This window comes from Neolamprologus brichardi, chromosome 4 (genome assembly GCF_056152115.1).
Source record: "Neolamprologus brichardi isolate AB-2024 chromosome 4, ASM5615211v1, whole genome shotgun sequence".
NCBI classification, from domain to species: Eukaryota; Metazoa; Chordata; class Actinopteri; order Cichliformes; family Cichlidae; genus Neolamprologus; species Neolamprologus brichardi.
In genome coordinates, this window is record NC_142107.1 from 10,372,814 (window position 1) to 10,633,498 (window position 260,685).

General features: G+C 42.3%; 7 protein-coding genes, 2 long non-coding RNA genes and 1 pseudogene across 11 annotated transcripts; 2 read left to right on the top strand and 8 right to left on the bottom strand.

Moving 5' to 3' along the window:
• Positions 1 to 6,788: 6,788 nt before the first annotated feature.
• On the bottom strand, positions 6,789 to 14,336 carry cbx4 (chromobox homolog 4 (Pc class homolog, Drosophila)). Its single transcript, XM_006791495.3, has 5 exons — positions 14,051 to 14,336; positions 13,900 to 13,943; positions 13,153 to 13,218; positions 11,196 to 11,262; positions 6,789 to 9,864 (listed from the first exon to the last, which is right to left on the bottom strand). Exons 1-5 carry the CDS (start codon positions 14,321 to 14,323, stop codon positions 8,464 to 8,466), a joined length of 1,851 nt encoding a protein of 616 aa, XP_006791558.2. The 5' UTR covers positions 14,324 to 14,336; the 3' UTR covers positions 6,789 to 8,463.
• A 33,094-nt stretch (positions 14,337 to 47,430) lies between these two features.
• tbc1d16 (TBC1 domain family, member 16) lies at positions 47,431 to 72,644 on the bottom strand. Its single transcript, XM_087839783.1, has 13 exons — positions 72,526 to 72,644; positions 67,155 to 67,367; positions 64,361 to 64,523; positions 63,894 to 64,202; positions 58,930 to 59,124; positions 58,618 to 58,765; positions 58,319 to 58,483; positions 57,520 to 57,668; positions 54,139 to 54,273; positions 53,136 to 53,322; positions 52,367 to 52,546; positions 50,463 to 50,609; positions 47,431 to 49,813 (listed from the first exon to the last, which is right to left on the bottom strand). The coding sequence occupies exons 2-13, from the start codon at positions 67,333 to 67,335 to the stop codon at positions 49,520 to 49,522; spliced, it is 2,253 nt and encodes a 750-aa protein (XP_087695909.1). The 5' UTR covers positions 67,336 to 67,367; positions 72,526 to 72,644; the 3' UTR covers positions 47,431 to 49,519.
• A 693-nt stretch (positions 72,645 to 73,337) lies between these two features.
• Positions 73,338 to 80,307, bottom strand: gaa (alpha glucosidase). The gene is made up of 19 exons (XM_087839782.1): positions 79,487 to 80,307; positions 79,009 to 79,160; positions 78,625 to 78,790; positions 78,359 to 78,455; positions 78,134 to 78,253; positions 77,892 to 78,010; positions 77,404 to 77,535; positions 77,100 to 77,210; positions 76,888 to 77,001; positions 76,683 to 76,767; positions 76,473 to 76,590; positions 76,062 to 76,195; positions 75,745 to 75,896; positions 75,369 to 75,517; positions 75,091 to 75,232; positions 74,833 to 74,931; positions 74,217 to 74,381; positions 73,931 to 74,083; positions 73,338 to 73,833 (listed from the first exon to the last, which is right to left on the bottom strand). The coding sequence occupies exons 1-19, from the start codon at positions 80,018 to 80,020 to the stop codon at positions 73,768 to 73,770; spliced, it is 2,808 nt and encodes a 935-aa protein (XP_087695908.1). The 5' UTR covers positions 80,021 to 80,307; the 3' UTR covers positions 73,338 to 73,767.
• A 4,025-nt stretch (positions 80,308 to 84,332) lies between these two features.
• LOC102793943 (sterile alpha motif domain-containing protein 9-like) lies at positions 84,333 to 99,750 on the bottom strand. The gene is made up of 4 exons (XM_006791491.3): positions 99,666 to 99,750; positions 98,696 to 98,758; positions 92,695 to 92,758; positions 84,333 to 89,522 (listed from the first exon to the last, which is right to left on the bottom strand). The coding sequence occupies exons 3-4, from the start codon at positions 92,723 to 92,725 to the stop codon at positions 84,892 to 84,894; spliced, it is 4,662 nt and encodes a 1,553-aa protein (XP_006791554.2). The 5' UTR covers positions 92,726 to 92,758; positions 98,696 to 98,758; positions 99,666 to 99,750; the 3' UTR covers positions 84,333 to 84,891.
• Positions 99,751 to 113,938: 14,188 nt separating this feature from the next.
• Positions 113,939 to 122,122, bottom strand: LOC102793355 (sterile alpha motif domain-containing protein 9-like; annotated as a pseudogene). Its single transcript, XR_015718985.1, has 3 exons — positions 122,014 to 122,122; positions 120,159 to 120,220; positions 113,939 to 119,468 (listed from the first exon to the last, which is right to left on the bottom strand). The product of XR_015718985.1 is annotated as a sterile alpha motif domain-containing protein 9-like (transcript).
• A 2,341-nt stretch (positions 122,123 to 124,463) lies between these two features.
• Positions 124,464 to 145,799, bottom strand: ern1 (endoplasmic reticulum to nucleus signaling 1). The gene is made up of 22 exons (XM_006791490.2): positions 145,540 to 145,799; positions 138,725 to 138,845; positions 136,209 to 136,242; positions 135,999 to 136,071; positions 135,729 to 135,801; positions 134,619 to 134,741; positions 133,282 to 133,383; positions 132,927 to 133,188; positions 131,383 to 131,461; positions 130,886 to 131,045; positions 130,394 to 130,509; positions 130,085 to 130,279; positions 129,244 to 129,508; positions 129,059 to 129,149; positions 128,774 to 128,963; positions 128,422 to 128,521; positions 128,110 to 128,309; positions 127,598 to 127,745; positions 126,970 to 127,097; positions 126,483 to 126,606; positions 125,872 to 125,939; positions 124,464 to 125,781 (listed from the first exon to the last, which is right to left on the bottom strand). The coding sequence occupies exons 1-22, from the start codon at positions 145,615 to 145,617 to the stop codon at positions 125,275 to 125,277; spliced, it is 3,237 nt and encodes a 1,078-aa protein (XP_006791553.1). The 5' UTR covers positions 145,618 to 145,799; the 3' UTR covers positions 124,464 to 125,274.
• A 129-nt stretch (positions 145,800 to 145,928) lies between these two features.
• LOC102793165 (uncharacterized) lies at positions 145,929 to 147,050 on the top strand. The gene is made up of 4 exons (XR_436904.3): positions 145,929 to 146,168; positions 146,272 to 146,361; positions 146,563 to 146,601; positions 146,745 to 147,050. It is a non-coding gene; the product is annotated as an uncharacterized LOC102793165 (long non-coding RNA).
• Positions 147,051 to 148,350: 1,300 nt separating this feature from the next.
• On the bottom strand, positions 148,351 to 179,991 carry tex2 (testis expressed 2). 2 transcript variants are annotated; one of them, XM_006791487.3, is made up of 13 exons: positions 179,421 to 179,991; positions 178,607 to 178,695; positions 161,362 to 163,102; positions 160,301 to 160,501; positions 159,017 to 159,380; positions 158,095 to 158,390; positions 157,669 to 157,812; positions 157,448 to 157,547; positions 154,380 to 154,500; positions 153,647 to 153,769; positions 153,139 to 153,348; positions 152,512 to 152,632; positions 148,351 to 150,235 (listed from the first exon to the last, which is right to left on the bottom strand). In XM_006791487.3, the coding sequence occupies exons 3-13, from the start codon at positions 163,078 to 163,080 to the stop codon at positions 150,089 to 150,091; spliced, it is 3,546 nt and encodes a 1,181-aa protein (XP_006791550.1). In that variant the 5' UTR covers positions 163,081 to 163,102; positions 178,607 to 178,695; positions 179,421 to 179,991; the 3' UTR covers positions 148,351 to 150,088. The 2 variants fall into 2 exon arrangements, with proteins under 2 accessions (XP_006791550.1, XP_006791551.1); XM_006791488.3 differs by lacking the exons at positions 178,607 to 178,695; positions 179,421 to 179,991 and adding an exon at positions 166,716 to 166,776.
• LOC118454203 (uncharacterized) lies at positions 156,759 to 159,414 on the top strand. Its single transcript, XR_004843651.2, has 3 exons — positions 156,759 to 158,381; positions 158,676 to 159,156; positions 159,260 to 159,414. It is a non-coding gene; the product is annotated as an uncharacterized LOC118454203 (long non-coding RNA).
• A 51,279-nt stretch (positions 179,992 to 231,270) lies between the features above and the next one.
• On the bottom strand, positions 231,271 to 246,746 carry axin2 (axin 2 (conductin, axil)). Its single transcript, XM_006791486.3, has 11 exons — positions 246,182 to 246,746; positions 243,946 to 244,878; positions 242,091 to 242,222; positions 239,841 to 239,943; positions 237,864 to 238,004; positions 237,244 to 237,776; positions 236,976 to 237,152; positions 236,669 to 236,884; positions 236,427 to 236,555; positions 235,598 to 235,756; positions 231,271 to 232,951 (listed from the first exon to the last, which is right to left on the bottom strand). The coding sequence occupies exons 2-11, from the start codon at positions 244,752 to 244,754 to the stop codon at positions 232,825 to 232,827; spliced, it is 2,526 nt and encodes an 841-aa protein (XP_006791549.1). The 5' UTR covers positions 244,755 to 244,878; positions 246,182 to 246,746; the 3' UTR covers positions 231,271 to 232,824.
• Between the last annotated feature and the right edge of the window lie 13,939 nt (positions 246,747 to 260,685).

The following is a 260,685-nucleotide window of genomic DNA, read 5'->3' on the forward strand; positions in this document are numbered from 1 at the left end:
TATAAAAAGCAGAAGCATGAAGTATTCAGCGCTAAAATAACAGGCTAATAATTATTATGATAATAATGACATGCAGATGCAAATGTATTAAATGAAACCGTATCAAGCTTGAACTGAGTAACCCCGGGTTACTGTTTTCACTGATCTACATATCTAAATTATTTTTTAAATGACCTGTTTATTATAAAAACACAATTTAATGTTAAATGTAAGCAGTGTCGTGTTCACACGCCGAGTCTCTAAAGAAGGTTGTTCCCACTTGTTCCCATTGCTCCGTCCTTGAAACACTTTCACTGTCTGTGTCCATAATTCAGCCAGCATGGCTCAGATTACATAATTAGGATAATAGAAATATTATTTCAAAATACGAATTTTAAAATTGTCTGCTTTTAGCGGCAATTCCGGGACCTACCCGCGTAAATCTTTATGGCAGAAGAGAAATCTCTGGCACATAAAATGCAAAACAACGTCGGTTTGTTTTAATTTGCTATTTCAATGGCAACAGTTATGGAAACGATTGTTACAAGAAGATCTAAAGAGTATGAAGAGCAAATTTACGCTTGAATTTTAAGTTCTGCAAATCAACGCACAAGCAGCACAGCATCCTGTCAGAGTTTATCCTGGGAAGATATGAGAGGAAACGACATGTCAGGAACTTTGAAAGTTTGAGGAGAAAAAACTATCCAAGTGAAATTTCCAAACAAAATTGTTAAATTTAAACGATAATCAGATTTTATCTGCTAACAACATTTTCCATGCCCATACAGGTCAGTGCTTACAAAGACTTTATGTCAGCTTTCACATGTTTAAATAAGCGTTTTAAGATCAGGACTTGACGCAAAATATAAAGTTACGAAAAACAATTTTCTGAAGACACTTCTAAATATGAATCTGTGCATTTCCTCTTTGTCAGGAATGATAAAACATTACACATTTTATTTACAGTATTTTTGGATAATAATACACTCCCACCAATTAGTATAGAATAGAATAGAATCGAATAATCCTTTAATTGTCCCACAAGGGGAAATTTGGTTGTAACAGCAGCCAGAAAGACACATATACAAACAAACAGGACACAGAACAGAAACATACACAATGTTTTTCTTACATATTTACATTAAGGACAATGGTTACTATAAACAGACTGTATGGGCAAACTAATTAAAAAAACAATTACATTAACCTCTGATCTTAATTAAAATCGCGGTGTTTTGTTGAACGCAGGATGGTGCAAAGCTAAAGCTAGAAATTGGGCTGAATCACGCACAAAACTTCTTCACAATTCAACCAAAACCACCTGTCAGCCAGCGGGAAATCGTATTTGGCATCGCTGTCAAAGAATGCTTCTCGCTGTGGGATTTGGGTATTATCGTGGTTTCCTCCTGAAACCTCTTGGTCAGCTGCATGAGGCAGTGATCTGCCGTCGTCTCTATCATAATGCTAAATCATAATAATCTGTTTTTGGGGAACTGCTGGGACTCTTGGACCGTCAGAGCAGCTGCTGGAGTTGTTCTGGGCCTTCTCTCTGACTCTGGTGGGCGAATGTGGACACTTTCTCCTCTGTTGACCGCGCTGGGCTGGCCCTCGGTGTTATGATAGGCTCGAGGATGGGGTAGGAAACCTGGATCCCTCTGGGAGCCTCTCTTCTAAATTCATACGTCTTTTCTTTGACTTTGGCCTGAGGAAGCAAAAAAAGGAGAAGAAAAAAAATTTGTGATGAAAAGTTTCCCAGAAATGAAAATCTTAAGTCTCTTGAGCAAATGTAAAGTTTTAGAGGCCTTGACCTAAAGTTTCTGTGATTTAAAGAGAATGAAAGGCTGTAAGAATGAAAATACTGTTAATATTCACATGTAAAGTCATGTAAAGTTCTTTGTCCAACATTACATGGCCAGAAACCCTTGAGAAAAGAGATCTTTGGATATCTTTTTTTAAACTTACAATTGTTTTCAAATGAAATAAAACCACAGCACAGTAGCATCAAAGTTTATAGGAGTGCACACATCACTGAAATGGTTCAGCCTGTGTACACATGAAGCCACGCCTCAGAAAGACAAGCGAATAAAACGGAATACACAGAAATAAATACAAACACTCACCTTTAAAAGAAATGTCTCAGGCTTGGGTCCCCTCTTTTCCGGCCCGAACATCTCCCTTTCTCGCTCCCTGAAGAATTTTTATAAATCGTTAAAAGAGTCCGCACGACACAATAACCAATTATTTTTCATTAAGTCAATGATTAAATTGGAACATCTCATTTTACTGGACTATGGGCTGAAATTTAACCAGCTTCCATCAGCTTTCACTTGTAAGCTAAATACAAATCGAATAAAGCAAAAATATACATGCATCTGTTTGGGATTTATTTACTTATTTTAAATGGGCGACATCACAAACAGCACAGCATCCTATCACAGTTTATCCTGGGAAGATATGAGAGAAAACAACATGTCAGGAACTTTGAAACTTTGAGTTGCTATAGAGTTATTTAAAATAATGCACACAAACTCTTACATACTCTGTCTATAAAACCAATAACAATAATATTAATAATAAAATATTTTTTTAAATGGCTTCCTTTCTTCTTGGACAGATCAGCCATTTATTTATTCATTTATTTAATTTTAAATAATTACTTAATGAGAACATAAAATCATTTTCAGTTATTAAAGAAATTACCAGAAAAAAATGCAGAAAATGTTGGCTTCATCATCATCATCATCATCATCATTATTATTATTATTATTATTATTATTATTATTATTATTATTATTATTATTATTATTATTATTATTATTATTATTATTATTAATATTATTATTATTGCATTTTATGGAATATCTTTGATATTTTTTAATGTAACATTTATTCTGAGTATTGATTACTGGGGCAGGACTGTGCCTTCCAGTTGTATTTTCTGTGGGGATCAGGTATGTTCGTTAAAATAATGCATGAAAATAAAATTAGATAAAATAATAATATTAATAATAATGCATTTGGGCTTCTCTTGAATGAGTGGGTTTTTATTCTTAAACAGTCCTTATCACAGTGAATTGTTAGGCCATCCACGCGTGTCTTTCTGCTGTCAGTCAGAAAGGTTTCCAGATTTGAAATGTATTCCGTGCAGTTTATTTCACGTTGCTCTGAACAGCAAAACCACAAGCACGGTGCTTGAAATGCGCAATTTTCGTTCCAAGATTCTGCGGCTTTTTCCTCCTAAAGTTTATCGATTAACATGACAAACAGGCAAAGCTGCACAACCTGCCCTGAGTGTATCAGCTGAATAAATAAAGCAAGTCTCTGCACGGGTTATTTGACATTAAACCTTCATGCTGATGTTGCGTTTGGCTGTGTGCGCGCTGCTGATTTGTTTTGATTGATAGTTTTTGGTCCATTGGCAATTTGTTTTGTCTTAAAGACGATCTGCTTCTTCCACAGATGGATTGATCATGTCATTTTAAGATGATTAAAAATATTACCTGTTTAGGCAAAATCTCTCTATATATATCTGTATATGTATGTGTATTTGTGTATATATTTCGCCCCTGATCTCTGATCTTGAATTTTCACATGAGCACCTCAAACAACACCTCTCGTGGAAACAGGAGGACAGAGGCGGACAGATGCTGAATTGAATTGAATTTATGTGAACCACTTAAACGTTTAATCTCATGTTTGGGACCTACTGAATGAAATTACCCCCCCTCCCCTCTAAAAAAAAAAAGAAATCAGGAAGGAGGCTCTCAGTCTGCTCTGAGGAGAGGTGCAGCACCAATTTGTCCGTCTTTACTCTCGATCGTCTGAGAGATCGTGGATGATTGGCTGATAAACTTGTGCTGCTGTCTGTTTTTTCTCTTCTTCTTTTTTTAAATTTCCCAGCAGTGGAGCAGACAAAGGCGGGAGCGCAGCGGACAAAAGATGCGTTGTGGCTGCCGTCGAAATATGAACCACCATTTTGATAGTCATAGCCTGTAGACCGACATTTCCTGTCGGTACTAGAATGGCTGTACAGCCTTACACGGCTTCTGCAGAGGCAGAGAGCGGACTGGTGCGTGCTGACAGGAGGCAGCCGCACATACAGACACGTTGCTGCTTCTGCGGCTCTCCATATTTGGCTGCGAGTCGGTGAAAAGTGGGTCTGCAGGAGCCGCAATGGCGACAGCCGTACATGAATAAACAGAGCCGGCTCTGTGAGAACATTATTGGCTCTCTGGTTTCTGGGCAACTGCTGCGCACAGCTCGCTGCTCGCTGTCCTACTTACCGGGCGACATTTTCTGCTCAAGGTGGCTGCTCAGATGTTTTAAAAAAACAACAACAAAAAAAGCCCACAAGCGAGAAGATGTGAAGCCGTGTGGCTTTGACCTGCAGTCTGAATCAGACTTGAGCGCATGATTTGAATTAGAAAGCATTATCTACAACAGCCCGACAAACGCAACCGCAGCTCCATGTCTAATTTCTCACCAGAACCTCTTTCAGGTTTTTTTAAGGTGGTGGTGGTGGGGGGGGTATTTGTGTTTTAATTGCTCTTTTGAAAGGAATGAGCCCCATTTAAAAAAAAAAAAAAAAAGATGCTTAAGGAAAATTTTAAAAAGGGAGAAAATGAAGAGCCTTCGCTTCTATTTTGAATCCCTTCACATTTCTGTCGTTTCTGGGGTGTCGCAGGCCTCCAGCGGTCCACGCGCAGGGATTTAAATTAGAGAAGTGATCCCTGCTGCTCGCGCACGCCTGCGAGGCTGCACTGCTGAGATGAAACCGACACTGTGTGCAGGCTGCTGCTGGGTACGATGATAAAGGGGGTATGTGAAACATCACACTTGGTCTATAAATATGTTCCCCTGTTAAAACATGTTTCAGTTTCCTATAGCTGCTGATGCATGACTGGCTCACAGGTTCAAAGCCACGGAAGGCCTGTAGAGAGAGCCTCACGCATAGAAAGAGAGAGCGAGAGAGATTTCAAAAGCCAGGGTGGGAAAAAGCTGCATGAAATATATAAGATATAGGAAAATATCGACTAAGCTTCACCACTCTGAAAACAGAGTATGCGTCTATTTGCCAGTTTCAGTCGACCGCACACCTTCCTGTGGGCCTGTTAGGATTCATCGAGCATTTGAGACTTCAGCAGGTCACCCCAGCTCCCCAAAATGGCCACAAATACATTTCCAGTTCATCCACAAATAAATGATCCCTGGATAAATAAATAGTAACTCGTAATCTATTGCCCGCTTTAGCTGAAAGTCTGGTTAATTAAGTCTATATTACAAGATTATTAAGGGGCCATTTCCAAAACGAAATCTCAGAGGAAGGGAAATGGCCTGAAATGTTCGATAAAGGTTTATGGGAGAGCGCCATTTAGACCGGAGGTGAGCTCATTCATGTAAAAATGCCAGCAGATTACCTACTCATTATATGCGTCACTGTAGTCTTCCACCTACGTAGGTGGAAAAAATGCATTTGTTTATCAAAGAGGTTGATTTTTTTCCGCTCTGAAAATCAAGAAACTGATATAGTTGGTCTCCTAAAAACTAACTCTAAGTTGGCATTAATGTCAAGATTACAGGGCAGCTAGTTCGTCCCCCCCCCCCCCCCCCCCAAAAAAAAACAAACAAAAAAACCCCCATAAAAATAAAATAATAATAACAAAAAATAGAAGAAAGCGACGTTAAATGATTCACTTTGCTCCGTGTACACTTTTAATTAAACCTGGCAATAATATATTAATTATTAAAGTAATTAAAGGACTTCACATTCTGTAACGATAGAGCACCATTGTGGCCCTCTTTTGTAGGTCTTCATTTCCTTATATGGTTGTTTGATTTTGATCAGTCAGTTGTCACTGACAGACAATGACTTGACTAAAGAAACAACCAAAATACACCTCACACATTTCTCCGGGCCTTTCTGTTTGTCACACTGTGCAAATGTTATGCCTCTAATCAGTTTGTAATCCTCTTATAACAGAGTAGATTGTTTCTCCGTACAGTTTCAGACCTGGCTCCAGGCTCCCCGGGCCTTCATAAAGTCTGGAAGAGGCCCACAGAGTTTGAAGGTGTCAAGAAAGGTCAGTGTTTAGAGATGATTCACAAAAAGTCGTGCACTCGAGTATCACTCCCGCTTTGCATGCACAGCCCTTTCTGTATGATGACAGTGCAGAAAAACTTGCTGTGTCATTGTGCGGCAGGCCACGCAGACCTGTTTCACAGCAAGCTGGAAACATAATAAAGCCTCCTAGCAGACAGTTTTTTTCCCCAAACCTCTTATTGTTGACGTCCTTTCCCTTCTACATTGTGCTGGACGGCACAATGCAAAACAGTATCAGGCCAAACACCCTCCATGAAGACTTTCTTCTTGATAAAATCTAAGAATTACATAACCTCCTTCCTTCAGCAGTGTTGTATGTTTAGATTCCTGCTCTGGATCAAGCTGCTATAGAAAAATAATTCTTGGGTAAGGTTTTAATAATACAAGTGACCGGTGCAGTTGTGCAATACAGAGCACTCTTTGTGCGGGGTCATTAGTGATTATGCAACATGATCTGTTTTCCTATTTTTTTTTTTTTTTTTGCTTAACAGCCAAGTTAATGTTTCTAAAGTTTAACGCTTCATTCTGTCCAAGCGTGAGCCAGGAGGCTTCAGACAAACTGCAGGGTGAGAGCGTTGATACGCACGGCGGTTTTTACTGGAACTCTAAAGGGCGGCCGTGAAACGTTAGCCCATAAAACGAAGCCCCTTCAAAGTATAAACTGACAGCCCTCCCAGTTTGCCCCCAGCAGATATCAGTGCCACACATCAGAGGTCAAATCTCTTTCTTTATTGTGAAACATACCAGTCGGTAAGCTGCGCCAACAGCTGTAAGTCAGCCAACTCCGGGTATAACATACTTTATAACAATCATTTTGACTTTTGAAATGAGTGCAAGAAGGAATGAACAGAGTAAGGTGAAAGGAGGGGACGGGAAGAAGTAGCAAACAGACTCAAAATCATCCGAGAGGGTGAAACTCTTCAGTGGATTCACGCAACTTCTGATGCAGCAGACATCTGGGAAATGCTTCTCGAACGACATGTTCAGTGTCAATAAATATGCACTCTTCATTTTTAACATTATAGCATTTTTAGCATTCTCACTGGCTTTAAATGTGCATAAGACAGCCGTTTAGACTCAAATGTAGGGTACATCCAACAGCTTTGACATTTGAATTCTCAGCAGCATAGTCGAAACAGCTCGCACTCATCGGATTGCATGTAACAGTATACAAAGTCAGTCTCGTAACTCACATTTAATCTCTGTAGCATACTCATTTATGACCCTGGCAGCTTCCTTTTTTCCTCGTACAACAAATAGTCCTCACTTGTACTCCTCAGATCATAGGATGAGCTTTGAAAGCAAAATGAGATGAATGTTGTAAATCAGTGTGACGTTAAGCCTTCTAACAAGACTAGCAGTGTTTTAAACTCCAGCAATATATCAGCAGTATGGTAATAAACCCCAATCTAATCAAGGGGGGGGGGGGGGGGGGGGGGTGATCTTGACGGGAAGACGCGTTTGATAAATGACACCATCTTCTTCATGTGCAACGGGCCTTTAAAAGTCTACATGTTATTTATTTATTTTCCTAAAATGATTCTTAAGTGGGAGAATGTGCAATATATTAGCAGATTGTGCAGGTTGCACCGGCTGCTGACTGCTTTTGCAGCGTCCCAGTGAAAAGAAAAGGCCGGGAACGTCACTTAAAAGCCGTCGTTGCAGCTGAGTGTGTCCCACTGTTGCCACTGTGTTTACACAGTTTTCAGACGCACCTGCTTTCCAAATTTGCATTTCATGGGCAATCATAATCCTTAAACCAAGCTGCAAACAAAACAGGCCATTTCAGTGTCAGGGTATTTGTCTGGGATTTAAAAAACCCCACAAAAAACAAAGAAAAATCAAAGAGACTAGCGGTTTCTCTGGTAGTAATGACACAAGTAAACGTGTGGAAAATGTAATTAAGTGCTTTCGAATTGATCTTTGATCAGCATATACTCAACAACGTCCTCTCTAGCTTCTATCAGGACCAAAATAAGAGATACCGTTAATACAAAAGACGTATAAACCTTCATACATCTCGGGTTATAAGTTTGGTACAGGTATGAAACAACAGCAAAAGTTTCCCATCAAGCTCCGTATGACAAATTAACAGATTTTAAACCAGAAATTATTTTCTTTTCTCGGTGGAATATTTCCACCTGAATGTATTCGCTCAAATCCTCGAGGGCACTTTCTTGGCTATGACGTCACAGAGAGGAGTTACAGTATAAAACATTATAAGAAACATATTGAATTTTCATGATAAATTATAAATTTCCATATATACAAAATTCTGGTGTTTTTCTTCTTTTCTTTCTTCTTCTTTTTTTTTTTTAAACATATGCACATATGAACAGGATCGTCCAGTTGGTAAACACTAGTCCCATTTTATCAATAGTTTCTTAGAAAGAAACGTATTCCTTGAAGGTTACAGTGAGACTGTTTGTTGTGATGTCAGTGATGATGATATTTCCCATAAAAGGGGAGGTTTTTTTAACAGGCGCTTCTTTAGATGCCTCTGTGGATATCTGCGTGTCCTCTGTCACAGGAGGTGCATCTTTGACAGCAGGCTCTGGCTCCGGCGGCGTTTCTGCTTGAGCTTGCTTCTTAGTCTTTGGGCAGCTGAGGTCCATCGGCTCCTCTTGACTACCCAAATCCTCATACGTACATACACCGCTCTGGCGTGGGCCGTTGCAGTGGAGGTCCATAGGTTTATCCTGAGGCGGCGTGACCACAGTGCTGGGCACGCTGAAGCTCCTCGAACTCAGGTAGATTTTGGATACGCTCCTATCCTCCACAGGATCGGAGAGCTTTCTCTTGCGGTCAGGGGGAAAAGAAGGGATCCGGATCTGATCGACAGCTGTTGGCGTTGAAATGTTGGTGTCAACAGCCCAAGAAGTCATAGGAGAGCTAGCGGTCAGCTGTAAGGGTAAATCGTCCGGTAAATCAGCTTGACCACGAGCCACTTCGGTGTTGTATTCCTCTGCTGTGCTTGGTGAAGGTTTGGAGAAATGCCTGTCCTTTGGGGAACACTTTATAGGATGCTCCGCTACAGAGAGGGAACTTCCATTACAAATCTCTTTGGGGATACCGTTCTCCAGGTGCTCCTCCAATTTGGTTGCATGTGCTGGGTTGTTTTCTGACGTCTTCATGTTTTGGGGTTTGTCTTCCCTTGATGATTCCCCGTGTTTACCCTTTGCACCGTGAACCTTGTTACTGTCCATATATTTGCTCATGACAATAACAATACGTCCATTCTTGTTTTTATTCTTGATTATCTTCATTTTGCTGCTAATAGCACTCGGCAGGGTTGCATCCTTAGGATTGGGCTTAAGGGCGTGCTCACTCTCCGCCTCTTTAACAGCCGGTTTCCTCACTTCCACGGCCAGCTCCTTGACTTTGCTCAGGCAGCCTGTGTCTTTGTCACGGATCCACTTCTGCTGCAGGGCCAGAGGTAAGTTCCAGCCTGGATTTGCAGGTTTACTCGCTGCCTCCTGAACTTTAACTACCTCTTTGAGCCTAGAGGCCTGCGTGTCGTACATATTTGGGTCAGGCTCATAGTGGTGGTGCTTCTTGCTGTTTAGCTGATAGATGAACTTCTTCTTGTTGTTGGCCAGCTGGTCACCGGGGACCTCCTGGCTGCTGGGCTGGTACTGATGGTGCTTCTTGCTGTTCAGCTGGTATTGCTGAGGCTGTGAGCGCTGCTGTGCCTGAATGGGATCAGACTTCAGGTTGCCTTCTGCATCCTGAGATGTTTCTTCAAAACCAGCAGGAATGCTTGATCTTCGGGCAAACGAGGGCACCTTTAAGAAAAGATGAGACTCAATTCAGCAATTTACCCACATTTAGACAAAGCTTGCACTGTACTCCACAATACGGGAACAAAATAAAGAAAATGTGAGAAAACTGACTGAAATTCTGGGATTGTTTAAAGTAAAATTAAAGCTCTTAACCAGTGAACGGTTAGGGTTAAGTAACATACCAACCTTATTATGGAATCTCTGCTTATTTGGCAACACTAAAGGGAAGTGCTTATAACAGCCAAAATGCTTGTGCAAGATTTGTTTTCAGAAGTAGTAGTTTTTCTAAACTGCTCCACCGAATTTGTCATGCATATTTTTTAAAACTGAAAACTGAACTGAGTACACTAAGATAGCATCATTAAGACATTAGTCATAACAGAATTGTGTGGTCAGGCTTGACAAAGGGGTGACTGTACCTCAGGAGGGGGAGCAGGTCATCTAATAATAGGAAGGTTGGTGGTTTGAAGTATACTGAAACCCAAGTTACTCACCGATGCTTTCACTGGAGTATGAATGTGTGTGTGGAAGTACAGCAGCAAAGCGCTACATAAGAACCAGTCCATTTACAAAGCTGTTTGTTCTTTTACGGGTTGGGCATAAAAAATAATAAACTAACATTTGTTGCTGGAAGACCTAATATTAAAAATTATAAAAACCTATCAGGGATCGAATAAAACTATCCAACGAGCTCACGGCTCGCCTCCACCCTCCCATCATGTTGCCCCCTCCTGCTTTGCCAGTACAGGCCGACCACGCTGACGTCAGAGACGCGGTAGCTGAACGGTTTGACTACGACCTCAGGTCAGTGAAGTGCCACCTGACGTGTCACGCTCCATCTCAGATTGTCGGCCATGTGTGACTCTGGCAGGATGGTATGCCTCTTAAGGAGTGACAGTCCATAACAATCCGCTCCGAGTCGCTCAAAATATATAATCACACTTGGCTCAGGTCATGTAAGCTCAGGCCTTTAAATGCCTGAGCTGAGGAAATTAAAGCGGAATGCTGCTTTGAACCATATATTTTCGTCTTGGGATAACAAATGGCAACATGAAAGAAAACATTTCCACTGGTACTGATTCACTTGGTTCAAAAAAACAATGAAAAAAAAACCCCTCAGGCATAAGACCCAGTTTCAGAATGAGTGAGGAGTGAAATTCAGCTGCACCCTGCCCCCCCCTCCTCCCTCTTAAAAAAAAACCAAAGAAAGAAAGCAACACCGATAACAAGACAGCAGCTCTAGCACACCTGACAGTATCCCTCCTGTTTAAGCCTTTGACAGATTCAGTGGAAATGTTTCTACGGAAACCGTGTTGTGATGACTCATACAATACCTGGAGAAAAAGATGTTTTGGTTTCGGCCCACGTTTTCGATATCCCATCAGCTGCTCTTGCCTCTCTCTGTGAAAACAAAGAATAATGGCATTAAATCTCATGCAACATGCCCGCCTCCCATAAACATATAAAATACTTCATTTCCCAGACATCTTTAGAAACCTACAGGTCTGACGCTTGAATTATTCAAGGTCAAAAGTGGAATTTTGATTTAGAGGACTAATGAATGCCCGCATGTGACCCACTGCAAAGCATTATGGTCCTTATTTGCATAGCTCTCCATGGTAATCGGTCCATTCCTTATTCTCATTATACTGAAGAAATTCAATTAAGGCTACAGCAGGGAGAATCTCAAACATCTTCCCTCCTACAGCACACCCTTCCCTCTTCTTACATTCAATCTCTAATTAGGGTCATGAGGTACAAATGAAAAGGGATAAATACTACATTGTGGAGTACATCTGGGATACACCCTAATGCCAGGCCTTGTGCAAGACAACGCCTACACTTTGAAAGTGCAGGGTGAAGAGTATCAGATTAATAACAAACATCTACTGGAGCTGTTTTTATTGAGGGAGGAGATGCAGACGTGTGTTTTTGTAGTTGCACTGGCTAGACCAGGCCCGGTCTATGAAATATTGCTCCCTGATATAAACCTCTACTCATCACTTGGCTCATAAATAACAGCAGTGGGCGAAGGCCGGCTGTACACAGGCGTCACCAGGCGCGAGTAAAGCCAGCCTATTGTTGCTACAGATGTTCAAACTCTCGGCGCTGCCAGAAGATTGCCACAATAAACAGTCGACGCTGTTATAATGTGTATGATTTCAAAAAGGCGACTAACGGGGTGACCCCTATTCACAGAAGATTTGGCAATTACAGACTCCCTCGTCGAATCCCATCCCCCATCCACTGGGAGCAGAGAGGAATCCACACACACACACACAGCGCAGAGGCAGCACTCCATGACCATCAGCACACAGCCACACACACACACACAGAACCAGGCAGGCGGGCAAGCAGGCTGTGGGGGAATATGAGAGCAGTACACTGGAAACGTTGAAGAGCGCTTGCGTGTCAATTAGCCTTTTCAGAAAAGCAAATTCCTTTCCCCAGCCATCATGTCTTTACCCAGTCCCATGAGCTGCCTCCTGGTCTACAGAGAGAGAAAAGATCTCAGGGGCTGCATGGGTCCGAGATGTAGTTGTTTGTGCGCTGTAGAGTTTGAATGAACTAACATCTCCACCTCTTAGGTAGACATTGACCCGTTCTTGATTGTTTTACGGGCCTCTGGGTAAACCCAGATTGATAGCAGGCTGTCAACACAAGCATCCAAGGTCCAAAATGAAGATAATTTCATAGGATGTGTCAAAACTGAATGCTGAGCAGAAGCAAGCCTAGCCTTTTGGCAAACTAATAGTGAGGAGAATCCCATCAGGCAGCAACGTGGCCCTCCTCACATCGAAACCCACAACAAACCTGCTGTGCTCATGTCCTGAACACTAGTCACACTCTCCACAGTGCAGCTTATCCTCTGGCTCCTGACTGCACAGCAAATTAACGTAAAACATTATCACGCACAGATTACACTGCCTTTTAGCTGTCCTTCATGCATTTTGTGGCAAATGCAGCTTCTCCTGTTTTCTCTGTTAGATTGGCCAATGGCCATCCTTGTAGCTCTCCAAGCCAAAAATAACAACAACAAAAAAAAAAAATCACATTTATTATGTTAGATTTTTATAAAGAGAAAATAGAGGTCCTCTTGCAGATCCCTTCAGTCCATTACCACGATTGAGGAATTCTCACTATTATTTTCCTAGAGTTTTTACCCCAGGGAGAAAAGGGGGTGGGGGGTTAGCGCTAGAGTTACTAGCGCGCCCCTCCTCCCATGCCCTTATATGGCCATGGCTGCACTGGAGGCTGAGCGGCCTCATCCGAAGTCCACGTCTCTCTCACCTGTGTTGAAACGCAACGAGGAGGCGCGGGTCAAGGATGTTTTCCTCTGGCTCCCATGTGTTGTATCTGCAGAGAGGAGCAAACAACTGTCAGAAAGCTGGCACGTGCAGCCTGGCTTTTCCACCCCCAACTGACAGGCGCACAGGGCTTTGCCTATGACACACATCTTCACAACTAATGTGCAGCTAGAAAGGAAAGCTGTATCCAGATCTCCAGTGTAATGTAAAAACAAATGATTCCTGCTTTGTTTTTTTCTTTTACTGTTATTAAATCAAGATGATCGAATCTGCAAGGAACCCCGCTAAGTCGCAGTGCCCGCTGCAGGTTACCAGTCATGGGGACATCCACTGGCAGAGGGGGGGAAATGTCAAACAGAAAGCGTCTGTGTGAGCTCTCCAAACGCTTCTCCAGCACCAACATGCAGTCGGCCATTTTAGCACTCCTGTCTCGTAAAATTCGCTGGCAGAGCAGAAATAATTAAAACGGGATTACATGGCTGTGCCTAGCCCCCCCTTCCCTCGCATAAATTAGTGAAGGCATCCGCGGATACACTGAAACGCATACCGACCGCGCTCTTCCAGCTTCTACACACACTCACGCGCGCGCGTACAAGTCACTGTGCACGCTCGCCCTTCACGGTTTGCGTTTTTTAAGTAACAACACTTGATCTTGTGACATAATATTGAAATGCATCGTTTCGATGCAGAATCGCTGGAAATGCATTAGAAAGCGTGCAGTAAGACTTACTTGGGAGACCAGCCTCGCCACTTGACCAGGTACTCTATCTTGCCCTGTGATGGTGGAGAAGGAGAACATTTTTTAAACCCGACATTTTCATCGTCCGCGCTTTTTTTTAACCCCCATTTCTTTCCCACAAAGACGCTTCGTGTCTCTTTACCTTTCGTATGCGCTTCTTTTCGATGCCCTCCACCGCAAAGACGTGCTCTCCAGCGGCAGGGAGCTCCATTCTCGGCTCAATCTGATCGAAAGCGGACGGGGAGTAGATGTACTGCTGGCTACGCACCGTCGATGTGCCGTCCGCTCGGTGCGTGCTGTGCGCGCTTGGTAGTTTTCCAGTTGTATCCGAATTCAACTGTATCCCCCCCACCCCACCGCTCTCCCTCTCTCTCCTTTGCACACTCCACGGTCTTGGTACTGAGCGTACAGACATTCACAGTAGTGCGGCTGCGAGCAGCTCTGTTCGTGCAATAGCTTCAGCTCGCCGTGTGACGTCAGGAGGGGAGGGGGGCAGTGTGGATTGGGGGACCTTGCAGAAAGGTTGGCTTTTTTTTTTTTATCCCGAGAGTACCGGACGGCGGGACGAATGTTTGGGAATTCAAATCAATCCCAACTTTATCGTCACGAGCACGAAACCCGCCCCTGCAATGGTGCTAATGTAATGCTTTGCTGTCAAACGTAAACGTGGAGAAGCTCGTGAACACCCCAGAAGCCACTGAAATCACTCTGAATGACTTTTATTTAAGTACACTTCACGCACAGGTGTAGGTAAAAGGCAGAGTCGTTTGCATCAGTCATGCAAATTAAAATGAGCGCGATACTCCAGCAGAAGTTAAGGTGATCTGTTTCCAGCAGCATCGGAGCAGTCGTGTAATACTGCGGGTGATGGGGCTGAAATTCCGTTTAGTCACCTGTTTTTCTGCTGTGGAGCAAACACTGGTTTATCAAGAGACCAGTCTATAAGCGCGGGAACAAAGGTGGGCCCTGACCTTTTACGCGAGAGCCCAGTGTCACCAAAGCTCGGACCATCACCCAACATCAGACTAGCTGACTAAGTTATTTAAAAGTAGAAGTTCTCTTTTTGTTTGCTATCCCTCTCCGTGAATCAGCACAGTTGTATATGTGCACAGTGGAGCTTTCTAACGGCGCTGTGCAAATATAGGTCACACACACTCAGATAGTCAAACCAGTGCCATGTTCCCTGGGCTCAGTGCTGTTAATTTAACAAACGAGAAAGCGTTGCTGTGCAGCTTTTACTCTACCTGTGACAACTTTAAAGCAGTCGAATCAGCTCCCACAGCCCCTGATTCGACCCCTCCCCCAGAAAACACCAAGATAACCTTTTATATCTTGAAATATTGGCCGTATCTGCATAAAGACAATTTAAATCAAGCGGCATAAACCACATGAGCAGTGAGCATGTTTTCTGGGTTGTAAATGTCATCCACGTTTAGTCAGCTGATTTATATGGACTTTATTAGTGCACAAAAGTACAGTTTTTGTGCGTAAATTGTGATCGCCACAAACCGTAATCAGCAAAAACGGCAAATTTCGTTTGTGTGCGATGAGCCGATGCTGCCATAAAGAAACTAACAAGCCGAAAAAGCCCGAGCTTTTCTCGCTTCAAAAAAAATTCAGCACCACAAGGGTTAAAATGAAGCCTCTAAGCAGAGCGGCAGCGGACAGCCTATTAAATACAGGCACGATATATCTCTGCCCTGCCATATAAGGTAATGGCGCAAAAGCGCCGAAATATCGCATTTTACACTCTTTAATTCCCAAGTTTGAGCCCTGAAATGTGTGCTGGAGGGGGTTAAGAGCCAACCCGTCACAAACAAGCTCGATTAAAGCCGACTATTTATGCGCTATTCCCGTTTTTTCTCCATGCCCTTCATCCGCGGCCAGGGAGCGTATACGCCCTGCTTCCCTAGCAACAGCACGAAAGGGGAGAGAGAGGCAGAGACACAGAGGGGGGGAGAGAGAGTGAGAATTTAAGTTTGTGACAAACAAACAAAGGTCGTGACAAAATGACACCAAAGAATACGTTGTTAATCTTTTCTGTCGAATCGAAAAGCGCCTTCAAAATCGTCGAGCTCCAAACTGCACAGACCAAAGGGGGAAAAAACACAAATCTGGGAGCTGTACAGTCTTCACAGTCAGCTCTGTTTACTCAACAGAAACCCAAAATACAAATTATCTATCATTTTATGTTTGTACCGGCGGGAGGGACGCCTGATGTCTGCGTCAAGACAAAGACATTCATTTAGAAAATCCTCTGACTCTGCTTGTCGGGGAGATCTGATCACAGCGCAACATCATGTAACCTGAATATATTTCACAATGAGTCTGCAATCAGCTTCATCTCAGTGGGATTTAATAATCGCGCATTATTCTGAATTAAAACACTGTTGCCAACACCAGGAATGACACTTTTATTATTTTTACAGCTGTGTGAGGATTCTTTTCTTTCTTTTAGATTTTTTTCCCCCTCCCACACGAGCTTGAGCTCACTTTATGTGGACCGGTGTGAATGTTTTATCACAGCTGCGATTTCCATTTGTCCCGAAGCACTGTGGTAATTTTTCTGATCACTTTGGAAAGTCATCACATGTAGATCGAATCGTTTACAGCGCCACAGCTGCGTGTTCTTGTTTGGAAATGAGAAGGTTTCTGGTGTTCCACTCGCTCCCCGTGCCCTCTCAGGAATGCGCTCAGGTGAGCTCATGCCCTGTTGCACTTGTTCACCTGTGACTTTTCAGAACGAGATAAACGTCGCTCCGTGGAAATCGACCAGGTTTCGAGGGCAGATTCGATTGCCGACAGTGAGAAAAAAGAGAGAGACACAGAGAGAGGGAGAACTGAAGAGGCATGACTGCCAAATTAAAAAAAACCCCACACACATACACACACAAAATACACAAAAAAGTGAGCGAGTATTTTACCAAAGGAAGGGCAATCAAAATCTACCGATGCCGATTCAGAGAAAAAAAATTACAGGTGGGATAAGTTTGTGTTGTGAGACTTTGAATTTTATCCAGGAAAATGCGTCATAATAAACACCAAACGCGCCCAAGCAGACTGCACAGTCAACGATGTTCTTATACATTTTTTTATTAATTAAATAATTTCATTTTCAATAGTTCAAAAGTTTATGGTTTTTTCCTTTTTCTTTCCTTTTTTCTCTTTTCTTCTTTTTTCCCTAAGCACCAGAGTGTTTGCAGAAACCCCTCTCCACGTTTATTTTGTCCTTCCTGTGGCCCGTCAAGGTCAATCGAGCCGTTATCTAAAACACGAGGATAAACTCAGGGTCAACCAGTCTGTTTTTTATCTCCTGTTTGAAGGGACTCTTTTCAAACAACCTATGGCGTCATCCGCAACAAGGCTCTTCATGCCACTGGTTCAGATGATTACTCAGCAGTGAGAGAAAAGACACATTTTAGGAAACGTGTTTATGGGGGGCTACTTTTATATCAAAACTACAAACTTTTTTCTTTCTTTTTTTTAAATTAGAGGAGGTGTTGTGATAATCCTGAGTGGGAATTCTACAGAGGGGGGAAAACAGGCAAGATGCAGAAACTACATGGCTGTGAAGATGTAAGAATGTGTGTGTGTGTGTGTGTGTGTGTGTGTGTGTGTGTGTGTGTGTGTGTGTGTGTGTGTGTGTGTGTGTGTGTGTGTGTGTGTGTGTGTGTGTGTGTGTGTGTGGGAGGGCCAGGGTCAGGTAAAGTCGTGATCTATGATCTTTAGTCCAGCCTCAGCAGGAAGCATAGAAAGCTGAGTCTTCTGACCTTTTTTCTATTGCAACACCAATTCTTTCATCATTTTCCCTTTCCCCCCCTCTTTCACACACACACACACACACTCTGCATACACACAGCTGGCTCACTCGAGGAGCAATCCACAAAATGGTGGCTCTGGGTAAGCCAGGAGGCCTTCCCTCCTTGGCACCTGCCACCCGCTGCATCAGGGCTGCCAGCTGAGGGAATCGAGAGAAACGAGAGGAGGGAAGGAGGTAGCTGGGAACTTGTGACTGTTGCAGTGTTCAGGAAAAAGGAAAAAAAACGTTGGAGGAAAAAGATGGAGGATGGAGACAGCAGAGAGGGACGAAGAACCGTCGCCAAGCATCTGATTCATTCCTCCACAGAGGAAAAGAGAAAAGGGTTGATTGGTTTAAGGGACAGAATACAAGGACAGAGTGGAGAGGAGGAGAAGGAGGATGAGGGGTGGGGGGTATTGCAAAAATGTTTAGAGGGCCTTCAGCCATTCTCAGAGTGCTCAGCAGGCAGTCATTAAGCTCCGCTATCAAACAGGCTGATGTGGCAAGGACGTGCAGATGAAACAAGAACGGCGAAGACAGAAGAATCAGGGTCGCGCGCTGTTGCCGAAAACAGATTATGAAACCTCCGAATGACTGAAACAAAGGCTCTTTAATTGGCTACTGTAAATATGTGCTGTGATTCCCAAACGCGAGTCTGTTCGGGGATAATTACGCTGTTACAAAAGCTTTCTCCTTTCCAGTACCTGCATCCCCTTCTGCTTCAAGTGCTAACACAGAAATCTCCCCTTTCCTTTGTCTGCCCCTGACATATGTTTAATTATGATAATTGTAACAAATGAAAGCTATTAGGAAGTCATTCATCTTGCAGATTTTAATGCGCTATGAGGAACGGGTGGGGAGATTTGTGTGTGTCTGTGGTAGCTGGTGAAGGGTGGGGGGGGGGCAACGGAAATTCCTCCTCCAGTGTCATTGTCACGGCCATTGTTGCGCCGAGGGGTGCTCCTCTGCCAGGGTGGCCCCACCACCACCAACACCCAGCGACCACCCTCCTTTCCTCCCTCCATCTCCATCACTTCTTTTCCTCTCTGCCCCCCCCCACTGGCCTCCTTGCCTGCGAGGCTGCCGTCGTGTGGGGTTCACACCCTCCCCTCAACTCCACCGCCATACACTTTCCCCACTGATCCCCCGCCTCCTCCCTACCCAGGAGCCTGAGCAATAGGTGGGGGAAAGGGAGCCTGGGAGAGATAGGAAGGGGGGCATAGAGAGGAGTAGGCTTCCAGGGGGTTGGTAGGGGTGAGGGCCAAGGCCAGTGGAGGAGTAAGAAAACGAGGAGGAAGGGGGTGGTGCAGTGGAATTCTAGCAGACTGTAGCTGAATACAGGACTTGTCGATACTGTATTGAGCTGCAGCGCCATAGGCGAGGAGAGGAGCGAGGACATCAGGCCGCTAACAGGGACGCACCTTTGTGTTCTAGCACATTGCCACAAATGTGCATTCAGAATGCTGCAGCATGCTGGAACCTCTCGTTCACTACCATCGGCGACAGATACTCTGCAGCTCCGTGCAGCAAGACACAATAGTAAGCTTGTTCACGCAGCACAATAGTAAAGCACACAATAGCATGCTTTCAGACAACAATAGCTGAATAATCCACTGAGTAATTGTGTGGATTTTTTTTTTGTTTGATCTAAGGCAGAAATGAATCTCGCTGGATGGGATGGTGCAGTTATTATCACTGGTGCGAAGACCTCACAGTGGCAGGAACAGCTCTCTCCAAATGTGCCTTTGACCCAGTGTTCAGATTTAGCTCCCTTCACTCTAATGCCATGCTAATTATGAGTGACACAGGCCCTTATCCTGAGAGCTCCTTTTCCTCGCTTTTCCTCCTCTCCCCTCCCTTTCTTCCTCCCCCCAAACCCATCTCCCGGGAACAGCTTATTTGCCTGTTTTTAATTGCGTTTTAATTTACATGTAAGCCTGCAAGCACCGTGATGAGAAGCTGTTTTTTTTTCTTTCTTTTCCCCCCTTCTTCTTCTGCTTCCCCATTTCTTTCCATCTCTCTCACCGCTGAGGAATCATTAACCGCAGCTTTAAAGAAGAGGAAGGGCCGGCACGATGGAGCAATAAGACTCTACACTGCACAAACGGGCACAACAAACCATGGCAGGGGAAAGGGAAAAAAAAAAAAACAGGCGCAGGTTCCTCTTTATGGGGTCAACACCGGTTCAGGAACAATCAAGTGTCCAGGGCAGAGAGAAACATGGCAGAGAGCGAGAGATGGGAGGGGTGAATGGGAGGGGAAGGGTGGGGGGTGTTGCGAGCTGATGATGTAGATGAAGCGAGCATCTCTCCATCAAAATGCAATAAGAGGCAGAGTGGACAGAGAGCTCGCAGGTAGACAAGTTTAATGTGCTCGACTATCTATATGGAAATTCACTCTGCTGCTCCATTTTTCATAATTCACTTTGGCTTTTTTCTTTCCTTTTCTTTTTTTCCCTTTTTTTATTGGCTGTTCGGGGGGAGAGGAGCAGAGAGATAACGCAAGCTTTCTTTACTTGACAAAGAGCATGACAGGGATTTAAGATTTGTATAATATTTAGAGAGATAATCAAGCCGCCACGGAGCGTCTGCCATTTCTCACAATAAGGTAACTCACAAACTGCCGTCCACAGCAGTTCTAAAGTCACACTATAAACAAAGACTTTGCTGCACAATGTTATCTATTGTTTTCATTCTTTGTATTTCACTCTCTGTTTTTTTTTTTTTTTTACATTCTTGAGCTACACTTTCAGAACCTCAATTTAAAATCTCTCCAACTTGGAGCTGCATATGCATCCTCTCTGTATTCACATTAGCATAAATCTGTTTTACATTATAGAAAACTTTTCCGACAATAAGCCGGAATACCCACACGGCTGTATAATCAACCCTCACACCCACTCTGATGGCCTAAGGCAAGCCTGTCAGGACTCATAAAAGCAGGGCTGGCAGTATGTGCGCCTGTCAGTCATCGCCCTGTCGCTCGAACTGCTGCACCAGACATCATACACTCAACACAGGAACCCGTTGTGTGTCACAGGTACTGCAGCTTACCACATCAGAACAGAAAGGCCTCTTCCTGAACACAACAGCACAGACAGCCTTTTGTCTGTTGCATGTCCTGTATTATCCCCCTCTGCTGTTCGTGAGGTCCTGTTGTCACTGCGACTTGTTGCAAATACGTCAATTCAGTGTAGCACGGGTTTGCATACATAGCACACCCATATGTACATAGCACGTGTGTCAGCTGAATCCCTTTAAAAACATTTTTTGTCTTGTTTCATGTTCTTCCGTGAGAAGAAAATGATCACTATTTGGGGGACTTTACTAATAATAATACAGTTATAGACAACGGGAAAACTGACCTGCACGACTGCCTGACGAAAGCTGAGGTCAATACACTTGGTTAATAAGAAAATTAGAAAAAGACGCCTATTTAAACTTGCTCATGCTGTTCGATTTGAGTTTATGACGATGTATTGACTTTTAATTCTTTTGTGTCTCTTTACTGTTATTTTATCTATGCTGTGGATTTGTTGCTTAATTGCTTCCAAGGTGTCATTGAGTGTTTGAAAGGTGACTATAAATAAAATGTATTCTTCTAATTATTATTATTATTAACATTTCATTTCAGTGTGTTGGATCTTTGTTAGGTATGCAGAAACAATATTTCATAGATATAATACTAACCTTTCATGCGCATAGACAACTCCTTTCAATCAAAGACAGAAAATCAAGGCATAATTAAATGATCTGTGGTATAAAACACATGGGTCTAGGATTAAACTAGGATTACTGCACTGAAACTGCATCACTTCCAATGCAAGCGATGGAGGGAAAGAAAACCTGTAAAAAAAAAAAAGTTTTACAGCTCAGCCAGAGTTAAGGTGATGCCTCCAAACCAGACCTGTTTTTAGTGCAGAAAGGTGCACCGGCGACCAAAAACTCCTCCACCGAATATGTCGCATAAAATAGAGTTAAATAATTATACAGACTCTAATGTTGCTGAAACAGTACTTGTATTGGACAAAGTATGTCACCGTGAACCAAATGTGAGCCACTCTGTTCTCCAGAAACAGAAAGCCTATATTCTTTTTGGCGTTTCTAAAGTCAGGAAGGAACCTTTGAGCGTGCCAACACTGTGATTCCTCTGTCATTTAAATACGTTCAGATTTATTGGTGGAACTCAATGTCGAGAGAAATCCCTCGCAACAATAAGCGCCATCAGGCTCTCTAGTAACGCCTGAATCAGCAAAGCTTAAGATAATACACCAGCTTCTTCTTTGTTGGCCGTAAGATGCCGAGAAAATATTGCCTTGCTTACACTGGGCGTCCTGTGTGTTCCAATTCGATATGTTTTCTCCGTGATATATCTCTCTTGTCTTCTTGTGATGGTTATTTAAAGGGAGGCCCATGGATTTTCTCCCCCGCATAACATAATGGCAAATCAATAGCACAAGCCATACGGGGAAGAGTGGGCTTTTCATAGAGCAACCTAAAGGATGGGAGGCTAAATTGAACTGGAGTTTTGGCAAAAAAAAAAAGGGGGAGGAGAGGTAGATGGATTTTAAAACTGCATTAAAAATAAATGTGTAATCATTCTTGTCATTTGTGGGTCTGAATGAGAAATTTCTCCTCCTCCTCCTCCTCCTCCTCATCATCATCGCTGTTAAGCTGCGTGATTGTTTCTGAAAGTCCAAATGTGCAACAATTTTAAATTTGGGGATTTTGTTAATGTGCAGGTCAGCTAGCGTGTCTGAACATGTGACAGGCGTGTGGAGGAGTGTGTTGTGCCTGAAAGGCCTCAGGTGTGTGTGTGTTTTTGTTGTGTTTGTGTGTGTGTGTATGTGTGCACACCTACTTATGCATGTTTTTCCCATGGTGAGGCCTGTCAGCCAGGAGATGTCTGACATCATCCACTGAGCGAGTAGGTTTTCCACTGCCTGAGTTATAATATATGTGTGTGTGTGTGTGGTGGGGAGGGTGTAGGAGGAGGAAGATGGTTGTTATCATGACTTATGGATTGGAAAGCAGTTCCTACTGAGCAGAGAGAACACAGGAGTGGTTACACAGAGGAATGCTGGGTTTTTTCTTTCCTTTTTTTTCGTGGTCAGAGTGGAAGCGGGCAGGATGGAAGGATGAGGAGAAGACTGAAATCAAAGAAAAACAAGGAAATGAATCTCCGTGAACCGCCAGCAGTGACGACAAACACCAGGGGAGAGAAGAGACAGCTGTCAAAATGCCTGGAGGTCTTCTTGTGTTTACACTTTCCATTTTGTCAGTCAGTGCCTCCTCCATAGTCTTTATCTCTGACACAGCTCGCAAGCCCTCCATGACTCACTGCGCTCTGAAGTGCTGCGAACCTGTCTTTGCGGGAGGAGGAGGGAAGGGATGAGGATCACCAGCAAATCCTGCTTAATCATTCCCGCCACCGCTGCTGCTGATAGCCTTTGGGTACGATTTAAGGATGGGGATAGTGGGGGTGGGAAATAAGGGAGTTGCACCACACATCCAGATATCATGACAGCTGAGGCAACAGTTTGTGACTGTTCAGCTTCACTCCCACGCTGACCGAACTGAAGGTTGTCTTCTTTAATTGTGTGGCGAGTTGGAGCGCCCTCATTGTGGTGAAGCTTGCCAAAATTCTTGGTTCCTTAGTTGGAAATTTGTTGTAAAGAGCATTTATTGTCTTTTTCTTTTGGCTGAGAAGCGCTGATGACAAACAGGCTGTCAGGTTGATCCCACTTCTCTCCACGTGGGCGCAATCAGATCAAACACACTAAACTTCTAATTCATGCTTTCATTGGCAATGAAAGCATGAATCAGAAGTTTAGAAGTTTAGTGGCCAACACAAAGCATTTTAGGCAGTGTGCTGAAAATAAAAATTTTTCTACCTAATGCACACAACACAGTAGACGATGAAGAGCTCTGGTGTAAAAAAATTTTTATAGATGATATTGTGTCACTTTATCATATCGCAGATCTTGGGGTGTGCCTCGCACCTTTGCAAAAACTCCACAAATAAACAGTGTGTGCCCTGTGCACGCTCAGAGGTTAGACTGATATTACTAAAAGTGGATTATGGGCAACATCACAGTTTCACAGGTTTTTCTTAAACACAAGGCTGGTGAGGTTTATTTACACGCACACAGGCACATTTTCTGCACATACTGGATTGCCTGGTTTGAGTCTAGTCAGAGTAATAGAAGACAGAGAGCCAGGAGGAGAGCTGGGATGTGCAACATTAAACTAATGCTGAACTCTCACTTTTCCAACTTCCTGCTGAATCGGACTTATCGTGTGCATTATCTCGCTCACAGAGTCATGCATACGTGTAGAAATGTGCACACAGGGCTAGTTTGTCACCTTTTTCTCACTTCGGATGGCTTTGTTCTCAAACACTTGAAGCTAAAGAAGGCTGAATTGAATCTTCTAATTTCAGCAATAACAGATCATTTAGACAAAAATATACACCCTCAAAATTCTGCAGATTGCTCTGTCGAATGCAACTTACTGATTGGATGAAGTGCTATCTTGTGAAAGTACCCAACTCTCAAAGACAAAGCCTTGTGGTCTAGGCAGAATCACACCACAATGTTCACACATCCTGCTAGAGGATGGATGCAGCTACAGAAACACAACCTAACAAGCTATACAAAAAAACAACAACAAAAAAGGCTTTATGCTTGGTTGGACTCCTTCTCACACACACCGCAGACACTAACAAAATCTTTCTAGTTATCAATCGTACATGTGAAGACACGCACAGCAGCCACTTGATCATCTGCTCTGTCCTATTTCTGCAAAACTGCCAAATCATGTTGTTTCCAGCAACCTGGCTCAGCGTGTATACCACAATGAGCACATGTTGCAAGGTGAAGAAAAGATCAAGTGCCACATTCACAAGTCCACTCATTTTCTCTACTGCAAAGGTTCTAAAATCAGGAAAACCAAAGGGACCTTCCACACTTAATTGCGTCTTGAGGACATGTAGTCTCCTTAAAGTTTAGCACTGTGACTGGATAGCATAATTTGAGCCACAGCTCTGGGAGTTTGCCGTACAGGCTGTGAGCTCATACCTCCAAACACATATATTACGAACAGAATTTGGGGAGTGATGAGTTAAGATTATCTCCCCAGTCTATGGGTGGATGCTGGGGTGGTGAAAGGGTTGAAACAGCAGCCAGATGACATGTTGGATGGATGTGAAATTCTGCAGCTTAAATAGACTGCCGAATTGGGAGGGAAATATAAAATGACTGAGAGTTGACTTCTCGAGCTACCTTAAAGGCTTCACTCCCTCAGTAGTGGTTGGAAATGAGGAGTGCAAAAATGTGTTCACTGGACTTGAAAACAAGACTAAAATGAACTGAGCAAATTTTACTCTTTTAGTATTTTTATTTTTAATTAAACATTATCTATGAGGGGTGAAAAGATGCAAGAGTGTCCTGTAACACACAAAATAAGCTCTAATAAAATACATCCTGAAGTTCCAGTCGATAAAAGGACCAGCCAGTGTCCCGAACAGGGGCAGAAATGTTCAGGCACAACATCTGCAGCCTGAAGTTACTGCCTGCACATCATTTACAAATCACCTCCAGTTTATTTAGTGCAACAAACTCATTTTGCACCTGATTCCAGGCAAAAGGAGCTGCAAATTTAAACTTAGTGCCAGCTTTAGGGGCAGATAGAAGGACTTGAAACCAAAGATCATAACTTCCTGTATTTTTCTGATGGATGCAGGTCAGTAAGTTAGGTGGGAGCAGAACAAGAAGGGGCTTGTTAAGGAGAATATACCAGCTGTTGAGTCGCCACAATGAAAAAGCAACCACAACCTTTGTTATAAAACTCATTATTGCATTATTATTCATCTTTGGCTCGCTCTGCAGTGTGTGTTTTGTCCTGTCTCCCTCCTGCTTCCTCAGCCTGGTTCTGCCGGAGGTTTCCTGTTAAAAGGGAGTTTTTCCTCCCCTCGTGACCAGGCGCTTGCTCAAAGGGGATCATCTGACTGTTGGGGTTTCTCTGCGTTATTGTGGAGTCTTTACCTTACAATATTAAGCGCCTTGAGGCAGCTGCTGTTGTAATTTGGTGCTATATAAATAAAATTGAATTGAATTGAATTAAATTGAATATAAACATTGCAAAGATACATGTGTATAACATCAAAATACAAAAAACAGAGTGTAAGCAAAGTCTCTTTCTTGGCTCAGAGGAAAAGCAGAACTTAGCTTTAAAGTAAAAGGCAAGTTTGAACTTCATTTGTTTTCACCAGTTGCTGAATGTGAGGTGCAAAATGTTAACAGCTATAAAAACGTCCCCTGATATCTGCTAATCACCCATCAGCAAACATTTTTTTTTGTGAAATAAATAAACTGCTTCCTGTTCATGTTATTGCAATAAAACACAAATTTTCTGCAATATTTAATTTTGACTCATGTTTCTAAAGCTGCGTATATTTGTGAATCCTCCATAAGAAAGTGAAGTCATTCCACAGGGACTAATGAGGGGCCCATTTAAATAACATACTGTCAGTCACGGGCAGGCAAACTCTGGACAGATGAATTAACTAGTGCTGCCTCTGCCCTATGACCCACAATTTGACTGCAGTTCTCATGAAAGTATTGATAAAAATGGCCACATGAATGATTGCATCAGTTGCGTTATTGATGGGCACGCAGAGAAAGCGTGTAATTAAATAGTCCCCGGTGTGCGCTCAGGTCATCCTGATCGCTATCAGCAATAAACAGGAGGTGGACAGCGAGGGGCTGGAGATCAATGCGAGTGTATCGGATTTCAAACCCGGAAACACAGATTTACCCGCCCCCTCCCCCAATGCAATTTTGTGGCATTTAACAACAAAATTTACAAGTGCAACCAGAAATCTGAACATCACCATCAAATATGCGTAATTCTTCCTCATGCGATCTAATTTTGTGTCATGTTTCCTTGTCACACGTATATCTAAACCCTTCTCCCTCTGGGCTTGTGCGCGGTGACCTCTTCCATCATCTGCAGCGGAGAATGACTTTGATTCCTGTTTCGGCGCCTCGTCTCATCCATCTCTCGCTTCTCTCCATTGTCTGAAGCCGCATTTAAATGACAGTGATACATATGGCGCATTACAAAGACAAAAGGTGGACAAGGCCCAGTTTTTGCTCGCATAAAAACCGTGACAAGACCACGGCGCGACTCGACCTCACAGCGCCGCATAAAACATTCACGCGAGCTGGGAATTTAACGGCAGTGTCTTTAAAGGCAGCATCCAGGGACTTAGCCGGGCTGAGGTGTGCGCTAGGATCCCATTAAAATGCACTACAGAAAATGAGATTTGGGAGAGCCCTGTGAAAAACCATGCGTGTAATCATCTCTCTTTCTCTCTCAGTTTATCTGCGAAGGATTTGGAGGAGGCTTTGGTTCCCCACCCGCCCTGTCCCCCCCAACCTCCTCCATACCACACATTAATATTCATAGAGAAGATTTCTCTTTGCTGTCTGTTGTTGTAGCCCACAGACTTGGCTTATTAGGAATCTAAAATATGGTTTGCAGACTCTCTGATGGGAAAGGCTATTGTGATTTGTGTGTGTGTGTGTGTGTGTGTGTGTGAGGGTGATACTTGGCATCAGTCATGTTATGAATACTGCAAACTATTTATATTGATGCAGTAACTCTTATTATGTGCATATGCTTATTTATTTTTTTCAGTAAAACCATTTTGGACTTGTTTTTTTGGGGTTTTTTTTGTTTGTTTTGTTTTGTTTTTTTTGTCGCTCAGTCTTTTGTGAATTTGTTGCCTTGTACTGAGAAACATATTCACAGGTCTGTGCTGCTCAGTCAGGGCTGACTGACTGGTTGATCTTGTGGCTTGTTTTGGTCAAAGCCACTGTGGTGGAGTGAGTCAGAGTGAAAAAGATCGCTCTACTTTGCCTTTTCTGCATTGGTTCACGATGTGCAGAGAGAGAGAGAGAGAGAAAGAGGAAGGTGACTCATGTCTCCCATGAACAGCCTCATTAATTACATGCTTACACTCATTAAATCACCTTGCAGATCTCAGAACAACAAGCTCCACAATGGCAAAAACATTGCAGCTCTTCTTCTTCCCTCAGTCTGACAATAACGTTTGCTTCTCCAAACCTTAAAACTGGAATAAATTTCCAGATCTTGTCTCTTTCACTTAAATCTGCATTTCTCTTCCTATTACTTCTTGTTTTTTAGAGGATCAGGTGTGGCAGATGCCAGATGTTGGCCTACATGCAATATGCAAAACTTCCAGCTGTCTCTCTCTCCCTCTCTCTCTCTCTCTCTCACACACACACCCTAAAGCAAGTAGCCAAGTTTATATATTGAGTCTAATGCAACTAAATCTCATAATATTACGGTAGAATCAGCATCATGCTGGCAGTAGACTGTGCTACAGTGTTTAATAAAGTGGCTACTGGGTGGATATTAAGGTCAGGAAGCTGCATAACACAGGGGATTTATGTCATTAGAGAGATTACATTACAGATTTATGTCATCATTATAATCCAGTGTGTACAAATAATTTGAAATACATCTAACCATTTTTTTAAGCATTTGTGCCCTCATTCGATGGTAAAGATCAACAGGAAACACGAGGAGAAGGCAGCATAGTTCCCATGGTGCGTGTGTCAAACCACAGGCCACAGAGCGCTCAGTCATCAACGTTTTTAAGTGGTTAGATGCTTGAACATCTTTATCTGCATTAAAGCTAATAAAGAAAAAAACAGCAAGCACATTAACATGATACGTAAAAAAAAAAATGCAAAAATCCCCCAAACGCATACTGAACATGCATGGGTAAAGCATGGCCTCGTGTCCCATCTGAACCTCTTCTCCAGATTACACTCATGTGAGAAGAGTGCAGTTAGTTCCTGCTCTCTCTCCCTCTCTCACCATTCTCCTCTTTCACATGTAAATGAGTCTTTAATCTCTGCTGCTCTAATAGACAACCATGGCAACGGAAGGCAGGCCTAATGAGGCAGGTTAAAATATGCCTGCATACAAGCACCACTCACACAATCAACAGTTTAAACAAACACCTACACACACACACACAACCACGCATTCGCTTGCATCCATGTAGTGTAAGCGTCGTCGCCTATTGCTCCGCTGCTGCTGAAGTTGCTACTGTTGGAGAGAAATCTCTGAGAGCTTCTTCAGTTTCTAATTTTGGAGGCGGTTAATTGAGAGACGGCATTGCAATTCAAATTCAAAGCCTTTAAAAGATATTGTGCATGTGTGTGTGTGTGTGTGTGTGTGTGTGTGTGTGATCAGTTGCCTGACTAATTAGGGAATCGGTTTAAACGAAGCATTAAATTAATGATCCATCCAGTCTGCTCCAGTGCATGAAAACCAGCATGAAATTTATGATCGTAAGTGGAAGTGATCTTTACAAAAAGAATAACCAAACACATAACTGACCTCAAACAGAGTCAGCTCAACCAGCTGAAAGATGCATGGAACTCAAGATGCAGCGCTCACACACACACACACACTTGCAGACACATGCACACACACACAGCTGATAAAGCTCTGAATACACCATTAAAAGGCACTCAAGTAGTTCTCATTTCCATGTGAGTGGTACTGATGCTACAGCACTCAGTTGACTGTGATTTACAGCCATATTAAATACATTAGACCAACATGTGTTTTCAGCAAAGGGTTACCCGCAGAAAAGCTTTTCAGCATGCTGCAGCACCAAACCTCAAACACACACACACACACACACACACACACACACACACACACACACAGTGAGTAAAGGACAACGGGGGGGGATGCATGTTTGTTGCATGAGAGCTACAGTATAAGAGCGGCGCACTGTAATTATTGCATTAAGAGGATCTTTGACAGCACCAACCTTTCAGTCCTGTTAAACTGGTTACTTACAGAACATTTTGTTCTTAATCTTTAGCTGGCTCACATTCAAATTTGTATGGCTGTCTTTGTGATGATAATTCATTGTCTGGTTGACCTAAAACTAAACTGAACCCTCAAACAGCTCATTGATTCATCAAGTCTTCACTTCCAAGGTCTCAAACTGGTGCTAGCCCTCACAAAGACAGCCATCCGATTACCCACGCATGTAGGCTTACATCACATCAAACTTATCTCTTGAACAAGAAACTGCCACAGCAGCATTGGTAGATTTAACCAGAGATGTCATCATGAGATAATCATACTAATACTGGTGCTCTTTGGTCTTTTCATTGGTTTCCATTGTGCAATCACCAACTGTAACGGCACAATGGAAATAAAAAATGACAGCCTAAATAGATCTAAATAGAAAATTGCAAATTACAGTAATGCTGCCCAAATAATTATTAGAAAAGCTCATTTATTCTATTCTACTTCTCCACGTCAGCTGTTCTGCAGCAAATGACCCGCAAAATGTTCCAAATCCCCCGAAAAACACAGCGCAGATGAAAAGAACCCGTCAGTCTGTGAGAGCTTCTCTCATCAATCTTTTTTTTTCTGTTTCATACATCCTCGCAGGGAGCAGAAGCTGACACGTTCCCGCAACACCTTTCATTGTAATTATTCTGTGTACACCGACACAGTGCTATCACCTCACACTGGGGTCTGTTGCTACCCCAGCCTAATTAGCAATTAACAGTCCTATAGTGATGAAAACACCGTCCACCGGGATTCACTGCGGGATAACGGCTGTAAATAAGAAAAGAAAGAGCATTTGAAACAAGACTCGTACTTGTATCCTTTCATGACGTGTAATGAATCTAATGAGTGATTGTTTCGGGATATTAATAAATAAGCTACTGCTTGCTTTATGATTCCAGCATGAACATGTTGTTTAGTCTTGAGGATAAAGGCGTAGGCTGATGAGAGAAAAAACACACTTTGTCTTTCTATCTTTGGTGCAATGTTATTTTTGCCCTGAGGCCCAACACAATTAACACCCACTGCCAACTGGTAGGCTGTGTGTGTGTGTGTGTGTGTGTGTGTGTGTGCAAGCTGCAAACATCTCAGTGCACACATAAACAGCTTTAATTTATTTTTTCTATTAATTTAGGAAAAATACAGTTTTTCCTGACAGAATGAGCGCCCTGTCTCGATTATTAATGCGTTTACATATCTAAACACGCATCATGAGGGAAATTTCTGTTTGACTGATTTATGTTTTCATCATTTCCGACTCCTAATTAATTGCTCTTCAGAAGTTAATTTCTCAGTAAATCTGATATAAGTGTGCAGTAAAGCTGTGTTTGATTTGGCTCGCAAACAAGGCAAATTGGGGCAACACACACAAACTTGGAGTTAAAAAGAACACGCACACACACACACACTCCTCAGAGTGATCACTTAAAAGCAAATCAATGGCATTTGGACGTTTAGGAACGTATCAGTAAATCAGTTTAACTGGTTACAATACGAAACAATAAACCTTCCTTCAGAGGTAATGAAAGAGTAAAGCCCCTTCCATTAATTTATTGCCTCTGTGTGGGTGTGGGTGTGTATAAATGAAACACGAGTGGATAATCGCAGGCCAGGAATTTTTCTGGCAGTGTGACTGGGCAGGTTGGTATGCTGTCCGGAGGAATGCGGAACCTGGAAAGTCAAAACAATGTTTGACAAAGGAATGTGGGGGAAAAGTGACGAAGGACCCAAGAAGGGCCGCGGATGACAGGACCAGGGTAAGGGATGCAAAATAGAACCAGCCAAAAAGTAGAGAAGGAGGAAGAAAAGATCAAATGAAATGCCAAGGGTTTTTTTTTTAAGTCATGCTGGAATAAAAATAGTGCCATCCAGATATATCAAAGTAATGGGAAAACTATTAAGTATAGTTGGAATTTATAGCCTTTTCTCAGCCACCCCCGAAAAAACCACTGTGTGGAGCATGCTTTTAAGGAAGAAAAAAAACAAGCATACGCACACTGCTTAGGTGCTCGGTTTATTATGAGGCTCTGAAATCCCTCCATAAAGGTGGTTTTGCCACAACAACCGTCTTCATTCTCCACCTTCTCCCTGCCTCGAGCCTCATCCATGTTCCAGCCTCCAGTGTCCCAATCCAGAATCGCTCTAAATCTGTGTAAATAAGGAAACGCTCCCATTTCGATGCAAACCGCAAAAGAAAAGATGCATGAAAAGATGTGTGAGCCCTGTAACACAATACAATTCAGAGGTGTGGAAATCTCCCCTCCTTAATCCAGAAATCAGTGCTGTGGAAAGAGGGATTTGGGGGCTGTCACTGCTAAGCTCCTTGTCCCTAGTGTATTATTGAAGCTGTGGCATAGAAGAGAAACACTAGGAGGATGATACCACCTCTCGTTCATCATAAACAGGTTCTAGGAAAATAAGCAACTTCCCATACCCAAATTTTCAGGCGCGACATAGAGGAAGAGTGATATGGATGCTTATCTCTGTCCTGCATCTGGGTATACACAGCCAGCCTTAAATGCTGAGCCACAATCTTTACATGATTATATGGCGTAAGCTGGTGTCTGGAGGAGGAATAGCTGGGTGAATATCAAGAATGCAAAGGTGTGTAATTGTTTATTAGCAGTTTCACACGTAGTTTTCTTCGTTTTTTAAGCTCCACAGCTTCTTAAAGATTACATGCAGACACCTGAGACACCTGCATTCAGACAGACAGAATGAATTCACTGAGAGATCTGTTCACGCATATTTGAACACTGTAAAATAATTCCCATAAACTGCAATGAATTACTGAATATATTATAAGATGTGCAATTCTCTCACACCTTCAGGTAATTGGAGGGGGAAAAAAGCAGTACTGGAGCTGCAGTAATGCTAGAAATGGAGCTTAAGTGATTCTGGCACGCTGGAGCCATACATAAGGCACAAGCAATGGTGGGGAGGTGAGTGGGTCGCAACTCCAACCCTGTTCTATTCATAGACCCTGCCGATAACAGGTTGACTACTCTGGGAGAGCAGCGGGGACAGAGAGGGAGAGGGGGAGGGGGAGAGGAAGGTGATGGCGCGGAGACAAAGGGAAAGGTGCAGCAAAAATTCACCTGTGGAAAGGAAACAGAACGGAGCCGGAGGAAGGAAGCATGTTTTAGGGTTAAAGTGGGAGGATAAAACAGGGGATAACGAGGCATCTGGCGCAGAGAAAACACCACCCACACACCTGCAAGGCAGGAACCTCACACTTTCAAATAAGACTGCTGATGACAGTTGTGAAGAAAAGAGGGATTTCCATTGAAATAAGGTGGAGTGGAAGACAAAACAACGCAAGGGGGAACCTGGAGGATTTCCAACGTTGCAAACATGAAGAATCATGTCCCCCGACTCCATCTCCCCCTGTTACATAAAAATAAGTCTAACCCTACTTTATGAAGTGAGGCGACGGTGAGGCAGACTAAAGACAGACACAAGAAGCAGCTGCTGGGATGGGCCTATCAAACCAGACTCTTTCGGCATGCCCAAGTACAGTTCAGTTACTCACATTTTTAAAATAGCTTATTACAGCAACAGAATACGGTGGTTACGGAGTCTAGGAGCTCACCACACCCCACAAATACGTTCCATTCAATTCAATTTATAAAGCGCTAAATCACAGCATGTCATCATGAGGCAGTTTATATTACAAGGTAAAAACTTTATAATAAAAACCTCAACAATCAGCAAGCACTTGTTGACATTGGGACCCTTTAACAGGTAAAAACTTCAGGCAGAACTAGTAATAATTCATGATTAAATAGAGAGTGATGTATGAACACATAGTGGGTGTAATAGGGTGAGTGAAGACGATTCAATACATCATGACAAGCCTCGGCCAGCTGAGGTCTGTTTCAGCACAACTAAGAAAAGGTTCATGGTCACCTGATCCAGCCCTGCTGGTGTGGTGGAGGGGTCAGCGCTGCACTGGAGAAAGGAGTGAGACATTTGCAGCTTAAATAGATAAAGTTAATTTAGGAATGTGTGTTTGGTAAATGACTCTGAGAAAAGTGACTCATTGTATGTGTGAATGATGCAATGCAGCTTAAGTTAACTATGTGAACTATCTCATAAGTTTGGCTCTGTTCAGGTCAGATATATGTTAGCGCAGGAGACCACGTCCTGTCTGTCGGCAGCAGAGGAAGCTGATGCGCTTGAAGAGATTAGAGCAGTGTTTTAAATACAATACCGGCAAATCACATCCTACAGCCATCAGCTTTTACTGTATACTGTCTTATGTAGTCATTAAAAAGTCTTATTTGCTTTTAGCAATTGTTGAATTGGATTCAGAATGGATGCAATAAAAATAAAAGGTCCAACATTTCTTCTGACAGCAGGGGCTGTGGCTCAGGTGGTAGAGCGGGTTATCTACTAATCTGCAGGTCAGTGGATTAATCCCTGAATGCATGCTGGAATAACCTTGAGCTTGACACTAATGCCCAAGTTGCCCACGATGCATTCATGAGAGTGCGTGTGTGTGAATGTTAGAAAGCGCTTAGGCATAAATATAATGTATGTAGTAGTAGACCCAGCTGAGTTGAAAGGTGCTGTGTTTAAGTCCAGCTTATTTTACCACAAGCTCCTCCAGACTGCAGGTGGATCAGTAAACAAGAAACAACATTTTTTCAGAGACAGAAAGAAGAATAAAAAAACAAGATCTTATACTAAATACTAGTATTTCGTTCATGAGGTCAAGATTGTTATTGAAGACAGATTTTGTTGGCCCAAATAAGTTTGGCAACTCATGTCAGTACAGAGAGACCACACAGGAAAAGAGTTTGGATTGAGATTTCCTCCAGTGACAGACTAGTCACCAAAGCCATCTGGCGGAGGCACAGGCAGACTCTTTCAAGCAGGCCTTGAGACCAAAAACAGAGCTGATTAAACACAAAGGGCAGCATTGGTTGGGGTGGCTTGCTTTAGGCACCGCTGACATTCATGAAGCCCGGTTTCAGTAATAGATCTGTTCATTTCAGGGCTTATCAGACACACACACACACACACACACACAAACACAGCATGGCAGTTTGTACTCTGAAAAGCTCTCGCAGCATGAGCAATTTTATGCTTTCCTGTGATAAAAACAAGGTGAACTTCAGAAATATTCTGTCAGGCTTTGAGCGTATTTCACCTGCGCTGCAGCTACTGTTAAGCTCTGATCTTTTTCGCACAAGGCTTCTGTTGGTCTGTAGATAATTTCATTAATTATGGATCAGTGAAACCAATAACAAGCATGTTCCAAAATACATAAATAAATATATAATCTGTTGATTTTATAGAAACGTTTCTGCCCACTTGACTTGATTCATTCAGTTTCCTCTGATTGAGATTGGAGCTGCTTTTACTCCATGTCGCATGGCCGCTCCATCGAGGAGCTCTGCCAACCTAGCCAAGCCCCCTATGCCAACGGAAATAGCCTCCTCTAATTTAGCTGGACCGGCTACATTCCTCGCCTAAAACAAAGCCATTTCTGTTCACCATATTAAGGCGATCTTGCAACAGATACCAGCTCAATGTTAAAACGGACTCTAATCCCCCCTTTCATGCTGGCCTCTTGGTCCTCATCCAGTTGTACTAGTATTGACAATTGAACTCCCCCGGGCATGTGCACTCTCATTTTTTCTGGCTTTAGTAATAACAGTGATAATGCATTTTATAAATAACACATGTTTCATTACATGCAAATCTCGCAGGGGAAATGGGGAGAGTGGTGAGGGGTTAAGCTACGTGATAATTAAAAGCAGGTAAAAACAGCATGGAAAAGAAAAAATGTGCAAGGGTTTAGAATTAGAGATCAGCTAGTGATAACTTTGTAATATTGTGATTATTAGTGTATCAGTGTTCTTAGGATTGCCTAAATGTGCTTGGAGGCGGACAGGGTGTGCATTCTAGATGGAGAAGACACCTCCTCCAAAATTCTAAGCCCCCTGTGCTTTATGTTACACCTTAGGCCCACAGGATGAAAAGGGATCCTAGACCTGATGATGCTTCAGATGTCATTTACACTTGGGTCAATCGAACTCTCCTTCCTCTTATCCACCCTGCTCATTTTCCTTCTCTTCTCCTCGCTCTCCCTTCACATGCTCCCTTCTTTCTGTTGCTCCCTTATTCTCCGTCGGAGCCCTGACCCAGACGTCTGTTCCCTGTCTGAGTTCCTGCCAGATTCCTGCAAGGGGAGGAATGCACAGGAGGGCCTCACCGAGTCGCAATTAACATTTCGTCATTGCCGTGCCTGCACCTATGCAGGGTGCTTAATGATGGCATATTCATGAAACGCAAATATTTGCACTGAAAAGCAGTCTCCCAGCGACCGGCGAGAGTAGAAGGGAAGATAATTGAAAGGAGCTTGCGGCACTTCTAAAAAAAAAAAGAAGAAGAAGAAGAGCTGAGATAAATGGAGGGCTGTGCTTTAAAGAGACTGGTGGTAGCAAGAGGATACCCTGTGAGGAGTGTGTAGTGACAGGAGAAAACCCTCTCCGTGGGGGACAGATGCGCATGCTGAGAGGACACCAGCATGAAAAAAGAAAAAAAATCCTGGCACATCAATGTGAAGAGAGATGTAGAGAAAGCAGGAGAAGACAAGAAAGGGTGTCAGGTAGATTTTTTTTCTTTATTTTATAGAACAGTGCCAATTTAGATGGAGCATTTTAGAGGTATGCTTATTATACACAAAGAAGAAGAAATCAGAGGGAGAGAAAGACATGATGCACTGATTTTCCGAGAGGAGCAGACTGCATGCTGTCCTCCATTTCCCCAAAGAACATCCCTCCCTACTGCTGCCCCCAGCTGGGAGCGCACACACACATAGACACATACACACATGTGCGTACACACACACACACAAGCAAGCCTGGCTGTCTGGTTGGGGGAAGGGTTTGCTGAGATTCAGAGAGATGGAGAGGGATAGTGATGGAGAGGGGAAACGGGATTGGTGAGGAGACAGTGAAGGAGAAGGATGCAACAAAAGGGAGGGGTTGATAAGATTGGGAGAAAAAGAAAGAAAGACGGAATTGAGGGGATGTCGAGAAAAAAAGGAGCGCGAGCGAGGAGGCGAGGAGGTGGTGCGGCGGTAACAAAAGAAAAGGAAAAATCACGTTACATATGGCATCACTGCATTTGCGTCTCCATCTGCTCGCCAACAGTCAGACTATAAATCACCCACCTGACTCAGCATACCACTCCGTCCACACACACGCTCACAAACACGCCTCTCTTTTCATCATTCCTGTTCTGTCCGCCACCACACACAAACACAAAATTCCAGCAAAAATTCCCCCCCCCTTCCAGAGAAGTCATTCAGGAGTCAATATCACAGCACGCACACACCCACTCACACACACAACGCCCCTCTTCAAATGTGCACGCTTATACATGCACCCCAACCACCACCACCCCCGACCCCAAAGCACACGCATGCATATACAGTATATGTGCACACTTGCATACACATGCAGTCCTAAATGAGACAGCTGGAGCTATCAGACCAAAGCCTGAGAGAGCCAGCTTTCTTCAGATGGATTTGAGATGTGGGCTTTACCGTATCATCTGCCAGCACTGCTGGGAATGAGACGTCACAATCATAAGAGCCTACTGCCTTATAAGGCAATTATCTCTCTCTCTCTCCCCAACCGTGCCCTCGCTCTCTCTCTCTTTCTTCTCCTCTTCAGTGGGGGGAGGGATGAGTGGTTTCAATTATGTGCGACAAAGACCAAATTAGGCACCTGGCAATTTCAATATGGCCTCTTTATCTGCATTAAGTTGATAGGATGTGGTTTTGATGAGGAGGTAATGTGGTTGCATGCATCTCAGCCTGGATGAACATGCCTATTTGTTTGCACACAGGTAAACAACTTGTGTTTGTATTTTTTCTGTATTGCAAGAACAAGATACCTGCAAATGTTCTGGATAATCTGAATAAGATGTTCTTTTATTTTATTTCCCCTTTCCTGACGAGGGAAAAAAAAACACTGCACACTGTCGTGCACATTCCATTATGCCGGTCACACAAAAGCTCAGCAGCAGCAGGCCGTGATCGATCCGTCGGCAGCTTTGAGGGCGCATTGAGACTTTAGTCTCATTGACTACTTCACAATCAATAGTAGCTGATTACTGGCTGGTGAAACTAGCTAGAGTATCTGTTCTGCTGCTGTGGTTATGCACTGGGTTTTCACACATACAGACCACTGTGAGCACAGGATATAGACTTAAAAAGCAGTAACTGCTCTTCAGCATTGCTCTCACACAAAGCACGCTGTAAAATGTGCAAATTGACAGACACTGAAGTATAGATAATGTGTCTGAAGGAGGATGGGAGGTTGCAGTTGTATGGAAGCTGTCATCGGTCTGTCTGGATGCTGCACACACATCCGTGAGATACGACAACAATAGGATGAATGCAGCTTTTATTTAAATGACCTTTTCGGCTATTTAGTTCAGCACAGTCCACCTAAACCTATTATCTCCTGACACCATATTTGAGACTGGAAAAATCAACTCTTCGTGTTGTATGAGTGTGCACTCAACCATCCCCTTTTTTCCATCTCCATGTATGGTGCTCCTGAGTAAGCTGTGAGGGGACCGGCGAGGCTCGCTGCTCCTCTCGTTCTCTGCACCTCTCTGGCAGCTCGGCGTCTGCGCGGTTCTAATCCACTGAGCTGCTCAGGAAAGAGTGCTGACGGTGCCCTTTTCCATCTACTATCCTCTAATCCAGCAGGGTACGGGGCCTGAGAGAATAATCCTGGATTAGGAAGTCTCCCAGTGGGGCGACCGTGGGGTCCCTTGTGGGGGCCCCGTCACAGTCAGCTGTGCCTGAGGCGCCGTGCCTTTCACGGCGTGAGAGAACATAGCAGCCAATCCAAAGAAAGAAAAAAACCCCACAAAAAAACAGGCAAACAGTGTCTGATTAGTAGTGAATTGGTTCAAACCTCGCCTTGTCACCCTGAGGGGAGCTGCAGTGCTTATTGGAGATGAATAATGGTAAAGAGGGATAATGGTGGATAGGCCTTGTGATGTTACAAGCGCTTTGAATGCAAAGATTTAGATTCAAGACTGGGAAGAACGGAGCCCCCAGCACTTTATTACAACAGGATACACACTAATTGATGCATTGTTGGAATGGCAACAATTTTCTTAATGACATCCCTGAAACGTGTGTGTGCATATGTGTGTGTTCCCATCTTGACAAACGCAGACATATTTCAGCTGAGGGCTTCACAGTCTGCTGGGAAACCACACAGATGCTCAAAACAATCACAAATAGTGACACAAGATTTTACTCAACATGTGTCACGTTTCTCATGACGACTAAGGTGAAAGCTAAACCATGTTGGGGATGAAGAAAAGTCATCCGCATAGATCGTACTGCCACCCCCACCGCACGCACTGAGCAAAGATGTAGCTGCACATTAAATGAAAGGACACTTTCAATCTCTTCAAATTAGCTTTCTCCTTAAACTGAAGGGAAAGGCAATTTTCATCATCTTCTCTATCTAAATCGATGACTCTCTGCCAAGCCTGCATATAGATGCAATTAAATGCAAATTAATGACACTGCGCTCTGGAGAGTTTTTCCTGCAGGTCAATACAAGATTTGTATTTCGGTCACCCTATTAAAGATTGATCCAAAGCTCATCCCGAGGCTGAGAGTCAGGGCACAGAGTATTACCGTGGCTAACTAATCAGTAATCAACAGGCTTTTCCATCTGGGCATGTGACGTCCTCCCTCAGCACACAATCACCAGTTTATTTACCTGCATGGCTGCCCAAGAGAGACGAGAGTTTGCGTCAGTGCACACATCCCACGGCCCCAGTGAAGCACAACGGGGGACGGCAGGGACAGCAGGGAGGCTTAATACACTGAGCGTGTGTGTGGACACATCGTGGCTACACCTCAAGATGACTCCAAACTTTCAATTTCATCATCATGATTGGGTAAATAAAGTGCAAAGTGGCTACTTCTACCCATTTTTGTTGTTATAATGGACAAATAAGTTTGTTTAGTTATCTAAAGGCTGATGTTCTTCTGGATGTTTGCCATTCTGCAAAATTTTAGTCCATTTCTTGGTTGTTTTAAGATTTTCAGTCCTGTCTGTGCCACTCAGTACATCCATTTGTGCCCAGTGAAGACAATAAGCTTTTAAATCCTCATAAATATTTAGATATGTATTTTTAAAAAAGGTTTAAAGATGTACAATTGTTGGAGGGGACTATTTCTAGTTGTGGATTAATGCGTGTTTGGTTTGGTTTTTAGAGGGCCGGGATGATGTACGACACCTCGTCTACATTTGTCATAATAAAGAAACATGTCCCACAGTGCAACTCACTGATGTGTTTTTGTGTGTACTTTCAGGCAGCTGTAACCTACATACATATCTGTAAACACAATGAAGCACCATTAGCAGATAGAGGGAAAAAAGCACATGTTCAATCTTGTGCAATTTACTGAACTTTCATAATATGAAAGTAAAGGAAATGCTGTGTTTCCTTCCTTGTTCTGCCTCTACCAAAATATGCAAACACACACACACACCATCACCACCAGGAAACCCGGCAGGGAGAGGGAGGGGATCTGAGATATGCATGCAATAATAGAGATATGTGTTCGCATTCACCTGCACTTTCTCTGCGTGTCACATTCACACAACCAATTGCAAAGTTAATGTGGCACACAGCACGCTCCGCAATCCATCTCAACACCTGTGACACATCTCAGAAGCATTCAGAGACTTAAAACAACCCACAAGCTCTAAAATACACACAAAGTCATAACATATATCTTCACCCCTGTCACCCTCAATCCCCCGTCTTACTACTCCCCCACCCCTCCGCCGTCCCCGTCTGCCTGTAGCTATTTTGAGAAACGCCTCATTTTCGTTTCAATCTTGTGTATGATACAGTGCATGGCTGCCATAAGCTGACTCCTTCACCTAAATGACAGCAACAGTTGAACAGAGCACTGAAAAGACAGGCATTTGAAAGAGCTCCTATTGTGATGATAAGAGGGCAAGTCAATCTATTTGCATTTATGGATGAAAAGAAATCCTTTTTTTTTGCATTTTTTATGCATGAATAGAAGAAAAAAAGAGACAAGGACACAGATGTATATGGGAGTACGAAACCACCGATCAGCTTGTGTCTTCTGTCACGCTTGATCGGTTTCCTTGCTGAATGATATCGGCAGCAATAAGCAAATGACACGCTACGCGGAGAGTGGAATTTGTATGGGAGATAGTGGCTCTTTTTCTGAATGTATCGCACTGTGAGTATTGCTGAGGTCTGAAGATCAAACGTAAGCCGAGCTGGATGAGCACTTTACCAGAGCAATGAGGCAGTAATTCAAGAAGCAGATTCTTCTTTAATGCCGCTGCAGACCTTGACTGTACAGAGACACGGTTCTCATACTTGCTGGGTAAATTCAATAGGTGAACCTGCTTTGCCCTTCCTCAAATTTCAGTGTAACTGATCAATATATAAATGTAGCGTTATACTCGTGTGAGCGCAGTTTGTTTCGTATATCCTTTAAAAACACAGCTAAAAATGAGATGGCCCTAATTTAACTTGTCACTACTGTAAGAGATGCAGTGATGAGTTAGTGTAGTCTTTTATTTTTTTTACCACTTGTAATGTGCATTCCATAGCGATTATGTTATGTTGTTAATGTAATTTAATTTAAGGTAATCAAAACATAACTGAACTGAGTAATGTTATATTCTTTGCAGCACCATACATACTGCTACCATGCTGAATTTGTAAGCTTGCTGACTTACAAACAAATGAACAGTCGCTAATTTTTATGGGAGTGTCATTTTAACAGTAAGAGAAAAAAAATCCAGAAAAACGACATTAGATAAAAGTTATAAATTAAATTTGAGGGAAATAAGTATTTGACCCCCAAGCAAAGCATGACTTAGTAGAAGCAGAGCAGTAAGACGTTTCTTGTAGTTGGTCACCAGGTTTTCACACGTCTCAGGGGGGTTTAGTCTGCTCCTCTTTACAGAAACCTTCTAAATCCTTTAGGTTTATTAGCTGCTGTATGGATACTCGAAGACTGGTGAGGCCACTCCATGACCTTAATTTGCTTCTTTAGCCACTCCTTCGTTATCTTCGTGGTATGATTTGAGTCATTGTCCTGCTGGAAGACCCATCCATGACCCATTTTCAATGTTTTATAATGTTTCCACATCTCTGCCTGACTGTGGCAATGGTGCTTTTTGACTTGTAGTCAGTATTTCTCGTCCTCCAAACACGGCGGGTCGAACTGATGCCCTCAATTTCGGTTTCATCTGACCAAAGCACGTTTTCCCGCCCCTTCTCTGAACCATTTAGATGTTCACTGTCAACCTTAAGATGTGTCCCTGGTGTCCTTTGATAGCTCATTGCTCTTGCCCATGGTGGTGGACAGTGTGTGCGTCATACACATAATAACTTGAGATCAGGATTCTGTCTGGATTATAATGACAAATCAATTTATAACTTTAATTGAATGAGTATTTTCTCTCGATTTCTTTGTTGATATTCTCTCTCTGTTAAAAACAAAGAAAAACAAAAAACAACACTACTATAAAAATTCGACACTGTTTATGCCTTTGTGATCTGAGCAAACTTATATGTTCAGCATGTTCTTATTTTCTCCCACTGCTGATATTTAACAGTACATTTGTTCTAGATTGCAACAGATTGACAGCATAAAACTACAGTCTACGTATATTACTGCATGGTGACAGCTCAAGCAATGTGCCCAGTATGTAATGGCAATCTTTCCACTGAAACAAAGCTGCACATTAAAAGTAACGTCGCCATTATTCTTCCCTTGCAACTGCCTCTGAATGCTCACTGAGAAAAATCATGTCAAGACTTGCAAGTGACACATGTGGAAAAGTGCATGTGCAGCTCTGGCTAATAAAGTCGATCTATCACTGCAGTAACACCAAAATCCCCACTGCAGTTCAGCATGAATCTGTCCTCTCATGCTGTTATCAGACACCCCGGTGGATCAGCCTGCTGACTGCAGCCCTGGAAGGCCCATTAACACCTCCAGAGGGTAGAGCCCAGCCCCCTCTATAAACAGACCAGTCGGAGGTCCTTCCTAATGGGCTAAGCTCATTCCCAGCCTGGCCTGCTCCAGGTGTGGAAGCCGAGCCCTGTAATTGATAATTAGGGGGTAATAACCCGGCATTCGGTGCAGGCCTTAAGACAGGATAGTAGCCAGGCCCCACACTGTCACTCAGTCAGAGGCAGTGGAAACTAGAGAATTGAGGAGGAGGTGGGGGTTAAGGGCTATAATTCAACAAGGGGTGCATTTGTCTAGAGGTGAGGAAAAAAAACTTGGAAGCAATAACACATGTATACTCAGGCTGGATTTAGTATAGAGTATATGCAAGGACTGATAGAGAACACAAAGAGCCTCCACAGAACTCAAGTGCTTTGCGTAGGTCACTGATAGCGTGTGTGGGGCTTATGATACCACAGGTAACAAAGTGAAGCTGCAGCACTGTTGGGGGTGTGCTACAATAGGTCGCCCATGTATTTCCACACACACCCATTTCCATGTTACTGTTAAACCACAGATTTTATCAAAGTGATGCACTAAAAATTATCTAAGTAGAAATAAGCAAAAAGCCTCCAACGGAAACTGCAGCTCTCAGGTAGACTTAACGAACAAGGTGATGTTTTGTGGCTTTTGTGCCTCCGTTGTGGTGTTTGATACATTTATACACCGGTACATTTGTTCTGTGAATAAAAATGGCAATTGTGCTTCTTTTTTTTTTTTCTTAAAAAGGGGGCAGAGGCCAAAGATTTGAGTAATGAAAAGTGGCAGTTTATTCATTTATGTATTTATTGTCATTTTCCTTTTATCTAGTTTCCTGTTATAGAAATGCATTAGCCCTGAAAGAAGCTATCAATCAGGGAGCTAATGGGTTGTAATTGCAGGCAGGGAGGCACCCACATCACAAGCGACGGGGTCCCTGTACAGTAGAGAAAGACCTACAGTGGATTGGGTCCCTGGGTGATCCCAGGTTAGAGGAAATTCTCAAGTCATTTTCAGTGCAATAATCACCCCGGCTAGTATATTTATGGTTTTAAACAAAAGTACATGGACGAAGTACGAGGGAGTTACAGAAATTTCTGGGGGGGGGGGGGGACCCTGACTGTGTTATTCATAAGATTTGAGGATTTTTCCAGAGAAATATGTCTGAAATTTGGTCTTCCTGGAACTGCTGAGTGGCTAAACCAGAATACCTGCTCTGAGTCATTCCACACACACACACACACAAAAAACACTCCGTCTGCTCCAGCGTTTCTTTTGAATTCCAAGGAATGACAGCATCTGATACTCTCTACAGCTGTCCGTGATAGTCACTCGATTCCTGTCAAATGCCTGAGCCATCACTCACTCTCATTCACACACACACACACACTCACTGTCAAACAGCCACGGCAAACAGCAGAGGCTGATAAGACTTTGCTAGACAGTTTAGGGTTGAACTCTGGGAAACACGCCGTCTGCCTCTCATGGCTTCTTTTTCTCATGGGAGGCCTTAAAATGTTTGTCAGAAAACCGGAAAGGAAATCCCTCGTGAGACAGAATTCACACCTTGTCTTTTTCCATCTTCGCAGGCAAAATGAAATGGGAACAAACAACACTGTATGCTTAGGGGATTCACAGGAATGCCAGTATTTTGTGGAAATGCCAAATCTGGTCAGGTGTTATGGATTTCTAAAACCCACAAGTAAATAATGTTTTAAATGTGGCTTATATTCAAGGCATTATTGTTAACCATGTTTTACATTGGCAACAGTTCACCCCCAAAAAACTGCTAGCATCATTTGTCAGTTTAGTTTTTGAGATTAAAACTGTGGAATCAGCTGGATATGTTGGAGCTAGTAGCTTCATGTGAAATAATCATTTATTTTATTTCTTTCTATATGATATCGATCTCAAAACCATCCCTTCCCCGAAGTGTAAATACAAAACATCTTCCTGCACATCACCACAGAGATTAACCCTTTAAGACCTACCATAGAACCAAGTCCGCCAGAGCTTATATTATATTTTTACATGCTGTAGTGCCATTTTTGGGAGCATTTCAAGTTGCTATACATCAATACAACCATTACAGCCTAGATTTTAATAATATGTAGGAATTAAGTGCATAGTAACTACATAAATTGCAAAAAAGTGCAATAAACTACAAAAAAATTGAAAATCGTTTTTGTTTTTTTAACATATATTTCTAGTTAGAGAAATTTAAGAGGCTTATCCCTCAAAACTGTAAATACAAAAAAGTTGCACAAAATAGTTTCCCACCACAGGAAATTTATTTTGAGTGCCTTCATAGTTTTATTTTTGAAATACACCAATTTTTATACACTGCAGGAAAAACGAAAATAAATATTATAGTGCAAATTTGCAAAAAAGCAGCATATGCATCAAAATAAACTATTTCCAGCAGTGCAATATGAGTCCTAAGCATCCCAGAAACGATACAGAAAGTCATAAAGTCAAAGATAACTTTTAAAAACACCAGTATAGGCTCATTGAGGCCCGGACCGTAAAAAACTACATTTCCGCGAAAATGACGTCACTTCCGGTTTCGGGCAGGTCATGGCGGACATGCGATCGTTCGCGCTGCCGTCTAATCCAATGTAGGAGGTGTTACAAACAGCTGATCGGATCGGCAAAGCGTGTTTCTGGAATATTATGTTTTTGTTGCTGCAAGCGCTTTTTATGCAGTTTTTGCAAAGCTATATGTGGAAGGAAACTGTGACTTAGGACAAGCTGATGGCATAAGATGTAAGTACAACTCCTCAGGTTTCATATGCAAAAAAAAATATTGCGCTAGCTCACGTGGTTGCAGAGCTACCGGGATTTAAAAATAGTTACGCAAAACAGAGCGTGCCCCTCCTACCGGTTTTAAAGGGTTAAATCAAGACCGTGCAACTTTAAAAAGAAAAATGGAGCTTCTTCCTCCTCTTAAAAGTAAAAAAGCAATTTAAATAAAGGAACCCATTTAGAAGAGCTCATCTGTTCTGCTATGACCAGAAGCCTGTGGACATTAAACTGACAAACTCTAGCTATCAGTTGTTGAGGCGTCCCAACTTTTACATTTCCTGTAAATATGTCAAATTTAACCTGACTCACAGTTTGTCACTTGTGCTCTGACAGAAATCATATCAATCAGCATTTCTGTTTCCCACCTGAAATTATCTGATTAAGATTTCACGCTCCGATTATCATTTAAGGCAGATAGTCATGGTGTCATGACTTTCGGTTTCTGAAGTCCATGCTGGAAGAATGAGTTTAAGTAAAAATAGCAGAGGGATCCGCAAAGCGTCATTGCTATTCAAGTTATTGGTTTACTGTTGGTTTTAAAAGGTTTTGGTACCATTATTGCTATTATTAAGAAGAAGAAGCTGACTAACCAAACATAACACAGGTGTAGTACTGTGATAAAGTCTTAAGTCTTCCCTCGTGTCTTTATATGCTACTTCCAAGATTCTGGAGAACCAGAGATTTCTGGAGATCTTTAAAAGTTTCACGTTTTCTGCTTTTTTCACTCATTTTCAGTCCAGTCCTTATACTGATCATTTTCAGATTTTTCTTTCCTTATTTTTTATTCATTAAAACTACTTAACACACATTATGAATAATTCAAGCATAAAAAGGCACCTAACTTAAGGAATGAACCAGTGTTGTATCGACACATAACAGACAACTTGGCAAAGATTCAATTTTAATGGATCTTTAGGCACTTTGTTACTAACTGCCTGTTGCATAAACATTGATTGGTTCACATTTCTTTAGTGAATCCACAGAGAAATGCCAAAGATAACACAGTTTGACTGGCATGAAATAATATTTTATGCACCAACAAGGCGACTCCCAAGAGCTACTAACCTAAAGCTTGATATAGCTCAGCATGGTGAGCAGTGTGTGCTTAAAAGAGTGAAGAGGACAAATGAAGAAGGGGCAGGACAGAAACAAGTCTAGAGTAGGTGAACAGTATCTGAAAGTAGTGTTCTTTAGAAAATAAATCCTCAGAGATGCATCTGCTCTTCACTGAAAATTCATCGGAAATGGTCTCATTGGAAGGTTGGCTGACAAGAAGTCATTCTTAAGGAAGTGGAAGGAGGGAGAAAAAAAGGCTGAGGTATGCCAAATTACACAAGAACTGGACTAAAAAAAAAATCAGTGGCAACCGGTCTGATGCAGTGTTGAATCCAAATTTGGATTCATGGCAATGATCTCCAGTAAAAACATGCCTGATAGAAAAACTCAAAACAGAAAATATACCTTTCACCAATTAAATCACTGAACATTTCCAGTACAGCTGTTCAGTTCAGTTTTTATTCAGTCCAGACTTCAAAATTACTGAGGGAGTGAGGGATCATCTGGACAGAGGATGGAACAAAAGGCAGCCAACATCCAAAGAAGAGCTCTGAACGTCCATGAAGAAGCCTGGAGAACTTTTCCTAAAGACTACTTAAAGACAATATTGTAGCCTGGATATGTCGTATTAGTGATAATACACTATAATATCTACATGGCTGAGACATTAGGTATTTTTTCTTTTGCTTCATGTGGGCATACTCTTGATACTTGCATTTATTTATTAGATTAAAAAAAATACTAAATTTTAGTATTTTTTTAATCTTTATACAGAAAAATGCTGGCTCTAGTGCAGTAAACCCCATTTCTGCTTTATTTTCTACCAGATCAAAGCAATTTATCCTCAAAATGAAATAAACCGAAATATTATTTCAATCAAAGAAACAACAACAATCTTTCAGAAGTGCTTCATGAAAGCATTAGTGTAATTTTATTTCAGTCATTTTCAATGATACCAATGATAAGAATAGGCTCTTTTTTCCCTGTGACGTGTACAATAATGCATCAACATATCATAGAGCTTAACAGCTGTACATTCATGACCACAACTCACAACAACCACCCCTGGAAATCGGAGTGTTCATTAATCAAGCTTGTGACTTGCAGTGTCCGTGTAAACAAATGTGATTTCAATGCTAATACAATTCATGAGCTCCCTTTCACACACATTCGCGCCGACCGTTGCTTTTCCATTTTTCTGACTTTGCTCACTTCGCCGCAGCCTCCCCATCTTTAAAACTCTGCGGGCATCTCCAGCAAACAGCTGCACATGATAACTAATATGTCATTTACTGAGGCTGCTTGCTGAGAGATGCAGAGAACCGAAAGAAGGGGGAAGTGCGGCGGCGTGGGGGGCGGTGGAGAAAGCCCGATTAAAGATCTTAATGTTGCGTTTTAGCAACAATTTAAAGATGTTTTCACTTAGAAGCCTGTCGCTCAAAATGTCTCAGGGACGTTTTCCAAGTGGAGAGTCTGATTTAAGATCACCACACATCCCTCCTCAAAGCCTAACTGCTAAAGCGGCTGGCTTGTCTTTCTAATTTATCTACCAGGTTTTTTTCTGCAGGGTGGCTGCTGCTAATCTGGTCATAGGGCATTCTGTGACTCACCAGATGTTAGCGGCCAATCGAGTTTCCACACACACACACACACACACGCACGCACATACATATATCAAAGATTTTAACACTTCTGTCGTCAAGTGAGACGAAGCAAAAACACCAAAACAAAAAAACACAAATACATTCATGTGGACTGATTCTTGAGTGTTGTCATTCATTTTAAGGTGAAGTGGAAAGACTTCTGGAAGGAAAGGAAAACAGACTAAAAACTGTGCTGATAATTTTTCACAAGGCTGTCTAAACATGGCTCAACACAGATGAAGATGAAGTTTCAAGTAGGAGAGAAAGTCATCAGTTTTTCCTGTCTGGATAAAAACCGCCGTCCGCGCTCTCTCTGGCGCCACACCCATTCGACACCTCCAGCAGAAAATACATTTCATTTGCTTTTTTATGCTAATGTGAAAATGGGAAGGAAAGAAAAAAATAACCTATTACTCAACAGGTAACGTGACAGCCTGACTTTCTCAGAAGGAAGAATGTTGTTGTTTTTCTCCGGCTCCTCAGGAGAAACTACGAGAAGGTTCTTTCCCATCATCTGATGAGGAAATACAAGAAAGCCCTCAGGATGTGTTTGTCCTGTAAACACATTCTTACCTCTGTGTTTTCTAAAAACAATTACTGTACGCTGTGCCCTCTATATGTAAAGAACTGCTCATGCAAGGATATAATATTGCTAAATATTTGTAACTGTTGATATAAACGCAAAACATTCACTTTGTTTAAAAATAAAACAAAACTTAAACAGACCGCTAATCCATTCGAATTCATCGTATGTAGGTTAACGCCTCTCTGTCAACACCAAAGGATCGGGTTTCACGTTAAAAATGTCTTGCTCAGACTTGAGATATGCATGTATAAACTTGATACTCAGACAAATATTCCACTGTCAGGACATGGGAACAGTGTTCAAAATGTAAAGTTCAAGCTCCTGTAAATGAATCTCCAGTTTGTTTTGACCCTGGGTCAGCATCCGCAAGAATTCAGCCCAGTTGCCTCGGACCCTGATGTGACCCCCTACCCACGAAGCCCCTGGAAGAAAGCCAAGCCAGCGGCAGACTAGAACCTGAAAGTAACTCCAGCCAACATAGAGGCTGGTGATTGTCCATTTTTCTCCTGGAGGAAAGTAGCTTCTTGACCTCTGATCTATCCAACAGCGAATCCTCATCACAGAGTCTTGTGAAATGAATGTTAATAACAACATTCTGGTAAGGCAGTGTTCTACATTGCTCCATGTGTGGCAAAATATCCTTTTTAAGAGTGTAAAACTAGAAGCATGGACGATGGAGAGACACAGAGAAAGAGAGAGATGGGGAGAGGACAGGTGCTGCACGGTGACAAGCAAAAGCACCTCATAACCTCCACCTCAGGTCTGTTTCCGAAAGGTGAAAATGTCTCGAGTTTTAGAGCCTCTCTTGCCCTCCGGTGGAGGTGTCGGGGTGAGGTTTGGTGAGGGTGTGGATGACGGGGAGGGTGAGGAGGGCTGGGGGGTGGAGGTGCCTCCATAGGGGCAGCTCTGCGAGTCTGGATGTTCACCCGAACACTCCACGGCGGGGATGTAGCGGCTGTCCCACATCCCCGGGCCGCACAGTTTACAGAGGTCGTGAAGGCTGCACGGGATCCTGGGAAGCAGGCGGAACTGGTAGAGTAGACTGCGAGCCTGGAAAGCAGGACGAGAGGAAAGGAGTTCTAGTTTGCCACGATGCGGAGCCAATAAATGCAACACAGATCGATGCTGATATCAAACAGCGCATTAAAACACCAAAATAAATCAATGGGCTCGACTCCGGGCTAAAAGATAACAAAAGACTCTCAAGGTCAGAAAGCGTGATGTTGCCTAAAGCTACAAAGTCTGCATCGCATGCAGCAAAGCTGTGGAGTTACACCACCTGCATGCTAACAGGAACTCGCTGCCTGTGGTTGCAGTAGTAACACACAGCATCCATAAACATGAGGAAGCAGGCATGGACACAACAGCCGGGATGGAGATCATAAATCCTCCACTTTGGCATGGCAGCCTCCCATTTAGTACCTCAAGGCCTCTGTGGGCAACTTAATGTGCATCAGTTGCTTTGCTGCAGCATTGGGGCAGGGCTGCCTTAATGCAAGCAGCACTGGATTTGGTTTAAATGTGTAGCAATGCAGCATTCTGTCGAAGAATTCTTATGATGATCGTAAACAACCGATTATTCTCATATTTGGAGATCGCTGCGTGATAACCTTTATTTTTGGTTCGAAGGAAGCGGAGTAGTGAGATGAAATGGTAACATAAAGGCATGAAAACCAAAAAAAAGGTTTTACTGTGATACCTTGCGCAGAACCAGCTCTCCGTTCATGTGCATGGAGAGATTGCTGAAGTGCAGCAACATCTGGTCAGTAGCGAGCTGCTGCTCTGTCACATCCTCCCCGTAGAGAACAATGATGGCCACACACAGGAACAGGTGGAAGTAGTCCGTCTAAAGAGGAGGAGATCAGCAAAGGGGTGAAAGGTAGAAGGAAAATATGCATATTATCAGCTTCTGTGGTGTACAGTCAGTTATGTTATTAATGCAAATTTGAATTTCAAAAGTGCTTTGCATTTATACATGCCTTTGTTATAAGGAAAAACGTTAAGGACACGTCTAGGATAAGGATACATCTACCCTCACTAATATTTGCTTAAATGTCCCTTAACAAGTTGCACCTCTATCAGATGCTTTTGGTAGCCATCAACAAGTTTCTGGCATAATTTTCTGGCATAATTATGGCTGGATATTTGACCCCCTTCCCGGCAGAATTGGCAGAGTTCATTTAAATTGTTTGGTTTACTGGCATAGACCAGAGTTTTAAGTATAGTAAATACATTTTTAATAGCGTTGAGGTCGAGGCTTTGTGAAGGCCATTTCAGAAGCTTAATGTTAGCCTGGTTTATCCATTTAAAAACCAGTTTTCTTGTGTGTTTGGGATAATTATCCTGTTGAAACACACAGTTGTATCCAAGTTACAACCATCTAGCTGCTGATTTGAGTGGATTATTCCAGCCACTTTGTGGAATATATGCCACCAAAGGGGTGTAAGATCAGAATAACTCGTCCTTACGTATAACTGTCTGTAACTTGTGTAAATCTAGATGATCACTGAGTTCTTCGAACCTTCTCATTGTTCTGACGTTGGTTAATCCAATGGGAGGTGTCTACCAGAAACTACCAGCTGTAGCTAATCATGATCACTAATGAAAAGTTGATATGATTTGGCAAGTTCAAAGACACTGTAGAACCTTCGGGACTATTTATTAAAAGATTTTAGTGAGTGTATATTTACTTTTGACCCTGTGTGGATGCAGGTTCAAATAAATCATTAAAAGCCCAAAAATTACTATGATTTTCAATACGAAATTAAATAAGGCCTTTATTAAATCTACTGTATACAATGAGCTATTGATGTGCAATAGTATTTGTTCAGTTGTCCATGACACTTTAAAATATCTTCCCCCATGCCACCTCCTGGTGGAATAGCCAGACTTTTACATTTTACCTGTCCTTTTATCATTAAAAAAGCAATAACTTCTTTAAGAAAAGTAAAACATTTTTCATGAAAAATCTATTCTTGGACTAACCCCAAAAATTTCGTTTAGCAAGAACTGTCGAGATAAATATCGTGTGACCCAATATTACACGATTCTTCCCTTTCACAGAAAAATCAGATATCAATCAGAAATTCTTGCTTTTAGCCCATCTGGTATGTGACACTCAACTGTCTAAACCAAGGTTTCACTCTCATATCTCTTCTATCACCACCTGTAGCTTCAGATCAGAACATCTAGAAGAGAGTTTGAGCAGATGGCACGAAGCAGTGAGGCTGATATTTGAGGAGAGGTGTTAACCTCTTTCTCACTACACACTACACAGTCATGACACATGAAAATGTGCACTGGGTAGATCGATTCAAGATAAGCCAAATTACTTTTTTTTTTTTTTTAAACACATTATTTTTACTTTTTACAATTTGTTTTTTTAAGCTAATATGCTTTTAGGGGTCACTGTAATCTCTGGGAATCAAAACCCAAAAATAAACAAAACCATTAAACCCCTTGAAGAGCAATTACAGGTTTTAAAGACAGGATTACAGAAGCCTGCAGTGGGAAGCGTTAAAGGAGTAACACGCAGCGTAGTATATGCAAAGTTTTTCTTTCAAACTTGTGTATGCAAAGGAGCCGTACGGACTTTGACCTGACCTGGTAGTGTGCCCAGCACGCCTCCCACATGCGCAGGGCCTCGGTGTCGGGGAACTCTCTCTTAAAGCAGAGCAGGATCCAGCGATGGCAGAAGAGGAGTTGGAGGCCGTCCTCCCCGAGCCTGGTCAGGTGCTGGTGAAAACGTGGCAGCATGAGGCGCAGCAGCTCCCGCAGGTACATCTGGAAGCAGGGTCATAGAACTGTTTAAGCTTATTTCTCCTTCTATTTAAGCCAACTTTATGATTGGCTGCCCTTCATAAACTCAAAGTTTGAACAGCAGGCCGTGGGGCTGTGTGGCTGGGATGACCATATTAGGGACATCTACCCTCACTGACATCACAGAGTCAGAGTTTTATACTGCATAGTGGCTCTATAGCGTAATGATTTATACAGTTACCTAACAAGCAAAAAGATCCCAGGAGGAGAGACAAATCCCTTGAGGATTTCATCAGGAAGGGCATTCGGCATCAAATATGCAGCACCAACAACTGTGGTGATGACTTATGAATGAGGGTGTAGATCAAAGTAGCCTTCTACAATATGATTCATCAGACAACTGAAAGAGTTGTTTAAAGAATGAACAAAAAAAGCTTAATCTAGCCACTTGCATCTGGTCAAGAAAATAGATATAAATGTCTGATAAGTTACAGAAATTGTTAGAGACAACTTCCACAGCTGAAGTGTCAGAAAGCTGTGGTGTAAAGCGTCTCTGCAGAATCAATTTAGACATTTGTACAACTCACAAAAGACGCACAGAGAAACTGCCTACCAGCTGCCTCTCCATGTCTTCGTCCCGCGGGGAGCTGATGAAGATGGTGTTCTCCATGAGGCCGACAAAGCACCAGAAGGTGTCGCTTTCATCCTGGATCTCAGTAAGCAGCGGGGCCACCAGGTCAGACATGCCCTGGCAGTAGCCCATGTCAGGATTAAACACTGCATAGTTGAGCAGAATCCGCCTGAGGCGACAACAACCACGAACATCTTAGTGGTGTCATAACATCTCAGCATCTCAAAAAAAGCGCTGTAAGTGGCCACAGTAGAACCATAAACATTTCCCCTTTCACAGTCTCCAATACAGCCTCTACACAGTCCTGCCAAACCAAATGTATAGTCCCACCCAAACACTCTCTGGGTTTTTTCCCCTCTTTTTCTTGCATGGTTACTAATTTTGAGAAAACTTCCTTTGCCGTTTTCAGACCTTAGTAAGTACTGCATAAACAAAGGAAACAGGCTAAAGATATTTGCTGTTGTTTGAGCACTAAATTAAAAACAAAGACTGAATTTGCGGAGACGGAGACTGCAATATGAGGATGCCGGTCTCTCTGCTTAGACTAAATGATCCAGACAAATGTCTATTTGACATATCAGTAATAGCTGTGAGCTAACTTATGAGATGAGTGCTCTCTATCTGGACATGTGCAGTGCTGCTATCACCCCAGCTCAGATACAATATGAGACATAATGCCAGGACAAATACCAGGAGCCTTGATGAGAGTCACTAAACTAATATGCTATTTAAATCCTCTTGCTCCTCGTTTGGAAAGCTATTAGCTCTGAGTATGCATCAAAAGTGCTCAGACGGCTTAGTCAGAGTCAATAAAGCATGAAACTCATTTGCCGTTCCCTCAGGGTTCAGAATATGAAATGAATAGGTACGCCTGTGCGTTGGGCTGAGGAACGATAAGGCTGGATTGGGAGAAGATGACAGAAATCAAATGTCAGATAGAAATTTAAAGTGGATGGGAAAAAAGAGAAAAAGATGGTGGTCTGACCTCATGATCTCCACATTCGGGTTGTTCTCGCCTCTAAAAAAGTGGTTGCTGCGGTCCGTTCTCACCACGTCTTTATCCACCGTGAACTGGACCTTTCTCCAGAACTCACTGTGCTCCTCCGGGCTCATGGACAACCTGAGAAAAATTCATATAAACACCAGAAAGCAACAGAAATATTAAGCGAAAGAAAAGGCTAACTTAAAGTTGCAGCAGTTAATAAAGCTGTTAAAGCGGTGGCGTTAAAAAAAAGTTTTTCACTGCACAGTCTCTTAGGAAATGCTTGGTAATTAGAATCACAAAATGAAGGGTTATCAAGTGATCGTTGATGCAAATGTGACTCAGGTGTAACACTAACACTTAGCTAGAAATGAACAAAAAATCCAGGGGTGTGTAAACAGTGGGCCTGGCAGGGTATTTTACAATCAAGTGTTCCACTGAGAATAATACCACAACCATAAAACTCCCCCTATCCTTCCCTGTAGATGTTAGCAACTATATTAGCAATGTACTCTGAGTGTGGCACTAATGTACTCAAGTCCTAACAAGCAGAGGGGATTTAATTAACACTGTTTGTTTTCCATGAAGCCCCACCAGGAATAATGAGCGCACACCTGATGCAATGCCACGCAACTGTTTAGTTTTTGTTGTGTTCGTGTCCTTGGACCCTTCTACTTCTCTTTGACTTGAAATTGAAATTTGAATTGTTTTCATCACTTTTTAGTTCATAAGCCTAGACAATAAGAACATAGATAGTTATAATTGAATGAGGCAAAAATCTATATTTTTATGTCACTTTTCTGAGGTGAGGTGAGACTTTTTTTGAGGGAAAAAAAGTCTTAATCTAACCCTCATTTCTATATATTTTGCAAAGATGGGACATAGTTGCAGCAATTTATTGAAAGATGTGCAAACATACATGGAAATACAGGATATAAGGCAAAAACAATTCTGGTTTGCATGAGTCTAACAAGTTGAAAGTCAGTATTTGGTGTGACCACCTTTATTGAGCACAGCCTGAACTCTCTTAGGCACGTTTTTGTGTATTGTGTTTAAGTAGTCTTCAGGAATACTTCTCCAGGTTTCTTGGAGGACAGTCAAAGCTCTTCTTTGGATGTTCGTTGCCTTTTGTTCTGTTCTCTATTAAGATAATCCCACACTGCTTCAATAATGTTGACCTCCAGGCTCTGGGGAGGCCAATCCATGACCAACTCCATCGCACTGTGTGTGGGATGCAGTCGTGGAGACTTTGAGACTCTTTCCAGATGGCAATTCATGGTGGATCAAACTCTCTCTTCAGATTTTTCAAATTTTAACTAAAGAAATAAATTGTGTGTTTTTTGTGGCAGGCTGCAAGAAACAAAGTGCCTAAAGATAAAATTTAACGTTGCTTCTCTTCCAAGTTGTCTTTTATGTGTAGACTGGTTCATCCCTTGAATTAGGTCTCTTTTATATGCTTCAATGATCCACAGGTCTTTGTTAAGTGGCTTAATCAACAAACAACATTACTCTGAAAGTGGTCATTTACTATACAAAGACTGGACGAATGAGTCCAGTCTTTGTATAATCCAAAGACTATTGCTCAAGACCCCTTTAAAAACTACAAGAAAACCTGGCTCTTAACAACTTTCTTAAACCAATAATAAACTATTATTAATTTTAATCTTGATGGCATAGATATATTTTTTTAAACGTTCTTCAAGCAGGAACTGAAAACAATGAAACCTTTATCTGCTTTAAAAAGAAACCTAATCGGACGATATCATCTGCTGGACATTATTCAGGTTAGACCAGAAATGCGATTGACATGATTCCTGTCATGCCACAAGTGAGAAACAGCAAGTTAAATTTGACATATGTATGGTAAGTATAAAAGCTCAGAAGCCTTATCAACTGGATTATTTGGTATCCAATAACTAGACTCTGATTAAAGGCCAAAGGCTTCTCATTGTAGCAGTACAGCTAAGATCTTTTAAATGTGTTTTTATTGTTATTTGTAACTTGAGGACAGATCTGCTCCATTTTCTTTTAAAGGTTGAGCAGTCTTAATTTAAAAATAGTTAACCTACAGATACAATTTAAAATTGGTTCTTTGCTAAGTTGTCTGTGTGTATAGACCCTAAACTGGTTCATCCCTTGAGTTAGTCACCCATTTAAAATCCTTGAATGGTCAGAGTTCAGTGGCTTAACAAAAAATCTCCTACAAAAATCATCAGGTAGAACGACTAGAGTGAAAATGACTGAAAAAGCAGCCGAAGAGTCCAAAAAATGTCCAAAGAAAACCTTTGAAAAGTCTTCAGAAAAGCCTGGAGAGCTATTGCTCAAGACCACTTTTATTTATAGTATAGTACACTTATAAGCTCTAAAAAATGAAATAAAATAATTTATCTTCAAGTTAGCCAGAGGACATTTTCTTATTCAATATATAACATGTAATAAAAGCTGCAAACAAAAAAAATGATGACAACAGCTCAAAATGTTTTTTTAAATGATAGGGATAAGAAATAGGACAACTACTGGTATGCTTAATGTATGTTCACATTCCTCTGTTGGTTTCGCATATTTTCTTGTTGTGTGCTCACATATCACAGTAATCTAGTGTCAGTCTGATTAGTTTTGCTTTACTTGTTACTGCTGCCCCATTTCCATTGACGGCCGGGTAGTTATCACATCTGAGGGTGACACAGAATGAAAAGACATGTCTCTTTGCTCCTAATGATCAACTAGTGGCCCCGGAGGCTTTCTCTACTCAAAGGCTCTTTACAGGAATCCACATCACAGTCAGAACAAGGACTCTAATTACCTGACTTCGATAAGACCTTCTCAAGTACTCAAAATGTTAATAGGCCATACACATGAAACCTGTCCAATTATCATATTCATTACAGACAGAGGGGCACAATGTGTGAAAATATGTGTATACTTAACCTTTTTGATGGCAGGCTGGAGGCAAATGAAGACTGGGGAACGTGCTCGTGTGTGTGTGACGTGTGCGTGTGGTTGGCCGTGCATACCGAAGCTGTGTTCTGTTTTTTTGTTTTTGTTTTATTTTTTCCATCTGACAAGACAGTATGATCTGATAAGCGCTGACATGTTTTTTTCTCAAGAGACCTTTTATTTCACACCCAGCACCTCCCCTTAACACTTTCCTGATTGCGCCTATTGATTGCTGAGCGCCTGCGATGAAAAGCCACAATAGGCTCACATATGGTTTAATGTTTGACTGACTGAGCATTTGGCAGCAGACACTGCAGCCACATGATAGTTTATCTGTGTTTCAGAGAGTGAAGCATGCAGATGTCTCTCAATACACGCCTTTTCTTTTTTTTTTTAATACTTTTAAAAAGACTTCATGATGTTAACACTGTACTTCCACAAACATACCTCCTCTGCTGGATGTCATGGTACTGGCTACGCTTTTGCAGTCTCCAATCTTCCCTTTCTTGGGAAGAGGAGTCATAGCTGTAGTAGTGCAGCAAGAAGGGCCACACCTCACCACGAATGGATGGGTCGATACCACCGAAAAAGATGGCCTGGTAAAAAGAGTGTAGAGGTGAGCACAGAGGGAGTGTGTTCTCTGCGTTCAAAGGGCAAGCAGGGGCCAAAACTGATAACTATGAGAGCAAACCATATTTTATGCAAACAAGGCCTGCAGACAGTGCCGCACAGCCTGCAATGCAACTATCACCTCAGTAGGATTGTTTATCAAGTGCTGCAAAATGTTGCAAAACTGAAACTTCCGTAATGTTAACGGGGGGGACAAAAAAACAAACACTGCTTTGTCAGCAGGTCCAGCAAGAACAGTCCTCTTTTGCAATTCCTGCACTTGTGCATTTACTGGGGAAATGTTTTGGTCTGAGTCTAACGGCCTCTGAGTCATTTTCAACAATATGGTAAAGTTTAAACTGAGTCAATCAAAGAAGACTGAAATGAGTCACAGGGGGACAGTGGCCAAGACCCATCCTCTCATCATTTACAACCTGTGAGTGCTGATTCAAACTGAAACTTCAGACAGTGTAGGGCTGAGTTTCAAAATGACTTTCCGAAACATGTGCTACCAGAAAATGTGATGCTTACAGTACGGATAGGTATGATTGAGCTTAACATATTTGCTGATTGATTACCTTCTGACTGATTCCTCAGAATTATAATAGCCTGCTTGTGTTCACACCTGCATACATACCTTGCGCAGCTTATACTCCTCCTCCACCTGTCCGTTCTGGTTGAGGTGACGTAGCCAAGTGGTGACATCCAGCCTTCGATAAAGCCTCTCTTCTGGGTGAGTCTCGGCCGATGGCAGGGTGGGCCTCTGGATGGAAAACTGCATGCAAGACTTCTCATCTGACACCTGATTTTAAACGACACCAAAGGGGAGAAACACATTGGCAAGAACACTACAACTGAATAAAAACTGTTTAAAAAAAATCCTTCCTTTTCCAATAAAACTAGAAGTCAAACTGGGAATTTGGGCTGTAACCCGACCTGGTCTTTGAGCTGAGTTTCTCTGCAGCACTTCCACTGCTGGAACACCTCAGCCAGCTTGTCCAGGCCAGCATGATGAAAGTGGAGGATCTTATATTGGCTCTCTCTGCTAGCTATCACCAGCTGGCCACTAGTGCAGGCCTCGTCACTGCAACAACACAATGGTGAACGATAAAGTCATTAACTACTGTAGTAATAAAGAACCTCACGCAGCGAACAAAGAGCCTGTGAGAGAGAGTGAAACATTGCACAGTAGCGCAGCAAAGTGACCCCTCGCGACCTTTCTGTGACCTTTTGCACTCTCCGACTGACCTGAAGAAGAGTCTCAACGACCTCATGTGACCCAGGTCGACCCTGAAAACTCCACACAATTGCTCCAGAGCTAGGAGCTTCTGCTGCTCCTCCCACCGCATGCCCTGCGACTGGCTGCTGCTCTCAGAGGGGGCATGGCTGTCCAAACTTGAAGCAGAGCTGGCCGAGTGGTTCATGGATTCCTCGCACAGCTCCCTGGAAAACAAATAAATTTAGAAAAAAATTGGAATCAGAATTTGGGGGTTTGTTTAATTTAAGTATTTTCCCCTTTACATCACAATAGGGAGTCTTTAAATATAGTTTCTCTCTCTTTGCTTCTTTAATCTCACATTCAGATAGAAAGTTGTGTTTTTCAATGTGAAGCACTGACAGTGAATATCACAAAGTCAGAGGCCGCTGGTGGAGACACTCCTCGGCTCAGCTCTCCCCTGTTGTTTTATGTCTCAATATGTTTTTCACCAAGAGGCTGAGAATAGGAGGAATGCATGGAGGCGTCAGAGGACAGAAACACACACATGCACAAACACACAAGGGAATCTGTACACACACAAATCACACTGTCCGCTGTCCAATTTCCCCTGTCATTCCCCCATGGCAAGCATGTTGTTCCCGGCACTGAAACCTGAGCTGAAGGCTCCTCTGCTGCACGAGGAGACACACAAGAACACACACGTTATAATCACACGTGTGTGCGGAGAAACATGCATGCGACAACGCCAAAATATGTACGTGGCCAACACAAACACGCACTGCGCACCGCAGCAAACCACACGCCAGCCAAACTGCTCGCTGGCTGGCGTGTTCTCTCTAACGTACACACATGTAGACACACACACACACACAGACACTCAAGAATGGACCATAGCTAATGACCAAAATGCACTCGCAAACACGTCTCCAGACCTGCTAACGCTGAGAAACAGAAATGCATTAAACCCGGCGACATTTGAGAAGCACACGTGTAAATTAAGTTGCTTGATTATGACTTGCTATAAATCCTACACACACACACACACATATATATATGCATCAGAAATATATTTTTTAACAACACAGCCAAGAAGAGGTCATTCACGATCAAAATTTAGTAAGAGAAGAAAATCAATTTGTAAAAGTGTATATATTTTTTCCACTCTGCTCGCATCAGCTGACACGTTGGCTTCTTTGATCACGAGGGAGGCCGGCTGAGCCTTTTACGCCCCGAATCAATCATGTCTTGCTAATAATTTGCCTGTTAGCAGATGGGAAAATAACAAGGCTGATCAATCCAAGCTGCACCGTTTCCTTATGCTATCTGTTGATTTACTGCTCTCTGTCTCATGTATCATGCCACAAACCAGACTGTGGAAGACGACGAGACGGGGAGAGAGGCGCAATGAGTTCTGGTAAGAGAGTTAGGCAATGTGAACTATGAAGGAGATCTTTTAACGGACAACTGTGTTTCCCCTTTTTTTCCCCTTTTTTTTTGGTTAAGTGACTGTGAAGGCCCATAAGCCCATTTACAGCTGACATTTCCTTCTCTCTTTCCTGCATGCTTAAGGCTCATGCATTAAAATCTTTTTGTATATTTTGCCACACAGACAAAAAAAAAAAGTAGGAAAGCAACAAACGTCAGAGTGAAAAAGCACTTGATTTCTGAAATCTGAGCATGGGTCATTCACTGTGCTGCGTTCAAGCGTAAACTCAAGAAGTGATTAACAACATCTGTCAGTGTTTAGAGCTCGATTCTATTCATTTATATTAGGGAGCAAAAGTAGGCAGCAGTCACGCCATACATTCTGCACAGTGTACATTATATAAACAAGCTGTTTTGCTCGAGTGAGACTGCTGTAGCCATCATGTCCCACCAGGCCAGGGTGAGATCAAACTGCCCTGAGGCCCTGTGTAATGCTTCCCTCCACACACATAAGGCTTTACTCCGGGGGAAAGTGCTGCCAGGTCACCCTGAGAACCACCACGCAGTGAACAGGCCTACAGAGACTCCCAGGTCCTCTAGCTAATCCCTGGAGAGAACAGGGAGTTTAAGGGAGGGCTCAGACGAAGGGGGCGGTGTGGGCGCACACTGAAAAGTGGTCAGGACAATTTGCAGTTTTAGAAAAGGAGAAAAAACATCCAGCATCATCTTATCCTTTTCGGAAAGAATCCCTCAAAGGCACTTTCTGCACACTGGACACTCTTTTGTCCATATTAAATGTCCTTTAATCTGATTATAAACCAACAGATAAAGAAGAAAGAGATATTTCTGCTGAAAAAAAAATCCTGTTTACTGATTTTTCCCCCCTTACATAACAATTAGGTAGTTGAAAAAATATTTAAACATGGAAAAACTGGGAAAAACAAGGAAAAACTAAGATCGCAACTGCCAGACCAAATATACGTAACAAATGGTTGCAAACGTTTTCAGGCGTCACAGTAAGAAACCACTGTTCTTAGACATAATCATACACTAAACGTTCCACAAAGTGCAGCCCCAAGAAGGCAGTACGCATTGACAGCATCATAAACTAATGTTAAACTTTAAAGAAACTTGTTAAGAAGCTCGACAGAGATTGCTGCAGATTTCTCTCCCTCTTTTTTGCCATCTCCCACCGCTCTCCTCTTTCTGCCCCCCCCCCCCCTTTTCATCCGCTCTCACTCTCATTCGCAGAGCTTTCTCTTTGAATGATTCCAAGTGACATGTTTCCAGTTCCTGGCCCCTTAACAGTGTCAATTAAAGCAAGAGAGAGAGAAAGAGAGATTGAGTGGGTTCCAGGGTTTTGGCTGCTGCTCTGCTCTCTTCAGTCCTCTAATCCAGAGAGCTGACATTCAGCCCAGCACAACAACCCTGGGAGCACTGAGAATCAAAGGGCTTCACACAGACTTTAGGAAGGGGAAGGGGAAAGGGGGTGGTGGTGGTGGTGGGGCGAAGTATTTGAGAGGTGGACAACACCAAACGATACAACAACTCGAGAATATGCAAAAGGAAGAGATGTGAAATAATAATAATGAGAAAAGTGGGAGGAGTTGACAGATATGGAGAACAGAGAAGAATCCAAAAGAAGAAGAAAAAGAAGGAGGAGGGAAAAAAATAACAGGCAGAGGAAAAGATGGATACAGTGCCAGAGAGCTGTGGAGAGACACCAACAGCAAGTGAGGCAAAGAGTTTTGGATGAAGAGAGGGACGGAGTAAAGGTTAGAAGCTGTGAAGCAAAGAGCAATGCCAAGTCACACACTGACTGCACTTACAGCAAATGTGAAAAAGTGGCTAAAAACCCTTAAAGTCACACTGTCTCACTCTCTCGCTTTTTTTTTTTTTTTGGTGGGGGGGTGGGGGGGACACTGACACAGGCTTACACATTTCTGGGCAACATATCAGGCCACATAGCTGCGTGAGGAAACATCCGCGAAGGGAATCATAAAATCACACGACCGCGAGGTCTGAACAGCAACGCAATTACTGTACAGATGGCTCCCCCGACTACAGAACAGTGTGTGGAGGGATTGCGGTTTGGCTTGCTTTATTTTTGTTTGTTTTTTTTAGGATTTGGAGACTTATTTTAAGACCTCTGTGACATTACACAGCATTTAGATTGAAGGCCAATGTAAATAAAAATGGAAATTGTGAAGCCTGATAACATTTCATGGTTCCTGCTGAAGTCATCTACCTGCTTTCAGGTCGCTCGGGACATTTAGCTGTAGTGCAGTGAGCCACCTTGTGGCTTCAAACTGTAAACCAGCTCACATGCAATCAATTCTTTTCTTTTTGGCTCCACCTTCTGGTAGCTTAGGGCAACTAAAAAAAACAATTTGTGAATAAAAATAACACAAAAAATTACAGTAAGGGAAAATTTAACATTATGTTATTGGAAGCCACAACAAAAAAGGAAAAGAAATCAATAATTTTGACTTTATGGAGCAACTTAGCTGATATTAAATAGAATGAAATATTTACTATAAATTTACTTTGGAGTACCACTGAATACCTCGAGGTATGTAGGAACAGCCCACTAATCTAGCCTCATCTCATAATATTTGTAACACAATCTACTCACACTACACTTCCATGATCTTTAAACGTATGCAAAAATAACCCAAAATAACCCTTCCCATAAGTTAGTTCCTAAACACGTGGCAGGCTCAGTCTGAAAAAAGCTGTCCAAAGTTTTGGTTATATTTTCTTAAAATTGCGCATAACAGGCTTTGAATGTGTTAGTTCTTGTTTGGTGACTGGTTAGAAGTGTTATCCAGTCAACAGAGATGTGTGTACGAACCCTGCTGTATGAAACAGAAGTGTAAACGGTTTAGCTTCGCCTTTCTTTGTTTGTTAAATAAACTTGAGAAGCTGCACAACAACGGGTCAGTTACTGTAGTTTTTACACAGTGTCATTATTTTTATGATAACAAATACAAACACGAAACAATATGTAAAATGCTAAGTCACACCATCCCTCAAAAAAATAAAAAAAACCCAAATAATTACATTTAAATAATTTTAAAACTGACATTTTCTGGAGTTTGCACGCACTGAAGGATTTAGTGTTGCATTGTGCTTAAAATTTATATATATATATATATATATATATATATATATATATATATATAAATAAATATAAGAGGGAAAAAAGTGACCTGACCAATTAGTGTGTTTTCGTAATAATAATAATAATAATAATATTTTTTAATAATTATTATTTTTCCTCAACCTTGAAGGGAAAAAACATACAAAATTAAACAGTTTAAACTCTCCTATGTATAACTAATAATAAAGATTATTGTCTTTATTCAGGACAAAGTTATAAGTTGCCTCTAGCTACTAAAAAGCTGTATAAAAGATCATTTGTGCCAAATGCAACATTTGCTCATAATTGTCAGTCTTTTTATTATTAATTGATTTGTGACTTGGTGAGCCGAATTTTCCACTAATGTGGGCAATAAATTTATTTTATTCTATTATTAATAAAGCGACTTTCAATCCTCTCACTAACCTGCTCTCGTTGTCCAGGAAAACGGAGCCACTGCTTTCACAGAGGGCCTCGCTAACGGGGGACAAGCAGAAGGGAGAGGAGAAGGTGTCCGAGTCCGAACCCATAGTGCTGTCCCGGCTCACTTCATCCGACAGCTCACAGGAGCCCTCGTCGCCTTCCTCCCCAGCTGAGGGCAGCTGCTGCTGGTGTGAGGACGGATCGGCTCCAGCCTCGACCACCAGGCTGTGGCTCTCTGTGGAGGTGCTGCTCGTAATGTTCCTCTCCTCATCCTCGTCTTCCTCCTGGGCTGCTGGGGGACGGGAGTGAGGTCTGGAAAGGATGTTTATAAATTGAGTTCCTTGTGAGTATTTCAGTTAATGCTTTACTGAAAACTGCTTCCCACTACTGTGTGGTGCTGATCGAGATATCAGCACCGCATAAACACATAAACAACCCAGAGACACATTTTAAGTAACACGTTCTTGTACCGTCTGCCTCTGCGGCGGGCGTTCCTGCGTACAGGCGAGCTCTCCGGTGTGATGTATCGCAGCGCCTCTTCATCCTGCCTCTGGATGCGGGAGTTGGGGACCCAGGTCAGGATAAGAGTGGTGCCCAAGCTCTCATCCTTCTCCACATGGACACAGAGGTAGCCTGCAGAGGGCAACAAAACCTTGATCGTGTTATGACTAATTATGGTGGAGGTAATTTGGGAACGTAAGAAGAGCTTGTGAAGCATTTTATATATAGCAGCCAATTTAAAACAAACACGTAACTCGAGAACAGGGAGATGATGATGACGGAGGAAGTGTTGCTCATATATGCCAGGAAAAAAAGGCAACACGTATTCAAAACCACTCCACTAGACGTGTACGGTCTTTACATGTATGAATAAGGCAAGTAGACAAAGGTAAAGCAATTCAACCAACGACCAAAGGCTTCATAAAACAGAGGAACAGCTCTTGTTTGAATTTATGAGGCAGTACAATAAAAACCTGAATGAAGTTTACAGCAGCTTATCGGACACAGCTATAAATGTCACATGGTTTAGAGCCCCTTTAATCTTACCTTTTAGATAGAGGTTAGAAGTATAACTCTAGCTATTTTAACCTTGATTTCAAAGCAAAAGTGTGCTCTTTTGGATTAGCAGCAGTATCAGTGAGGTTAATATAGGTTTATATTAAATCAAGTGCCTTTTTACTAAATTAAATTTACTGCTCTTTTTATTTTTTTTATTTTATTTATTATTTTTTATTATTATTATTTTTATTTTTTGTTTTATGGTTTTCATGTTTGTCTTTTTATATTCCCTTGTGTTTCTTCTATATCTAAATGCATGGTAGCTAAAAGAGTGTGACATCGCCTGCTTCACAGTTGAACACTTTCACCAAAAAGGCAAATTTATATTCCATCTATTCAAATCCAAAGGTTATCACTAGATCATTTCTACATATTTGACACTGGTGTGAAATTCTATCATCACTGGCATGTGGATTGTTGAGTTGTGGTCACAAACACGTTTTATTAGGTCGAAGTGACCTTGACCTTTGACTGTTGAGTTCATACTTCAATCCAATTTGTGCTTTTTGCCTTCACATACAGTGCTTTGCACCCCTCATGTCTTTATATTTTGCTTCTAAGGAGCCAGACTTTCTTTTTTTTTTTACATGGTCTTGAGCAGTAACTTTCCAGGCTTTCTGAATATATTTTCAATTATACCAGGGGAACACTTTTGTTGGTTAAGCCACTTAACACTGACCTGAGAGTTACTCAAACATACAAAACGGCACCTAACCAAAAGGTAGCCAAAGATAAGACAGTTGGACGAGTGTGAAATGTTTGCACCAACAAAGTGATTTCTACAGAGTCATGAGGTGAAAACATTTGAGGAAGAGACAAGAGAAGAAGTGTCAGGCGTTAACAAAAATTATTAATTATTATAATTCAGCAAAAGGACTAGATGTTACAATCCCTGATAAAACATCTAGTCCTTTTAGTGAATTATTATCATTATTATTAATTATTATAATTCCAGCTATAATTTAGAGCTGGAGAGTGTCTGAAAGTCACATCCTCTTCAGCTGATCAATGAACTGTTCACAGAAGCTTTGTCGGGGGGGCTGTTAAGAAGAAAAAGAAGGCTGAGAACTTGTCAATATCTAAGGAGGAGGTCAGGAGAGAGGGATAACAGTGTCTAGACCCATCTGTAAAATATGATGGAAACTGTCATGGTTTGGTGCTGCATTTCAGCCCGTGTTGGGGATTTTGTCAAAACTGAGGTACAGAAAAATACCTTCAGATTTTCATCCACCATAAGTATCTGAAAGATGTCTGACGTGGCACCTGCTTTATTTTTCAATATGACAGCGTTCCCAAAATACACAGCCAATACGTTAAAAGCTTACAGGGATAGAAAAAACGCAGAGTGGAACACTAGCCACGGACTGGCCAACCCAGACCCCGGACCTCAGTGTGGGATCATCTTGACAGATAGAGGAACAAAAGGCATCCAACATTCAGAGAAGAGCTTTGAATGTCCTTCAAGAAGCCCGGAGAGCTATTCCTGAAGACTGCTTAAAGAAATTACAAGAGAGATTGCTAAGAGTTCATGCTGTGCTGTGACACTAAATATTGACTTTCAAATGCTGTGTTTGCCTTATATATACTGTAAATTGCTGCACCCATTTCCCATTTTTTAGCAAAATAAAAAGAAATGAAGGGTAAATCAAGACTTTTGCACAGTAGTGTAATTTCCTGGAGTTTCACTAATAACATGTTCTGAAGAACGAGGCATGTCACATTGACCGTCTTTGCACTTTGACCAGTTGTGCCAAACCGCCAAAGAGATATCACATTCACAAGTTGGAATGAACACACATCCCCCAAAGTATAACACCTCCGGTTGTGGCGGCTGCCAGCGCCAAGGTGTAAAAAGCACTTCCATGCCAGCTACAAATAGATAAAACACAATGTAATGTAATACAGTGTAATCGGTTTAACAATGCATGCGCTGCAAATACAACACAATCAAACAGACAAATGCACTGCAAAGTCAGTAATACCCTGCAAAAAAGTCTAAGTGACAGCTGGCGACAAATAGCTGACTTGAGCAAATTAAAAGGGTACAAAACACTTAACAAGTGTCTCAGCTATTTTCACTTTTTCATGACCTCTATAAACAACTGTATTACTGTCTTGGCTACTTGCAGCACATTTATGTATTTTCTTCTGTTGTATTTGTCAAGTTGAAAAGTTTGGAAGAAGAAACACTTGGTTCAGTCTAACCTGGGTGGTGCTCAGCCAGGCCAGGCAGGGGCTCCGCGGGGTGCACGCAAACATTATTTTTGGAGAAGATAATCTCGCCATCCAGTCCCGAGCGTAACGATGAGCCCCCCGCCCCAGGGTTAAAGGTCAGGAGGTCGGAGGCCTTGGAGGAGGCACGCCGTAGGAGCCGACCCAAAGACATCTCCTCAGGCACCAGGACACTGCGCCCATCCTCTGAATATGAGCGATTAGGGAGTAGAAAAAGTCATCAGGTGAAGGGGAGGATATAAAGGAAAAATTAAAAGTATAATTTCAGTAAGGTAAATATTTGACAGAAGGTGCAGCACAAATTGGTTGAAGAGCTGCACTGATCCTCCATCACACGTGTGCTAGTATTTACTGCAGTGTCCTTACTGCAACGCCCAGCCCTACAAGGATCCCCTCTCCCCGCCGTACTCGTTCAGCACTTCCCCATCCCACATTTTCTCTGCCGTGCACCTGTGCTCCCAAACACATTACCACCTTCTGCATACTGTACTACTGTGTAGCTGAGGGTGTCCCACCTTTTGCAAACAGCACACACATATGCCGTTGTGTGTACACACACAGAGAGAAAGACGTGCGCAAACACACTTTACTCCATCTGTGTGAAATTCAGGGCAGTTATCAGTAGCCAGCAGATGACATCAATGCCAGCAATGAATTGGGATCAGCTTGTCACACCAGCAGTGTTTAACTTGTCTGCTTTAGAAAGAAAGCTTTGTGCGATGTCAAGTTAGATGTAACAGGGCTCTTTTGAAGCTTCTGCTTCGGCGTGTTGTTGAAGGCTTTCGTCTCTGATAAGGTTTAAAGGGGATCTTAGTTTTCAGACTCAAAGAAAACCAATTAAAGCCTTACTTTTGCATTTAACTTCTCTTCATTCACATCAAAGAACTGCAGAATGCAATGATAACTTTTATTTATCTTAGCTGTGCCTGTATCTTTGAATCCAATGCAAGTGTGTAACCTTGTTCTCTTGCAGGCTGAACACCCCGGCATGTACTCCTCACTCTATCTGAGGAATGTTCCCTGCTTTTTCCTCAGAGGGCATGTTTACCTCTGCTTGATTAAGAAGCCACCCCACTTCCTGATGCCAGGCCCCAGACAGGAAAGCTACTGGCACGAAATCCGGTGCAGGACCACATTTTTTTGGGGTGGGGGGAAGGGGGGTTAGAAAGTGTCTGTGGTTTCTTGCAGATGTCAGTAATCTTAGGCTTAGTCCCATTTTACTAGTTTTGCTCATCACTGTTTTTAATTTAGTAGATTAATTAGTAGATTTACACATTAACATTTTGTTGAATTTGGCAAAATATTAGACTGCTACTGAACCCGTCATAAGACAATCTATTGTACACTCACCTGCCATTTCATTAAGTACAACGGTTCAGCTGCTTAATATAAATGTCTGATCAGCCAATCACATTACAGCATTCAGGCACAAAGACGTGGTCAAGATAGCCTGCTAAAGTTCAAATTTGGGTTGGGCCTAATTATACCCTTCACGCCCGGTATAATGTTAGGCAAGATAAGAAAATAAAATATCGCGATAGAAAATGGGTTAAACGCGCATGCGCAGTGCCTTTGTTTACATACGCACGTGTTCCAAAAAAAAAAGCGTGGCGGCAACGGAAAATGAGAAGGGGGAAAGCAGATCGTTGAGTGCAATGGATGAACCAGAATTGGTTTGTAAAACTGGTGCAACTTCAATGATGTGGAACTGGTTTGGTGTTTGTCCGTCAGATACCCACAAAAGGACATTTTTTTGTAGAACATGCAAGCGTGCCGTCGTTATTACTGTATTTGTCTGACTAAGGTGCTCGTAAATCTGGGAGTAATCTGGGGCCAAAACTCCGTCCTCTTCAGGTCCCAAAGTCAAACGAACACTGTGGCACATTGAGAGTTAAAAACTGTCTAAATTATTTCACCTTTAATAAAATGATCAACATTGCTGCTTTACCAGGTGTAACAATTAAGTTTAACATCCAAGCATCCATGAAAACAGAATTTATTACATTTAACGGAGTTGGAAGTTAGTTTGCTAGTTTCGCTAGCTACCTAAGCATGATATAGCATGTTCTGACTGAGAGATTTCTGAAAAAGTTAAAACGTACAGCTCTGCTATCACTTCCAACATAAATGAAGACAGGAAACTAAACAGCAGTGACGTTTGTAGGGTTACTGAAGTTGGGCTAGCTGGTATATAATGATGTGCTACGTGATTGCTAGCGACACAGCTATGTTAGCATAGTAAAAACAGTGAAGCTGCAGGATGAACGCTAACACTTTTCCACTCGATAAACGTGAGGGTTCCTGATGGTTAGAGACAAATGCAATCGCATGGCAGGATGCTGTAAACGGACCAAACTTCAGTCTGAGATAATCCAGCCACAATACGAGGTTAGTCATTAATATACTGCAACAACATGGGAATAAAGCAGCTGTGATAGAATACAGCATTAAGGAATCAATGGTACAGAAGTGGAGGAAGCAAGAAGTATGAGTTGAATAAAGTTTGATTTATCTGACTGCTTTGTTTTGCTTAATGTGCCTTATAATCCCGTGCACCGTATGGTCCGAAAAATACGGATTTGACTTTTTTATTTGGCACACTGCAGTTTAATGTTGCAAAGCACCTCTTTTTAACTTCAGTGGATATTATACATTGTTATGCTCAGGATATATCTGCCCATTTCTACTGGAAATTTCAGCAAGAAATTTGCATTTGCACTGTTAAATTTTTATATAGTTTTAATGCACATAAAAAACAGTTGCTTGTTTAAGTGAAAATAAATGGATGGGTTTTTTTGCGCTAGTAAAGTTGTGGAGTTGTATTTTGTCTCCCATCAATTATATCGTCAGTTATATTGTTATCGCAAATCTTCAAATATATATCGTGATAAATATTTTTGGCTATATCGCCCTGCTCTAGTTCAAATTGAGCATCAGAATAGAGAAAAATGCTCATTTACGTGACCTTTAATGTGCCATGGTTGTTGGTGCCAGACGGGCCGCTCTGAGCATTTTAGAAACTGCTGATCTGCTGGGATATTCCCACACAACCATCTCTAGTGTTTACAGAGAAGGGTTGAGAAAAAAAATAACCAGTGAACGGCATTTGTCTGCGTAAAAATGTCTCTTTGATGTCAGAGAGCAGAGAGAATGACCAGACTGCTCCAAGCTCTAAGAAAGCAATAGTAAATCAAACAACCACTTGTTAAAACAAAGGTTTGCAGAACAGCATCCATGAATCCACAACACCTCAAACACTGAAACAGATGGGCTGCAGAAGCCGACACCTGGTGCAACTCCTATCAGCTAATAACAGGAAACTGAGGCTACAGTCCACACAGGATCACCAACAGTGGACAACAGAATATTGGAAAACATTGCCTGGTCTGATGAGTCTCAATTTCGGCTGCCACATTTGAAGGGTAAACAACATAAAATCATGGATCCATTTGCAGGTCACGTGATGGTGGTGTTGTGGTGTAGGGGATATTTTCTTGGCAACCCTCCACAGTCACCAGATTCAATCCAACAGAGCACCTTTGGGATGTGGTGGAACGGGAGATTTACATCATTGATGTGAGCCAAAAAAGATTTTTGTGATGCTGTCATGTCAATATAGACCAAAACCTATGAGTAATGTTTCCAGCACCCTTTTTGAATCTGTGCCACAAAGAATGAAGGCAATTCTTAAGGGGGAAGGGGGTTCTAACCACTACTCGGAAAGTACAGCTAATACAGTAGCCTATGAGTGAATATACATAAATACTTCAGACTAGCAGTAAATGAAGAAAAAGAATAGTTGTATTTCTGCATACTCTGATCCATGCACATAAAACATGCAAACTGACCATTATTCAAATAATAAGAGGGCTAGACCGTAAAAATGATTCTTTTGTGAAATCCCTGCTACTGTACAACTGTGCAGTAGTTATTTTGGTCTGTGTGCGATTACAGGGTGAACCGGGTCACCTTCTCAATCAGGCTGGACAGCGTCCTCTCACTCTTTCCTTCCCCCTTCATCTTTATGCTGTCAACGCCTTGGTGTGCGCGCACATTCCCTCTCTTCTCTGACCTTTCAGTTTTATCAAACCGCTCACATGCTCAAGACTGACACACCATCTTCGCCTCAGTCTAGTCCTGCTGTGACAGACAGAATGCTTCACATTTTTTCACAAACTTTTAACGGATCACCTGCCAGAAAGAGAGAAACTCTTAATGTGAACATGAAACTTTGCAAGACTGAAGCTGAGCTGAAAATGTAGAAAGCAACAAGCTTCCACGATCTCAAATTCTCACCTCTGGGCTACATTAATTAAGTTGTCACATTGTGACATATGAATGAAGGAGCCAATACTTAACACTCGTATTTCATCACCACTGTATATTAATGCCTAAGGCAGGTGGAAAAAAGGAAGGCTGAAAAACAAGATTCTTCTGAAGTCAGCGAGTTATGATAAAACGTTACAGGTGACTCAGTGGGAAACGGTTATAAACACAGCATAGTTCTCTCATTTTTTCTTTTTGGTGTTTGGCCAAACTTGTTTTACATGTTAAAATGACGTAAGTGTAAACCAATATTAAGTTTTTTCAGATATGGTGTTGATAACTTGCAGTACAGACAGGACAAAGATAAGTAGCTTTTTTATGGATAGAATTGAAAAGATGATTCACCTTTTTTAATGTTATTTTATTAAATATGAAGTGATAACATGTATCCATCTCATTTTGCAACAGAAACAGACCACACACTACAACTTGTCTCTAACAGGTCCCACACATAGGGAGCACTTTGAGAAACTTAACTTAATTACGATGCGCTCAGGTTATACAGATTAGACGTGCACCCGTGACGTGGATCAACGCGTTTCTGAGGACATAAAAGGGTGCCTGGGGGTGGTTTGATCCCTGCCCTGACTGCGGTGGGGCAGCCTGTGCAGCAGAGGCGTGCCGTGATGTCCATCAGCTATCAATACAGTCCTGACAGGCAGCATCCGCCTGACAGCGGAGGCGAGGATGGACGAGCCTATTTACACGCAGGCCCTTACGAGTATTTACTGTGGCCTGAGCCTCACTCTGTAGCACCTTGAACATAAATATTTTACTTTAGCTCAGCTGAGCCATGGCCGAAACCCGACTGCTTGGCTGGTGTTTTAAAGCCGTCCGCGTTTGCATGCAACTTAAAAGTTGCCGGGAGACAAAAACACTTCGGGCTCGTACCGGAGAAAAGCGTCCTCCTCGGCGCTTTGGCACACACCTGTTCCAGCGGCAGAAATGAATGAATAACAAGCAAATTGTAGAGAAACGGAGCGAGAGGGGAAGGGGGCTAAAGCAGCTGAGCTCTCACCGTCAGTCCCGCCGCAGGAGTCTACAGCCCACACCGGACAGCCATCACACCGGGCAGGCAGGGGGCGAGCGGGACGTACCGGCGCTGTCTCGCCTCCTTTCTCCCAGATCCGGCTCTGTTGTTATTAACTGCAAGTCCTGTTTGTATCCTTGTTTTCCGACAGGGCACGCTACATGTCTGACTGCTGCGGTTTCTACAGCGGAAAAAATACACTTCCGGTTCGAATTTTCAAAGTAAAAGCTCGCGCTAGACTAACAATGCGTGCGGTTTAATTTGTAGCCCGCACATGTCGTGCTTCCTACAACTACCCGATCGTTTGCGTCCTACTTGACTTCACAGCTCCCAGACCAATCCACAAATTTATTGCTGCTTCCAGAAATTTAAAGGGGTTTTTCTATCCAAAAAAGGCTGGGCGTAGATTTTATATTCATATTCAAAACAGTGAAAGAAAAGTTGGAGCATGGCAGCATTTGAAAATACAAATGCATTTCACACCATCCGCAGTCGTCATCGGCCCCAGCCTATCATAAAAAAGCAGAGCTTTTTCATCATAAGTGACGTTTTAAAGGTCACTGGCAAAGGCTTGAATACAGTTGGTCAGAGGCGCTTCACACACCAGCACTGCTGCCTTTACCTGCCAGTACAAACCTGATTATTTTTTGGGGTTATTTCCCACTTGAATAATATGCTTAATGTAAATCATACAACCATACATACATACATACCACTCAGAATACAAAGTGTGCAGTAGTTTGTTTGCTCAGAGGGAGCATGATCACCCTCATTCAAGGATTCATCCAGCTATGAGTCAGTTACATCATGGTTGGCTTTTATCAAACTGTTCAGAGGACACAGTAAACGTGACATCTCATCATAGTAAATGCTACACAAGTGCTGCAGACAAACAATTTTCGAATTATTTTCAAGTTATTTTTTAACTTTTTTACAAAAAAATAAATGCAAAAATCATTTTCAAAAATACAAACAATTAAAATAGTTATAAAAAAAAAAAAATTTTCAAGGCATTAAACAGTTTTGAGTGTAGCAGTTAGGACATGCAAACCAGATATACCACGGTGGCTCCTGTGCTTTGATATTATCATGTCCTGTTTTGTTTTTTTTGTTTTGTTTTTTTTTCAACAAACCTGCTGATCCAAATTCCAGGCAATTTTGAAGAAGAGATGCAGCAAGTCTACGGTGCACAAAATGGGTGTTTTTTTCTTTTAAATGAAACTCGGTGTACTAGAGAACCCACTGGACCGTAAACACTTCTGACATGGGTAAGGCCAGACTAGTCACTGCTAAAACCTACGAGACGAGACAGGGAGGAGAAAGACAAAAGTTTATTTGAGGCAAAGAAATGATGGAAGTAGTGGTGCTTATATGTTGCTGGTTAAAAGCTCACCTTGGTGTCAGTGCGATATGTAAAGTCCCTGACTTTCTCCCCATTTGCTAAAATGTAACGAGGTGGTGAAGGCACCCCAAAAACCTGCAGCCCTCCCAGCACCAGACTGTCCAGCGCCCCATTCAGCTTAAGAGGGTTACTCACAACCTGAGACTGAAGTAAAGGCAGAGATGTGTGTGAAACACTGTCCCTCATTCACACTTTTTGCATCAAGCAGTCGTGCATCACAATGCATAGCAAAGTCTCTGCTGCTTTACATATGGAAATATAAATAATCTCTACTTACCTGTTCAGCAGTGAAGACAACGTAGCAATAATTTTGCATTTCAAAAGTGTCGACGCTCTCGCCATCATCCCAAAACAAGTCGCCCCGGGCCCAGCCGCCCGCTGACAGCGCCACAGTCAGGAAGAAAGGGTTGTTGCGTGAGGCTGTGGTTGTCAAAGCAGGCTCCTGCACAAGAAAAGGGAAGATCAAAGAAAATATGATGTTAAGTTACAAAACATCCTCTTTTCTTCCAAGTGTCTCAGCTAGTTTTGAACTTTAACACCTCATCTAGGAAGTCGTGACAGTAATGGGTCAACATTTGATCATAGAGACTGTGGATGAAAAGAGATTTCTCCCATGTAGCGAAATAATTCCTTCAAAGAGCTGTATTGCTTATAAAGAAAAGCATCACAGGGTGAAGTGATGTACTGATAATGACTACGGTAAACTGCAATGTCTGAATGAATAACTATCCAGTAAACGATGTGCTTTGCTTTGTTCTTTTATACTGAACTCAAGCATAACTTAACAAGCCCTTTTTAAAATCAGTTTTTCCATCAAACCTGTAAATTTTGTCTCCAAACAGAATCAAGATCTTCAAACATTTGCTTTTTTTCCCCCCAAAACAAACACCCACCTGCTGGGGAATGATGTGTCCTTCCCTCACATGAACATTGATGGTGTCCAGAGGAGCTGGCAGGAGCAGGAACTGCCCTTTACTGTAGAAAGGCTGACCCTTGAGAGGCCAAAACACAACATAAGGTTGTAAATCCAGTAAACACTAATGTCACGTCCCTCCATGGTTCATACATGATTCATACATGATTTATTATTGTGTGGCTCATACATTCTAGTGGTGTTGTCAGAGACGGCTGAATATGACTGAGTGACTCACATTGTGCAGGCTGTACCAAGTGGCGGGGGGCAGGTATGCAGCCAGTTCTACAGCCCCTTGCTCTAAAACTGGACTAATAAGAAGTGAACTCCCCCACAGGAACTGTTTGTCTATGGTCCGACTGTTAGGGTCATTGGGAAACCTAAGAGCGATGGACATACAGGGAAGAGGAAAAGAAAGATGAAAAGTGAACTGTGATGGCCTAAATGGCTTTGCTTATGCGTTACACTAGAGTACCAAAAAAGTAAGGGAAGAATAGCTATGAAGAGGACACACACTCCATGAATAGAGGTCTGGCCACAGTTTCAGCAGAGGCGTGTGCATGGTGGAAGAGTGTGTAAAGGAATGGCAGTAGGGAGTAACGGAGATATAGCGCACTCCGCATGGCTGCCTGGGCCCGCTGCCCAAACACATAGGGCTCTTGAGCCTGAGGGACAAAACAAACACACACACAGTGAAGAGATTGAGTTACTCCTTTTCAATAATAGATGAAACAGATGGACGTCTCTACATGACCCGAGAAAAGAAAAACATGCTGGATAAACCTCTTCTTCATCATATAACTCCCCTGACAGTTACTGTCACTAAACAATTTGCACGTGCATCTGAATTAACAGACCATAAACATAACCAGTATCAGCATCCGTGTCTCACAGCATTGGGCTTGTCATTGTGGTTCCTCATAAATGGGTAGAAGGCCCCAAGCTGCATCCACCGAACGCACAACTCCTCAGTGGTGTTGCCTCCAAAGCCGCATATGTCCGCTCCCACCAGAGGGACCCCGAACAGGCTGAACTGCAGCACCGCTGGAGGGGACAGGTGCAAAAGCTCCATCTAAGTCAATTCACTATCAAGCTGTGGTAACTTCAAAAATACATTCCAATTCTGATGTTTTGGGTCAATATTCTTACGAGATGAGAGGATCTCAAAAAGCCAGTTCATGTGACCTTTCAAAACTGATATTTCCTCACCAGGAATTGAGAATCTGAGCTGCTCCCAGTCACTCCTGACATCTCCTGTCCACACTCCAGAAAAGCGCCCGATGCCGGGGAAAGAGGAGCGTGACAGCACAAAGGGTCTCTTCCTCCGTATCTTCAGCAGAGCACTGAGGATGGCAACAAACCCCAGGATAAAAAAAAAAACCCCACAAAGAACAGCTACATGTACATAATCTGTAACACTGGGCACCATTATCCCAAATTCAAATTCTGAATCCTACAAGACATCCCAGGAAGTGAGAAGTTATATGACCAGATGGTAAAAGCATTCGATTTCTGTTATTATCATTTTTACAAAGTGTTACTATATATTTATTACTCATTCTTTCATCCACAACAAAACAACTAACTGTGCAACTGTGTCTAATCACATCCTGGCCCAACCTGTGTGTTGCATAAGCTTCTGTGAGTCCGTAAAGATTGTGCAGGTTGTAGTGAAATGACATCTTCTGCCGAGCCGACATACAGAGGGTTCCTGAGTTTAACCGTCCTCCAACGACACCTGTGTGTCGGAGAGTTTTGTAGAATAACATTTTGTCTTAAAAAAAACAACAACATAACATCTAAATGTTTATGTGCTTTTAAATGTGTTACTTGGTGTGTATGGTGGGTTCTCAAGGTCACTGTCAGGACAGCCCTCCACCGAGCCCTGCACAAAACTGGCTGGCTCGTTCATATCCTGTGTGGAAAGAAAAACATGGAAAGCATTTTTTATTTTATAGTGCATAATAAATGTCCACATTTCAAAAAAGTCATGCACATTATTTGTGAATTACAACCCTGTCCTGTGTACACATACAATCCAGAGACCATCCACAGGAACTTTAGAATGAAAATCTCTGATGCAGTCTTCCCACCATTGTCTGGTGTCTGGGTTCGTGAAGTCAGGAAAGGCTGTTGGGCCTGGCCAAACCTGTGTATACAGAATATGACAACCCCACATTTTCAGATTTAAAAAAAAAATGCTACATACATATTGCCCCCTATCCACCCACCCCGACCCTATCTCACCTTCCCTATCAGGATTTGCCCTGTAGCGTTTTTGATAAAGACATCTCTTTTAAGTCCATCATCAAAGGGAGGGTACGTTCCTGGGGTGCTGCTGCTGCTTATCCCTGGGTCCTGTAGCATAAATGAGGAGCCTCAGTCAAAAGTTAGGACATTTTTGCTGCCCTCCACTGGAAAAATATGGTTAATACCTAATTTTAGCTCCAGTGAAAGCAAGAAAGAATGCTTTGTTTGCATCAACTTCAAATGCAAAAGTATATATGTATATAGTAGTTTGTCAGGTCTTTTAAACACAAAGATGTCACACCAGAATAAGGATGTACTTCATGCCTCTCTTGTGAAACTCCTCCACCATTTCTGGCAGATCCCCGAATCTCCAGGGGTCAAAGGTGAATACCCTTCGCTTGTTTGCATAATCCAGGTCATTCCATTGTACATCCTGTTGGTGAAAACGCTTAAATATTCTCAGGAAAAAAGTAGTTTAATGAAGACTCCAGCTGCCACATAAAATCAGTGAGTGCCTAAGACTTCTAAAGATATTTTCATTCAGTTAGACAGTTTGGCGCATCAGCCACCTTATAAACAAGTAATTAAAAAAGTAAATATGAAAAACTGAGGACAAACTGCCTTCAATTCATTTTTTAACTATCATTAGAGTTACTGTTGTTACACATGGATCGTTAATGTAATCAATCGAAAATGAAATTTTAGAATGAAAAATAAAAATTTGAATACTTTCTTAAACAAATGTATAAAGCAAATGCACAGATGGAGAATCTTCTATGAATTTCATACCATCGGAAAGTTTTCATCATGCATGCTTTGTGCAACCTTTCGGGTCATATTAGTGGTCGTGTAACCCCAGCGGCACAGATGAAAGCCCAGCGACCAATAAGAAGGCATCATAGGATAGCCTGGGGACAGATAAATGATAACTCTGAAACACATAAATGCATCCCTTCTTTTTCTGATGCCTCAGGACTCGTTCAAATGCACAAACGCTCACATGCTTTCAGCCAGACACTCATGCTGCATACCAATGATCTGAAGGTACTGTCGTATAACACTTTGAGGGTCAGGACCCAAGAAAATGTAGAGATCCAGGATTCCACCGGTGGACACCCAGGTGAGAGCAGGGGTCGGCTGTAGAATCACCTCTACAGAAACATTTGGGAAGTCAGTGAAATGGCATCAGATCCTAGAATCTGTTCTATGGAAAGTGAATTCAAAAATGTGGGATGTTGGATCAGAGAGCTCAGTACCAATTGCATTGCTATTTAGAAGGAAAACTCCATGTGCTAAGCCATCCTCTTCCTGTACTATGTAAAATGGGTGGGAGCCATAGAGGTTGGCATCAGCCTGTGTGGAAAGACAGTGTCAACAGCATAAAGAAAGCTTACAAAAGACTGTTTAATATGAATGCCTGCTGCCAGACGTTCAGTCTAAATCGTTTGAGTATCTGTCCAGAAGGGGGCGCTCCTAACCTTTGAGTTTGACGACTGTTATTGAACCACTGCAATAGACTCACATGAGGTGCCATGTCTCTATTCCAGAGAGTCAGGGAAGTCCAGTTTAGATCCAAGAGGAGTAAGGTGTAATGTTCCCCAAGGCCAGACACAAAAGAAGAGGCCAGTGTGGTAGACAGCTGCAGGTACTGGTCAGCAAACAGCAGAGGAGCAACTGTGGTGTTCATACTAAACAGGCAGAGGATGTGTACAAACAAAAAATAAAGTGATTTAAACGTATAAGTGAAATGAAAAAACTACCAGCACAAAATGATAAATATGAACAGATATAACAGGGCAAATATGAACAAGCTGACTAAATAAGAGTAAGTTATTGATAGACACTATGATGAAACTCACTATATAGTCCATCCTCAAATACATTAAAAATGAAGTGAACTACTCACATTACCCTTCCATTGGATTTCCGTCGCACTATAAAGCCAAATGGGTCAGACTGGTATTCAGTGGTATAGAGGACACTCTGTGTATTGGCTTTGCTCTGAGGAACACCGCCTGGCAGATGAACTTCATACCGCTGAGATGATGGGTCCTTTAACTTCAGAGAAAAAAAAGTTTGATAACTATTTTTCTTTGAAATGACAAAATATGTAAAATAATAGAGGGTCTAATACTCAGGTTTTTCTCAAACTGTGGTGCCTGTCCAACTGGTAGGACTCTTTATTTGTGTGTTTTATTTGAAAATTACTGGAAAAGTCAGCATAAATATTCATTCCTGGGTTAATTCAAGGACATTCAAGACAAACATGCTTTTATAAAATAGATTTGTTGGACTACTTCAAACATAAAAATAAAGCAAAATAAAATTAAAATATTATCCTTGACTGTGTTGTCTTGATCACATGTTTGGGGATGAACGCTTACTGTGAGGTGGAAACAGTCTGCTGTCTCTTGTATGTCATCTAGTCTTAGAGTGGAGATATCTTTGGGGAGGTAGGAGGGGCTGGCACGAGTCAGTGAGGCACCCTGACCCCGAGGAGTAGGTATGAGGGGTCCCATTTTATAGCCAGGATACACACGGGGGTAAAAACACCAGGGTGGTCCTGCGGAGTCAGGCAGAGGGGCGTAGCAGCATCCTCTGTCCTCACACTCGCTCTGGCTGAGCAGTTTGTCCCTGCCACAGTCAAACCGACTCTCTGGGGCCATGGCGCATTCACTGCCTCTGGAAATATTACATTTCTGGGATCTTTCAGGGTGTATATCCCGACTTGAATTGTTCTGTGGCTTTGCGGGATTATAAACAAGCCGTCCATGTGCCGTGATGTCATGTTGCTCATCCCAAATTGACCCAATCTGTCGTCGGGCTTCACTGGTGAAAAAGCGGTTCATGAACAAACAAGCTAATAAAGAAAATGCGAAGAGGAGCACGGCTACAGTGAAGTGAGACAACAGACCCATTGTGCATTGCTCAGTCTAAATGCGCTTTGCGCTCTCTTCGTGAAAATATTCAGTGGTAGAGTGCGTAGTAGGTCATGTAGCTACATGTAGCAGTCCCAGCCCGGTGTCGAGCGGTTATCTGTTCCCTCTAATCAAGTTATCCGCAGTGTCGGAAAATAGACATTGTTGTGAAGTTGCGACACATTAAATTAAGACGTCTACAGTGAATTAGGTTAACCATTAATAGCAAAAACATGCTTTCCGAAAACTTAGCAAAAATATCAACATGAAGCAACATGAAGGCTAACGCTAAAACTAGGGCAAGCATACTGGGACAAAAGTGATCAAAATAGCAATAGTTTAGATGAAAAACAGAAACCAGATGGTTATCTTTTATTATTAAAAACATTAATTATATTTCATAAAATAATTATAACTTACCCCCAAATCTGATTTCTGTATTGTGCGAATGAGCAGTGGCAGTTACAACTCCAGTTCCAAAAAAATAGGGACATTATTTAAAATGTGTATAAAAAAAAGTTTAATGATTTGCAAATCTCATAAACTCATATTTTATTCACAATAAAACATAGAAAACAAACTAAATATTTAAATTAGAATAATATAATGGGCACAACACAAGTCTTGAAAAGTAAGTGGCACTGAAAAGAGCTGGAGAAACATTTTGCAGCTAACTAGGTTCACTGGCAGCAGTAACATGACTAATATAAAAAGAGCATCTCAGAGTTTCTCAGAAGTATAGAAACCAGAGATTTACCAGTCTTAAAAACATATCAAAAATGACAGAATAATGTTCCTCAATGTAGAAAATGGTACTTTGAGTATCTCCTCATCTACTATACATAATATCAAAAGATTTGGAGAAGATCTGGAGAGATCCCTATGTGGTCTCTTTATATTTTACTGTCCCAACTTTTTTGGCATTGGGTTTTCTCGTCAAAGGAGCATAGCTGGTTTTTATTTCACTTTTCATTTTCATATTGATATGCACAGACTATGTGACCAATTTAAGACTATTCTGTACACGAATTATGAATTATCAAGCCTGTGATGTAATGGCATTGTCCCATTAAGTCTGCATTATTAGGTGATATTTGTTCCACTGTGAAATAATTATTTTAGTTTGAGCAGAACTGTTGAAGCTGAAACTGAAAAAAGAAGTTGATGTATTTAGTTCATTATTATTATTTTTTATATATTATAAGGACATAAAAATGCAGAACTGGTGTTTGATGTTTTCTTTTTCCTCACTGATGAAGTCTTTGCTTGTTTCATCACAATGATTGACCGTTAGAATCTCCAGCGAGTACATCTGTTCCTCTACATGTGTTTCGAGAAGACATGTCCCTCCCACAAAGACCGGACAAGTGTTTGGTGAAACACACTTTCATAGGTTGTATATGTTGCAGAGTTGCATTAATGTGACTCATTTTCATTCCAACAACACTGGAATTGTCTACAGCTTCTGTCCCACATGAACCCTCTGCAAAGCTTTGTCATTTCTGGAAGTTTTTCTCAGATTCACAGATGCAGGTGATGTATTCATGACCTTCCATGTCTGTGAAAAACTCATAGAAGTGTGCAAGAGTGGTTTCTCAACTGGTGATGATAATAGAAATATGACGTGGAATGTACCTTTTGGCAAAATCTGTTTACAGATCAAAGACACAGACTCTCGGAGTAAAGTCATTTTTGTCTTGATCCAAGTCAAAACAAAAACAAAACAAAAAAAGCAAGAATGATAAGGCTTTGATAGAGATTATGAAAAAAAATGCAATACATTTTGTTTTTTGGTACATTAACAGCTTCTAACTTCCATTTTCCCATTCTGATTTCCTTCAGGACCCACATGACCATCAGTTCAGAGTGAAATCCAGTTCAGACGACACACACAAACACAGCATTGACTGTGTTCAACCTTGCACAGTGCTGGAGGCCTTAAAGCCTTTAAATAAAAATAAGAAGATGGTTAAGGCAAGACATTACTATTCTGTCTTTTACATTGGTACAAAGGGAAGGCTAAATGCCATTAAAAAAAAAGATAGAAAGTTTTTTGTTTTTTTTAAATGATGCTTTAAAACAGTTCAAGTTGGTCACTCCACCGATGACCTGGGCTACTTTCAGCTGGTTAAAATCAATGACAAATGTAAGACTGAGTGCACAGACGTAATTGATCATCTGGGCAATAACAAATTCCAGATATGTTTTCCACGGGGAGCAAATATGGAAATAAAAGATGTAAAACAATCCCTGGGGAACAAAAACAGCAGAATCCCCCACATGCAACAACTATTGCAGAGTGCAGCAGTGGAATGACATCAGTCTAAACATGAACGACTGTTACAGCAACAGACATGGACTACTGGTGTCCCACACAACAACTCAATGTCCACTATGTGAAGGAGCCAAACACATGCCTTATCCTCTCATTAACTGAGATAAACTGCTGGCATATTTGTTTTACATCTATACTGTCCAGTCTCTCCTGGTGGACATGGCAACACGTTATTCATGGTTACATACAATTTTAGACTGATGTGGGCCAAAGTCTAAAACGATGTGCCGAGAGTTTGCTGTTTTCCCCGGTTCAGATATTTGAAGTTTGCACAGCTACATTCTCGCCTGAAAATTTTTTAAAAGTTTATTTTGCAACCCAGAAAGAGTAATAAGAGGGGCACTGAAATTCGGGATTGTCCGTGAAAAACGGGAGGGTTGGCATGTATTGCCTTGCATAGCCTGTAACGTTATTATGATGGACAGATTTTATGAGTGAACTTGACTTTAAGTAACTTACAGGTTTCTTTGAAAAACACTTTCTTATATCCAGGTTCTTCCTTTTTGCTGCCGTCCTCCTCTCCTCCTCGCAGCGCAGGCTTGCCGCTGCTAAAACTAAACAGGGCTCCCTGAAAGGCAAAGCCAATCACATTGGCCATATTTGTCACATGACGTAGGACTCCAGTAGAGAACGTAATTTAACTCTTTCTGCACCGCTGGGTGAATGAGACGCTGACAGATCGTTTTTGGTTTTTTTTTTACTATCGGGATTGTTGTTCTTTACTCGAAGAGATCAAATTATTGGTGGGGACAATTCAATAATCGCTGGATATTGGTGGGGACATGTCCCTTCCGTCCATGCCAAATCTACGCCTTTGTGTTGTCGGACACCCATAAGGAGGAGTGAAAAAAATGAATCCTAAATGTGTCATCGAGAAAGACGACGTGGAACAGTGACCTACCAGCCTGGGACAGGAGGTCCCTCCGGACCGGGAACTCCCAGGGCATGCCATCCATGTGAGGCCAGAGAGGGGCCACCAGGAGAAAGATGAGCTCTAGTGCCAGAGAGCCATGTTGGTGGTTGCAGCTAGTGAGCTGTGTGTGTTTGGTGATTGTTTGCTCCCGCTCGGTGGAGAGGAGTGTGTTTGGTGACTAATACTTTTTTACTTACTTTTCAGTTCACTGACTGATGCCTGAATTTTGGTTTGTTTCTTTAAATAGTGATAGCAGCTTGTCCGTCTCTTTTAGTTTAGTTACTAATAGAAGCATTAATAAAACTTTTTAATTTAACCATTTTGCCTCCTTGTCTCCCTTTTTCGACGCGGACACTTTGTTATTTTCCCTCATCCCCTGGACCTTTTTTGGGGAACGTAACACTGTCTTACCAAGTTAAAAACAAGTCCAAGAAAGCTGCTTCTAACAGTTGAATTTGGCATTCAGATCACAGTCTAAAACCAAGTAGGTCTTCCATTCCACAATATCATCATTGTCCAAATTAAATAGTAATACTCCTATAAGGCTGTATTCTTCACAGTGTCAGGATAAAGCAACATTAAATAATGGAACCTACATCGGAAATAATCGCAGTTTGGATAAATTCACACTGAAGACCAAAATACACATGATAAAACATTAAAACCCTAATTAAAACACTTCTACTTGGAAGGTAGGGGGCCGTTCAAACATCTGGAGTTTTGCATGTACACAAGCAAAACCCCTACTATACTACTCCCTTTTTGTTTTTTCTAAGATAGTTAACTCAAAGGTGCACAGTTCTTCATGTTACTTTTGCATTTATGCATCATGCAATAGACAAAACTTTTCGCATACTTCATGAATTATCAGTCCCACACCGTCTGATGTAATGGAAGTTCATCTTCCAGTTAAGTCTGCATTAAAAGCTGACAGTTGTTCCAATGTTACATCATAATTTTATTTTAAGCTGGAGTGGAGATATCAAATTGAGAAGAAATGTCAAAGAATCAACCACAGAAAATCATAAATGGAAAAAGAGTTTAATGTATTAATTTTTTCTCTTTTTCTTTACATATTTTAAGAACACTTATAATGTAAAATGGAATACAAGTTGACAACCATTGATATTGCTATGCATTCTGAATGGTTGCACGTTAGGGTTGCTTACATAAACATGTATAAGACAGCTTGTAAAATCAGTGTACAAATGGTCAGCCAAGTATGAACTTCAGTCCTTCTAAACTAGAAGTACAAACAGGAAAACAGAGTAATTCAAAAACAACCAGAACCCTAAAAAATTACATTTAACAAGGTAAGGAATACATTTGTATTAATTTGTAAATTCAGAGTAAATTTTTTTTTCCTTTATATAGTACACTTAAAAAGAACAATTGTAAGCTGAAGTGACCCCAAAGTGCTTTCTAGGTGAGGCCAATATTATAACAAAGCAAGTTCAGTTGTATTTTTATGAACCTTAAATACATTCACGAATATAATCATGTTTTAAGTTTTGTTTTTTGACCAACTGACTAACAGTCTAAAGCTTGTGGGTTTTTCAGTCATCATCCACAATCTTTTCTTTCCTGGATTCTAGGCCCACGCTTCAGCAAGTTGACAACCAACTACTTTTTCACAAGGATGTTGCAGGCAACAGGACCTCTGAAGGTGAACCCCAGGTAGAAGGTGATGTTTTCATTACTATGAGGCACTGAAGGTACATACAGAGGCAGGATATTGAACTTCTTTTTCTTAGGACCTTCAAGATAAACCACACGATCTTCAGTCCACCCAGAAACCCGCTTCAGCATTGTGGCAATCTCTGGCATCTTCCATGCCTCACCACTAAACCACTTCATGCGTTTCTCAGTGACTGAGAACCACTTGGTGATTCTTTCAAACTTTTTCTTGTGAACAAACTTGTCCAATCCATTCCCATTGCCCAGAAAAAAATGGCTATAAATCCTTCTCTTCCGCTGAGGAATGTCTTTCATCTTGCTCCAGTAACCCTTTTCAAGGTGTTCAACTGCTGATTGTACAATTTCATATTTGGTTTCTTTCTCGTGCTCTGTGTCGTCATCCTCTGGCCAGAACAGCAATGTAAGCAAGAACAGGGCACTTGGCAAACATTTCCTTTTATCAGATGGAAACTGACAACAAAGTGCTTGTAGATCTTTCAAATGAGCTACCTTGTGAGTTTGCGGTGACAGGCAGTTCAGAGAAATATGGGCCACAATGTAATTGACAATGTCCCTTTGACCGAATTTGGCTTTTAATGGATTACTGGGGTAGAAAGAAATTATATGCTCTAGAAGTTTTACTGCATCCCTCTGATCAGTTAGCTTGGAAAGGATGGATGTTATATTGCCACCACCAAGATGATAGATGATCATGCGTTTTTGGAAAGGAGTGAGGTTGGCTGGGATTGATTTACCATGCTGTAGGACTGCAGTGGAATACGCTTCACTGAAGTACTTTCCATACTCAGAGGATTTTTTTGCCAGCCATGTCAGTGGATGGCTTATTTTCTCCTCGGGACTTTCAGGTGTTTCTTCTTCATCTGCACCAATGTCTGTCTGGAAGTAACTCAGGTCCTCTGAAATCCACTCCAATGCATCCTGCATTGTCTTGTGAAGTTTTTTCAAACGGTTATGGAATGGTTCCCAAACATCTTCAACTTCCTCTGGGATGTAATCAGTTAACAGGTACTTCATACATTCTGCATGGCCATTGGATCTGTTTGCAAACACTTGTAATGAAGAAATCAGTTTGAGCAGGCTGCACCCAACCTCAACTTCGGAAAAAAATCCTGAACTGTTGACATTTTCCATATCAGCATTAGCTGCTCTCTCACATTCTTGAAAACACTCAAGTGCTTTCAGTGCAGTTTCCACAGCATCTGCTGTGTTTTGCACCGTCTTTGGTACATTTTCAATTGCTTTACATTTTGCTTGGAACCATTTCTTATATACCTGTCCCTTTGTGTCAAGTATATAAGAGTTGTTGGGCAGCTGTTTAGCTGCTGTCTCTGCCCAGTGTTTAGCCTCTTCAAACTTTTCATAAGTATAATGAAGACGAGCAAGTTGTTGTGCAAAGAATGGATCATTATGGAAACGCTCGAATGCTTCCTTGAGCAACTCAATTGCTTTGTCCGGGCTTTTCTCATTTTCACACACATGCTCAATGAAAGGAGAGAAAAAGCTATCATATTTATCTCCTTTGCTTATCCTGGATCTCCGAATGAAAAGTTGTCTCAAAAATGTGAGATACTCATCCCTTCCAAATCTGTGCTCAAAGAGCACATCCTCGTGGAGCAAATCCATCGCCAAACTGCTTTGAGTTTGTTGGGGTCCCAGAAGTTGTTGAAGAATTTCTTTTGCAACAAGTGGGTGGATGATTCTGATTGATTCAATGTGCGTCTTGTCATCTCGAAGGTGCAAGAAGACTAGTTTAGCCTGATCACTTAGAGATCTCTCAAACTCGTACTGGCGAAACCTCTCCAAGTGGATCGTTAAGGCAAGCAAAGCTTCACAGTGCGATTGAGAGATGAAAGAGTTTTGAACATATGTGTTCAGCAATGCTACATAGTGAATGAGTCGAGTGACAACAGAGTGACGGTCAATGTCTTGGAGCAGATGTTTCACAAACTGATGAACGTAAACTTCACTGAATCCTTCACTCATCAAAACAAATGTCAGAATGAATTGAGGTTCATATCTTTCCTCGAGTGCCTGCCGTTTTCCAGAAAACTTTCTCTTCTCTTGATCAGACAGTTTATGAGTGACAGACACATTCTGTAAAGGAGACTCCTTGCATCTTCTCTCTGGATCATGGGAGCGTCTGCAGCTCAACAAAATGAAACACAGGGTGCCATACTGGATTTGTTTAACATTAACTGCAACTTCTAATTCATTCCTGAGATCATCTAGATATTCTTTGTCTGAGTCTTCAGTGAGGAGCAGCACAGGAAGACATCTCTGTGGATCCTTTTCTTCATATTCTCTTAGATCAACTGCATGTTGTGCAACAACAGAAACTGGATATGACGGCTTCACAACTGCACACCTTAGACTTTTTCTGTTGTTCCACAGCACTTGTCTTGCCACAGTGCTTCCACCACTTCCTGGGTGATGGTAGATGTTTATGATATTCACTGGAGTCTGGTCTGCATTATATTTCAAGGTATCGTTGAGAAGTTTGGAAGTATCGTGATAAGCATCTCTTTCAATGACCTCTCCAGCATATTTGTTCTCAGCAAGCCAGAAATTCAGCCAAGTCACTCTCCCACCATGGTAGAACTGGCGCTCAATGTTTTCTTTTTCCTCATTGATGAAGTCTTTGCATGTTTCATCACAATGATTGACCGTCAGAATCTCCAGCGAGTACATCTGTTCCTCTACTTGTGTTTCAAGACGACATGTTCCTTTCACAAAGACCGGCAAGTGTTTGGTGACACACACTTTCATAGGTTGTATATTTTGCAGAGTTGCATTAATGTGACTCATTTTCATCCCAACAACACTGGAATTGTTTACAGCTTCTTTCCCACATGAACCCTCTGCAAAGCTTTGCCACTTATGGAAGTTTTCCTCTGATTCACAGATGCAGATGATGTCTTCATGGCCTTCCATGTCTGTGAAAAACTCATAGAAGGTGTGCAAGAGTGGTTTCTCAACTGGTGATGTTAATAGGAATATGACCTGAAATGTGCCTTTTGGCAAAATCTGTTTACAGATCAAAGACACAGACTCTCGCAGGAAAGTCATTTTTGTCTTGATCCAAGTCATTTCGTCACATGAAGTTTCATTTCCTTTGAAGTCAGTACGGCCATTGCAAAAGATCCAACTAGTTTGATCAAATAAATGCAGATGGTTTGTGAATTCTTTGATGCTTGTGCCAGTGGATATTCTGTAGCTTTGCAAAAAATGCATGTTTGCAGCACGGTACTCAAGGTATCTACTGCAAAGACCTGATATCTTTGAGTCTGGGTCAAAGTCGAACACACAGAAAATATTCATGTTAATCAGCCAGTCAATGTTACAAAGGTCATCAGGTTTGAATTTGTTTGTTACGAGTATAAACCATTTTTCCTTTTCAATGAATTTCTTACCACTGGTCATCAGCATGGTGAGTTTCCTTCCAAGGTCTTGACACATTTCTGGAGCAATAAGGAAATGATTTTTTTCTGCTTCTTCTCTTTGAGCATCACGATCTTTGATTCTTTGGTAAAAGTCACTTAGGTCCTTGTCACTCACTGGCTCCGTTTTTGAACCCACTCTTCGCAAAATCATCTCTTTCTCAAACTCTACTTTGTTTGTTGATTCTTTGAAGTTTGGCAGACGGACTGCATACACTTTGTTCTTGACAACACTTATTAATGGCACAATGTCAACCTCTACCACATATCGCTTTTCTGTACTTTGTCGATCCATAACCTCAATGAACCTTGGCGGTCGCACACACTGGCGTATGTGCTCTTTGTCAGAGGAGAAACTCCTTTCAATGTAGTCCAAAGCATCGACATAAATATCCTTGTCTGTTACAGGGATACCAATTATCTCACCATGCACATATCCTCCATCCTCCTTGCTGTCCATCACACCAAAGTGTATTGTGCCATTTGATCTGATATTCATACAACCAGCTGCAAATTTAAGAACCTCTTTGGCAAACTTAGCTTGGAGTCTTGTGCGATCCAATGTAGCAGCTACAGCAAAAGACTTGAATTCGTGGCATGGCGATATCAGATTAAAAGCACCTGATTCAGGCTGCAGGATTCTGTGTTTCACATATAAAAAATCAATCCCTTCTTGATCAAATGGCCGTGGTTTACAGTCTTCCTTTGAGATTAACACACATTGTTCCTGAGAAGCGTGGTTCTCCTCAAAGACATCTTGTTCTGTCTCTGTAGTTTGTGCTGGAGGACCATCACTTACTGTTGAAAGAGACTGAACCAATTTCTGACTCCTCTTTTCCTCAAACTCAGTTCTTTTGGAACCAGTAGTTTTTTTCTTTTCTTGACATTTTTGCTGGGAGTTGATAAGCTCATCTCTTTTCTGAATAATCAAATGAGCAGGCCCTGACTTCATGTAGATTTTTGTTTTTAGAAAGTCCTCATTTAGTGCAAGTAGGATTTTTCCATTTACTTCTTCTTCATGGAGCTTTTCTATGTACTGTTCCTTCACTCCAATTGATCTTAGCCAGGTGCTTACTTCAGATTCAGTCCAATTCTTGGGTGACTGCTGAGGTGTGTCAGCTGTGAAAGGACAAAAAAGCAAAACAAAACATGAATTACCCTATGCATAAAAACATCAGTTAAATAAATAATATGTGTGACAATAAGTTTTTTTTTTTATTTATGACAAAAACTGACAATATATTATACTGCTTCTTTATTTAGAAAATCCTTGTATATTAAAACATTTTTTCGCCGTTCCGCCTAATCGCATTATATATGTGGCGAGAGGCAAGCTGCATACATAGAGAGAGCAGACACCAGAGCAGAACTCATATGCTTTTACATACTATGGAGGCATTTTTTAATTTCTCTGCAGCTTCAGACTCAAGATATCAATGATCTATGTTTTATCATCTGAGAAGGAGTCCCCTTCACCAAAGAAGCAAAAACATAAAGGAAAGGGAATGTCATCTGGATAAAATGTCGCCTCAAGCCTCATATCCTGAGCTTAAATCTGGGCTCTAACGCATGGAAATGCTTGATGACATCCGCAACCCCTTTTCTCTAAAAAACAAGTGAGATATCTCACTGTGGGAAGTGCTCTCTGGCGTGACCAATCATGGAAGCTCTACTACCACAATGTCTCTCGAAGACGAACCAACAATTTCGAGGACACAGGGTCCACAGACATCTTTTTATAATAGCCCCTGTGCCATAGATGTGACATAGGCTTCATTCTATGAGAGGTAGCCCAGGACACAAAGAATTGGTGGCTTTTCCTAAACCCCTGAGTCCTGTTTAGCTAAATGCATAATGCGCAGACAGGACAAAGTGAATTAAGCCGCCTCTGGCTCTCATCAGCAAATGGCCGGTGGATGAAAAGCTGATAGCTTCAATGGTAGACTCCCTAACCTTAGACACAAAGGTAGGCTTAGGGCACAGAGCCACCTTTCTATAATTTGGGAAAAACTGCAGACAGGAACTGTGCATAGAGGTTTGCCTGGCCAAACCTCTATGCACAGCTGGTGCACTATTTCTGTATTGAGTGTCCATTCTCCATAAAGAAGATCTGGAGAGCAGATCTGCAGCAGTTTTCAGTGCCTACCAGCCCAGTTAAATACAAGCTCTTAATGAGACCAGCTTTCTGTTGCGAAACAGAGCAACCATTTGACCTGCTTCAACACACCTGGTGAAAACCCTTGGGGCAAGGGCCGATCCCAAAGGGAGGGTTTGATATTTGTAGGCTATGCCCTGGAAGACAAACCTTAGGAATTTCCTGTGTGCTGGACTAAAGCTTATGTGGAAATAATCATTCTGTAGATGTGAACCAGTCACTCCATCAAATAGATCAAAACAGCACATTTTGTGTTAACATTTTGAATTTGTAGTTTCTGAGATGAGAATTGAGGGAGCGTAAATCCAGAATGGGACAGAATGAGGAAATATCTGGAATAAAAGTCTAGATTAATTTCCTCTTATTGCCCCTCGGCTAAAGAGAGAGGAGATTTTGCTCTCTAAAGCCTTTGTGGCTTCCCCTGTAGCAACTGAACCCACGCCACTGAAAGTGGGTAGTTTTGTTGCAAACTGTAGTCTGTAATCCCTGGCAACAGTTGTTAACACTCATGGATTGACTGCACATGCATCTCTGGCAGCTAATGGACCTGGGGGATGTCTCAGGTGACAGACTGACCTCCACTTTCAGATTTTTTTTGTAAACACCCTTGACTCTATGCCTGGATGTGGCTGTGGTAGTGGCGTTTTTATTTATTTATTTTATCGCCCATAGAGGTCCAGAGAATAAGATCAGTGACGATACATATCTCCACCCAAACTGTAGGAGTACCTTTATCCAGCAGGTGGCCCAAGTCCTGAAACAGCTCAGCCTGGTAGGCTGAGAGCAGGGGGAAGCAGTTTGAAGATGACTTTGAAGATGATGGAGAGGGGACAGCAGCACTAATACAGCACTGTCAGATTAGGAATGTCTGAATTTAGCAGATTTAATGAGCTCTTTTGCCAACACTATATCTTCATTTTGCATTCATATTCTGCTTGTAAATAATGATATCTAACTATGTCACACATGGCTCAAGCCTTTTTAGATTTTTTTTTGTTACTAATATTTGAATACACTTTGTGGGAAAAAAAGATGTAAGCCTGTGATTCTGAGCTTACAAACAACTGATCTTTTTTTCTCACAAGACAGCCACTGCAAATATATGCTTTACAGAAGATTATGCTGTACCTTAAAGAGGATATAAGTAAATAGTATAAGTATATAAAATTAGCTCAGTCTTAAAAATATGCAGCAATGATATTAATCAATTTAACACTGATGGGGAACATTTTTCTACAGATTTATTATTTTTACTTTTGAAACTTTATGTACAATTTTCTAATAATACCTTTATGTGTATTGAGTTGTTTTCATAGTATTTTATTGTTTCTTTTCCTAAAATAATGGTTTGAAAATTCCCCCACAACTTGTCATTTTCAGCTAATAATAAATCCTACTATATTAGCAATACTTTATTAATAATAATAATAATAATAATAATAATGAATACCTACTATATTTTTGGTAATATAGTAGGTATTTATTCAACTAAAGAAGCTGTAACATTTAAAAGTTCTTAAGCCAGGAAGAAGGACAATATGGTGAAGATGTCCATGTAAAGTGCATACATCTAAATATGTTTTAATCTGACACAATTTTGTCATGTTAAGTTGGTGTAGTAGAGCAGTGGTACCGGTCGTTTGGTACCGGGCCCCGAGAGTTGAGGCTCAGGTGTGAAATTTACGGTTTTCAGGGTTTTTCAGAGTTTTTATTGTTAACTTGGTTTCCCTGGGTCTTTTCCCATGTTGTAGTGGTGTGTCTTATTTTGAAAGAAATGTTTATGCGTTACCATAGCAACCAGAGAGCATGTTGTATTTATTCGCGACACCTTAAAGGCCGGTCAGTGAAAATATTGTCTGACATTAAACCGGTCCATGGCGCAAAAAGGATTGGGGACCGCTGTAGTAGAGGATGAAGTTTGTACTAAAGCAGTTACCATAGCTCAGATTTAGCAAATAGTTAGTCATTTTCAGCTGTCTGGTTATTACATACTGATGATAAAGCCAGTTAAACATGGAATGTTTAAAACAACAAAATACAATTAGTCTACAGAAACCTAAAAGTATCATGTATGTAAAAAAAAAAAAAAAAAAGAAGAAAAAAAAAAGGGATCTCATAAAAACAAACTTCACTCACCCATGATTTCCTTTCTTGTTTTGTCACACATCAGTATTGGTTTTTACTTATCATCACATTCCATCTGTCAAAAAGAAAAATCATCACATTAAGTCCTGTATTATTTTTGCTGGGTCATTTATGTTGTCAAGTTTTATCATTAACTTTTGAAACTGGAACTGACAATAAATTTAGTAAATTTTATCTTTCCTGATAGAGTTATTGTACCAAATATCTCCTGAATCCAATGCAAAATACTGTCAGATTTTACATTAGAATTTACACATAAAAATATTCAAGAATAGAGCTTACTGATATAGGATCTTTAAGGCAGAATACTAGAGAAAAAAAACTCACGCAGTGTTGTGTAATTTATTATTAGACACTAATGTATAGTATAAGGTGCATGTTAACCTTCATCTGATGAACATATTTTGCATTCATGGACTACCAAAGGTAATTAATGTTGTCTAGGAAAACATAGATTATTATTATTTTTGCTACTTTTTGTTTCTTTACATATTTTGTCAACCAAAAATCTGTACTAGTTTTCAGGAGTTTACATTTGCATTTTAATGATGAACTAATCTGGGTCATTTAGACTCCAATATAAAATAACTGAAATAAAAACACAACCAGGCAGCCCAGAGTCAAAATCTATCCACTGTCCTGGGTCTACCCTGAGGCCTTCTCACAGTGGAACATTCCTGACAGACAATCTGATCGGACGTCCGAACCCCTTCAACTGGCTCTTTCCAATAAAGAGGAGCAGCAGCTATACTCTGAGCCTTTCCCGAATGACCAAGCTCCTCGTCCTATCTCTAAGCTAACTGCTGTCGCTTTTGTCTGCAGTCTCATTCTTTCAATCACTATCCACAACTCATGATCATTGGTAAGGGTAGGAATGTAGATGGACCTGTAAATTGACTGTTTCCCGCTCGCACTTCACCACCGCAAACCAGTACAGTGTTGCTACTGATGCTGCACTAGTCTGTCTGCCAGTTACCCAGCTCTCCCGTTAGCCTCCCCTCACTGGTAAACAAGACCTTAAGAAACTCCGCTTGGGGCAGCAACTCATTCACAACGCACACTTCGCCCTTTTCCCAACTAAGAGCAATGGCTGCAGATTTGGGGCTGTCGATTCTGTTCACAAACACTTCACACTCAGGTGACACTGTGACCACTAATCTCTCCAACCTCTACTTCCTGTCTGCGCCTAGAAATTTTCAGTTCATTTTAATTCTATTCTATTGAAATAGCACCAAAAGCACACCAACAATGGTTAACTAAGAGGCACAGAGAGTGGAGTGTTGAAGGTAAATTGCTACGCACCATCTGATATCCTCTGATATCCTCGTGTCAGTGTTGTTCCCACATCATCATAATAAATGTTGTGTCAAGTTTCAACATTGCAAGTGACCAATCACATTGTTGTGACGTCATACTTTTGCGACTTTGGAAAAAAACGCCTTTAAATAAAATAATCTACTTAACGTGCGTAGTGATGGGATTTCCAGCTCTTTTTAGAGAACCAGCTCTACTCTGAGCCCCTCCTGGATGGCCGAACTTCTCACCCTATCTCTAAGGGAGAGGCCAGCCACCCTTCGGAGGAAGCTCATTTCTGCCGCTTGTATCCGCGATCTTGTTCTTTCGGTCACTACCCACAGCTCGTGGCCATAGGTGAGGGTAGGGACGTAGATCAACCGGTAAATTGAGAGCTTCACTTTTACACTCAGCTCCCTCTTCACCACGACGGACCAGTCCAGTGTCCGCATTACTGCAGCTGCAGCCCCAATCCGTCTGTCGATCTCCGGCTCCCTTCTCCCATCACTCGCAAACAAGACCCCGAGATACTTGAACTCCTCCACTTGGGGCAGGAACTCATCCCCGACCCGGAGTGGGCACTCCACCCTTTTCCGGCTGAGAACCATGGCCTCAGATTTGGAGGTGCTGATCCTCATTCCCGCTGCTTCACACTCGGCTGCGAACCGTTCCAGTGCAAGCTGGAGGCCCCCACCCGATGAAGCCAACAGAACCACATCATCCGCAAAAAGCTGAGATGAGATTCTGAGGCCACCAAAGTGAAAGCCCTCCGCCACTTGGCTGCGCCTAGAAATCCTGTCCATAAAAATTATGAACAGAACCTGTGACAAAGGGCAGCCCTGGCGGAGCCCATCACCCACCGGGAACGAGTCCGACTTATTGCCGGCAATGCGAACCAAGCTCTTGCAACGGTTGCATAGGGATGAAATGGCCCGTAGCAATGGGCCAGACACCCCATACTCCCGCAACACCTCCCACAGGACACCCCGAGGGACACGGTTGAATGCCTTCTCCAAGTCCACAAAACACATGTAGACTGGTTGGGAAAACTCCCATGCACCCTCAAGTATCCTTGAGAGGATAAAGAGCTGGTCCAGTGTTCCGCGACCAGGACGAAAACCGCATTGTTCCTCCTGTATCCGAGGTTCGACTAGCGGACGAACTCTCCTTTCCAGCACCCTGGCATAGACTTTCCCAGGGAGGCTGAGAAGTGTGATCCCCCTGTAGTTGGAACACACCCTCCGGTCTCCCTTCTTAAAGATGGGGACCACCACACCGGTCTGACAGTCCAGGGGTAGTGCCCCTGAACTCCACGCAACATTGTAGAGGCGTGTCAACCAGGACAGCCCTACAACGTCCAGAGCCTTCAGGAACTCGGGGCAGACCTCATCAACACCAGGGGCTCTGCCACCAAGGAGTTGTTTAACTGCCTCAGTGACCTCGCCCCCGGAAATTGGCAGGTCATTCCCCTCATCCCCAGACTCTGCTTCCTCCTCGGAAGACGTGTCAGTGGGATTAAGGAGGTCCTTGAAGTATTCCTTCCACCGCCTGACAATTTTCTCAGTCGACGTCAGCAGCGCTCCGCCAGCACTATACACAGCGCAGGTAGAGCACCGCTTTCCCCTCCTGAGACGCCTGACGGTTTGCCAGAATCTCTTCGAGGCAGTCTGAAAGTCTTTTTCCATGGCCTTTCTGAACTCCTCCCACACCCGAGTTTTTGCTTCAGCCACTGCCCGAGCCGCATTCCGTTTGGCCTGTCGATACCTGTCGGCTGCCTCCGGAGTCCCACAGGCTAACCAAGCCCAATAGGACTCCTTCAGCCTGGTGGCTCCCTTCACCTCTGGTGTCCACCATTTGGTTCGGGGATTACCACCATGGCAGGCACCAACCACCTTGCGGCCGCAGCTCAATGCAGCAGCTTCGGCAATGGAGACGCTGAACATGGTCCAATTCGGACTCAATGTCCCCAGTCTCCCTCGGAATGCTGTTGAAGCGCTAGGTGCGCCAGGTCTGTCCAGCGTCCTCCCCCGCCACCTGATCCAACTCACCGCCAGGTGGTGATCAGTTGACAGCTCAGCCCCTCTCTTTACTCGAGTGTCCAGAACATATGGTCGCAGGTCTGGTGATACAATTACAAAATCGATCATCGACCTACGGCCTAGAGCATCCTAGTGCCACGTGCACTTATGGACACTCTTATGTTCGAACAAGGTGTTCGTTATGGCCAAACTGTGATTTGCACAGAAGTCCAATAACAAAACACCGCTCGGGTTCAGATCAGGGAGGCGTTCCTCCCAATCACGCCCCTCCAGGTCTCGCTGTCGTTACCCACGTGAGTATTGAAGTCTCCCAGCAGGACAACAGAGTCTCCAGGTGGAGCACCTTCCAGCACCCCAGGCTGAGTACTCTGAACTGCCACTCGGCGCATAAGCGCAGATGACAGTCAGGACCCGTTCCCCGACCCTAAGGCGCAGGGAACAAACCCTCTCATCCACCGGGAAAAACCCCAACATACCGGCAGCAAGCCGAGGGGATATTAGAATACCCACCCCAGCCCACCGCCTCTCACCAGGGGCAACTCCAGACTGAGACAGAGTCCAGCCCCTCTCCAGGAGACTGGTTCCAGAGCCCAAGCCATGCGTAGAGGTGAGCCCTACTATATCTAGCCGGTACCTCTCAACCTCACGCACTAACTCAGGCTCCTTCCCCACCAGAGAGGTGATATTCCATGTCCCTATTGCCAGTCTTGGCACCCGGGGATCAATCCGCCAGGGCCTCCGCTCCTGGCCGCCACCCGGCACACAATGCACCCGACCCCTATGACGCCTCCTGCGGGTGGTAGGCCTGCGGGAGGATGGGCCCATGTCTCCTCTTCGGGCTGTGCCCGGCCGGGCCCCATGGACTAAGGCCCGGCCACCAGACGCTCGCCCTCGGGCACCCTCCCCGGGCCTGACTCCAGGGCGGGGCCCCGGTAACCCTATCCCGGGCAGGGTAAACTGTTCCCTCGATGTTCTCTTCATAAGGGTCTTCTGAATCGCTCTTTGTCTGGTCCCTCACCCAGGACCAATTTGCCATGGGAGACCCTACCAGGGGGCAAAAGCCCCCAGACAACATAGCCCCTGGGATCCCTGGGACACACAAACCCCTCCACCACGATAAGGTAGCGATTCACGGATTATTAACAACAATATAAAATTGTGCACAAAATGAATTCCTAATGTAAAAAAAAAAAAACCCTGTGGTTTTATTTATATGTGTTTATATATAAATATATATTGGAGTTTGTACGTGTTTTGTCTCTAGGGGCCACCGTAAATATACTTTTATTTATTCACTCCACATAAAATGTAATAAATAAATCATATAATACAAAACCCAACTATTTACATTTTAAACTTAACTATTTAAATTTTCAGCTTTTTCCTTTTAAACAAATTTAAAGTGAAACAACACAAAACACTGCAAACAACACAATTAAATATAAATTAAAATATGAAAACAAAAAGAAGATGCACATTCTCTGTCATAGGGCCTGCATGAATAAACTTTCTGAATCCTTTATCATCTGCAACTGAAAATAGTTGTGGGTGATTACTATACCTTTCTAATGTGACGTTGTTGTCCCTGGCTCTCTTTCTCTCTCTTTTCCTCCTGCTCTGTTCCTGTGCTACTGCAAGTGCAACTACCGCCCCTCCCCCCTCTTCCCAGCGCAAAGCACAAGGCTCGTGTGTGGAGTGAAGCGGAAAAAAGGGCGAGAGAGAGAGAGGGTGAGAGAAAGAAAAAAAAACAAAAAACAAAACCAAGGCTCCCAATAAGGAGCCGGCTCTTGTCGTTCACTTCAAAGAGGTTGGCTCTAAGAGCCGTTTCGTTTGCGACCGACACATCAATAAACGTGCGAGAAACCGCCTCTGTCCGCCAATCCAGCAATTCGTTGCATTTCCGGATACTGTTCTTTAATAAACGGTAAGCACTATACATAATGTCCTTGCAACATTGGAATTTCATAAATGAATGAATCACTTGGCTTGCAAAAGTATGATGTCACAACAATGTGATTGGTCACTTGCAATGTTAAACTTGGAACAACATTTATTATGATGATGTGGGAACAACACCAACACGAGGATATCAGATCATCCATCAAATTGCTACAGGCTTACACACCAGTTTCAGATAGGAGAGACTGCCTTGGCCTTGTGTGTGGGGGGATATAACCGGGTGTTCTAGTCAACAAGAAATGGAGACTTTATTGTGTGGGTTAAAGCTGACATTGGCATGGAAATAAAACATCCCTGGTAACAACTGTAAAGTAGGGAGGAGTGTTCTCACGCAGGACAAGATCCCTGACTGGAGGTCAAAGACCGTTGCCATGTGGAAGGACCATGAGAGGAACAAATCAGGGAGCACTGAATCTGAACCATGGCATTTCCCCATCAGTAGCCAATCACAAATATTTCCTGTTTTCATATGTCTAATATATGCTTTGAATTGTGAATTGTACTTCACTTCTCCGTGTGCAGACTGCCTGACATAGAAAAGTCCACAGCTGTGCAGCCTGAATCTTTAACTGCCCAGTAATAAATGATAATGCAATTTCATGAATACAATATTTCATATCATTTCACTTTTTATCTGAAAAATGTTACAGCCTTTGAAATTAACATGTTCTAGTACCCCTCACACTCCCCTTTCGACTTACCATCGTTTGCTGCAGGTATCGCTTCCATGTTAAATAGGATGGCCGCTGTCAGCCTTCAGCAATCTGTATAATTAAACCAGTCAGGTGTTAGACTAAGTAAACAGTTAATCTGCAGATTTTAATACAGTTTAGTGCAGGGGAATAGTGCAGTTTGTTTTTGCTGTGTAAAACAAACGGCGGTCGATGGAGCAGTTAAAAAGTTCTCTTTTCTTCATTATGGAGTTTGTTGATCAGGTGCTTTGATGAAGGATATCCTCAGAGTAAATTCCTGCTACCTTTTCCCCAGTAAAGGTGTTAACGGTGATTACAGGAACAGCGCTGCTGTTTTGGACGCTAGAAGCACATTTTCTTTCACTCTGAGCTCACTGTTTCGGTAACGGCTCCGTCTCTTTGCTCCTTGTGTTGTGTAAATAGACTCTGCCTCCACGTTAGTGTGCTAGCGTCATCATCACTGCTGCTGTTGTGGCATCTTTTTTTTCTGTTTAAAAACTGGGGCTGTGTGGGCTTAACGTGATCACACGTTTTTATTCATAACCTGCTCCCAAATAATGCATTTGTATTGCAGGTCTGTTTTTAGTCGTAATGTGTGAAATGCTGGCGTTTACATTGGCGAAAATGACTCTAAGGGCCAATGTGTTAAACGAAGCATCGAAACAAAAAAAAAGTTGTGCCGAGAATGTTTTATAATCGAATTACTCGAGATGAATCGTTGCAGCCCTACATCTGATTACTAAACTCTGACTCACTAAACACCATGCGCCCACAAGCCATTTCAATATTCCACATTTCCATGCCCATTGCATCTCTGCACAATACCATGTTACACCAGGCAAGTTCAATATATTAGAATCATATTGTAGTGCATTAACCGGGTCACTTAAAACTACGCATGGAGATTGTAATATGGAACAAGACGTGGTTTCATACTACATACACAAACACACAAAACATGGCAAGGCAATTATCTTACCTTGGCGAAGTACTGACAGTCTTTTCTCTGCTCCAGAATACAGGCTTATAGAAGAACAAAGAAAGCAGTGCCGCCTCTGTGCGATATGTTGTTCGCACGGTGTGCTGCAAACAGTGTATGCTCAGTAGTGATGTGCGGATCGATCCTGAAATATCGATTCCTCTGATACCAATCATTTATGTTCTAGAATCGATTCTCACATTAAAATATCGATATTTTAGAAAATTAGGGTAAATTTGTAGTTTATCATTAACAGGAACACAGTGGAAAGAAACTATAACATTCGGATTGTCTACATTCAAAGGAACTATTTCCTCTTCCGCCTTTCATAGTCATTTGCGAAAAAGGCTGTCTTGCAGCCCCTTGGCGTGCACACTCACAACAATGGCTGAGCGTAATTGGAGTCATGTGCGAACCTATTTTACCTCCACAAAAACTGAGATGTGGTTTGCGATACATGTGGCAAAAACGTGAGGTGTTGTGGCCACACTAGGGAGACATTCAAAAAGGCTGTTGGGGGGATAAATACATTTTATAGTGTTTATTTATCGGATGAAATACGTTAAATGTCCGGAAACAGCGGGGGTGTCCAAATTCAGAGGCTGCTTCCACCTGAGGACCCAGCCTTCGTGGTCGAGAAAGCCGGGTATACGTCACGAGCTCCCTCGGTGGAGTGAAACTCTGCCGTCTGCTCCTTGCTATCTAAAATATAACCGGGCGCTGGCGTAAACTCTCGACCGTCTCACACTTCTGTTTAATCAGTTTTCTGTTTGACGTTTATTCAGCTGTGTGAAAACCCCGGAGGAACCCTCCCGAGGGATTAATAAAGTTAAATTTAATTTAATCTAATCTAATAACTTTAATCTCAGCCAAACTGATTTACTCACGAACAAATAAAACACTGAAAAAGCCAAACAATAACATTTTTAAGTTATCTAAGTGACTTATATATCATGTTTAACCCGAGTAGCGAAAGACCTCGGGGATTTGAAGACGATGTGTCGGTCGGCTCAGATATTTGAAGTTTACACAGCTACATTCTCACCTGAAAATATGTTAAAAGTTTTTTTGCGACCCAGAAAGAGAAATAAGAGTAATATTAAAACTAAGCAGCTGCCGTCATTGTTGGAAACAAGTACTCTGATGTCCTGTAATCATTATGATGCTATAATGTGAGATAAAATAAATAAAATAAGTTTTTGTACAAAGTATCGGTATCGGATCAGTATCGTCGATACCACCCTGAATATTACTTGGTATTGGATCGGAAAGGAAATCAGTGGTATCGCACATCACTAATGCTCAGAGTTTCGTTTTTGGAGAAACCCTGCCAAAAAGGGATTTCCGGTATGTGTTTGAAAAAAAAAAAATGATGGCCGTATTTAAACTGTTATAAATGACATGTTGGTTTATAATCTGTCAAACACATCTGTCATAAATTATATCAAGTCATTTTGAGCCAGAAAGAACATTCCTGTCACAAGGCGATCCCGCAGTCATTTTTTGGCAAAGTCGCTTTTTGTTCATCCGGGTACGTCGGTGTCAGGTCGGTGACATTAAAAATGTGTTTTTCAAAAGCAGCATAAAATGCTACAAATTCAATATCACAGTTCTAAAAAGATATATCAAGTAGCCAAAAAGTAGTGGATTGATTATAATGTAGGTAATGTAGGTATAATAATGCAGACACACAAAAATACTTCCAAAGTCCAGAGAGCATTAACTGAATATTTAGGGGGGGGAATACACAAAATATGAGGGTTCCTGTTCTGTCTAATTGTTAAAAATGCTTGTTAAAAGCTCAGGGATCAAAAGAAACACCAAAATGAATGAACATGTTTTTAATGGAGTAGGCCTAATTTTAGCACAGTACTGAAGTAGTTTACATCTGTGGCCCTTCTGTTGTTGTATGGCTATTATGCTGTAGAAGCCCAGGTGAGTTAGTGAGCATCTGAGCAGATACCAGAAAAAGACAGAAAACACGTTGAGTGTAGTAAATACAGATCACATTAATTATATGTTTATGGATGTGTGACAAGTTCCTTGTTGTGTCAATATGCTTGTAAGTTGTGGCCAAACAACTTGCAACAAAAAAAGTAGAATGAACTCAGTTCCAAAGAAAGCTAGACCAAGTGCCATTGAAATGAGAAAATAAGGTACTGATTGGACTGATTTGACCTGAGCAGTACAAAGTATGCTCACCACATTAAGTAACCTATTTGAACCACACCTTAGTTTCAACCAGGGAATGACTATTTACATAATACAGTGCCACCAGCCTGAAAAGGGTAACCAAAGCACGTCATGTAAGTTAAATATTGAAAACTGCACACTAGCAGACTACTGTAAACACTTTAAAAAGATATTGAACTAAGTAGTTGTATTTTCATATCACATCCTTTATGTTTGTATGATAAATATAAGCGCATTTTATGTTGTGCGTAGAGACCAAGTTGAGTTTCAACAACTAGGGAGGGTAAATGTAAATGTGTATGCGTTAGTCCCCGTAGGGAAATTACTCCTCTGCATTTAACCCATTCACCCAGTGAAGCAGTGGGCAGCCACCAATGCAGCGCCCGGGGAGCAGTGTGTAGGGACGGTACCTTGCTCAGGGGTACCTCAGGGTAGCTGTTCAGTGGAGTCGAACCCCCGACCTTCCAACCATGGGGCAACCACTCTACCTACTGAGCTATCCCTGCCCGGGTGAATATCCCTTCATATGTGGAAGAGTGCGTTTACAAGGTAGTTCCTATAAATAATAAAAGCAACTGACTACTCACTGAGTAACTTCTCTGTCTCTGTTGTCAGCAGTGCCCTAAAGGATAATAAAAAGTAGCACAGGTCGCACATACCTGCAGGTTTCCAATGATACTGCTGATGGTCAGTTAGGTATTAGGCAAAAAATTAGGTGGATTTCATGTAATCAACTAATCTAAATTACAGTAAACCTAATAATCCTTTCCTCTTATGTGCTTTAAAGGCAGGAGGGATGTATAAACCCCTCATACCTCAAACACCACATGAAGCAGCTTACAAGGTAGCACCCAGTACTTGAACAATTTCTTTTGGGTCCTCTTTATAGTCTTTGAGATACACTACATGGACAAAAGTACTGGGCCACCTATAGGAGCTGCTTAGCTAAGAATATCTTGAGCTTCGTGGTATAGGTTAATAGTTTTTGTACTGATGTTAATGCCAGAGGACATTTGGAGCTCTGCAATTAAGGAGTCAGCAAAGCAGTGGAAAGATTTATGCAGTGGTCTGCCACTTTGCAATAAGACGTATAGCGGACTGAACTTTCTTCCTTACTAGATATCCCACTTGTTGTTGGATATCTTGTTGTTACTTGTTGAAAGAGTGGCATCCTATTACAGCCCCACACTGAATCCAGAGAGCTCTTTAGAATAACTCAGTCTTTCAGTAATATTTGAAAGGTAGACTGTATGGCTAAGTTCTTGTTTTTATACATCTATATTAAAAGATTAATAGGTGTGACTCAAAATGTTTCTATGTATGTAGTTAACATCTCAAAGTATAAAATGTGCACAAAATCGGACACTGATGTTCTCATCTAAGAGTAAACAGGCATCATTTCCATGAAGTGTTCTGTCTGCAATTCTTCTGGGATAAACTATATTTGAATTTTATTTACCGACTTTATTTCCTAATATGTAAAGTCCGGCTTTAAATATAGGAACATCATCTGACACACAATAGCTCTGTGCAGCTTTGTTACTGTATTATTTATTCCTGTTATGCCTCCTCGAGAGCAGGAGGGGGTACCTCAACAACTCGGTACAAGTGTAATAAAGAAAAAAAAGTTTAATGGCAATTTTCTCACAAGAACAATAACCCAAATTCATACAGTTTGGTTGTGCCAAATAAAACCCAAGAAAAAGACAAAACCAAAACTTAGCTGAGCTCTTACACTAGAAAAACAAAAACAGGGGGAAAAGACCCTAATCCTCAACTCAAAACAAGCTCAAAATTACATGGGTGGCACCAACCTACTTACCTAGTGTTTCTAACAGAAAGCACTCTACGTGAGTAAGTGTGTGGGGTCCCCAGACTTACCTAGTCCTCTTTACTCCCACCACAAACTTCAAACAAAAGAAATACACCAAAGGAGCTTTACACATGTGCCAAACAATTCTAAGCAAGCAAGGAAGAGAGCCACACCCAGCCACAGGTGAGTCTCCTTATCAAGGTGTGCACTCCTGGTTTGTCCAATCAAAGCGTCCTTCCTCCAATTAGCTGGAGATCCCCAAATTGACACCAGCCTGCAGTCTGTATACCTTAGGAAATGGCAAACAAAAGGAGGGATAGAAAACATGCAGACACGTAACAATTCCTTTTGGGGTAAAACAGATTAATTTTTGGCCAAACTGCTACATTGCAATGTTTCGCACCTTTTAATATGAGAAAGGGAGAGGCTGTACTCTAGACTATTTTGATCAGTATTTATTGTATCTGTGGCTAACCCAGACAAGACCAGCTGCTTCAAGCGCTTGCAGGTAAAGTATCTGACTTTCCCAATGCCTGCCGTGACATGCAGCACGCTCCAAACACACAAAATATATCAGTATAAAAACAATAGAATTATTTCAATAAATTTATGTTTAAAAGACAGTTTTAGTTTTGATTCTCTTAACTACAGACTCAGTGGTGTTCTATAGTCTGAGACTAAAGATTAATTATAAAAAGAATATAAACATAGGCTCAGTTTATTCTTAGGCTTAATCTCACACACACACGGTATGCAGTGCCTTTTTCGCCAAACCTGCCCAGTGGTGGTTTACATAGACTACCCTTTTCAGAGGTCCTAGAGCCCTGGGAGAACGACTATGCTGTTCTAAAACAAATCTGAAGAAAAAATTAAATAAATTGGCTCTCTTTAAACCTCATACATATCAACCTGACTCCAATATGGTCAATGGATACATTGACAATTTTGACAAATGTGTGGTTTATAAGGTCAAAATAAACAGTTGCTCTATCACAGAAAATCTCAGCAAAACACATTTAAGTTTGTGGTTTTAAGGTGACAAAATGTGTAAAGATATATATAGATTTATGCACTAGTGTGCATAAATCTTGAGCCACCCTTCTATTCTTTTGGCTTCCAAGGAGTATTATTTTTAAAAAGTTAAAAGAAAATAATAAATTTTTAAAAAAGTGGTTTTGAGCAATAGTTTCTTGGGAATTCTGAATATCTTTCAGAGATTGTCTTTAAATATTGACTGCTTTTTCAGTCATTTTGTCAAGTATTTTTTTTTATATTTGTTTAAGCTACTTGACACTGACCCATTAATCATTCAAAAACAATACCCTACCCAACTTAAAAGATTAAACCTGTATTGTCTCTACATTGAAGACAACTTGGCAAAGAAACTATTTTCATTAATACACACTGTTCCTTTTATATGCATTAAAATTCTCTTGAGCTACTCCATAGAGTATGTATGGTAGATCAGGTGAGAGGTACAACAATGAGTGTCTACAACCATCAGTAACACACTCGTGGGCTGATGTGCAGGCAGGAGTGGTGGTAAGAAGGACCCAATGTGCAGACTCACGGAGGTGGAAGGTAAACTCAAACTTAGATTCATTGCAAAACACGACGCAAAACTAAACTGAAGGCTCTCCCTCCCATTCTACTTTTAAATACTCTAGGAACAACAAGTAGGCCTGCAGTGTGAGAACGAAGTGCTCTAATAGGGTGATATGGTACTACAAGGTCATTAAGATAAGATGGGGCCTGATTATTTAAAACCTTGTATGTGAGAAGCAGGATTTCAGTTCTGATAATAATTGTATTGTATCTTTATTTATTTCAGACATATACAGAAAAAAAAAACAATATATACACAAGTACACATACTTGCATTTACAAATATGAATAAATATGTAAATACACACACGTATGTGCTCAGATAAAACAAAAAAGAAAATAAATAAAATAAAACAGAGTCTAAATGACATGAAATGACAATTATTAGGTCTGAAATGGAGTAGGAAGAAGTATAACATACTTATTAATCCCTACCCCATGCTCAACATAATGAATTACAGTAGCGCAGCCTAGAAGTAATAAATGCATGAACTAGTTTTTCAGCGTCACTCTGAGACAGGATATTTCTCATTTTAGAGATATTGCGCAAATGGAAGAAAGCAGTCCTATATATTTGTTTAATATGTGCATTGCATGACATACTCTGGTCAAAAATGACTCCAAGGTTCCTCACAGTGTTAGTGGTGCCAAGGTAATGCCATCCAGAGTAAGAATCTGGTTAGATACCATATTTCTAAGACTTTCAGGACCGAGTACCATAACCTCAGTTTTTATGGTAAATGGCCTGTATTTGTACTTAGTCACTAAGGACCCCAAAGCGCTTTACACTACATTCAGTCATTCACCCATTCGCACACTGGTGATGGCAAGCTATATTGTAGTCAGAGGCAAAGCTGCCGGACACTGGTGCCATCGGGCCCCCTGACCACCACCAGTAGGCAACGGGTGAATTGTCTTGCCCAAGGACACAACGACCGAGACTGTCCAAGCCGGGGTTTGAACTGGCAACCTTCTGATTACAAGACAAACTGCCAACTATTGAGCCACGATTGCCCCATCTGAATTAAGGAGCAGAAAGTTACCGGCCATCCAGGTCTTTATGTCTTTAAGACATTCCTGCAGTTTAACTAATTGGTCTTTATCTGGCTTCATGGACAGAGAGTTGGTGTCATCTGCATAGCAGTGAAAATGTATGCTATTCCTTCTGATGATACTGCCTAAGGGAAGCATGTATACTGTAAACAGAATTGGTCCTAGCAATGAACCCTGTGGAACACCATAGTTGACCTTAGTGTGAAGAGGACTCTCCATTTACATGGACAAATTGGAGTCTATTAGATAGATATGATACAAACCATTGCAGCGCAGTACCAGTAACACCCACAGCATGCTCTAATCGCTCTAATAGAATATTATGGTCAACAGTACCGAACGCTGCACTGAGGTCTAGCAGGACAAGCACAGAGATGAGTCCACTGTCAGAGGCCATAAGAAGATCATTTGTAACCTTCACTAAAGCTGTTTCTGTGCTGTGATGAGCTCTGAAACCTGACTGAAACTCTTCAAATAAGCCATTCCTCTGCAGATGATCTGTTAGCTGTTTGACAACTACTCTTTCAAGGATTTTTGATATGAAAGGAAGGTTGGAGATTGGCCTATAATTAGCTAAGACAGCTGGGTCTAGAGATGGCTTTTTAAGTAAAGGTTTAACTACAGCCAGCTTGAAGGCCTGTGGTATATAGCCGATTATTAGAGATAGGTTAATCATATTTAAGATCGAAGAATTAATTAATGGCAGGACTTCTTTGAGCAGTTTTGTAGGATTGGGTTCTAAAAAACATGTTGATGGTTTGGAGGAAGTAATTATTGAAGTTAACTCAGAAAGATCAATTGGAGAAAAAGAGTCTAAATGAATGTCAATGCTACTAAAAGTAGCTGTACATAATATTACATCTGTGAGATGATTATGGGTAAATTCTTCTCAGAGGGCTTTCTTATAAAGCAACAAACTATTTCTCCAGGCTAAATGATGATCTTCTAAATTTGTGACACTCCATTTCCTCTCCAGCTTACGAGTTATCTGCTTTAGGCTACATGTTTGAGAATTATACCACAGAGTCAGGTACTTCTGATTTGAGGCCTTAGTTTTCACCAGAGCTACAGTATCCAGAGTGGTACGTAGTGAAGCGGTAAAATTATTAAGAAGATAATCGACCTCTGTTGGAGTAGCGTTCAGGTAGCTGCTCTGCTCTGTTGGTACAGGGCATTGAAGATTATAACAGTGGGTGGATTATATTCTTAAACTTAGTTACAGCGCTTTCAGAAAGACATCTACTGTGATGAAGTCTACTCCCCACTGCTGTGTAATTCATTATTGTAAATGTAAATGTTATCAGGAAATGATCAGACAGGAGAGGGTTTTCAGGAAATACTGTTAAATGTTCAGTTTCTATGCCATATGTTAAAACAAGATCTACAGGGTGGGCCATTTATATGGATACACCGTAATAAAATGGGAATGGTTGGTGATATTAAAGTCCTGTTTGTGGCACATTAGTATATGTGAGGGGGCAAACTCCTCAAGATGGGTGGTGACCATGGTGGCCATTTAGAAGTCGGCCATCTTGGATACAACTTTTGTTTTTTTCAATAGGAAGAGGGCCATGTCACACATCAAACTTATTGGTAATGTCACAAGAAAAACAATGGTGTGCTTGGTTTCAACGTAACTTTATTCTTTCATGAGTTATTTACAAGTTTCTGACCACTTATAAAATGTGTTCAATGTGCTGCCCATTGTGTTGGATTGTCAATGCAACCCTGTTCTCCCACTCTTCACACACTGATAGCAACACCGCAGGAGAAATGCCAGCACAGGCTCCAGTATCCGTAGTCTGATTTTTATGTTTAAGCTTTCTTTTAGTTTGTTTTTTGTCTATTTGAGATTTGTCCATATTTCTAGAAATGAAATGAAACCATTGCCCTGACTGACCAGGAGGTGGGGGGCTAGGTGGTGGAATGTATTTTGTTAGCTGGCTGCAGGGGAGGGGTGGAGCAGTGGGTTCAGGGTGTGGTGTCAGGGAAGACTGACCACCCCAGGCGATGTTGATCATCTAATCATGCCTCTCCTGAATGTGCGCTGATCAGGAGAATGCAGTAGGAAAGCTGCGCAAACAAAAAGCTACAAGAAAACGCTTAAACATTCACCAGCTTGCAATGATATGTGTCGGGTCCTTTTGTGTAACGCATATCATAACTAGACGTGACAGCAGACTTATTCTCTGAAACTCATGAGAATGACCAGATATATACCATTGTGCCCGTAAACCATACTTACGTTACTGCACACACAAATTCAGCTGTTAACCCAGTGGTTCTCATTCCCCACATAGCAGGAAGAAATATTTTCACTTCCCATCTAAACAAAACAATGACAGAAATGCCTAGCTGCAACTTTATTTAGATAAACTCATTCACAATAAATCCTTCAGTAATTTGTTTTAAAAACAAACAACTCTCATGCCAAACAACTATTTGTAACCTTTGTCACTAGGCTGCTTCATTAGTCTTCACCACCTTTTCAAAAAAGCAACAACTTAAACAGAATGTGAACATTGAACTTTATTTTTCCCATGTTTGGCAGTCTTAGTCTTAAAAAGAAAGGAAAAAGAAAAGAAAATCCAGAAACTTGTGAACAGAGATGAAAAATATACAATTTAGTGAGAGTTTAATACTATTACTCTTAGTGGCTGCAGTGAGCCTGTTTTTGACTGCAGAGCTAGCTTAAAACAGAATGAACTAGATCCTGTCGTTGATGTGTGAAGGCTGTAGCCGAAAAGCTGCAGCCATGTATGCAAGTCAACAGCTGCAGTAAAGAAGTGTACTGAAAAGTGCAAACATGTGGTCGGGTCTCTCATGCCCCAATCCTGGGTTTTGGAACCACTAAACAATGCACGACAGACCCGACCACATGTTCGCACTTTTCAGTACACTTCTTTATTGCGGCTGCAGCTTTTCAGTGGCTGCAGTCAAGTGCTCTTGTGCTCTTGGCTGCAGACCCTTCTCGATGCAGCGGATGCGTATATTATTAACATAACTGCTAATTTCTTTGTTCTGCCGTAAAAGTGATTCGGATGTTGAACAATAGTCTCGGAAGACTTTTTTTGCCAGGTAACTTACGCAGAACTTGTCAGAACTCTCACACACTTTGAAAACCACTGTGTTAAATTGACTTGTATTTTGAAGCTCATTATAACAATGTCCCGATGTATACAATTGTCCTGGTAAACCATATACCTAGGTGATTGCACACATACAGTGGAGCAAAAAAGTATTTAGTCAGCCACCAATTGTGCAAGTTTTCCCACTTAAAAAGATGAGAGGCCTGTAATTTTCATCATAGGTATACCTTAGCTATGAGAGACAATATGAGATGGAAAAAAAATCCAGAAAAAATATTATTTTTAAAGAATCAATTTGCAAATTATGATTGAAAATAGTATTTGGCCAATAACAAAAGTTCATCTCAGTACTTTGTTATATACCCTTTGTTGGCAATGACAGAGGTCAAACATTTTCTGTAAGTCTTCACAAGGTTTTCACACACCGTTTCTGATATTTTGGCCCATTCCTCCATGCAGGTCTCCTCTAGAGCAGTGATGTTTAGTGGCTGTTGCTGGGCAACACAGACTTTCAGCTCCCTCCAAAGATTTTCTATGGGGTTGAGATCTGGAGACTGGCTAGGCCACTCCAGAACCTTGGAATGCTTTTTATGAAGTCACTCCTTCTTTACCCGGGCGGTGTGTTTGGGATCATTGTCATGCTGAAAGATCCAGCCATGTTTCATCTTCAATGCCCTTGCTGATGGAAGGAGGTTTTGACTCAAAATCTGACAATACATGGCCCCATTCATTCTTTCCTTTACACGGATCAGTCATCCTGGTCCCTTTGCAGAAAAAACAGCCTCAAAGCATTAGGTTTCCCCCCCTTCTCCAAACACGACAAGTAGAGTTTTTAACCAAAGAATTCTTTTTTGGTTTCATATGACCATATGACATTCTAGGTCCCCCCATGTGATTTGGGGATTTTTGCTCACTGTTCTTGTGGTCATTTTGACCCCACGGGGTGAGATCTTGCGTGGAGCCCCAGATTGAGGGAAATTATCAATGGTCTTGTATGTCTTTCATTTTCTAATAAATAATTGCTCCAACAGTTGATTTCTTCACACCAAGCTGTTTACCTATTGCAGATTCAGTCTTCCCAGCCTGGTGCAGGTCTACAATTATGTTTCTGGTATCCTTTGACAGCTATTTGGGCTTGGCCATAGTGGAGTTTGGAGTGTGACTGTTTGAGGTTGTGGGCAGGTGTCTTTTATACTGGTAACAAGTTCAAACAGGTGCCATTAATACAGGTAACGAGTGGACAGAGGAGCCTCTTACAGAAGTTGTTACAGGTCTGAGATAGCTAGAAATCTTGCTTATTTGTAGGTCACCCAATACTTATTTTCCACCATAATTTGCAAATAAATTCTTTAAAAGTCAGACAAAGTGATTCTGTTTTTGTTTTTTTTTTCTAATTTTGTCTCTCATAGTATGCCTATGACAGGCCTCTCTCATTTTTTTTAAATGGGAGAACTTTCACAATTGTTGGCTGACTAAATACTTTTTTGTCCCACTGTGCACACAAATTCAGCTGATAAACTGACTTATATTTTGAAGATCATTATAACAATGTCCTGATATATACCATTGTCGCTGTACAAGTCTAGCATGCTCGTAGACTATACAATTATTGTTTTTCAGCTATTAGTACAGTAAGCATCATATTGGAACTTTTAAAAATATTGTCTTTTTTTCTCATGTTCTTTTCTCGTGTTCAGGTCAATGTTGGGCTTCTCAATCTGGGTGTCAGTTTTCAACTATAGCCAATAAAGCACAAAAGAAAGTAAACTGACAGTTGCTGACAATACCATACCACCTTTATTTATAAAGCACTTTTTAAAAAGTACATATACAAATAGCATAAACAGAGTAAAATAGAGAAAATTGTGCAAAATGTTTAAGCACGTCTTTTAACTGGAACAAAAAAGTCTGAGCACATTACCCCCATTTTAATTTCACTCCATTGGCTACCTGTACATTTTAAGGTCATTTTTAAAATTCTCTTATTGTTGTTTTTAAAATCTGGCTGCTCCAAAGTTGTGGAATGATCTGCCCTTGCATGTTAGACAGGCCTCTTCTCTTCTTAAAAGTTTAAAAATCTTCTTAAAGTATACTTATTCGCTGAAGCCTTTGGCACTGTTTAAGGGGGTTGACTCAATTTGTTTTAACATGTTTTAGTTTATTTTAGTTATTTATTTTATTTTATTTTATTTTATCTTATCTTTATTTTATTTTTACTTTGCTTATGCTATTTGCATGTACAGCACTTTGTGAACTCTGGTTTTATGTTAAAGTGCTTTAAAAATAAAGATGGTATGGTAGAATTAGAAGAAATAGAGTCAACTTCTTAAAAGGTCATTTTCTCTTTCAAGGAATCATTCAATAACACAGACTATTAGAGTAACAGGTGTGTAGCATCGCTAGCTAGCAACAAGCCCCCAACACATTGCGTATGCTAGCGGCTAATCTAGCAAATGAATTAACAACAGAGTGATTTTAGATGTTGTAGAACTATAAGATGATAAGCTGTGTGTCTTTTTCATAACAGTGACGTGGTTGTATTTACCTTAATTTAACGAGTTGTCAGTCATGGTAAATCCATCAACAAAAAAATGGAGCAGCCGGGTTAAGTAAAAAGTGTAGGGGGGCGTGTTTGCGGTCATGTCCAGCGGGTGTGTGGGCGGGAGTGTGACGCAGTCGCTCCACCTCAAGTCACTACTGCGCAGACTCTTGCTGTGTCCCAATTCGGGGTATGCACGCTTGAAGTACGCATTTTAAGTGCGGTTACGTCACCGCCACGCGACGACGGCTGTCCCAATTCGAAGTGTACTTGAAATGCATACTCCAAATGCGCCGTCGATTTCCCCAAATATCAAGCGTGGTCCGGTGCACGCTTCGTGGTCCCATATATCCCACAATTCATAGCGCGGCGGTGGGTGTGGATAATTTTGCCGCAAAATACGGCAGAAGGGAGCGGCCGAAAAGTGAACTGTCAAAAGTAAGTACTGAATATGACGTCACTTATTTATGTGCGAATGTTTAATAACGAAGAACATTAAAACATTGCTGTTGGCCACATGTCGGCAAAGTTGTGTGACACCAGTGATGTTTGTACTTTCAGCATTAACTTGGTTTTAAAGCCTCTACTTGTAAATATACATATAGTCGACCTTAATCTTACAGAGAATCTGATGATTTTATGGATAATTAAAGTCAGTCATATATCCACAAACACAACAAGCTGAAAGTCAGTGATTATATATATATATATATATATATATATATATATATATATATATATATATATATATATATATATATATATATATAATCTGACAATACTATAATATTGGCCATATTATATTTACATTACCATAGTGAGATGACTTTAGTCTCATGAACAACATTAACTAATTATTGTTTACTAGCTAATCTTAAATGACTGTTCAGTACAGAAATGAAGCCCTTGAATCATGTTTTACAGTCCTGTGGTCTCAGCCTCAGATACTCAACTAATCAAAGTGATGTCATGACAAAAATGATTGACCAACAAAACATTTTTCTCCTTCATTTCTGTCAAACAAAGCTGTATGTAACGTGTCTCGCGGTTAGTATCATGGTTGCTAGGCAACCTGAACAGCGCGACGAAGCATATACTGTCCCGTTTCACAAGCCTCTCACTTCCGCACTTCCCGTACTTATAGTACGCACCGTCCGTAGTACGCGTAGTGCGCGTACTTCAAGCGTGCATACCCCGAATTGGGACACAGCATCTGGCTCCAAAAATGCAAGATGGCAGCCTCCACAAGCGGGATATTTTGGCTTCATTTTTGCACAATGGGAGGAGGTGCTGTCGCACCGTCCATGTTTTCTACAGTCATTGATCCAAACAAAAATGGCATCTAGCTGTGCTATCAAATGCTAAGACTAGCTAAAAGTCTGTGTTGCATAATTTGAAATTTTAATTAACGTTTATTTTAGGCTTATGTTCATGTTTTACTGTACTTGCTGATAAGTCAGCAAGTACATTGTAGCTGTCCTGTTTTAGGATCATTAATAATTAGGCAACCATAAAATTACGGTAAAATTGTTTGCGGTCAACAGGGAGAAAAAAAATCAAGGAATAAAGTTGCACTGATGTTACAGATGATCATCAAGAAAAGAAAGAATTTACACAGTCCTAGTTCCTGCACACAGCAATCCAATTAAGGGATTTTCAAAGAATGGTGACACTATTTTCTGGAAAACACATTGGCCGATAAGCAGTGAGTTTTCTTGTTGATCTCTAATCAGTTCACATCATAAGTTACCATGGCAATATACCCTAGTAAGAAGTGAACTACTTTTGCAGTACAGAAAACCCTGAGTTAAACCTAAAGTTACTTGGATATGACCAAATCCTGCTTTGCAGTACAAGCCTCAGACCTTTCCCCAGCTGAAAACATTTGCCTATAAAAAGCCTATAATGTCACCATTCTTTTAGTTTGAGCAGAACTGGAGATTTCAATTTGACAAAGAAACAACACCAGAAATGTCATTAACCTTATTTAGTCATTTATTTTATACATATTTTAAGGACACTTATGTTTACTTAGTCATGTATATGAATAAAATGCAAAATCTTTAAAGAACAAAAAAAAGAAATTACTGTTTTGCACTTTTACCTAAAGAATCGTGTTGTAAGTAAAGTTAACATCTATGCAACATGCAACAGTGTCATTCTTCTGACTGCAAAAAACTTTTTTACATCAGTTCCCAATCTATTTAAAAAAAAAATAGGCAAGAAAATTAAATAGTTCACATTTAATTATACTGCTTCCTGAATTATCCTGGAAAATACGCAATAATATACTAGAAAAGTACACATAAAGGGCTCATACTTTGAAACAACTTTCCTGTCATGGAACATCAATGGAAAGCTACATTAAAACTGAAAGAAGGCTCACACTGTAGTCAAGCAATACATGCTTCACTTTTAGCATAGCTGGTAGATTTTGTTTTTCTGTGTAGTGCATCAACATTGAATATGAACCAGCTTCTAATAGCACATATCATAAGAAAAAGTTGGCCCCAAAGTGTAGTTGAGATTAATAGACTAATAATGCAAATATACACTAATAGAAGTACAACCAAAAATGAGACTAATGAAGCATAACAAAATGTGACACCCACATAATCACGATACAAAGTAGTTGGATAAATAACTTGGCCAGATTAAATACATTTACAACTAAACAAAACGGTGGTTAATTATTTTTATGACACTTAAGCAATGTTTTTTGAGTGACACTAAAATTGCATACATAACTGTTTAGCTTTATCCTTTTTTTGACAAACTGAGGCTCGTGTGTTTTTAAAAACCATCCATATTTTTTAACATCCATAATACTAAAAAGTAAAAGTAACTTGGATTGACACTGACAGGCAGTGGTTGTTGACTATTTTGTCACAACTATGTTGTAAGCAACAGGGCCTCTGAAATTGAACCCCAGGTAGAAGGTGATGTTTTCATTACTTTGAGGCACTGAAGGTGCATTAACAGGCCTGATATTGAACTTTTTTTCCTTAGGACCTTCAAGATACACCAATCCATCTTTAGTCCACCCAGATACATGTTTTAGCATTGCGGCAATCTCTGGAGTCTCGAATGCCTCACCACTAAACCACTTCATGCGTTTTTCAGACAACTTTGTGATTGAGGACAACTCTCTGATTTTTTCAAACTTATTCTTGTGGACGAACTTGTCCAGCCCACTCCCATTGCCTAGAAAAAAATGAGTGTAAATCCTTCTCTTCCGCTGAGGAATGTCTTTCATCTTGGTCCTGTGGCCTTTTTCCAGGTGCTCAACAGCTGTTTGCACAATTTGATATTTTTTTTCTCTCTCATGCTCCGTGTCGTCATCCTCTGGCCAGAATAGCAAGGTAAGCAAGAACTGGGCATTTGGCAAGCATTTCCTTTTATCATATGGAAACTGGTGACAAAGTGCTTGTAGAACTTTCAGAGGAGCTACTTTTTGATTTTGTGGTGACAGACAGTTCAGAGAAATATGGGCCGCTATGTAATTAACAATATCCATTTTATCAAATTTAGCTTTTAATGGATTATTGGGGTAGAGAGAAAGGATGAGCTCTAGAAGTTTTACTGCGTCCTTCTGATCAGTTATCTTATAGAGAATGGATGTTATGTTGCCACCACCAAGATGATAGATCATCATTCGTTTTTGAAAAGGAGTGAGGTTGGCTGGGATTGATTTCCGATGCAGTAGGACTGCAGTAGAAAAAGCTTCACTGAAGTACTTGCCATACTCAGAGGATTTTATTGCCAACCACTTCAATGGATGACGTATCTTCCCCTCAGGGCCTTCAGGCGTCTCTTCTTCATCTGCATCAATGTCTGTCTGGAACTCAGGTCCTCTGAGATCCTTTCCAAAGTGTCTTCCATTGTCTGGCACAGTTTTTTCAAATGGTTATGAAATGGTTCCCAAGCATCTTTAACTTCCACGGGGATATAACCTGATGTTAGGTACTTCATACACTCTGAATGACCATTGGATCTGTTTGCAAATACTTGCAATGAAAAGATCAGTTTGAGAAGGCCCAGCCCAACCTCAACTTCAGCATAAAACCCTGAAGTGTTGACATGTTGCATCTCAGCATCAGCTGCTCTCTGACATTCTCGAAAACAGTCAAGTGCTTTCAGTGCAGTTTCCATAGCATCTGCTGTGTTTTGCGCCGTCTTTGGTACATTTTCGAATGTTTTACATTTTGCTTGGAACCACTTCTTATACACTTGCCCCTTTGTGTCGAGTATATAGGAGTTGTCAGGCAGCTTTTTCACTGCTGTCTCTGCCCAGTTTTTGGCCTCTTCAAATTTTTCATAAGTATAATGAAGACGAGCAAGTTGCTGTGCAAAGTATGCATCATTATAGAAACGGTCGAATGCTTCCTTGAGCAACTCGATCGCTTTATTTGGGCTTTCTTCAGTTCCACGCACATGCTCAATGAAAGGAGAGAACAAACTCAAAAAGTATTTGTCTTCTTCAGTTATTCGGGATCTTCGAATAAAAAGCAGTCTCAAAAATGTGAGATAGTCATCTGTTTCTAAACTATGCTCAAAGAGCACATCCTCGTGGAGCAAATCCATCGCCAAACTGCTTTGAGTTTGTTGGGGTCCCAGAAGTTGCTGAAGAATTTCTTTTGCAACAAGTGGGTGGATGATTCTGATTGATTCAATGTGCGTCTTGTCATCTCGAAGGTGCAAGAAGACTAGCTTAGCCTGATCGCTGAGGGATCTCTCAAACTCATGTCGACGAAACCTCTCTGAGTCAAACTTTAAGGCAAGCAAAGCTTCACAGTGAGACTGAGAGATGAAAGAGTTTTGAACATATGTGTTCAGCAATGCTATATAACGAATGAGACGACATTCAACAGAGTGACGGTTAATGCCTTGGAGCAGATGTTTCACAAACTTTTTAACATAATTTTCACTGAATCCTTTGCTCATTAGAACAAATGTCAGAATGAAGTTAAATTCATATTTTTTGTTAAGTGCCTTTTGTTTTTCAGAAAACTTTCTCTTCTCCTGATCAGATAGTTTATGAGTGACAGACACATTCTGTAAAGGAGACTCCTTGCATTTTTTCTCTGGATCATGGGAGCGTCTGCAGCTCAACAAAATGAAACATAGAGTACCATACTGGATTTGTTTTTCGTTTATGGCACCCTCTAGTTCATTCCTGAGCTCATCTAGATATTCTTTATCCGAGTCTTCAATGAGGAGCAGCACAGAAAGACATCTCTGTGAATCCTTTTCTTCATATTCTCTTAGTTCAACTGCATGTTGTGCAACAACAGAAACTGGATATGAGGGCTTCACAACTGCACACCTTAGACTTTTTCTGTTGTTCCACAGCACTTGTCTTGCCACAGTGCTTCCACCACTTCCTGGGTGATGGTAGATGTTTATGATATTCACTGGAGTCTGGTCTGCATTATATTTCAAGGCATCGTTGAGAAGTTTGGAAGTATCGTGATAAGCATCTCTTTCAATGACCTCTCCAGCATATTTGTTCTCAGCAAGCCAGAAATGCAACCAAGTCACTCTCCCACCATGGTAGAACTGGCCTTCCGTGTTTTCTTTTTCCTCATTGATGAAGTCTTTGCATGTTTCATCACAATGATTGACCGTCAGAATCTCCAGCGAGTACATCTGTTCTTCTACTTGTGTTTTAAGAACACATGTTCCTCCCACAAAGACTGGCAAGTGTTTACTGGCATGCGTTTTCACATGTTGTATATGTTGCAGAGTTGCATTAATGTGGCTCATTTTCATCCCAACAACACTGGAATTGTTTACAGCTTCTTTCCCACATGAATCCTCTGCAAAGCTTTGCCACTTATGGAAGTTTTCCTCTGATTCACAGATGCAGATGAGGTCTTCATGACCTTCCATGTCTGTGAAAAACTCATAGAAGGTGTGCAAGAGTGGTTTCTCAACTGGTGATGATAATAGAAATATGACCTGGAATGTACCTTTTGACAAAATTCGATTACAGATCAAAGACACAGATTTTTTAAGTTGAATCATTTTTGTCTTGATCCAAGTCATTTCATCACATGGAGCTTCATTTCCTTTGAAGTCAGTACGGCCATAGCAAAAGATCCAACTAACTTGATCGAACAAAACCAGCTTACTTGTTAATTCTTTGATGTTTGTGCCAGCGGACACCTTGTAGCTCTGGAGAGAATGCATATTTGCAACACGGTCGTTAAGGTATCTACTGCAAAGACCTGATATCTTTGAGTCTGGGTCAAAGTCGAACACGCAGAAAATATTCATGTTAATCAGCCAGTCAATGTTACAAAGGTCATCAGGTTTGAATTTGTTTGTTACGAGTATGAACCATTTTTCCTTTTCAATGAATTTCTTACCACTGGTCATCAGCATGGTGAGTTTCCTTCCAAGGTCTTGACACATTTCTGGAGCAATAAGGAAATGATTTTTTTCTGCTTCTTCTCTTTGAGCATCACGATCTTTGACTCTTTGGTAAAAGTCACTTAGGTCCTTGTCACTCACTGGCTCCGTTTTTGAACCCACTCTTCGCAAAATCACCTCTTTCTCAAACTCTACTTTGTTTGTTGATTCTTTGAAGTTTGGCAGACGGACTGCATACACTTTGTTCTTGACAATACTTATTAATGGCACAATGTCAACCTCTACCACATATCGCTTTTCTGTACTTTGTCGATCCATAACCTCAATGAACCTTGGCGGTCGCACACACAGGCGTATGTGCTCTGTGTCAGAGGAGAAACTCCTTTCAATGTAGTCCAAAGCATCGACATAAATATCCTTGTCTGTTACAGGGATACCAGTTATCTCGCCATGCACATATCCTCCATCCTCCTTGCTGTCCATCACACCAAAGTGTATTGTACCATTTGACCTGATGTTCATACAACCAGTTGCAAATTTAAGAACCTCTTTGGCAAACTTAGCTTGGAGTCTTGTGCGATCCAATGTAGCAGCTACAGCAAAGGACTTGAATTCGTGGCATGGTGATATCAGATTAAAAGCACCTGATTCAGGCTGCAGGATGCTGTGTTTTACATATAAGAAATTAGTCCCTTCTTGATCAAATGGCCGTGGTTGGCAGTCTTCCTTTGAAATCAACACACATTGTTCCTGAGCAGTTTCTTTCTCCTGATCGCTCTGTATAGTTTGTGCTGGAGAACCATCACTTACTGTTCGAAGACACTGAACTGATTTCTTACTTTTCTTTTCCTCAAACTCAGTTCTTTTGGAACCAGTAGTTTTTTTCTTTTCTTGACATTTTTGCTGGGAGTTGATAAGCTCATCTCTTTTCTGAATAATCAAATGAGCAGGCCCTGACTTCATGCAGATTTTTGTTTTTAGAAAGTCCTCATCCAGTGCAAGTAGGATTTGTCCATCTACTTCTTCTTCATAGAGTTTTTCTATGTAATGTTCCTTTATTCCAATCGATCTTAGCCAGGTGCTTACTTCAGATTCAGTCCACCCAGAAGCACTTGGTAACTGTTGAGGTATTTTAGCTGTGAGAGCACAAAAAAGCATGTATTTGATTATGCATTAATAAAATTAGTTAAAAAAAATATGAGATGTGTGACAATTGACATAAATTCCATCTTTAAGCGAAATACTGACAATATAATAGTTTGCTTCTTAATTTTAAACTTCCTTATTTATTGAAGCATTTTTTTTTGTTCAAAACAATAGAATAGAATAGCTTTTATTGTCACTGTTACAAGAACAATGAAAGGCAGTTTGTCTTTTCTCCATGTGTGTGAAGCACACAATAGCGTAAGTATTTATACAATCACAGACAAATTTACATTTACACAAAAAAGACATGTAGAAGTTATACATACACCTGCAAACAGCAGCCTGCAGCAAGGAGATAACAGGGAAAAGAATAGCAAGGATAAACCAAAACAGTAGCATTATGGTCTGTATAATCAAAAAATATACTAAAGGATGCTACTGATGGTTCACCTACGAAACCTGTGAAAGTGAAAGCTTAACTACTAAAAATGACTTATTGGGGGTTTTTATCTGTGTGTACATATCTTTATTGTTCTCTGTTGATAAAGTCTATTAAGATGGAATGCTTAACACTTTGGAATCATAGAAGAAAACATTAAATTTCAAGTAGGCTACAGATACTTGAAAGTTCCATATATGCAAAAAAAAAAAGGCATCTCATAGAAACAAAATTTACTTACCCATGATTTTCTTCCTCCTTTTGTCACATTATTAGCACTGCGTTTTACTTATCACCTTTTATCTGCAAATACATCACACAATGACATGAAGTCCTTAATAATTTCAAGTGAAGTAGGTTAAAAGATCTCAAAAAGCAACATATCCAGCCACAATCTAAGGAAACAGCTGACAACTCAACAATTCAACAATAAGAAAGAATTTGTAAAAATGGCAATGGGAGAGCTCCAAGGAGAAAACCACATTGGTTTAAAAATATCTTGATGATCCCAGAGACTTTTGGAAAAATATTTTGTGGACTGATAAGACACAACCTTTCGGGATTTTGGGGGGTCCTGTCATGTCTGTAATAAAACTAGCAGCTTCTTACGTTTGAGCGTAAGAAGCTGCGGTATGCCAACTTGGCAGCTGAGGCAGAGGACAGAGGCTGGAAGATCAAGGTGCACCCGGTGGAAGTGAGGTGCAGGGACTTTGTTGCCAGTACAACAGCAAAACTGCTTAGAGAGATTGGGATCAGAGGAAAGACGCAACGGCAGGCTATAAGAGAACTAGTCAAAGGAGCTTGCAAAGAAAAGCGTCTGGACTTCTTTAAGTTGCTTGAAGACGTTTCACCTCTCATCCGAGAAGCTTCTTCAGTTCTAAGGTCAAATGGTGGGAAGTCCCAGATTTAAACCTAGACTCTATATAAATACCTAGGCTTCCGTTTGTGCTTCAGACCTGGGGTTGTGTTTTGTGTTCAGGTCTCCATATCCCGGATATGAAAAAATAAAGATCATTTTTTGACTAAAAGACCACTTTGAGCCTTGTGTCTTTTTTGGCCGTAAAGAATCCAAAAGAACTGGATTTAATACTAAGTCTTTGGGCACATTTTGATTTTGCCATTTGGTAAATGTAGCATTATTAAAGCAAATATTTTTGATGCAAGAGCGTTTAAAACAAAACTAAAACGTATATTGTCCCCTTTTAAACAGCGTAATTAGGCACAGAATCACTGTTTTAACCAAACCTCTTCTGGTTACAAAAGAAAGTTTATATGAAATCACAACAGTCCAGTGGGCTCGTCCTATCACAAAGCTCAAATAATCCCAAAAATCGACAGCATGTCCTTCATCCTGTTGCTTCTTTTTTTTTATATTTTACTGACAGTAGTGTAACAAATGCTAGAAATCACTTTAAAGTCCAATCTTCGCTATTGTAATTGGACCCCCTTCTATAGCCCGGCCCCTTTGAAATCACATGTCAGGCATGTCGAGGCAATGTATTTGCAGACGCACACTTAAATCTAAATCACTCAAGGACAAGGTTGATTATAGAAGTATTACACCCAGCATATAAAGAAAAAAGTAGTGGGGGGCGGGGGTATAAACCTGAGTTTGGGGGAAACTCAGAAGCGGTTTCAGATTTGACTGCTAACTGTACAAATGCACTTTTTATGGTGAAAGGTAAAATTAAAGGTAATTTTGTTATAACTGTCCAAATAAGGGCCAGCAAGCGTTTCAATATAGCTGCCACATTTCTTACACTTTGAATGAATGGTGTAGCGTTATTCATTTATTTCGTTTGATTAATGACGAGAAAAAGCGCTCGTGTTTATAATAAGGCATTTTTTACATGGCATGTGAAAAAAAACATTCTGTCACAGTTTTTCTCGACAGCTGCTGTTAACTGTAAAGTGTCTGAGACAACACCTAATAAAGCACATATTTTTCATGTGCTTCTAATCTGTGACTCAAACACGTAGGCTAACTCTTACAATAAGAATCACTAAAAACTTTTATAAGAAGCCGTGATTTCAACCTACAAGTGAGACAAAAAAACCTATTAGATCTATAAGATATGGCAAGGCAATTATCTTACCTTGGAGAAATACCGACGGAAAACAGTCCCTGCAGGCATACAAAGAAAAGTGCCGCCTGTGTTTCAAGCCCGATATGTTATGTGTCGTTTCCTGCTATGCTGCACACGGTATCCTCGATCAGTTTCAAGTTTCGTTTTTGGAGAAACAAGCCCGCAGAGCTGCACCCCTGGACCCCTGCACCGGAAATCCATCAGCATAATGAGCGTCACGTGATTGTTAAAAAGAAAAAAGCTGTTTGCGTTTTAATTTTTGAAATAAAGGTATCTTGAAAAGGCTTTTTAAAGGTTCAGACAAAATAAGTACCAAAATGTGTTAACATTGTTTAATAGGATAGATCTAATTAGTGTTGAAGCCTACCATACTGGAAACAGTATGGTATGTTTTACATTTGTGTCCCGTCTTTGTATTATGCTGTAAAAACCGGGATGAGTGAGCATCTGAGCACAAAACAGGGCTTTTGAAACTTTTAAGAAAAGGAAAATTCAAACTTACCAATATTTGTTATGAACTCTCATCACCTTAATCATATGTAAGGTTATGGATGTGTGATAAATTAACATTTCCTCTTTCAATGACAAATATGCTTTTTGTTTTATTGCTTTAGCCCAACTGTAAGTTGTGGCCAAACCACTGTCAACATTAAAACTTAGAACACAAAAAGCTAAAAGAAGTGACATTGGATTGACTTGACCTGAGCAGTACAAATAATGTCACCATAATAAGTAAACTATTTGAGCCACACCTTAGCTTCAACCAAGGAGAGGCTGTCCTTCTAGTACAGCACCAGCAGCCTGAGAAAAGTAACCAAAACAGCTCATGTCAGTTAAACATTAAAAACTATACACTAGCAAATTACCTTAAATGTGTTAAAAAACTATAAAACTAATTAGTTGTATTTTCATATGAGAGTAATGTATATTTACCTTGTAAAAGCCTAGTAATAATATCCACATCATTACGTCTGTATGATAAACAGAATTTGTGTATGTTATGCTTTGCAAAGAGACCAAGTTGTTTTCCTAAGCAACCAGGGTGAATATCCACTGCATATGTGGGAGAATGTGTTTACAGGGCAGCTGCTATAAATAACACTACCCTGCATCATATTTACAGCATGAAATCCAACACCTTGTCTTTACTAATTTGTTGTTGGTGGCTTCAAAAAATATTTTATTTTTTTTAAGTTTTGCTCCATTATATCACATTTTTTTCAGAAGTGGCAATTGCAAACATGATCCAGATATAATTTCCTTCGACTGTGGATACTTCACTACACATCCAAATCCAGTAGCTCATCTGCTCCCCAGTTATTCACTCAGCCAGAATTTAATGACTTGATCCAAAATTAGATTTGGACCTGCCAAAGGAAGCAGTTGAACTACTTGAGTCTCGGCTTAGTGTGAAAAACCTCCAGGAAACAAATTTTATTTTTATTAGACATTGTGAGAGGGATTGTATTCCATTACTGGAAATTGATCATTTTGAATTATGTTGATGTTGAAGGTCTTTATGAGTACAATGCTGACACTGAAAGCTCAGAAAGCTAAAAGGTGTCCTAATTATATAATGTCATTTACTCTGCATCCGTGCCAGCTGGTCATTTTGTCCAGTTAATAGAAAACTATGATAATATGCAAACTTTACTGGAAAAGCTAAAATACCATAAGCACAAATAGACCATTTGTGGAAAAAAATTACTTGCATTTGTGTCAAAACTGTACATGATTTGATGTTTTACTGTTTTTTTTTTTGTTGTTGTTTTTTTTAAACTCAGGGTTCACTAAATTAGGTAAAATAAACTATTTGCTATTAATGAAAATTACTGACAGCTCACTATTTGAGTTAATTCTTTGTACCTTTGTTGATGGTAGATTCTATGTCTATGATTACACATTAAAGGATCATAAATGTAGTGCAGGCCCCATATCTTTGTCATACCTGCAGGTTTGTCTTGTGTTATTTCTGATGGTTAATTCAGAAATTAGGCAAAATTAGGTGAACCTTTCCAGTGGTAGTAGTATAAGCACAGCAACCCAAAATAATATTTACATCTTCTGTACTTTAAGGCCATCAAATCATTCATACCCTGAACACTACATGAAGCATCTTCGAAAGATAACATCAGGTACTTCTGGCTTTTGTTTCCAACCTTTGAGATACACTACATGGACAAAGGTCGTGGGGCACCTACATGTTATTGCTAGTCATGGAAACTCATGCCATTAAGTTCCTGGCGCACAGTTTTTGTGCTGATAATAATGCCAAAGGAGGTTCAGAGTTAATAGTTTCTGTTGCTAAGTCAGACAACACCAGCTGCCTGAAGCAACAGCAGGTGAAACTGTTAAACTTACAGTTTGTAGACAAATATGACACACCTTACAAAACTGTGGCATGCAGCACACTCAAAACACACAAAATATCAGTATAAAAACAATAAAATTTAATGTGCAAGTCATTAACTTCACTTTGACACCCCTGAAAAAGTTATTACACAAGCATTTTGCAGCCTGACTTCCAAACTCCTAATTTGACTCTATAAAGAGGATTACAAAAACCCCACTGTATCCAGACGTCACCCTGAACACCCTTTGGAGGAGCCCACTCTTAATGAGTCAGCTCAATAGTTTTGATTGACAAAAGAGAAGCAGTCTAGCAGCAGCATTAACTGGAATCAAGCACATTTAGCATAGTCAATTTTAAAACATCTGTACACATACAGCACAGTGATATTAAAAAGGGGAAAAAGAAAAAAAAGGCACAACGGCCACATCAAGTAATTTATCATCAATGATCCAAATTCTGAACTGGTCTGTACAAAAATATACATACAGTATCTGTGCAGAGAACAGGCTCACCAAGACGTACACAACATTGCACAATAAAACTACCCAAGTGTTCAACAACATCTGGACCTGTTTCCCCACACTGGAGACCAGATACACCTTTTTGGACATGCCGTAATAAAATTAAAAGCTTTCTTCACTCAGTTCGGCTACAATAAAACATCCAACACCCTGCTGGATTTCTCAGGGTGGCTCGTGGACACTCTTGTGTTGGGGATCATTTTAATGCAGGTTAGCAGAAGGCACTTAATGCAGGACGCAGCGGCCGCGTCTGGTGGTGAATCCCAGGCGCTGCAGGCCTGGTCCTCACCGACTCACAGCACAGCCACAACCAGGAGTCCAACCTTTCCTTTTGTCTCCCTCACACTTTAAGGCAATGCTCCCATCTGAGCTGGATCCACCTGGCTCTAGTCTAGTTCACACTGGTTTGTTGTCCAGTATAGGAGGATTTGTCAGTGGGGTCACCTCAGGCTGATTGGATTCTCTTTGCCTGAGAGTTGATTCTGAGGTTTGACTGTGTGAGTCAGTCTGTGTGGACGGTTCTGGCTCTGCCGGCTGCACTGTCTGAACCGGGATATGTGACGATACGGGCTCCGGTGCTGATGAGGGCACTGATTCAGTAGCTGCTGTGTGACACACCTGCTCCGGCAGTGACGAATGCGATGTGTGTGTTGGCAGGTGTTGAGTGCATGGCTCATTATGTCTTTGCGGCCCATGGTGAGCTAACTGGGCCTGTGTCTTAGCAAGCTGTTCTGCAGAGCAGTAGTAAGGCAGGAATGGTCTCTCAGGCGCGCAGGTCCGCATGGCCAGGTAGGTGTGCATCAGCAGGTGGGGAAAGCGGGAGGTGAAATAGGAGACAAAGTCATCGGGGATGGAGCCCAGAGTCTCCTGGACCTCAGCGGGTAACTCTCGATAATGGTGTTTCTGTTGAAGTAAGGTCAGCCATGAATGTGACGGTGGCAAAACAGGCTCACTTTAGCACAAAGCTGTTTGTTATAAAGGATAAATTCTTACCTTGTTTCTCATTGCACGCAGGAGGTCTCTGACTGACCCGCCCTTATAGGAGCGAAACTTCCTCAGATCTGCCACACAAGGAAAACTCAGAGCTCAGGCATTGATCATAAAAATTAATTCTAAACACAGAATCAGTACAAAGGAAGTCCTGAAACTAGTGAAGCTGTAGCTTGAACTGAGCATGGTTCCAAGTGTCTCTTGTATTTAAAAACATATAAAAAGGTATGTGTACCATTTCATCTTTATTAAATGTGATGCCTTTATGTTATCAACATTATCTCTGCATTAATCATTAATATCTGTTCCAAATGTTTTATGTCAATAAAAATGAGCGCAGAGTTCATGGAGAATCTGTTGCTGTGATACTGGGTCAAATGGTGCTGTTGACAGGAAGTAGCATGCTTAATTAACCACATGCTCAAATGTTTTCCTGCAGCAGGATGCTGCATGCAACTGAACATACAGGGAGGCACTTAAACAAGCTGTAAAGTGAACTAGTATAAGTGTCACTGTGTAACGTGTGATACTGTCAAGTCTAATTTCACACAACAAACAAGAAGAACGTTTTACAAAAAGAGGCTTCAGGAGTTTGTGCACAGTCAGTCTCATACCGGTCTGCAGTGGCACTGTGATGTGCTCCCTCCAGTCACCCTTGACAACAGCCCTCCCCCCTCTCTCCAGCTGTCTCACAATTGGTCCGTCCAGCGGTTCCTTTTCTATTCTGTCACTCACATCCTGAAAACAACCAAAAACAAAAAACAACCGGTGAATATAATATGGCAGGCAGTCTGGAGTGTTGTTCTCAATGACAATATTATTGTATTATTTAAATAAAAAATGTATTGTAGAAGTTAATATCACAGTAATCAAAAACACTTGTTTTTAAATTTATACAGAAGCTTATTATTAAAAAGGGAAGCTGAACATACTCTACTACACCATTTAGAACATTTAAAGGAAGTTCAGGGTCTATACACAGACTAGTCTGCAGTACCACTGTATACTGGCAAGGTTTACACCACATCGGGAACAGTGTCAGAGGAGTCGTTTTTACAGCATGCAGTGAAATTTACCAGGTAGGGTAAAAACAAGAGTAACCTGAAAGAACTGCAGCTCCTTCTCCAGGCTCCAGAAGAAAGGGTGCTTAAGAACGCTTTCAGCCGAAGGCCTCCGGTGGGGATCCATGCTCAGCATCTGCTCTATTAGATCTCTGGCTACAATGTCACCTGGCAAGACATAAACATAGTAGTTCTGACAATGTGCCACACCTCTTAACACATATTATTACAAAGTCTCACACACACACACACACAAAAAAAACAACAACAACAACAACTCTTTTCAAAGACACTTATGTGGTTTAAATATTGCATCTTTTGCTCCTCTTTCTAACTTTTTGTTTTGTCCAAAATTTGAATATGAATCTCCTTAAACGTGTATTTCTTTTTACTTTCAGTGATATGTTTCGGCTATGTTGTCAAGTTTGTATCTGTTTGTTTTTTTCTCGTCCGAATGAACCAGTTCTTGTCTGTGGGTCTGAAGTCTATCAGGATGTGCTGTTTAAAGAAACCTTTCCATGACTCAGAGGACTATGTGGACACACTGGGAAAATCTTCAGAGGTTTAAATTATTTTGCCTTAAAATGAGGAACCCCAAAGTCCTCAAACAACACAATCATCTGACTTAACCTGCATTACTTTTACCAAAACAGAAGCTGAATCCTCACCATGTTTGTCATTCTGCAGATGGTCCAGGCTGTACGAGCCCAGTAGGATGTTTGCTTGCCTCTGCAGTGATTTGCCAAAAGGGTGGCTTCCCTGGGACACAACGTAGTAGAAGACACAACCAGCAGAGAAGATATCAACTGCACAGGTCTACAAGGGACAGAGAGGAAGAAAAGAGGAGGTCACAGCTGTGTATATAATGAAACAGAACCATAACCACCAACATCATCATCATCAACAAGGTTTCTTCTGTTTACACAAATTATCCAGCATGTAGGCTAACACCAATTTAAAAGCATTGTTGCAACATATATATTAGTATTATTGTTATTAATCCTGGAATGGGTTCTACAATCCTTTGAAATTTTTTTCATCTTACTCTCAAAAGCATCCACTTCAAATATCAAGTATTAGCTAAACTTGCATCGGTTGGAAGTTTTATTTCCTCAATAGAAACAGTAAGAGTTGACCTTGCAGTAATAATTACAGAGCTGCAGAATTACCACCAACTCACCGGGTTGTCTTTGCAGTCCTCGCTGAGGACCTCTGGAGCGATCCAGCCTTCAGTGCCGGGCACCCCAGACCTCCTACTGAAACTGTGGCGGCCCACTGCGAGCTTCTTACACAGGCCGAAGTCTGAAATCATGGCGCGGACCCGACCGTGTGCATTGGGCATGGACACTAGAATATTGTGAGGTTTCAGGTCTCTGTGGACTGAAGAAAAAAATACGAGGACAAAAAGAAAAAGACAGAAAGTTGTTTAGGCACACAAAAAACTTAATGATAATGAAAATATGAACACTATTTTGTATTCAGTGATGGATACCAATGTTGAGGGAGTGCAGATGGGTCAGTCCAGACATGGTCTGCTGGAGAAGCATAACAGGCTCAAGTCCATGACGATTGAAATCCTTTCGTTCCACATACTAGAGAGATGAAGGACAGCCATTAGCACAATCAGAGACTTATAAGAGTTTTGTGAAAAGTTGACACTTTTTGCGACATTATTTTTAACATAGGAAGTACTTTATTGTACTTGTTGTGAGAAAGTGACAATGAAAACCATCATGTGCTAGACTTAAATTCAGACAACTACATGCAAATGACACAGGAGTAAGGCACTTTTAAGGAAACCTAAAATCAGCTTCTCCATACTCCCAAAGAAAGTCAGTGATTACCTCCTGAAGGGAGGCAGCGCACAGCTCAATGGCGATGTACTGGAACTGACGGTCCCGCTCCGTGCAGAAGTAGCGGATGACGTTTGGATGCTCATCAGACTCCCTCAGCAGCTGAACTTCTCGGTCTGCAAAGCTGAAGCACTCTGGGAGAATCCTCTTCACTGCAACTGGACGGTTGTCAAACTGACCCCTAGTGGAGAAATGGTAAAAATACAACATTGGTCATCAGCATTTTACAGTTTAAAAAAACCACCACTGTGAATAACCACTAGCTGGTTAACTTACTTGTACACAATAGTCCCCTCAGCACCATGTCCCAGGACCTCTTTGGGATGGAAAGTTATGTTCCCCACTCTGACAACACTGGAGTCTGCCTCTGATAATACAAATGTTGGTCAGTGAAAGCTAGATTAAACCATTAAAGTGCTGAACAAGCCTAAAGAGTGTGGCTGCAATTTTCCAGTCGTTACCTCCATCTTCGTGCTCATTGGCTGAGCTCCCCAGCTCAGACACAGACAAGTTGGAGTGGTTGGAGGCACGAGGGGTGACATTGGGGCTGCTGTGGTCTGAGCATTCGGAGCGAGTGCGTGCCACCTCCAGGTAGTCGCTCTCTAGAGTCAAACTCATGCCTACTTCTGCAGGTGGAAAAGGCTGCTGCCTCTGCAGCATCTCCAACCTCTCCTCCATCTGTCTCTGGAACTCCTGGTGCTGCAGCTGCTGCTGCTTGTGCATACTCTGTTAGAAGACAAATAATGTGTTAACGCTCTATGTCAACTGATTAGTAGCTGTGAGGGATGTGAACACAGCAGTTAATTGTAAATGTGTGTTGTCACCCAGCAACTATTTTAGGTGACAATAACTGTTCATTCTGGTTTTGAACCCAGGGTGAAAAGCAATTTAGTAGCAATCTAGAGATTAACAAATTCTCTAAAATCATCTATAATATTTCTCAGAAATTAATGTTTGAAAAGCCAGTGCACAATTTTAGAAGTTCTGAGAGATGCAAAAGCTAAAATTTAATTTTAAAAAGTGTGATCATACCCAAAAAACAAACTGATCAGGCTCCATTTCCTCTATTCTATAACCTCATTTTATATAAAACACTTAACAGTAGCTCCACTTCAACTAGTTAGAAATGGGAAATATTAATTATGTATTACCATAATTTATTAAAAACTAATACAATGCTTTATTGCTAATCAACTTGAAATACTTTAGGTTTTCCTTCCTACTTCTTTCATGACAGTTTTTTAAACCTCACAGTTAATCTTAAATGATCAACAGTTCAATGGAATGCTGTAACTGACTTACTTTGGGGTATGTAATCACAAAGGCAACCCAGCCAGCCAGGAGGAATGTGGAGAAGATGATGGTAGCCATGTCTTTAAGCATCGAATCCACCGGGGCCTCTGGGCGCACACCGCGGCCACCAGTCCCAGGTTCTTGGATAGACGTCTCAGGGACAGCTGAAGGGGGCCCATCATCCATACCACTGTCATTAACCTTCTACATGAAGGCAAAGAGACACAAAAATTAGGAAAAAGGCAGAAAAGCAAGAGTACATTTATTAAAGTTCTGCATAAAACCTTAAAATAACTAATGGGTGACACACTGACAAACCTCCTCTACTTTCTTGTCAGTCGTTGGTGGGATGACGTTAGCTTGATGGCGTGGGAAGCTGTCGGGGAATTTTTCAAGAATCTTAGTGTGAGCTTCTGGAGGCGTCTCATGATGACCTGATAAACAAAGAACATTTTTAAAATATCACTACTGTCATCATTATCATTAGGAAACTTATGAACATTCACCTAGAAACCAATTTCAACTGTTATAATTTTCTGCCTGTGTTTCAATGCAAAGAAAAGCCTATAGTGGGTCCACAATGTATCCAGCAGAGGGCAGTGTCGGCTCAAAATCTTCACTGAAAGAACACGGGATCATTTAAGGTCCTGAACTGTGTGAAACCTGTGTGCAAAACCCACCAGCTTACACGCCTTAGCACATAAACAAAAGGTGTGATACCCGCTTCCTGATTGCATCAAGAAAATAAAATAAAACAAGCTAGTAGGTTAGACCTAATATTACTGTCTGGTTTCTATATTGGCGTAGTACCTATAAGAAGCAGGTAGTTCCTCATAAAGTTGACCTGGTTCCGCTCACGGAGCGCAGCGTTGAACTTCACGCTGGTGCTGGGTGTGATGACACACTCCTTGTCTTCTTCCGACTCCTGGCTATCCGGGCCCTCCAGCATGGGGAATGTGCTGCCACGAGGCTAAACATACACAAATACAAACATTTAAGTGAGTCAGAGTAATCAAGCAGATTCCTCGTGTGCTTCTTGTGTAAGCCCAAGAGTACAGTAATGTTACGGAGTCAAGGCCTGTGAGTCAAAATGACCTGAGCTGAGGCAAGCTAAGACAAAACATGGGCATGATGTACCCACACAAGCTTTTTAACATTCCTTCCAAAAATCACTCACTACAATGAAGACAGATTAAAAAACCCTGACACAGAGAGATCACCTATTAGGATTGTTGACTGATGTTTTGCTCTGTCATGCACAACTTATGTTTTACTGAAATGAACACAGAAACGCAGCCATCACTCACCACCACAGTAACTCCATCGTGCACCAAGGACGGAGAAGCATACAGACTGGTCGAGTATTTGCCCACATACAAAGTAGCCCTGCAAAACAAATAGCAGAGTCAAAATAAAGCAACCTAACAACAGAATCTACACACCATGAAAAATTTAAAACCACTTCCAAAAAATAAAAAAACAAGTTCCCTGAAATCACCTCTCTATACAGGCGAAACTTTCACAGAGGATCTAGGTACTGAAACCCGTTGAATGTTTTTCATCAGCAGGTGTTGATACAAGACGTAAAAATATACAAGAGTGCGAAACAAGAGGTGAAACTAGAGGCTTGTAATACAGAATTGGCCTTTAGGTTAGCGAGGAGGCTTCTGGTATAAACCTGGGTTTTCAGGGATTTGGAGGCGGGTCACTTGTTTCTTTGGTACGTTAGTTACTCTGCAGATCTAACCGGCTCTGGAGCAAGTTGTGTTTAAGCTAAAAGAACAGTGCATGTAAAATCACTGCCAAACAATTAATTATCTTTTTTTTTTTTTTTAAAAAAAGTAGAAAATAGAACATCATGGTCTAAACCAGGGATGTCAAACTCATTTTACATCAAAGGCCACATACAGAACACTTTGATCTTAAGTGAGCTGGGTCAGTGAAACTCTCCTTTATGTCAGTGTAAAGACGTTACACAACCTGTTAATGCACCAAAGTACTTGAGACAGTATTTGAATTATATTTTTGTATTTCTACTTTACTTGCCCCTAAATGTTTAACATGAGTTTAACAACAGCAGGGTTGCAGCAGAAAGAATGAGGGTGAAACTATTTCATAGGCCATAAAGACACAGTTGTAATTAAAGTCAGATCTACTTTTGTCTTAATGATGTCACAGTGATACGGCAGTTACTTGTAAACTGCTCATTTTTCAGATGATTTGTTTTTCTCGTGAATAATGTTCAGCTCAGCCGTTGCAACAGGTTATCTGGCCCCGACACTGATGCTATGTGGACGTGCTCACAGCTAGATTTGGAAAACCTGGGTTGACCTCCAGAGTTGATAACCACCGTTGTGTGATTGCCATTTTGCTTTTGGCAAATGATGATGTAAATGGTCTGCATTTATGTAACACTTTTAGTCTAACAAAGCCCCATAAAAGTCTTAACTACAAAGCACATTTACATGCTGGTAACAAATCAGGGCAAGCTGGAGATCCAACACCCAGTTCTTTGATTAGTGGACAGTTGCACTTCTGGGTATGTTTAAATTGCTTCATAGTACAGGCCTCGGGCCTTCTGGCAGCCACTTAGATATTGCATGTCTTGACTCAAACAGTACGCAATCAAAGGCTGGATAAATAAAAGTATATTTTGATTCCACCCTCTTAGTGTGATTCACACAAAATGCTGAAACATGCCTGAGAGAACTCTTAGCCAATGCTTGTTTCCAGAAACTGAATGAATCAGTTTGGCTGGCTCTAACAATATTCAGAAAGAAACTATTCTGACCTCCAGGAACCAGCATGCAATATCCACTTTAGCAGTGAAGCATACAAAAGCATAATTTACATGAATTTGTTCTTGGGCTTCTTCTCCTTAGGAAATGGGTATTTCCACTGCGTGATGCGGCCGACCTCTCCAGACATGAAAGTGAGGTAACGTAGGGTCTCCACGGCCACGTTAGTATGGGCCACTTTGCGGAGGCCCTCGCGCTGCCAGATATACATGGCCACCACCGGAGAGTTATAGTTCTGGACCCACTGGACATCTCCAGATTCGCTGTCCACAGTCACCACAAGGCCGTCACCATTGGACACAAAATGAGCCATCTCTGATGAAGACAAAAAAGAAAAAAGGAGACATGTTATAGTCAGTCTGTCGGAAACTAAAGCTATAAAACACACAGACTTTCCAAGGATCTTACTGTATTTGGTGTCATCGTCAGGGAGGGTGGAGGCGTAGTCGGAGTAGGTGGCATTCCAGCGCAGCTCTCTGCTCTTGGTGTCATACATGGTGATGGTATACTCTAACAGAGAAATGAACAGCAGGGATATGTTCACAAAAGAAAGACATTTTTGTGCTTATACAAACTCGCCAAGTGCTCTGTGGTGTAGTGGTTTGCACTTTTGCTTAACAAGGAAAAGATGCCTGGTTTGATCCGGAAGAAAATATTCAAAAATCAAATATGCTAAGCTACCTGCTGTGATGACCACCTTTGACAGGGATGCAGTTTAAAGTATTTTACAGATTTCTTAAGTAACCTACTAAAAGCCTTTTTTAAAACCAATTTCAGGTAGTAAGAAAGGTGTAAAGCAGTGTTCAACTTCTTCTGCAACAAACAAAGAAAGAAAATTCAGCTTATATGCTCTGTTTACAAATTAAGTTTTGACCTCACACCATGTTCAGGATTAATGGCGGTTATCAAAATCACACACACTGAGATGCCTAGATGTTCTCCAGGTTTAGCTAGAGGTGGTGACGGGGGGGAGGGAGGTGTGGGCTTCTCTGCTTAGGTTGCTACCCCCACAACCAAGTCCTAGATAAGTAGGAGATGATGGATGGGTGGATGAGATTTGCAGGACTCTAGTTCCTTGTCTGCAGTTATAGTTACAGGTAAAGCTTTCATGCTCCAGCAAATGTGCCCGTCTGTGTATAAAATTAAGATGGAGGGGAGAGAGGAGGTTTTCACACACCCCCAGACGTACTAATTTGCACTCCTCCAGCTTGGATTGGGGTGGAATAGAGCAGGGAGAAACAGCAGAGCTCACCAGGAATGGGAGAACTGCATGAAAAGCATAGACAGTGACACTTTTTCATTGTTATTAACACTGTTTCACATCAGCTTTTTTTTATGTTGTAACTTTACTCTTCTCACCCTGCTGGCTCACAGACCAACAACAGTACAAGCAAAGAGTGGCCCACAGACAGGTTGTACTACATATTTTGCGCACTGCACCCATCTCACAACAGAGCTCACTGTCGGCAGACGAGCACTAAACTGCCTACCTCTGCTGGACCATAACATCCTGTTTAACCCAGACATTAAAGTCTGCAAGGGCAGATCAGGGGATAGCACTCTTTCAGGCGAGGTTGGAGATTGGATGAGTAAGAGGCAAACAATGGTTTGCAAACCGTCTGGGCTTACCAGAGTATGCAAGACAAATAAACTTAGTTGATTAAAATCAACAACTGAACAGGATGAACCGCAGAGACTATCGTTGTGTCAGTTAACCGTGTTGCTGGGTTGGTTTTGCTTTTTACCTGTGCGTCCCAGATAGAGAAGAGATGAAGAGGGGCAGAACATCTCAGCAAAGGATGAGGTCAGGGTTTGCTGTTTCTCACCAGTCAACAGATCCACCACATACCACAAGTCCTGCTTTTTACCTGTGTGTGAGCACATAACGCAATTACTTAGCAAGATTTCAACATTCAAACTGCTCCTTGCAAAAGCGATTTCATAATCATGTCCTACAAACCTGTTGTTGCATTTCATATTTACATATTCATAGGCGGGGTTTTATGTATCCAATCGTGACATTTTAATTCTCCCTATTGCTTTATTTTACTACCACTGTGTGTGTCCATCCTCAAAGAGGGCACCTTCTCATGAGGCTTTTCCAATTTTACTTCCTACTCTTCGTTTTGTCACACGGAAACAAAGGTGTAGCAGGAGAGAGTGCAAAACATCTAACATATATTTGCCTCATGTAAAGAAAACTGGCCAAGGAAAACAATATGGATTTAAAGATTGACAGAAATGGGTGTTACCCATTCTGTAATTCAATAAGCAGCTTATGGACTCCTTGCCTCGCCTACTTTGTCAATGCAGGGTGTAGAAGCAATGCCAGCCGTTGCTAGTTATAGATCAATACAAAAGCCATAAAACAAAAAATGGCTTGATTGATTGACAGAAAGCAGACAAAGAGGGACGGTTGTTTGGCCCTGATAACTGCAAAATCTACTTTGCAAAAAATTCATACATGAACAAATTTAAGTAGTGAGAATTTGTAACACTCATCAGCTCCAATATGCTTAAACTGGCTGCAGTGTCAGTTAAATGAAAGCAAATACTTCACTGATAATGACCACGGGGAGGCAAATGGCAGCCGCTTCTCTTTTAACAATGACACATAGTAACCACAGCAGATTACCTTTTCTGTGCTAACTGTTGCAAATTCAAAAGAGCAGAGGCAACGACAGCAGGCTGAGTGGAAAAGAAAACCACTGTGATATATTCTGTTGAGGCCAGAACGTCACCAGCTCAGCTAGACAAGGTGATACACAGGACATGGACTGCACACAGCCACGGAAAATAAAACACTGAGCTTAATCAAAAGTGTCCTAATCGTTTTATTTATGAATGCACCTTACCCATGTAAAGGATTCCATCAGAACTGCGACAGGGAGAAGCTTGGACCAACTCCGGGATGGTGAAGGGTAATTTCTGTTTAAGGAAAATGAATGAACATTAGAAAACAATATTAATCTGCAATCCTAAAATAATATATGGAATCTATGCATCCCCACAACTGCAAGTTAAAATGAGAGAGTATTACTTTTAGATACTTTTTCCCCCGAACAGAGAAGTGAGAAGTAAAGAGGGGGGAGATTATAGTGTGTGATAAGTTTGTTTCCTCTTACTGTGAGGCCTTCGTTGTTCTTCCCGCCTAGAGAGTACAGGCTGCCATCATTTGGGTCAGGCAGAAAGGCCGGCCTGGTGCAAAGAAGAAAAACAGCATCAGGATCATGGCTCAAGATGAGCTCAACAGATTGCCACGATTATTTGCATTCATCAACTTTTGACAGTTAAACATAATACACAAGGATGCATGTGAACACAAAGATACTTACTCTGCTACATGCGTGGGGACCTGAAGAACTGGATCTGTGAATTGAGACCAGAAGATGCTAGTCAGGAGTGACAAGAATATCAACCAACAATGAAAAGCACTGCCAGGAGTGGTTGAGTAAGAGGATGACATGAGCACTGATGACATTAAAATTGCAGAGGACACACAGTCCAAATGAACATGGATTCCCCCGTGGCAAACATCAAAGGCAAACAGGCATGTCAACAAACAGCTTTCAGTGAATAAATCAGACATGTAAAGACCAACTGTTAAGGCACAAAATGTGATTGTTTTGTTGGAAATAATGTGATAATTTCCTCAGCTCATCTTGCAAACAGAATCTTTTTTTTTTTACTCCTGCCCTGCTAAGGAAACAGAGGCATTAAGAAGCTTTCAGGGCATTTCCCACCTGAAATTCTGCCAGTTTAGTAAATATTTCAAACCCTTTGTATTACTACTAATGCAATCATTTGGCCTATCTGGTGGAAAGCTGTTTAGTAGAGGTGAAAATTAGTTTCATATGAACATGAAACAGAAGCATTCATATCATTTAATCTGACAAAAACAGAAATTGATGGTTCATTTTCAAAGAAACATTACTGCTGTCATCATTTCTGTTACTTTCTCATCACATCTTATTTTCTTACCATGTCACACAAACAAACAAGCAGTTCCCTAAAAGAAGGGAAAATCCCTTTTAAAAAAAGAGAAAACACTAATACGGCCAGCCACTACAACAACTTCTAAAATACCAGTGTGCTTCCTTGACACGCAACAGTCAAAATGTGAAGCCTCCATTTAAACAGGTTAAACACACACCTCCCTTACACTGTGAACATACAGGGTGTGGACCAGGTGGAGGCACCCAAAGGGGTCAACAATAGCAGGGTGTAAGCACAGATTATATGGAGGTGCTAAAGAACAGTACGAACATTCATTCAATGTGGTTACAGAGGGTGTGGAGAAAACAATTTATTTTTCTGTGCTACATACAAGGATGTTACCCCCTGACCGCCTTTAATACAAGTATATGTTTACAAAGCCAACACGGAGTAATAAGCAAACAGTAAGGGGACATGTGCACGTGCAAGCATGTGGCTTGACTTGTACTGCCTTGGTCTAGATAAAAGACTCCTGCCTCCTTTTCGTTATGCAGGATTACAGTTGCCTGACAGACGCACAACAACAGGTGTGTGCAAAGCCTGGAACAAAACTGGTTACATTTATATTCAGTAGTTGTTCCAGAAAAACAGATGATGCGGAGGAGGCAGCTTCTGCCTCTCATTATTAATGGGGTAGCAGACGGACTTACAGGCCCACATCTCTACTTTTACCAACCTTAAAAATGTCAGAAAAGTATCAGAAATTTATGTAGAAAACAGGGAAACTTTCTCACGTATTATGTCTCTTGAATGTTTTCCAATTATCCCTTCGTGTATCTTATCTACTACAACTCCCAAAGATACAGTTCCTACATTAACATGGTAATCACTGCACACGGTGCATGTGCAGTACGGCAACGTTGCTTACCCCGGCCCACTCCGACCTTGATTACAGGCTATATTTTCCCCTCTCTCAGTTAATAATTAACCAGTTTTCATGCATAATGGAGCCTTTCAAACGACTCTCTTCAAGTAGGGACTGAAAATAGGATTCAAGCCTAGAAAACACCACCTGTCAATAACTATTCTGACAATATAATTCATAGGTATAGATGTCTTTTAACTGCTTTTAGTTTGTTCATATGGTTACAGTCATTACCAGTATAAATAAGCCCTAGACAGCATTACACCATTTTAATAAATTGGGTTTAAATATTGCCTAATATTACAATTAGGTTACAATTAAATCCTAGTGTTAATATGTTGACAAAGTGCACAACCCTGCATTCATAAAAGAAGGAAAGAAAACACATAAGGAGTACTGCAAATCAACAGGCCAGTTTAACAAGAAAGCCAAGTATTATCTATGAAGTGTGCAATTTATGGATATTGTGTTTTTTGTCCCATCTTCCTCCCGCCACCCTCAAGCAGTCCTGGCAGATTGCCGCCTATCCCTGTGGTTTCTTCCTGCTAAAAGGGTTTTTTCCTTCCCACTGTTGTCAAGTGTTGGCATAAAAGGTGGTCATTTGATTGTTGGGGCTCTACAATATTACAGAGTCTTTTATCCTACAATATTTAAGCGCCTTGAGGCGACTGCTGTTGTGATTCGCTATATAAATAAATTTAAGTTAAACTGAAACAAAATGACAAGAATAGTTGTCTGTAGCTCATTCTTTTTAAATTCTTTAAAGTTTACGTCTTATTGTTGTATTCTAAAACAGCTTACATGACATAAATAAAATGAACCTTAGGCACCTCTCTGACACTTTCTTTATTCTTTTTCAAAAGCAGCAGGATACATTGTTTTTCCTGTGGCTGCTTGGAAAAAAACCCAAAAAACCCAGGGCTTTAATGGGGCTGAACAGAGAAAAACACAAACAAAGACCTAAACCTGACTCCAGTCCTCTCCTCTTACCTTCTTTTAGAGTCCATTTAATAGAGCCTGATTTCTTGCTAACAGCATGCAGGTTTCCATCCAGGGTGGACACAAAGAGCAGGCTTTCAGGAAGCGACACTGTGCTGCCACTGCAAAGCCCCTACAAAGAGCACAAACACAAACAGCTCTTAATACAACAAGTTATGTATGGTTGATGCAAATAAAAATCATCACATTTGCAAAGTTAAAAAAATAAATAAATAAAATAATCATAATCAGCCACTGGGAAAGAACTGCAATCTCATTTGCAGTCAGACACTGGTTATCTGCACAGACAGCTGAAGCAAACGTTAGGAAAATGTTGAAATTGTTTACACTGCAAGACGAAGGCATCAGACGGAAGAAAATGTTACACCTTCAAAAAGATGCTTTCATCATCACCCTGCAATAACTAGCCTTTGCTAGAACTTGCATGGCAGTCATTTGCCCCAGGAAGTTTGCCACCCTTATAAAAATCAATGAACTTCAAATCAATACAGCAGAAGACGCAATAAGAAAGACGCTGACAGGGTGGATGACAGGGGGAAGGTTACTGGATAAGCCCTTATGGCTTTTTCATGCATTTACATTGGTCCACGTGGAGCCTAGGAAACTTTGCAGGCCAGTTTCACAAGCATGTGGTCTGTGGGCTACAACTGTTTGTGCTGTTGGTCCTTCAGCCAGTCGCAAAGATAAAACATACAAACAGCTAAAGAGAAAACAGGTGTTACAAATAGTAGAAAGTTTGCTCTGCACCCAATGCCTGTGTTTTTAATGCAGTTTTTGATTATTTTTTTTATGGTTGTGGTGCATTCCAAGAAAAAGTCTGAAGTCTGAATTTCCGAGTTCCCAGTCAAAGTTTGAATCTAGAAAGCCCCCTGAACTGATTTTCCGCTTGGAAAGTCGAAGAAGGCCCCAGAAACCCTGAGCTAACAATCCAACATGGCAACCCTGAACTTAAAACTGTAAAACTTTAAATCAGTACTGTTCTGTATTTGTGACTCATTAAATAAGTCATATACAGAGCACTGGCCAGGCTATAGTGGTGTTTCAGCGCAACAGAACAAGGATTATACTGTATTGTGATCAATACCTGAATACCTTTGCCTTGATAAAAAAAAAAAAAGCCTACAAGAAATCGTGTTTTTGTTTTTCCCACACTTTCTGGAATACACTAACCCATGAGTGCAGTCATTCCCAACTTCTGAGATAACCGGAACGTAGCATTATTCACAACAAACCCCAAGGCCGCTGGCTTTTCTGTTCCGGCCAACTTTTTAACCAATCAGCATTGGGCCTACCACAGGATGCGCCATGAGTTTTTGAATGCAAACACAGTACCGCAATCTTACTCTTAATGCCCAATCAAGTCTTTAAGAGTGGCAGCAACACTTTTCTAGAACCAATTCATAGATTTCATAATTCATCAAGGACAGAATGATAGAATATCTTAACAAAAAAAAGAATAAATAAAAACATTTTTCTTGCCATTCAATCTTTACCACCACAGCCAAAGTTACTTAGTGAAAAGGTTATCAAACTGGGCCTTTGGCTGAGTTAATCTACTGTCATGCTGCCACAAAGTATGCAACTCGACTTTAGACTACATTTTGTCTGCTTTGCATGAGAAATGAAAACGGACCATTTGTCTAGAAATGATGAGGTTTGAAGCTTGTCTACTTGTCTACTGATTGTGGAAGCTGAAGTGCTCGTCAGCCAGACAAAAACTGCCAGAACCTATCAGTCAGAGCTGTGTGTGGGTTGGTGAGTCAGTTAGGGTGGAATCTTACTTTATAATACTATTTAAAAACACAAAATGTCTGATGTCAAACATACAGACTCCTGTCTTTCTGTCGAACTGATCTCCCAGTGCTGTATTGTGCACACTACAAGATGCAGCACCAGAGGTCAGTGCCCACTGGCTGAGGAGGTGGAGAAAGATGGTGACTGTAAGTGGTCGGGCTGTGTGCACTCAGAAAGCTGTGGCTGGAGAGAGCTGCATGTCACACTGACACTGATGATGTGTCAGAGTCCGCAGCAGCATTGAGGGTCATCGCTGCCTGATATCATACACCTATGCAGCTATTTTTATCTGTATAACCTCTAGCAGCAGAAGCTCAGCTTTTCTTTGAGTTTTTTTTCTAAATAACGTTATATACCATAATCCCAGATAAAATGAAAGCTAGAGGTAAGCCAAGCCTCCAAGAGCACAAAGGGAATCGTAAATTGACTTCAGGGTTTTTTTTTTTTGTCACTCTACTTGAAAACAGATTTTGCAATGGATTAACTCAGAAGAGTGCTTCAACATCCCGCTGCACAGATGACTAGTAGGCTGACGAGCTATACGGGCACCTAATCCTTTCACAACCTTTTTCTCCTACTCAGAAATATGTGGCACAAGAACAGACATGGGTTCAGCACATGAAAGAAATAGCCAGTATACAAGGAGGAGATAAACCAGTACATACAAAGAGAAAATAAAGAGAAAGTAAAATGAAAGACTGTGCAGGGAAAACAACTGAACCCACAAAACCCATAACAGTGGCAAAGCAATCCAGCCCCATGACTTGGCTTATGCCAGAATTAACAACACTGTGGGTGAAGAGTGCTCCAGTCACCCACTAAGGAATGCTAGAAACTCCACTCTTGATAACCAAGTCGTGGGCATCTTTCAGTTTCTGGCAGGAAAAAACTCCAGTGGACGCGCTTGCCTCCCCACAGAAAAATGCACAAACCCAACCTGATCAGTCCTTCTACCGTGATCATTTGATGAGATATTTTCTCAAACTTGCAACAGGTACTGGACAAGCTATCAGGCCCACTCAAAACAATCTTTTGGCTTAAAAAAATATATATAAACAGCAGTGTATCCAACAGTTTATTTAACAGTTAACACCTCTGTATTGGTCTGTAATTACATCTCTAAAACCACTACTTGATTATGACACTGTTTTCAGCTTTCCGTGTGCTTCAAATATTATTAATACAGTTAAACAGCTAATAACAATGTTACCCAAGACTTACTTTAACTGAAATTATTGCAACATAGAAATGAGAGAAGGACTGACTGTTATATACTGTAAAATGACTGGCAAAGCTGGGAAATACAGAGGAAACAACAGATGCTACTCTGGCAGATTATGGGCTGTGGTGTCAGCACTATAAGGCAGTCAGATACAATAGCAGGCTATTACATAGTACATTTTGTTGCAACACAGCAATGCATAGTGCAATTTCTGGGTGGTTGAATGTCAGGTTGCTTTGGATTAGTACAGGCTCTGACAGACTCGAGGCTGAGAGGGGGATCACCAGATCAACCTTGACTCTTAACACTTTTCTGTTAATGACGACTACCATAAATATTCTTCAACCCAGGTTTCAAGTGTTGTCTTCGTGTACCAGCACTCAATTAAATTACTTCTACATTTCACAAAGATTACCATCTGGCACAGACAAGAGGCTCTCAGAGAAGCACCGCTAGTGAGAGGGGAGAAACAAAGGAGTGTATTTCCCCACTTTTAAGAGTGAATAGAAAACGTAATACAGGCTACACTAGTGAGAAAGCACCAAATCACAGTTAAACTCCAAATTTTACCATGTTAAAACACTCACTTCTTTCTTCCTGTGAGTCATTCTGCTCAAAAAATGGGAAGACACTAGCATGCTTTAATAGTCTGTGCAGAAACCAAGGCCAAACAAACCCTGAAAGTTTCACACTATCTACATAAAGAAACTGTGTCCTTCTACATTTGCCTACAAAATCCCTGCTGTAGTCTCACCTATCCTATACAAGCATTTGTGTCAACAATGTGCATCTGTGACAGTTCCCACTGGGTGCCGAACTCATGAGAAAAACCATAACTAATCCAGTTTTAGGCCCCCTGTAACCTTTACCAGCGCTCTTGGTTTTGCAAACAAATAACTCTCCAAACATCTGCTAGCCTCCTAGTCTTGGACGCACACTGATATTCATCAGCTGGTGGATACAGTATTCAGCTTCAGGGACATCTGCTAGACAGCATCTGGCTGCTAGCCATGATTGAGCATGTGAGTTATAAAGCGCTGTATAAGTTAATGGTGAAATATTGGTGCACTCCCTCTCATTTCCTCATTCTTTTTTCTAAAAGAGAAATGTGAAGTTATTGCACAAGAGTGTTACATAATACTACAAGACTGAGGTGAAACCAAAATCTTGGCTTATTCTAAAGATCTTCTTTTCCTTCTGCAATGAGACCCAGCATGGCTTAAAGGCACACAGACTACAATGCTTATGGTATTCCTGTTAGCAGTCACTGAAGTGTCACGGTGCTTCACAGCCTGTTGCTTGCCAGACCAACCTGAACACGGGACTGGCTGTAATTGGCAGCTTTCCAGCTGAGTGTAAACAAAGCACTTTGATAGCACATTACATGCATCACAACCCTCTGTGTCTGATAAGATGCTGGAGTACATCACCAACCAACAGACAGGGGTTAAAACATAGTTTGTTTTTGTTCTCATATTCTTTCTGCCAACCAAAGTACAGTGCAACACGAGGTTAGGAGCAGACTGAGTTATACTGATAACTCTTTCACCTCTCTGTTTGGGTTGATACACACCTCAAATACCTGGTGTATTAAGAGAAAGCATGGCATGTTCGTTTTAGCGTCATCATGCTCATAATTTAGAGCAGCAGACCATGGAGAGACTATAAAAACATGTGTGCAGATGTAGTCATCTGTTTGGCTGTCTGAGTACAGGCTACAGCAACAGACACAAGTATTTTCCTTTATTATCTGACCTCTCAGGCGATTATGTGATTACAGAGAAGCGCATTAAGGAGCCAAAGAACAATAAAGACTTTATAAAGCAGGGTTGATAAAGACAGTGAAGTATAACAGAAAATTATTTCGCTTCTTTCCCCCTTAAGTAAAAACCCTGAGAGAAGCTGTGCTGTGAAGCATGGGCTTTTGGATCACATACATAAGAGGGGTGAGGGTTCTGTGAATAAAAATCTTAGAAAATAAATAATAATAGAAGAGGAATAATGACATTTGTGAATGGCATTAAGAGTTCACCAGTCAAAAACTACCTCCGTGTGGTAATTAACTTCTTGCTAAATTACCTCTGCCAGTCCTACCAATTAGCTTGTCTGCAGCAATAAGCTGTGTTTGCAGCTTGCTTTTGTGCAGGAAGCAAAAAAAACCAAAACAAAAAATATGTCACATGTTGGCCCACGATCAGGCACGCTCAGTCAAAGTGGAGTCAATCCACTCCTGTGATAAGACAAGAGTAAGATCGCAGCCTTTTATCCATTTTCTTTTAAAAACAAACCTTAATCTTGTCTCCATACTGGAAAAATAAGGATGAAAATAAAATGCTGTTCTTGTGAGCAATGGGTAAACTACAACTGAGGACAAAAGTATTAAATATAGTGTTGTTATACACAGCCTGCAGAGTGTAAAGTGAGGCATTAGAAAAGACTAAAAGTGCATCTATAAACAAATATTATGTTTTGCTGAAACAGTTAGCAAGCTTTTAGTCAGAGACGTCCTTCCCTCAATGGAAAAAATAAATAAATCAGCTGACCTTAAAAACAGTGACAAGGAAAGAGATATATTCTCTGAAAATATCCAATTTATATCTACCACTCAGACACATGTTAGTCAGAATCTATAGATAGCCTATCATCCGTCACCCTCGCTACACCAACAGACCATCTTAACAGGCTAAGAGAGTAACCTGAGACATGATAGGGAATTATAAAGCTAGTTTAATCTCCTGCTTAGCTGAAGTGGTTTAGTATCTGGGTACTGAAGGGTCTCTGCCTCCAGCCTTTTACTATGAGATCTGGCTCATTTACAGGATGTTAGCAATACAGGATAGGTGAGATTGGGATTGGTGTTGGTAGATAATAGGGAGGGTCGCCATAGGGGTTTTGGTCAGAACTAAAAGAACGCCCAGATCCAATTACAGCTTTTCAAAGCTTTTGTGAGAACCATTTCTTTTGCAAAGAAGAAGAAGAAGAAGAAGAAGAAATTTGATACCAATACATCACTAGCACACGTACTAGTTCATACATATTCCATCTCTTGCGTGCAGTTACTGAGTGCAGGTGTTTCTGCATGATGGCTTAATTTATGCACAATGTTATCCTTCGAGATTAAGAAAACCAACAACAGAGGGAGCACATTTTCTGTAGCCACCTCTCATTACCTTGAACTGAGCTTGCAATTGTAATATCTCATCAATGTCTCCAGCGTTTGGAGAATGTTTATTCAAGCCATCACATTGTGGTGCCTGGTTTGTCACCTCTGCAGCTTAAATATACTACAGCGATTACTGATGCTACTGATGTGGATGTGAAGGGACAGGATGTGTGCTGATGCTTGTAAAAGATACTGCGTACTAACTTATCACCAAGCTACAAAAACACTTTAAAATCCTGTTTTTGAAACAAGCAAACGAAGACGTCTAAACATGTAAATACAAAATTTCTCGTTTTCCGCAATAACTCAGATGTTTAACAAAAATGTTAATGTAAACATGTTTGCTTCTTTCGCTTGTGAAGCGGGTCTGAAGCGCTGAAAATGTAAACTTGGTGCCAGTAAAGTTCAATTTTAGAGCTTTTCAGTCAGGTAGCTAACATCTGTGTTAGCTCACTTCTATCATGTTGGGGCAACACGAAGCACACAAACAGGCTTCAGTGACACAATTTTAGCTCCCTGCGGTGACACCCGTGTAGTGAAAAGTGTCTGTCCACGTTTTGTTTAAAACCATAATTTTGCTGTCAGTGTCCTCCAAGTTTAGCTAGCTTAACCAGCTAGCTCTCTTACCTTTTGTGGGAGACCAGCGTAGCAAAGCAGGGCTAAAATGCACCACACCAGGGCCCGACTGCTCACTGTCCAGTCCATATTCTCTGGTCTCAAACCGGGATAGACAGCTGGGGAGGTCCGAGCGGCCGCAGACTACATAGAAACCGCTTTCTGGTTCGCAGACAGGTGTTATAAATAGTTTTGTAAATGTTGAAACGTTAAAGGCATCGAGCCAGCCGCACTGGATGCGACGTTAAATGTGCTTCTTCCTGAAATGAAAACCGTGGGGGTTGGACTTTGGGATAGATATCCACACGAGTGGAGGAGGGGAAATGTCGAGAGTCTGTGAGCCAATGAGAAAAGCGATACGGACACCGGATGTGGTATAAAATAGATCCGGGGGACATTTTCTACAGCGGTCTGCGAAGAGTGTGGGAAGCATGCTTTTCAGCGTTGGGCAAGCGAACTGCGGCATGGTCGTGGTTAATTTGGCTATGAAATTTTATTCATGTATATGTTGTAGTTATTATTATTGCAGCTGACTGCCAGTGCCTATATGATGGGGAGGTGTAAAGTTAGAGCACTGAAAGCAATGACTGCGCGTTTGAGCAGCGGGGCTTGACTAGGCCGCATGAGCAAAGAAAACGAAGGTAAGAATTTATTTTAAAAATTCAAAAAAAAAAAAAACGAAATAAAAATACAACCCCCTTGAGTTCCCATCTGTAACCAGGTATTTTGGTCTCTGTGAAATAGGGTGGTGATTACTCTAGTGGATGTTTTCTGCACTTCACCACGTGGACAGGGTGGTGTCATACAGCCTCATGGAGGACGGCCAGCAGCGAGGTATGAAGTCAGAAATATGAAGTACAGAAAATGTGTTTTCCCTTTGGTTCATGGATGATGAGTTTTCGTGCGTTAGACTTCTGATCTGAAAATGAAGTCAGAATTGAAATCTGAGTTGAGTCACTAACACAGGTCAGGATTTGTAATCAATCAATCACATGCACTTAAGCTTTCTTTTGTTTTTAATCATTTTCTCTACAGGGGTCTTCAGTGTGAATGGATGTTCAGGATAATGACACAGTAAGTAATTTGAGTGTAATCCAAAATAATTGTAACTGACAAGTCTTCAGATAAATTTGAAGACATCATTGATCTGCCCCCCTCAAAAAAAGATCTTTATAAACAGCTTGTTAACAACTGAGCTTATTTGTTTTCTTCTTCAGGGACCAGCCTGTGATGCTCAAGAAGTGGACCCAGGCTTGAAGTTGCAGTGTCTCAGATAAACATGTTCTTTTTTTTTTTTTTATCTTTGTTTTTATTTTATTTGTCGTTATTTGTACTATTTGTATTTATGTTCTATTTCTATTGTATATATTAATCGACATCTGCGGGTGGACAGCAAAGAAAGAATTTCATTGCACACAGAGAAATGCCTTTTCTCTTGTGACGCGTGACAATAAACACTTTGAATCTTGACTCTTTAAAAAGAATAAAGCATTTTTCCACAAACCAACAGCGTTGTTTTTGTTATTTTAACTTATTTCTGGGCACTCCTCTGAACCTGGCTGGCCTCTTCCGTGGCCACTCAAAGGTCGAGAGCAGTGCAAGATCAAGTCATGTCTTGTCATAACTGGGGTTTCTTGGCTTTTATTTCACCAAGTCTCTCTTTTAAAGCAAGACACAGACTCGAGATGAAGTTCAGGTATAGTGTTCTCAAAGTGCATAAGCTGCCCATGTGACGGAGTTTAACATCCGTCTGTGGTGTCAGCACATCTGTTAGCTTTAACACTTAATTTGACACCACAAGTCAGATGTTTTTTTTTTTTTAAAAATGCAGCCGGTTAAATACTGAATATTTTTGTCAAGTGAATATACATCCACACACATACTATTTTTAGATTGTGAAGTGTCTTTCATACTGCACGTCCTTGATTCCTCTCCCCCCAGATGAGAGCAGACGGGGCTAGGAAAAACTGGTTAACAAAAGTAAGATGCCACTTATGACATGGGACAGCGGCATCATGTCATAAGTGGCTGTTATAGCCACTATATTTATTTATAATTGGAAATGATAAAGTTCATTTGTTGAATATCTTCAAGTCCAACTCTCAGCAGGCTTCATATCATCCAGTGATGTGCCACCACTACTTCACGTGTATAAACACTTCCACAAATGACACCTGTGCAACATCTCTCCCCGCAGATTTGTTTCGGGGGTTGAGACAACTCTTAGCAGATCAAACTGCTATCAGTTTCCAGGTCACGAGTGGGAACACAGAGACCAGTCCAGCCTTGCATTGTCTAATTTTGTGGGTTGTAGCCTGTGGATTGTGCTTAGCTAACATGAGTGGCACCCTGTGTGGTCTTCTGCTGCAGTAGCCCATCTGCTTCAAGCTTTGTTTGGCGTGTAATTAGAGGGTGCTCTTCTGCATACTTTAGTCATAACAAGTGGTTATTTGAGTACTGTTGCCTTCCAATCAACTCAAAGCATTCTTCCCGCCCTCCTCTCACATCAGTAAAGCATTTTTCACTGAATAGTTTCTCTTTTGGAACATTCCCTGTTACCTTAATAGATGATTGTGCGGGAAAATCCCAGTAGATACCAGCCCATCTGGCATCAACAACCATGCCAAGTCAGTTAAAACACTTTTCTTCTCCATTCTGGTGCATCTCATCTTGATACGCCTCAACTCACTGAGTTGGCGCCTTGTGATTGAACAGGCGTACCTTATGAAGCGAAACAGCATATAAATGCACGTCTTCTGATGAGAATCTGGCTCCGGCTTCTCATTCCTCATCTCTTCTGTCAGAACATCAAATCCATACGTATTCTTTCCGAGCAAAAAGATTTTATTGATCCACAATGATCAGAAACGTAACATTCTGCGACATCACTGAACACAACAGCAATGTTTGATATTGTCATCACTTGTGCAAATAAACAACACCGAGACGTGAAAAACCAAAATGGGCATGTCTTAACAGACACAGTAATGGCACAAAGACTTTTTTTTCCCCCTTTTCCTATTCTCAACTGATGCAAGAAACACGGCGGCTCACTATGGAGGAATGTTTAATTTACTTTAAAGGCACTTTCTGCCTCATACACTTGCCAACACACATGTCTGGACATATAAAGTAAAAGTCACCTGTAAAGCAGGGCGTCTTGGCAGATTACAAAGATCCTGTAGTTCTAGTGTATGTCATGTTTTTCTTTAATGTGTACAACAGTAGACAGCATTTAAAAAAAGGAAATCAATAAATAATTCAACAGAAACGGAGCATTCATTAGCTGGATGTCTGCTGAGAGCATTAAATAATATGGCTAATATCCAGTATGTTATTGATTTAAAATAAAACAGCAAGAGTGGATGTCCCCGCTCTTTAAACTACACATTTCTGAGTTTATGTGTTTCCATTTAAACGAAAAGTGTTTCAGTCTCCTGCTCATTAAAATCACTCCCTGCAGATTATTTTTCTCCGTCTTCTGAATTTCTGTTTACCTCATACACAACCCTCTGGTTTCTTTCTTTAAACCACACTGAAAGATTGCTTTGGCAATAAAAAATAGAAAATTATTACTTTTTGTCGACTGAATATAACACAAAAAGAGCGCTTGAAACATGTTGCTTAGAAGCACGTTTTCAGTGAATGAGCTATTCCATTGCACAGCTAAAGAGCTGCATTCCTATGTATACATTCAATAGACCTAGGCAATGTTTTGCTGCTGCGTTTGCAGATGTACTTCAATTCACACGACTCCTCTGTAAGTCCTATGACACAGGTAAAAAGCATAATGACAGTCCTTTATTCTAAACAGGCCTGGTGTCTTTTATAGACAGAGCCGTTGATTGGTTTGCATATAGGTGCCAGGCAGCCGGCACAGGCAGCAGTGTGAGTGGTTGATAAATGTGTCTCGACATCCCTGTGAAACATGTAATCACAGATGCTGGGGTTTTGGGCGTAATCGCCTGCGAATTTAAAGGAATATTCTGTCAGGTGTTTGCTCGCTCAGATATACACAATCTTCATTTAGTGGCCTCAGGAGTTCTCAAAGAGTTATAGTAACAATAAACCAGTCAATTAGAAACGTCACATAAAAGGTTTACACTGTACAACTATCACGTTTGGGGCAGCTGTACATCACAGGTATTATGGTTCCTCTGGTTGGATCGGATGGCTATTTGTCAATCCACCATGATACACACGCAAACACACACACATACACACACACACACACACACACACACACACACTTTAACCATGTCCCCCAAAAAAGTAATTTCATCAGAGTGAATCATAATATTTGATGTCACACTAAAACTGTGTGAATGGTCGGCAGTCTGTGAGTCACTGTTCTCTTCTGTTTGCTTTTAGTAGCCAGATATGAGTAGATTTCAGATCGTTTTGAAGCACAGACTTCATGGACCGGTGCGACAGCAGGACTGGAGTACTGGTAAAAATACCAGGGAGCCGACCGAGCCCACTGCTGGAGCTGTGATCTCTGAGACGGGGCGGGGACATGGCGATAAAAAGCTTGTCATTGAACACCTCGAGCAGCGTGCCTTCACATGTCAGAGACATCAGATTCAGGTTCTGGATCCTTCAAGGCATCATTTGTCACAGTAAACAAGTTGGCATTTGAACGCGTATCCATGGCAGAGTGCATTATGGGTAGCCACACATCATCCATGTTTGGCATCACAAATATTTTCTGTGAAATGATGAAAAAAAAACAAACAAGGATTAGCAATAAATATGGTGGAGGACAGTGAAGCATGTTTACTCGAAAACCACTGTGAGAGACTATTAGAGGAACAGAACCTATAAATTCTAGTTTTGTCATCAAAAACATACAAAATGAAAACAAAAATAAAGTTTCAAACTATCTCTTTTAACAAGAAAGCAACAAAGCAACCCTGTATTGTTATGTCTGAAACCCAGTAAACCCTGAGTCCAGCGTTTGTTGAAAGCCAGATGTAAACACTTGCTCACAAATGACAACAGTGTGCACCGCAGCGCTATATTTTACTAGAAGCATTGTGGAGGGGGCCAAAACGTAATTACAGCCCCTGAGGAGGAGGCGGAGATAAATGTTGATGTGTGGTAAACCTGACAGGGACTATTTGCTGCGGTAGTTTGCAGAGGTGCTCTTTGTCCTTGGTGAGTAAACTTTGAGCTTCTCAGCCATGCCAATGGTAGACTTTCAAACATCAGTTGATAAATACCACAGGATATGACATCATGCACTAAATGCACCCATGTTTACAAAAAATTTTAGGGTGCTGTGTTAAACGTAAAAACAGATTTCAGTGATTTGGAGGTTATTTTTAACTATATTCAATTGAAAATAGCACAATGTATTAACAACATATTGGATTTAAACCTATTGGTTAAAACTTTCTGTGTCGATCTACATGTTCCTCCCATGCACACACGGGTGGTAATTCTAAATAGGCCAAAGGTATTTTACATAAAGATTTAAACATTGGTTTAAGGCTTGGCCAACTCCAGGCTGGTGTCCTGCAAGTTTTAGATCTCACCCTGGGTCTACACACTTGAATCAAATGATTCGTTCATTACCAGGCCTCTGGAGAACCTCAAGACATGCTGAGGAGGTCATTTATCCATTCAAATCAGCTGTGATGGATCAAGGACACATCTAAAACCTGCAGGAAACCGGGCCTCGAGGCCTGGGTTTGGACACCACTGGTTTAAGGTGTATTCGGATGTGCTAAATACATAAAATGTCCATTCTTCAGTTCCCAAACAGAGTGTCAAATTCAAACTGAACACTCACCAGCCACTTCATTACACCCTGCTAGTACTGGGTTGGACCCGGTTTTTACCTTCAGAGTTAACTTAATTCATGGCACAGAATCAATAAGGTGCTGGAAACATTCTTCAGAGACTTTGGTCCATATTGACATCACAGCATCACACAGTTGCTTCAGATTTATCGGCTGCACATCAATGATGAGAATCTCCCATTCCAACATTTCCAAAAGGTTCCCTATTAAACTGAGATCTGGTGACTCTGGAGGCCATTTGAACATGGTCGCTTAAAACTGTGTTCAAGAACACAGTTTTAAGATGATTTGAGCTTTGTGGCATGGTGCGTTAACATGGTGGAAACAGCCATCAGAAGATGGGTCCACTGTGGTAACAAAGGGGTGGATGTGGTCAGCAACTAGAACCAGAACTAGCCCAAAGCCCACCAACCTGAATCATTAATACAACACAAGACAGATCCATGTCAAATTCTGATTCTAATGATCATTGCAACAGATATCAAGAATCGTCAGACCAGGTAACATTTTTCCAATTTTCTGTTGTCAAATTTTTCAAATTGTAGCCTCAGTTTGCTGTTCTTATCTGACCACACTGGCACCCAGGGTGGTCTTCTGCTGCTGTAGTCCATCTGTATGTAGAGATGCCTTTCTGCATATCTTGGGTGTAATGAGTGCTTATTTGAGGTCCTCTTGCCCTTAAAACAGTCTAGCCATTCTCTTCTGACCTTTTACATTAGCAAGGCATTTTCATCCACACAACTGCTGCTCACTGAATATTTTTCTTTCTTTTCTGACCATTCTCTGTAAACTATAGAGACGGCTGTGTGGGGAAATCCCAGTAGATCAGCAGTTTCTGAAATATTCAGACCAGCCCGTCTGGCATCAACTACTATACCACATTCAAAGTCACTTACGTCACCTTTCTTCCCCATTCTGATGCTCAGTTTGACATTCATCCAGTTGTCTTAACCATGCCTACATGTCTTAATGTATTTGCTTGTTGCCATGTGATTGGCTGATTAGATATCTGCAATAATGAACAGTTCAGTAGGTATAGTGAATGAAGTGACCAGCGAGTGTAAATTTAAAACCATGCAATTCCCCGTTTTTAACAATTGAACTTGCAAATGGATAATAAGTAGACTTTATTATGACTTAAGATTAGATTTCACCGGTGCTTGTTTCTCCCAGTGTATACCTGGAACTCCTGTTCCAGTTTCTTCTCAATCCACTCTGTTACATGCCCCAGCGTCACCTCCCTTTCACCGAGTTTGGGCCGTGCTTTGAGCTCCAGATGAGGCGGACTCCGAAAACCATACCTGACAGCCAAAAGGAGAAGTTTGTGATAATCGTGTTGAATTTTCAGACCAGCTTCATGAAACAGATGTCGACTGACGGGTTTTTCCTTAAATAACCGCTTCATTTCAATTAAAAAAAAATACATATTAGCAGTATTTAAGGAGGAAAAGGGTTAAAAACATGGAGGAAAACATGCAAAACATATATAGCATGCAACAGAAACAGATTTTTCTATGTTGTTATTTTTCTTAGCACCTATTTAGTGGCGCAAATAAAGAAGTTCGTATTAATTAAGCCAAACATAAATCAGTGTGTATTTAAGGCTTCAATGTTCCACATCTTTAATGGAAAACACACCTTTGTGCCCTCATTTCTTAGATGTGATTAAACATTTTTATTCTCTCATCACTTGCTTGTCTTGTTTTTTTTGCCCAGCAGAGGGTGCAGTGCTATAATCTCAAGCCATTCACATAGATTGTGACACACCAACTTCATCCTGCAATTTTCCATATCCTCCTAAACATACCATATCCTGTCTGTGGGGGGAGGTGGGATGTTGACAGCCAGAGTCCCGCGGCACTCTTGCACCTCTACGGTGAGCAACAAGGGCGTGTTGGATACTTCCTCCATCTTCTTCTTGATGAACTCCGTCTCTGTGGCTTTCTGGAAGTACTTCGACTTGGCTATCTTGTCCACAAAGCGCATGATCTTGCTGGGTCTGTGGCCTCCCACATAACTACGCGAGTCGATGATGGAAACAGAGGAGGAGGGGAGACAAGGAGTGAGTCAGGTTCATAATTAATTCATAACGGCATCTCTTGCTACTCAGCACCCACTATCGAGGGGCTATGTGTGCAAGTGACCGGGTGCTACATTAAATCATCAGCGAGCTTTCAAATATGTATGTCTGAGTGGGTGGCTGGTTGGATAGAAAAAGGAAAAATGTTCTGTTTCGGAACCTCAGTACGAATGTTATTCTGCTCATTTTCAATTCAGAGGTGTACTAATGTTGTTAGAAAGAGACATTTGCTCACCCCTCTGCTCCAGGCAGAACAGGTTTGTCACTGAGGAGTTCTGGAGGATCCTCCTCGTCCGATGAACCGGCACTAGACGATTCCTCGTCACTGTCTGCCAGGCAGTATGTCCGTGGCCTTGACCTGTCACGCACACATAAACAAGCACTCATGTTGCAAAGTCAGGCCCCAGTGGCTTTGCAAAGAGCCCTTATCAATCACTATTAATTCCCATTAAATGTATCCCAGGAACTACTTCTCCACCGATCTCACTCAAAAAAAGATCCAATAACTAGAATGGGTAACAAAATGTATTGTTTCAGGGACAGCGACTGTAGGCATCCAATTCCCAAACTCACCAGTTTACTGGACAAATCCATAGCGGTAAGCATCCACAGGAAGGATTAGTATATAACGAGAGGGAGGGAAGAGGCAACACGACAAAAGGGGAGGAACTGTGAAAAACACATGTGACAACTAATATGGCTCTAAAAATGCAAATGCACCCGATTACCATCCGACTCAGAGCTGGTTTTCTTTAGCAGAAAATCGAATCCTTCACACATTTTATTTTGGCACTGTCACTGAGAATGAGACAATAAGAAAAAAAACACAAACACGGAGGAATCAGGACAAGCTGTGGAGGACGACTCTAAAATCTGGAAGCCTTCTTAAAAACAAAATAAAATCAGACCGAGCTTCACTTAGCTCCATTATTCTGCTTAAAAGAAGAAATGCACTTTTAAAGCCTCACCAATCTTTCCCTTGTTCTCCAAGGCCCTCGCCCTCCTTTCCCAAACGGGCCAAGTTCATCTTGGTCTCCAGCGTCATGAGGAAAGAGCCCGTGTAGGAGACCTCCAGATCAAACCACAAACCTGAGAAAAAAACCCATAAAGACTTATAATGTTTTTTATACCAAACCCATGCCTGCTGACATCCTCATCAATAGCATAAGGAAAATCAATAACAACCTAATGATTTGTGTTTAATTGTTGCAAGGTTAACTTAAGTGCTCATCTACCTAAAAAAAAAAAAAAAAAAAGGTCACCTATGAGGAAGCAGTTCTTTATTAAGCTACTTCCTGTTTACACGTCCCACTCCTCAGCGGGCGGCAGGAGAATTATTCAGATTACGATCCCCCTGCTGTTTGCATAGTGAACGTCTGCAGCCGGTAACTGACGTTTATTATCCCCTCTGTCTGTCCCCCTCCCTTCTCTTCACTTTCCCTCTCCCTGTAAATGCTCATTGATTCGTACAGTCTGTGTGACAGCAGTGCCAGAGAGAAGCTACATGACAGCAGCAAGGCACATCATGGAAGACAGTGTCTCATTGTCTAGCACGAGACAAACAGCAGGAAGAGACCGTCTGGATTTTCTCATTAAATTTGAAGGAGCTAACACATCTCTACCACAGACAGATGTAGAACCGGGAAACATATCACAGCAATCCTGCATTAGATATTCCTTTAAATCGCTCTCATTGTCATACATATAGTGTGGTGAATTTGCCTCCACATTAATAACTTCCATTTGTGCAGCATGTGCATGACCAAGCAACTGCAAAAGTGACGCTTCAGCCCGACTCTCCTCTCAGCTAATTATGAAATGTTTGCATGCTAAAATGGTTAAAACGGTTCTGTGCATACACTAACGTCAATAATGTTATACCCACTTGTTTCTTATAAGCCTCTAGCTCATTTTCACATCTTTGCACAACTGACAAACATCAAAGTTTGTGTGTATTGTGCGATTATCGAAGCACAGTGTAAACATTGTCAATCAAGCCATGTCTCCCCATAAATAAGGCATTGAGAAGCTGCCTTTCCCTCAATTTTACCATCATCACAAGAGAAGAAATCACAAGCGTGTTCAGTTCATGCAGGATGAAAGCGCACATTTCATCATCGGCTAATGATGCTTTGTTAGTATATATCTGAGAATGTATAGGTTCAGACAGAACACATTTGTGAGCTGCAGCTCCAACAACTGAACAACAAGAATCTTTAGACCTAAGATCAAGAAAAGCTGAATGTTCTTAATCTGAAATTGATAAACAAAAATTTAAATACGGCGGCTCCTCATGACATTTACATTCACTGGACATTTTATGAGGTACACCTTGCTAGTTGGACCCCCTTTTGCCTTCAGAAGGGTCTTAATTCTTCATGAGACAGATTCGAAAAGGTGCTGGAAACATTCCTCACAGATTTTGGTTTCAAAGGTGCTCTAGAGATCTTGAGCTCTGGTGACTGTGGAGGCCATTTGAATCCAGTGAAGTCTTCAGCATTCAACATTTTTCTTCTGTTGTCCAATTTTGGTGAGCTCATGTCAATTATAGCCTTAGCTTCAGCAGGTCATCTTGACCATGTCTACATGCTTAAATGTACTAAGTTGCTGCCATGTCATTGGCTAATGAGCAGTGTTGGGAAGGTTACTTTTAAAATGTATTCCATTACAGAATACATGCCCCAAAATGTATTCTGTAACGTATTCCGTTACGTTACTCAATGAGAGCAACGTATTCTGAATACTTTGGATTACGTAATATATTATCATGCTGTTTACAACTACGTGAATGTACTATTGCTGTGATTTATTACTGTTACTGAAGGTCCGCGACTCTGTAGTAAAGGGACCTCTGGCTAATATGTCGGTTCCCTGTCGGGCTCCTAGCCGAAAAATAGCTTTACTTCGTTGTCTGGGTCAACTTTGCTTGCGAGACACAGAGAGAGGCGTTGAAAGGCTGCTCCAACGGAACTTATTTTTTCGGAGGAAAACACAAACAGCGTACAGTCGAGTCTTAATAGCTTACTTACAACTGGGCTCGTCAGGCACTCTTCTTGGCTGCAGTGGTTATTATTATATTTACATGCTTCCAGCTCCCGTTTTTGCTCGATGACAGCTCGTATACTTTTCCTTTTTCTCCCTCCCTCGCTCACAGACACATAACGGGTATGGCAGTCCATTGTCCCTGCAGCACGGACTACACTGCTATGATGCTACATTCTTTAGAGCTATGCCTGTAGCATTCTGCCTATTAGCTTAGCACAACAACAAAAAGGCGCTCTCTCACCCAGGAAACACGCAGAGAGAGAGCGTCACCCTGTAACCATGGCAACCGTAACGCTGCCGCCTGGAACAACAGAACATAGCTGTCAAACAAAACCCAAACAGGCCTGACCCGCCACAATATGAAACAGGAAAGTACCGCCGTGTAATCCATTTATTTCAACAAAGTAACTGTATTCTAAATACCACCTTTTTAAACGGTAACTGTAACGGAATACAGTTACTCATATTTTGTATTTTAAATACGTAACGGCGGTACATGTATTCCGTTACTCCCCAACACTGCTAATGAGGCATTCGACCAGTTGAACAATACCTAACAAAATGGCTAGCAAGTGTATAATCATCTCTTTTTTTGCCTTAAACCAGCTGGAATTAATACACATCTCTGCTCTGTTTCTGTGTCAAACTAGTCCCTTTGCTCAGGCTCAAGGCAGGCTGGGTGAGTCAGTGTTTCAGTAATGGATGAGAGGGAGCCAAGACATGAAGTTTAATTACTGTGGCTTAAAAGCGCAAACATGCAGAAAGGCTGGACTCCAGAGGAGAGAAGGACAGAGTGTTGGAGGGTAGGGGGTTATGGCTTAATCTAGCGAGAAGAGGAATAAGATGGAGATATCGTATGAAAGGTGAAGAAGACGGGTTGGGGAAAAGACAGAATTAATAAGTGGCTCGAGTAAGATAAAAATAAGAAATCTTGAAAGCACCCACAAAAATGTAAAAAAAATAACACACCAAATATAATTTCTCTTCCTACCTTGGTGGTCCACTGAAGGTTTGGAGGCACGGAGGATCTTAGGAATGGAGAAGCCCATGTCTAGCTCTGTCAGAGTCAGCTCATTCATAACATATGGCAGCTAAAAGACAACATGTACGAAAAAAGATACAAATACAGCCAACGCAAAGACAAATCTCTATCTCTTGATGAAATCTTCTTGCATTTGGATATTAATAACTATAGCTACTGCTACTACTCACCCTAATCTTACTGAGCTTCATTTGGATCTTTTTGGAGACTACATTGGCCCAATATTTCTCTCCCAGGAAGTCCCAGAATATCCTTCCCAGAAATGCATTTACCCAGGCCTCAGGCTCCGCAGTCTCCTCTGAACTCCTACGCAGCTAAAGGACACACATACATGTATGAATGGCAGTTTTGAATATCTATAATCATTTTGTGCATCAAGCTTGAGCTTGATATATTTAGTTTGCTCCCAGCAACCCTTCAGTGAGATTCACTGAGTTGCCAGTGGTTCTCTCTGGGGTAACTTCAGGTGACAACAGACTGATTTAGTTGATATTGTGGTTTAGACGTGCAGACCCCAGGGGGGGCTTTTGATAGATGCCCACTTTGGATGACTCTCTTTTTCTATTCAGCCTGACATGCATCCATCTGTCTCCTACCTTTTTGGTAGTCTGGGGGCTGCTATCCGGGCTGTTCCCAGCGCTGTCAGTGGCAGTCGGGCTTCTAGGCGGCACCTGGGGACTCACGTATTTGGCCATGTAGACATTATAGTCCAACAGCATCTTTTGTTTCAAGCCTGCAGTAGAGCCACAGGAGAGAGCGGCGGTGGTCTCTTTGTGACGAGACTGAGACTGAGACAGCTCCTCCAGGCTTCCCCGGCTGCTGCTCCTGCTGTCAGCCTCCAGGCCTCCGACAGATTGAATGCTGCTACTGCGACTGTGGGAGGGTAAGAAGGCTACAAATGGAAGGAAAAGAAATGTGGGATGTGAAGGCGGTGTTTTGACACAATTACGCTTGAACACGGAACATTTTTAGTGATTCCAGATTTGTATACAATAATAATAAATGCTCAAAATTTAATTAGCCTTAGATAGCTGTCAGCTATTTTTGTATTCCTTTCTCACAGTAGACTGCAGCACTCTGAATTAGCATGCTGTACACTGCTTTCCAGTAATCCAGCCCTACCTTTACTACCTTTATCTCCTGACCCACACAATTTTGGCATTTCTCTTTGTATAAGGCCTCCTCCGCACAGGCTTACATCCCACTGTGGAAAGTGATGCTATAATACGCTGATGCTCTGTGCTTGTAATCCTGCTGACCCACCACACTCATCGGTTCACTTAGTTGAGGGGATTGGCAGTCCCTAAGCTGGGGCTTATGCACAGATCTGATTGCTGCGCAGTTGCCTACTTAATAGAACGGCTATTCTGACATCGAGGAATGGCGCGTGTCTGTGCAAATACAGGTGTGTGAAAAAAAGAAAGAAAGAAAGAACATGGATAACAAATGCTTTACGTGTGTGTGTGTGTGTTTGCACCTTGATCTGGGAGAGTGTGCATAGCTGAGTCTGAAGCTCACCATTCTTGCAGATGCTAGGCAGACTGCCACCTCTCCCCTCTGATTTCATTCGGGATGCTAGAAGAAATCTACGGAACCACTCTTCCTTTTCCCGACCCGTCCTCCCGAAAAGGTAGATAGTCAGATCCCCGCCTCCAAAGGTTGGTTTTTTGGGTTCCTCTGCTGACGCTGATCCTTCTGCCTTCTCACCCTTGTCCGTTTTCTCCACCTTCTCACTCTGAACTGTCAATTTTTCTTCCCCAGCTTCAGGCCTCTCTCCCTGGGCCTTGGACATGAAGTCATCCTGCTTGGCCAGCTCAATGCAAATGGGGTATTTTTTGTTCCAAACTCTCTTCCTAGCCAGGCTCTGAGGCATCAGGTATATCTGTGGGGTATAAAGACTGACTTCACTAAATCAATCTCATGAACACAACTGATTTCTTTATTTCTTTATGGGTGTTTCTAGGGCAACAGAATGATTATAAAGAAAAAAGGATAAAGAGAAAAAGTGTTCACATTTTTATGCGGCAGATTGATACCTGAGGGTATGAGTGGAAACAACTGGTGGCAATAAATGTAAGAATATGCCTGTTTTCTGTTGATAAGTAACCAAGATTTGGCACCATTCAGGGCTGGAAAGGTTCATGTACTTCTGCTTTTGTTCTTGCTATGGGCCAACAATTCTCTAATACAGACAGCAGCACTTCATTCATCCCTGTGGTCGTAATGGGCTGGAGCGGTATTGGATCTCAGATTACTCAAAACAATAACACCATGAGCAGAAATTAGACCTTCAGGGATGGTTTTCCTGTACAAGTGTCTGAATAAACTACACACTAAGTATCTACAATAATAACTGAGAAAGGGCACTTAAGGAAACCAGAGAAGAAGAGTAGGTTAAGGGTGCATGATGAAACCTTTTGCCCTGTGATACACTGACATGAGAAATGTCAGCTGTGCCTTGAGATATGCAAAACTGTTGAATCAGCGCGCTAGTACACAAGATACACAACTGTGTATATAAGGTCAGTGACCTGTGATATTCACTCTGCGTTTACACACAGTGTACGAGTCACAAGCTGTGATTGTCACTGAGCATGACCTATTAGCGAGCATGCAGTCGGGCAAAGGCAAATGTGACGGGACGTGTGCTCGATGTCACTAAATGTTAAGCTTATCATCAAGCACAGTAATACACTGAGGAGACGCACACACACTTAACACATTAATTTCCCCCTCGTCTTTGAGTGGTGTTAGCAAAAACCTCTCTTTCCATGACCAAAAGGCTTGTTTAAGCCACCGCACCTTGCTGTCAGTCAGGTCGTAGATCTTCTGGCTGATGTAAGTGACGTCAGGTTTAGGCTCATTGTGTGTGGCACGGCGGGAGATGTTCCGGTTGGGCTTGGACAGACGCAGGACGGAGCCCTCTAGACGGACGTAAACAGAGTGGGTCAGGGTGGCGTGGTACGTCTCCGGGTCATAGCTGTGGATCTCATTCATCCAGCCCTGCGAGAGAGAAGCAGAAGACTTTTCAGCTACAATGAATTAAAACTCGAGTCACCTCTCAAGACTTTTGCACAGTCTTTCATACACACATCAGATTTTCAGTTTAAAACCAGAGAATTAATTTGCTCAAATTAACTAAGTAACCTCCTGAGATAAAAAATGAAACCATCATTAAAGTGCCAAAAAACGCAGTTTATTGAATCTCCACTATGTATCACATACCATTGATTTAAAAAGACATTCTTGCTTAAAATTTATGCAACACAGCAAAAGATAAAGTGGGGCATCTGAGTTTGTGTATTCCCAAAGAAAGACAAGTATGAAGAAAAAGACAAAGCTTGTTGGACCGCTTCCCCACACTTGTGTGCCCGAGGGGCCGTCGTTCATCTGCCTGTATCATGTTCTGCAGAGCTCCTCTTTTTGGAACAGCTGTGGCCTCTAGCCATCAGGCTATCCTGTGCAACAGCTTGGTACCCACTAAGGCACACACACATACACATGCTTGCATAACTCTGTCAAATTACTAAAGATTTTTCTTCTGATTTTCTGAGGTTACTCGAGAATAAGGAGAATAAGGTGCTGTCATTAAAATGTTTCGCTTAAAGAAAAACTGGAGCCATCACTGGAGAAGAAGTGTAACACAACCTCGTGATTCCCCAAGAGGCTGCACAGATGGAATTCTCATCCAAACTCCTACCTTTTTGTTCCCGAAGGCCACTGTGTTAACAAAGGCAATTCAACTGAAATAACAGAGTAGAAACATATAGTCTTCTTCAGAGTAAGGACAAACTGAACATAGGCGCCACACTTGCAAAAACTAATCACAAGTTTACTTTTGAAGTCACATGTTTTGCCTTTACCTTGAATATTCCTGGTTCCTTAATATCCAGCTGGGCCACATTCCATTGCTCTATCCTTCGCCTCCTTTTACTGCTCGCTGATGAGGAGGGCTGAGGGGATGACAGCCAAAGCACGAGAAAGGCCAATGCGAATCCCGCTATTATCCCGTGCACTACTGAGCATACACAGGGTGGCACAGGAAGCACCAAATACCAATACACCAACTGTGTTAAAATAATGAGACCAGTCACGGGTAAGGTCTCGGCCTCCTCTTCGGCTCCCTCTTCCTCTGGATCGAGCTCACTACACAAACCAGTGCTACCAGTATGGGGTTGCCGGGACCCAGAACGATCACCGTCCGGTGTCTCTGTGTCAGTACATAACTCAAAGTCTTCGCTGTACAGCTCACAGAAGTCCTCGTCTTCCTGTCGAGCTACCAGGGCTGACATTGAACAGCGGCCCAGAGTGAGAGAGGGAGATTTGTGGAGGGCAGAAGATGAGGCCTGGGTGAGGGCTGGCGCGAGTGACGGGAAAGAGAAAAAACCTGACTCTGGGCCCTTAGCTGTGGGGGTTTCTTCCTCGTCTTCTCCTTCTGCCCCTTCCTCCTCTTTGATGCTGTAGTTGTTGCCGCCTTCTCCGTGTCCATTTACCGCCGTTACTCCGCTGAGCTCCGACGCGCTGGAGGACAGCGATTTGGCACGATAAGCAGCACTTCCAGCAGACCCCGTACCAGACTCATCCCCCATTATCTTACTAAAAAGCTGCAGAGGGTCTGACATCACTTCCGATAGCCGCCGCTTGGTATCCTCTATCTTGGCCTCCACCTCTTGGACTTTGAAGAAGGACCTACCATCTGGAGACATGATGGGGGAGGAGGGGGCTGTTTTAGAGTCTCCACCTGCTTGAGTGACGATGATGGGACTGGAGGATAAACGGGGTTGGGAGAACTGTTTGAAGAGTTGCATGTTGCGAGGTGGAGGCCGATGGGATGGCTGTATTTGCTGATGCTGAAGAGGCCCTTCCGAATGGTCAGCCTTGGAAGCATCCGTGGACAGAGACTTAACAAAAGACTTCATTAAGTGTCGATGACGTGCGTGGGTTGGTGCTACGGTGGAAAGTGAAGGGACAGTTTCTCGAGACTCAACCTCATTGGACAAAGACCTAACCAGACTAAGAAAAGGCTTGGAGGATGACAGTGCTGCAGACTTGCATGGTGAAGAGGAGCTGGAGCTTGCGGGCGAAGGATTGACTGGGAGCCGTTCAGACGGCCAGGAGGAGCTGGCAGGAGGATTGGAGGAGAGGGTGGATGTTGGATTAATAGTCAAGGCAGGAGAGTGTGTGTGTGGCTGAGGGTCTGAGGGCTGCACAGATAAGGTGGTAGATAAAACTGGGAGAACAGCAGGTCCCGAGGGGGTGTCTGCACCAGCAGATTCAAACAGCAGTTCCTCTTTTGCTTCCAAGCCTGTAGCAACACACCGGTCATCAGCTGCTGAAGCTGGACCTTGAAGCCCCCCTGTACCATCGAGGACAGACTTGTCTTTAACAGATCCAGCGGGTATCCCAAAGAGCTCCTCTTCCTCATCGTCTTCCTCTTTCCCCAGAGCAGAGAAGTGTATGGTGATGGTGTCACGAGAGTGGGAACGCTGGACCTGCAGCTTGGGTCCAGGGGTGTGACGAGGGGGCGGAGTGGCAGCATGCTGGCCACTTCCCCTGCTGCTGCCGCCCTGACTGCTCATCATCACCCTGCACAGGGCTCACGGCCTGGGGGGAAAAACACAGAGACAGTGGGAACACGTGGTTAATAAAAAAACAATGAAGCAATAGTGCATCAGTGCAGGGGGGAGGGAGGCTGTAGTGTTTGTAGTACAAATTGGCAATTCGATTTAATCAGTGATTTCAAACCAGACGCATAAGTACCCTGAGGGCCACTTCTGCAGTAGCCAGGGGATAGGTGGGAAGATGAGATCAACCAATGGGGGAAAAAATTACATTGCAATTTAATTACAGAATTGAGCAGGCCTGAACAAAATGGTCTGAGCGGAAAACTACTGGAAGTAGTCGATAAGCAGTAGAAAACTGACACCCATAGAGAATGACAGCCAAGTAGATAAAAGTATAGATTAAACTATTACATTTGTTACCCAACAGCACAAAATACATTAATGGCTAAACACTTCAAGATTTTTACTATGCATCATGAAATTATTGGTTGCTAACTGCCCTCAACTAATAAATGGTAAGCTAAAGAAGTGTCTACCCAGTTAAACTGACTGAACACATTCCTGCACGAGGTGCTGTTGATGAAAGAGTTCTCGAGTTCATGTGACAACTGCAGAGACCCCCACGAGCTCTAAATGCACTCCTTGTACACACAGTACTTGAGACAGAAAAGAACAGCCTTGCAGCTTTCTGTTCACCCTAATGTGAGTGGACTGGACAGGTATGTCTATGTTCCCCAACCCATTAGCTCTCATTATGTAAGGTTGTAGCCGGAAGACCGAGTTGCTCTCAGGCCAAGCCTCTCTCTCTCTCCCGCTCTGTCTTACAAGCACCCAGTCACTCATCCCACTATGGAAACATGATTAATGGGGTACTTCAGAGCTCACAAGTCTCAAGAAGAAGGGCCGTCAACATTTCAGCTGTGTTTAACTCCACCCTCCAAAGGGGGAAGAATGCATCGGGTTAAATACTGAAAAGAGGTGAGAACGGATCAAAAGAAGGAGCACTCCAAGAGCTCAAAACCTCCCCCATGCCAGCTCACTCTCTGGGCGGTTTTTCATGAGATTTCTTTTTAAACATTGAAGTTTGCAGTACAATAAAAATAAAGCATTACAGGTAAGCAAAGTTCAAACATGACATGATATTTGGATGCAAACTAAAACGTGATGTTTAGAATCCAGATATACCAGTATGACTTCCTGAACGTTGCCAATACAAACAAAGGCAGCAGCATTTTAAGACCAGTTTTAAAGATAAGAGATTTTATAAAGGGTTGACCTTATTTGACCTTAAAAAAGACAAACATTCAAAAAAAAAAAAAAACACTTTCCCTCACCAATCCAAAACAATATACGGGTCATAATGACACCACAAAGTGGCCGTTCAGCTGTAGCAATCACAGAAACAAGGCGTCTTTTGTGTAGTTGACACAGTGGAACCGCAGTCGTTCATCATGCAATGATTTCACTGGTCGTTATTGAGTTATTGTGCTTGTTTATTCTTCCACATCGCCCATATTGGTACCTCATCCTTGGTTAGCATGATCAAACAGTCAGAGCACACATATGTGCAAACATGCTGTTTGTGCACACAACACCATACAGGCTCTTTGGTGTTGGGGCTTTCAGCTGGTTGATAAAAATAAAAAAATAAAAAAATAAATAAAAAAAAGGTCTGTAATGGAAGAAGGAGGGACGGGAGAGGGACAACATAGCTGTTAGCTTGTGTGATTGTCTGCATTTCTGAGAAAGCCTCGGTGCCCCTTAGGGGCTCTCTGGTTGGCACTGTATCTCCAGAGATTGCATTTGCCGGGATGGAATAACAGAGCGTTTGACTTTCCCAGCCAGCCATTCACTTGGCTGAGCTACAATAGGTTTTGTGTGTGTCATTTTCAGTATATGCGTGTGTGCTGTTGGTTCTGCCATGGTGCTAGGGGCACAGCAGATCGAATAAAAACAACAAAAAAATGACAGATACGGGGAAAAAAAGAGCAACATAAAGAAGAAAGATGAAGGGCCACGGGGGGTCTGCAGAAGCAGCAGACGACCTTTCAGAGACAAGCTTTTGAAGCAGAATTTACTTAAAGACAGGAGGAGAGGGAAAACAGGGAGGACGAAAAAGATGAGGGGAAGTGGATGAGAGTGAGAGGAGAGCATGGAGAGGAGAGAAATTAAGTGGGGAGACAGAGTCATGGAGATGGGAGAGGTTGTTGTTGTCATCAGAGCCTGAAGGACGAATTAAAGCATTATGGAGGCTGACAAGGTGAGCAGGGAGCAACGTTTCCAAGTTTTCTCAGAGGCAGGTTTTAGCAAGGAGCAGCAAAAGGCAAAAATAAATAAATAAATAAAAATCGCACACTCAATGCAAAACATAGCACGCTTGCACGCACCTACACATTTTAAGGTACTGTTCTCCTCTGTAGACGTAAGTTTTGCTGTTAAGATGAGTGCTATTCAGGTTCACACCAACACTGTGTTTGCTGACACACCCACAGTTTCAGGTACTTCCTGTCATCAAAGCTCCACTGCCATTAAACGGCTTGCGTGTGTTTGTTTTAGCCACTACTGTGAGACGAGAGGAGACTGGCATGGAGACGAGACTCATCCAATTAATCAAAGCAAGCATGACCTCTCTAATCAGCTCAAGCCAGCCCTATGGAGACTTCAGAGAAAGGGAGGGAGGTTAAAAGCAGCAAGGTAACATAATGACATAAGAGGCTGAACAGGCTACAGGGCAACAAGCATGTCAGCACAGGGCACAGGGCACAGCGGCCCGCGTAAAAGGTGTTCAATGACGACTTCTACATAAAGCAATGTTTTTGTAATGTAGAGTCTGCTAATCAATATTATACACAAAAACATCCTTGTCCAATACCAACATCCTGCTTCAATTCAAAGTGCATCTACTCCACAGAAATCCTCTCCTATCCATTATTAGACACAGAAAGGGAACATGAGAAGTGGGCTGCTAAAGGAAAGGTGGGACTTTTAGTCAACACTGGATTTTTAGGGCCAGTACCAAGTTGTTGTTGTTTCCTAGTTAATCCCAACCTCTTAAGTGCATCCTTGTAATTAAAGAACAAGGTGACTGGCGGGTGTTCAGGACAGCCCGGCGTGACCCCGCCTAAAGTCTGCAAAGTTCATTTCCGCAAAGAAATTTTACCTTTAGATAAACAAGCCGAAAAGAAAAGAAATAAAAGCAGGCGTGCAGGAGTGACGTGAGCCCACTGGGTGAAAAATGGTTGCGAGAGAAGAACAGAGAGGACATCAAAAGAAGAAGCGAGTCAGCGAAGGGACTGAAAGGGGAGGGCGACGGCGGGAAGATAAATCGAGTGAGACAGAGAGATCGGAGATGAACGCAGGGTGCAGGGCGGGGGAGGGGGATGATGGCGCAATTGATTGTCACTAACAACCGAGATACACACTCACTAACGAGTGCACGCACACTCACACTCTGTGGACTTGTGATGCGCACAGTTGCCTGGATGAGTAGGGCGCAAGCAAACCGAGACAAAGGGGAGAATAGTCTGAGCAGCTAAAGCGAGCGGAGGGAGAGAAACAGAAAAAGACACAAAGGTCGAGGAGGCTTTGTCGCCGAGCACACTACAGGCTGAAGAGTCACACAAAAGCTCAGAGCAGGTAAACACACGACGCACCTTGTTTCATGCTCTGCTGCTCGCTCTGAGGAGAATGCAGGTCCCAGTCATCACGGGCACCCTGGCCCTATTACGCAAACTGTACTGGACTTTGTTTGCTTACATGCAGCATATTGCACAGAGGGCGAGTCAGAGCGTGTCAGCTGGGAAAGAATCCAAACATTTCCCACCGTGACCTAAATCAGAAGAGTCGAACGCAAACGAAGAGAGGTCATCACGATCATAGACCAACACGAAAGCCGGACTACGCCCGCTTTTATTAGCCACATCAGCCAAGGAGTCCCTGACCTGACTCTCACAGTGAAGAAGCAACACAAGCAGTTCTTAAAATAGCTCTGCGAGGCAGTGGAGGTGTCGTCCCCCAACACCAGACTGGCCGTTTACAGCGCACAGATGGGAGACTAAAAAGGATTATGGGTAGAGATGGTTTTAAGCATTAGTATTTGTAGAATAGTATATTCAACAGACAAAGACAAGATTTAAAATCGCTACTAAATCGCTCACTAAATGACATGAACTTTTGTGACAATATTCCATATCTGGCATACAACAAGTAAGTAAGATTTATTAAGTGCTTTTTGTAGACAGGCAGTCACAAAGCGCTGTGCACAAAGGTTAAAATCAAGAAAACATTAAGTAATAAAATAGACAATATAAATAATGCAAATTCAAAACAATTCAAAAGTGTTGATTAACAGAAGGCCTGTTTAAATAATAAAGTTTTTAACTGCTTTTTAAAGGATTCCACAGAGTCAGCCAAACGTAGTTGTGGAGGTAGACTGTTCCACAGCCTTGGTGCCACAGACTGAAAGGCTGAAAGGGGAAGAAAATTTAGAAATAACAGAGTCATCAATAAAGTGCCTGCGCCTAATAAAACCTTGGGGAAGAGACTCCGAGTTGACAGACACATTAAAAGAGACTGACTTATGGTCACTAAAAACAACGTCATTTAAATTCACGTGGTCAAGGGATAAGTAAGTGTAGTGAATAAGTGAAGACCAAGTCCAGAGTATGCCCAGCAGTGTGAGCAGGGTCTGATACATGCTGAACAAAATTAAAAGAGTCCATGATGCTCAGGAACTCCTTAGTGGTACTATTTGATGAGTCTTCTGCATGAATGTTGAAGCCTCCAACAATGATGACCTTGCCCAGTTTAATAGTGGAAGTTAAAAGTTCTTGCAAGTCTGCCAGAAAAGATGCAGCAGACCCAGGTGGACAATAAATTAAGATACCGTACATGGGCTGATCTCTTCCAATTTTTATCATGATCATCTCAAAAGAATTGTAACAGCTCGAAGAGATCATCTGGCATAAAAATGTCTTTTTAAAAATTACAGCTGTTCCACCTCGTCATCGAGATATCCGAGGTGCACAGAGAAATGAACAGTCTGCGGGACAAAGCTCTAAAAGATGTGAGACTTCATTCTCACGCTGCCACGTCTCAGAGATAAACATAAAATCAAGCGTCTCTGCACAGAACAAGTCATTTAAAATATAAGACTTGTTGGCAATTGAGCGGGCATTAATTAACATCACCTCTGTAAAGATCTGCGATCATGTCTTGTAGTTCCTGCAGTGTTGGCTTATCGTGAGCTGGTTACTTACCAAGAACATGACTTTTTTTTTTGTTCTTTTTCGAAGTGTTTCGAACGGCTCTTTTAAAGATGCAAATAAGAAATTCGACTTTTAAATGTATGCTAATTTCACAGGTTTTAAAAACAGAAATCTGAATAATGGCTGAAGCAAGATTCAGAATTCGTGCTTTGATTTGTCAACATTAGAGGGGTTTTTTTTAGAGAGGGGATTATATCTTTATTTATTATTCAGAAAAAATTCCAAATAATTGTCAGCAGCCAGGAAAAAAAAATCCATTTTTGATATGCGAACAAACCCTTCGGTAAATCTGTAAAGTAAATGACGGCAAATTTATTTCGGGCTCATTGTGTGAAAAAAGAGAGAAAATGGGCTTTAATGTGTTTTTCACATTTTGTATTTTGCATTGCAGGTTTTCTCAAATGTATTCTTTAAATATGTGTTAACCAAACTCTTATTTGCATATGCATTCATCAGCCTCTCTGTTAAAGTGCTTGCTGATGCAAATATGTAATCAGCCCATCACATGGCAGCAGCTCAACACATTTAAGAATACAGACATGGTCTAGACCTTTAGCTTTAGTTCAAACATCAGAATGGGGAAGAAAGGCTATTTAAGTCACCTGGTATGATTGGTGGTGCCATATAGGCTGGAGTATTTCAGCAACAGCTGATCTGCTGGGATTTCCCAAGAGATTTACAAAGAATGGTCAGAAAAGTATGCAGCGAGTGGCTGTTCTCTGTGTGGATCATGTCAGAGTTTAGAGGAGAATGACCAGATGGTTTCAGTCTGATAGGAAAGAAACTGTAACTCAAGCAGCCACTTGTTACAACCAAGGTATGCAGATGGGCATCTCTGAATGCACACATTGAACCTTGAAACAGATGAGCGATAGCAGCAGAAGATCACACAAGGTACAACTCCTGTTCACTAAGAACAGGAAACAGGGCTGCAGTTCACACAGGCTCAACATAATTGGAGAAAAAGAAGATTGGAAAAATATTGTCTGGTCTGATGAAACTCAATTTCTGCTGCAATAGTTGGATGGCAAGGTCAGAATTTGGTGCAAATAATATGAAAGCACTGATCCATTCTACCTGGTATCAATGGTTCAGGGTGCTGGTGGTGTAATGGGTACACAGAAAATATCAACACAAAAGCCTACCTCAGTATTGTTGCTGACCATGTCCATCCCTTTATGACTCTAGTGTATTCATTTTCTGATCTGATTCCAGCAGCTCAGATTCTACAAAGCTCAAATCAACTTAAGCAGTCACCAGATCTCAATACAACCTTTGGGATCAGGGGTGCACATAAGTGGTCCGCGGGTGCGCATTCGCTGTCAAAATAAAAGACGCGCACCAGATAAGAAGTTGCAATGCGCGTTTGCGTACATAAGATTTTCTGGAGGAGGACAGACATTTGTTTAGAACTCTTAAAGATGTAGAAGAAGCAAGCTCCTTTAACCAATTACTTTGGTGTTCCTCCACCTCCAAAGAAATGTCAGAAGGAGTTCGAACCACAAAAGAAGCGCGTATTCTCGGAGAAGTGGTTGCAGGAGGTGAGCTGGCTTCAAACAAATGATGAATGCACAGAGAGGTGGTGCAGAATGTGCCGTGAAACAGTGCCTTTTATATGCACGCAAACGCGCGTTGCAACTTCTTATCTGGTGCGCGTCTTTTATTTTGACAGCGAATGCGCACCTGCGGACCACTTATGTGCACCCCTGTTTGGGATGTGGCGGAACAGTAGATTCACATTGTGGATGTGCAGCCAACAAATCTGCAGCAACTGTATGATGTTCTCATGTCAAAATGGACCAAAATCTCACAGGAACGTTTCTAGCACCTTGTAAAATCTACAAATTTATGGAAAAAAGGGGGTCCAGCCCAGTACTAGCAAAGTGTAACGGTAAATGTATGACAACAGACAAGACAGTATTTTAAAATAAAGACATTTTTGAACATTTTCTTTGCAAAAGTCTAAAATAAGACATGTTATGTAAGTTAAATAGCCCCCAAATGCAAAAGTGAAACGTCCTTTTGATACTGTACCCCCCACTTTTGCATCACACCTTTGTAATGTTAAACCTGAGTGTGGACATGGACATAATGGACATGTCACATTCAGTTTTACTGACTATTTTTGGGCATTCACATCAGCAGTGATCACCACTGCCCGTCTCACACACCAGCACGTTTGCACAACAACAACACTTGCTGTGTAACATTCTCATATAAAACACACAAGCACACAGAGCTTAACACAGTCCACCTCCAGGGTCTGACAGTACACGAGCTGGTAGTTTGATGAGCTCCAGTTGAGCTCAGAGGAAACACTGAGGAGCGGTTTGATGGTGAGCTGAATCATGCAGCTCTCTCTTAAAGAAAGACGTAAAACAACAATAAAATAAAAGCCAAGCGAGATAAAGAGCACACGCTCAACTGAGCTGGATCAAACCAGTTTTCTTCACCTCTCCCTCTCATCCTCCGTCTCTGTAACCCAGAATGCACCATCGACACGTCAAACATCCAACCTCGCCGTGCGGCAGATGATCGGATGGTTGCCATGCCAACCGAGAAGCTTTCATCTTGCTCTGCACTCGTGTCTGCATCCTTTTGTTAGGGAGGGCAGCTTCTTCTCGCTCTGTAATCGTGCTCTCTGAGGAGTGTGTGGTGTGGAGGGTTTGTTAGCACAAGGCTGTCAGCGAACTGTGTTCATTGTGTGTGTGTGCGCGTGTGTGTAGGATGTGTGGGTACAAAGCCACAGAACTAGAAAAAGAAACGGCAAAAACTAGATCTTAGATGTAAAACTTCTGAGATATGTGAAAAAGAGAATGTGATGCACATCAGTTGGTCATTTTGGGGATTGTGCTGTCTAAGATGCGAATGTGCCCGATCAATTAATAAACTCTGATTATGGTTGTCAACATCAATAAACTTTCTCCTGACAACTTAAGCCAACTTTAATGTTCTCTTTGAGTGTTGAGATGAGCATGTGCCTGTTACCAACATTTCAAGCAGCTGATTTGTTCAAATAGCTGGTTTGACACTTCGCTTCGATAAAGAACAGATTTGGGATAGATATCCAAATCTGGCAGCGTCTTACCCAATTTGACAGATCAAAAGGCAGACGAACGTGCAATCCTGACTGAATGCACACAAACATGCAGGCATCCAATACAAACATATTAAGTTATTTATAATCCATGTAAAAGCTGCTTGATGACCCGAAAACAGCTGGAGGATTTGGCATTAGTCATAATCCATCCAATTACACGATGAATGGAGAAACGGAGGGAATAGGGGGAGACGTGAGGGGCAGAAAAAAAAAAAGACAGAAAAATGTGTGTCTCTGTGGATAAAGCTGACTGTCACAAATAAGTTGTCTATATTGCTGAAACATTAAACAGTAGTGCTGCTGTTTGTGGCTGAGAGCAGTAGATACAGTGCCAGTTTTTGTTAGGTTTCACACACTTAGTAACTGAAAGTCACACAAGGAAATTAGATTGGAAAAAAAGTAGGACAGAAATAGACACTAATATTACAGCCTTCAGGTTGCACACCTTCCACCAACGATTCATACTGCAGTATGAATCGTCTGTCAGACTTATATAATATATTGTAGGTAGCAAACACTTCCCAACTTACTAAAGTATCAGATCAAAAGTGAAATGTGTTCCTGAGTGCTAAAATGTCACAGTGATTTTTGACAAAGTATAGAATGTACATCCATTTTCTTAACTGCTTTGTCAGTTCAGGGTCACAGGGGAGTTGAAGCCAATCCCCGGCGTCTTAGGCCAAGAAGCAGGGTACATCCTGGACAGGCACAACCATTCATGTTCAGCTTCACTCTTCATCTTTCTTATTGGTAGTCTCTTCAGTTGGTCACCTTGAAGCTGACAAAAATTAAGAGCTGTGTCTACACCGGAGTCTAAGGAGCTTGGAAAGAAAAGCATCTGGAATTCTTTAAATTGCTTCAAGACGCTTCACCTGTCATCCGAGAAGCTTATTCAGTTCTAAGGTCCACTGTCCCCCCAATAGGGACAATGGACCCCCTAATGATCCTCTAACTCAGGGGTGTCGAACTCCAGGCCTCGAGAGCCGGTGTCCTGCAGGTTTTAGATATCACCCTATTTCAACACACCTGAATCAAATGATTAGTTCATTACCAGGCTTCTGGAGAACTTCAAGACATGTTGAGGTAATTTAGCCATTTAAATCAGCTGTGTTGGATCAAGGACACATCTAAAACCTGCAGGACACTAGGCCTCGAGGCCTGGAGTTCAACGCCTGTGCTCTACCTAATCACATGAACCAAGGTGTGAAAAAAGGGTGTAGGTCACAATCAGGACAGAAAGGTTTCAGGTGAACTCATTGTGAAACCAAGCCCCACTCAGGTCAGAAGAATCAGGATGCGAGTGGGCGTTAAGGGAGGTGATTTGTGCTGATTTGGTTACCAGAGACCACAGAGAGTCAGTAACATTTGACAACTTCAACAAGCAAACAGATGATTGACATGTGATAAGATGACAAATAGATTAAAAAGTTACCTAGGCAAAAGTTTCCTGGAATTTCTGCTCACAACCGACCATTGGCGATAAAGCAATGCGCAACAAGAGAATTGCTTCATGTGTGAACGTCCCACATTGGGCGACAAGTAAAAGTGCAACTGACAATTAGTGGGCCACCCTGTCTCTTAACCTTAAAGTTAAGAAATGTTTCATTTGGGGACCTGCCCACTGGTTGTTGCTTGAAATCCCCAAATGTCACTGACTTTCTACAGTTTCTAGCTACCACATAAGTGTGTATTTTTTCCTATGTGGACACTTGATTCCAAGTGACTACTTGTCCTAACTTGATGTGCCAGGACCAATATGGAAAGTTGTTGAAACATTTTGGAAAAGAGCATGCTCTTTTTGATATGCTAGGCAGGAATTCAGAAAACACATCCATTCAATCTAATATTTTACCCAATTAATGTAGAGCTATCCACTCCCTTAATGCTATCTGCTGACTGGGAATCATTGGAGGGGCACCACACATCACATTTACCTTCACTACTATACAGCCATTAATGATTTAAGCTTAGATAATACTCCACTGTGGACATGGACAGCTGGAAACCTGACTGCCGAGTGCTCATCCTGTTATTTTTTTTACCTCCACTTGAAGTCCACTGCCTGGGGCGCAGGCATAGTTGCACTGTAATGTAAATTATCTGTGGACTAGTCTACGTGGTCCCAAAAAACAGGCAGGCACACGGACGTCTGTACGGATCCTTACGCTAACCATCTGATGATGAAATCTGTGGTCCATATTGTGGACTAGTGGACGTGGGAAATGTAATTCCTGCTTAAGCTTACCTTGATTAGTGGACCTTTTGCTATTAGCTGAGCAGCAAAACAAATTTAAGCAATAATATTTGCAAACTTAATGGTCGTAGCTTTTGTCTAAAAATACAGAAACCAGCCAATGCACAGGCCTAACAGGCCTTCAGCCTGGCAAAAGAAAAAATGGTACCACATGGATTTAACTAAACAAGCAGGTACGAGTCTTCCATTGCAAATGGATGACCAAGTTTTTCCATCAATGGATTTTTTCCCACCACAGAGTACAGACCTCAATCCCATTATGAATCTTTGGGGATGTGCAGAGGAATAGGCAGCAGTCTGAGTCTCCAATCATCAACTCAAGATCTTGGTGAAAAATTAATCTAAACCTGGGCAGATTTAAATGGTGAGACAAAAGCCTATTGAAATGATGTAATGGAAAACCTAAAGCAGGACCATAGCTGTGTAACCTTGCTGGCCAGTAGGAAGGTTGTTATTGGTCAGAACTAGCTTGGCTCAGCTACAAGCGCATAGCTTGAAGCCTGGCAAGGCTTGTGACCGTGATCTCCCAAATCCATTGTTCCTTTAAGATATTTCTGTAATATTCTGTTCACAGGGACAGGACAAACTGCCAGCATTAAAGAGGCCTAAATGTAGGGAAGCAACCTAGATTTTGAATTTCTATTCATGGATTGCTCCTTAAAGTTGCTGCAAGCCTTCAGGGCATTTAGAAAAACTATTTAAATTACATTCACATCTATGTTTTTATTCAATATTTACCAAGTAGACTCACAGTATCAACACAGCCTGCAAAACCAACATCATTAAACGATTCCAGCCCAATAAACAGCTCGAAATATTTCATCTCCTTTCTTTGCGGCTCATTTTTGACAGTGAAGTGCTGCACAATAGAGGCTTGACACAGGGGCTCATTAGCATATTAATGACATAAAATAACAGGGGGCGGTTTTCAAACAATGGTTCTTCGTGTTGAAATGTGCCATTTCCCCCCCCCTATATCTAGCTTGTTGAGCATGTGATCAGACACACACTCAACAATAGTGGTGGTAATGAGAGCCTGCAATACCCTCATGAGTTGTCAGCAGCTGAAAAGCTCCATTTCTCATTCTTAAGTAGGACACCCACAATTCAGCCATTACATTGTGCTGTCACAGGCAGTTTAAAATCAGGCTTGACACGAGAAATCTCTCAAAAATCCACCTGTAATAAGTTGAGCCATGTTCTGCGAAGATTGCGTGAAAGAAAAACCAGACCACTGCAGATACGATCATGTCGTAACTTCATGCGGAAATGACAAAGTGCTTTTAGCAAACTGTCATTAGACAGTATTTGTTGGGGATTATTTTCAGCCCCGGATTAATACACATTTGGTGATGTGAAGTGAGTATTTAAAGTTAAGCGGGGTTGAGTCAAAGCAAACTACAATGCCCGTGTTCACAGTAATGAAGGAACAGATTACAGCCTCCTCGTTTTTGAACCATGAATGAATGGCGTATGTAAAATATGGAACATCACCGGGACGGTCCTTAGCTCATGACATGCCATGACAAACATAAGTTACAAACTCATGTTTCAAGTCTAGGTGAATATGTGAGACCCTACACTTTAAAACTGCACTGCAATTTCCAGGCCGGACATATACAGGGCTTTCATGCCGAGCGCAGTGTGGCAATATCAAGTGTGTTTTCCGTGTGGTCAAATCTCTCTGTGTGATCAAACCAACACAGACTTCCTCCTTTCTCTCTAAATCGAACTTCCTGTTTGTCAAGATAGTTACGACAAGACGAAAGCACCACCCATTACTCTCGCTCTTGTTTAGTGCAAAGAGAAATTCATGCATCTTCACCAGAGTGAATTATTTTTCCAGCTGCAGTAAATCATTGTGCAGACTAGTATGTTGCTTTGTCAGTGAGTGCTTTTATAAAATTGTAATTTATATAAATAAAGAGAGAGGAAGGAAGACAGAAGGTTTTACAGTCAGTTGATGACAGTTTCATTTTAAATTAGTCCACAAGATTTCATAAGGAAACGCAAATTTCTGTAGAACTTATCAGTTGCTAATTTGCATTTTCTTCTCCACACGTCAAACCACAGAGGTGCATTTGAAGTGAGGACATTTAACATTTGAATATTACTTGAAAAATAATTGTGAACTATTTTGGAACCTGGCTGCAGGAATTTGATCGCACTCGGTTGCTCTACAGAAGCGTCAATAAAGTCGTGCTGGGGACAGTTTTGGCTCAGGCCATGTACGAAAGTCGCCTAAGGTGTCACCACATGGTGGGGTGCCAAAGAGGGCGAAGAAATAGTTTGTCACTGCTACTGATCTATCCTTAAAAGTCAGTCGGTGACTTCCATTTGACTGCATATATTGCTAAAAACACTGCTCACACTGCAGTAAACAGTTGGTGCTGAGAGATGACTATACATTCAAACACTTTGCAGAGGCATGACTTTTACATAACCTGACGTTTCCAACCCACCACTCATCTGCTTACACTGCAGAGTGAGAATCATATAGCTTACTGTTGTTCCCTGCAAACATTACATGATCTTCACTGTGAAACATTAATATCTTCCCCAAATATGGTAAATGTTTATCAGTAGGTGAAACAAAAGAGGAACAATGACATAAAGATTAAAAAAGGATTGTGTCAGGAAGGAGCAATTCAGACATTTTGTTAAAACAAACAGCTATAAATACATATGTTTGCTCTAGAAGACACACTTTACATGCCCAAGCTGCAGGAGGCACACACACAGAGGTTATTAAAGAGGTAGCCAATAATGAATACTAGTTTATGGGAGTCTTTTCTCTGAGATCACTAAATGCCTGCAACAATATGGTTACCTTGAGTAGCAGGGTCCATATGAGTATCCCCAAGTTCAAATTGACCATCGGGATCGTGGAGACAGGTGATTTAAGTGACTTTGAAAATCACATGGTTCTCTGTGCCAAACAGGCTGGTCTGAGAATTTCAGAAACGGCTGATCTGGTGAGATTTTCCCACACAACCATCTCAAGGGTTTGCAGAGAGTGATGCTTTGAGCTGAAGGAAGGCAACAGCAAACAAGGTATGCAGAAGAGCATCTCTGAATACGCTACACGTTAAACCTTGAAGCAGATGGGCTACACCAACACAACTGCCACACCTGTGAGTTAAGAACAGGAAACAGACGCTACAATTCCCACAGGCTCACCACTTGGTCAGTAGAAGAGTGGAAAACACTGCTGCAACACTCAGTGTAAACTACAATAGAACTCTGATCGACCCCGCCTTGTATCCATGCTTCAGGTGGTGGTGGTGTAATGGTGTGGGGGATATTTTCTTGCCATGCTTCTAGCCTGTTCACCAGCAGCTGTGTGACGCTATCATGTCAATATGGACCAAAATATCTCAGAGGAACGTTTCCAGCACCTTTTTGAATCTACATCATGAAGAACGATGCCAGGTCAGAAGACAAAACAGGGTTCAGCCTTGTAGTAGCATGGTGTACCTAACAAAATTGAATGTATATTTTATTTTTAGCAAAACCTTAATTTCAAAGATACTATTTAAAATAACCATAACTGTAGCCTTACGGTCTGCATAAATGCTTCCCCATCACAATACAGCATGTAGGACACAACCTCTCTCGTCATTAAAGTAACTGCTGCCACAAAGTTAACAACACACCACGGTCTAAAATATCAATAAATGCTACAACATAAAGGCCTCTGATCAAAGCTATATGAAGAATGTCTTTAGTCTAGCAGCCAATCGAGAGCAGTTAAAACCAAATTAATGCCTGTGAGTCTCTTACACCGTCATCAGGAACATTTGTTAGAGTTGCACTGCCCATTATCGTATATGCTTTCAGCCTGCACCTGCTTGGTAAACAAAACAGGGAGATGAAAGTGAAAGAGCTATAAGGCACATTAGCATGACACCAGCTATAAAATGGTCGTAGTGGGAAGTTAAGGCTAACAAAGACAACTTTACTTCCCAAAACTTGCCAAAATGCACTGACATTATACCTGAATAGACAAACTGCTTCTCATAGGTACTGTAACATAAATACATAGTAAATCACACTGGCTTTGTCTATAACCTTCCTCTTATTATTCCTATAGAGCATGCATATTCCATTGTTTTCATATTTCTTTATTTCTCACTGATCGTACTCTTTCCCCAGGACGCAGAAAATACAACAACACAATAAACGTGCAGACGACTGTTCTTTTGAACAGTACTGGATACATCCATAAGTGTTAACAGGACTAACACATCACGCACGCTGACCCCCATCAGAGGGGTCAACTGCCGACTCAGAGACAGCTTGTCAGACGGCCTGGAGCTGAATTTATTTTAAGTTTAAACTAAAGGTAAACTGCAGCTGAACCGTGAAAGTTCACTGCCTGCAGCGAGCAAACATGTAAACATAGAAACACAGCAGACCCATCCAATTGCATCCAATTCTTCGGCCTCACAGAGCTGGGAAAACCTGTTTTTAGCTCATATTGTAGTAAAAAACAACAGCTAATTCAGATGGTTCAGCTGCCCCTGTTTGCTTCCACCCCCAAAGCAATTTGTCTAATTAAGCCTATGAAAACTTATTAACCCCTGTCATGCAGAAAAACACGTCACAGATGTTTGTGTCCTAAACACAGAGTGTGTGCATGTATAAAATGTACACAAGTGAAATTCCACGTATGCTTTCAAACAGGAAAATGTGCTTTTACGCTAATGAGATAGATGTTTGGTACTGAGTAAGAGAAGTCGAGATGAAGGAGACAATTAAGGAGAAGAAAAGTGAGGCAGGGAGCAGCGCTCAAGGCCATGGATCAATTTGAACGCAACCAACTCACAGATATACACAAACACACACACACACACACACACACACACACACACACACACACACACACACACACAAGGTCAAAGAAGGGAGGGGGTGTCTTACCTTGAGATTTTAGAGGCATTCAATCTTCTTTCGGATCACAATCTGCTCGGACACACACAGCACAGCCATGGATCACGATGCTGACGTACCTGGGAAAACAGTGGAAAAGGACTGTCAGGTTCAAATGTGTCCATCAGTCCCTCCTCGGTCTCTTTCCTGGAAGACTGTACACACTTTAAATAAGTCAGCCTCCAGCTCCTAAGGAACTGGCTCAGATGTGGACACTGGACACAGACCGCACCCCCCACAAAGAAAAGCAGTGTCATTACAGACCTGCTATGATCCATTCCTGACATAAAGCTATCTTAAAGTTACACAATGATGAAAACAAGAGAGATCTACTGTTGTGTGTGGATCTGATGCTGTGGCCTGATCTAAAAGCAGAGCCCAGAGTGAGAGAAGCTACACATGCAGACTTGTGCAGCTCACAGCAGGCTTCATGGATAACGAGCCTCAGCTGATGCATCTGTCACCTGCCAGCAGACACAGCCACTTCCTATAAACCCGTCTCATCTACTAGCTGTGACTTACAACATGGTCCGACCACTGAGACATCGCCACAGTTCTCAGTGTACTCTGATAAAACTGAAGCATCCTGAGAGCTGTAGAAAGTGTGGCTGCTCTATAAAGAAATCAACATTTTTTCCTCCTTTAACATACCAGGAACATTTATAAGGTACGGCACATACAGCTCCATCCGTCCCTTTGTCCTCGGCTTCAGCTCTGCGCTGGTTTATGTCTGACTGTAACGCATCCATGGGCCGAACAGGTGATACCGAGAGCGAAGTGACAAGAAGACAAACCCCAAACGCACCTTTAATCACACCGTGGGCATCGCATCATCATCCCCAGGCCACTGGCTCGCCCTGCATCCAGGCTTTGAAGCTGCGTAACGCGATGCGAGTCCCTGCGTGGAGCGCTTTTATCTGCAGCCCGGAGCCTGCGGAGGGACGGGGCACGGCGGGGATGGCTGCCGAAGGCTGGCTGGCTGGCCTGAGAACCCAGCCGGAGTCCGAGCACACAGACAGCGCCACAGCGATCAAACCTGGCTCCCTGTGCACGAGTGCACCAGCTCCGGGCTTGTACTGATTTTAGTGAATGGCCGATACTTTGCGCCACACCCCCCTCCTTCCTCACCATTTACATGATATTTACACCCAAATCAGGACCCGATCGTCGGCACACTGGTGATTCATATTTTATAGTGATGCAGCAGGAGAGTGCGAGTTGCGTCACGGCGTTGCAGTATGCCCACAAGACGCGGATTTCCCTCCGCAAACAGCATCAAGTCTATCTCTGATAAAGAGCTGCCTACAGCTGAGAACCTGATCAGCTGATGAAAACATGAGGGCTCCAAAACGGTTAAAAAAACCAGCTTTATCCCCTCATAGACGCCATGTTTCTTTTTTGTTTTGTTTTTTTGTTTTTTTTACATTAACCATCAAGTTAAAAAACAAACAAACAAACAAAAAAAAACAAACAAACAGAGAGCTCAGCCTACCCCTGGATCAAGTCCACTACGTGTACAGCATTTCTGGCACTGAGGAGATCCGTCTAAATTTGGGTTCCTTTAATCTGATTATATTAGCTTGAATAGGCTGCCACCTACTGGATTGATGTGATTATATCAAGAGAAACCGTCCACGTGCGTCCTTTTTTGGATTTTTGCCCAGCCGGTTCAGCTTTCATCTGATATAACCCGCACACTAAAATCGACTGATCTTCCGGTTACACTGCAGTAAGTTTGTTGCATATATCTGTGGTTGGATCAGAAGTGAGTTCCAGCAGCAACCTTCCTTCTGTCGGTGTAGGGGGCCATCTAGTGGACATCAATGCTAACGCTGGGCCGCAGAAAAGCATTGATTGCATTCAAAATTCCATAAATCAACTCAAATCCCAAATAAACGATGCAGTGTTGTAAACCCAGTCTCTCTTATCACAGTTTGCTGATTAAAGTGGAGGCCCTGGGGGATTTTAGATAAAAAAAATTTATTTTTTATTTTTTTTAAAAGCACTTTGTAAGTGTAAGAAAATTTAAAAGAATGCCCCGTTTGAGTTTCTTAATTCATGACTTGTGGTTATGGTGGTGTTGTTTCTTGTTGCTGTAAATGTGTTCCAGTCCTTCATTAGAGAAGCAGCTTTCCAGAGGACACCACATACAGTACTGTGCAGAAGTCTTGAGCCACATCTGGTTTCTTTATAGACTTTTTTGTGGTTTTGAAAGTGGTTCTGAGCAAAAGTTCTCCAAACGATCTGAAAGTGAAAGTCCCTCCCCCCCCCTTTGGACATTAGCTTTTTTTAAAATAAATAAATAAATCATTTTCAGTCCAGTACTTATACCTGACCATTTTGTTAAGCCAACTACCACCTATGAAGCATTCAAGGATAAAAAGTCACCTAAATTCAGACAAACTAGTGTTTAAATATACATAACAGACTTAGCAATGAAGCAACTTTAAACTGTATCTTTACACACTTTGTTACAGGCACCCTGTCAGAAAATTCATCATTTGTTCCCACTTCTTTAGTTGAATCAACTAAAAATGCTCAAGACATCTCCTTAAAAGATTGGGAAAACCAGAGAAGTGGGGGATAAAAGAAATGTCAGAGCTAAAAATAATAAACTTAAAGACTGTCTACAGCAGATGAACAGATACCTGAGACATGTATCTGGACCTTCAGTTGATCCATCTACTGTTCACTGAAGCCTCGTCAGAAAAGGTCTGAGTGGACAGATCAAGAAGCCATTCTTAAGGAAGGGAAACAGGGTCAGAAGGCTGAAGGATGCCAAATTAGACAAGAACTAGACTGAAAATCAGTGGAAACAGGTCTTATGGACTGATTAATCCAAATTTGAAATTTCTCACCACAGTGAGAGTCAACCGGTATCTGTAAAACACAGTGGAACTGCAATTCAGCCATTGGTGTTGAAGATTTTGTCAAAATTGATGGAATATTGAATGCAGAAATGTACCACCAGACTTTGATCCACCATGCAATACCACCTGGAAAGCATTTGATTACCAGCTGCTGTTTTTATTTTCAGCACAACAACAATCCTAAACAACAAATCGAATGTTGAAACTGAAATTTTACCTATAAATGCATGTGTATAATAAGCAGTAAAGTGTAAGAAAACATTTAATTTGAATTGGTGTGGAATAACAAAGGATGGAAAAATTGTACATAGCTCATGGTGAATAATCAACATGTTGTTAAAACAACTGGCCAATAAAGGAGCATCCAAGAGAGTAAATAACGCTCAGGAGGGATTCACTAAATCTAAAAATTGTTTAAGAATATAAGAATTGTGTATCTGTATACACAGATGTGGAGTAACATGCTGGCTTTTCTCTGAAAGCTTTTTTCACCTCAAAACATACCTGCCTCTAACAGCAGCAAGGCTCCACAGTGAAGGAGTACTGTTACAGGTCACCCACTGAAAACCTGGGTGCATTATGGGGGGAAAAACCACAACATCTCAGAAATGAAAGGCGAAACATTTTGCTTTTAAAACTACACCAGTTGTCTCCTCATTTCTCAAACACTTACAGAGTTTTTTTTTTATTACTATTATTATTTATTTTCCTCTGTTTTTAAGAAGAGATGATGCAACACGGTGGTAAACATGCCACTGTCCTATCTTTTTTGTTGAAAGATGCTTTCAGCATGAAAATAAAAACTAAGCGTGTATATATTTTTTTAATATGTGAATCTGCTCCATCATTTGACATATTGTGGTTGTCCTACCTTGAACTGAATATAAGGTTTAAATTATGGACTTGGGGATTAGCCTGTTCACCTTCAGGCTAGAGTGAGAGCGATGTCAAACTGAGCCATTTATGTTTCTGATGAGATACTAATATCTATCTGAATGCTCATGGTGTTAATCCTCCTCTGATGGGTTAGACTGTAAGCAGGATGGTCTTCTGATTCGCTCCAGTGTCCCTGCTGTTAACAAAGACTTCAGTCTATCTATCCATCAAGGTAACACATTAAAGCTGAATGCATATAAAAGAGAAGAAACAAAGGTTCTAACAAAGAGTAACCCGTGTTTTATATGTGCATATATTTTGCTATATTTTAAATTGAAAAGACACATGCAAAAGTGCATAAGGACCAAGGTTACAAAGCAGCAGCTGACACATGGTGCATGAGGTGGATGTCTTGCAGACTGCCTCCCATCTGTCTCGACAAAGTTGTCAAATCTTCTTAAAAACATTTTACTTGTTGTCTGTGAAGGTTCTCAGTCATTTTACTTGTTGATAAGTGTGTATCTAAGTCTTACTGGGTAAACAATATTTGTCAGCTCTTTAAGCTCTGTGTGGAACTTCGGGCTTATTTTTGACCTCCAATTCTGCACAAAGGCATTTGACCAAAATGGAAGAGAGAGAAGTGGTTATTTAATGAAGAGGGCAGAGATCGGACCAAACGAGTGCTGGATTTGGTAATACCTTATAATACGGCCTGTGACTAAGGGTGTAATTTCCCTGTTATAAAGGGCAATTTTAATTTAGTTTATTTGAAACCACAATGTAATTATATTTACCTACTAAAAGGTAGGTGCACTACAAAAAGGGGGTATCAAGTCCAGTTTCAACAGGAATCAGAGAAATAATTATGCTGTAAGTAAATTTAAGTAGTGAGTAAATAATTGTGATTGTTGTCTGGCTCTTCATGTTAGTCCTGCAACATGCTGGTGACCTGTCCAGGGTGTACCCTGCCTCTCGTAGCTGGGATAGGCTCCTAGTTTAAATAACTTTAAAAACATGGTGTCTCCTTTAGTGTAAAAAAATTAACTTGTTGACCCTATTTGTAGGTAATTATAATTATATTGTAATTTCAAACAAAATATGATGAAATTACATTTAATTACAGGGAAATTAGACCCTTAGTCGCAGCCCATTTGGAATGTTTAACAAAAGAGGATCTTCCAGAAGAAAGTGGCAGCAGGTCTGGATTTGGTATAATAGCTTCTATTATCTAGTGTTTATTAAAGACAAAGGGTATAGAAGTTTGTGTCATAGTTTTTCTCAGTTTGTAGTTAGATACAGTTTGATGATTATGATGGAAAGTTACAAAGGCCTTAATTCCCATCTGATGCTCAAGAATCTTTTATTTATTTTAACCCCAAAACTGTGATGGAAAATTGTGAAAATCCTGAAATCCAGGACGACATTCCTTTCTTCAACTCCCACAGGGAGGATGTCATGGTTCAAAACACCTTCTCTGTTTGAGTCCGGCCTCCACCCACAACAGCACAAATGGAGGGAATTAAACACCAAACATCAAACTGGGCAGCATCATGCACTACAGTGCATCCGGAAAGTATTCAAACCGTTTTGTCATTATAGCCTTTTTCCAAAATGGGATTAAATCCACACAATACTCCATAATGGCAAAGTGCTTGAAATTCTTGCAAATTTGTTAAAAAGGAAAAACAAAAATACAGGCACACATCTGTCTATGTAAGGTCCCATAGCTGACAGCGCATGTCAGAGCACCAACCAAGTCATGAAGTCCAAGGAATTGTCAAGGCATGGATCTGAGGAAAGGTACTGAAAAATTTCTCCAACATTGAAGGTCCAAATGAGAACAGTGGCCGTAAATTTGGAGCTACCAGGACTCTTCCCAGAGCTGACTACCTGCCCGATCTGACTAATCAGGGTAGAAAGGCCTTAATTGGGGAGGTGACCAAGAACCTGATGGTCATTCTGACAGAGCTCCAGCCTTGCTCTGTGGAGAGAGGAGAACTTTCCAGAAGGGCAAGTCACTCCTATGAAGAGGCAGATGACAACTAGCCTGAAGTTTGCCAACAGGCACCTGAATGACTCTCAGATCACGAGAAACAACATTTTCTAGACTGATGAAGCAAATATTGAACTCTTAGGCTGGAATGCCAAGCGTCATGTCTGGAGGAAACCAGGCACCGGTCATCACCTGGCCAATTACATCCCATGTGAAGCATGGCGGTGGCAGCATCATGCTGTGTGAATGTTTTTCAGCAGCAGGAACTGGGAGACCAGTCAGAGTCAAGGGAAAGATGAATGCAGCAATGTATATAACAATGCATTATTAATAATAACCTGCTCCAGAGTGCTCTGGACCTCGAACTGGGGTGAAGGTTCATCTTCCAACAGGACAACAATCCTAAGCACACAGTCAAGATAACAAAGGAGTGGCTCTGTGAATGTCTTTGAGTGGCCCAGCCAGAGCCAGTACTTGAAACTGACTGAACCCCATCCAACCTGATGGAGCTTGAGAAGTTCCCCAAAGAATAAATTGAGAAACTGCCCATCACACTCAAAAAGAGCTGAGCCTGTAATATCTGCCAAAGGTGCTTCAGCAAAGTACTGATTAAAGGCTGTCAATATTCATGTTATGTCTTCTTTTTTTTTTTACAAAACTTGCAAGAATTTCAAGCTAACATTTGTGACTTTGTCGGGTATGATGTGTAGAATTTTGAATACATTTAATCTATTTGGGAATAAGGCTGTAACATGACAAAATGTGGAATAAGTAAAGCACTGTGAAAACTTGCACTGTACTTGGACACCATATTATGTTGAACTTCAAAGGTCACTATGGTTTTTAACTCTGGAAACCGATGGACACCAAATGGCTCATCATTTGCATCTCATTGAGGTTGTCATCACACTCAAAGAAGTAAAAAAAAAAAGAGGAAGAGGAACAAAAATGGGTCAATTATCACTTATATAACAAGGGCTTGGCCTTTTTGTAAGGTTTCAGTGGCTCCCTCTACCTCTCCAAAGTTATTTAACAGTATGATTCACATCAAAGCACCCGGGACCCCTGCTGTTAAACTCAAAGGCCAGACAGCCAATCTCTACTCTGACGCTCTAATAACCATCTCTTTATGAACTTCATAAAACCCACTCCTCGCTAGATCACTGCAGATGGTGGGCCAGGCTAATAGCTGGAAAAGTAGCACAGACCGCCACCTCGCCTGGACTCCTTTGAACTGAACCGTATGCAGATTGAACAGGGGGGGCAACCATATGCATCTTTCTGTGTGCATTTGAAAAGAGGAAGACTAAATCTCTTGGTGTACGTGTGAGAGTGTGTACTTGTGTGTGTCCTCACACTTATCCTGTCGCAGCAGGGGAGAGACATGAAAGCCTTTCTACAGTGTTTGGTAATTGCAAAGTCCTGCGCGCTGCCTAAACAGCACAAGAGACGACACCCTCATCAGCACACGGATGGTTCTAGATATCAGGTCTTGCATTAAAAGTGGTAAGAGATGGTGCACACACCTTAGGACCGACTGACCAATCAATACTCTTGACTATATAGAAGTACGTAGAATAGGGGAACTTTCTTTTTACCACACAGGCTTTTCTTTGTTGGTGTAACCTTTTAAACTGAAAGGGGGGGGAAAATGAAGGCTTAGGTAGGCCAGTGTGTTTGAGAGGAGAGGTTATGCTAAAAAGGGGTTAGGGGGGGTAGTGAGTTGCCACCTTTTCATGTTACCTCTCTGCTGTTCAGCTTTATAACGAATGTCAGCGCTGATAACAAAGCCTCATTTGCATATCATAATCCCCATCTCTCGACCTTCTGATCAGGTGTACTTGGAAGCAGGCTGTGTTCTTTCAAATAAAAAAAGAGAGAGAAAAAGAGATAGAGAGCGCGAGAGGAAAAAAACTCTGTTCACTTTAAAAGCTGTTTGAAGTTCGCTGCCAGAGTTCAAATAACACTAAAACATGTGCATGGCATTGAGTGGCTGATTTGTATTAAAAAGAAGAAAGGCGGAGGGATGAAAAGAGGTCAGGGAGGGGAGACTAAAGGAAATTTCAGGAGCTAGTAAGGCCAAAATCCTTTTGGATCCCATGTCACTAAACATGCAGAAGAGCAGACCCTTTCATATTCAACCTTTGAACTTAAACTTTACGTGAAGCTTAATCTAGCTGCACTAAAACTTAAAATTTGATTTTTGCTTTGCATTTGCAATTCTCCTATTACTGAATTGCAAGAAATAGGCAATGCTATCTTCATTTTCATCATCGCCAAAGAAGCTTCTTTCTTTCACGCAAACAGACAGCTGAGCAAAACTCCTCTGCCAGGCTTCAAAGAGCTGCTGCTGCTGGGTGATGCAGAGCAAGCGAAACAGGCTTGGATTTGTGGCAATGCATGCTCCAGAGGTCAAGGTATGTGTCTGTGAGTGAGTGTGAGTGTTATTAGCAACTCTGCATGTCATGGCAACAGATCCAAAGGTCACAGACCACCCCAGCTGTGTGTTCACACACTTCATCATCGACCTCACTGATCAACAGTGGCTCGACTGTTCGTACAGAGCACAATGTTTGGATGGCTACCAATACACCGTGTTTCTGCCCTCTCAGTGTCGGACACTCCCTCTTGGCTTGGACACACTGCTCTCCACGGCCCTATGGTTTCTGAATCCCAGTTGTGAGGACCAGACGTTCTTTCCCATGTGTGAAGAAGGCCTCCAGCAGAGCCGCTGAAGCTCTTCAACGTTCTCATAGTCCTCTGTTTGGCCGGAGTTGTAAAGCCAGGCCCTGGGAGTCGCCCGCCTCCACTCTGATCCACTCGGCTCAACTCTGCAGCAGAGGCTGTCCTGCCAGCTCCTTTATCCCAGCTACCGCACACCCAGGGAAGGCCAAAGCCAGACTGACAGTCCCCCGCTGCCTCTAGAGCCTACGTCTCACTTCCCTCTGTAGCCGCCCACCACCCCTCTCAGCTTTTCAATCTCCGAAGCAATTAGAAGGAGATCCCTTTCTTTTGTCATCTATCTGTGGAAAGAGGGAAAGCAAGAGAATGAGAGAAAAAGAAGAAGGAGGGCCAAGTTGTTGTTGGTGGTGGAGCTCAGGCCTAGCCAGGAGCCACTTGTGAAGCCCTGGGTATTAGGGCTCACATGGTTTGTTTGGAAAGGCTTCTCCAGGGGCCAAAGTGGGATTACGTTGCAGATTGCAAGTTCCCATGGAAGAGGCCTATACCAATGAGGGCTTTGGTGGGTGGGTTTCAGGTTGGGGGCCATAGAAGAGGTCTTTATGAGTTTGGGGTCTGTCTGAATGGAAAGGGCCAACTCCCAGCATGCTAGCCTTCCATATTAGATGGACACAGAGAGGCTATTGAAGTTACCCAGACATCCCCCTTTATTTCTTTCCTTTTCTGTCCTTCTCTCTCTCTGTAATCTTGAAGACTTTGGTGTTTGCAAAGAAAGAAAAGAGTAAAAGACTGTTCGGGGAGCTGAAACGGTTCCTGTGTTCATTTTTGCGACAAAATCTGATCTGTGATTTTTGAGCAAACATAATATAATATGACCGTTAGAAGCTTTGATTTGGTTTGAGCCACAATGGCCACGGCTTTGAGAACATGAGCCGATTAGGTTGAATTATTTCAGCTGAATTTAACAGGAATTCATTTTTTAAAAAAATCATCTTTATGTAATCTTTTTAAATTATTCAAATAAAAACCACTCCACTAAAACCGCTTTGCTTAAAGTGTCTAGTGACATTCTGATGGCAGCAGACTCTGGAGAGTACACCGATCTGGTTATGTTGGATCTCAGCTCTGCTTTTGATGCTGTTGATCACAGCATCATGATAAATAGGCTGAAGGACTTGTTTGGGATTACTGGTGCTGTTTTAAAATGGTTTATGTCGTATCTATCTGAGAGATCCTTTACTGTCTGTATGAATCATGTGTTGTCTGAAACATCAGTTCTGCTTTTGGGGTACCTCAAGGATCTATTTTAGGTCCTATTCTCTTTTTGCTGTATATACTCCCTCTAGGCCAAATTATCAGACGTTACAATAATATTTCTTATCATCTCTATGCTGATGACATTCAGTTATACTGTTCTTTCAAAGCTTCGGAGTTTTATAAATTGTCTTGTTTAAATAATTGTCTGTCAGAAATCAAACCATTGTTTGATTTCTGACAGACCTTGATTATTGCACCTGATCACATGCTCTCAGAAATTAAGCAGCATATCAGTTTTTTAGACCGTTCATTTCAGTCGAGTCTCAGAAACTTAGGTGTTATATTTGACAGTTCAATGTCTCTTGAGAAACACTCTAAACAACTTGTCCGGAACTGTTTTTATCATTTAAGAAACATTTCTAAACTCAGACTATTGGTGTCAAAGGCAGAACTATTCAACTATTCAGAATTATTCATTCTTTTATCTCTTCTCGTTTGGATTATTGTAACGGTCTTTTTACTTGTCTCAACAAATCAGCTCTGGATCACCTTCAGTCTGTACAGAATGCAGCGGCAAGACTTTTAACTGGTACAAACAAGAGGTCACACATTTACTCCAGTTTTGGCTTCTCTTCACTGGTTGCCAGTAAATGTTAGGGTTCATTTTAAAATTTTAGTTGTAACTTTTAGAGCTCTGCATGGTGAAGCTCCCCAGTATATCTCTGACCTGTTGAAACCTCATGCTTCATCCTGAGCACTTAGGTCTTCAGGTCAGAGGCTACTGGTGGTCCCACGTACTAGGTTTAAAACACGTGGGGATCGAGCTTTTCAGGCACTGGCACCTAGGTTGTGGAACTCTCTGCCGTTGTCTTTACGCTGTCTAGACTCTACTGACTCCTTTAAAAAGCAGCTGAAGACATTTTTATACAAACGGGCTTTTAATTAATTTTAACTTGTATGTCTGAGCTTATTGTGAAGCACTTTGTGATTTTTATCTGTCAAATGTGCTATATAAATAAATTTTACTTACTTACTTACTTATTTGAAACTTTAATCGGAGCAAAGTTTTTATTTCAATTCAAATGGAATCATGTATGGCACATCAGCTAATCAAAAGCAAGAAACCACATCCTAGTGAGAACTCATTAGGTGTCCCAGCATAAATCAGTCAAGAAATATCTCATTTTACTCACTCATGGCCTGCAGAGATGGTTGGTTTTTATGTTTCCTTTTCATGTTATCTGCAAAAGCAGACCTTGTGGTTGGTATGGTCAGTCACTGTTTATTTGTATTTACTTGTAGATAGGTACACTAGAAGGTACTTTTCATATTATTATTATCATTATTAGAATTCAGTAAAAATAGGAGGCTTTTCGTGCATTCTGGCAGAGGGGGAAATATTAAGATAAAAAAAAAATCTCCATTTGGCATTTTAGAAATACCTTGAAGGCTCACATCATTTAAGGAGCTACACAGCTACGGAGTCCCATCCACCCCGTTGAGTTCAAAGCTGTCAAATGCACGCTGTCCATGATCTCGAGAGCCTCGCAAGAAATTCATGAAAGAGGGATCACAGCTAGATCTATCAGGGTGTGATCAGTTCAAACTCTTGTCTGCAAAGAAAAAAAATCAAGGTCATTGTTGACAACCAATGTGGCCTATGAACACCGCACTTCTAGTATCATTGGAAAGGCATTACCAGTGAGAATAAAAGTATTTTTAGTGGAATTAATAAGAAACCAAAGCACATGACGGCATATTGACTGTGTGAAAAGTAGCACTAACCCAGGAGAGATACAGGTGTCATCCTAAAAGAGCATTACGTCTGTTTGCCAGCATTCTGGAAGAAAACCCAGTGGAAGTAAAGCCAAATCAGCTTCATCAAGATTGGGAGAAAATCACAGTAAAACCAGACATTCTTTACTCAGTCAGCACCTGAGAGATGAAAGCAGAGCTGAAGCTGCACTTTCCACAACCTTTGGGTCAAGTGAAGTCATCTGGTCAGCAAAGGAAAGATTATTCTGACAGGGCTGTGAAGAGACCCAAGCGGTAACAACAGCTGGTGCAGGACTTTGAACACATTTCACAAAACATGGTTGTTTAGAGTGTAAGTGGAACATTAATGCCTCGCCACCCAGGCGGTGGAGAGTCACCTGAGGGAGGTGTGTGGGTGGTCAGCTAAGGCGGGACTGAAAAGCAGTAACAGACCCTCATGTTGGCTCTGACACAAACGGGACAAATTGAGCTGGAGGTCTGGATGTGGGACTTGGCTGACGCTGCTAAACAGAGAGTCTTGTGGTTAAGGGTCAAAATATTCAATGAACGGTGGGTACGGCCTGATGACCTCTTGTCAGCCGAGGCTGCTATCTTCAAGAAATGGCTCTAAGCAGAAGGCATCCAGTGATACACGGACATGAATACCCACTAGTGTTGAGATTTTGCTACTGCACTTTAATTTTTTGCTGAATTGAATCACAGGAACATGACTGATTACTTAAAATTAACAGCGAAATTGTCTAATTTTGATATTTTAAGGTTTTATGATGATATAATGCGTAGGTTGGACCTTCAACATACTTATAATTTCAACATAAGAGCAAAAAAAAAAAAAAACAGCTTTATTTGAAAATCATGCACTCACACAAGTTTGTAGAAGGACCAAAGCAGTAAGTTATAAATCAGCATCATCGCTCTCCAGATGTCTCACACACCCCTTACCCTCCTGCGTTTCAATTTCTCATGTCACCCACGAGCTGCCCTCCAACCTCCAGCACCCCATCAGTCTCTGTCTGCAGACCAAGCAGCCGTGCTCCCCTTCCACTCTCCTTCACCCCTCCCTCCAGCTATAGCCCTTTGAGCTGTGCCACAGCAATGCATAAATACATAAATCTGATGTCAATGTGTGGGTGTGTGTGTGCGTGTGTGTATGGGGCGGAGTACGTGGGGGATGCCAACATATAGACGATGGGCCGGCAACCCCACAGGCAGATCCCTTTCATGTGTCACCAGATCACAGACGCTCAGTGTTTACACACTAGACCAATCCAGACAGACAACCCCCTCCACCAGTCCCAACAGAAACTTGTCACCCAGACTGAGGAGGCTTGGGGACAAAGACTGGGAGTTAACCTGGTGGTGGTGATGGTGCCAGACTGGCTCTCTAATCTGATCACGCTGCCGCTGACCAAATGTGAGATACAACCAGTGGTCACAGGTCAGAGTGGCTATAAAAAAGTCAGCTGACCTTCCCTGGATTGTTTGACAACTTCTCCCAGCACACACTTGAATTTAATGTCTTGTGACTGGAGCTTGTTGCGAATCGCCACCCTATCATGGTTGAGGGGTTTGTATGTCACAGGACATACAGGAGCTATGCTGTCTGGGGCTTTGCCCTTGATAGGATGTCCCAAGGCAAACTGGTCCTAGGTGATGATGAGCAAGATGAAAATAAGAGGACTCCTATCCTATTACCAGTTTAGCCTGCCCAGGATAGGTTTAGCCAGACATGGGGAGAGAGCTTGAGGGAGGTTGGGTCTTAGCCCATGGCCCCAGCCAGGCACAGCCCAAAAAGGAGTCCCAACACCTGCAGCAGGCACCAAAGTCATTGGGTAAAATGTATGTCAAACAGTGGTCAAGGACAGGGGCCCTGCCAGTCCGATCACCAGCTACTGAAGCTCGCTATGGGAACATGTCTGGGCACCCCTGGTTGAGGTGTTCTGGGCATGTCCAGAACAAATCCGTGTCCCCAGGACACTCCAGAGACATCTATGGGCTGGGCTGGGAATGACTGAAGTGGGAGGAGGTGGCTGAAGAGAGGGGGGCTTCTCTGAAAGGCTGCTGCCCCAGCGACGCAGCAAAAAAAATTGTAGCTTGATGGATGGATGGTGAGCTGTTTTAATGTGAATTCACTGTGCTGAAGTCCTGAAGGGGCTACTGACCTCAAACATGCAAAAAAACAACAACAACAACTAAGCAATAACTTCATGATCATCTTCAATTCTCAGTGCAAGAAACAACTGGAAATAGAAGATGACAGCGGACTGATTCTACTCATTTCTAACTCTGTACTTGTATTCTTGGACTCTTTCTTCAATCCAGCTTTCTTTTGATTGGCTGTTCCTCACAAACAGAGGGTTTAAACAGCAGCTGACTGGGGCTTCGGACCTTGTGAGGAATATGAAAGCTGTACAATATCATACAAACACAAAAACTGACTAATTACACAGAGCATGTGTAATACGTGAATCCACTGTTACAGCAGTTTATATCTGAAAGAAAATGAGAAAAATCTCTAATGGCTACACTTTAACAAAAGAATACGAGAATAATGAGTCATAATCCCAAAATATTCCAACTATTTGCACACTTGAAAGATTCATATCTCCCTGTCAATGCACTTCCGAGTGATAACGGAGAAAACAAGACGGGAAGATCAAAAACAAAATCTCAAATCAAGACAGTTTCACATGAAGATAACATCTCCACAGATTCCTTTTTGTTTTCTCCTTTGAATAAAGAAAAGCTGAATTCAACTTAAAGTTGTGCTGTAACAATCTTTGTCTCCCTTCCGGAAACAAAACAAGGAGGTAAGAGAAAACGAGACGAAAGGAAAACAGAAGAAAAGAACAAAGCTAAAGGAAGCATTTTATCCTGCTGTGTTAAATTGGGTGTGACTATGAACGATTCGGAAGCCCTGAAAAGGATGAGAAAATACACCCACCCACACACACACACACACACACACACACACACAACAAAAACAAATTAACATCTAAAATGCTCCGGCTCGTTTCAACCGTTCACTTCAAACCGTCATCAGGCCTCTAATGGGGGCCAAGTTCAAAGCTCCACTAGACTCCCGCTGCTTTGCTGAGATGGAGGAACAACTCTTTCGTCTCCCTCTGCCTCCCTGTGTTTGTTTATCTTTTGCTTTGCTCTCTTTCAACCTTCTCTTTCCCTGCTTTACTCTCTTTTTCCATTGCTTTCCTCCCCTTATTCTGCATCCCCCTCTTCTTTGAGCAAAAGCATCCGCTCTTTCTTTTCAACTTAGCTCTCCTTTGACTTCCTTCTCTCCTGTTCTTGCCTTGTCTCTTCCTCTTATTGCCTTTTCAATATTTGATTTAGTGGTGCGTGCAGCTCTACGCAGCCCTCTTGTTCTCCTATCCCACCCCTCCACCCACCACCCCCCTTTGTATCTCAATCCAGCTTTCATCACATGTGCCAGTCTTTCAAATCTGACAGACATTGATCAGCGCGGAGCAGCAGGGATGCTGTCCTGGTGCAAGTTTGTTCTGAAGAGCCCCATCAACCCCTGGATCCAAACAGAGCCTCGACCAGCTCTCTCTCCCTCTCAGAAGACGACCGCTGGTCCGTTATAGACAGTTGCTCAGCGCTGCCCTGCAGATATCTGCCAGGATCAAAACCCCTCTTTCTCTCCTCTCGCCTCTCCTCCCCGCTCCCTCTCTTCCCCCTCTCTGCTTCTCTTTCGAAGATGGCAGTTCCACAAATGTTTAACTCTGGCTATCTGCTCATTAAGAGGTCTTCAAAGCCTTCCATTGATGCAAAAAGCATCCATTTGAATTTGTAATCACCCTTTGCTGTACGACTGCTGCGCTCAGCGTAATTTCCCCCGGATTTTCTGATAGCCGGCTCAAAGAGCTAACAACCCGCTTTCTCCTCTCTGAGTAGCGTGGGGGGAAAAAAGAAAAAGAAAGACTTTATCAGACTTCTGAAAGCAGGGCGGTACGTATTTGTGAAGGCCTTGGGTTTGTTTATATGTGCTGACAAAGAAAGTAAGAATATATAGAAATTCACTCCAGCAACGACGCTTGTAAGAAGATAAGAGCAGTGAGGGGGGGGACCCACTAGAGCTGGATATGGTTTGTTTGAAGATTAAAAGTTCTGTCGCCATCATAGGACAGGCTACTTTCCCGAAAGAAATATAAATGGTCTAGAAATTGGTTTGTCTATAGGGAGAGCCTTTAACTGATATAAGTCCTTTTAATGGTAGACTTTACAAACTTAAAGGTGTGTGAGACTGCGAGAAAAACACACTTTGCCCACATGGTAAATTTTAAAAAGAAGCAAAACATCCAACCTGTATGCATATTTAGCTCCAAAAAAATCCTCTGTGTGTTGTGATGATGGAGAGCCAAACTCTGTCGCTCTGTCGTGGCACGGGGAGAAAGAAAATATCGGGAAATAAGAGAGAAAAAAGAAGAAGGAATCCGTCAGATCCTCGAGGCAGAGGAACATACCTTTACATCTGGGTTTCCTCACGAGACGGAAATGTTTGAAATGTAATTCATAAACATTATTCCCTCAGCTCGCCATTTCCCCCTTCACCTGCAGAAGAGCGTGCACTTCTTTCTGAGCCACTTTGGGTAACTTTTCCACAACACAGTCCTCCTTCAGTAGGTTCAATAAGAGGGCTGACTGGGATTTGGCTCCTGCCATGTTTCATCAAACACACTTGTCTTCAGCCATCGCAGGCCTGCCTGTCTGTCAAACGGCTCATCATAAATCGCACTTTCCCTGGGTTTCTCCTGCCGTCTACAGAAATGCAGCTACTAAACAAGCAGCTTGAATTTTCTGGGCTTTCAAGGACAAAGTGGGCAACACAGATTCTGGTGTACCAGAACTAACAGGCCAGTCATATACTACTAATAACCGTGCTATGTTACACCAGAGTAGCTTTGCCTGATTTATAGTTCAAAATAATCTCTATTTGTCTTACACCAAGCCTCAATGCAGCCCTACACATCATCCACTGTCAATCCTGTCTTTGAGCCAACTTTCGTCTGATTGGCTGCCTCTCATAAACACAAGGTTTGTGTACAGGTACAGGCAGGGTTTACTGTGTACACACCATGTAACTGATGTTACAAACTGCTCACATCTGACATCATGCAGATCCAAAAGAAGAAAACAAAATGAAACAGAGCATTTCCAGCTAACTGAATCCTGATCATTTTGACTCATAGGTATAATGTGCACACACTTGACTTTATAACTTCAAACCTTAACTATGTTAAATATGAACATCTACTATTGTAGCATAATATTTGTAACTGAAAAGGGAAACCTTCATTTGTAGTGCCTCTTATATTCAGCAAAGTAATAATAGTTATAACAACCAATGATCAGTTTTAAACAAATTTCCCAGCTAGTCAATTTAACTTGGACCAAGAGGATGGGGGAAGAGATAATAAAGGCTTTACACCAGTGTAAATACTGATACTTAATGGATATGGATGGTTAATCCACAAGAGCACGATGTGTGTGTAAGCGTATGCGTGTGCGTGTGTTTCTAGGAGAACACATGTCACTAGGACCATTGACTCCAACCTAATCCCATCCTGATGGCCTTTTCTTCAGACGCAGATGGAGACTAGGGGCTCTTGACCTTTGACCTGCATCACTAAATCACATCAGTCACTGGCTGTGAGGGCCGCAGGGCCCCCGAACTCCACCAGGCAGATGAGCAGCTGCTCACACAAATTCACACACAAACACACACACACACACACAAACACACACACACACAAACACACAGAAATTGTTTTTTTATGCACATACATGTGTCTAGTCAAGATTTTATACACACATAAAACTTACATAGAAGTCAATCTGCCGTTCTCACGCTACCTCACTTTCAAGCACTGGCACAAACAACACACACACACACACACACACACACACACACACACACACACACACACACACACACACACACACACACACACACAGCACCACTAAATAATGTTCTTTTATATCTGTGTCTAAAATATTCTCTGTCATCTGTGTCCTTTTACTCAGCCACATCACACGCGCTCTCTGCAGCTCTCTCCTGTTTTTAACTTTTCTCCTTTTCTCTTCTCTTCCCTCGTGTGCTCCTTTTCAATCCCTTCTGGTATCCTTGTGTTGTGGCTACTCTGTTTTTTGCTGAATAAAACACAGCCCAGGAAAGAGGGCGAGAAGGTGAGAGACTAACAGAAATGCAGATGTTTCGAGAAGGGGGGGGGGGGGGGGGGGGTAGGCTATGACGGGAAAAACAGACAATAAAAAGAGAGTTAAAGTGTCTTTATTCTCTGTTCTTATTACCACACAGAACAACACTGATGAACAGAATGTGCCCCAAATATCAGACAAGGTCATGCTCAGTTCAAGTTTGTTTTTGCATGAAATGTGCTTATCTACCGCTACAAATTTTCATGGTAAACAAATATTTCAGGTGAGTTTTTGTGAAAGCCAGATAACAATGATAAACGCAAAGTTCTTAGACTTCTTAGACTTGGCGTCACGTAGCAACAAGCATATCTTTGAAAGTGAACTTTGGAACAAGTGCTTTACATGAGAGGCGGCTCAGCCGAGCTGAAATGTGGGCTGGCTCCTCTCGCACCGACGTGCTGCTCGGCCACGCTGCGCTCCTATGGAGGTCCCCCTCACTTTGTTGTCTTCACAGCAGGCACCTGCATTCCTTACATTGCTGTCTCAAAAGTTTCAAGACCAGCTCGCTATCTCTCCGTCTGCTGCTCTCCCTCTCTCTCCCTCCCTCCCTCTCTGCTCAAACCTTGCCGTTGCCTTGTTGCCTGGAGATGAAAAGGAGCGAGAATGGGGACAACGGAGGGGGGTGTCTTACCAGAGGAGGATGAAAGAGGAGAGAGATCAGAGGGGAGGGGAGGGGAGGCCGGCAGGGGAACGATGAAGTTTGTTTGGGATACTTTGGATTTTTATGGCTATTGTGCAGTGCCAGTGTCCTCTCATTACTTCCTCACTCCAAGCTCAAGGAAAAATGCTTCTGGATGCACTTAGCTGTAAGTGTAGAAGAAAACAAGTGGTTTAGATGTGTGTGGATGTGGGATATTGTTGACAGGTACTACTCTGCTCACTAAGCTGGTGTGTCAAAAAGCAAAGAGTTCATTTCAAAACAATTTTATTTATATAAATCAAACAACCCTCTATGAGCAAGGACTTGGTGACAGTGGGAAGGAAAAACTCCCTTTTAACAGGAAGCAATCTGTTTAAAAAATAAATAAAATTATTATTATTATTAATTAATTAAATAAATAAAAAGAATAATTATAGAACTTTGGAAGAGAGGCAGAGATTAATAATGACTAAAGACGGAGTGGTGTATAAACACACAGTAAGTGAAAAAACAAGAGCACCAATGTCAAGCTCTGACATATTTGTGATAAAATAGTCCCATTGTGTCTAGCAGTTTACCTCATCAAGACACCGGAAATCATCCAGAAAGAGCCGACTGGCAGAGTAATGGCTCGAGCGCCATCCTAACCCATGCTAAGGGAGGGCTATGGTGTCTCCAGAGCCCTCCCTTAGCAATCCCTTAACCCTTGACCAAAGCACTCACTCACATCTGGAGTTGGACACCTGGCACAGCAATGCTGGTGGACTTAGGATGAGTTTTCCAATAGAGATCAATAACTGCAACCTTCTTTCCTTAACCTCAGTTGGGACTGAGAAGCCGAGTCAGTGGACAGCCAGAGGCAAATGTACCACAGGTCACAAAAAGGAGGGCGTGAGGCAGATAAAAACACATAAAATACACCCAAATAGCACAACAGTTAAACATGTATGCTGTACTTTCTTTAAGATTTAGAAAAGCAGTTAGTTCAAGTTCGGTCCTATGAAAATAAGAGCACCTAGTGATATGCAGTGTGCAGCCAGCTAGTTTGCTGTTTGCATATTATTTACTCCGAGGCATCAGGACGAGAGCCATGATGTAAAACATACGCCATCCACTAGCACGCAGCAGTGGAAGGGAGTTGTTGTGAAAGGCCGTCAGTTTGAAAACAAATCCATAACAAACTTCTAAAACTCGTGTTCCATGGTTACAAAACACACACACACACACGTCTGTTTACCATTTCATTCCATCTGAACCTGCCTGTGTGTGTTTATGTGTAAGAGGGAGAGCGGAATTTTCCTTTTGGAATCTCAACATTCCCGTTTCCTCCTTTGCCGCTCTTTGTGCAGCCATACTGACTTATTTATCTTTCCCTCCTATCCCAAACACAGGAACGCTCCCTGTGGATGTGATCTCGCCTGCCGCCCCGATGTGTGCACAAACCGACCCCCGTGAACCCTTGCTCTCTCTGGATCTTTCTCTTTCCCTCCCTCTCTCTTGCTTCTCCCTCTCTTCCTCATGCATCTTTGTCTTCTTCTGCTCGTGCTCAAGAAAAGGCTCCGAGGCTGCAAGGAGGTTCGGTTAAACGTCCTGCGCCCTCCGTGACGTCATCAGCCGTTGTTCTCTGTCACAGCGCCTGAGGTTTGCCTTTGAAGCCCAAAGCTGCTCTTGAAGATGCGTCTGATGGCTTTTGCCCTCTCTTTCATTCGCCCACTTTTATCCCTCTGCGCAGAGGCAGACATCAAGGGAGATTCCTAACAAGCATGTTATTTAGACAGTGATGTCATTGCCATGGGGATGTTGTGTTATGTCTGAGGCCATGCATCAACGACGAGGAGAAACACAGGATTTAGACGCGGTCAAATCTGGCTTTAGCCTGCAAAATGTAATGACAGACAGTCATATCATAGACAGCTCAGTTGAGCTTTTTATCCCCCTGTGTGGTGGAGAGAGGCTTTTCTACTCTTAACGTGACAAAGCTGTGACACTCTGGATATTGCCCTTGTTTAGGCTGATGAGGACTGTTAAACAGACACCAGTAAAAACTCATGCGCCTCTCAGACTGGTGCACTTTTTAAATAAGCCTCAGAAGCACCGTGGCCTCGATATGATATCCACCCATGTCCAGATCCTAGCCTTTGATAGACGGCCGGCTGGATCAGCAGTGTGCCCACCCTGCATAAAGCCTCTATTGTTGGCTGCAGGTGCACGTTTGTGCATATCAGTGGTACTTGGCGGAGGGGAAGGGAGGGTAAGCGAACACCTTGAGTCAGCATGTGCAGGTGACGGGTCAGGAGGGCAGCTTTGGCTTGATGGGAAAGAAGTATTCAGGGAACAGCTGGAGATGGGGAGAAGAGATAAGACATGGGGGACGCTGTGACAACAAAACACAATAAAGGCGAGGATTTAGATGGAGGCAAAGGTTGTAAGCAAAGCAACTGTTAAACTACTTCAAGCCAAGTTAAACTGAGAAATAAGCCCCAAAACATACATCAGGAAAACCCGAAGGTTTGTTTAACACCTGTCTAATTAGCTTCTTTTGGTAGAACTTTATAATACAGCCTGTGATTAAGGGTGTGATTAACCAGGAAGTAAGTGGAATTTCAGTCTATTTTACCATAAATTATGTAATTATGTAAGTATATTTATCTACAAATCTTTACTAGTGGACATAATAAGTGGGTAACATTTACATTTTACAGGAAAGATAAATATACTGTAGGTAATTTTAAGTACCGGTGCCTTAACCATGCCTCTTTAGATTTATAACATAAGAAGATAACATGCAAGCTGGGGGAGCCAGGGACCGAACCACCAACTTTCCAAGTAGTTGTTGACCTGCTCTACCTCCTGAGCCTCAGTACTTACTACACAAAACTACAAAAACTTAAATAATGTCAACAAATTCTCTCTGCAGGTCTATTGTAAGAACCCTATCTGAAAGAATATAGAATAGGGCATAAAAAGGAAATGATGAGGGTTTTTTTAAAGGCTTCCTACCAGAGACGAGCAAGACCAGTGCAAAAGATGGAAATCAAAACATATCTTCAGACATAGATTTCTTTTTTTATTTTCTTAGTTATTCTGATTTCTCAGTGCAAATTATCAATCACACTTAAATGTTTCAGGTTATCAAACAAATTTTAATTTTAGACAAGATAACCCTGATTTCATTTATTGAGGGAACAAGCTATCTAACCCTACATGAAAAAGTAATCCCACTAGTCTCTCTAGTGTTTATTAATGATGTGACAGCAGATAGAAGCAGCAAGATGAACTGCTCAGATTCAGCAAAATACTGCTAAACAGATGAAACAGTGCGTCACCTCACAGTGCAAACAGGTAATGACCCAAAAGCAAAGCGTTTTAACTTTTCAGTTAAAAAAAAAGAAAAATATTTGAGAGTCTGAAAATGGGAGGCAGTGTATTAAAATAGCCATTTTTCTGCGACAGTTTGTGCAAAATTTCTGCAATTAAAGCTGAAGGTCTGCACTTTAATTACATTTTGATTGCTTGATTTAAAATCCACTGTGTGTGTTTGTCCAACATGTCATGGACCTAACTGTATAGATGCTTACTATCTATTTGGACGACACAAGAAATCACTCAAAATGCACTCTCTCTGTCTCCTGTGTCATGGTCCTGGGTCTTCGACACAGTTTTTGAGTTTTGTTTTCTTGTTGTTTACGTCCTTTAAAGTATAGGATCACTATATTCTAGTTTATGACTGTGTTTTACTTTCCAGTGCCTCTGAGTTTGTTATTTATAGATCTTGATTTCTATTTTTTTTTCATGTTTGTTCCCTTCGTGTCCAGTCTGTCCTTGTTATCTTTTCAGTCTCCCCAGTCATATACCCGAGTCTGTCTGATCACTCTGTGGCTGTCTCCGTGGCTGTCTGTGTTCCCCTGTCTTGTCTAGCTAATACATTTGTAGTCCTGTCCCTGTGTTTTCTCCCTTCACGTTGCCATGCTCTCTCTGTGTTTCACCCTTTTGTCTTCCCAGTCTGTTACTCCTCCATGTTTGTTTATTCCCAGTCTCTGAAGTTAATGTATCTTAGTGTTAGTGTGTATTGTGTGTGTGTGTGTGTGTGTGTGTGTGTGTCACTTCCTGTTTTATTTTGACAGTCCCTTGTCTCATGTATGTCATGTTTAGTTTGTTAGCTGTGTTTTGTGTTTAGATTCTGTTCAGCTGTGTTCCACAGGTGTGTCCACTCTACCACAATTGCGACCTGTATCTATATCGTCTGCGTCTCCATCTGTTCTCTGTTGTGTTGTCCACTCATAGTGTGTTTTCTCATGTTGTTAGTAAGTTCTGGGGCGATCGTGGCTCAAGAGTTGGGAGTTCGCCTTGTAATCGGAAGGTTGCCGGTTCGAGCCCTGGCTTGGACAGTCTCAGTCGTTGTGTCCTTGGGCAAGATACTAATCCCATGTTTGCCTACTGGTGGTGGTCAGAGGGCCCGGTGGCGCCAGTGTCCGGCAGCCTCGCCTCTGTCAGTACGCCCCAGGGTGGCTGTGGCTACAATGTAGCTTGCCATCACCAGTGTGTGAATGGGTGGATGACTGGATATGTAAAGTGCTTTGGGGTCCTTAGGGACTAGTAAAGCGCTATATAAATACAGGCCATTTACCATTCTAGTTTTTAGCCTCACCTGGGTTCTTGTATTTTTTGTGTTTTTAAGTAATAGCAATAAAGCTACCTCTTCTAGTTTATCCCTTTGTCTTAGAGGTGGAATTAATGAATAAATAGTGAGTGATTTCACTAATTCTAACCTGTTCCTCTTGGGAGTTTAATCTTTTCTCAAACACTGTTGTTAATGCATTACCTTCAAAAACATGATATTGGTATGATCCTTTTTATTTTTTGGCCTGTGAGAGTTTCCTTTATAGTATGCGATTGATATTTCTGCCAAATCACGAGACAAGACGTTAAAATCCAATGGGAAAATATTTAACTCCTTTTAAAATGTGAATTCCTGCATTATATATACAGACAGACATACAGCACACACTTCCAGGCTCTCAGCATGTACTGTCAGGTTCAACGCATAAAAAACAAGTTGCAGAAAAAAAGATAAAGGAAGAAAGAGGATGATATGTTTACATTTCTGCTGAGAAAAATGAGGGCCAAGGATCTCAGTGTAAGCAACACCGAAACGTGTTGAAAAGTGCGTGGCTGAAACTTGGTATGGGCTGCCCCATAATAGGAGGTGGCGGTGGCAGTGGGAGGGGGACTAATTTGAGAATATGAGAGGTGACAGTTATCCTATCTGGTCAGACAGGTCTGACGCTGCTGCACGCACACACACACACACACACAGACACTCAAATACACAGACATGATATGCAGGCATACAGCACACGGGTAATTAAAGTGTTGGATGACAGTGCTGCTTCCTTTGGAATCTCAAAGTAGGAGCCGCCACCGAATGCTCTCCAGTTTTGCTTGTCTTTTCAATTCTGTGTTTTCTAGTCAGTGTGTGATTTACTGGCTTGGCTGAATGGCTTTTTAACTGACAGCCTGAATAAATGTTCTAGCTGCCTGACTGATTAGCCGACTCATCAACAAGCTGGCTGGCTTCTCAATCCATCAATCCTGCTGTTTTTTCTTTTCTTTTTTTTTCTGCATCCACTATGTACTTGGACCAGATCATTGTGATTCACAAACATCAATTTGACCTCAATTGACAATTTAGAAAGCTAAAAGCAGAGGGCTTCCTAAAAGGCTTAAGGATTTGTCGATTTTCTTCTTGAAAAGTGGAAATCGTGCCAAGCCCCAACCTGAGCCAAGCCCTGGAGCCAGCGTAGTCTCACATTTCAACCACCAAGAATGGGCAAAGGTGAGACAAGAGGTAGATTCACCACAAAGAGTTGAGTGCGTGTGTGCATACATTCGTGTGTGTTCAGTTTGTAATCTAACCCTGCCAGATAGCTCCAGGGAAAAGGACATTCACTGTTGCTGCTTCCCCTTCTCTGCATTCCTGCCTCCCCTTGACGTGTGGCACCAAAAAGGTGAAGGAGGAGGAGGAGGAGGAAGAAGAAGAGATGAACCAGATTGTTTCATGCCAAACTGATTGCCTCGGTGCTCCCTTCCAGTTACTAATCAAATTCATTCCAGCAGGCACCTGGAAAAAAAAGTCCCATGCAGACATTTGGTCTGCTCTGTCTTCTCTCTGAGCCACCTTCCAACCAGGCTGCTTCGCTGTCAGGACTCAGAGCAAACAGGAGTTGGCCCAGCTCTGAAGTGAAAGCAGCACTCTATTTTTGAGTACAGTGGATGATGATGAGGCCACACTGCAGCTTTGTGCCAAGTGTTCGGGGCTGGGGAAGCTAAGAATATACAAAATAAAAGCAGAGCGTGACAGCGGGAAAAGAAGGTATGCTCAGGTTTTGTTTGGAGTTGAGCCTACTATGTGTGCAGCGGATTCAGAAGTTTGTTACAAAGAGCAAAGTAACTCTGCTCCTGAGGGAAGCTCTACATCAGCCTACCTGCACCGAATTCTAATATCAGCCTCTCAAAGTATGTAAATACACAACATGAAACTGCAAATGCTATTCAAACCGTGTGCTGTGCTAACCGTGCAGGTTACATGTAGATGGTGTGAGCAGATCCGTAAAATATAAGGATTTCTGTTTACACTATTTACACCTCTAGATTTTAAAAACACTGAGGGAAGACAACAAAGAGCCCAGAGTCCCTCAGTGCAACAACACTCGGAGAGAAATGTCTGACTACTCAGCAAAACAACTTTGGTGTGCAACTTTACCATTTTTACTACCATGTATTTGTTTTTGCAAATGGAACGAAACCCTATATACCAAAGATCCATATTTATCCATATTCATTCATTGCAAATAAAGGCCAAGATTTCACCACTGATGAATAGTTCGTGTTATACTACTTGTTATTCCAGTCTGCTTTGAGATTATATGCGTAGCCAGTAGTATTTATGTGGACAAGTGCACATGGTTGCAATAAATTAGTCTAGTCATACATCCAGGTAATTGCAATTTTATTTGTATAGCAAACCCAAAGTGCTCAACAAAGACGATAAAAACAAACTGTATAGGTTTCCCTTGCGTTAAGGCAGGGAAGACAGCAAGGAGCCCTCTTCTTCGAGATACTGCTACTACAATGAATGAGTCCTTAAAATTTGTTTATGGTGTCCGCAGCTGTTAGTGTGTGCTTCCAAGTATGATCCCAGTTTTAAAGAGCAAATGTCCACATGAAGACTTACTTTCATCCTGTTATGAAAGAAACTACTTGACTTGGACCCACATACAGGTTTTGCAACCATGTGATGTTAAATTGTCTGCCATTTTGGACATGTGACAATCATGGTGACAGAGTAGGATCGCGCGATTAAGGTCTAAGTCAACCACTGGTCGTGAGGTAAAACTGAGTATGCCCCAACCGGTTGTGAGTGGTTGAAAAGTCACGCACATTAGACATTAAGTTGGCAGGTTGATTGCAGTGGCTGGGGAAATATCACTAGCTGATAGGTAATGTGTTTTCCCCAGCCAGTAAACAAAAACCTCCTTGTGATTGGTTCGGTTGCCAGCACATCGTTGTCGTCATAATTTGAATGGAAGTAACAACATTTTCTACAAGCACTGGCCAGTGACTCTTCGAGCTGTCGTGAAACTGTTTTGTTTTTTTTGCCTGTCCCGTTTGGCTCTTTTGCCATCAGAATTATTGTCTAAAGGCGAAGAAAGATGCCCAACGGATTCTCTTTACCAAATAGACCATCCCAGCCTTGCCGTAATGGTCTATTTGATTCACCTTTTATTGTTTATTTTATTTTATTTTCACTTGCTAAATACGGGACGTATTTGACTGGGGAAAAGAAAGGGGAGAAAGAAAAACAGCGGGGAAGAGGGACGGGGATAAAGGGCAAAAAACAAAAACCAACAAAACAACCAGACAAAAAATACATATATCAATCACCTGGATCACCTGTTGAGAAAGAGAAAAGCGAAAACAAGCAGAAGAAAAAAAAAGAGCAATAGAATAAACAACATCGTGATGATCTATGGGAATATAACTGTAAATACTAAATATTAAACATTATTGTGCAGCACGTAATATCGACAGCACACAGTGTGCTTTGAGGTAGGAGCCAAAAAGGGTGTCGTTTGTGTGTGTGATCACCCGTGTGTACACCTGTGAGCATGGACGCGCTTGTTTTTTAAAAGGTACCTTCGTGTAATGATCTGCTAGAGGGTGTGGGGGGCCACTGCCCCGTCCTCCAGGGCATGAAGCAGGTATGGAGGAGATCAAACTCCAGACATCCAGAGACCCTCAGAACACAAGAGACCAAGGAAGACCAACGGAGGGGCAGCTGCGCCACTATCCCAGAAAGAGCTGAGGAGAGCCCCAGATGAGGGGTCACTCAGCAGCTGCGGAGCAGAAGCCAGGGTGGGTCACAGTGACGTGCCCGTGAGCTCCGCCGGCAGCCAGCTGTGCCAGAGTGACCGAGCCCCAGGCCGAGAGGCCGAGGGCACCCCACTTCCACTGGCTATTTCTTTAAGGTCTGAAAGTACTTCAATTCAATTCAATTCAATTCAATTTTATTTATATAGCGCCAAATCACAACAAATGTCGCCTCAAGGCGCTTCATAGATACAGAGAAAAGCCCAACAATCATATGACCCCCTATGAGCAAGCACTTTGGCGACAGTGGGAAGGAAAAACTCCCTTTTAACAGGAAGAAACTTCCGGCAGAACCAGGCTCAGGGAGGGGCGGCCATCTGCTGCGACCGGTTGGGGTGAGAGAAGACTTCAGAGAAACAATGTCAGTCATCACGCAACCAACATTTTTATCCTCTTCATGTGGATCCCAAACCCCAGATTTACGTAACAGATCATCAAATAAGGGTGTGGAAATCAAAAAAGATGGATGAGAAATCTCAGACGCATTTTTTTGTCATTTTTAACCACAATCTTTTCATCATAACTAAGTTTGTGTGTACGTTTTGGTACAGGACAGCATTTTAGAATCAAGGCTAACGTCAGACCTAAGTGGTGATAAGTTCGGTAAATATGACATCAGTGCAGAAACTTCTCAGTTTGTGCCCAGATTTCCAGCAACACTAGCAAAAATATGACATTGGGGTCAGTTTGGTAAAAATTCATAAAGCGTTCATCAGAAATACAATGCTTTTATCAGAGCTGCCATGCTGAATACTAAACATTTATGGATGTGAACGTTGGTGAGGAGCTGCAGATTTGTGTTGATGTGTTGCTGTTACGAGACAGACAGGACCTTAGCATGTGTCCCAAACACACAAACACACACGACTGCATCAGCACAGCTCTTGCCCAGCCTTCCATCCGTAGGGATTAGGCAAGCTTTGTTAACACGATGTCAAGCAAACTTCAAAATAACCCCCATCTCAATCCTCTGCCTCTTTACCACCCCTTCTGTGCACACACATGTCCTCATCCCTCACTCACTTTCTCTCTCTTTAAAGCATCACTGCTTTGCTGTCAGGGGAGAAAAGTGATCAGAAGCTCACAAGACTGTGGCAAAGACTTCTTCTCTCTCACGCATGCACATACACATCTGATTCTCATCACCCACGCTAAGCAGCAGTAATTAAGTCACACACATTAGACAGCTTAGGACGAGCAGATTGATGCTCATCTCTTTAGCAGAAGATGACGGTAATATGTGTATTTCTAAGTTTGTGAGCGCGTTTGCATGTGTGGTGGCTCTTGTGATTCTCTGGTGTTTGCTAATTAAAGCAGAACATGTAGCAGGGGGTTAGCAGACCTGTGTGAGGCGTCCCTGGCATGATTGATTGTGACTGTCAGGACTCTCAGCTGGGTGTCCTCCTGCATCGGGCCCGAATAAAGGATTACACAGACCCTTGGTAACCTTGGCTGGCTTTGTGGTCCTGGGTCCTGCATCAAAGACCCGACGGGAGACATTAGCATTTTTAATCAGCCAGCCGGGCCCCGTGCTGGCACAGGATGTTGGATCACTTTCATCGGAACAACGCGGAGCGCGGAGGTGGAAGGGTGGCACTAATGGAGACAAACGCAACACGCTACATACATCAATACAGCCAGACACAGGGACACAAATGTCTATGCTAACTGTATGTCACAATCCTATTTGCCTTTCATGCATCTCTGTAACAAGGCTCTGCCCTTCGTCACTTTGTTGAGTGAATGGAAGAGCTTGTTATTATGTTGTCTTCTAGTAGATGTAAAGAGAGGATGAGGCTCATTTTGTTCAAGGAGCCGCTCAGTTTTCTGCTAATTAAGACCCCCAAGTTGTCTTTAGAAAGTCCTGTAGACTGAGATTGAGGGTGAGACTGCCTGTTCTACGCACACTTACAGCTGTGGTCAGAAGATTACATACACCCATCATGGGCATGAATGTCATGGTAATTAATCTAATTGGTTTTTTTCTTTCTGTTCTTTTTCCAGAGTGGAATAATCGTAAAGCAAACATCTTTAAAGACTTAAAAAAACAATAACAACTATGTGCACATGTCTGAACATATTTTGGATTTTTTCTCAAATTCATGCAGGGTTAAAAGGATTGTGACGGCCAGTGGGCTGGCCTTGTGTTTTGCTTTTTCTGTTACCTGTTTCTTGCAGGTAGGTGGAGCTGACCCAATTATTGATGCAGCACACCTGAGAGGCCAGTCCCAGTGTATATAAAGACACCTTGACTGAACCAGCAGGGTGCTGGCTTTGGGCTCTGGCTCTCTCTGTCTGGCACCCATCATGGACGTTTCAGTTATGGCTGTTATGTCCTTTAAATGGTCTTTAAGTTGCTTTAACTATATTTAATTTAATTAAATATGTCTTACAGCCTTTAAAAGCCTGTGTGTGGTCTCCCTCTTGATTGTCACTTCCTATGAGCCGGGTTGTGACAAATGGCGGCTCGTCCGGGATAGTCTGTGCAATTGTCCTGGTTTGGTGAGCTTTCTAACATTTGATTGAGAGCTGGTCTGTTTGCAGCTGTTTGTCTAGTTGTGTCTTGGCTAGGACTTGCCTTGTAGGCAATTGTTGAGTTGATTGCTGATCAGTTTGGTTATTGGTGGTGCTTTGATATTCTGGGTGTATTGTGTTTGGGAGGCCATTTGGTTAGGCAGATTAAGTGGAGGCAGTCATGTTAACACTGTTGTTTTGCTGTAGACTTAAGTTTACTGGAGCTACTGTTGGTGTGCTGTCTTGTGTGAACTTTGTGTGAGCTACAGCATGCGCTGTTTTGATTATTGAATGTGGATGAGTTAAAATCAGTGCTTTCCCTGTTAGGTTGAAGGAGTGTTTCTCTCTTGAGAATCATTCACTGAAATTTCTGTTGCGGTGAACACGGTTAGAGCAGTTGTCTCGGGAGCACGTCCCCAGGATTGAGGGGGTCGCTGTTTGTGCAGTTGCCTTTCTCTTTCTGGCGGTTTTTAGTGCGTAAGTAACTGCATGAAGACTAGGCTTTAGTTAAGTAGATTTTGGTTAGGCAGTTAGCGGGAAAGTGCTGTTTTCAATTGCATGTCGAGAATCAATACTTTGCTGTTATGGCTACGGTTGATGCTTTTGTTCAGTCTCCATCGGAAGAACTCTTGAATAGTTGTACTAAAGAACAGCTCTTGAAACTTGCTGAACATTATGATGTTGACGTTGGAGATAAATGGTTGAAAGATGAGATTAAAGGAGTGTTGAAGGCTGCATTAGCAAAGAAAGGCGTGTTGCCAGGTAAAATGAGACCTTAGTGGCTGAGGTTGATCAGTCTGTGGTCTCAACTGCCGTTGCTTTGTCTTTTGAGCAGCAAAAGGAGTTGTTACTCTTACAAATGGAAAAAGACAAGCTGAGCATTGAGAAAGAACGTGTAAGGCCTTCTTTAGAAAAGGAAAAGTTGGAGCTAGAGCAGTATCGGCTAGACCTAATCAAGGCGGGCAAGTTATCAGGTGGTGTTGAGGCTAAAGAGTCTCCTCCACAAGGACTTGAAACTTTTGATATTGTGCGTAATTTGCGCTTGTTGCCGAAATTTGATGAAAGAGAGCCAGATGCCTTTTTTCCCTTTTTGAACGCATTGCCGAATTGGGAGGGTGGCCAGAAGCTGACTGTGTGATTATGTTCCGGTCTGTTTTGACTGGAAAGGCTCAGGAAGCTTATTCAGCACTCAGTGCAGTTGATTGTCGGAGTTTTGCTACTGTTAAAGATGCAGTTCTGAAGGCGTATGAGTTGGTACCAGAAGCTTACCGTCAACGTTTCAGATCATGGAGGAAGTCTGATAAGCAGTCGCATATAGAGTTTGCGAGGGATTTAACTAAACACTTCAACAGATGGTGTTCTGCACTGGGAGTGTCAACTTTTCAGGATTTAGGTGAGTTAATGGTATTGGAGCAGTTTAAAAATTGTGTTCCTCCTGAGGTTGCCACTTACATTGCCGAACGGGAAGTGACAACAGTTTCTGATGCTGCTAAACTGGCAGATGAATATATCTTGGCACATAAGGGGCAGGTTGGTAGAAACTGTTTTTCAGTTGGTGCTCCTGCTAGAGTTTTTGGTCAAACTAAGTTTGTCATCGGTTTCTGCGAAGGCCATTGGTGGTGTGAAGCCCAGTAAGTTTGGTCAAGCATGCAACTACTGCCATGGTGATGGACACTGGAAAGCAGAATGTCCCTTGTTGAAAAGCAAGTTGGCACATACAGGCAAACAGGTTAAGCCTGCAGCTCTTACCATTCCTGCACGGGAAATTTCAGTAGTCTCTCGAGAGGCGCCAGTTTCGCCTAAGTCTGACTCGGAGAGCTATGCGGGGTTTGAGGATTTTGTGTCAGATGGGTTTGTATCACTCCCGGGTGATGTTCATAAAGTTCCTGTAAAGATTTTGCGTGACACAGGAGCGAAGGATTCTTTTATCTTAGCTTCCATGTTGCCATTTTCACAGGTTACTGATACTGGTGAGTGTGTACTTGTTCAAGGCATGGGTTTAACCACTATCTGTGCCCCATTGCATAAAGTCAGGCTGTCATGCAGTTTTGTGGATGATGATATCTGCCTTGGTGTTCGTCCTGCTTTGCCACTTGAGGGCGTACATGTGATTTTTGGGGAATGATTTGGCTGGAAATCGAGTCTGGGCTGACAGTTCTTTACCTGTTAAATCTAGCGTTCTGAATGAGTCCCGTGAGTGTGAACAGGGTTTTTCTGACTTTGCAGCTTGTGCTGTTACAAGGGCTGCAGCTAAAAAGGATACAGAGCCTGTAACTAAAGCAGAAGAGTATCAGGTTGAACCAGATTTGATTGTTCCTGAACATTTGTCAGTTTCCCAGCAAGAGTTAATTCAAGCACAGCGTGCTGATGCGTCACTGACTTAGCTGTTTCACAAAGTGCAACCTAGTGATGAAGCTAGAAGTGCAGCCTCTGGTTATTTTCTGCAGAAGGATGTACTAGTCCGTAGGTGGATTCCGCAAGGGTTGGACTGTGTTGGAAGTCCAGTTGTCCAGATTGTGGTTCCAGCTAAATACCGTGACGAGGTGTTGAAGTGTTCTCATGACAAATCTGGGCATTTGGGAGTGACGAAGACTTATAATTACATTGTGCGCTACTTCTTTTGGCCACGTCTTAAGTGTGATGTTTCAGCTTACATTAAGACCTGCCATACTTGCCAAATCAGTCTATTAAACCTGCTCCACTTTGTCCCATCCCTGCTGTGAGTAACCCATTTGATCATTGACTGTGTGGGTCCTCTTCCTAGATCAAAATCTGGTTCAGAGTATCTGTTGACTGTAATGTGCCAGGTTACGCATTATCCTGCTGCATATCCACTGCATACCATCACAGCAAAGTCTGTGGTGAAGGCTTTGACACAGTTTATTTCTATATTTGGCATACCGAAGATTATTCAGAGTGACCAGGGATCAAACTTTTCGTCAAATCTATTTGCACAAGTTCTTAAACTGTTGAATATTGTACATAATAAAGCCTCTCCTTATCATCCACAGAGCCAAGGTGCTTTAGAGCGCTTCCATCAAACACTGAAGTCCTTGTTACGTGCCTATTGCACTGAAATGAGGAGTGACTGGGAGGAAGGTTTACCGTGGCTTCTATTGGCAGCGCGAGAAGTGTGCCAGGAGAGTACTGGGTTTAGCCCAAATGACTTGGTCTTTGGCCACAAAGTTCGGGGACCGTTGACAGTGCTGTGCGATAAGTGGTTGTCAGGTGAACCACCACTGAACTTGATAGATTATGTTAATGGTTTTCGGCACAGACTGTATGTGGCAGGTCAGTTGGCAAAACAGAACCTTGAAAAGGCTCGGGTCAAGATGAAATATTTTTATGACCAGCGTTCTGAAGAGCAGCAGTTTAGTGTGGGTGACCAGGTTTTGGCTTTATTGCCGATTGCAGGGTCACCGTTCCAGGCACGGTTTGCTGGGCCTTACACCGTGGTACAGAAACTGTCTGAACAGAATTATCTGATTGCTACCCCAGATCGCCGGAAAAGAAATCAACTTTGCCATGTTAATTTGTTGAAACCCTATCATGTTCGTCCTTTATCCGTCGGTCTGTCAGGCTCTCTCATTTCTCCTTCCACATCGAGTCCAGCGTTGGCTGCTTGTACAATGGCGCAGTCAGATTGTGGGGGGGAGGATGTGGCAGCACCTGATGATCCTTTATTGCTTGGTCGTCTAAAGAATTCAGAAACTCTTCAGAGCTTGGATGTGCTGTTGGGCCATTTGCCTGCTGACAAATGTGCAGAACTGTCTGCATTAATTAAAAGGTATCCAACCTTGTTTAGAGACACACCTTCTAAAACAACTTTGATAGAGCATGATATTGATGTGGGTGATGCAAAACCAATCCGGCAGAGGTTCTACAGGGTCTCTGAGGAAAATAATTGATAAGGAAGTTAGTACATGTTGGAAAACAACACTGCAGTGCTGTCGTCATCAAGCTGGGCTTCCCCATGTTTGTTGGTTGAAAAAGCTGATAAATCACCACGTTGTTGCACAGACTTTTGTAAAGTAAATGCAGTGACCAAACCCGATTCCTATCCCTTGCCTCATATTGATGACTGTATTGACCAAGTTGGTGCAGCAGAATATGTGAGCAAGTTTGATCTGTTGAAGGGATATTAGCAGGTGCCACTGACTCCCAGAGCTCAGGAAATATCTGCTTTCATCACGCCATCTGGTCTTTATTCATATACAGTCATGGGTTTTGGTTTACGCAATGCTCCAGCTACATTTCAGCGACTCATGAATATGGTTGTTAATGGGCTGAAAGGCTGTGCTGTTTACCTAGATGACGTGGTGGTATATAGTAGCACCTGGGAGGATCATCTGGATCGTATTCGCACTCTGTTTGAACGACTAGTTTTGGGAAATCTATCAATCTGGCAAAATGTGAATTTGCAAAAGCAACTGACCTATCTTGGTAAGGTTGTGGGCCAAGGTTATGTGAGGCCAGTTGATGCAAAGGTGTTGGCCATCAAAGAGTTCCCTGTTCCAGTAACCAAAAAGGTGCAGGTGCTGTTCTAGTCCAAGCTGACAAGCAAGGTACTGAACATCCAGTTAGTTTCTATTCCAAGAAGTTCAACTCCCATCAGCTGAATTATTCGGTCATTGAAAAGGAAGTTTTGGCATTAGTCTTGGCCTTGCAGCATTTTAGGGTATATTTAGATTCTGCTCGGCCAATTGAGGTATTTTCTGACCATAACCCTCTCACTTTCTTGAACTCATTGCAGAACCCAAATCAGAGGCTCATGCGGTGGGCCCTCTTTTTTGCAGCCTTACAATTTGGATATCCAGCACATTAAGGGCAAAGATAATGTCTTGGTAGATGCTTTGTCCCGTGCCCCTTTGTAACCAGCAGCTTCACTCCTCATATGCTTTAAAGTCGTCCTCTCCAGTATCGTTTTCCTTCCTCTTAAATTGCTCCTAGGTACCAAGGTTGCTGAGGTTGGAGTTGAGCTGAAGATGACTTTTGAGCATACAAAAGGTGTTGAAAGTGAGGTTGCATGTGTGTATATATGTTATGGATTTAATGTGCATGTTCTTCTAGTTGCAAATTCATAATGTAAATGTGTTTGTCAATTCAGGGTGAGACCCTGTTCTATGGGGGGGGGGGGAAGTGTGACAGCCAGTGGGCTGGCCTTGTGTTTTGCTTTTTCTGTTACCTGTTTCTTGCAGGTAGGTGGAGCTGACCCAATTATTGATGCAGCACACCTGAGAGGCCAGTCCCAGTGTATATAAAGACACCTTGACTGAACCAGCAGGGCGCTGGCTTTGGGCTCTGGCTCTCTGTCTCTCTCTGTCTGGCACCCATCATGGACGTTTCAGTTATGGCTGTTATGTCCTTTAAATGGTCTTTAAGTTGCTTTACCTAATTTCATTAAATATGTCCTACAGCCTCTAAAAGCCTGTGTGTGGTCTCCCTCTTGATTGTCACTTCCTATGAGCCAGGTTGTGACAGGATTCATATACACAACCCAAGTAAATACAAAATTAAGTTCTTATATGATTTCATTTATTAAGTTATTTAAACCTGCCTGGCCCTATGTGGAAAAGTAACTGCCTCCTTTGTTAAATCTTAAATGTCCTGAGATTAACCACACCACACCCAGGTCTGATTACTGTCAGACCCGTTCAGCCAATAAATCACTTAAATAGAACCTGTCTGATCAAGTGAAGCGAGCCAAAAGATCTCAAAAGGCAACACATCATGCCACGACCTAAAAGAAACAAGTGAGCAACAAAGTCACTGACACCTATCAGTTAGCAAAAAAAGTTACAAAGCTTTTTCTGAGGCTTTGGGACTCCAGTGAGCCACAGTGAGAACCATTAACCACAAATTATGAAAACCTGGAACAGGGCTGAACCTTCCAGGAGCGGCTGGCCTACCAAAATTACTCAGAGCATGAGTGCATATCAACCAAGAGGTCAAAAACCAGCCCAGAATATCATCTAAAGAACTGCAGAACTGAGATAAGATCAGAGTTCATGATTTAACAATAAGAAAGAGATTGGGCATCAATGTCAACCACAGGAGGGCATCAAGGTGTAAATCACTGCTGACCAAAAAGCTCAAAGGCTCATCTCATCTTTTTGATAAAACAAAAATCTGAACTTCGTGAAAGGTTTGAGTCCTGTTACATCTGGTGTAAAACTAACAGCATTTCATAAAAATAACATATCAACAGCCAAACATGGTGGCGGTAGTATGATGGTCTGGAGCTGTTTGCTGCTTCGGACCTGGACAACTTGCAGTAATTGAAGGAACCATGAATTCTGCTCTCTACCAGAAAGTCCTGAAGGTGAATGTTCAGACACTAGTTCATACCCTGAAGCTCATACTTTGGTTACACTTATAGATTTAAATTAGATTTAGATGCTTTCGTGTGACCTTAAACAGGTCGTTTATGCTCAAAAACCCTCCAACGTGGCTGAATTCATTCTGCAAAGAAGAGTGGACAAAAATTCCTTCGTAGTGATGTGAAAAAGCCATTGCCAGTTATCGCAAACATGTGACTGCATTTCATACTGACAAGGGTGGCACAATTAGTTATTAGGTTTAGGGGACAATTCCTTTTTCACACAGGAGCAGGTAGGATTGGTTAACTTTTTTTCCCTTTAATAAACACTGAAGACTAGCAGGGAAGATGGCGAGCTCACAGCACAGAATCTGACTGACATGAAAAAAGGATCATATCCAAATAAGTTAGCAACATATTTCAAAGAAAACTATACTTCCCACACTGAGACTACCCCAAAACACTTTCACCTTGGTGCCAAACTGTATTTGTAAATTTGCTCACGACTTCCGCACCAGAACCTCCAGGAGATGATTAATAAATGCATGCCTCCAACCTGATCCTGGGCTGAGTATTTGGAGAGCAGCAGCAACAGGGGCAAACATATGCCATTTGTGCCATCTGACAAGCACATTAAATCTTCATCACAGGAAAAAGTCGCTTTATTGGCAGCTGTTGTTTCAACACAATGCCAAGAAGAGCCAGAGGACATAACAATGCAGGAAAACTGAAGGAAAAGAAAGTACAGATGGAAAACAACACTGACAATAACAGCAACAGCTAAAGGAAAACAGGAAGTAGAATATGGATGAGAGGAACAGTAGATTGAATTCATATTCAGTCCGGTAACATCATCGGGATACCTGACTTTGCTCTCTACGGGGGTTTATCATCACAGATTCCTCGTGAGCATGTGACGGTTTGGAATAAAACCTGATCTGTAGAAACAGTTGAGCCAGTGTGTGAGATGCAAATTCACAACTGAGTGGATAGTAGTTAAATCTCTGCCCTTGAATGGCCCAGAGAGAGACTTCCAAGACTTAATATCCCTTTAGAAGTCCATTATCTCTCCCTGGCAACTTTCTTCTTGACCAAACACACAACCCTGTACGAACAAAGCTTTAAAGTAAACTGCAGTGTCTGGATCTGGCACTTTTAAGTAAGTAAACCTTATCAACAGCTCAGTCCACTGTTTATTCGTGTCTTTGCGCTCCTTCTTCTTCTTCTTTTTTTCCCCCTTTAGTGAGTCTTCCACACAAATAAGCTACACACACCTCCCCCAGTTTTTCCTTTGAGGATGACGTTTAGATGTGGACACAGTTTGATGTGACTCATCAAAGCAGAGATCAGGGTGTGACAGGAGCGTCTCCCGATGTTTCCTTTGCTCTCCCGCTGTCAGCAAAGCGGACACACAGTCAGACGCCCGGAGGTGACCACTGGAAACTTTTTATTTGATCAACTGATAGGCGCATACAGAACCCTGCACCAGCTTAGTTCAAAACAAGAAACGAGGATATGGACGTGGCAGGATGCGTATGCAGAGAAAGGTTCCCTGGTGGGCTCCCCTCAGAGAGAGTGTGTGTGTAATACACAGGTGCGGTAAATCTGTGTGTATGTGGTGGTCTTTTGGCAACATCTACGCCGGACTGCGCGCTCTCTCGCGAGAGAACGTAGAGAGAGATGAAATAAGAACAAACAAGTGCAGGAGAAGAGAGGCAGTCCTCAGCAGTATCCCGCCTGTTGGACTTAAAAGAGCAGGAGACTGCTCGCCTTTTCTTGCCTGGCAGCTCCAACAGATAAGCAGAGAAGCAGCAAAAGGAACACGAGGGACAGAAAGCAAGAGGAAAATAAACTGACAAGCGTCTGCGAGATGATAAGCGCTATAAAAGAAACTCAGACTCATTAATCTGTCAAGATGACGGCGATTATCAGCAATGTTTGAGTTCAGTCTTAGAAATTAAAGACGCTTCTTAGAGAACTTTTTACAGAAGAGAAAGCCCCATCTATAAAGCAACTCACTCTTCACCCATTGCTTTGTAGATGACAGCTGGTTGCATTAGTGATAGTGGGCATTGCACTCAACTCAAGTCACCTTTTCATCTGTCTTTGCTTCAAGTCTCCCAAAAACTGAAGTTCTGCTACTTATAAATTGAAGTCGAGGGCGAGTACATCCCTATAGAGTCACCTGGATATTATAGGGCCATAGCCACTTTGATTAACAGAGGTCCCAGTGAAGGCACCTGTAGCCAGTAGCTGTGTGCTAGGAATCACCTCCACTAATTAGGGTCCCTGAACTCCTTTTTTGAGCTTTTTATTGGAGTTATCTGACTGATAAAATGGCTTAGTGAGCAATGCAGGCCACCCAGGGAGATTGTTACGGTGGCCCTGAGAGGTCAAATGGACTGCAACTTAAGAAAGCAGCAGCAATAAGAAAAACGCTGCAAAAGCTCACAAAACACAATGGAAATAGGAAAAAGCAAAACAGAAATAGGAAAAAACAGAGTTTCAAAAGCACAAGGGAAGTGTTTCTGGGGAAACAATAACCCGACGGACCAGTTGCAGGAACCAAAATATGCTAAGAATTGCGCTGGGAGACACTTAAAAGAAGTGGAGGATCTATTGGTTTTGTGAGGAAAGAAAAGATGAGAGGTAAGTGTGTTAACTATTAGCCTAAAACTCCATCATCAGTATTTAATGAATCATGATAAAACACACCTACCATGTTTTGGGTTCCTGCAACTGGTCCGTCGGGTTATTGGCAAATGCCCGGTATGCCTGATGGCCATGTCCAGCTATGGCCGGTAGGAGGGAAATTTCTTTTGCAGTTCGTCTGAAAGAAGGACTTGCGCTTTGGGATCTTTTAAACATCATTAGGCGCGTTGCTGTGCGCTGTCCTTCCTGTCTGTGAGCGCAGAACAAGCGCTCACAAAGCAAGTTTGGGGATGAGGTCACACACATGGGTCCTCTCTCGGACTATAGGAAAACCCGGACATTTTTATCAATCTTGAAAATCCCCCCGGACGCCCCGGACGGAACGTGAAAAGAGGGCATGGCCGGGGAAAAGAGGACAGTTGGTCACCCTAAAAGTTTATATACACCTTATATCCTTCTTAATTTCTGGGCCAATATGAACAACTTTGCATGAACATCAACATCATGTATCCGTGCTGGAAATTTATTCAGCTCACGACTAAATGCAGAATGAAGAATCTGAAAAAGCGCCACAGACCTGCCAAACAACTCCTGTAGGCTGGCCTTTTGCTAGTGTTATTAGAGACGTTATACCAAATCTGTTTTCATTTAACCACAAGGGAACATTAATCTGTGCAAAACGTCAAGGCAACCATGTCACAGTCGGGAAAGGTGACTGTATAAGCAGCGAAGGCCAAGAGAGACACGCAACAGTTCAAATGAATATACATTTCTTCAGTTTAAAACACTGGATCTACTGTATTTCTCCACAAGCAAAAAGTTGAGCTAAGTGACATCATGTTCGGACCAGTTGTCTGTTTTGCCACATCAAAGGCAAATCCTTGCTTTTATAAACAGAGCTGCACGCCTTCGCCCACTGCTGTGCAGTTAATGCGGCTGGTGTGATGGTCTGTAGCAATATAGCGTTGCAGGCATTGCAATGGCAACTTTAGCTAGTTGAGCTAAAGTGGTGAAATGAATGCAGAGTCTACAGCTGCAGTTCAAAGCCTATCAGCGTTTGAATCTTAACAAGAAGGAAAAAAGGCCCCTGTGCATAGAGAGAGAGGGCAGAGCCCGGCTTAGATCTTCAACCTCTGTGTGCGCGTGCACACACATACACACACACCAATTCACAGCTTAGGCAAACACATATACTGACATCAAAACACAAACATTAAAGGGCACGCAGACAATCACATCAAGACACACAGCAAGAGCCACAAGAGTGCTGACACACAAATATACAAAAAAAGCAAACAAGTTTCTACACACACACACACACATCGAGACATCATCAAGCGCATACACACACATACATGGCAGGAGTCCTGTGTCCCTGGCTGGCCAGCTGTGGGAGGTCACACAGACATGACAGTTCTGCTATCAGGCCAGCATTAAGGCCTGCCGCTTTAAACACAGTCTTTTGAAGTCACACCAAAGTCAGACACTAGGATCTCTCATCTCCCATCTCCCTTTTAACACTGCAGTGCCGACATTTCATTCTGCCCTCCTTTTCATGCTCACAGCTTTGAATTCTGTCTTTTAAAAGACTAATTTTAACTTCTTCAAGGCTGGAAAAACAGGCAAAGGCGCATCGAAGATTCTTCTGCCCGACGTGCTTCTTTTTCAGCCAAGTAACGGGTGTTCAAAGGTAGCCGAGGTCCACCAAAGTAACGCCATGTCTCTGATGTTCAATGTCAGCAGGCAGATAAACTGAGTGTTGTATCTTTGACAGGCTTTGCACATCAGCTTTTATCTTGAGTGTATGACAGTGTTTGTTTCCGTGCCAGCAAAACTTATTTGCATCTTCTGCCGGCCTGGCGCCCCCGTTGGGACTATGGTCCCAGTCTAACCATCATTCCAAGAGCAACATCAATTAAATGGCACAATTTGTGAATTTGTTTGCATAGAGTTCAATCAGTGAATTTGGTGGCTGCAATGATTCGTGAGAGAGTCAATACAACTGAATTAACTAGCTAGCTCAATCCAAGTTAAGCTAACCCTAAAGAAGCGGTCCACAACCCCCGGGCCACAGACCGCTACTGGTCTGTGAGTTGTTTGGTACCGGGCCGCCAGAGTTGAGGCTTGGGTGTGAAATTCATGGTTTTCAGGGTTTTTATCGGTTTTAAGCGTTATTGTTTTTAATTATTTTTATCGTTCCCTGTGTCTTTTCCCATGTGTTATGAATAAATCTTTTTTTTTTTGGTACTGGTTTTATTTTGTTGTATTTATCCGCAACACCTTAAAGGCCAGTCCGTGAAAATATTGTTGACATAAACCAGTCCCGTGGCGCAAAAAAGGTTGGGGACTGCTGCCCTCTACAGTAACGTGAACATGGGTCTAGCTCTGGCACCAGTGGTGGTTCAGATTAATTAAACTTTTAAGAATGTGCTTGCCAGTCTGGAGAAACGGGTCAAAATGTTACTGTATACACAAAATTATTGCTAAATACAACAGTGGTAGTCTAAATTGTCAGTTAGTACTAGACCACAAAGTTGTCGGAGCCAGGCTCAAACTATCGTTTCTGGCTAAAAGCTTTAGCTGTTGAAACACGCAGAACTGGTTCAAAATTTGGCATCGGCATCAAACACACCCATGAACTTCTGAGGTAGAGAAGGGATATATGTCCTTAAGGCTTCAGCACTGTCAGTGCTGGGAGGGCCGATGGCATCACAGTGTCTTTTTCCATCCTGAATAAGACTTCAAACCTGCATAAGATCATTTTATCGTTTTAAGGTGAATAAATCAAACAGGAATATAGCGCCTTGCTAGTGCTAGGTTGAGGATTCTTTTGCTTTCATGATTGCCTTAATTTGGAAAACTGGTTTAACTCACTGGGTTAAGCTTGTCAGCCTATGTCACAGACCTCAGGTTTGAGTTGCCCTGGGGCATTTGATGTGTCTTCCCTCTGTTCTCCCTCCCAGGATTCCTGTCATAATAAAAGATTAAAAAATACTTTTTAAAAAAAAGAAGAACTGCCTGAATTCTTTGTGGCACACTGACATGCCAGCATCACACAGTTTCTGCAGACTTGCTGGCTCCGCATCCATCATGTCAATCTCCCGTTCCACCACATCCCAAAAGTACTTTATTGGACTGAGATCTGGTGACTGTGGAGGTCATTTCATCTCATAGTCACAGTGAAATGCCACATTCAAGAAACCAGTTTAAGATGATTTTAGCTTTCTAGCATGGAATATTATTCTGCTGGAAGCAGCTATCATAAGATAAGTACACTGTAAGGGTACCCATCAAGGGATAGACGTGGTCAGCAACAATACTCAGGTAGGCTGTGGTGTTTAAACAATGCTTTGTTGGTGCTACGGGGCTGAAAGTGGGGCAAGAAATCATCACCCACAACATTACACCACCAGGAGGATGAACTGTCGATACAAGGCAGGATGGATCCATGCATCGTGTTGTTTATGCCGAACTCTGACCCTAGCAACCAAATAAATCCGACAGACATTGAGACTCATCAGACCAGGGAACATTGTTCCAATCTTCTTGTGTGCAATTTTGTTGAGGCCGTTTAAAATGCAGCTTCAGTTTCATGTTCTTAGCTCACAGGACACGCACCCGGTGTAGTCTTCTGCTGCTGTGACCCATTGTGCATTCAGAAATGCTCTTCTGCATACCTTTGGTTGGAACAAGTGTTTATTTCAGTTGCTGTTTGACTTCTTGCCATCAGCAGTCGGGCCATTTTCCTCTGACCTCTGACATCAACAAGCATTTCCTCCTAGAGCACTGCCACTCACTAGATATTTTCTCTTTTTCAGATTATTTTCTGTAAGGCAAGACAAGTTTATTTATACAGCACAATTCAATAGCAAGGTGATTCAAAGTGCTTTGCAGAGACATTAAAAAACAAAAACAAATAAAAAGCATGATTTAAAATGGGGAAAAAATAAACAGTAGATAAAATCAGTAGTTAAAATGTAAGTTTTGAAATGTAAGCTTAAAAGTAAAACAGTGCAGATTTGGTGCTTTATTCAAATGCAGCTGAGAACAGGTAAGTCTTCAACATGGATTTAAATAAACTGAGTGTTTCAGCTGATCTGAGGCTTTCTGGGAGTTTAAAAAAACCCAGCCGCATCCAGCATAAAAGCTGAATGCGGCTTCTCCATGTCGGGTTCTGACTCTGGGGACTGATAAAAAACAGGATCCAGATGACCTGAGGGATCTGGAAGGTTCATACTGGGTCAGGAGATCACTGATGTATTTTGGTCCTAAACCATTCAGAGCTTTATAGACCAGCATCAGAACTTTAAAGTCTATCCTCTGACGGACAGGCAGCCAGTGTAAAGACCTCAGAGCTGGACTGATGTGGTCCTAGAGATGGCTGTGTGTGAAAAATCCAGGCAGATCTCTGAAAGACTCAGAACAGCCTGTCTGGTACCAATAACCATGCCAAGTCACTTTAATCACCTTTTATCCCCATTTGGATGCTCTATTTAAACTTGAGAGGTTCATCTTGATCATGTCTCAATGCCTAGATGCAGGTATTCATTGCCATTTGATTACGTTTGATACACTAATAACTTTCCATCTTGGTGCACTGTACCTAAGGCCTTTGATCTCAATCCAATAGATCACCTGTGGTCAGCTGGAATGGGGAATTTGCATCAGAAGCCGACAAATCTGCAGCAACTGTGTGATGCTATCATGTCAATATGGTTTAAAACCTCAGAGGAACCTTGCTCAGTGTATGTCATCAAGATTTAAGGCGGTTCTTAAGGCAAAAGGGGGTCCCTCCTGGTGTGCTGAACCCCCTAAATAAACATAAAACATAAAACCATCTTCCTGGTATGCTGCTGCTATTTAAAGATCACTGTAAAATGTCTGAACAAATGACAGCTAACAACTTTTGCTTGAGTTTTTCTGGTGAGGACAGCTCCCATTAACATTTATGTTGGATTTACATTACTCAGGCCATTCATTTGGTAGAATAACATCCTCGTTTAACTCAGAAGCTCACTTTGTCGGAAAGCTCCACGTTTCATTGGAACTCAAAATAAGTGATGACAGGCCGAGTTTGAGGTGCTGAAAAGTGGTCGTAACAGACGATGGTGAGAATCCCCATTCGTTTGCTTTTGGGTTGGAACAGCTCACTTGTTTTGGTGTGTATGTACTTACCCCCCTACCAAACACACACACATGCACGCACGACCTCTACAGCTCCCCCCTGTAGCTGACCAAGGCTAATTTTTCTGTTTACTCCACTCAGTGTTTCATAGTCGAACAGATCAAACATTCTGCAAAGCTGTGGGTTTGTTTACTCCAGCTCTGCCCTACACCCAGCCAGGGACGCACAAGCACTGCAGCTCTTTTTCCACATTTGGCATTTTTTGCTGTCATCACAGACTTCTCCCCTCTCTCATTTCTAATTTTTATGCCCCCCACCCCACCTGTCTTTGCGCTTAAAAAGTTTCGTTCAACAAGTATCCAATACTTTTTTTTTAACCATTTATCTAATGTTAATCAATTACCCCTTTCATTTCTCCCCTTCTACCCGTGGAGCCATCGTCCATTTTTGCGAGCCTCATGGCTTCTTTTATCACATTTATGAGGTGTTATTTTTGAACACTCTCCTTGATTTTGTTCTGCCTTCTCACACCTTCCTTGTTATCCTTTTTTCCCTCAGACTCTCCAGCTACTTTGAAGCAATCCCCCTCTCTTTGCAAGCTCTCCCAGCCATGCACAAGAATACATACTGCCGTGCATGTGAATCCACTCACGTGCATGCTCACACGTAGCCTGTGCTGGTGCAGCTGCGTGTGATGTGAAGCCAGATCCATTCTTTTCCCAGGCAGACCATCAGGAGTGAGGACTCTGGCTCACAGTTCACCGCGCTCCTTGGCGCTCTCACCTTCCTCCCTTTCTTTCTTTCTTTTTTTTTTTTACAGCTGGTGAGATGACATAATTCAAGGGGGTCGCAGGATGGCGACAAGATGAAAAGCAAATAACCAGAAATTATGATTGTGTACGGTTAGCATGTAATGACTTTTTTCATTGTTCTATTTTTTTTTAAAGCTTACCTTATGGAGCAATCTTCATCTGCTGAGGACTTTAAGAGCTTAAAATCTATCAAAGGGGCCATGAGTTAGGATTAATTTGGTTTTGTAGTCAAACATATATAGCATCTACCTCAGGTAATTATTAAAAATTAAACAGATATTAAACAAAAATTGTAATCTAACTAGTTTGTAGTCAATATACTAAAATGTAAAATGTAAGTGACACATTTCTAAAACAAAAAAAGTGATTAAACTTTAAACACCGCATCATGTTGCACAGATGTATGTACTGTTTGTGCAGACCAGCATATGTACTGTATGCCTGAGTAGCAGTATTCATTAAGGTTGCCTGGTACCATTATATTATTCAAATTTAACAAGTAATTATAAAATGACGAATTTACATTCAATTTTATCAGTGTAACTACAAAATCAGGGTATTATTACAATGTTATTACATCAATTGAAATGTTTAAAACAAATAAGGTTAGCGTATTCACATTGCAGGGCCCTCATGTTACCCCGCTTACAAATGTAAGATACAAACAGAAGACGTCACATTAATTTTGTTTTTAGAGACGCTGTCAGAAGCGGTTGAGAGAGTTTTCTCCCCTAAGAGGCAGCGAGTATATCATCAGCTCTGTTTGTTTATTCGTCTGATTGTTAGCAGTGTAATTCAAGATTATTCAAGATATTATTTTTCAATTTTGTGTGATGGTGGATGCCAGTAACAGCTCGAGCTGATTGAATTATGGGGAAAGTGAGTAAAAACTTGAAATTACCCACAATACTTTAATGGATCACCTACAAACTTCACAACAACATGCTAGGCTGTTTGGGACATGAATACTTTTGGATGAGTGTATGACCGTGACCTTTGATGTTAACTCCCAAGTTCAAAGTTGACCTAGAAAAAAATGTAAGAAACCATATTAAGTAATATATCACATGGCAGGGCATGGACAGAGCTGTACAACACGTTTTAAATTGTTTCAATGCCTTATGACGTCAAAATAAAACCATAAGTTTTTGCAAAATGACACACTACAGGAATATATCTTAAAATCTCAGGTTTGACAGCTCATAGAAGCCAAAGATTTCCGCCAATGCTGCTCCAATCACATGGATAAAGATAAAATAAAAATACACCATTTTGTTGTGTAACGCTTTCACGGTCTTAGGTCAAAGGTCAGGCTCACATGAATTAGGATCATCTCCAAGCAACATATTTGTCATTGGGGAGCATAAGTACTTTGTTTGTTTGAGCTCTTTAAAACATTATTTTTGCAAATAAAATATATAACTTCACAATGACACAAGATTGTATATAGATGAATATACTATACTAGTTTTCTATAACAGCAATGCTAATGTCATCATCAATTTGTGGGGATAGGTTAACTGATTAATCCAAATTGCCCATAGGTGTGAATGTGGGAGTGAATGGTTGTCTGTCTCTGTGTGTTAGCCCTGCGACAGGCTGGCGACCTGTCCAGGGTGTACCCCGCCTCTCGCCCTGTGACAGCTGAGATAGGCTCCAGCGCCCCCCGCGACCCTGAAAAAGGATAAGAGGAAGCGAATGGATGGATAATGTCATCATGTTGTAATAAAAAATCAGAGGTTTAGGTTTTTGGGAAAAACAAAACAGTTTTATTTGAACCAAAGCAAAATGAGTTTTTAATTTACAATTTATCTATGAAATATTATTGCTGTTGACGAAATTCACGTTTACTTCTTTGATTAACTTGCAGTAACCTGGTGTTTATTGAAAATTATCCTGTAACTCCTGTATGACAAAATGAATTTTGGTTAATTTTCCCAAAGGTCCAGCAGCATGATACGGTGGCCTTTTGGTGTTCTCAGGGTGTGCGCATGTAAAACAGCTCATTACCCAGATGAGTGGAGTTGTGTGGGTGATGCTTGTATCCAACAGACTGAAGGCGTGCTGTGATGTTTGATGTTCACGTGGTCCAACTTTACTACATTGTGTAGTAAAGTTTGCTAATATGCTCCCACGTAGCTACAACCAACAAAAAGGATAAAATATTACAAAGAAACAAATATTGATCTGTAAGAGCTGCCTTGTGAAAAGTGGTGTGTTCTTGAATTTTGCTTGTTCACTGAGGGAAAAAGCTGGTCTTGTGACTCTCAGATTTTAAAAAAAGGAGAGCGTGCTGCTAATTTGTTGTGATCCTGCTGTGTTTAGCTGGTTCTGGTTCACATCGAGGGGGCATGAGAGGCATCCATATTGTTTAATAATCAGTGGGATGTTTAGATTACACATGCAGGTTGGAGCAAAGAGAAGCCAGACCCACCATCTCTGCATGTAGCACCCCAAACAAGAACCACATGTCTGATTTCTGGTTCTTTAATAATTTCTCTCCCCTGCTCGACTTCCCTCTCTCCACCCCATCCTCATGCTATATACTTCCCCCGACTCCTTACCCTGGGAAAAAAAAATGTGGAAGCTCAAAGATTCAAAAACACATGTGGTTAACCATAAAACTTCACATGCACTCTGTGTACTGCAGCCCCCTCCACACCCCACACTCTCATCCCCTCCAACCACCCAGCCAACCGACACACACATCGACCTAGAAGGAGAAGAAAAGTCATACATTAGAGGAGACATGGAAACAATGGGAAGAGAGGAAGCAACATCAGGCAACAATCTGAGCTGTCTGAGGCAGGGAGCAAAAACAAAGAAGCTTGGGGGGTTGGTGGTGGGACAATGGCGACAGTCAGAAAGAAGGTGACTGCAGGCTACCATTCCTGCACGGGGCCCAGAACAATGCCTATCCTGTGGCTTGGTGGGGCCGCGCTGTGCACTAGGTGAAATTTAAGACAAACGTAAACACCAAAGGAGGACAAAGGCGCTCCCTCTCTTTACAAAAGATGCCTTCCCTTCAGTTGTGGGGAGGATGCACGCAAAATTCCCCAACGCAGCCCGGCCGGCTATCACGCCTCATGTCCTCAGTGCCCTTTGGCAGCATAGCATCCGGGTGCTGCTTCACCGCAGCAGCAGCAGATTGGGTTTCTGGCTTTCAGTGTCAAGCCCCTGTCTTCTTTATTCCCCAAAGCACAGTGAGATACATAATCTCTTCAGTTTCTTGCTGTTTGATTGGTGAGGAAAATATAACGTCTGTACCGTTGGATAAAAGAGCAGCTACTCCTCTCAAGCCTTCTGACAGAACGTTTATAAGCCTGCAATGACAATGCAGATCCAGTTTATGCCTTACAGTGATAACTCTGTTAATTCCTCTCTTATGGGTACCGTCCAGCTCACCGTGGCCAAGCAGCCGTTGTCTAAACATGACATCGTTAGTATAAAGTGGTGTAAGGTCACTTGATTGGTTAAACGGTGAAGGGATCAGTTTCCACAGTGGCGTCTACTCAGGATCCAGACGTGGGCCGCTGATTGACCACAGTCACTGCTTGTCTGGGTTGATGGTTGCGACTGCAGTTGCTGATGCAGGTTAAATGATGGGGTTTGTTAAACCTGGACGGAAAATTGGGGGTCTCGTTCTCTTTTACAAGTCTATGGTGAAATGACTGAAGGGTTTTTTGTAGTTTTTTTTTTAAAAAAAAGAGGTTTGCGGTGACAGAAAGCGAGCAACTCAGCTGTTCTTTAGGTTTGTGTTTCTAACTCTGGATCGACTTATCGTGTGCTTTAATGTACACTGCCGTGCCATTTCGCCGTAAAATCCAAAACATTTAAGGCTCAGGAAGGGGATGTGGCAAGTGCATTACCACTGCTTTGAAATGGCTTTACTCCAAAGGGGGGATGGGACCAAGGTCATACCTTTTCTTCACTAACAATCCATTTTTGAAAATGGGCTTTGTAACGACCGCACACAAACGCCAACGGCTCGCATTTGCCATTCAGCGTGCCTCTGTGAGATTTTGGTTCCACATCCTGTTTAGGTTCCTGTTTGCCATTGTTCCAAGTCAGAAGCCTTTGATCTCACATTGTGTGGGCGGGACAGGTAGCAGAATTTGGATATGAACTGGTGAAACAATAGCAGGCAGAGATGTGAGGGGGAGTCTGAGGTGGCAGATTAACTCAAAGTCGTGCCAGTTGATTAAAGTTCACAGCTGCTTATTTTGAATTGTGCACCCAAGTATGTGCCAGTACTTACTGCATAAGATCCAACAGAAAGATATCAGTGGATAAATGTAGAACTGGACAGAAAACAGATTAAAGTGTAAAAGTTCTTGCTTTTGTTCTCAATTCCATTAACTTTTGTTTGCCTTCTTTTTTTAAATCGGCAAACACACAACTTTGAATGTTTTCGTGAGAAACGGGCCGATGGTCTCGATCCTGCCGGGTTCACTGTGATTTGATTACATGCAAATTTATTTGGGAAATTCGATCTAGCACCTTTCTCACACATGCTCACATGCATGCATTTTCCTGAAACCTTTTAAACTATCACATGACACAGCATGGCTAGCAGGATGATCACTGCGTCAAATGTGGTTTTACAGCCATAAATGTTTCCCTGTAAAGCAGAATAAACGCTGGGCACCAACCAGTCAACCTGTCATTAGGAAGGATGTATCAGGGGGTAACCTACCAAAGATGAGACTGTAAATGAGCAATAGCCTTGGAAGAAGGGGGCACAATATGCTAGTCTTTCAGCCGGGATGTTGTGAGGCATCACAGAAGTGGCATCCCCTGTGATACGCTACGTGCCCATGTGTTGTGCCCATCCCTCATTGTGCATTCCCGTGCCCCTCAGATGGTCACATTTCCTGAATCCTTCCTTTCCTGGTCTTTCAGCTGCAGTGTTTTTCTTGTCCTTATAAAACACACAGATTAGAAAGAGAAAAAGTACACTTTTCTCCATCATGGATATCAACAGACCAAGCAAGGCTTTCTAAACTCTCTAAGCTGTTGTTCAGACTTGAAGTAGTGTTTATGTGCATTCTCCCATTAGAAACCCATTTTACCCACAACACATAAACGCACAATCTTTAATGCCAATAACTCTGAACCAGCACAAAGGATCACTGCTTGGTTTCAGGATCTCTATGGCACTAATTGATGATAAGCTAAAAGACATAAAAGCTAACGGTGAAAAAAAACAACCCCAAAATGCATCACTCACTCATGTTTAAAAAGCCTTCCTACATTCATGAATAGCAGTCTAGAGTCTACCCAACCCCATGAATCCTTCAAAAAGATGACCCCATCTAAAATAGCTCCCCATACAAAGGTGGGTTCACAAGGCCTTCTGACAGTGGAGCGCCACTCTGTGAGGGCCTCTTAGTTCTAAAGATTCTAAAAGATGGCCTTCAAGTGTATGCACTGACCTTTGCTGATGAAAGGGCTGAAAATGGTATTTTAACAATATCATGATGCCCTTTCAATATGAAAGGCAGCATAAGCAACACTCTTAAGCAATGAAACTTGAAGGACGTGACGGGTAAAATAGCATCGGGGGGCATCGGTGTGCAGGTGAGGCTATAGCATAAGCCGTTAGCTATTTAAATGCTGCCTGCATGCTAGTTTGAGTTAATTACATCATCATACGCAGCCGGAGGTTTCACCTGATGCGCACTGAGGAACAGTTTTGCAAAAGATGGACAGTGTTAATTTAAGACATCCCATAAGTGCAATGAAAAATCTAAAAAGGAGTTTCTAACAAGTATTGCGCACAGTCATGGTAGAAGGAAATCAAATGCACTTTATTGATTAATTGATCATCAGCAAGTGTGTGCAGCTAAGTCTGGTGGTCTTAACTTAACTGTCATCGGCATTGCTCTTAGAGAGGCAATTGCTGCCCATTGGTCTAAGCAGAAGATCATTTACAGCTGCCAGTCTTCCCAGGGATGGACGTCCAAGTAAAGTCAAATCGTGAAATGCACAGAGAAAGGGCTCCATCTCAGACTCCACAGGCCTCAGTTAGCATGTTAAACGTTAAAGTTAAAGACAGAACAATTAGAAAACGGCTGAACAAATATGGGGCAGCGTGCCTCACAGTATGAAGAGTTGTGTTTGAGTCCTGAGTTTGAATCTACCATCTGGCTGGGATCTTTCTGTGTGGCATTAACATGTTCTCCCCAGGTACTACAGTCCAAAAACAGGCAAGTGGGGTTGGATTAACTGGTGATTATACACTGCCCATAGGTGTGAATGTGTGCGAATGGTTGCTTGTCATTCTGTGTTAACCCTGCGAGAGACTGACGACCTGTCCAGGCCCCATGTCTCGCCCTGTGATAGCTGGGATAGACTCCAGCCCCCTGCAACCCTAAAAAGGATAACTGGAAGAGACTGGATGGATGAACAAGTACAACAAGGAAGAAGCCTAGACTCTTTAAAAACAACAAGTTGCATCTGAACAAACCACAAGACTTCTTGGACCTCTGTCCTCAGGACAGAAACCAAACAGCAAAAACACCTCATACCAACGGTCTAGCACAGCGGTCCCCAACCTTTTTTGCGCCACGGACCGGTTTGTCCCCGACAATATTTTCACAGACCGGCCTTTAAGGTGTCGTGGATAAATACAACAAAATAAAACTAGTACCGGTACCGAAAAAAAGAAGATTTATTCATAACACACGTGAAAAGACCCAGGAAAACCGAGTTAAAGAAAAAAACGATAACAAAATAACGCTAAAAACTGATAAAACCCCTAAAAACCATACATTTCACACCCGAGCCTCAACTCTCGCGGCCCGGTACCAAATGACTCACGGACCGGCCCGGGGCTTGGGAACTGCTGGTCAGGTTAGGGACCTTGCTGTTGTTGAGTTGACCACGAACTTCTCTGTGTAGCAAACTAATCAAATTTGAGGCCATCAGACAGCTACAGATTGGCAGAAATTTGGTGATGCAACAATGATCCCAAGCACAGCAGCAATCCTACAACAGAATGTCTGAAAAAGAAAAGAATTAAGGTGTTGAAATGAACCCGTCAAAGCACACACCTCCAGCCTGACTGAAATGCTTTGGTGGGACCTTCAGAGAGCTGCGTGTAAACGAATGTCTTCAAACCTCGATGAACTGAAGCAACACTGTAAAGAAGAGTGGTCAAAAATCCCTCCACAACAATGTGAGAGACTACTCCAAATTATAGCTGCTAATGGTGGTTGTACAAGCTACTGAATTGCCATTTAGCTTAATTATTGTTAAACAAATAATGACACGGTGTAGCAAGTAATGTCATTTGAGACTGTATTTACCTCATTTTAAAACTTCCTGAGAATTTTTATGTCCTCATACCTAAAACCTTCAAACTGAAATAAGAATACTTTTTTTACCATGACTGCATGTAGCCAGAGCCTCCGACAGACCTCTTTCACTTGAAACAGTAAACACAGGTGGTACTAATCATTTAGATTAAGGCTATATTAAACAAAACCTTCATTAATGTCATTACCAACACCTGTGTTTACCTCATTTTTAATGTAAAAAAAAAAAACCCACACACATATGCTGAATTAGCTTCACCACTCCTATTCACTGTTGCTAATAGTTTAGAAAATTATGGTGCTGAAAAACCACTGCATATGCACAGTAGTCTGGAGTTAGATGGGAAATCACGGTGGCGTAAAACCAGTCTATGAGACTCTATCAGGGGAAAAAAAGGTTTCACACGTGCATGGCACAGTCATCCGACTCTTTGCAGTCTTTAATGCCCCACCGCTGCAGTGCAAAGTCCGCTGATCGTTCCGCAGAATCCACAGCGAGCGAGCAGACATCACGTGTCCCGCCTCCTGGACTCACTTAACCAAACATACCTTTTTCCAGTAAATAAGATTATTTTTTACCGTTCAGTTCAGAGACACAAAGTTGATGTAGCCCATCAGACGGTCTTGGGATTCTCTGTTGGACTACATGAGTAACCTTTACTCAAACAGCATTATGTTTGAGAGTTCTCATCCCTCTGCCCTAATTGGGACTGAGCAAAAGTGCACGTTATACCCTCACACGCAGTTCATAAAGTGCCACAGGAGGCCAAACATTTTACCATGTAAATAGCTGGCTAAAATGTACTTATAACATATATTTGCCAAATGTCTCATTAACACACACTTAGCTCTCCCGGTCTCTGTCTGCTTCTTCCCCTAAAACACACGGAGGCTCTAGTGGCCAAATTAATGCTGCATGTTTTCATTTCCAACAGGGAGTACATTAAGAGCTGATAATGGATGCAAATTTCTCACTGGATCCAATGAGTTTTACTCTGCGCAGCAGGGGTGTGTGTATGTGTGTGGTGAAGCTGCTTCTAAACACAAGCACACACAGACGCGCCACCATCCTAATATCCCAATTAGAGCTAGCAAAGTCCAATCAAAACTCTCTTTCCCTCACACACACACTCACACACACAGAAACAAGAGGAAGCAATTTGCTAATTTGAAAAATAGAACATTTTATTAAAGGCTACATCTCTTCATAATTACAATAATTAAAGTACCGAGGCATCTTTTCAACTGAGCTCTATAGAACGCATAATTTACAGTTTACAAGAAGAACCAAGGAAGCCATGAAAAATACCATAAAACATAAACATGATGATACTAAAAGGCATAAAAATATCTTTTCAACATAAGGCCCCTTGTAAAAACCAAGGGAGTAACAGGACCCTGAAAACTGGGTGAAAAACATGGCAAGAATCCATGTAGGCACAGCTACTGTACTCAAATAAAGACACTATGAACATAGTGTATATATATATATAGATATATATATATAGATATATATCACCACCATCATTAGCATCTGCAGCTCATAGTGCAGGCTTAAAATACTCTCAGTCACGCACACACACACACACACTCACTCACTAACAGGTAAGCACATAGGGGAACACATTATAGAACTTTTTCTTGGTAAATATGAATATGGTGTAAACACATTTTGGGGACTCAAAGACCTGTTCAGGGCAGTTTCCTCCTCGTAAATATATAGGCTATTTGTGCGATGCCTGCGCCGCTGAAACAAAGGCACTAAGACGTGACAGATCAAGGCTAGCTGGGCACAGTCCCAGAGTATGGAATTAAACATTAATAGCATTTTTTTCTTTTTTTGTTTTAAATTCCATAGCACACTGAAGACCACCCCACCCCTAAGAGCAGACGGGGACACATCCACAAATAGCACTGCAGTAGTAAATATATTATCGAACTTTTAAGTGATAAGAGAGCCATTCTCAAAGCTTCAGCAGTACGCTCTCCGGCCAGGAGAGCGGAGATGTCCCGGAGTGGGAGTGGAGTTCTTGAAGAGGTATTGTTGATGTTTACAGTTCAATATGAGGGGCTGAAAAGGAATAAAAACCTTTGCTTGAGAACTGATGCTCAGAAGGAGAGGGTTGGGTGGAGTAGGGTGGGGCGTTCACAGATGTGGATAATTCGAGAAGTTTGTCCAACTCCAAGCAGCTTGTCCATGGAAGTAGAGGAAGGATAGGATTTGGGAAAGGGGTATTTCCAATAAATAGCTATAGAAATCTTTACACAGCAATACGAGCATCACAATACAATGCAATGTACATGTATATCTGCGTATACATATTAGTAATGCGCTAGTGAGCAACTATAGGCAGACACTGGCACGGGGAGGGTTCAAGTAGGCTCTCAGTTTCAAATTAAACCCACAGCGCCCTGCTTCTTTGACAAGTGGTCATTCACCTAGAGTCTCTAGATATTCCTCTTTTGGGAAGTTTTGAGCCCAGCAGCATAAAGTCCACGTTTTCTTCACTTCTAGATGAGCTTTTCACTTGATAGTCCGGTAATGTGGATATCTTGTCCCGCTTCCAGTCCGCATGCCCAAAAACCAGCGTTCCTTCAACAACATCTCCAGTCCTTCAAGTCTTAGCTTAAAAAACACACACACACACACGTACATGTGTGAGAGCACATGAAGGAGGGCATCCGCAGAGTTATTGATCAACTACGGCAGCGCTCACTCCATCCTCTCCACCTTTCCCAAGATCTTCCCCTCGTAGGTGGGGAGCAGGGAGCAGTCGTCGGACACCTCCTCGAACACGGCGCCACACTCGAACTCGTCGCTGGCCTTCTTGAAGTAGTACCTGTGACCGAGAGATGAAAGCGTTAACACAAAATACTTCTCCCTTTGATTCAAGATACTTTGAAGCTCATAAACAAAAAGTCCAAAGAAAAATAAGAAAGAAAAAGAAAACCTGATAAGTCAAACGCTCCCCTTTGAAACATGAAGTTTCATTTCTGCTATCTGCAGCCGAGCCACTGAGTACACAATCAGCCAAGCCTGCTGATACCAGGGCAGGGTGGAACCTGCTGCTGACAAGACTTGGTTTGAAACAGCAGGCTTCCTCCCTCCACTTGTTCTCTTTTACTTTTTCTCCCGTTCCTTCTCTTCTCTCCCCCCACCCCCGTTGTGTTGCTGTGAGTTTTGCCCTGGCTAACAGGGGCCAATTAGACCCGTGTGCAAATGAAGGGGTCCTTTGACAAAGGCTGAAATTTTGGGTGCCTGCAAGTCTGCCTGTCATTACCCCTGACTCCTACACACCCGCTCGTGCACAGGGCTTTCACTCACTCCTCATCCCCGGTTCATTATTACAGGGACAAAGAAAAGAGACAAAGTAGAGGGGGAGGAGGAGGTGGAGAACGAGCAAGCAGTATGCCGTGTGTCCTTCCTCGCCCATGTTGACAGTGTGAGCGCTTACTGAGACCTATAGGAAGGGCAGCTGACTTTTGTGTATGTGTGCAGAAGAAGCAAACTCAGAAGGGGCTTCTCGTCAGCCATGACTTCACTGGGCCATAATGATGTAACCCCCCCCCCAGTCCTTATTTTAGAGGAAGAGAAATCAGCAGGGGTGGGTTGGTTAACCGGGACTCGAAATCCACTCATTAACTATGTAATGGAAAAATTCCTCGATCTGCTCGGTGTGTGGTGACTGGAATGCGGGCATGTTTGCGAGTGTTTTTTGTGGTTGTTCTTTGTTTTTAAGACATGCAACACTTATAAAACCAGAACTGCAGCATTGCAGAGGTGCACAAGCGTGCACGTGTGCTAATTAACACGAGGGTAATCACTAATAAAGGGCAACGACACAGGGTGTGAAATAAAGCGACCTCCTTTTAGGAAAAAGCGCGCCGATCAGATGGAATCAAAGAGCGAAGGACACGCCTGATAACTGTTCCCTCCTTGGAGAGGAAGAAAGAAAAGTCGAGCCCTCCTACTTTAAAAAAAAACCCAAAATCTTCAAAGAGCTATGATCGCCCTCTTTTTTTTTTCTTGCTAAGAGAGACAGACAGAGACACAGAGAGCCTGAATTTCCACTGGAACATGTTTTATGTGGCTGGATCTGCCTCCCCTCCCCTTCTCCCTCCGTTTGCACTGACATCTGGCACCAATATCGTCTGGCAGGGCCGAGCAGTACTGTTCTTTGTTGAACCGCTGCCATGTTGAAATGACCCAACTCCACACATTCTCTGGCTGCTATTAAAGCGCCGTGCAGCTCTCTTTCCAAAAAATGTGGATGGTATGACAGAAGAACTGAGACTGTGAGCCAGAGAGAAAAGAAGAGCAAGTAAGGGGTGTAAGGAAGGGTGGGGGCAAACAGACAGATGTGGAGAACTCGGCGCTAAGTGCTTGTCACGTTTGTTGATCTGAAAACGTTGTGGACATCTGGACAGGAAGAGGTTTTGCTAAGTTCTTTTGCTTTTGCTTCTCTCCCCCCCATCACCAGTTTGATACCTGTAATTATTAACACAATACTTGGGCCGTGCTTATCTTGGAGACTGTGGCAGTCTAAACAATAAATGTTTGATCTTTTTCCCCCTTTAATGCCCACTGGAAAGAAACAATCAAATTAAATCTCTCTCCACAAACACACATCGAAGCCGAGCGGCCTCGGTGAAGGCCCCGTAGCAGAGCAAACAAGCGGATCTGGCATTTAACTGTATGCCTTTCAAAAATATCCATAAAATGATTACAACATGTGTAAACACTGTGCGCGTTCAACGCAAAGCACATTAATGCGCGCGCGGGCACACGCACGCACACACACAAGACCCCAGAGCAGGAAAAAAAAGAGGCCCTGATAGCATCAGTGAAGAATTTGCACGCTGGCCATTTGTGTGAGTCTTTGTTGGTTGAAATGAAAGGGGCTGGGGCTTCAAAGCCATGTGTATTAAGTGTGCCTTAGCATGGAAATCAATACCAGATGGGACCCAAAAATCGCTCCAGTTCAAACTCTCCCACTAACCCCTGCACCACCCTCCCTCCCTCCTCTTGTCCCTTCCTTTTCACTGCACCCCTCACACCAAACGCACACGTATCCAGAGGCCTGCCTGAGTGCAGACACCGATGGAAACAAATGCTGATATCAGTCCTTGACGTAGTCACGGAGACAGTATTTCAGGTTTTTATGCTTGCAGGTGCTGACCGCCATTCAAAGGCAAAATTTTACCACTAGAGAAGGTAGTAGGGTTTATGTCTCCATCATTCTGATTGGTCACTGTGTCTAAAATGCCCTCAGTAATGTTGGACATGAAGATACTCCCACACCTTAGTAATCAAATGATCCCACTGTAAACTTTGTCTACAAGTCAGCACAAAGACTGTTTTATATATCAAGGCCAATGAACTAATCCCAGTTCATAAAAAGTTAACTGTATTTAGGTCACTAAAGCTGCTTCACTACTGTAAAACATTAAAACTGATCTGTATATTTTAATGTGCCTGCACACACCTGTAGTTGCCCTTCTTGCGGAGCTGCTCTTTGAAGTGACCTAATGTCAGACTGTGGCTCTTCATGGTCCTCCGATAAGGAATCTCCTCGCCGCAGAAGAAGTACGTCACCACTGCCTCCCCGCTGCTCACCGTGTGGCTTCCTGAACCCTTCTTACACCTGCCGGGAAACAAAAGACAGAGAGGAAGGGTGTCAGAAGCAGCAAGCGCTTTCGCTATACCAGACAACATCTCGACAAAAGAGAAATAAGAAGTTCTCCAACAAGTGATCTACTAAATTTTTCCCACAACAGTAACTAAGAGCATCCTGAGTGACGGAGTGACCCAGTGCCGTCTATAAGTTTGCACTTGTGTGTGCACGGTTATCAATTCCCCTTCAGCTACGTCCAAGGCTTTGTAGGCCCGCTTCAGAGGAACCCTCCCTTTGCTAAGCTCTGCTCGCCCCAACCTAGTGCCAGCTCACTGAAGGACAGCCAATAAAAATGATACAGATATATGAAAAGGGATGTCTCGGTCAGGTGGTGCAGTGACTGCACACACGCACACACGCTCTCCATGCACAGCAAAAATGCACGCGATTCATGCAGACGTAAGAGGCAGTGCTAGGTGTACAAAGCTTTAAATAAGTGAGTGTCTGTGGGGGTGTAATGTATGTGTAGCATAGCTGCTTCTCATCTATCTGTGTGCAAGCAAGTGGTGCGGGTGACAAGTGGGAAGAGTTAAAAAGGGTCAAAGTACACTTGGAAGTTGGAGGCTAGAGCTGAGAGGAGGAGGAAGAGGAGCAGAAAGGAGGAGAGGAGAGGGAGGGCAGGACTGTAGAGGCATCGTACTCTTCTGATTGGAGACTGGTCGCGGGGACGCCAGCGGGGCTGGGACTGACGAGCGGCAGGGGGACAGACGCCCCGTCCTGAACGGGCATGAGGTGGGTCTTCTCTCGCTGAAGGCTGGACACTGAATGCCTGGGAAGAGAAATGAAATAAGACTTGAGTTTAAAAAGCACATCTGGAATAGTTTGAAGTTATAACCAAGAGCGTTACTTAATAATAATCTGCTCTTTGAAGTCTGTGTGTACCTTTGCTTGGTGGGCTTGGTGGATACCTCCTCCAGTCTGCGGCAGGCCTCCTCCAGCTGCGCCAAAGTGTTGGGAGGAGGGAGCGGAGGCATAGCTGGGTCTTGGATGAATGGCTGGGACGGCTGGTGACCACGTAGGTGGCCGCAGCTTCCACCCCCGCCCCACGTGTGTGTCTGAGTAGATGAGCCTCCAAAGGATTTCTTGGTGCTCTGGGTACTGAGAGGGAGACGGGGAAATTTGACTTTAACAACATGAAAAGGTGTCCCCAACACTCACACAGATACTCCAAGTATTATCCTCCACTCACCTGTGAGACTTGTGTCTGCCCTGTCGTTTACTTTCCAGGATCCACTGCAGCACATTCTGGGTGGGATCTGCTGTGTCAGTGGGCAGCTGTAAGGGTCCACAGTCCTCCATGCACCTCTCCGCTACTCCATCCTCAGCCCCTGAGCGACACACCCGCCTCGATAGAGAGCTTGAACGCCTGGAAAAGTAATTGCACTGCTTATTTTAAACACTGACAAAAAAGAAAAAACAAATGGGAGACAAATATGAAAAAAGTGCTTGGGACTGACCCCATGCTGTTGTCTGTGGTGATGGCACCACACATCTCTCTGCCTAGGCTGCGGCTGCGCTGGTACGGCTGACAGGGCTGGCACTCGCTGCTGCCGGAACACACGCTGTGCACCCTGAGGGCTGCCTCCCTTTCGATCTGCTCTTTAGACTTCGGACCAGTGTGATGGTGGATGTAGTGGTGGTGGATGTGTTTCGTGCTCTGCCTGCTTACGAGGGTTCTGTTGGGACCCAGGGACAGGGTAATCGCCCCTTGGTCAGGACTGGATACAGACGAACTGGAGGGCCCGGTTCTCACCAGGCCCTTGACGCTGAAGCCAGCGCGCGTGAAAGGCCGGTGTTCTGGCGAGCTGGATCGAGGGGAATGCCGGATCACGGCCGGGGACTGGCACCCGGGGGTCTTCAGGACGCGGGAAAGGTGTTCGTCCAGGATGGCCTGGGGGTCCTCGTCAGAGGAGCCAGAGAGGAGGGGTAAGGAGTGGGGTGAAAGCGCGGGAGCACTTCCCATGATCTCGGCATCTTCTCTTTCCTCCTCCTGATAAAAACAAGGCAAACTAAGTCAAGGCCAGAACAAAACATCTTCATCTTTCATTTCTTCAGTAAGAACCAGAGTCACACAAACCTCCTGAATCTGCTGCAGCCTCTCCTCCAATGTGTTCATGGTTTCCTGCTGCCTCTTCAGGTTCTCCAGGCGGGCGATGAGCTGGGCTGCAAACTGTGCTGGCTCCATTGGTATCATCTCTTTGGGTGGATGGCGAGTACGCTGTAGAGGAGATATATAAAAACAGAAGATATATAAGAAACTGCAAGACTCATGCCATCCCTCCATTACTATAGCACTTCACATCATCTACAGCATGCATTTCCCACTAAAGGCAGTTCTGATCAGGGCACTCGCACTGGCACCTATGGCTACAGGGCTGTTTTCAGGGGTTGGCAGGCCTGGTGCATGGTCATGCTGGGCCAGGGCCTCGGCTGGTTCCTTCTGTCATCATCAGCAGGCCTCTTTAAAGTCAGCTCACTTCAAAGCCTTCCTCGTCAAATATCAAACACTCAGTGGGGGGAGAATAGAGCGGCTGAGGGAGGGATGGAGGGATAGATTGATGGGAAGCAGTGGCTTTACATCTAGAAATAAAAGCCACATATCGACAGGGGGTGGAAGAGAACTCCAGGGAGGAAAAGGATGAGGGATTAAAAAAAAGAAAAAGAAACTGGGAGAAGTTGAGATGTGTGTGGGAGAAAAATGAAGAGAGGGAAGGACTGAAGGAAAGAGATAAAGGTGCCAGAAAAACAGGATGGGAGATCAGAAAGGTTGAGGTAATTTAGCCCCACCCCCACACGCTGGGCATCTTTAACGTACAGTAAAGTGACAGCACGAGATTGGGTGCATACGCATGCATCTTAAATTATTTTTGCAGTTGGGTTTTCTTGATTCCCCCCCCAATTTCTCATAAGCCTTTGTAGTCGGGATAAAGGGGAGAAAAAAGTGAGAAAAAGAGGAGCTGTCTGATGGTGCCTGGAGCTGGTGCACCATGGGAATGGCAGCCATCGCCAAAAATCAGACGGGAAACAAAAACAAGAATAAAAGCCAAAAAATAAGAAAATAAAGCAAAAGGGGGAGAGTGAGTGAAAGCGGCAAGATCCAACAGCAACAGTTACTGCATACCTCATAATGTGGAAAAAAAGGGAGTTACCTTAAGTTTGTTTTAACAAGCTGCTTCTGTTATAGCTACTACTGAAAGTTGTGCCCCCCCCCCCCCCCCCCCCCTTCGATTTGGACTTTTTTTTTCTCTCAACGTGAAGTTAGCTTCTCTTAAGCCTTAAGCTACAAACTCCCCTCTGACCTGTTGAGAGCTCACATGACATGCTCAAACTCTTCCCCTTAGATCCTTCACTTTTAGGGGAGGGGGCTGGCTGAGCATTTGTGTTTCTGTATGTGTGTGTGTGCTGGGGGTTGGAAGGGTGGCGGGGCTGTGAAAAAAAGGGGGAAAAAAGGGGGGGGCCAGCTCTGCTGGAAGTTGTCACTTCCCTGTGCGTTTGTTCCATTCATCCGTGGATCAAAGCGCCGCGTGTGCGTGAATGTGCGTGCGTGTGAATGTGTCTGAGTATCTTTGTGTTTTTGTTGAGGAACCGGGCTGATTTCAGAGCCCTCGGGATAAAGCGGCAGAGATCTTCCTCATCTCTCTCTGTTCTCCATATTTACACCATCGGTGGGGAAGAAAAACCCTGGTGTGTTCCGAGCGCTGCGGCGATAAACAGCTTAGAGACACCCCCCCCCGTCTCCCGCAGACTTCAAGGAACCCTAATGGGGGTGTAGGTGACACCAAAGGTAGGGAGTGGGGTTGTGTTTGCATGCGAGCTTATGTGAATGTGTGTGTATGTGTGTGTGCGAGAGAGAGAGTGGGAGGCTGGGTCTTTGACGTTACTCTTTAGATCTTTGCTGGCGTTGTTGAATTGAAGATGCCAAATACAGTTTGTGCAATACTATTCATAGAACCCAGAGAGACCCGAACACAGGGTGGTATGGAGACTTCTGAGCATGTGTATGTGAAGTTATGCATGTACGTATGCACGTGTCTGTGTGCGTTTGTGTACTTACAGGAAAAGCAGGCAGCGAGACTTGGCTGTTCATCCTCATGTTTCGCTGCATCTCCCTCTGTAGCTGCTTCTTGGAGCCCAGTTTATATGGAGGGATGCCATCTCTGGGGAAGGGGAGAGGGGGTACGCAGACACAACACAAAGGTCAATTACCCAATCGGATACATCACTAAAGACCAAACAGACATTCAGGAAGAAGCTTGTTAGCCAAATGGGCAGATCAAACACAGTTCAAGCAAGAACAAATCTAATTTATTAATTCTCCAATTCATTTAACTTTTCATATTTCAGGCTTAATCTGAGAACAAAAAGGCTACTCAGAGGTAAATTATGACAGCATTTCCGCCTCCAAGCGGCTCGGGTTACGCTGCAATGAGTAAGGTTTTATTTGCCCTAGAAACGACACTCATTTTCAGGGCTGGCTCCAGCACAACACCGGGCACCCTGCTGGTCATTTCCTTTCACCAGCATACACACAAATGCACACTGCAGTTACTGTGCTCCACTTTACGGGCCAAAAGTAGCGTCAGCATTAGCATCTCCCTCCTGACTTTTATGGTAAGCTGAGGACACAGTTAGCATTAGCTACTCATTATGCTTTTTCAAAGAGTTACTGCAGGATAGGACCCAAGGGTGCAGGTAACCTGGTTAAGTCTGAGGGGATGAAGGGCTGACTGACTCAAAAAAAGGGAATCAAACAACAAACAGCAGAGCTTCAAACTGAAGCACTTGACAGTGTAAAACAATCTCTTTCCTTCCATGCTAAACAGCAGTTTCCTGGTGACCTAGCCTAACTGAGAAGCACTTTTCCACTTTTGCTTTGAAATGCCACAGTCATGCGCATAAGCAACCACCCCTCCCTCCCCTCCCCAATCTTCATTTGGCAAGCGCTGCTGCAGCCAGCCTCTGATCTCCGCACATCAAAAGGCTGGTTTGTAAGATAAGGTAATGTTTGAAGTCTGCGCAGCTGCATTCCCCAGCGTCCAAGCAAATCCATAAATAAGATATAAGCAAAAATCCCCCCTCCGCTACTCTCTTTCTCTTCCCACCCAACCGCCTCCTCCCCCGTTGCGTTTTCCCTTTTCTCTCTTTTTTTCTCCTCTTTATCTGTAAATGAAATTCAAATGTTTATGGGTCTTTTTTTAACTGACCTAAAGCGGCGAGGCAGATATTCAGATCAAGGCCAGAACGGGCAGAAAATGAGGTGGAGAAGCTGCGTCCCTGTGGCCAGGGCTTTGTCACTGGCTCTGGGCAAAGTACAGCGGAACAGGGCAATATAGGCCTCGGTCTCTTTGAAGCAAGGCTGTGTAGTGATATGCCAGAACAGAGGACGTCCCATTGTAAAAAAAAAAAGCCTTTATAGCTGCCATACTTATGTGTAACTCAGCCCCATTAATTCAGCTGAACAACCATGTGTCAGCCTTTGAGTTTCATTAGCTTGGTCATAGTTACTGCATCCATCCGTGCCTCGACAACCCCGCCTTCCTCCCAGGTGGCTCGAGGTAAAGCGCAACTTGTTGCACCAACTTTTCTTTTTGCTTTGCGTCCAAAAGCCAGCTGACTAAAGCACATCTGGCCTTGAGCTGTGCACCACGCAATGACTTCATAGCACCTTGTCACTTGAGAGACACGTGATTACGCCAAGCAATCCTTTAGAAGAACGAGCGCCAAGGCACGTACACAGATAAGCACAAACCACATGTACAGCATGAGCGACTGATTTGTAAGTTCCTGGATAAGTGATCAATCAGAGCTAATTTAGACAAATGTCAACTTTTAAAAATGAGGTTTTCTTGATTTTCTTCACCGCAACAAGCATCTTGGTGACAGTGGAGAAGAAATACTCCCTAATAGCAGGAAAAGAGAGCCCCAGCAGGGCAAGACTCAGCAAGAGGCTAATCAGAAAGTGTAACAAGCAAATCAGTTGACATCAAAACACTCCTCATGCCCACAGATGCATAAAATGTAAAGTTACTATACTCATTCCTTCTAATCGACTCAAAGTCTTCCTGCATATACACTCCAGTGGCAAAGTCAAAAGTGTGTTATGATGGAGCTTAGCATTAATCTAGACCACGTCCTGGCTACTGGAGTGCATCTTTGGTTGTTTTTTAAGGTGCCACAATCCATCCAATCAATGGCAAACTATTCTTCCAGTATGGCTACAGCTTCAAACAGAAAGCTCTTTGGGATTTGCTCTCATTTTTGCACACACACACACATAACGCATGTTTGAATAATATTCACTTACACACTGCTGTCAGTCACAGACATGGCGTCATCAGTCAAGGCGTCACTGGAAACCTCGCTGTCATTCGTGCTGCTGACAGGAGCGAAAGAGCCTGAATGGCAGGGGTTGAGTGAGTCTCCTCTCTTGTATGACCTGAGAAGTTTCCAACAAAAATCAGATTAATATGAATCAATATCCAACAGGTGGGTACAATTCACTGTGTTTCTGTCATTTTGAGAAGGTCACATCAAAACAAGCTGCATCTTCTAATGTTTCAGAGGACTATAACTATAGCCTCACTCATCTGCTCCCAACAACAACGAATGGATGTGACAGAGCAGTCTGAGGCCTGGGAAAACTTCAGTTTTCTCCTTATTGCTTCTTAAATATCCCATAATTTCTCTTTCCATTTCCCTGGCATACATCTCCCGCTGTGTATGCATTCTTGCCATGGTACAGGAGGAGAGGAAAGGAGGGGGAATGACCCAAAAAAGGAAAAAAGTATGGAGTGGGATGCATGAGAGTGTGTCAGAGAAGGAAACAAAGGGGAGAGGTGGGTTCTTCACGAGGAAGCAGAAACGCAGCATGACTAAAGCTGTAGGCCCCCAGCTCCGGGCTGACCTTCAGAAGGGCTCGCAAAGAGTCAGGTATTTAACACAGCTGGCCTTGCATTCTTCCCTCCCTGCCTCTTTCACCCCTTCATTTATGCTTTCTCCTCCCTCCCTTTCTTTTATGCGTCCCACCACCACCCCTACCCCACCACCTCCTCTCCCTCTGTCCTTCCTTCCTTTCGCTCCCTTTCCCCCTTCCCACCTCCTCCTCCCCACCTTCACTCTCGCTCCAAAAGCATGCCTCGTAGTCCCTATCCCTGAGTTTTCAAAGGAAAAAGATAAAAGTAGAGAAGGCGGGTGGGTTGGGGTGGGGGGAACGCAGCGAAGGAGGGAATCAGAGGAGAATTGACGCAAACAAGAAAAGAGGGAAGAAGAGAGTGAAGAAGGTTTTTTGGTGGGGAGGTGGTGGTGGTGGGTGTTGATTCTGCACTGTAGCTGCTGCCGTTTGTTATGTTTTTTTTTAAGAGAATCTGAGTCAGATGAGAAAAGGTAAGGGGAGAGGAAAGGAGAAAAAAAGGGGAGGGGGAGAAATTAAGAGCACATGTTTTGAATCTGAAAGGGTGACAACAATGGGAGGGCAGAGAAAAGGGAGAGCTGCCAATCCCTGCTGTCCTGAGCAGGTAGCTGTCAGCTTAGCTCAGCCTGTCACTGTAAGTTAGCAACAGGAACATCAGAGGATGCCCCAGAGTTGACACTGCTGTCTTTGCTGTCCTTTAAACTCATGAATCACTTCAATTTATTTGGGATGCAGTCTTAATCTTAAACACCCTCCTTTAAATGCAACGTGGAAAAAAACGAGAAAAGGGCCTAGCAAGCACCCGAGTGAGACTACAAAACAGCCACTTCAAAGTGCCATCTATAGCTCTGCTATACATTTATCTCTCTGCCAAAAGCTTGAGGACAGTGTGGTACAAGAGAAGGCATAGCACAGCAATGTCATCATCTATTATTTGCTGGCTGGGGCCAGAGCCAGCGTGCTCTGTGAACTTTTCCTGTGGAAGACGATCCCTCACTCTGCGGAACTATTTCAAAGCCCCGGAAATCCAGGCGAGCGCCAGCAGAGGGCTGCTGCTGCTGCTGCTGGAGACGGTGAGAGAGGGGGCCAGAGTGAAAGACAGGGAGGGGGTAGGCTGACCAGTTTTCTCCAAACTAATGTGGTGTTGAGAAAAAGCACTTGTACAGGAGAGAAATGCTTGCACGGTTGCCTCTGGTGTGCAACAACAGGTTTACACTTTGCACCAGAAAACAGAGTAAAAGCGCCATACCTGAATCCCCCGTCCATCACCTCCACTGCCCTCAGGGAAATGGGGGCCCTCTGCGCTTTAGCCGAAAGTCCAATAAGTGCTTTAGCTTTCAAATCACAACTCCACTCCTCCTCCTCGTTGAGCGTGGGCAGGTATCCACATACAACTTTCAGGTCCGCCAGCCCGTTCGAGTTGACGTGACTCGGGTTCTCTCCTCCAGTTCTCACGAACTCGAGGTAAATGTCAGAGGTCAGAAACATCTGGTACGCGTTCTCCTCCATGTCGGTCTGGATCTCGGTCTGCGCCTGGTCGAACATGGCAGAGTCTATGTGCTGCTTCTTAATATTATCCCGTATGTAGGTTTTCGTCGCGGGCTTCAGCTGTTTGGCGACAATGCTGTTGTTTTCGATGTAGCGCTTGTAAATTGCTTTGGCGACTCTCTGCGTTTTGGTATCCTTGAGGTCCATCTGCCTGAATCCATTGCAGGCGAACCAAAAGTCTAAAGTGTCCACACATTTTTCTCGCTCCAGGAATGTCCTAAAAAGAAGAGCGCCGTCCTGGTCCCCGAGGAGAGAGTGCAGAGACTTTGTCCACCGGGAAAGCGGGGAATCCGGGGAGGCACTCCCCTCTGGCTCCCCGAGACCATCCTCGTTCCTCCTCGCGGAGGAACCCGGAGAGCCGAGCAGAACGGATTTGGGGGACTCCAGTGGTTTCATTACTGGGAGTTTGCCGGGGTAGCAGGGCGCATCGCCCTCCTCCCCGGGCACAGGGGGTCGAGGCGCATCTTCGCGAAAACTACTGGCGATATGGTCCATAAGCGCCCGGCTCATGGCTCTGACGGCAGCAAGGAGAGAGCCCGCGTGTGTGCTGTTCCACCTCCTCTGAGCTTCTACTGTAATCTCCTCACTCTCTTATGTCAGCGGGGGGGCTTCTCTCTGGCTGCCCGGCTTCTCTCTGAAACACAAAGTATTGATCTAATCAAAACCAGATCCGCCCCAACTTCAAAGGGGGCAGAAACGCAGTAAGAGCCTTTTCAGACCCTCGCTGACTTTTACAGAAACCGACAGACTAGTTCAGATTTGGGGGGGAGAGAAAAAAAATCCAGCTGCAGCAGAATTACATAAACAGTACTTCTTCATATCTCAACTAAGGGATATGATTTCTACAGAAGGCGCTGTTGGTTAAACTAAAACATTTAACAAGAGGGGAAGGGGGGCACCCACCTAAGCGATGTCTGTACTGGATCGCCGCCATCCTTTTCGATAACATCACGAGAAGTAGTAATTACATGCACGTCAAAGTGGGTTAAGACCTGAGTGCCAATTAATAAGACATGTACCCTCCCCAACTCCTCTCCCTCCCAATAAAATGCCAAAGCATTACGCACGGACGCCGCTTCCTGATCGTTTTACCCCTACCATCCCTGCCACTCTCATTTCTCTACGTCTCATCTTTAAAAAAAAATACACCAAATCGAGCCACTGCTTCAAGTACCTGTAGGACACCGATGTGGGACAAACTCCAAGTGATGGAAAAACGTGACCGAAATAGTTAATACGGGCAGCAAGGCTGCTGCTTGTGGAGCTTTAGCCTCCACAACTGTTTAAAACATCCCCAGTTTGTTGCACAGACGATCGCTACAACGTGTCCCCGAAGCATCAGCGGTAGTTACAGTGTATTAGCGGCTGCTGTGCAACCTTGAACATGTCACTTAGTATCACCGATCCACCGCTCGACTGTTAAACATGTCAAGAGATTAGAAAAAAGAGCTTGTGGCACAGCTACAAGTCAAAAGCTTCCCACAGGATACCGAAAAATGAAAGAAAGAGAATGATAACGCACATTACACCCCCACACACTTGTCACATATTTCTTTAACGCTGCGTTTAAAGACGAAACAAGCCCTGGTTTAAAAAATAAATAAATAAACGTCCAGACTCCAAGTGCACCGAAGTCTCTGATTTGTCTGATCTTGTGAGGGGAAGAAAGTCACACGCACACACACACAAATATATATAGAAACGACCACTTACTTCAATATGTAAAAATATAAGTACAAAATATTATCGCAAAGGAAATTTCCGTGAACACGGCACAGAGATGACTCAGTTCCTCCTTGGGCTTTAAAAGTAAGAAAAGCGACCAATCATCCCCCCTCCCCAACCCTCAGAACATTACTTCAAAGGCGAGTCAACAGCACATCAAAGAGAACTCCAATGGGGGCCACTTTGAGGAGGCACACACTCTTGCAACTTACCATCGATCCACGAGTTCTTCAGCTCGAATTAAAACTCCGGGTTTCTTCTTTTTTTCCTTCTCCCTCCACAAATACATACACACACATACACAAAAATCGCTTATAATCCACAATGCTGGTCTCCTCAGCGCGTCCACATACAGTCCGTTCAGGTTCGAGTCAGTTTACAGAGAGAAAAATGCACTCGAGAGAGGAAGAAAATATATATATATATCGCTTTTCTGCCTCCTCCTTTTCTCCTCCCTATGGTTTCAGGCTGCCATGCCGCACGGTAGATCTCTCCTGTAGGCGACTCCAACACCAACTGAACCGAGAGGCTGGAGCAGCGCACTTCAAAGTGAGGAACCGACTGCCGGGTCCCGGCAGCTGCATAAAAAACAATTGCAACCTCGTGCCTTCAAAAAAAAAAAAAAGAAAAGAAAAGAAAAAAGCGAAACAAGTGGTGGAGACCCCTCAGTTTTGTGCAGTTACTGGTGACGAAATATTGTTTAAATGCTGCTCGGTTTATTTCCTGACCTTTCCCTTCCCATCTTTTGGCAAGCTTTCCTTAGACCACGAAGTTGTAGCTACAGTGTGAGGACCTTATCAAAGACAGGCAATCTTGAGCCAACTCCCCGAGGCTTTGGAGCGTCAGAAGTAACTGATCTGCCGCCCCAATGGCATTATCGCTACAATCCCTCTGTTGCTACATAAACTTTAAAGACGCGGGCATTTTTTCCTTTTCTTTTCTTTTTCATGGGGTTGCACAATAAATGCAACGACGCGTTTCAGAATAGCACGTGTAATATGGACAAATATGATTTGGAGTTTCTTTTTAGGGGGGTGGCTGGGGGGCAAACATCCTGCAGAGTAATGAAAGTTTCATTCAACCGCTGCAGGATTCAAAGATACTGAAGGGAATTCCCAACAATGGAAACGTGTGTTTTGACTAAAGGACAGTCACTTTACCATCTCTAGTGCTTATAAAGATACAGTGTGTTGCCATAGGAAAGGAAATCACAGTGCTGTTATCACTCCACAGCTCCTACCAGTGGCTTAGAAGGGCACGTGCATACACAGCAGATTAAAACATCTGCTCACTGTGGATAAGTTCACTGACAGATGTTATCACATCATTTAAGCAGCACAAGAATAAGTCCTCTTTGCACTTCTGACTATGAAGCTCTTTACTCCTTAACTGCACTGCTGAGATAACACGAAAAGGGGGTTGGAAAGCAGCTCAGGCAGCCAAAATGTCCATCGAGATGGACATTTTAGAAGCTGCACTTCCTTTATTTGTACCGTGGTGGCTACAGTAGTGTTGATAGTGTTTATTGGACAGACTCAGTGGTGTTTTGGAGGGGTCTTTAGTGTTCAAATGAGCCACCACAGGGGACCCTTTGTGCAAGATGCCTGCCTATGTTCTTGAAAGAGAGACAGTAGGTGTCTGTGTGTGTCCTTGTTGTCTCAGCGGACAGGGATCCAAAAAAGAAGAAAAAAAAAGTACAGTACAAAGACGGAAACCACTTTGATCAGCCTGTTTGCTAAAGGTGCTGTGAGACTTTCTCCCTTGATGCCTCTTTTCCCATCAAGGTTAATAAAAGAGAAAATTGGAAGAGGCCATGATGACTAAGGGATTACTCATCATTCAAAGGCCACTTTACCGCCTTCATATTCTGTCACATCCTGCACAAAAACATTCCCATTGTGTCTATTTCAAACACGCTATCCCGGCAAAAAGTTGAACAGCCGTGTAGCCCAGCAGATAGTCCTACAGTTTCTCAGGGAGGACATATGGAAAATTTGTCATGTAAACTCGACCAGCTTTATGAGGAAGCTGTAACACTTGAAAAGCAATGAATAAACACTGGAATTGGGTCAAAAGAATAAACTGCCACCAGGAGAAAAGGAGGAGAAGGAGAAAACCCTGTCCCATGAAAGACATTAATAATAATAATAATAATGAGTCAGACTTGGGGCGACAGAAATGTTAGCACAAGCACAATTTTGTATCTCACAAAAATCTACATAGCAGAGGTCTCTGTGCAGGTTATACAGGTCATCTGGGTAATATACCAACAGCACCTCTGACAGAGTGAGTCTTTGTTAACTTTAGACAGCCAGGGCTGACCTCTGACAGTAAACACATCAGGGTGGAAGACATCACCAGGGTGATGGTAGGGACCCCCTGCCGGTACCAGGGGCCAGTTGGACCCTCGTGTCCTGCCTCTTCAACCCCCTCCGTGGTTCAACTGGTCGGATTTTCCCTGCTGCCCCTCAGGAGCTGACCTCAGGTCTGTGACCAGCCTGAGACCGGGGCTGCCCAGGGGTTTCTGTCTCCTATAAAAAGATCTTTGAAAAGAGAGGCTTCAAGGGGAGAGGTTATGGGATGTAACTGTCTCTCTTTATGGGCAGATATTATTACAGGGACAGGTCAAATTCAGACCTGCTACAAAGAGCTCTATAAATAGAGACGGTTGGATTGGGAGGGAGGGGGAGTCACATAAATCAGATGTAAGCCCATTACTTCTTTAATGTTGACTGCTTTTTTCTCTCCATGCGCAACATGGATCTCAACACTTCACCTTAAGTCATATTTGATGGGAAACGTTCTGACAAATGAAAGACAGAGAGCATTTTTCTCCCATATTGGCTTCTCTTCATTGGCTCCCTGTTAAATCCAGAATCTACTTTATCTTTCTCCTCACACACAAAGTCCTGAATAATCAGTCCTCATCTTATCTTGAAGACTTCATAGTACCATATCACACCAGTAGAGCAAGTTATTCTCAGAGTGCTGGCTTACTTTCTGGGATATTTAAAAGTAGAATGGGAGGCAGTGCCTTCAGCTTTCAGGCCCCTGTTCTGTGGAATCAGCTCCCAGTTTGGATTGGGAGACACTCTGTCTACTTTTAAGATTAGGCTTAAAAATGAGCTTTTTGATAAAGCATATAATTAGGACTGGATCAGGTGACCCTGAATCCTCCCTTAATTATGCTGAATAAGCATAGCCTGCTGGAGGCTTCCCATGTGACACTGAGAGTTTCTTCTTCACTCACTATGTGTTTATACACCTCTCTGCATTTAATGTTTATTATTAATCTCTGGCTCTTTCACAGAATCTTTTATCTTATCTCCCCCCCTTACCCCCATCCGGTCACAGCAGATGGGTTACCTCTTCCTCTCCTCTTCCTGTTAAAAGGGAGTTTTTCCTTCCCACTGTCGCCAAGCGGTTGCTCATAGGAGGTCGTCTGATTGTTGGGGTTTTCTCTGTGTTATTGTATTTGCCTTACAATATAAAGCGCCTTGAGCCGACTATTGTTGTGATTTGGTGCCATATAAATAAAACTGAATTTAACTTTAGAGGACAGGAAAGTTTTTCTTTTTTTTTTATGGATGGGTTATGAGTAGCCTTGGGCTGTCCCAACTGCTGATGGCCACTTCAGCTGTAGCTATAAACACTAAGATTGTGTGCGTGTGTGCGAGTCCACCGGTGCTGTCCTCTCTGCGCAGAAGCTCTGTGATCACTAACTGCTCTCAATTACAGTATTGTGTGCTGTTCCTTTTCGGCTCGGGGTTAAACTCTTTGCAGACCCCTTTGAAGTACTCATCCCTTTATCTCAAGCCAGAGCCAAGAATTTGGGGGAGGACAATGGAAAATGAAACCAAGAGGGAAGCTTACGGCAATTATCAACCAGGGCCATGAGGTGTAAGTCAGCTCTCACAGACAGAGAGGGAGAGAGAGAACAGATAAAGAGGCTAACCAATGTAGGACAGGGGGTTACTGTTTCAAGTTTGTTTGGTGTGTACACACTCCAGGCGACAAGCGACTGCCGAGAGAGGAAATGGAGGCCACCTCTTCAAAGCAGGTGACAACTGGGGGGTGCAATGGTCTCTAAAGGAAGCAAGAAGCTGATGAGAGAGGTGCAGCAGTGTTGATGGTGGCGCAAGGTGTCCACACACAACTTAAGGAAGGACCAAGACGAGTTAAGGTGGAGAAGGATGGAGAAGAACGGTGGGAGAAGTGCTGTTGTCAGCAGAATCAAATAGCATGCAGCGAGCTGGGGAAGATACAATTAAAGTGTGGAGTTAAGACAGGCTTTGAAGTTGGACATGGTGCATAATACCCTTAAAAGTTAAGGAAGGGCAACAATTCACCAGTTTGTTATGGGGCTGTTTTGAAAGAGGAAGAGGAGGAAGGGAGGGGGAAAAGAGTGTGAGTTGTGGAGGGGGTTTGTTTTTGAAAGGGTTCAGTTTGAGGGGAGTAAAGTTGGATTTCAAGCACCAATTGGCCCCAGAAGGATGTATTATTTTTATTTTTTTTATTTGCAAAACAGAGAATGTAAAGTGCAAGTGGGAGTCTGCGCCTACGTGTGAATTATGATGATGGGGAGGAGTGTGTGAAAAGAACAGAAGTAGGGAAAGATAAACGTATCCCAGAGAGCAGAAAAGGGGAAGTGAGACAGGTGAAAGAGAAAAGACTATGAAATAGGTAGGGAACTGGAAGGTAGGGAAGACATAGAAGAAATAAAAGAGGCAAAGGGGGGGAGTGTGTTGGAGGTTATTTATTGGTTTTTTCCCCTCGTTTTAATCCCATTTTGCGCTTGACTTTTAAGTCTAACAATGTATAGAAACAATGTCGGATGCACCGTCTAATCCCGTTTGGGCCATGAAGCTCACTCCACACTGACAGTAATGACTTTCATTTCCTCTGCTGCTTGCACTGAAGCACCATGCAGACACTTCACAAGCTGGACGCCCCAGTTCTACCATGCTTGACAGGACAGTGATCCGTCTCTGAATCAGTCTTAACCTAACCCCCCCCCACTCATCCCTAATTTATCACTTTAACCCCGTCTTCTTCCTTCCTGACTTGGAGATGTATGTTTCCCCCCTCCTCTGACCTGTGAAGGTGATTAACTTGCTCGTCCATTCATCAGATGCCAGATTTTATCTTTATCCCCACTTCCTGTTCCTCCATTAAAAGGGTGTGACATATCAAGAGAGTGAGTGCCATGGCAACGGGGGCATGCTACGATGAGGGCTAAAACGCTCAACGAGTGTCTGTTTTTAACTCCCGGAAAAGTCTGATGTTGTTCATCTGTCAGATGTTAGTCCAAATCCAGAGAAGAAATACCAAGCTATCACATTGTCTGTGCAGGCAAATACACATGACAATCAGATCAAGGCTGAGATACTTAGACATCCCCTTTTAGGACTGCAGCTACTAACAAGCACATCGAAACTATTTAATAATAAAACAAAAAGATAGGAAACTCTTCTGAAACCACTTTTTAATGACAAAACTAAAAGAAGCCCAATTTCTGCTTTGAAAACCAATTGACATAAAATTTTATATCAACAGTTCTGGGTCTCCTTTTAGTTTCATAAGTTGACAATAACATTATGACATAATTCAAAAAGATGGCTGTCTGGATACCAATGTACGGCTCTTTTGTCTTTTGCCTTCATAACTGCGTTAATTCATCATGGTTCAACAAGTCGGCGGACACATTCCTCTGAGATTTTGCTCCATATTGACATGACAGCATCACGCAGTTGCTGCAGATTTGTCGGCTGCACACAATGGGAATCTTCTGTTCCACCACATCCCAAAGATGCTCTATTGGTTTGGGATGTGGACTCACTGAGGTCATAAAGAGACGGACATGGACAGCAACAATACTCATGTAGGTTTGGTGTTTAAACAATACTCAGTTGGCACTAAGGGGCCCAGAGTGTGCCAAAAAAATCTCCCCCACACCATTAAACCACCAGCAGCAGCCTGGACAGTTGATACAAGGAAGCATGGATCCTAAACTGCAGCCTTAGTTTCTTGTTCTCAGCTAATAGGAGAGGCAGCTCTTCTGCTGCTGTAGCCCATTTGCTCCAAGGTCTGCCATGTTGTCCATCCAGAGATGCTTTTCTGCATACCTCAATTGTAATAACTGGTTATTTGAGTTACTGTTTCCTTTCTATCAGCTTGGCCATTCTCCTCTGGCATCAACAAGGCATTGTCACTCAGAGGACTGCTGCTTACCGGAGATCTTCTTTGTTTTTGGTATCTGTAAACCCTAGAGTTGGTTGCGTGGGAAAATCCCAGTACATCACGTGTTTTTGAAATATTCAGACCACCATTCAACATTCAAAGTTTCTTAAATCACCTTTCTTCCCCATTCTGATGCTCGGTTTGAACTTCAGCAGGTCATCTCCACCATGTTTACATGCCTACATGCACTGAATAGCTGCCATGTGATGGACTGATTAGATATTTGCATTAACTGATGGAAAAAGACAAAATGTGGGCAGGTGCATGTGCTTCTTTATAAGCTTTATTGCTTAGCATTAATGCGCCATGTGCACCTTATTTAAACATGAATGGTGCGATGGTGTCAGCAGTGTCAGAGTACACAAAGTACTTGTGAGGATGAGGAAGGTGTAGATTCAATATAAGGTGATGGAAGAGCTTTTATAGACCAACTAGATGAGCTAACAGCCTTGTCATGCCAGTCATCCCCCCAGGACAGTGGGAGTACCGTGACAGCACAGAGAAAATCCAAGGTAAATTATCCAAAAGCCTGCAAAGGTTTGAATGGCTAAAAAACAAAACAAAAACAGATGCATTTTCAGGTGATTAGTGCCAGTTTTGCAATTGTCTACTGACCCATTATCACTTTAGGCAGAGAGGCTGAGCAAGATAAAAAGAAGGAGCGAGATATACCGCATACCCAGACAGAGACATAGGGCAAGTGGTACAGACAAAACCTCCCACACTGTCTTGAATGCATGGACGTCTGTCCCTCTGCTCAACCCACACGATCAGCCCAGACGGCAGATCCGTGTCACAATCACACAAACACAACCTGCTGTGCCTTCTTCACTCCAGCCTGTAACCCACTTCTTCCTGAGATCACACAGCGGCATATCCTTTTCATAGCTCCTGTTGCGTTTGAGTGACAAGGGCCCAGGAAAAAAGAAGGGGAGGTGGAGTAGGTTGGGGAAGGGGGGTGGGGGCGGGATCACTGCCATAAATACAGAATCAACAAAGGTAAAAAACAAGATGGAAGACAGAATAAACAGCGTAAGTGAAACGTGTTGAAGGCGCTGTGTGTGTGTGTGTGAGAGAGAGACAGAAGTGCTGGCGATAAACAGGTTTATTTATGCAAGCAGTGTACAGCAGCCAAACGCCGGCCTCCTAGGGTCTGACTCACAATGAAGCTCTATAAAAAGACCCAGCTGCACGTATGATCACACACACACACAAGCAGCAACTTTGTCAATCAAACACTGATGTACAGTCATTCCCGGCGGCTTGTCACAAGGGCTGAGACTAAGGTTTAAACACGCACACAGCAGCCTGTTCAGTTTGCCAGCTACTGAATGTCCTCAAATAACCTCTCTGATATCCTAAAGGCGTAAAACACATACAGAAAACAACAGTTTAAGGTTCATCTGCACAGAGAAACAGCATCATTTCAGATTCAGTGACATGCAGCACTTTTGATCTCGGCTGCGGCGGCATTTAAAATTCCCACGCGCTCGAGAAAACCCCTCATTAGGACAGCGAAACACCAAAACCTCCAGCTGAAGCGAGCCCCGTTAAAAATCAGCCGGAATCTCAGCTGAACGAGCGTCACACATTCAATTCAATTCAATTTCAATTCAATTTTATTTATATAGCGCCAAATCACAACAAATGTCGCCTCAAGGCGCTTCATAGATACAGAGAAAAGCCCAACAATCATATGACCCCCTATGAGCAAGCACTTTGGCGACAGTGGGAAGGAAAAACTCCCTTTTAACAGGAAGAAACCTCCGGCAGAACCAGGCTCAGGGAGGGGCGGCCATCTGCTGCGACCGGTTGGGGTGAGAGAAGGAAGACAGGATAAAGACATGCTGTGGAAGAGAGACAGAGATTAATAACAGATACGATTCAATACAGAGAGGTCTGTTAATACATAGTGAGTGAGAAAGGTGACTGGAAAGGAAAAACTCAATGCATCATGGGAATCCCCCGGCAGCCTACATCTATTGCAGCATAACTAAGGGAGGATTCAGGGTCACCTGGTCCAGCCCTAACTATATGCTTTAGCAAAAAGGAAAGTTTTAAGCCTAATCTTAAAAGTAGAGATAGTGTCTGTCTCCCGAATCCAAACTGGAAGCTGGTTCCACAGAAGAGGGGCCTGAAAACTGAAGGCTCTCCCTCCCATTCTACTTTTAAATACTCTAGGAACAACAAGTAGGCCTGCAGAGCGAGAGCGAAGTGCTCTAATAGGGTGATATGGTACTACAAGGTCATTAAGATAAGATGGGGCCTGATTATTTAAGACCTTGTATGTGAGGAGCAGGATTTTGAATTCAATTCTGGATTTAACAGGAAGCCAATGAAGGGAAGCCAAAACAGGAGAAATATGCTCTCTCTTTCTAGTCCCTGTCAGTACTCTTGCTGCAGCATTTTGGATTAACTGAAGGCTTTTCAGTGAGTTTTTTGGACATCCTGATAATAATGAATTGCAGTAGTCCAGCCTGGAAGTAATAAATGCATGAACTAGTTTTTCAGCGTCACTCTGAGACAGGATATTTCTAATTTTAGAGATGTTGCGCAAATGGAAGAACGCAGTCTTACATATTTGTTTAATATGTGCGTTGAAGGACATATCCTGGTCAAAAATGACTCCAAGGTTCCTCACAGTGTTACTGGAGGCCAAGGTAATGCCATCCAGAGTAAGAATCTGGTTAGATACCAAATTTCTAAGCTTTTCAGCGCCGAGTACAATGACCTCAGTTTTATCTGAGTTGAGAAGCAGAAAGTTAGTGGCCATCCAAGTCTTTATGTCTTTAAGACATTCCTGCAGTTTAACTAATTGGTGTGTGTTATCTGGCTTCATGGACAGATAGAGCTGGGTGTCATCTGCATAGCAGTGAAAATGTATGCTATGTCTTCTAATGATGCTGCCTAGGGGAAGCATGTATAATGTAAACAGAATTGGTCCTAGCACTGAACCCTGTGGAACTCCATAATTAACCTCAGTGTGTGAAGAGGACTCTCCATTTACATGCACAAATTGGAGTCTATTAGATAGATATGATACAAACCACTGCAGTGCAATACCTGTAATACCTACAGCATGTTCTAATCGCTCTAATAGAATATTATGGTCAACAGTATCGAATGCTGCACTAAGGTCAAGAAGGACAAGCACAGAGATGAGTCCACTGTCAGAGGCCATAAGAAGATCATTTGTAACCTTCACTAAAGCTGTTTCTGTGCTGTGATGAGCTCTGAAACCTGACTGAAACTCTTCAAATAAACCATTCCTCTGCAGATGATCTGTTAGCTGTTTGACAACTACTCTTTCAAGGATTTTTGATATGAAAGGAAGGTTGGAGATTGGCCTATAATTAGCTAAGACTGCTGGGTCTAGAGATGGCTTTTTGAGTAAAGGTTTAACTGCAGCCACCTTGAAGGCCTGTGGTACATAGCCGATTATTAGAGATAGGTTGATCATATATAAGATCGAAGAATTAATCAATGGCAGAACTTCTTTGAGCAGTTTTGTAGGAATGGGGTCTAAAAGACACGTTGATGGTTTGGAGGAAGTAATTATTGACGTTAACTCAGAAAGATCGATTGGAAAAAAAGAGTCTAACTTAACATCAATGGAACTACAAGTAGCTGTAGATAATATTACATCTGTGGGATGATTATTGGTAATTTTTTCTCTAATGATAAAAATTTTATTTGTGAAGAAGTTCATGAAGTCATCACTAGTTAACGTTAAAGGGATGGTTGGCTCAAAAGAGCTCTGGCTTTTTGTCAGCCTGGCTACAGTGCTGAAGAGAAACCTGGGGTTGTTCTTATTTTCTTCAATCAGTGACGAATAGTAAGCTGTTCTGGCTTTGCGGAGGGCTTTCTTATAAAGCAACAAACTATTTCTCCAGGCTAAATGATGATCCTCTAAATTTGTGACACGCCATTTCCTCTCCAGATTACGAGTCGTCTGCTTGAGGGTACGTGTTTGAGAATTATACCACGGGGTCATGTACTTCTGATTAGAGACCTTAGTTTTCACTGGAGCTACAGTATCCAGAGTCGTACGTAGTGAGGAGGTGAAATTATTAACAAGATAATCGACCTCTGTTGGGGTAGCGTTCAGATAGCTGCTCTGCTCTGTGTTGGTACAGGGCATTGACGATGATAACAGTGGCTGGATTATATTCTTAAACTTAGTTACAGCGCTTTCAGAAAGACATCTACTTTGATAAAGTCCACTCTCCACTGCTGCGTAATCAATTATTGTAAATGTAAATTTTATCAAGAAATGATCAGACAGGAGAGGGTTTTCAGGAAACACTGTTAAATGTTCAGTTTCTATGCCATATGTTAAAACCAGATCTAGAGTGTGATTAAAGTGGTGGGTGGGTTCTTTTACATTTTGAGAGAAACCAATTGAGTCTAACAACAGATTAAATGCCATGTTGAGGCTGTCATTTTTAGCATCTACATGGATGTTAAAATCACCCACAATAATTATTTTATCTGAGCTCAGAACTAAATCAGATATAAAGTCTGAGAAATCAGACAGAAACTCTGTGTAAGGCCCAGGTGGACGATAGATGATAACAAGTAAGACTGGTTTCTGAGTTTCACAGCTGGGGTGGATAATGTTAAGCATCAGGCTTTCAAATGAATTAAAAGTCTGTCTTGGTCTTTCATTAATTAATAGACTGGTGTGAAAAATTGCTGCCACACCGCCCCCTCGACCTGTGCTTCGAGATTTCTGGTAGTTAGAATGACTCGGGGGTGTTGATTCATTTAAGCTAACATAATCATCCTGCTGCAACCAGGTTTCTGTAAGGCAGAGTAAATCAATTTGTTGATCATTTATTAAGTCATGTACTAACAGAGACTTGGAAGAGAGAGACCTAATATTTAATAATCCACATTTCACTGTTTTACTCTTTGGTTCAGATGTGGATACTGTATTGTTCTTTCTTTGTAAATGTTTAAGTTGTTTGTTGCTGGTTTTTAGTTTGTTTTTTGTCTTTTTGGAAGCAGACACAGTCTCTATGGAGATGGGTTTTTGGGGGGGTAGCAGGAGGAGAGAAGCTGCAGAGAGGCGTGTAAGACTGCAACTCTGCTTCCTGGTCCCAACTCTGGATAGTCATGTTTTGAGGGGTTTATTAAATTTGTCCATATTTCTAGAAATGAGAGCTGCTCCATCCAAAGTGGGATGGATGCCATCTCTCCTAACAAGACCAGGTTTCCTCCAGAAGGTTTGCCAATTATCTATGAAGCCCACATCGTTTCTGGGACACCACTCAGACAGCCAGCAATTTAAGGAGAACATGCGGCTAAACATGTCACTCCTGGTCTGATTGGGGAGGGGACCAGAGAAAACTACAGAGTCCGACATTGTTTTGGCAAAGTTGCACACCGATTCAATATTGATTTTAGTGACCTCCGATTGGCGTAACCGGGTGTCATTACTGCCGACGTGAATTATGATTTTATTGAATTTACGTTTACCCTTAGCCAGCAGTTTTAAATTTCCTTCAATGTCGCCTGCTCTGGCCCCTGGAAGACAATTGACTATGGTTGCTGGTGTCTCTAGCTTCACATGTCTGAGAACAGAATCACCAATTACCAGAGTTTGACCCCCAGCGGGTGTGTCACCGAGTGGGGAAAAACGGTTAGACACATGAACGGGTTGGTGGTGTACCTGGGGCTTCTGTTTAGGACTACGCTTCCTCCTCACCGTTACCCAGCCTTTCCCCAGCTGCTTGGGGTCTGCCGGGGAACAGCTAGCGGGGCCTACGCTATCTTCGGCTGCACCAGCTACAGGGGCCTGGCTAGCTAAGGGTGAGTGCAAGGTGCGAAGCCGAGTCTCCAGATCAGTAATCCTGGCCTCCAGAGCTGCAAATATGCTACATTTGTTACAGATATCATTACCGCTAAAGGAGGCCGAGGAGTAACTAAACATCTGACACAATGAGCAAGAAAGTGCAGAAGGGACAGGTGAAGTAGCCATGGTGCTAACGGGTCGGCTACGAGCTAAGCTAGCGAAACAGTACAGAGACAGTGAGTGACAGTGAGTGAATACTTTGGCTATAAATTAGGTAGTGAGTACACAGAAAGTGTGCTTCGGATGAAGCACGTGAAGATTATACTGTGAAAAAAAGAATGTATTTAGAAGTTGTTAATTAAACTGCTAAGCAAATAAGCTACTCAGAAACACCACTGTGTTTGAGCAGGAACAGGAAGTGATACTATACCACAGAGCGAGCGAACACCAAGTCAATCAGCCGTGAGCAGCGGCGGAGGCAGCAGCAGCAGCAAGGAAGAACACGGTGGATGAGTGGAAACCTCTGGTGCTGCCTAACTGCCCTTCACTGTTGTCACATAACAGTCCGCTTGTCTGATGTGGAGATAGCCGAGAGGAAGCGAGGGCTTTGATCCTTAATGGGGCCATGTCGGCTCTGTGGAAATGACATTCATGGCTTGTATTTACACAAGCACAATTATGGAGGTAATTTGGTTGGTGGACAATCAATTAGAGTGAAACTATGTCTGAGTAATAACACAGATTAAAGGAAAGGTTATGGCTGGAGCCTATTTGGGTGTAAATGAGGAAAACGGGCTTCTGCTAAATAAGCCCAAGAACACATTAACCTTTAGATCTACAGCCAACCTTAATAGCTCCGTATGCTTCAAACAAAGTGCCCGTCTTATTGTCTAACCGCGTCTGCAGCCCTCTTTCTAATGACAGACCCGGGAGTGGGTGTTTGACAATTTTTATAGATGATCTTTATGCAGAGGTTAAACCAGATGTGGCTTGATCTCCAACTTTTTTTTTTTTTTAAATTTTGCACCTACTTCTGTCAGTTCTCGTGTTTACAGTAAAAGAAATCACCCAGGAAACAATATCCGGGCGTAAAACATCTCTTTTTGATGTAAAAAGAGGACGCAGATATTGTTACCATTTGAAGCAAATACCCATCAGCAGGCGCAGGTTCAGGAAACAGCAGCTAATAAATACCATGTGTGTCGGCTCGGTTGCATCAGTTACAGTGATGACGTCAATTTTTGGGTTAATGGGACTCTTGCTGATTCAGATTTTTAGTTCACTGTTACACTTCAATGGATGAGAGCAACACTACAACCATATTGAATTTAATCCCCCCATGCCTCACACAACCTAAGTTTACATTCTTTCCTTCACGTTGCATGGTGCCTCGTGTTAATCCTTACATTTGTCATAATTACGTTGTTTATGTAAGGTTTTCTCTAAAGCTGCCTTAGTCGTGACACGCTGCTTAGTTTCTGTATTTATGTACCAAGGCTCTGTAGCTAGCGTGCAACCTCATAAGGTGCAACTATAAATCAAGCTGAATTTATACAGGCTCACTGTCACTTCAGTAAGTACACCTGTTTAACTGCTCGTCAACGCAAATATCTAATGAGCCAATCACAGGGCAGCTTCTCAACACATTTAGGCGTGTTAGACATGCTCAAGTCGACCTGCTGAAGTTCAAAATCAGCATCAGAAAGGGGACAAAAGGTGATTTAAGACAACTGGATTGTGGCATGGTTGGTATGAGTATTTTACAAACTGCTGATATGATGGGATTTTTACACACAGCCATCTCTAGAGTTTACAGAGAATGGTCTGAAAGAGAGAAAATATTCAGCGAACAGCAGTTTTCTGGGAGAAAATGCCCTGTTGATGTCAGAGAGGTCCGTCTCACGGTGATAGGAAGGCAACAGTAAGTCACTTATTACAACTGAGGTATGCAGAAGAGCATCTTTGAGCGCACAACATGTCGAACCTTGAGGCAGATGGACTGCAAAAGATCACACCAGGTGCCACTCCTGCCATAATATAATGAAACCCAGGCTACAGTTCACCTGGATAAGATTGGAAAAATGTTGCCTCGTCTGATGAGTCGCGATTTCTGCTGCAAAATGCCAATGGTGGGGTTAGAGCAGTGGAGTTGGAGTAAACAACATAAAGCTTGGATCCATCCTGGCTTATATCAATGGTTCACACTGCTGGTTGTGGTGGAATGTAGTGGGGGATTTTTTTCTTAGTACCAAATAAGTATCGTTTAAGCCTTGGCGATCATGTCCATCTCTTTATGACCACAGTGTGCCAATCTTCTGATTTCTGCGTCCAGCACGATAACGCACCATGTCACAAAGCTCAAATCATCTGGTTTCTTGAACATGACATTGAGTTCATGTTAGCCAAATGGCCTTCAAAGTCTGGAAATCTCAATCCAATAGAGTCAGCTGCAGCAAGTGAGAGATGCTGTCATGTCATGTTTCCTGAACCTCCAGTCATGAAGAATTAAGGCACTTCTGAAGGTAAGATGTCCTTAATAAAGCGGCAGATGAGTTTATATTTGGGCATTAAGAGTAAAGAGATGTGGAAAGGAAATATAATGCCTGTAGAAAATGGTGCAACAAGGACACGATTATGAGGTCTTTGCCCCCTTCAAAATGGTCCCATACTGAACATATG

What these genes read in the sequence shown, in the direction of transcription:
- gaa (XM_087839782.1), bottom strand. Translation starts at nt 80,020, where the DNA reads ATGGGTCTGTTGTCTCACTTCACTGTAGCCGTGCTCCTCTTCGCATTT. An exon ending in AAATCCAATGGAAGGGTAAT is followed by an intron (nt 78,791 to 79,008) that starts GTGAGTAGTTCA and finishes CTGCCTGTTTAG; the next exon opens with TATGAACACCACAGTTGCTC. An exon ending in CTGTGGATGGTCTCTGGATT is followed by an intron (nt 76,768 to 76,887) that starts GTATGTGTACAC and finishes CTTTCCACACAG; the next exon opens with GATATGAACGAGCCAGCCAG.
- cbx4 (XM_006791495.3), bottom strand. Translation starts at nt 14,323, where the DNA reads ATGTCTGTACGCTCAGTACCAAGACCGTGGAGTGTGCAAAGGAGAGAG. An exon ending in TGGCGAGGCTGGTCTCCCAA is followed by an intron (nt 13,219 to 13,899) that starts GTAAGTCTTACT and finishes TCCTCTCTGCAG; the next exon opens with ATACAACACATGGGAGCCAG. An exon ending in CAAAACATCTTTTTCTCCAG is followed by an intron (nt 9,865 to 11,195) that starts GTATTGTATGAG and finishes CTTTTCTTAAAG; the next exon opens with GTGCCCTCGTTTGCCCGAAG.
- LOC102793943 (XM_006791491.3), bottom strand. Translation starts at nt 92,725, where the DNA reads ATGTGTGACAAAACAAGAAAGGAAATCATGG. An exon ending in AACAAGAAAGGAAATCATGG is followed by an intron (nt 89,523 to 92,694) that starts GTGAGTGAAGTT and finishes GTCCTTTCACAG; the next exon opens with CTGACACACCTCAGCAGTCA.
- tex2 (XM_006791487.3), bottom strand. Translation starts at nt 163,080, where the DNA reads ATGATGAGCAGTCAGGGCGGCAGCAGCAGGGGAAGTGGCCAGCATGCT. An exon ending in ACCTTCAGTGGACCACCAAG is followed by an intron (nt 154,501 to 157,447) that starts GTAGGAAGAGAA and finishes TTTTTTTCTCAG; the next exon opens with GTTTGTGGTTTGATCTGGAG. An exon ending in GGAGAACAAGGGAAAGATTG is followed by an intron (nt 153,770 to 154,379) that starts GTGAGGCTTTAA and finishes TGTGCGTGACAG; the next exon opens with GTCAAGGCCACGGACATACT.
- ern1 (XM_006791490.2), bottom strand. Translation starts at nt 145,617, where the DNA reads ATGGACTGGACAGTGAGCAGTCGGGCCCTGGTGTGGTGCATTTTAGCC. An exon ending in GTCCCCACGCATGTAGCAGA is followed by an intron (nt 136,072 to 136,208) that starts GTAAGTATCTTT and finishes TCTTTGCACCAG; the next exon opens with GCCGGCCTTTCTGCCTGACC. An exon ending in GAACTACCTGCTTCTTATAG is followed by an intron (nt 130,510 to 130,885) that starts GTACTACGCCAA and finishes TTTGTTTATCAG; the next exon opens with GTCATCATGAGACGCCTCCA.
- tbc1d16 (XM_087839783.1), bottom strand. Translation starts at nt 67,335, where the DNA reads ATGTCTTTGGGTCGGCTCCTACGGCGTGCCTCCTCCAAGGCCTCCGAC. An exon ending in GCCCGCCGCAGAGGCAGACG is followed by an intron (nt 64,203 to 64,360) that starts GTACAAGAACGT and finishes CATCCTTTCCAG; the next exon opens with ACCTCACTCCCGTCCCCCAG. An exon ending in AGGAGTATAAGCTGCGCAAG is followed by an intron (nt 57,669 to 58,318) that starts GTATGTATGCAG and finishes TCTTTTTACCAG; the next exon opens with GCCATCTTTTTCGGTGGTAT.
- axin2 (XM_006791486.3), bottom strand. Translation starts at nt 244,754, where the DNA reads ATGAGCCGGGCGCTTATGGACCATATCGCCAGTAGTTTTCGCGAAGAT. An exon ending in TCTGTGACTGACAGCAGTGT is followed by an intron (nt 239,944 to 242,090) that starts GTAAGTGAATAT and finishes CCCCTTCCCCAG; the next exon opens with AGATGGCATCCCTCCATATA. An exon ending in GGCTGCAGCAGATTCAGGAG is followed by an intron (nt 237,777 to 237,863) that starts GTTTGTGTGACT and finishes TGTTTTTATCAG; the next exon opens with GAGGAGGAAAGAGAAGATGC.